This window comes from Peromyscus maniculatus, chromosome 3, assembly GCF_049852395.1.
Source record: "Peromyscus maniculatus bairdii isolate BWxNUB_F1_BW_parent chromosome 3, HU_Pman_BW_mat_3.1, whole genome shotgun sequence".
Classification (NCBI taxonomy): domain Eukaryota; kingdom Metazoa; phylum Chordata; class Mammalia; order Rodentia; family Cricetidae; genus Peromyscus; species Peromyscus maniculatus.
The window spans coordinates 22,448,473-22,685,666 of record NC_134854.1 but is presented as its reverse complement, the minus strand read 5'-3'; the positions used below and the strand labels follow the sequence as shown (position 1 = coordinate 22,685,666).

The window sequence follows — 237,194 nt, the reverse complement described above, 5'->3', positions numbered from 1 at the left end:
GCTGATCAGTCTTATATATTTCTTAATTGACTAGGAACTGCTAATTTTTTTTAAAATAGGGATTTTATTTTTAATTTCCATTCATTTCTACTTTAGTTACTGCTGGGTAAAATGAACAACAGTGACCTGCCTGTTAGAGCCTGGTTCTTTCCAGGTAATAGGACTAGATAGAGAGGAAATGCTTCCTTTGAGACGAGAGACTCAACTGCATGCTCTGCAGACTTGTACGTCCACCCTTGCTTTACTCTTTCCATCTTCAGAATCAAAGTGGGAGCTTTTCTTCTTCATGCTTTTTGAAAAAGGTTTGTTTTGTTTTTGCATTGAAAGGTACCATAATAAGCTCAACATCAAAACAGTAACAGGAGACTCGAATCACAAAATTACCTAATAACAGGAGAGCTAACAGACATTTCTGGAATACATTATACAGTGACATTGAATGACAACACTATAATATTTTGTGAACTATGGTAAACAGAACTGAAAAGCTGAGAAATTAAATGGAATTAATTTGTTCTGAAAAATGACTGCAGGTAGTCTATAAATTTTTCTTAATTCGAAGATTTTATGTGGAAGTGTCTTGCAGAATTCAGAATCTTTATATGGGAGCCTGGTATCCTTTGAGAAATTATAATTACTTACACAAATATATTGCATCACATTTTAAGGTGCTAGGAAGATGCACATCAGCTCAAATGAACTAATTTGTATCCATTTACTTAGAAAGACCTGCAGAGCACTCACGTCCACCTTAATCATCTCATTTAATCCTCTTACAAATGAAATTTCTGTTGAGGAAAAGCCTGTGTAGTTTACCAAATCTTTAGGAAGAATCTTTTAATTTTTTTTATTTAATTGAATGCTAAAGTGAAACTTTAAATAGCTTTCTTTCACTTACCTACTGAAAAGTAGTCATAAAAAGGCTTATGATTCAACTCACTGAAAACATACTTATTTTCTGTAATAAAAAAAAATTTAACCTGAATATGAATTCTATTTGTATCCAAAGCCAACAGAAGTGGTAGAGGGGTAGGGAGACATAAACATCTATCATATTACTTTGAAAATTAACTTTGATACAGATTTTATAGTTGATTTAATGGCATTTAGCTTTTGACAGTGATTAATGATTAGTGAATTATTATTACTCTGGTGTAATCATTGTAAATGTTAAGCTTCTAATGGATTTTTTTCCTTATGGAAAATATTTCAGTTCTAATGGTCCACAGATTTTTTGAAGGCTATCAGAAAGTTCATTTTTAGACTACATCTTTTACTATGCAGCCCAAGAAAGCTTCAAACTGAGGCCCCTCCTGCTTCTGCCTCCCCAGTGCTGGCATTACGGGTGAACATTTTCGTTTTGGCAAAGCTCAATTCTAGAGCCTACACAAGTGTGCTATCATGTTATCAGAAGACATTGGGGGGGGGGGGGTCCCTGCTGCCTACCTCACTTTATTTCTGTTGTCTTGTGTTACTAATAAAGCCCCTGACCAAAATGTGTCATTTCTGTGGAACTTACCTTCTCAGGGACAGGTGTGATGGAATAAGGTGGGTCAGGAGCATTGGAGGGCACTATGGCAATCCACTTTTAATGTGTGTGGGAAGCCTCGTGGGAGGAGCTGAATGGCTGCCCCTGGGAAGTTGGGTACATTGTGGTAGGCTGAGGGAACATGGTCGGGATACTGTGGAGGGAACAGCAAAGGGGCCCTGTGGCTGGCACAGCAAGAGAACGAGCAGACAGGCTGTGACAAGAAGGATCCCGAGTGAAACTTTGGAGAGAACAGAAACAGATTGAGATTTGACTCAAATGCGAAACACCTGACCAAAGAGGTGGTGACTTCAGTTTTTAGCAAATCACTGTTTTTAAGAAGGCCATACAAGGGTCCCCAGCAAAGCAAGACTGCCATAGGAGTGTAAGGCTGAGTGTGGCCACAGTGGGAGTGGTGGGTGTGGTGAGATGCTGCCAGACTTCAGAGGACTTTGGGAGTCAGCAACAGTAGAATCTGTTGATGCCCGAGGGGAAGAATTAAACTTGGTTTAAGATTTGCTTGAGAAACTGGAAGGTCTTTGAGAGCTGGGTTTTTGAAAATCAAGCGGGTGTGGAAGCTTGAGATACTTAAGGTGGAGGTATTGAGGCGGCTGAAGACACCTGAGACGGTTGACAGAAGATGGAAGAGCTGCCGATGCGAAGGTGAGTTAGAGCGTGGCGCAAAGCCAGCCTGAATCAAGCCAGTCTGCTGCAGCCAGGGATGCCAGTGGTGCTGGCCATGGTGCTGCTTTTGAGTTAACGGTTGCCTGCCAGGCAACTGATCAGGAGGAACTCACATCGCATAGGAGTGCGTAAGCAAAAGTCTTCCTTGGGGGAAACAGTGGCGGGGAGGAGAAGGTACCGGGGTGGAGACAGAAAATGGGGAGAAGGGAGAGCTGGAGGGAGGCTGTTTGTTTGTTTGTCTTTAAAGCAAATATGGGAGTGAGAGCAGTTCACCGCCTAAGGCCCACCTGGGGTCTCAGGCCTTGTAGCTGCTTCACTAGGAAGAAGCCACTGTGTCTCTGGGTAGACATGTTCTGCCATCCAGGCACCCCAACCAGGCGAGGTCCAGGGCCAGCTATACTAGAGCATCTGCTGTCAGGTACTACCTGGATTGAATTGCTCTTGCATTTGGACAGCTCCTGCCTTTGGTGCCTAAATCTGGTAGGATAAGGAGGTACAATCCCCATTACATTAGGTCATATATTAAAGTGCCAGCTGTAACTCAGGAATGCTCCCATTCAGGTGGAGCCTGGGGACAAATGGTGAAAAGACTGAGAAGAAAAAAAAAAACCCAAACAAACAAAAAACAAAACAAAACAACAAAAACAAAAAACTAAGTGTGCTCGAGGATCAGAAAGGCTAGTACCTTGGCCCAAGAAAGAGGCTGGGGTGGGGGTGGGTGAGGGCTGTATTGGGAACATGTGCAGCCAAGGAGGAAGCATAGGTCTGTAAACAGCAGATGTGGGCCAGTACTGAGTGACAGGCATGCACTGAGTGGACAGTGTGGGCCAGCCACTATCTAAAGCACTGAGTTGCCACTCAGAACTGCATCAGCAGAAGGGACCACTTCTGCTGGCCCGTCAGCTGGTGTGCTGGCGGAAGCAGTGCGTGAAGAGAACGGCCCAGAGCTTCCATGTGTGTGTCAGGGTGCAGCCTAAACAGCATCTATCTAGACAGAATCTTACTTCACCCAAAACTCTAGGACGGATGAAATGCAAGCACCCAGGTCCTTGGACAGGAGTTCCTGCCTACCTGGCTTGAGTAGCTGGTCTGTCCCTTTGGGGTAGGATGGTCAGGTACATACTTATCTTCCAGAGTACCCATCCTGGATGTAACAATGATTGGACTCTTGTTTATTGACTTCTCAACATTATGAAAAAAAAAAAAATGATCCTCTCATGCCCATTGAATATAGATATACATACACACATATACATACATACATACATACATACATACATATACACATACATACATATACATACACATACACACATATGTGTGCATGCAATTTAAGATGAAATATTGACAATTTAAAAGAAACAATAACTAACTTCACTTCCTTAATTTTTAAAATCACCTATGGGTTACAGACTATGAAACTTGACTTGTTTTAATAGATTGTCCTAGACCAGTGATTCTCAAAGGCAATAAAAACCCAACAGTTTCGGATTACCTGTGAACTTATTAGAAATGCAGATTCTTGTGCCCTGCCTAGTTCTGTGGGAAGAAGCTCGGCACTGTTTTATCAAGTCCTAGGGCACACCAAAGTTTGAGAACCATTGCACTTGGCTTCACCACTTGTGCTGACCAGTCCCTTTTCTGTCACTTTGACATAATACCTAAATTAAATAAAGGAGGAAATTAAGGCCCAAACCACACCAGCATAACCCACCCCCACCTATCCTCACCCTTGCTGCCTGATGGGCGTGTTGCAGGTTGTTTGCCTGGAACCTCCCTCTGATGACAAAAGTGCAGTGCAGATACTTCATCAGACTGCTGCTAGGCTTTCCTTTCCATTTTTAGACAACAATTATTTCTCTTTTGCGTAGTTCAGTATAATAAATGTAGGTCTTTCCACTAGATGAATCGTAGAACACTGACCTGTGTTTAAACTGGCTGCCATGTACACAGACTACAGCTGAATGGGAAAGATGCTTCTGGGGGAGTTCTAACTGATGCCTGAGTTATGAGTGATGCGACAAGTGGAGCCGTGAGGATAGCTAATGTGAAGTATCATACTTTACAGCAATTCAGTCTTTGATTCACCGATTAAGTGAATCAGACAGAGACAGAAACTATGATTTGGTGGAGGTAGCTAACCACCCAGATGGCCATTGTCTGAGAATCAGCTGGTTGCAAATTTTCAGTTTCCTAATAGTCCCTCAAATATAGGAAGGACTCAAACATCTGGCAAGATTGGTTCATCCACAACTGTCCTTACAAATCCTGCAGCATTTGAAGAGGCACCTGTTTCTATTCCAAAGCCACAGCTGGGCTCTGCAGGAGGCATGCATGCTCCATTGAAGTACTATTCATTCCTTAAATAAAAAAGTTGGGTTGCTAAACTAAAGATATTCTAAGAGTTCCCTAAAGCTCTATGAACATGTGTGCATGCGCGCGCGCGCGCGCACACACACACACACACACAGAGAGAGAGAGAGAGAGAGAGAGAGAGAGAGAGAGAGAGAGAGAGAGAGAGAGAGAGAGATACTGTTAGAATGAGTTAAATGCAGAGGTGGATTTAGGTAAGATATGTAGGAATCTATTTTGATTCCATAACCTATGTGTTTGCTTACTACCCTATAAAGCATTCCAAGTATGTGAATTTTGTTTGGTTAATTTAGGAAAATATATATCTTATCCTATGCAGTTAATATGGATTTTCTCCTAAAGTTTGCTCCTGCCTCCAACTTACTGAGAGCTGGGTGTGTGATGGTGGCATTCTTGTCCTTACCTGGTTTTGGTCACCTTTTTATGCCATCATGTGAGAGAGCATTTTATTTGCTCTAAAATGGGAATGGTAGTACCTGCTCTCTAGGGGTGAGAAAGGAAATATGAAAACATCTTAGAACAGGGCTTAGTATATAAGTAAATGATATGCATCATCAACTTTATTTGTGGACAAGGAAATCACAGCTGGAGTGTTATTCATTTTTCAAAGTCACTCTGCAAACGTGGAACCAGTGCTTAAATCCAGTGCTCTTCCTGTCTGCATCTATTGCCACGTGACTCAGAAATTGCCCACTGTCAGGCCTCATCACATTTCCACAGGGCACCTGGTGTGCTTGAATTGCATGGCCATATCCATTTCCTGTCTGGATCTTTGTCTTCTTCCCAAAGGGCTAGTTAGCACAGTGCACAATGCCTGTGGATCCTTGGTGAGATCCCTTCAGTTTTGTGTGCCTCTACATTTAATATTAGAGCCTATTGCTAGCAAAAATAAATAAATAAATAACAGGCCTTGCTTTGTAAATGTAAGAATCCATGGTTACACCATGTACAGGTGAGTGCTCGAGAGTATTTTCTTTTATGCATTCTTGTGGAAAATTCCCTGAAGGGCCCTCTTCTGACTGCTAAGAAATTCATGTGACACTGTCACTGTTGCCAGCCATCCCAGCTCCAAAGGAAATTCTAACTGGTATGCCCAGTTCTACCTCAGTTGTGGAGAAAATATTCTCTTGAAGGTACACTCCTCTCCCGACCTCCATTCAGGGGGGTGAAGCATGGGCTCTCGAGTGAAAGGAGACCTGCAGGGAGTAGAAATGCCATGCTGGAGCTCAGCAATGAGTTCCTTCCACGCTGTTCCCCTGCCCCAAGGCGGCTTGTCCCCAGTTCCTGCTGTTTTGTCTGTTCCTTCTCCTTCCCAGACATCTTACTGCGGTCTGGGCTTCTATCCCCAACCCCAACTGATGATCAAAGCCACAGAAGAAGCAGCTGGCGTGAGAACATATTTTAGCTCACACTTAGATCAACAGTGTCTCAGATTCATTGTTTCAAACTTTTCGAAAGTTGGACCAAAAACCAAAAATGACACTGAATGCTAGGGAGAAGCAAAGAAAATGGAAATGTGCAAAAAGTCAGCAGTTGCGTTCATGTGATGGGGAAACGATGCTGGTGTTGATCAATGTCTGTCACTGTTTTCAGTAGGAGTCTTCATAGTTGGAGATTTATAACTCAAAGACTCGATATTTCCCCTCCAGTCTGATATGTCTACACGTACATCTCTCCTTCTCCCTGCTTCACTGACTAAACAAACAAATGTGCCACCTGCTATCTGTTTCTATAAATAATGGGGTGGTCATTTGAAAATTTATTTAGGCTGAGGTGCATCAGTTACCTCTTCTGAGTCATCAATCTTTGCAACAAGGCTTGTTGTAAGCAGGATAACTGCAATTCATGTCATTGAGATTTAAGTGTGTGTCAATAAAATTCTAAATGAGACTATAACTAGTGACCATCCGCAGATGCAGTGTTGGCAGCACCCGATGCACTCAGTGAGCACCTTACCACTGGAAAATGGCATCCTCAGTGAGTACCTTACCACTGGAAACTGACATCCTCAGTGAGTACCTTACCACTGGAAACTGACATCCTCAGTGAGTACCTTACCACTGGAAACTGACATCCTCAGTGAGTACCTTACCACTGGAAACTGACATCCTCAGTGAGTACCTTACCACTGGAAACTGACATCCTCAGTGAGTACCTTACCACTGGAAGCTGACACTCAGTAAGTACCTTACCAGTGGAAACTGACATCCTCAGTGAGTACCTAACCACTGGAAAATGACATCCTCAGAGAGTACCTTACCACTGGAAACTGACATTCTCAGTGAGCACCTTACCACTGGAAACTGACATCCTCAGTGAGTACCTTACCATTGGAAAATGACACTCAGTAAGTACCTTACCACTGGAAACTGACATTCTCAGTGAGTACCTTACCACTGGAAAATGACATACAAGTAAGTTGTACCTCATTAGAAGCTGACATAGTAAGTACTTTATCGTTGTAAAATATTTTATTGAGTGGCCATTTAATGCTTCTCAGAATACCTTGGAAATAAACCCATTATGATTTTTATAATTTAAATTTCATCAATCACTTGGAGCACAGTAAAGAATTATAAGTGTCTTTTAAGTGTGAGATGTTTGACTAGTATTTAACCACACTGATAATAATTTGGATCTTAAGTTTAAAATGCTTAAAGCATCTTTGTATTTAAAAAAAAATTAAGCCTAGATACATTTTGTAAACTCCTTTCTTTTCCTTTGCCTGCCCCCTCCAATCACCCCTGCCTTCAGAATTTAAGTTTATATTAAGGATTTAATGAAAAGGAATTTTGGGGGGAAAAAGATGATGTCATACAAAGCTTTGTACCAGAGAGGAAGTGTGTAGGCTATGACTGGTTGAACTCTTGTTTTCTATGCATTGGGGACAACGTGTAAATGTGTGTAGAAGGCACAGGCATAGCAGGGATACTACTGTACTAAAATTGTCTGCTTGTAGACAGTAAATATTATTTTACTCAAATCAGATATTCTTGTGAATATAGAAAAGGGCAAGACCTCTTCTCCTCCTCCATGCTGTGGGAGCTCCATGATGGACATTCATAGGTGGGAGTGGTGCAGGGCAGGTGGTGTGGGCTGTCTCTTGTGAAGTGCAAGCTCAATATCATAGTGTTCGTCAGCATCAAGTGATGACGACAGAGACAGCTAAAACAGGCGACTGTCAGGGGCACAAGACACGGTGCTGGGAAGCTTCTAGAGACAAATGGGTTTTGAAGCAGGTAGGAAACTTAGCAATCAGATATCCAGTGTCCATAGACCTGTATGGCCATGAAGGAAAGTATTTTCTGCAGGAACCCCAGATACTTCCTGAGGATTTTCAGTGATAGCAAACTTGCTTCTTTTCAACCATGAGGGTTTTCAGGGATAGCCCTGATCATCAGAGGGCTTCCTTGACATAGTTGCACCTCATAGTCCCAACACTAATTGGCTGTGTTCTATCCTCCATCCAGAAGTATCTCCCTTCCATTAATGCTATCTACAAATGTAATGACTGTTGGCCAACAAATCACATACAGAATTTTAACCATTTTGAGCATGTGGTCAACTACACATCTTAAATAAAGTTAATCAGAGCTGTGAAAATCTATCTCTTTTAGTGTTTATTTGTAGAGTGGATTATCTTAACTTTATATTTAAAGTAATTTCCTTCTAAATATTTTTTTTGAGTGGTTAATCTTCCTTGTCAACCTGATTGGATTTGGAGTAACCTAGGAGTTGCTAACATTCAAGAGAATTTTAGCTGAAACAAGATGACCGTCACCATGAGCAGCTGTGGTCCTAGACGGGGAAAAAAGACTCAGCAGGCTGAGCACAGCATTCATCTCTCTGTTTCCCGACCGTGGGTGCAGTGCGGTCAGCTGCCTTCTACTCCTGCCATTATGCATTTCCTGCCATGATGAACTGTATACACTGAACTGTAAGCCAAAGTCAGCACTTCCTCCTTTAAGTTACCTTTGTGGAGTATTTGGTCATAGCGATGGAAAAGATAACTGCTTTTGTCAGGTTGCAGACTATCTAGGATTTTTTTAATTTAAATTGCATCATTCGAAATATGAAATATGTCCCATTTTTATTCCTAGGTCTTCATTCAAGTGGATAAAAATTATTTACTTAAAATAAAATACTAACAACACCTTCAAGATAGTAAGTGGAAATATTTTTTGTGAGGTTTATTGGAGGGCTGCAGAGATTTTTGAGAGAAATCTCAGTGTACAGCTCAGGCTGGCCTGAAACAAAAGATCTTCTCATCTCAGCCTCTTGAGTGTCAAGATCACAAGTATGGGCTCCTGTGCCTCACCTAATAGTCTGTCATCCTTATGACTTGAGAGCATGTTCCCTTTCAGTGTTGGCCGTGTATTTTTATACATGCTCATGAACTATTCTTTAATATTTGACTTTCAAAGTCTGCCAAGTATTCCATGAGAAGGTCACAAGGTAGTTGGACAGGAAGTCTAATTCCTCTTAATAAATTGAACATTATTCATTAATCCCAAATTTCGGGGAAGTCTCTTCCATTCATATAATTTGCAGAAGTTTCTGCTAGCCCTCATTTCTAGTTCTTTTATAAGTACAGGGAGATTTGAATTCATGTAAAGCAGCCAACAGTTTATTAACTTAATGAAATGGTGTTAACATCTGACTTTCATTTATCTTAATTGCATTTTATTCCCTTTCTAATTTTGAGTATTCGTTTAAAAAACCTAACTGATATGAGTTCATAAACCTTCAGCTATGACTTATTTTTCTCCATTTTTCCTTCTTGGGGTGCATGTAAGAACTGTGCTGACTTCCTGTATCATGGACAATTCTATCCATTCTATCCCCTTGGAGGGTCTCTGCCACTCATTTGTGTTTCACATGGACTCCAGGTACACACTTCTGGTGCTTTCTTGTCTTTCCCGAGGGAGGTCAGCTGTGCAGACATTCTGCCCTCTGCTGATTCTTCGGATTCAGAGAGATTGTATGGAACCCTGTAAGTAGAAGTGTGTGTGTGTGTGTGTGTGTGTGTGTGTGTGTGTGTGTGTGTGTGTATGTGTGTGTGTGACACAGAGAGAGAGTGAATGAGTGTGAATATGTGTGAATGTGTGTGCATGTATGTGAATGTGAATGTGTGTGTGTGTGAGAGAGAGAGAGAGAGAGAGAGAGAATGAGTGTGAATATGTGTGAATGTGTGTGCATGTATGTGAATGTGTGTGTGTGTGTGTGTGTGTGTGTGTGTGTGTGTGTGTGTTTCATTAGGAGCTGGATTCTCTTTTTTCCAGGTCCCAACTGATTCATTTATTTATTTAATGAAGAAAAATTTTTTAATTCATTTTACATACCCATCAAAGATCCTCCCTCTTCCCTCCTCCCGCCCCTCCAGCTTCCCCCTCCCAACCCACCCCCTATTCTCTCCTACAAGAAGGTAAGACCTCCCATGGGGAGGTACATTTAGTAGAGGCAGGTCCAAGCCCCTCCTCCTGCCTCAAGGCTGTGCAAGGTGTCCCATCATAGTGGGCTCCAAAAAGCCAGCTCATGCACCAGGGATGGATTCTGATCCTACTGTCAGGGGGCCCTTAAGCAGATCAAGCTGCACAACTGTCTTCTTAAGGAAAAGCCTTGGCCTGAATGTGGCACTTTTAACTATTATTTGTGTCACTCTGGGAACTTTACTTTTGTAAGTTTTCCTAAGCATACATCTTACATCTGTAATGTGAGAATTATTACTTCTGCATCGAAGACCTTGAGACAATGTATGTGAAAGTACTCTAGGCAGCTCCTCACACTAGCCATGCTCTGTTCAGGAACAGCAGACAGCTCTCTATCCTGTAGTTTGGTGGTTAATACATGAATGCGCCAGTTGAAACTGATCTCCTTCTATCCAGTGCTCCTTGTTTGGCATTGTCTGAACTCCCAGTGCCACTTTTTCTTTTCAGAGGGACCTGTGCCTCTCTCACTGTTTTCTCTCCACCCGTCCCACCCATCCCAGGTGCAGTGTTACTTCAGTCATGGCCTCGTGTCTTTCCTCACCTGCCAAGACTGGTGTGTGTCTGAGGCGTTTTAGTGATTTCAGTTCCACCGAGAGTTATTGAGAACCTCTTTTCTTCAGGTCGATCATAGTGGAGCTCTGTGAAGAGCATGGGGGTTTGGTGGTTTTGTTGTAGTAGAGTGTTGAGAGCAGGCTGTGACCTGCTCTAAGTTACTCCACATTTGTACAGCCTGAGTATATGATATCCATCAGGGATCCATAGGCATAGGGTGATGAAAAAGGGCCTCACTGCATAAATAAAAACCCTTATGAGTTTGGATATCTTCACTGACATAGACTGTTGGGCAGAAGTACAAGAGGCAGACTTACAGATGTACCAAGAGTTAACCTTGTTCTCTCCAAAAATAGATGGCTGGAACAAAATCTTTTTACCTTATTAAGGTAACTGTACCATATGTTTTTTTTTAATGTAAGGACAAAATTTATATGATCATCTTAATAGATGTAGAAAAAGCCTTTGACAGAATCAAACATCCCCTTAAGATCAAAGTCCTTAAGAGGCTAGAAATGGAAGTAACACACCTGAACACAGTAAAAGCTATATGTTATAAATGTATGGCCAGTATCATGCAAATGAAGAAAAAGTTGAAGCATTTCCACAAAGATTAGGACAAGACTTCTATTGAGATGATCCTGTGCTTTTTGTCTGCACATCTGTTTATGTAAGGAATTATATTTGTGTTCAACACAGTGCTTTAAATCTTAGCTGGACAATAAACCAAGAGAAGGAAATAATAGACAAAAAGGAGAAGAAATTGAAATATCCTTATTTGCAGACTTTGTGATTCGAATAATAGACCGTAAACATGCCACTGAAAACATTTAGAACTGATAAACCTCCTGCAAAGTCAACAGACTGAAATCAGTAGCCTTCCTATACACCAATAACATACTGAAAAAGAAATCTGTAAAACAATGCCATTCACAATGGCCACACAGACACAGACACACAAAGACACAGACAGACACACACACAAGCACACAAACACACACAAATACACACAGAGAGACACACAGGCACACACACACACACACACACCTCTGAAATAAAGATAACTAAGGAAATTAAAGAACTCTACAATAAAAATTTTAAGCTGCTGAAGTAAGAATTTGAGGAAGATACAAGAAGGTAGAAAGATGTCCCACACTCATGGATTGAATTGATATTGTAAAAATAGCCATCCTTCCAGAAATAATCCACAGATTCAATATGATTCCAATGAAAATTGCAGTTATTCTCTATGGATACAGAAAATAACAATCTCAAATTTTATGCAGATCCACCAAAGCCCATGGATCAACAAACAATTCTGAGCAAAAGAACAGTGCAGGACGTATCTCCATACCGGATTTCCAAATACTAGAGTTATAGTAGTACAAACAGCAGGGCACTGGCAGGTCACCAGACACACAGATTGGTGGAACAGAAGACTCAGATCAAACTCCACACAACTACCGCTACTTGATTTTTGAAAAGATGACAAAAATATGCCTTGGAAAAAAGAGCCCTTTCAACAAACAGTGCTGGGAAACCTGGATTTTAACATGTGGCCAAATGAAACTAGAACCTATCCTTCGCCATCCATGAAACTGAACTCCAGCTGGAGCAAGGACCTCAAAGCAAGACCTGATACCATGAAAGTGCACAAGATAAAAGTAGGAATCGTGTCGACTTACAGGTTTCAGTAAGGACTTTCTGAGCAAGACTCCAGGGCACAGGAAATAAGACCCAGTAATTAACAAATGGGATCTCATGAAATAAAAAAGCTCTGGACAGCAAAGGAGACTTGTCCACTTAGCGAAAAGGCAGCACACACGATAAGAAAGCAACCCTTTGCCAGTTAGTTGAACACCTGACAGAGAAATGGTGGTGTTGCTGTTATCAGGATAACTCGCTACTCGCTGATTACACTGGAGACCCACTCCATAGGCGAGAATCCATGCTTGGATCTGCTCCCCCTGGATCTGGTCCTGACCTCCATCCCTGCAGCCTCTACGGCCCTACATTCAGCATTGGGTACTTCACTTGGTGCTGATGCTCAGCTCAACTCTCACTCTGCAACTTGAATCTGATGATGTCTCCAGCCAACTCCCAGTAAGATTTGCAATTTGATCTGTCCAGAGATTCCCTTCATATCCATGTCAGCTTCTCACTTCTGCTTCTCAGAAAGACCTCACTGGAACGCCATGGACTCTTTCTGAAGACTAATTCTTGAAGGCATGCTTTAACCTATGTATGTGTGGACAGCTAGGGATGCAGTAGGTGGGTAGATAGATGATAAACATGATAAAAGTGAGTAGATAAACTTGTTTGCTGAGTAGTGTGCAAAAAGGTTTGGAGGAAAAACTTCCTCAGGTTTATGATACAGTTTGTTTCCTGTTAAGTTTATTGAAGTATTGAAATATTGCATCCCTGGAATAAGCCCTACTTTATTATCAAACACAATTTCTCCCATTCTTTGCCGAGCTGATTCAGTAATATTTTTAGGGGTCTTCTATTTATATTCTAGAGGAATATTGATTGGTTTGTATTTTTCTTTCCTGAGCTCTGAATAGTTCTGGTATTAGTTAATAGCTCAATAAAATGAAGTGGGGACTTTTTTCTTTTTTTTCTAGAAGAGCTTGCTTTTAGAAGAGTTGGGGTGAACTCTCCTTTAAGCATTGGCTACAGTGCTTACAGTCAGAAACAAACTGGCTCTTAGGATTTCTTTTTTGCCACAACTTTAACATTACAAATTCAGTTTTCTTCTTAATGCACAGAGGGATTTCAAATAATTTAATCCTGTAGAATCATTGTGATATCATCTATCCTTTCATGACTACAAGGTCTGTACTAGTACCCATTTTCTTTGTAGTATTACCAGCATAGTTGGCTAGCTTTTCTCTTGGTTTGTTATCCTTGCTACAGCTTTGTTGGCCCCATGGAGCCAGTCTTACCAGGAATCTTAGCTTTGTTGTATTAACTTTCTCAATCGCCTTAATGCATTCAATTTTGTTGATTTTTGCTCTGATTTTAATATTCCCTCTTTTATTTCTTTGATCTTCTATTTTGTTGGGCACAAACACTATTACCATGAGATGCTGCCTCCTTTTTGATGGAGGCAGTTAGTGTTGCAAGCTTCACTCAGCACCAATTTACCTTCTACCCATGAGTTTTATTATGTCTGATTTTCCCTTTCACTCAGTTCAATTTGTCTTCTGATTTTCCTCGAAGCTTCTTCTTTGACCTACAGATTGTTTATAAGTGTGCTGCTTAGCTTCCAAGTGGTTAGAGATACCTCTATTTTCGTTCTGCTATTGATCCCCTTGATATCAGTTCAGCACAGAGAGAAGAATGCCAGAAAAGCAATTTGAAAAAAAAAAAGTCAACACCCATTCTTGACAGAAACGCTCAGAGAAGGGAGTAGAAGGAACCTACTCAAGTTGACCTTAAAAATGCTACCAGTGATGCTGATGTTGACTCTGACAGGTTGAGTTTGTTTTCACTTAAGACTGGGGAGAAATCAAGGATGTTTGCCCTAAACACTCTTACTCACCGTTATCCTGGGATTTATTTAAATAGTCATCAAGATGGTTTGGTAGTATTGTCAGGCATATAGACCACTGAAACATAATTGAAAGTACAGAGATAGGCCCACATATATGTACTCAATGTGTTTCAACAGAGCACAAAGACAATTTATTGGAGAAAAAAATGAAACCCTTTACAAGTGTTGTCAGAGAAAGTAGATATCTCTACACAAAAGAAAGAACACATACACAAACACAGATTGCCTAACACACCCCAAAGCAAAAGTAATCAGGCTTAATCCGCAGTATATATCACATATAAAAATTCACTCTAAATGAGTCCTAAGCCGAGTTCAAAACAGGAAATATTTATAAATTTTCTTCCCTAAAAATTAAAAACGTCTGCTCTCTAAAAAACAAATGAAGAAAAAGGCCATGTGTTTGATAAGGAATTTCAATTAGAGTCATATAGAAGCAGGTTCTCTAATCAGGGGAGCCAAAATCCAATTAAATCAGCAAACTATTTGAATAAACTGTAGTTCACTCTAAAAGATCTACTGACTGACAACAGGGCCATAGAAAGACACTTAACATCTGTCCTGTCTTCAACCTGCCCCTCCACTAAGAAACTGGAAGAATTATAAGGGTCTTCAGGGCTCCTGCAAATGACTGAGGGACTTGTCTCTACTATTCACTTTGACTTTCATCAATACAGACTGCTGCAGAATTCACAACTGTGCCTTATACTACAGTTACCTTGGAGACGATCTGTTTGCTGTCCTTTATGCATTCAAGAGGCTTAGAGTCCTACTGAGTGTCACAGGGCTCCATGGGCGCCAACCCAAGGCCCTCTGCTGTGTTTTATCATTTTGTGTCCTGCATAAAAACAGGCTCTATGCAGAGGCAATACCCAGTAACTTCTATATCAGTTGTGATACACAAAACCTTGAAGAACCTCTTTGGGAAAGGGCAGCCACTCTTTGCAGAGCATTGCTCCCACACTTTGTTGACATTTTCTTTAGGACAAAGCACACGGAGCCTCTGAATGGCATGTGCTACTGTCACAAAACGTCACATTTGATATCATGCTGTCCTCTATGGCTCAACTCAAGCTTCATCTCTAGGCCTGTTGGGGATTTTTCACAGAATATTTCTAAATTCTCAGTCCAGGCTGGAGAGATGGCTTAGCAATGAAGAGCATTTGCTGCTCTTGCAGAGGACCTGGATTCTGTTCCCAGAACCCATATTGGTCAATCCACAACCACCTGTAACTCCAGTTCAAAGGGATCATCCCAGCCTCTGTGGGCACCTGCCACGCGCGCGCGTGCGCGCGCACGCACACACACACAAATACATAAATTTTAAATAAAATTTATTCAGTCCAGCCATTTCCTGCCATTAGTAAATAACAGGGTTAATGGAGACTCTCCTTGTGTCTTCTGTTTGACAGTGATTGAAGGCTACATTCTCAGAATTAATTCTTAGTATTCAAACCTGTCAGTCGCGATACAAGCGATCAGCTGTGCCTGTTTTCTCTTGGGGGCTGGTATTTTAACTAAGTTTTATGATCCGTGCTTCTCTAAATGTACCTGTTTCTCCCAAAGAATGAGTTGGACGAAGATGGGGATGGGATAAGAGGTGATGGTTGAGATTTCGTCATTATTCCCGAGCGGTCAGCTGGCGTGTAGTCTATTTGATTCTTAATGGAGGAGGTTTAGGATATAGTTCCTTAATGTCAGACACAATATAAAGGAAATATGTAGCTTCAAATAATATCAATAAATCCTAATTGTGCAAAATGTCCTGAGGCACGGTTCAGAGCACACACATAGACTCACAGCACAGAACTGCTGTTTTCAGTTTGAATCCTGGTCCTCTGACGATGCCATGAGTGGATATTGATTAGATGAGCAAGGGAAATCTTCTGCTTTGGAATCATCATCAAATAATTGATTTGGGTGATTGATTTAAGGTATATTTGTATTTAGAAATATCATGCTTAATTTTCTCTGTCAATTTTATCGATTTTCCCAGGTGGGGGTGGGGTGTCCAGACATCTTGCCAAACATTATTTTTGACATTCCTGGGTGAGATTAACATTGAAATCAGCCAACTGTATAAAAAATATTACCCACTTTACTGTGTTTGAGTCTTGCCCTATCAGTTGTAGCCCTAACTAGAACAAATTGCTTAACTGCCCTTAAGGCAGGATTTCTCATGCCTGATTGCCTTTGAGCTAAGGCAACAGCTTTTCCTGACTTCAGATCTGAACTAAAATATTAGTTAGACCTGCAGTCATTCTGACTGTAGCAATACCACCAACTCTTCTGGCTTTCCAGCTTATCAACTAGCCCTACATAATCCTGAGATTTGACAACCTTCCATAACTGTACAAGCCAGTTCCTTGTAATAAATTAGCCTGTCTCTTTCTCTGTCTCTATCATTGTCTCTCTGTCTCTGTCTCTGTTTCTGTGTATTTTTCTCTCTGTATGTCTCTGTCTCTGTTTGTCTCTGTCCATGTCTCTCTGTGTCTCCCTCTCTCTCTCAAACACACACACACACACACACACACACACACACACACACACACACACACACACACACAATTTCCCTTCTCTATGTTTCTCAGGAAAGGCACAATTCTACATTTCCTTAGTGTGAATATGCCTTCTAGACCCTGTAGAGAGATGAACATGGGTTAGATTTTCTGGTGTCATTGTTCCTGCTGAGCCCAACAATTTTAGCTTCTATGAAATTTGCTGTTTCAGGAACAGACCCATGAGTTTAAAAAAGCCCTGCTCTGACTAAAGCCTTGCCTCCATGCTGCTCCAGGAAAATGTCGCTGTTCAGAATAAAACTCAACACCCAGATGAGTAAATCTGAAAAATAGGACACATTTTCAATGCAAAAGGAGTTATACTATATGTCTAATCAAATTGATACCTCCCCCAATTCTACTTCTGAGAGTGAGCATTTATTCCTATATCAGTTTATAAGTAAAATAATACAAAACTGAGCATGGTTTGAAGCTCCCGAACTGACAAATCAGCTAGAGCCAGTTGGACAGTGCCAAATATTCTAGACAAAATATGTCAGAAGGTGTATTCTAAAATACATTAGAGAGAAAAATGTCCCATGTGGTAGATTTGTGTAAAAATGTCTATTGTAGATTTGTGGTAAATGGATGTCTGAAATGAGTGGGTCACAAAGGGGTTAAAGTCAGAAGGAAAAAGAAATCATGACTCTAAGAGTAGATTTGAAGTCACTGTGGGGGCACAAGAAAGTCATTGAAAGCTTATGTTCAGTGCTGAGTATCCTCCAGAGCCCCCAGACTGTGGAAGCCTAAGCTTTCAGAAGGACACCCATAAGAAATTCCAGCACAAGCCCTCAGGGAAAGCAGCCCCCACAAACAATTTGAATTCCTAGTTCAGTTAGATTTTTAGTTTATTCTCACGTCTTAGAATTGAAGACCACACATTTTCAAGTGGAAAACAATACTTGTCTATCCATTTTCCACACCATTTCTTATGCAATATCATTGTTCAAAAAGATGGACATAAGCAGAAGGGTTTCATAATGCCACAGGATGTTTGAAAAAGAATCTCCATATCGAGTGCAGTACAGCCTTTAGTGTTTATTACTCCCCAAATTGTGGGGTTTCATAGTTTCATCCAGTCATCATTTCTGTGTTAACATATAATAACTCACCCAAGATGACACCTACTTTGAGCTAAACTGACTCAAATCCTTTGCTAGGGTTGTAAACCCTGAGTTCAAAGAAGACTAACATATATCCTTTCTTGGACGGCTTGGAAGAACAGACTGAGAGTGGTAGAAGCCCATGGTTCCACTCCAGGAAGGAAGCCAGCATCTCAAAAGAGTAGTATAGAGTTGGATGGAGAGATAGCCATTGTTCAGTCTGAGGCCCTGAAGTCCAGCTGCTCTGTAGTGTGTGTTTAATTTTGTGAATCAAAAATCTCCCTTGGTCGCTGGGCGGTGGTGGTGCATGCAGCACACCTTTAATCCCAGCACTCGGGAGGCAGAGCCAGGTGGATCATTGTGAGTTCAAGGCCAGCCTGGACTACCAAGTGAGTTCCAGGAAAGGTGCAAAGCTACATAGAGAAACCCTGTCTTGAAAAAACCAAAAATAAACAAAAAAAAAAATCTCCCTTGGTTTCAGTTAGAGCTGGGATCACTACATGTAGTCAAAGGTGTCTGCCAATGTTTGATCGACGTCTGCAAGGGTTTTGTGTGTTTGTTTGTTTCTTGTCCTCTTTTTTTCCAGTGATAATACTTTGAGTTTGCAGTTAGGGATTGTCCCACTTCATTCTCAGTCCTGGCAAAGAAAACCTTGAGTGTCACAAACTCACTCTACCTAAGCCAGTTCAATGTCAGCCTTTTCAGCTGTGTGAGCCAATGCTCTGTGTTGATATTTTATCTGTGTACCCAAATAAAGCTTATCTGAGGATCAGAGGAAAAAGCCAGCCACTGTAGTAAACATAGAAGTCAGGCAGTGGTAGCACATGCCTTTAATACTAGCATTCAGGAGGTAGAGATCCATCTGGATCTCTGAGTTCAAGGCCACACTGGGAACAGAGCCAGGCATGGTGGCACATGCCTTTAATTCCAACACTAGTTAACCATAAAGGTCTGGATGTCTGTACAGACATACAGGAAGTGGCAGAGTTGGGCAGAAAGAGGAAGTGATGTAGCTGGGCACAGAGAGGAAATGAGATGGCAGGGACAGAAAGGCATATAGGCGTGGGTATACAGGAAGTAGGTCTCTTTGGAGGCTGAGGAGCCAGTAAGGTGGGCTTGGCTGTGGCTTGTCCTATTCCTCTGATCTCTTGGTTTTCACCCCAATATCTAGCTCCGGGTTTTTGTTCTTTTTTTTTTTTAATTAATAAGATCGTTTAGCAATTCGTCTTCCAGTGCACTCCTTTTCTAACCTTGAACTGACTTGTTTTTCTGTACTCGCAACTAAGTCTCTCACTTAATAATGTCGTCCAAACTACTCCTGTTGTATTCAATGTTGCTGAAGAGAAAAACCACATGGCATCTTTATACTTCATATAAAAATTTAGGAATTTTCTTATTCTTGCTAAGCCTCAAATTAAACCATTGCAAGGTAGAAAAAAAGATTTAAATACATTGTAGTTCAACAGGAAATATTTTTGATTGGTGTTTTCTCAGAGATGCTTTGTGAAGGTTAGTTTTTGTCTACTTGACACAAACTATTTACCTGGGAAGAGGGAACCTCGATTGTGAAATTGCCTCCACCAAATTGGCCTGTAGGCATGTGTCTTAGAGCTTACTATTGCTGTGAAGAGACACCATGACCACAGCAACTCTTATAAAGAAAACATTTAATTCAGGTGGCTTACAGTTGTAGAGGTTCAGTCTATTATGATCATGAAGGGGAGCATGGCCTCATGCAGGCAGACATGGTGCTGGAGCTGAGAGTGCTACACCTTGCAGGCAACAGGAAGTTGACTGACTGCCACACTGAGGGAAGCTAGAGAGAAAGAGACCTCAAAGCCCGCCCCCCACAGTGACACACTTCCTCCAACAAGGCCATACCTCCTCATAGTGCCATGCTCTTTAGGGACCCTTTTCTTTCAAACCACCACAGTGTGTCTGTGGGCATTTTCTTGATTGGTTGGTGTGGGGAGGGTTGACCCCACTGTGTGCAATGCCAGCACCTTGGGCATGTGGTTCTTGGTTGATAAGAAAGTAAGCTGAGCAGCTGGGTGGTGTGGTAGATGCCTTTGATGCCAGCACTCAGGAGGCAGAGGTAGGCAGCTCTCTGAGTTCGAGGCCAGCCAAGTTTACAGAGCTAGTTCCAGGACAGCCTGGGATACACAGAGAAACTCTGTCTCTAACCATACCACTCAAAAAAGGCAGAAAAATGAATGAAAGCAAGTTGAGGTTGAGGAAGCTATGGAAGCAAAGCCATAAGGAATATTCTTCTGTAGTCTCTGCATTAGTTCCTGCCGTGGCTTCCCTTGATGGAGAATTATAACCTACGCAGGTTCTCTTGATGGAGAACTGTAGCCTACTGTAGGCTTTCCTTGATGAAGAATTGTAACTGTAAGTCTAACAAACCCTTTCCTCCCCAAGGTGCTTTTGCTCAATGTTTTTAATCACAGCAGTAATATGTGACTAGAACATGCTTTCCACCTTCCTCAACAAGAGCGTCAACAGTAAGCCACTTCCAATCACAGTGTGCTACCTAATGCATCCCTGGAAATCACAGCAGTAATATGTAACTAGAACATGCTTTCCACCTTCCTCAACAAGAGTGTCAACAGTAAGCCACTTCCAATCACAGTGTGCTACCTAATGCATCCCTGGAAAGGATAAAGTAATTATCAATTACATCATTTGTGTTAAAGGCATGAGTTATCTTACTGTCTATGCAAGGCAATAATTGGTGTTATTTTCTTTTATTTTCATTGATCTAACACTCTGTAATGAAGACTGAATATTCTCAGAAAATTTAGATGAAAAAATGAGACAATATTTCAGTTAAATGATGTGAATCTATTTTTGTTTTGTTTTGTTTTCAGGGCTTAAACAGTAATTATTTAAAAAGGAAAAAGAAAAGAAAAGTCTGTTTCAGAGAAATTTAGACAAACATTTGATTGACATTTTATCTTCTGAATATTTCCCTTACTCTAAAGTGCTATGCGTAAATATGCCCAGTACAGCAGAAGGAATAACTGATGAATATTTTAAGACCCAACAATTAGATTTTTCCTTGTTACAGCATAACTTCTTATTTTGATAGTTTAATGACAGAATGCTTCTTCACTTTTGGGATAATAACATTTTATTTTGTTGGACTGAACTCAATCTGCGTTCCTCTGATGCCTAGGATAACAGGACTTTTATTTTTTTAATTTTTATATAAATCATAAAGGATACATACATTTTGAATTTATGATATTTTTCAGAAATTATTTTTATTGTTTACTTCACATTTCCTACATGTCCTAAAATTATATGTACCACTATAATTCAAATTATCCGAACAGAAAATTCACCCTTTGACATGATACGTTTAAGAATGTATTTTTCTTAACAAAATAATGTAGCTTGCAAATGCTTTGTTATTTTGATGTGTGTCAAAGCAAAAGGTTAATAATTATAATGCCTTGTAATCCTATTTTCAAAACGATCTGTAGGAACTTATTATGTAAATAGATTTAGCCTGGCATTTTCTACATGGGGTGTTTCGCAAATAGAGTAACTTGGAGAATTTTGCTTTTAAAAGTTTTTTTTTTATTCTTTACTTACAAAATTTCCATCATGTTCAGATTAAAAATGGAAACACTAAGAATGTTGAAATAATGCAAATAATATGGAACTTTCTAGAGCAGCAGTTCTCAGCTTGTGGATCAAGACCCCTTTGGGAAACCCCTGTCTCCAACAATATTTATGACTTATAGCAGTAGCAAAATTATAGTTATAAAGCAGCAAAGAAAATAATTTTATGGTTGGGGGTCACCACAACATGAGGAACTGCATTAAAGGGTCCTATCATTAGAAAGGTTGAGAATCACTGCTCTAGAGGGATAAACCAGAGAAACAGAAACATAATTGGTATTATTAGTAGATAGAAGATTATGTTCAAATCTTAAATGGAAGATGGACGTTTATGGCATTAAAAAAAGTTTAGTCCAAGGGCTTTCATCACAGTTGCAGAAGGCAGAGTGTCTGTTTTGTCTTACCGCAGCGACATATTCAGTTCTGACCAACTTATTACCTGCAAGTTGCAGGCAAAATGGAAGGAGTTCAGAGATAAGTACCGGATATGACAAAGCACCTACACAGACAGATACAGCAAAAAGCCAGTGTCCAGTTTGGAAAGGGCTGGGTCACAGGAAGAAGCATATGGTGACATCAACATGTTTGACAAGAGTAGCTTCATTAGCGAGTGGAAAATCGAGCTCAGTGGGATTGTGGGAAGGACAAGACAGCAATTAAACATGGAGAACGAAACTTAGAAGTACACATTACAGACACATTGGCCTTCCCTATACCTGATGCCAAGTAAACAACTTCAACATGTACCCAGGACCAGAATCTTAGCTTCTTTCACTTGTGATAAAAGATTCTTTCATTGCAGTGAAGGATTTGCTTTATTTTACTCTCTGCTCAATTTTCAGAAGCATAAGCTCTTACTTTCTTCCAGGACCAGCTCCCACAAAGATTCTAAGAAATCATGCAAAGGACAGGCAATTTCTACCCCTTACCCCCTGAACAGACACACTTTCCTAGTTGGCTCAAGGACCTGTATGTGTTGATAACCCTGAAGAATAGGGCCAGCTCAGTTATGTTCCAAAGGTCATACTTGGCTATAGATTTTTGTGTACAATCATTTTGACCAAAACCAAGAAAGCTATCACAGCATTTGAATGTGTATTCATTTCATATCTTTGTTTAATTTATAAAAAAAGTATTTGAGGTAATTTTAACCTAAATTTAACCATTTTAAATACCTGAAGTATCACACTGTATTAATATGTGAGAGATTATAACCAAAATTTAGTTTTAAAATACTGGGAAAACAGTCCAGTAATAAATAGAATCATTTGCAGAGAAACAAAATAAAAAATGCAGTCAATTCTTTCTCTCAGTGATATGCACCCAGATAGGTAAGTTTCTCTGTTTGTCTTGGATCATGAACCCTTAGAGTTTCTTAGGAGTAAAATAGAAAAATTGTCCTAGTTTCATAAACGTCTTGGTCAAGGGGATGGGAAGGAGTAGGAAGACATGGGAGGAAATTAGTAAAGAGAAAAATTCTTGAGCCAATCATCACTCTCAGATGCCTACAGGAATGACACTTTGTCTAGTAGATTTTTATCCAAGAGATTTGTAGGAGACAAATATAAGAACTGACAGTTTAAAAACAGCCAGAGAGCTTTCTGGAAAAGTGAACTTTCCACTTAGGAATAAAGACTTCCTGGAACTATAGGATTCCTTATCTGTTGACTACAGCCTGCTTCAACCAGGGGAGGCATGACTTATTTCATAGGGTTTTAAACACTTCACTCACTTTAATGCATAAAAACTAATACGTGTGCTGAGTTAAACCAATGTTTCAAGCCAGCCAAATTCCTGTGCACAACAAAGGTGATAGAGTCAGCATCTTGTCATAGATGTCTGTTTTTATTTATAGATTATAAACCTTGTGTCCATAGAAGTGCATGATGGCAGTGGCTTTTACAAAACAGACATTCAAATATTATGGAGGATGCAAAGATGGTGACATCCGTCTCCTTTGTCCACAAAAGGCAGGGTCTTTTCCCAGAGTTTAAGCCAGTATATAAACCATGCCCCTTTCTCCTTTTACTTTCTGGACAAGACATATAAGTAAACAGAAACTCTTGTGTTATTAAATCTTGTGTTATTAACTCTGGGCTTTGGGGAAAATTTGGGGTCTGGTTTCATCAGGATCCCAACTGTTGAAATGTCTGACTATAAGTAAAGACAGGAATTTATATGTAGTCATCACAGCCTTTAAGAGAGTCAGTGGGGAAGTATTTAGGAGTAGGAGAGTATTCCCTGAGTTCTTCAAAGGAGTCAGGTTTCACCTCTGATTACTATAGCAAAAGGAGCAGAATGGTTTCACTGTATAGACAGCAAAGCCAGGGAGAGAAGGCATGCAGCTTATCTGGGAAGCAGCAGGAGAGGGGCTCCTGAGGCATGGAATACTTTCCCTGGAGCTAATGAGTGCATCAGGGTGCTTCCTACAGGCAGACACTAGCTCTGTTTTTGACCCAGGGTTAAAAACACAAGAGAAAATACATAAAAAAAATGTTTGCTGAATAAATTAAGGTTGATGAATGTGGTCATAGGAACAGTCATGACAACAGTTTTCAGCCTGAAGATGAATAGGAATCTGACTGAGGCTGTGGAATCAAAGTATGGACTCAGAAACAAAAGACAAGCATAGTGGCTAGTTTTATGAATCTTGTCTGTGCCATAACATATTATATGGTCAAGCACTAGCCTAGTTGTCTGTGTGAAAACATATTTACAAAGAAGATTGTTATGTACCTTTTTGTACACTGTGAAGATATGTCTTTGACAAGCCACTTTCTGATTGGTTTAAATAAAAGAGCTGACTGGCCAATAGCTAGAGAGGAAGAGGTTAGGCAGGAGAGCCAAGCTGAGAGGATGCTGGAAAGAAGGATTTAGTCATGGGGATTTACCAAGAGACTTGGAGAGAAGCAAGATGAACATGCCTTGCTGAAAAAAGGTGCCACTACATGGCAGAGCACAGATAAGAAATATGGGTTAATTTCAGATGTAAGATCTAGCTAGTAACAAGCCTAAGTTATCAGCTGAGTATTTATAATTAATAATAAGTTTCTGTGTGGTTATTTTGGGAGCTTGCTAGTGGTCCCAACAAAAGACTCCACCTACAGGAGATTAATATTTAAATCATTGAAATGTAGAATAAAAGATCATCACTTTCCATAATGTGCAGGCCTTATCTACTTGGTGGAAAGTTTTAAGAGAAAGACATGAAGTTCCATTAAGGACTTGCAGTACAACATGATCACTAGATTTCTAACCTACCACATGGGGGTCAACCAGTGAGCCAAATCACAGAATGCAGATTTTCCTATCTTGCTTCCTAGTTTGTTTTTCTATTTTCTATTTCATGGCTTTTTGTTTGTTTGCTTGCTTTTCTTTTCTTTTTTGTTCCTAATTTCTTTATCAACACTGAGGGTACTCTTGACCTTTTTTCTTCTCTTCTCTTCTTTCTTTCTTATATTTTTTCTTTTTCATTTTTTGAAACTGTGTTTCTCTGTATAACAGTCCTGGCTGTCCTAGAACTCATTCTGTAGACCAGGCTGGCCTCAAACTCACAGAGATCTGTCTGCCTCTGTATCCAAAGTGCTGGGATTAAAGGCATGCATCACTGTCACCACCGCCCAGCTCTATTTTTCTTTTATTGAAAATTGACTTTTTTTCCTGATTATGGTTTCCCTTCCACTAACTTCTACCCTCCCATCTGAATCAACACTCTTTTTGTCTCTCATTATGAAGCAAGCAGGCATCTGAAAAATAATAGTAAAATAAAATAAGATAAAATAAACTTGAGTAGGACAAAACAATCAAACAAACAAAAGAAAATGAGCCAATGAAAAAGCATGAGAAAAACATATAGGTACAAAGACACACAGGTATCCCATCAAAAGACAAAACCAAAAGCCATAATATATATGTAAAGGACTGTAAGTTAAAAAAGAAAAGAAAAGAAAATGCCCTGGGACACATAATGAGACAATCTCCAAAGATGTCACTGAGTTCGTTTTGTGTTGAGTATCTACTGCTAGGTATGGGACCTGCCCTTAAGAGTGGGCTGTATCTCCAGTCAGACTGTTGGCAAGAACTAATGTTTTATTTGTGAGTAGATATCAATTGGAGATGGCTTATGGATTAGGGAATGGGGTCATGTGTCCATTTTTCTACTCAGTGCTGGGACCCTATCTGATGCAGACCCTTGGAGGCCCTATGTGCGCTGCCACAGTCTCTATGAGTTCATATGTGCAATGGTCCTGCTGGGTTCCTCGGTGTCCTCCATCCCCTCTGGCTCTTATAATCTTTCAAAGTATTCCCTGAGTCCAGAGGGGAGAGATTTGATGGAGATATCCCATTAGGACTAACTGTTCTAAGATCTCTCACTCTTGGTACATTGTCCAGCTGGGGTTCTGTATTGTTCCCATCTATTGAACAAGAAAGCTTCTCTGATGATGGATGAGCAAGGCACTAGATCTATGAGTACAGTAGAATGTCATTAGGAGTCATTTTATGTTCAGCTATGTTCTTTTAGCAGAACACTAATATTTGGTTTTCCCTTAGGACACTGGCCTATATGGTTTCAGGTTCTTGGCCACTCGAGCAGTGTCAGGGGTGGGTTCCATCTCATGGAGTGGGCCTTAAATCCAATCAGATGTTGGTTGTTACTCTCACAAACTTTATGACACTCTTGCACTAGCTCATCTTCCAGGCAGGTAAGCATTGTAGATTGAAGAGTTGTTGCGGGGTTGGTGTTTTTTGATAATATGCAGAATGTCTTCCATGAACACTAGTCCACAGGGAGGAAGGCTTTAGGGAGGCACCAGCTCAACTTCTCTGCGTTCAATGAGTTGTGTAGGTGTTGTCTTCAGCAAAAGGGTATCATCATCAGTTTGTGTAGAGCAACCAATTAGCCTTGGCAAAGCCAGGCTCTTGACTCTTTTTTACTAGATCCCCATATAATATATAGCTGGTGACTTTGTGCAGTGGTGTGGTACATTAAAATTTTTAAAACTTTTTTGAGATTTATTTATCTAGGTTGTTTCCAGGTTCTTGCTATTATGAATAATGCTGATATGAACATAGTTGAGCATGTGTCCTTGTGATAAGATTGAGCATTCCTTGGGTATATGACCAAGAGTGGTATAACTGGGTCTTGAGGAAGACTTATTCCCAATTTTCTGAGAAACTGCCATACTGATTTCCAGAATGACTGTACAAGTTTGAATTCCAACCAACAGTGGAGGAGTGTTCCCCTTGCTCCACATCCTCTCCAACATAAGCTGTCTTCAATGTTTTTGATCTTAGCCATTCTGACAGGTGTAAGATGGTATCTCAGAGTCATTTTGATTTGCATTTCCCTGATGATTAAGGATGTTGATCAATTCCTTAAATGTCTTTCAGTCATTTGAGTTTCTTCTGTTGAGAATTCTCTGTTTAGCTCTAGAGACCATTTTTTAATTGGACTATTGGGTATTTTGATGTCTAATTTCTTGAGTTCTTTGTATATTCTGGATATCAGGCCTCTGTCAGATGTTGGGTTGATGAAGATCTTTTCTCATTCTGTAGGCTGTCATTTTGTCTTGTTGACCATGTCCTCATGCAACTTATAAACACCCTCAGTAATGTAGCAGGATACAAGATTAACTAAAAAAAAAAACAAACAAAAAAACCAAACAAACAAAAAACAAAAACCAGTAGCCCTCATATATACAAATGACAAATGGGCTGAGAAAGAAATCAGAGATACATCACCCTTTACAATAGCCACAAATCATATAAAATACCTTGGCATAACTCTCACTAAGCAAATGAAGGACCTATATGACAAGAAATTTAAGTCCTTGAAGAAAGAAATTGAAGAAGATGTCAGGAAATGGAAAGATTTCCCATGGTCATGGATAGGTTGGATTAACATAGTAAAAATGGCAATCTTACCAAAAAGCAATCTACACATTCAATGCAATCCCCATCAAAATCCCAACACAATTCTTCACAGACCTGGAAAGAAGACCTCAACTTCATATGGAAAAACAAAAAAACCCAGGATAGCCAAAAGAATCCTGTACAATAAAACAACCTCTGGAGGCATCATGATCCCTGACTTCAAGCTCTACTATAGAGCTACAGTAATAAAAACAGCTTGGTACTGGCATAAAAACTGACATGTGGACTAATGGAACCGAACTGAAGACCCTGACATTAATCCGCACACCTATGAACATGATTTTCGACAAAGAAGCCAAAACTGTACAATGGAAAAAGAAAGCATCTTCAACAAATTGTGCTGGCATAACTGGATGTCAACATGTAGAAGACTGCAAATAGATCCATGTCTGTCACTGTGTACAAAACAACTCCAAGTGGATCAAAGACCTCAACATAAATCAAGTTACTCTGAATCCGATGGAAGAGAAAGTAGGAAGTGGTCTTGAACGCATTGGCACCAGAGATCACTTCCTAAATATAACACGAGTACCACAGACACTGAGAGAAACAATTAATAAATGGGAACTCTTGAAACTGAGAAGCTTTTGTAGGGCAAAGGACACAGTCAACAAGATAAGATGACAGCCTTTTTTTTTTTTTTTTTTTTTGAGAAAAGTCCATGTGGCTTTCTACAATGCTTTACTAATGCATTTTCACACATTTCAACAGACAGTACCAAGTTCTTTTCTCCATATACTTTCTAAGCTTTGTTTTCTATCACCTTCTTTTATATATATATATATATATATATAATATCTTTAGGAAAGATGCAAATTAAGAACAAATGGAAAATCTCTCCTCAGATGCTGGACATTTTTAAATGAACTTGTTAGACCTTATAATGTCTTTTTTTAAAAGAGTTGTCAGCTCTGATATTTTGTTGACTTTAGTTGTGTTGTTTTCTTGCTTTTTGGTTGTTTAAGCTCCTTATATATTTCAAATATTAACATTCTCTCAGATGTATTCTTTGCAAATACTTCTCTCCTATGTAGTTTGCCTCTTTACTCAGCTGAATGTTTATTTTGCTATGAAAAAGCATCCCCACAGTGTGTTTTTACTTTTGTCACTTGAATTTTGAGGGTCATTTCCCAAGCAAAATTTTCCCAGACCAGTATTGTGAAGCTGCCCCTCTATGTTTTGGTCTTACGTGTAAGTTGTCATCTATTTTGAGTTACTGTACCTGCTCTAATACAATGTTCTACTTTCATTATTCTGAAAATAAATAGCCAGTTTCCTCATCAACATTCATTGACTTAGTGCCATTTGTATATTGTATGTCTTGGTGCCTTTGTCAAAAATCAATTGTGTATAAACATATAGGTTTCTATTGTTCCGTGTCCATCCCTTGATGATTTTTTAAAATGTCACTTCCATGTTGTTTTGCTTATAATTACTTTGTGTTTTGAATCAGGTATTGTGATACCTTCAACTTTGTTCTGGTTTGATTTTGCTACTTGTATTTTGTAATGTCGTGCAGATTTAAATACTGTTTTACTATTTCTGTGAAAAATGTCTTTGGAATTATAATTAAGGTTGCACTAAATGTGAAGTTATCTCTGAGTAGTATGGATGAACATTTAAAGAATGTTAATTCTTGCAATCCATGAACAAGAACTATCTTGTCATTTATTTGTGTTTTTAAACCAATATTTATATTTCTCAGTATAAAAGTTTTTCACTAGTAGTTAAATTTAGATTTAATTATTTTATTTGTAGTTTTTGTGATAAGTGGGATTGTGTTATAAACACCTCAGTTATCCTTTTTGGATAGTTTGCTATAAATATATAGAAATCACACAGAGTTTTGTATTGATTTTATATCCAATAACTTTATTGCATTTGTTTACTAGTTCTCTCGCTGTCTCTGTCTCTCTGTCTTTGTCTCTGTCTCTCTGTGTGTGTATGTGTGTGTGTGTAGGATTTTCTATGTAGAAGATTATGTCACAGAGATAATTTTACTTCTTTGTTTTCTCTTGAGATGTATTTTATTAATTACAGAGGGAACAAGCTACTCAAAATATCCCACTAAAATGATTAACTGAAAAGCGTGAAACTATTACACTTTCAATCTAGGTACTCATAGGATGATACCAGGGAAAAGGCCAAAGGGACAGACAAGAATGTCGGCCTTGGTAGTCCTTGATTGATGGCTAGGTGTTAAGAACTACAACCTAGACTGGACGTGCTAGCACACGCTGTTAATCCTAGCTCTTAGGAGGCAGAGGCAGGAGGATCTTTGTGAGTTCTAGGCTAGCCTAGTCTCTATATTGAGGTCCAGAACAGCCAGGACTATGTAGAGAGACTCTGTCTCAAAAAAAAAAAAATCACACATCAATCAAATGGTAGGTTTAGATTTGGGGAAGGATGGAATGGAACTGGGGCTGTGAACTGTGACAGTTCCCCTGCTTTGATTAACAGAAATACAAGGGCTATTAAGTCTGAAGTTCATTCATCTCCTAAGAGTGAACATTCTTTTTTGGAAAGATAATACAGTGTGCCTATATGTCTCCTTCACTATGGTAAAAAGCAAATAGATATATTTAACTTTAATTTCTTTACTTCTACAGTGCTTGTCATTGGCAGACCTTGACATTAAAAAAACCCCATTTAGACCTAACAGAACTGACTTAAACTATGATGAGTTATTGAAAATTACTCTGGGTTATTGCATCTGGGTAGACTGCTGAAGGAGACAGCTCTGAGGTGGCACCCTTCTCGATGGTACCATTGAAGAGGAAGTCAGCTCTATGTTATGCATTGGGTTCTTTTTTTCCTTACTTAGTTTATATAACAAGCCACATGGACTCTAGGATATGCACACAAACACACAGAATCACAGACAGACAGACAGACAGACAGACACACACACACATACACACACGGGGGGGGGGGGAGAGAGAGAGAGAGAGAGAGAGAGAGAGAGAGAGAGAGAGAGAGAGAGAGAGATAGACAGACAGACAGACAGACAGAAGACCAACAGCAAAATGCTATAATCAAGAGAAAATGGAGAACAGCATGCATTACTCCATTTGTGATGCACTGAATCCAGGCCAGCTCATGAAGTATTTGTTTGTTTTAAAGATTACTTTGTTTATATGTTTGAGTATTTGGCCTACATGTATGTCTGTGCACTGTGTGCATGTGTGGAGCTCAGGAAGATCAGAAGAAGTTTTGAATTCTGTGGAACTGGAGTTGCAAGTGGTTGGAAGCCACCATGTGGGTACTAGGAACTGAACGAAGGTCCTTTGCAAGAGCAGCAGGTGCTTTCAACTGCTGAAACATCTCTCTGACCCCAGGAGGGATTTTTAAGGAACTGAAATGAGGCTGAATTATCTTAGAATGAAAACTTTATCAGCATTGTTAGCAAATTTACAGATGAAGACAGAACAACCAATTTGTAATTCCCATGAGTAATCCTCCTTGCTTTGCAGGTAACATGAAGCCACTTTTATCTTAAATTTACTGAGTATGAGAAAAAATTAAAAATACTTCCTAAAAAAATAATGTCCTCAGGTGATCAGTCTAAAGTGAGTAATCAACTATAAACAGAAGCTACAAATCCAACTGGCAACTAGTAATTGAGGGAGAGTCTTAGAGTTGAAGCAATATTTGAATTTTTTTTTAAAAAGGAAAAGTTATAGACAATTTTAGTCATTTTACAATATGTTTTATTTTATAATTTTGATGGGAAATGAAATCATTTCCAGTCCAAACAATAAAACAATTGAGTTGATCTTGGAAGGTGCTTACTGCTGGTGCTCAGGCAGTACCCTTTTTTTACCCTTACTACAGAATGGTAGAATCTGAGATACTTCACTGCTTGCCAGGATTTAGAAATATTAACAGTTGTATACTGGAAAGGTATGATGATCCTGAAAACCAGAGGCAACACTCAGGGGCTCTGTGAGACCTAACCAGGTGGTATACTCACTGGTAATGGAATGCAGGCCTTGTGGGTGGATGTGGGCTTCTCTTCCCTGATCAGCTCACAATGGAAGATTTGATGTTTCTGACTGAGATGTCCATTGTCTTTGGTACAGCATATATGTAGTCCTCTTGTCCCTAAGGTTTAGTGATTATTTTGAAGATTACATGGCAGGGTTTGTTGCTTGGGATAACTTGTAGACAGAGCTGCATTTTGATGATCTGGTTTGAGTCTTTGTTAGTTATTTAGCTGCGTTGTGTTCTTACCCTGCAAGGAAACGTCACGAAACACGACAGAATCTGCTTATAAGAGTTTATTAGAGATACAGGGATAGAGAGTGCAGGCCTGTGGGAGAGACACGTGCGTGGAGAAGAGGAAGAGGAGAGAAGAGAGAACTGGGAATATGGCGCTCCGCTTTAAAAACCGGCTGGGAGCGTGGCCAGGACACGTCACTACTCCACGCATGTGCGTAGATCACATGGTCGCATTGCGCACTTACGTAGCCATGTAACGTCACGGATTCTGGTCACGCGAGATGCCTTGGCCGGAACTTGCTAGGCGGAGATGTCCGGGTCCGCCGGGTATCCTGGCTACGAGAGACGCTTTGACCCAGAAATGGCTAGGCGGAAGTGTCCGCCTGGTAAATGGGACCGTGGGGGGCGTGTTGTAAACCCTTTTGCATCCAACACTGCTTTCTTCGATTGGTGAGTCCCCCCATTTTTCAGCCAGCGTAAACGGTTTCCTGAATCTGTGAGAACGACCGTTGATTGTCCGGCGCCTCACACGTGTTCTTGAGACCAGGGGAACCCCCCGACCACGGTCTTCATTGGCTACGGTCGGCCCCTATCGCAGGCCTAACTTTTCTAGCTGTCTCCCATGTCTGCAGCCTGAGATGTTTCTCGAGTTAGGGCCACCACCGTTGGTGCGTCCTGGGAGCCACGTGAGGCCGGCAACGTCCATCTCCTTGACGAAGGGGCGAACGCTGTCTGGATTCCCGGGGAATCCTTTCCTCACCGTGGAGGGGGCCCCTGCTTCTGTGGCTGATGAGTCAAGGAGCAGCCTGCGCCCGGTATCCGCCCTTGGCCTTGGGGACGCCTGGGGCCTTGGCTCCGGATCACATTTATTTTTTATTTTTCTGCCTCCGCTGCAGACATGGGAAACAAGGCTTCCAACTCTGTTAGTCCTTCCTCTCCATTAGGCTGTCTTGTTGAAGCTTTAAAACCTCTCAGTTTAATGCCTTACGTAAAGATTTCTAAGCTAACTTGTTTATGTTCAAAAAAATGGCCAAAGTATGCTTTAAAAAATAACAAAGAGCCGCCGAGCGGCTCCTTAGATCCCGATATTTCACGGGAGCTCTCTAATTACTGTTGGCGTTCAGGCAAATGGAAAGAGTTGCTTTCTTCTTTCTCAATGCTAAACTGTCTCTTCTCGTTTCCTTCTCTCCTGCTCATATGATGTTAGCTATGCCTAAACCGGAGGATTCTTTGACTCTGGACTCTCTAACTTTAGACCCTGCTAATGAACCTCTACCTATCCGACCTCCGGCTCCAACTCCTAGAACAACCGTTCCTTCCACTCCAGACTCTTCCTCTTCTAAAGCTGTTTCTTCCTCTGTAGCGGCTGCTTCCAAAGGCCCTGCCCTGGCTCCAAACTTCACTCCCCCTACCACCCGCTCTCGAGCTGCTAAATCGGCTGATTCCAGCCATCCAGAACCTTGCACTGTTCTCCCTTTGCGAGAGGTGGCGGGTGTGGATGGACTGGTTAAAGTTCATGTTCCATTCTCTCTAGCAGAACTCTCTCAGATAGAAAGTAATCTGGGTTCTTATACATCTAATTCTGCTTCCTTTATTAAACAGTTTCAATATATAACTCAATCTTATAATCTCACCTTTCATGACTTCCTGAGGAGCTCAGGTGTGTATGGGAGCAGGCTAGGACTCATACAGATGAAATTCATCAAACTAACCTTTCACATCCCCCAGGAGCTGAAGCGGTTCCTGACCGAGAGCCACACTGGGATTACAACACCCAGAGTGGCTGTCTAGCCAGAGATAGGTTTAATACCTGTCTCCTGACAGGCCTCCGTAAGGCTGCCCATCAACAGCCTTGTTAAAAGTGCCGCCTAGAAAGACAGAGTCAGCTGACTGCCCCCAGGCACCAAGATGCATGGGTACATCAAGCTAAGACCTCCAACAGACCTAGGCTTGGCTACAGACATGACAGGGAACCCAGAACGCAGCAGGGAAGCGATCCTTTTCTTTCCTTCTGGACACCAGAGCCATTGACTCAGTCCTGGGAGTTTTGGGATGCCACCTCTCCTTTATTGTCGGGTACAGGGGACAGCCTTATCTACCTCAGTAGACACCGCCATTTAATTGTATTTTCAGAGGCATCCCTCTCACACATACATTCTTAGTGGTGCCAAGTTGCCCTGTACCTTTAATGGGGAGGGATCTCCTAGCTAAGGCAGGAGCGTCCATTTCTTTTCGCTCCACACATTTGCCTCCTCCCAGACACGCCAGCAGCTCTCCTACTTCTCCTCCTAGCCACTAACTCTATAGACTCCAAATATGCTTTTCATATCCTCCTGTCCCACGCTGCTATTTGGAGGGAGCGTGGACTTCTCACATCAAAAGGGGGATCCGTATCTAACTCAGGCCATATAATGGCCATGCTGGAGGCTTCCCACCTCCCCAGGGCTACAGCTCGATTTTACCCATATGCCCACCGTCAGGAAAAGTTAAATATCTCCTCAGACCAGTTCTAACACCAGGTCTTTTTCCAAGCCTCCAACTGTTCCAGATAGCCTGTTAACTCCTCTTTTATGTCTGAGGTAGATCTGGCCTGCCCAGATAGAGGCATGTGACATTTACCTGAGGTAGATTTGGTCTTAGTACTCTGCTTAATTTTTATCTGAGACAAGCCTCATTAGAGGTACTTCATTTAAGGCACCTGTTTTCCTTAGGCAAGCCTTGCTGGAGGTAGTTCATTTAAGGCACCTGTTTCCCTTATTAGGTTAGCACTTAGGAAACACAGGTGATCAGTTGCTGAGTATTGAACAATGATAAATTATTGTATTACATTATTCCTTACCACCTGGATATTTTTGATGGTCCTTTTTGCCTCCGGCTCTGTGTGGCCCTGGTTGGGAAAAGGAGCGGTGATACCTTATTCCTCTGGAATTGGTGACAAGGTAGTGGATCCTGATGTCCTCTGGAGCTTGAGAGTGAGAGGCCCTGTTTGTTTCACTGTATATGAAGAGAGATTTTTCTTGAAGGGTCCCTGCCACTTAGGGGAAAGGGGTAAAGGGCTCTGGCCTGGAGGAAAGAGAAGAACCTGATCCCCAATGTGTATTGGAGATGGGCAAGGATTGTCACACGGCTGAGGTTGCTTTTGTCACAAAAAATGACTATATATGATGATGTATATATTAATTTGTTTCACTTTTATAACCACTTTATTATCTGTATGTGTCCCATTAGATCATGTTAGAATCCTCTAACACATACAAATAAAGATTATTTTTAAAAAGACAAATAAGATGCTTTTATATTCTCTATAAATTGGGCTGGAAAAAACGTGGGACCCAGAAGCCAGCTGAGATCCAGGTGTGTTCCTTCTCTATTCTTAAGAATTTCAGAGGCTTCAGAATTCATCATAAGGTTATAGCAACTAATATCAAATTTCTGGGCTTGATAACATTTTTTCTATTCATTTATTATTGAGTCTGTCAGGAAATGTTGGAAATATATTGAATTTTTTCTTTACCTGGAGAGAGAAATTGTATCTGTCTGGGACATTTCACTTGAGTGACAATCCATGTCACAACTAAAAATTAAATGTATAGACAAAAATTTTGTATTCTGATTACTATTATAAAAGAAGTCTTACTAGTTGAAAAATTTCTTGGGAATTTCCTGAGGAATTAAAGATTCTTTAAAAGTAATATTGTTTGTCTTACTCTTTTCTTTGTCTTACTTTTTCTTTCCCCCAAGGAAAAAATGGATGAGAGTGTAAGAAGTCAAAAGTCAATCATTTGAGGATAATGCATTAATTTAAAGGGATCAGTTCATTGATTGACTTAGGAAGATATAATTGCCCATGGAATGAGGGCAGAAATTGTGCATTCTAGAATATTCTTGCAGACATGTAGTTATAGTCATCTTTATTAATCAATCTCTTATTAATAGAAAGGTGGTAGACCTTGATGTGATAGACTTTATGTGAAATATTTTGATCATTCTTAAGCAACTCAAAAGATCTAAAATGTGTGATTTTGTACAGGCATTGTAAGGGTAGATGGTGGAGAGGCTTTCACAGCTATCTGAGATACTTGTAGAAATATAATGGGGAAAGGACAGGTAGAGTAAGTTACTGGAATCTAGGAGATCAAAGGAGAGATAGCCTATCCTACCTTCAGAGCTGATGCTTGCCCTTCTGAGGTGAGGACCTCACAGTTCTTATATCTTGGTGTAGAAACATACAGTAAGAGGTGTTGTTGGTGTGACTGAAGCCTACGCTGCTTAGTGCTTAGACTTTGCTACAGAGCATCTGGTTGATAGTTCTGATGGGGCTCAATGCAGGTGGTTCTGAGAGAGCTGAGAGAATCTAGAGTAAACAGCATGAACATTGATATTGTCATCCATAACTCACAAGAGGATGCTGAAAGTATCCACTGACCATTCAACCACCAGCCAGAATTCTCATGGGAATCTAGCTATGAAGGGAATTTGGGATATGTGTAGTAGTGCCCAGAGTTTCTGATTTATTATCTAAAAGCAGAATAGAAGGTTGGCACCAGGAGACATCTATCCACAGACCTTCATCTTAGTCCTACCCAGTCTTCAGAAATGTTGGCTTGACCAAGTTTTCCAAATTCATAGCTGGGAGTAGAAATGTTTGGAGTCTTTGCAGGGACATAGGGGTGGACACCTTATTCCCCTTCCATTATTTTAATCTGTTTGCAAACAAGGTGAACATTCTGGTTTTGATTATTCTCATTAAAATAAGTGTTAAAGATGTAATATGATATCCCAAATGATAAACAATATTTTACTGAATGAATCGAATAGGGGAGAAAGTGTTCAGAGATACCATAGAGCTTACACTACTGAAAGAACTGTGACTTGATTTCTTTTTCAATTTGAAACAACATATTCAGAATGGAGGGGAAATGTGTGGTTACTATGAAAACAAAATAATTAAAACAGAAACAAAAGAATTAAAATAAAAATCACTGAATAGTATATTCTATCATCCAGAGTTAGCATTAGTTAATCTCTGGTAATTATCATTTCTGCATAGACTACTATAAAATAAAAACAATTGCTACACTTACAATTTCAAAACTTTAATCACTATTAAATAAACTCTCCATGTTGTCTTAGGGTTGTAAAGCCAGAAAGGCCTAATTTTAGCTGTGGCAATGAACACATGGCATGCTACAGGGTCAGAACATTACTGTTTGAACACCAAACTCAGGATCCTTCCAGCAGCTTCTCTTTCACCTCTGGTTTAGTGACCATTGCTTTCTTGTTGTGTTAAAAGAAAACAAGAGAAAATTTTCTAATGTACAATAAAAAATAAGAGACTAAATTTCAATTTTATTTTCCCAGTGCTGTTCAGTTTTCTGAAAGCAATTCAAGTGACAGCCAGACTCCAAAGGCAGCCTGCAGGATCCTAGATTTTGCTGACTGAAAAACAGATGAAAGCTCATTGTGTAGTACCATTTTAAGTTAATAGCAGACACTCAATTAATTTGCCAGTTTCAGTAAGAGTTGCCATGAATACTGAAATTACCATATTCAAGATGTTTTTCTGTGAGAGTACATTATAAAGTTAAATGCATTCCTTAACTGTTTGCCAACTAATAATTAATGTAACTGAAGTAGAAGTTTTTTGTTAAAATGAAAATTACTTTTAGTTGTACTATTGTTTAAGAAAAATGATTTGAAAACATCTGGATTCTGTTTTCTTAGCTCATGGTCCTAGTTTATTATGTTGCTTTTTCTTTTTGTAGATGAAAAGATAGTCATTTAAATAGGATGAAATGTAAAAGTGACTCTCCATTTTCCATACTTACTAAAGAAAAGAGAATTTACAAGATTTTTTGTAAAGGCTGACTTACTCAGCAACTATGTAAATGTTTAGGGTTCTTTTGTGTAATAATAGTTGAAGATGTGTTGCACTTGTTTATGCTGTGGAACATTTGTTTAAAGATGCAAGGATGCGTTCCATTCTTTTATGTTGCATTTGCTTAACTCTATGAAGCTATGTTACTTTGCCCAATTGGTCTAATAAAGAGCTGACCAGTGGATAGCTAGGCAGGAGAAAGGATAGGCAGGGCTGGAAGACAGAGAGAGTAAAAGGAGGAGAAATCTGGGAAGAGAAAAATTCAGGAGCAAGAAAAGAAGGAGAGAGGACATCAGGGCCAGCCACCCAGCTACACAGCAAGCCATGGAATAAGAAGTAAAGAAAGGCATATAGAATAGAGAAGGATAAAAGCCCAGAGGCAAAAGGTAGATAGGCTAATTTAAGCTAAGAAAAGATGGCTAGAAATAAGCCAAACTAAGGTCAGGCATATATAAGTAAGAATAAGACTCCATGTATTTTTTCAGGAGCTGGGTGGCAGGCCCCCCAAAGAACAAAGAATAAGAAAAAAACCAACAATAGGATTCATCCCAGTAACACTTTTGATGTTGCATCTTGTGGCTAATGTAATATGTATACTTTACTCATGAATATTCAAAATCTTACAACATTATAAATTAACATGACAGAACCTCACACATATAAAGTATTTCTATTAAGAAGGATAACAATATGCCTTTAGTAACTGAAGTGTATCACAGGCTTACCTCAACAAGAATCCACTGAGAAGACTAAGAATTTAAACACTGCTCATCCTGTTGTTTTCATTCCTTTTGGCGGAAACATCCCAAAGTTGCATAGTCCTCATGAAGCTTCCTTCTATTTAGTCTGTTCTCAAAATCTTAATTAGAAACTGATGCTTTATCTAATTATTCTTTATCAATAAAAAATTGGGAGTCAAATATCAGGTTAAGAACCTGAAAGATCAGAGAAGCAGGGGAGCATCCATGACTTCCTACCTCTTCTATCCTCCAAAAAGGGCTGAGATCAACTCCCAGCCCCAATTTACTACTTATTGTCTCCTATTTGTCTACCATCCTCCAAACCTCTATGGTTAATTTTGGTCATTTAGTGGCTAGCTCTGCCCTTTGACTCCAAGCAAATTTTGTCAGAACACAATCAAAACATCACACAGCATTTCCCCTTCTCCATCTAAATAAAAAGTGAAGGTTTTAACTAATATAATAAAATGATATACAATAAATGCAATAACCATATACAAATATATATAGGTAAGAATTACATTAACAATGTCCAGCCCATTTGTATTTGGCAAATTCAGAGACAATACTCCATTATCTATCCTAACTTGGTGAGTCCAAAGTTTTTGTACTTATTTCACTTTCTTTCCTAACTTGCATTACCAACCCCAAACCATCCTTTTATGTCTCTCAACCTTATATATTTCATACTTCTTTAGTGAGTTTCTTTTCTGAATATGGTGACAAGAAAAACTATAATTATAACTATCTAGTCTTCAACTACATCAGAGATCTGAGAAGGATATAGTATTACCTAAGTAAACAATTAATACAGATCAAACAACTTACAAAACTAAGAAATGACAGAAACAGCTGGCTGCCTAGACAGTCACCCAAGGTTCCTCTGTAACATTGGGTCAACCATCTTTGGTCTGCAGGTCTAGAATATCTGACAGACTTTTCTGTGAAGCAGGTTATTTTTGACTTGTCTTGGCAAAGTTCAGCAGTCACTTTCTTTTGTGTCCTGCTTGTCCAATTTGGACAGCATACTGCCAGCAGTCAAGGCAAAGGCAGCTTCTTGCCAGGGAGTCTAACTTTTACCACAAAGAAAATAAACTCCATATGGAGTTTCTTTGATGCCATTATCTGCTTTGAAGTAGATTGGTGCTGCCGGGAGCATTCATGTCCCATTGCCTTATGCTATTAAAATATCTTAAATGCCATATTCTGTAGATTTCTGAAGTGTTTGAAGACCACCTGTCTATCTAAAATACATCTCTGACCTTGAAAATATACCTAACATGACTATAAGTTTGATTGTAATAGGTGACTAATTATTAACCTGCACTTCTTTATTATCCTAATAGTCTGCAATAATAACTTTCAAGGACTAGAAATTTATATTACATTGTCAGATGAGCTGTATAGGTACAATACCTTGAACAAGAGTAGAAACATATGTACAGTAGGTTCTAACAAAAATAATCTTAAATTTGTATCAATATACAAAAATATCTTAAACAAAGTTAGAAACATATAGACAGTATAACTAAAATTTGTATTAATATACAAAAATCCATACCAGTTTAAAGGTTTAAGACTAGTAGTTGCTTTTTTGGTTTAAAAGTAGATTCAATAATCTACCCTTTTATACTATCATTTCCATATGCCCCCTTTTTCTTTTCAAGCCAGGATCCCTGAATCTAATCTCCTTTTTCCTGACCATTACCAATAACAACTTGTAACCAACCCCTCTAAACAATGACAACTAGCCCTAACCCACTGAATGACCAAAAACTGCCCACCCTATCTCTTGAGAATATGGACCTATGTTCTTAAAATTATTTCCTATTGTCTGGGGGTGATGATATCTTTAGTGGATCCTGAAAAAAATTAGGATAATTTTCACGTCCTGAGATAGCTAGCTGTATCATTTGTTGTCCAGTCTCTGTGTAATGGGAAAGTACAGGGCTTATCCCCAAGTCCTGGCTAGAGTAGTCTATGAGGCTGGACCATCTCAGCTAGCCAACTTGAAATTGTTCTGAGCAGTTTGTAGTCCATAGCTGATCTTTGGGTGGTGTTTGCCAGCTTAGTGGTATTACCACAATCTGTGTGGAATCATTGTTGTGGGGTCCCTTCATCCTTTTGGAGACATCAAAGGTTGCTGTTAGGCATGGTCATGGTTCACTGCAGAAAACTTAAACATTTTAAACGTCATATGCAGCAGATCTTGAAGAGATTAAAGGACCATAATTCATTACATCACTCTAGAGCACAAAAACTTAATTTTTAGTTACATGACAGAGACTCAAACCTGTGTAGCCAGAAGATTTCTCCAGTCCCACCCAGCCTTGTGATCCTGCAGCTGCTTATAAAATAATCATTCAGAGGCCTAAATTATTTACAAACTGTATGAGCTAATGGCTCATACTACTCGCTAGCTAACTATTTGTGAATCTAAAATTTTTTATCTATCTTTTATCATAACCAAGGAGAATTATAATTATACTATTTAGTCTTCAACTACATCAAAGACCCCAGAAAGATATCGTATCACCTAAGTAAACAGGAAGTGCGTTGTAAGCAACTTCCAAAAATCTAGAATGACAGAGATAGCTGGCTGCCTGGAAAGCCATCTGAAGTTCCTCTGCAATGTTGGGGCATCCATCTTCAGCCTATAGGCCTAGAGTTTTTTAGTCATTTCTCCCTGTGTCCTATAGACAGTCTGGCAGTTTCTTCTGTGAAGAAGGATACTGAAGAACCATCTTGCCTTGTTTTGGCAAAATTTAGTGGTCATTTTTCCTTGGGCCCTGCATGTCCAGTCTATATAACATTTTGTCAATCAGTCCAGGAAAGAACAGTTTCTTGCCCAAGTGGCTATTTTTGCCAAGAAGATAAACTTCATATGGAGTATCTTCAATGCTCATCCTCCTTTTTGAAGTAAATCAGTGCTGCCAGGAGCAGACATGTCTCATTGTCCAAGAAAATCTAGGTTTTGAAAACATTTTAAATGCCATATTCTGTAGGTTTTTGAAGTGTTTGAAGATTACCTATCTAATTGAAATATATCTATGTATACCTAGAAAACTTAACTAACATGACTATAGGTTTGATTTCCATAGATGACTAATTATTAATCTGTATTTAATTATACATTACAATTTCTAATGAGCTGCACAAACATAATAGATTAAACAAGAGTAGAAATATACAGACAGTATAACAAAATTAACTTTAAATCTGTATCAATAAACTAAAATCCATAGCAATGTAAAACATTTTAAACAAGTTGTTGCTTTTTAAAAGGAGATTCAATAATCTACCCTTTATCAATCATTTCTACATTTTTTAAAGTAGATTCAATAATCTACTTATCTATATCCTCCTTTTTTTGAAACAAGAACCATGAATGTAATTTCCTTTATTTACCTTTTTCCTGACCATTAACAATTTAACAATATGTGACCAACCATCCTAAACAATGACAATTATCCATAACCCATTGAATGACCAAAAACCACCCACCCCACCTATTGGGAATGTGGGTGTCATGTTCTTAAAATAATTTTCTGCTGTCTGGGGTGAAGGCATCTTTAGGGGACCCTGAAAAGAAAAAAATGAGTTAATTGTTAAGTCCTGGGAGAGGTAGCAGTATCACTTGTTGTCCAGTCTCTGCATAATTTTGAAAGTGCAGGGCTTATATCAAGACCTTGCTCGAGTAGTCTGTGAAGCTGGATCATCTCAGCTAGCCATCTCAAAATTTTCCTGAGCAGTTTGTAGTCAACAGCTGATCTTTGGGTGGTGTTTGTCAGCTTAGTGGTATTATCATTGTCCTGATGGAATTATTGTTGTGGGGTCCAATCATCTTTTTGGAGACTTCAAATTTGCTGTTAGGCATGACCATGATTCCCTGCATGAAACTGATATAGACTCAAACATAAAAACATGTACAGTCAGCTAGATGAAGCCTGTTTTCTAGATTTAGTTAGTGCTCTATATGAGTATTAATATTATGACAAAAGAAGAAAGGCAGAGGCAAAGAGACTCTAGGCCACTGCCAAAGAATCAAAAAGATGTCAGCCTATGAAGCATTAGACTCACAAATATAGGATAGATGATAGAATATTTTCTTTTATTTTCCCAACTACAAAAAGTCTAGATATTGTAACTGTAATTCTTCCTTGGTAATTATTTATTATATATAATTTTACTATATTAAAGCTAAAACATTTCTTTCAGGTTAGATAGAAAAGGGGAAGTGCTGGGGATGTCTTTCTGTACACTGTGAATATATGTTGTTCCCATTGGTTAATACATAAGCTGCTTTGGCCTATGGCAAGTCAGCTTAGAGGCAGGTGGGAAATCCAAGGAAAGAGACAGGAAAGAAGAAAGGCAGAAGCAGAGAGATGCCAGCTTGCTGCCCAAGAAGTAAGATGTCAGCAGACTGGTAATGCCATGGCTATGTGGCAACTTATAGATTAATAGAAATGGGTTAAGTTATAAGAGCTAGGTAGTAAGAAGCCTGAGACATTAGGCCATACAGTTTATAAATAATATAAGCCTCTGTGTGTTTATTTGGGTCCAAGTGACTGTAGGATTGTGGGTGAGAGAGATTTGTCTGGACCACTGGGGCTGGGCAGGACCTGAGAAACTTCTACTACAAACCTGAAATCATGTACAAGAAGCTAGATGAAGTCTTTTTCTAGAATTATTTATTATTCTATATCACCATTAGTATCATGACAAAAAGTTGAAAGTATCTATTAATTTTACAAATTTTGAGTTAATTTTTATACCTTAAGAAAAGTTTTAAAGAGTCAAAATAAAACCAAAGAATTATGAGATTAGTAACAATAGAATAGTCTCTTAATTTTGGTTTTTCTTTTGTCCCATATCAGGTGGCTCTTCTGACATGAAACAGATTTTGGATTTTCCTTTAATAAGCGTGCTTGGGTTTAGAGGAGAGAGCCATGTTCTAAATCCAAAGCCAGCTTTAATTTTTAATTGAACTGGAACTACAAAAAGACCATTTGCATTGTGTGTCTGTAGAGAACCACAGAAACAAACATTTGGGAAGATATATGAAATTTTATCCTGTTGAAAATGTGAGATTCCAATGGGCCAATTTACTCTTCTTCTTGGGACATTTTCTCTAGATGATTTGTCATTTCCGTTCAGATGTGCCATTTGTCCAGTGGTCTTCAGATTCCTTAGTTAAATGCCTTCATGCTCCTGGAAAGACCAAAAAAAAAAAAAAAAGAAAAGCAAACAAACAAAACAAAACAAAACAACAAAAACTGCCCTACCCCTAACTTTAAAGAGGTTCCCTTTTGACAAGTTATATCTGATCAAATGAAAAGATTTTGTTAGTCTTGTAAGTTAGTTCAGATTGAATGGTCATGCTGTTTGATGAACTATTGCCTCTTCTAATCAAGAGGTCTTTCTTGTTTGAATATAATCTTTATCAATTTTGGTGGTATTCATAGCTTTTCTTCTCCTGTGGAAACAAAAGCAAAACCTCTTCCCTAATGTAACACATATCCTGAACAAGTAGAACATTTCCTTGGCTTGTTGTCAAGTGATGGAAAATCTTTTTTCAAACCCTTGCTATTAACATGGCATTTCTTATGAAATTCTGAGGCTTCTAGCAAATTTCCTACCAATAGTTGATCAATTTCATCATTATCTTGTGCTAGAGGGCCTGGTAGACCTGTGTGGGATCTGATATGGTTTATATATAAGGGATGATTTCTATTTCTGATTATCTCTTGTAATTAAATAAATACCAAAGTCAATTCTGAATCATCTGGAATAAGTTCAGCAGTTTCACTATGTAAAACAACTCTTTCTGCATATTGAGAGTCAGTGACTATATTAAGTACTTCTAGAAAATATAATAATACCATGAGAATAGAATATAATTCTGATTTTTGAACAGAATCATCAGGGCTTTGAGCCACTTTACTTAAATTTCCTGATTTATAATCTGCTTTTCCTGATTTATTTGCATCAGTATTGAATGTAGGGCCTCTAGATATTGGTGTTCCCCATACAATGTGAGGAAGAACTTACTCAATTGGTTCTTTTTATAAATTGAAGTCTCTTGCCTTTGGGATATTTGTTGTTAATATCTCCTCCAAAATTACTGCAAGATCTTTGCCAATGTTCATTTTCTGCTCATAAAGAGGAAATTTCAGCATTAGTAAAAGGTACTACAATTTCTGTTGTGTCCATTCCTGCTTAATGGAAGAAGTCTCAATTTTCCTTTTAAAATCAACTCAGAAACCTTTTCTACATAGGTATTTAATGTTTTTTGCTTTGTTTGTGTGCCAAAAATATCCATTCTAAGATATTATTTTCTCTCTGCATTGAAATTCCTGTGGGAGAATGAGTAAAAGGTAAAATAACCAAAATACAACCAAGCTTTGGATCCAAACAATTCACATTAGCATTCTGTAATTTCTTTTCTACTAAAGCCAATCCTCTCTCAGCCTCAGCTGATAATTTTCTTGGGCTATTTAAGTCCTTATCACCTTGTAAGGTCTGAACTAAATTTCTTATTTCTTGAGTTGTCAATCCAATTGTGGTCCACAGCTAGTTAATATATATTTTCAAAAATATTAACTAGCCAGATATTTTTGAAAATCATGAAGAGTTTGTAACTGATCTCTTCTGATTTGTGCTTTCTGTGGTTGAATCTTTTGTAAACCTATCTTATATTCTAGGTAATTAATAGAATCTCTCTTTGTATATTTTCAGGAGCAATTGTCATCCCCTAAAAGGCAAATTTTTCTTTACGTTTTCAAACATTTCTCTAAGGTATCTGCAGCTAAATCTGCTAGTAAGATACCATACATATAATGGTAAATTATAGATTGAGGAAACTGATCAGAAATTATTTCCAATGGCTGCTGTACAAAATATTGACACAATGTAGGGCTGTTTAACATTCCTTGTGGAAGAACTTTGCACCAATATCATCTAATAGCCTGGGAATTATAAGTAGGCACTGTGAAGGCAAAGTTTTCTCTATCCTGTTTTTGCAAAGGTATAGTAAAAAAGCAAGCTTTTAAATCATCACTATAATAGACCATTATTTAGGTAATAGAAAAGGCAAGGGAATTCCAGGCTGTAAAGAGCCCATTGTCTGAATCACCGTATTAATAGCTCTTAGATCTCTAACCATCATCCATTTTCCAGATTTCTTTTAATAACAAATACAGAAGAATTCTAAGGACTGGTCGATTCTTCAATAAGTTGAGCATTAGCTGCTCCTGTACCAGATGTTCTAAGGCCTGCAGTTTCTCTTTTGTTAAAGGCCATTGTTCCACCCAGATAGATTTGTCAGTTAATCATCTTAAAGGTAGGGCTGTTGGTGCCTATGAAAGATCAAGAGCTGTTGTGTCTTATTTATGTACAATTTGAATCATTGATGACTGTTCTTTATAATGCCTTTTAATATTTTTCTCAGAAGCATACGTTAGCCTATAGTTTGTTTCTGAGATTGGAGGAATGTTCATCTAGGTATTCCATTGCTGTTACAAATCACGTCCCCATAAATTCCTTGCTATGTTAGTCACACACAGCTTTAGTTTTCCTCTCTGTCTTTCTGGCCCTATATATTTGACCCATATTGGACTTTGTTTTATCTGAGACAAGGTTCCAGTCCGTAAAAGCTGAACATTTACCTCATGAAGAGGCCAATTTGGATGCCAAGATTTTGGTGCTATTATTATTATTACATCTGCCCCTGTGTCTACTGACTCCTCAATTACAATGCCATTTATTTACATTTTTAGCTTTGGTCTTTGATCATTTGTAGAAGTTTGCCAAAATATTTGCTTTATGGTTTCTCCTGAAATTTTTGTTTTGTGTTCTAAAGTTGTTCTATCATCCAGAGCAGTATGTTTTTTTTTTTTTTTTTTTTTTACAATAGGAATTAGGTCCTTTAATTGCTCTGTGGAGGAGTTTCTCCCATGGTGACAGGGAATGATTGAACCAAATTTGACATGGGTACCTGTGAGAGGCCCCCTAAGGCATTTTCCAATGGAAAAGAGTTACCTTGTCTGTTCCTTGTTGATCTGCATTTACTGGTCCAATGTCTGCTTTTGCAGCACCTTCTGCATATTTCAGAAGGCAGGGGCCTTCTGTTTGGATTATCTCTAGAAAAAAACATTGTTTCTAGGAATGACCTGCCTACAATCCCTTTCTAGATGACCTTGTTTACCACAATTAAAATATCTGAAATTTTGATTTTTCTTCAAGCCTTTGGAAACCACCTCTCCTATCTAAGTATCATCATGGTTATGAGATTCAATATTGACTACATCTCAGATCCATTCCTCTATGGGTGCTGATCTTGCCTTTAAAGGCCCAATTACCCTTTTGCATTGTGAATTAGCATTTTCAAAGGTCAAAAATTCAATCAGTATTTGTCTAGCTTCTGGATTTTGTATCATTCTATTTAAAGCTGAGGTCAATCTTTGTAAAAAAATCAGTGAAGTTTTCTTTTGGGCCCTGTATAACTTTGGTAAATGACTCAGTTCTGTTTCCAACTTCAACTCTATCCCAAGCACTCAAAGCTGCTGTATTGCATAGAGGCAATGTGTGTTCATCATATATAGACGATCTTTGTATATTAGTGTAATCGCCCTTTCCAAGAAGTTGGTCTTGGGAAATTTCAATACCTCTAGGCCTACTTTGTTGTCCAATGGTCTTAGCCTCATCTTTCTATCAGGTTTTCCACTGTAATTGAGGACCAGGTTCCAATACTGCTGTAACCAAGTTTTCCTAATCTTGTGGGATAATTCTGTTACTAGTTGACCATGGATTTAACATGTGCCTCACAAAAGGTGAATGCACACCGTATGAGACTATCTCTTCCTTAAATCTCCTCAAATCTAACATTTCCACAGGAATTCAGTGAGCTTTTCCATAGCCTTGGGGATACCTGCCATTTGGTGGTTGTTCCTATATGATGACTTTATAAATTAATGTTGTTGTTTTAATATCCTTGAGATACTCCTCTCTAGTTTCATAATGTAATGGTGAGGCTGGTTCTCATTTAAATTCCTTTGTCTGTGTCTGAATATCTCAACTATCTGTTCTAGTAAGTATTTTCTCAGTCAAAATTGCATTTTTTTTAAGTAATTAGTTGTAGGTGCTGTGGATATTGTTCTGTATAAATAAAACACTGATTGGCTAGTGGCCAGGCAGGAAGTATAGGCGGGACAAGCAGAGAAGAGAATTCTGGGAAGCAGAAGGATGAGGAAGGGAGCCACTGCCAGCCACTGCCATGACAAGCAGCATGTGAAGATGCCAGTAAGCCATGAGCCATGTGGCAAGGTATAGATTTATAGAAATGGACTAATATAAGATGTAAGAACAGTTAGCAAGAAGCCTGCCATGGCCATACAGTCTATAAGCAATGTAAGTCTCTGTGTGTTTACTTGGTTGGGTCTAAGCTGCTGCAGGACTGGTGGGTTAGAGAGATTTGTCCTGACTGTGTACCAGGCAGGACCAGAAAAACTCTAGCTACAAATAGCACCCAACGTGTTGGCAAGAGTTTCCACCAAAAACCTGAGTAAAAAGATACTAAAACTAAGCTAAAAACAGTTCCTAGTTGTCTCTTTCAAGTTAGCAGCAGCATGCTTGTTTGAGCTACTATCTACTATGGTGGGTTACCTCGACCTGCAGTATGGCAGGAATGAGTACTCTGCAAGTGGCACATTAAGCTGAGTGGTGGATTTAGCCTTTGCTAGTACAAAACAAAAAGAGGTTTTTGGGCTGCATGCTGCTTTGATAGAAGCATAAACCCACTATTTCTGAGAGTTGATGGCTCCCAGAGCTGGTGGAAAATGTACCACTGCCATGTTGGGAAGTGGGCAGAGCCAGCAGCCACAGTGCTATTTCAGTCTTAGAATGCTGCAGGTTAAAGCAATAGGCTCAAGGTAATATAAAAAATAAGCCACATAAAGATGGCTACCACACAGAGAATTTGGATTATGTTCTCTTTGATATTCATAACTGAACAAAAACATTTGATTGCAAAAGCTGTTGAGTTATGCCAAAATGTATATTTTAAAGGTACCTTGACTTCAAAATTTGGATGTAAGGATATGTTGCTTTGGAAAGGAGGCTCTGCTTTTGTTTCCACAGAAAGCCAGAGGCTATGGATTTGTTCCAGATTAAGATACATCAGGTTTGACCAGCCAAGACCCCCTGAAAGGTCTCTGATGACACCATAGCCCAGATTTTCCAACATCCAGAACCGTTTCAAGGCAACTGGATCACATGATACACCCTCACGGACTACTCCATAATCCTAAAATTTTCTTTGGGTCCCCATAAGATACAGCGCCCCCCTCCAGCAGGAAATAGTAAGAGAAGCTACGCCCAAATTCCCAAATATACCAAGCTGGCTTTGGAGAAGTGTAAAAGTTAAAACCTTCCTTTTTTTAAAAAAAAAAAAGAAAAGAAAAGGGGAAGTGCTGTGGATATCATTCTATATAAATAAAACACTGATTGGCCAGTGGCCAGGCAGGAAGTATAGGCGGGACAAGCAGAGAAGAGAATTCTGGGAAGCCGAAGGATAAGGAAGGGAGACACTGCCAGCCACTGCCATGACAAGCAGCATGTGAAGATGCTGGTAAGCCACAAGCCATGTAACAAGGTATAGATTTATAGAAATGGATTAATATAAGTTATAAGAACAGTTAGCAAGAAGCCTGCCATGGCCATACAGTCTGTAAGCAATTTAAGTCTCTGTGTGTTTACTTGGTTGGGTCTGAGCTGCTGCGGGACTGGTGGGTTAGAGAGATTTGTCCTGACTGTGTACCAGGCAGGACCAGAAAACTCTAGCTACATGTAGGGATTGCATATTACCAGCAGTAACATTTTCTAAGACATGTATCTTATGAATAGCAAGTTTTTTTTTTTAAGGTTTATAACTTATCCATCAATTTATTGTATTTGGCACTGAGGTCAACCAACTTTTTTAGGGATAAAACAAGAATCAACAAAATGATAATGATTATAATTGACATTACATAAATCCCACCTAAGTTAATTATCCCCTCATTTAATTTCATTTTCAAACCATCCATTGCAGAATCATATAGAGACCTAAGTGCCTCCATCATAGTATTGTCTCCTATTTTTAATGTGGGGGAAAAAACCTCTTTTCTTTTCTTTGTTTTTTTTTTTAAACTAATTTCCTTCTTTAAGATTTCCCAGTTGTCTCATTAAACCTGATGATGATGACAGTGAAGTGTGAGGGTGGCTGTCATTGAGTAGAACAATTGGGCAGAGAACACAGACGGTGCACAACCTGACTGTGAGCTGAGAGTGTGTGGTGATTGCAACAACAATAGAAGCCTGAGCGGCTGTCAAGGCAGCTACCTAGTGTGGCAACAGCCTGAGGAGGGGGCCAGGGGAAGCCTAAAACCCATGGTGAGAGGGAGACAGCTGTCTGGAAAATGGATGCAGAAGAAGCATGTGTGGCAGGAGCCAACCAGCTATGGGAGGGTAAGTTTGGCAGCATTTGGAGCCAAGGTGCCTCTGGAATTTGGGGTCTGTGGAGTTTGAGTGGCAGCCAGAGACTATTGTAGAGAGACTGAAACAAGAAAATCCCAGACTTGTTCAGAGGGCTTGGAGAAAGAAAAGCCAGCTGGCAGTGTGGAGGCTCTAGAAGGTACAGCTCTGGTGCCTGCCAATGACTGCAAAGCTAGGGAAAAGCCGTTACCTTGTGAATTTGTGCCCCAAGTTGGATGCCAAATGATGCCTTATCTAAGTATTCTTTATCACGATAGCAAAACAAACAAACAAACAAACAAACAAACAAACAAAAACAAAAAACCCAAAAAAATGGGAGTTAAATATCAGGGTAAGTACCTGAAAGATCAGAGAAGCCAGGGAGCAGCCAGTAGTGACTTTCTACCACTTCCATCCCTTCCTCCAAAAAGGGCTGAGATCCTCTCCCAGTCCCACTTTACTACTTCCTGTCTCCTATCTGTCTACAGTCCTCCAAATCTCTATGGTTAATTTTGGTCAGCTAGTCGCTAGCTCTGCCCTCTGACTCCAAGCAAGCTTTATTTGTCAGAACAGAATCAAAACATCACACAACAAAAAACAAACAAATAATTGCCTCTCCTCTAGTCACAGCACCTCATGCCACTTAATGGTTGTTGAACATCAGTCAAGTTAGCTTAATTTTGTTACACACAAAAAAAGGAACATTGCTTCCTTTGATTTAGTTTTTCAGAGGATCTAATGAAATGATAGCTCTAGAGTGCTTAGCATAGCTTCTGAATAAAGTAAGAGCTCCATTTGTCACGATTGACTTGTCTGTGAAGCCATGTTCCTCTTTCTCTCTGTAAAGTGCTTTCAATACTCATGACATGCTAAAATATAGCCAAGAAGATTTGGTCAAGGAACAACAGCTTTAGCATGACCTCAATGATCCCCTGGTGATAGAATGCCTGCTCCAGACTGGCTCATGAAGAACTTGCATTTTCACAGCATCTAGATGGTTCATCAGCATGCCCATGTTTAAGAAGCACTTGGATGAGTACACCTGTCTAAGAAGTATTTACTCTTGAGTCATTTGATACCTTTGCTATTGTAATTACAATACTCAGTAACTGCCATGTGATGGTGCATGAAATATGCAGAGATATTACTGCATTAAATATGAGATAGCTGTAAAGCTTGGAATAATGCTAAAATCTATAAGGATTTTTATGCTCTTTTGAGTTTTTCTCACCTGTGAGTTAGCCATTAGACTTCTTTAAGGCAATTTTGGTTGTTCACTAACCACACACTGAGACAGCCAGTTCTTTCTTAAAGGAGGGACAAAGCAATGTTCTCATTTCTGCTGTAGTCTCAATCCTCTTCTACTTCTTTTTAATCGTATAAATATGGCTATATGTATGACAAAAATAATCTGCAAAACTATGGGCACACAGCATAAATAAATCAGCCTTTGAAATCAATGTTTCTTTTATTTTGTTGACTGAAAATATCTACAGACATGAGAATTTTGAGCACTGGGGACAAAGATAATTTCTACATTTTAACAGTGGTCTTTGGAACTTGATAAACACTCATGTTTTCAGCACACCAATCTATAAATTTAGTCATCAACATCTGTCCTTAGAGCTTTGAACTGAATCTTAAATGATCTTCTAATTGTTAATTTGCTAACTAATCAATATTCTAAACACAGATTATTTTACTCAGGATATATGTTACATATCTCACCACCAGGAAAGTACCTGAGTGCAGTATAATTCATTTTCTCCCATTTCTACTTCGTTTTAAAAGCTAGGAATGATCAATAGAGAAGAATGTCCATTTGAATTATCTATTTATGTCTCAAGCTCTGTCACATAAAAACAACGTGGTATTGCAAAAAATTCGAGGTAGAAAGTTTGCTTAGGTCTGACCACTGTCAATGTATTCATAACTAATGCTGTTGGAAAGTTGACAATAAGCGTATCCATCTGATAGGAGAGAAAATGAAATTGATTTGTTGACTTCCCTCAATGAGTCAATAAAGTTAATTATGTAATTAATATGTAGATGTGTTATGTAAACACTTTACCTAATCTAAATTTAAAATTGCTGTTGAATTAGGCATTGTCTAAGTTAGACAGATGAATAGTGTGATGTTCAGTTACTAACTGGTGAGGTACATGCGAACTAAGTTATATTCAAATCTGGATGTTGTATTTTTCTTATATCAATTTCGCTCTCAATAATAAGGCTATGTAACTCAAATACATATATGTTTAGAATGTCAAAATAATATTCTTTATCAGACACTACAATGGGTAAAACAATGTTAAGTGTCTGATATCCTACATAGCCAGTGAACACATAAACTAAGATTTATTCTGGAGGTCTCCAAAACTTATAAACCAAGTTTCCCAATATTGTTCTATTTGAGGGGATAAAAATGGAGGTAAAGAGGGGGAGTTTTTTTTTTTTATTTTTTGGACCAGTGCTAAGGACTCTACAGTTCTCCTCTGCCCTTATTAATGGCAGAATGAAGATGATTGCTTTCTTCCAGTTACAATCCAAAGTGGACATGCTTTGGGTTATAAAAGTGGAAAGAAAGAGCACCCTTAGAGAAAACTTGAAATGCCTAATGAAGCTTAAGCAAAGGCTGATTGTGACCTTCATCAAGAAGCCTGTGACTTTGAGACTGACCCGAGTTACCTTTGCCTGACAGCGGGTAGAAAGAGTTTCCATTAAGCATGGTAGAAACGAATGCTCTCTAGGAAACTAATGTTGGCCCAATGAAAGAGACACTGGAGTGAGGAGGCACTGGAGGTGGGTGTTGTCAGATTCTCAAGGTAAGAAAATGTCAGCTGGTAAGGGAGCTATGCCTTTCTTTGAAAAGGATCCTGTGATGAGGTAGGAATTCCCGGGGAATGACTTCCAAGAACCTCACAGGAAATGGTAGATTCTGCAAACCCAGAGGTAGGGAGGCCAGAGAAGTAACCCAGGCAAGATTCTACTATCTCTCTTACTCTTGTCTTCCCAAAGACCAACACTTGAGGGGCAGAGATAACAGTTAGGGTTAGGAGGAGAGAAAGCCAATCAGACCCCACATCCTGTGGCTGCCTTGCTCTCTGCTCGGTCTAGCCCTGAGGGCACTATGGAGAGGAGGGATTTTATGTTGAAATGTGGCATTTATGATTAATATATTTTTGTGAGTATCTAATTCACAAAACGACATCATTCTTGTGAATGAGAGGAAACCATTTCAAATATTACACAACATAGGAGAAAACCCCGTTTACAAAGTGAATTTAAAGAAAGTAGTTGGAGGAAATAAAAGTCCTTGTGGTTTCACTCCCAAGGCATGTTAATTCATACAACAGATTTTTTTCTTTTGAATTACATGTTGTTAAGCATGTATAACTCACAGTTTATTTCATATTTTGACCTCCATCTTACTCAAATATATTTTGGAGGATTATGAGAATGCCAACGGTGATTCTGTGTGCTATTCAGTCATTTTATTTATTTATTTGTTTGTTTGTTTGTTTTACATCCCTGCCGAAGCATCCCCCTCATCCTATCCTCTCAGTCCCTCTTCCCCATCCCCTCCTCTTCTGTCTCCATCCAGGAAAGGGCAGGTCTCCTATGAGTATCAATAAACCACACAAGGGATTTATTATTAGTGTCTGTCCAAAGTGTGGGCCAGCTGTTGCTTCTCATAACACTCACCAAAGTGCAGATGGTGTGACAGTTAGTGATAGAGTGAAAGGTTTGAGTTTGAGATTAGAGACAGGAATGATTACGGTCATCCAATGTCTAGTAATTAGCATAGTGCCTTTCATCTCAGAATATCATGCATTTCAAAAGCATGTGTTGAATTCAGCATATTCTACATCGCCTGTGTTACAAATATGAAAAGTTATATTCAGAGAACTGATGTAGCTGGACAAAGATAAAATGGAGGGTATCAAGCCATGACATTCTTTTTGTTTTCTACTTTGGTGTAAGAAGTTTATAAAAAAAAGTGTAGATTTAGCCAGATGTAGGAGTTCATGCCTGTAATCCCAGTACTTGGGAGGCTCAGGAAAGAAGATTGCTGTGTGAGAGTAGCCTGGGCTACATGAGTTCCAGGCCAGCCTGGGCTACAGGAGTGAGACTGTCTCAAAACAAAACACAAAAAATAAGTGTGGTAGACAGTTCACTTCTTGTGGTCTGTGGATCAAAATGTAGTATTCTCATCTCCTTATCCAACACAATGTCTGCCTGCACAGTGCCATGTCTCACCATGATGAAAATGGACTAAACCTCTGAAACTGTAAGCTACCCCAGTTAAATGTTTTCCTTTATAAAAGCTGCCATGGTCATGGTGTCTCTTTACAGCAACAGAAACCCTAAGACAGCCATCTTTATCACATTGCTGTGACTTTTTTAATTTCCATAGTAGGAAGAGCAGGAGAGAAAGCCTTTTATTCCTTTGCACTGAATGTGACAGGTATTATTTTCCATTCTTAGGCAAGAAATAGCACATTTAGTCACAGGGACCAAGGAAATGTCCAATCTGCCCATGACTCAAAGAACTAGATATGATGAATCTAGCAATTTCTACAACAAGTAGAAATTAAAACTCTTAAAAATTGTTCTTTCTAAAGAACTCAGAAATGGCCTTTGTCAATTGTAACAACACACAGAACTACAACTGTAGGCTGGTGGTCATAACAAAATATACTTTTAGAAACTCTTAGTATGCCATATGTAAATTTATACCTGGTTATGGGAGTGTTGCCAACAGATACTGCAACCACACTTTAGAGCCATCTGGTAGAGCAATCTGTGGCATTGTTGTGGTGAAAGTCCTGTCCTAAAATACAGTGTCTTGTTCCAAGTGTTTTACCTTATTTTAATGGGATGATGTTTCCAACTACAAACAGTACCCCTGTTTCTAAATACTGGATTCTTTTTCAGCAGGAAGGTCAGACTATTTTGTAGGAAGCTACAGTGTTTCATGTAATCTAGAAGGGTCTCAGACTTTCTATGTAGGTGCTGATGAACAGGCTGTCCATCTCTCTCTACCTCCCCAAGTGCCAAGAGTACAGAAGTGTACCACCATGCCCATTTTGCACAAAGCTGGAAACCAAACACGGGGCTTCCTGCATGTTGAAGGAATAGCTGAGATTTACTCACAGACCAGATCACACTTCTTTCATAAATTATAAACCCTAAAATGAATGGGTTTGTCTGAAGAATTTCAAAATGTGGCTTTATTCCCCTTTCTATGAAAAAACTTCTATAAAGCAAACTCTTTCTGACATCGGTTCTGAGGAGTAAATACTATCATTTTTCATCACGAACAATGTGAATGTTGTTTACCCTTATAAAGAGACAAGGTAAGAATTTAGGGGCTGATTGCAAATGCAATGTGGATAAAATAAAATGAACTTCTTTTCATGAAGTTTCTATGAATTATAAACACCCCATCAACCCAACAGTATGCGTTGATGATATAAAGATTTGGATAAAGTCAATAGTGAAAATTTATCAAAGCATTTTTGTGATTTTGTGAAAAGTTATTTGTCATTGTCTGGAAAACAATGAATATTTAGCTGTAGATAATATCCTGCTCATACTGCTGATGCAGAGACTTCTTTGCAGGCATGTGCATTTTTATAACCACTTAGTGCACTTGCAGCATCCGAGGACTTTAGGAGAAGTGGAATCCCAGGCCCCAGCCTCCTTACCCCTTCAGCCGGGTCGTGATGATTCCCCAGCCCATTATCATTTGAGAAGCAAGAAGCTGAAGTTTATATTTATATTATTCTCCAGAGTTATTCTAATTCCAGAGACCCAAATAGAGCCCAGGAATCAGAACATTAAATAAATGCATTAGTGATCATGTCATGCCAGCACACACTGAGAGACACCAAAGGGTAAAGAACAGAGGCTACAAGTTAGATTTCGAATTTTGGTCTGCCACTCACTACTAGAGGTTACTTTCAGCGTTTGGTTCATTTCCAGATTTCTGAAAATGTTGATTTTGGCCTATATTTGTGGCCTATCTTCTCGTTGCTTTATGGAGGAGCCGAGTTTTGGAAGGTCTGTTCTGTCATTCTGGGTATGCTTCTATTTCTCCCTCAGTTTTACAACATACTTCCAGGTAGCTCACACTCTAGCTTGATTTTTCACTTCATTTTGTACTATGGGTACTATCATTTTCCACCTTTTGGTTTCTGTTACTAGTGTTTAGGTTCTCTTGTTGACCCAATTAAGCCATCGGGTGAATTTTGGTTGCTCTTTCAGAGTTCTTATATTTTGATTTCTGCACTCTCTGCCTGACTACGGGTGGATTTCTTTCATCTACATTCTTGGTTTACTTTTATTTTGTTCTTTCCTTTTCAAAAAGAAGAAGTGTTTATTTTGGCTTACAGTTCCTCAGGGATCCAGTCTGTCACAGCAGGGAAGACATGGCAGCAGACAGTGAAGGCCCAGGGGCAGGAGGGAGCAGGAAGCTGCCTGGTTAATTCGCACCCGTGCCCAGGAAGCATAGGTGAAAGCAAAGCAGGGCCAGGCTGGAAAGCCTCAAGGCCTCCCTTCAGTGACCTGCTGCTTTCAGCAAAGCCCTACACCCTAAAAGTTCCACAGCTTTCTCAAACATTGCAGCCAGCTGGGAACCAAATGTGAGCCTATGCAAATGTTTCACATTTGAATCACAATGTTGTTTGCACACTTGCTTTTCATTTAATACTATTTGTTGAAGAAAATCATATAGAAGCACACACATTCATTTATTTAAGAAATACGGGGCATTCTACTGCATGGATACTCTATCATTTTTTTAAAATTTAAATATTTTGAGAATTACATACATGAGTACTTTATTTACAAAATTTCCCCTGTCCTAACTACTACCTCTCAAATCCATCACCTCTTCTTTAATTATTGTTGTTATCCACCACCCCCCCCCCACCCCCCCCCCCCCCGCACACACACACAACTCACACAGTCTGCTGTGTACATTTAGCATTGCTCACATGTATATATGTTTAGGGCTGGTTGTTTGGGATTGGATAATCTATCTGAGGATACACCCTGGAAAAGACTAATTTCCCTTTTCTCCGCATCAGTGAGTCCTTTGTACCTTTTCATCTAGGGCTTAGGGTCTTGTGAATTTTCTGCATCCACATTGGCATATCATCTGGTGTTGTCATTTTGCAGGATTTGTTTAGGTGATCATATCTTGAGATCTCATGCGTGCAGCTTTCCTATAATCTATAGAAGATACCATCTCGTAACAGACACCTTAATGCTCTGGCTCTTACAATCTTTCTGTCCACTCTTCTATGATACTACCTGAGCCTTGTGCAGGTGGATTGTGTTTAGATGTACCAACTGGGTTTGACAACCCACAGGTTCTCTGTAGTCTGACTAATTGTGAATTTTGTAATCGTTTCCATCTACTACAAAATAAGATTATATGATGAGTGGCAAGATCTACACTTATCTGGGAGAATAAGGATAAATATTTAGAACATGGTTAGGAGTTGTACTGGTTTAGGAAAGTGGCATTTGTAAATTCTTTACTAGACTCCATGAGTTCACCGGCCAATGGATGCTGGCTGAGTTTGCAGTACCAGGCATGGATTCTCTACTATGTGGGCTTTAGTTAGATGGCTGTTGATTATGTGCTGCTCTTGTACCTTTGGGGATATCTTGCCATGCTGGTCATTGTTGTAGGCTGTAGGCATCACAGCTGGGCAGGACTACTGATTGCTTTTCTCCCTTAGCATTATAGCGCCTTCTGATACTCTAAGAGTTAGTTCTCAGGCAGACAGCTTCTAGGTCAGTTTCAGCTTGATTCCTTCAAGTCCTTTGTCTGAAGTGTGTGGTGTCTTCAGCAATAGGGTCTTACATGGCAAGTTGTGTGAGGCAACCAATGGCAAAGGCAGCAGCCTGGAAGTCTCTTAAAACATACAAAGAGAATAATACATCAAGGCATTTAAAATATATGTTGGTGGAAGCATCATAGAAGCAAGTTACAGGTAGATGGAATACCCTCAGCTACAGACCTCGGATGCTATCTGATAGCATTCTTTGCCCTTTGAATGCTGGAGGATAGGGGTTTGTTAAGTTGATACATTTCAGGGCTGGGCATGGTGGTGCATACCTTTGATCATGGCACCTAAAAGGAAGAAGCAGACAGATCTCTCTTAATTTGAGGCAAGTCTGGTTTACATTGTGAGCTTCAAGTCAGTCAAGGCAGTCTCAGAAAACAAACAAAAGTTAATATAGTTCAAAGGTAATAGGTCTGACACATAGGTCGGCAAGGAATGACAATTGGGCCAGAGATAGCCCAAAACAAATTGTAATCAGGCTCTGGAGCTACAACATGCAAAATTCTCCACAGTCACTGAAATTTCAACCAGTAAATTATCCTTTGTGAACAGAGTTTCCTTCCATTTTCACAGTTCCCCTTGTTGACTAAGTATCACATTTTGTGCATGTGGGCAGCGAAGGGGTAAACACACATTACTTATTAAATAGTATAATGTTCCACATGGCTAAGAAGGATCTTTCCTAGGACCTGATGTAGAGGAGTCTGAGTAGCAGGCAAGATGGTAGTTTTCATGAGAGAGTATGACTGGTAAAGACATTAATAAAGAAACTCCTGGATCATATCTAAACTTCTAGCTATCATGACCTGGTTCTGACTTTTAAAAAAACGTGTCTTCTGTATCTGACATAGCTTTACATTTGACATATAGTGGGGTTATTATATTTAAAATTAAAATAACCAAGAACACCATTTTGCTCAATAAACTGAAAGTAACAGGTGAAGGAAATATACATCCTACCCAATGGAAAAAAATCTCTCACATGGATCATAGTATTCCTTAACCAGACTGATGATCTGTCTGTGTTTCTTGTGATATCTACAGCCATCTGAACCTTATGGAACATTTCATTTGAGATTTGCAACACTTGCAATAGTTTATTATCTTTTTCACTCCAGTCTTTCTTCTTGCTGGTTTGATTCCATAGCTATTGCCTCATGTGGATAACTCTAATTTTAGGAAAGTTTGATTTTTATAACCCCATATTATCATAATTTTTATCTGTGGGTGCTGTATTGAACAGTTTTGCTATATTGATATTGTACTAGATCTAGTTTGAAAGACAAATGTAAAGTCACATTATAGAAGAAATTAGATAACAATATAGTAATTTTTAAACCTTTAAAAATTAAGATTTTTTTTATACGCTAAATATCAGTAACAGTGATAAAAACAAGAGGTCAGATATGCTAGACATCAGAATATTATAGTCCTTGCAGGCATAACTAAGTCCTACTTTTTTAATAGTTAGAAATGGAAATGGGACTATAGAAGGAGTCACTCTGGTGTTATGACTTGTAAAATAAAGTACTTCCTTTTATTTTAATTAGCAAAATTGAACATTAACTAGTTTCTAAAAAAATCTCAGCTAATTGCACTACAGGACAATTGTAGATTAGACAAAGTAGATTCTAATTTAAGAAACATCAGTACTTATGGTACAAAACATCAGGGATGCTGTTATTAGACATTTATGAAGAGTTAACCCAAAATTTTTGGGTACCTCTAGCTAGAGGAAATGGAATTAAAGTTCAATTGAAAAACTGGATTTCAACAAAAAACAAATCCAAATTATATGGAATAATGGGAAATATGTTTTAAAAATCAAGACAGTGAAAATAGTTGACTTTTTTCAATATGAAAACTAGTTTTGAGTAAGGTAAGGGTTTGTGTTAAACAATTATAATAAAATCATGGTTAATAAAACGTGGTCACTATCTTCCTTTATAACTTTATTAAACCAAAATTAGCATTATTTTATCCTTTAGAACCAATTGCAATAGCAAATATTATAAAATGATTTTCAAAAGCCTAATTAAAAAGTATTTAGGAAACATGAAAAGTGAGAGAAATGTTCAGTTGCTTTGGGTACTCACTTGTCAATGGTGTTAAAGATTCAACATTTCTGAAGGCTACACCAGCATATCCTCAGACAAAATTGGCATATGTTTCATGTGGAGCAGTTTAAAATCACCTTGATTTTGTAGTCCATGAGTGGTTTAGAAGAATGGAGTCTTTAACATGGTGTCCTTTTTGCTTTTAAAGGATGAAATTATGTTTTTCTTTATTCTCAAGCGGAATAAGAGACCATTTGTTCTAAAGCCAAACATGAAAGAACATGGCCCAGGAACACAGATTTAGGTTACCCTAAATTCTGGAAGATGGAAGCAGTTGGTTTTTATTTTTCCTTTGATATTTTTCTTTCTGTTTTTAAAATGTAGGTACTTACAGCTAATTTCCCTCATGGGATTGATTGTAATGTGTCCCAGAGATTTTATTTTGTTGTGTTTTAATTTTTGTTTAATTCTGGAATTTTCTTTTTATTTATTTCTTGATTTCTTCTTTGACTCATTCATCACTCTGTACTGTCATTTAATCTCCATGAGTTTGTATAATTACTGCTGATTTTTAAAATTTACTATGTTGTTGTCAGAATAAATGAAGTTATTTTAATGTTTTTGAATTCACTAAGTTTGCTTTGTTTCCAAGTGTGTGGTCTATTTTTAGAGAAATGTCCATTGGCTGCTGAATAGCAAGTGTCTTTTGATGCTCAGGTGGACTATTCTGTAGATAACTGTTACATCAATTTGCTGCATTTTATAATTTAATTTTCAAGCTCCTGTTTATTTTTTAATCCAAATGTGACTTGTCTATTGGAGAAAGTGAGACACTGAAATCACCTGCTTAGTTGAAATTAATATATGTATTTAAGTCCAGTAGGTATGTACTTTGTAAAATTGTCTCTACCTATTAATGTGCATATATGCTTAGGATTACAGTGTCTACTTGATTAGTTGTTTTCTTCATTAAAATGAAGTCTGTCTTTATCTCTTATGATTAATCTTATTTTGAAGTCTATGTTGTCTGATGTTAGGATAGTAACACCTGCTTGCTTCCTGGCTATATTTGTTTGGAATATCCTCTCACTTTGAGGGGGTTCCTATCTTTGAAGGTAAGGTGATTTTATTGTTGACACTAGAAAGATGGATTTGACTTATGACATGTGTTCAAGATCTACTTCTCTGCCTAAAGCATTTCTTTATACATTCTAAATGTACAGATTCACCTTTTACAGTTAGATATTCATAGCCCTAAAGTCTTCTGTCTGTGTGGATTAGACATCACATGCCCCATTATGTTGGTCTATTTTTCTAAAACTACTGGCAAACATTGCCTCTATGACTTGTGCTGCCCCCTTAATTATACAAGTAGAATATTTGGATTATATATAAAAATTTTAAGATTGATATGAATTATTCCTCAGTATATTTGATAGGATATATCTGTAAAGTCACATCATATAAGACAGAAGTTATTTACTATTTTACACAAGATTTATAATTTCTGTTTATTTTTCTATACATATTTAAAAATTAATCTAAATTTTAAGTTTAAAATCTAATTTTGGATGTAAACTTTAATTTTTTTAAATATAGTTACCAATAAGTATGCAAATACCACTGGGACCACATTGTTTTGTACTCTTTGTGTTATATTGATTTTCATCTTCTTATTATATATTCTTAAAATAGTAGTTTTTCTGTTCTTTGATCAATCTCATTAGAGATCTTCTTCCTCAATATTTTTTCCAAAGTTCAAATTGGCATTACTTCTGAACAGTCTGATACTGAAAACATGTTTATGAATATCTCCTGCTTTAATATGAGATTCAGGATTGTAGAATAGTACTTCTCCTATTTTAGTATCATATTAGTTTTATTTCATTTTTATGTGTAGAAGTATTTTTTCTGCATGAGCATATGTGCCCCACATTCATGCCTAATGTTGTGGAGGTCAGAAGGGGGCTCGGGGCACTTAGTTATGGAGTTATGAATGGTTGTGAGCCACCACATGGGTGATGAGAACCGAACACAGGTCCTCTGAAAGAGTAACAAGCAGTCTAAAACTTGGAGCCATTTCTCCAGCCCTAGGTATCATATTATTTTAATATTTTATTGGTCTTTGTTTTGTTGTTACCCCGATCGATTTCTCCTTAAAAATTCAAAATCAACATGTTTGATTCTTTTGTTTGACTCTGTTGATCAACTTCTTGTTTCTTCTAAATATACCCAATGTTTGATTTTCCTTCTCTATTTTAAGCATGGCATGAACATTTAAAACTGCAACACTGCATGCATTGAAATAATAATAATGCTTTAAAAATATCACAGCTGGTTCAGATGTTAAGAGCACTTGTTCAATCCTAAGGTCCAGAATTCTGATTCCAGAACTCACTTAACAAGCCAGCCACCCCACTAAGTCCTGTAACTCCAGCTCTGAGGCATCAAATGCCCTCTTTGGGCCTATGTGCCTGCTCCCACACAAGAATGCATATACCCACACAAACACAATAAATAAATAAATAAAATTTAGAAAAAAGGCTGGACCTGTACATTTTTTAAGACAAAAGGACCTGAGAGATGGCTAACTCTCTGTGTTCTATCCTCAAAACACTCATAAGAGTGAAAAGGAGAACTGACCCAATATTGTTGACCTTTTACCTCCAGATGTGCGCTGTATTGTGCTTGTATGGATGTGTAAATCATTCTCCTCCCTCACTCTCAAACACACAAACACACACACACATGCACACCCACAAATTAATAGAATAGGAAAATCCATGTGGTAGTAATACAAATAAGACACACACACACACACACACACACACACACACACACACACACACACACACACACACACTATTTACTGATATCCTTGGAAATGAGCATTATTCAGAAATACTGTTTCCAACATTTGATTATTTAAACTATAATTTTGTAGTTGATTTTAAGTTCTGTTGTGTAATGGCTAGAAATCTATGGTGTGATTCCAATCGTTTGCAACTTACATCTTTTTCTTAAACATGGGTGTGTTATAACTCTACATATTCAAAAGGAATGTCTTTTTCTATACGTTGAGCATACTGCTTAATATATTTATAATTTCTCAAGATTGACACCTTTTTCCCAGGTATTTTGTAACACAGCTCATATCTGCTTGATATTCTGAGACAGCCATATTAGCACCTTGTCATAGCACTGATTTCTTCTATTGTTCCCTTAATGCTGCTTGATGTAATTTGAAGTATTAGTTTAGGGCATACATGAGTTTATTGTAGTTATCAATTTTCTGTATACTTATTACTTTTGCTAGGATATAATTTCCATTTTTATGTGATGTTGTCTGAATTTTTGTGCCCTCTCAGATTCCATGTATTGAGGCAGAATCCCTAATGTCACAATGCCAAGAAGTGGGAAGTGACTGAGTCATGGAAGCACCTACCTCATCAACCAGGTTAATGTGTTCATGAAAGGAAGCCTGAGAGAGTTCTGTCACTCCTTTCCTCTATGTCAAGAATTGGAAATGCTACCATCTGTGAGGAGCAGACTTTATAAGACATTGACTTTGCTGAGTATCTTGATGTTGGAAATCAAGTTTCTATAACTATGAGCAATTCATTTTTTTTTTTGCTTTTAGCCTATATAGTCCATAGTATTTTATTATAGCTGCTTGAGTGGAATTAACACATTGCCCTTCATGATTTTTTGCCTAATGTTACATGTACTCTGATATTATCTGAAGACAGCCTCTGTCTTAGTTAGGGTTTCTATTGCTGTGAAGAGACACCATGACCATGGCAACTCTTACAAAGGAAAATATTCAATTGTGGTGGCTTGATTACAGTTCAGTGGTTCAGTCCATTATCATCATGAGACATGGTGGTGTGCAGGCGGGAATGGTGCTGAAGAGGTATCTGCTACATGTTGATATGTAGGCAACAGGAAGTAAACTGAGACCCACACTGAGTGAAACTTGAACAAAAGAGACCTCAAAGCCCACCCCCATGGTGACACATTTCCTCCAACAAGGCCACATCTACTCCAACAAGGCCACACCTCCTAATAGTGCCACTCCCTTTGGGATTATAGGAACAAATTGCACGCAGACTACCACACCATCTTTTATTTATTTTGTCTGCCACAACCTTTCTCATTTCCATTTGGTTTTCAGTTTTCTTTTTGTGTTTTCTAGTCTCTTGTTGCCTTTAAAACTTTATTTTGTTTTTGAAATGAAACTCTCTCTCTTGTTAGTTGGTGACCATAACTATCTTGTTATAATTATTATGGTCTCACGTGACAAAGGACTCATTCATCTATGTACTCATATTCCTTCCTAAATCACTTGCTTTTCTGCCTTTACTTTTCAAGAGAAAGTTTTGTGTGTCTGTCATATTGATCTCTTCTCACTTCAATCTTATTAACATTAAGAAGAATTTTAGTTTTGTGCAGTTATTTGGGAATATTTGAGTGATTCCTTTTTAGAGTCTTTCACCATTTGCATTAAAAATTTTGGTGTGCAAAATAATAGATTTCACTGTGACCTTTAAATCACTTCATAATTTGCCCATATTCACCCCTCCATTGCTGACTGCATCTCCTAACCCCCTGTCAGTCTCTCTTCTCTACAACTAGCTATTTGGTTTTATATATTTAAATCTAAATTCTGCATATGAGGGAAAACATGGGATATTTTTGTTTTCTCTTCTCTACTAACTTCCTTTTCCCTACCTTTTCTTTTAATCAAGTTGTGGAGATTTTAAACCACATTTTAATAATTGTGTATTCAATTCTCTATTTTCACTTTTGTGTTATTTTTGGGACTTCTTTTGCCCAGATACCGAGGCTTCCATCTCTGCCTCTCAGTTCTGATATTCTGCTTTTTAAATATAATTTCTTTCTGTAGAGATTTAAAATTTGATTTTCTATTTCATTAATTCATTTGAAAGTTGTGTCCATGTAATTAATTCAACAGTATTTACTTCTACTCTTGTGCCTAGTATCACTCCAGTGATTGCCTTTCTAGAACCTGTCATCCCACTGGGCTCTTTATATGATCCCTTGTTTTCCCTCTGTGTTGCAAGCAGTGCCATTTAAGTCCTCCAACATATATTTTATAGCTTTCTGGATTCATCAGTGTTTCTTGATTGCTGGCAGAGGGTATACTTTGTTGTCTTCTAGCTATCTTTTGAGCCTTCTAGTGGCCTTGTCCTGAAAGCTCCTTTTTGGGAAGCTCTAACATCTATGGGGGAATGACTGAAGGCCAGTTTAACTTTTTGAGTTCTGGTAACTTAAGGCAAATAAAGGAGGTGAGTCAAAGGGTGGAGATGCAGTTGCCATGCACGTACACCGGGTCTTCCCTTCCATTGCTATTCTATCAGGATGACTGCAACATGAACACTTAGGAAACTTTGTGAAGAAAGACATTAGCATCGGGAAAACCATCATGGCTTAAACACCACCAGTTCTTTGGGAGTTGAGAAGAAGAGTCATGTATGTCCTGGGTAGCTACTCAGTGAATATTTGTTTGTATGAATTCATTGCATCTTCTAGGCTTTTGAACTGCTTTGAGAGTATCCTAAGGACACTGGGAGCAACAATCAGATTTGGTACAAAGGAAAGTTCCCAAGAACTGGAGGGAGTTGAAGTACAAGACACAGTGAGTCTCTGTCTTCTATCCTGCCCTTTACTGAACATGGTTTCTTCCTGTTTTCTTTAGCTGGCCTTCCGCTATTCAAACACACACTGACTCATGAAGCTTTGCTTTAATCTTTTCTCATCTGTGTTGCTTTTCTCCCACTAGTTGATCTCTTTTATTACTAGTGAGGTAATTATTGAAATGAATGTGCTTTATCAAGTTCTGTAGTTTCTTTGGGTTTGACACCCCAAAGGGTGTCTTCTAACCAGTTTGCCATCTTGGCTAGCCCTTCCATATCATTCCTCAGAATACCTTTATTCTTCACTGTGGTAGTTTTTCTTGTTATTTTTAATTCTTATTTTTATTTTTACACTTTTTGGAGGGGGAGGTCATAAGGGTGGGGGATGACATGGAAGAACTAGCAAGTGAGTGTGATTGGGCTGCATGATGTGAACTTTTCAGAGAATCAATAAAAATGTTATGTTGAAAAAAATGGCCCCCATAGGCTCATGTATTTGAATACTTGGTCCCCAATTGGTGGAACTGTTTGGGAAGGATTAGGAAGCATGTTCTTGCTGGAGGAGGTTGTCACTGGGGGTAACATTTGAGGTTTAAAATCCCATGCTACTCCCAGTTAACTCTCTGTCACCCAATTGTGAGTGGAGATGTGAGCTCTCAGCTACTACTTTGGTGCCATGCCTGTCTTCCTGCTGCCATGCTTTTTGCTGTGATAGTCACGGACTTCAATCCTCTGAGACTGTAAGTCCTAAAGCAACTTTTCATTCTGTGAGTTGCTCATGGTGTCTCTTCACAGCAATAGGAAAGCAACTAAAACAGAAGTTGCTAACAGGGAGTAGGCTATTGCTTGTGGCCGGCCTGACCATGCTGTTTTGGGGAGGAACATGGAAGACTTTGGGACTTTGGATTAGGAAAGAGGTTAAACACTCTAAGCATGGTTTAGTGGGTCATCCTAGTTGGAGCTTGCAAGACAAAAGTGCTGAAAGCAATGAGGCCTATGAAGGCCCATCTCAAGGGGGTTCAGTGGGTAACAATATTAGCAACCAGATCCATTATTCTGATATTCTGGCAAAGAAAGCGCCTGCCTTTTGTCATGTCCTAAGAATCTTCCTGAAGCTAATTTTAAAAGCCAGCCCCAAATAAATGCTTTCCTTTATAAGAGTTGACATGGTCATGGCATTTCTTCACAACAATAGAAACCCTAACTAAGACACCAAATATGTGTATAAAGCCACATTCAAAATGGAGAAGCTGCAACCAAACACCGTGTGAGAACAGAAGAAAACCTAAAATGTGTGTGTGCACACTTGTGTGTGTTTGTGTGTGTGCACTCACATTTGTCCATGCATGCACAACATTTTGGAAATTAGAGGTGGGTACTGGATGCCCTGCTTTATCACTCTCCACCTTATTCCCTTGAGACAGGGTCTCTTACTGAACTTGGAACTCACTATATTCAAGTTAGATTAATTGGTCAGTGAGCTCCATCAATATTGTCCCCACTCCTCTCAAGCCAGTGTTGAGATGACAGACATTTATGGTCATGAATGGCTTTTGACATTGGAGCTAGGGATTCTAACTCACTTCCTCGTATTTATATAAAGTACATGTTTACCCACCAAGGGATCTTCTTAGTCTTAGACGCAAACTTTGAAACTGCAAATGCATTTCATCCAAAGAGTTCTTATATTTGAATAAAATTTACAGACCAAAAATTAAGATAATTTTGGACCCAAGCCATATATGTTGCAAACAGTCCCTTCTGTCCTTTCAACCTTCAGTAGGAGATGGTCTTTTGGTGTCCTTTAAAGTTAAAAAATGAAGAAAGAGGACAGCTATACTTAAGAGGCAAGAATGCCAAGTTAAAAATCTTGGTTTAAGGAGTTTTGTCATATCCTAGCTCAGCCACTATTGTGGACTGAATATGGAATGTTCTTTGAGCTCGTAGGTTTTAACTCTTGGTTTCCTGTAATTGTCATGAAAGCTGTAGAATCTTTAGGAGGTGGAGCTTTACTGGAAGGAGTCAGGCAATGGGGGCATGACTTAAGGTTTTATAATCTGCCCTACATCCTGTGTATTTTCTGTTCCAGACTGTAGACACAATGTGACCACCCTCCTCATGATTCTGCAGTGGTGCATTCCCTGTCAAGATGGACAGTTGTGGGGTCTTGCCCTACCGGGAACTTAGGTCACCTCTGAAGAGGTGGCCTGGAACCAAAGAAAGGTAAGTGCGCCGCTCACCCATTTCACAGCCTTCCTCTTACCCAGAGTCAATCAGACACAGCGAGGAGTCAAGTCAAGCAAGAACTCATTTATTGTTAGGCAGTAAGCATCTTTTATAGCAAAAACCTCAGAACCCTAGGAGGGGGTGGAAGGAACCAACCAATCATTTTAAAGGTCACCCTATATTCATTTCCTTGTTTACAAGTTGCCTTTGCACTGACATTGTCTCCTGATCTTTGTATCTTGTCTCAGCTTAAACAACTTGGGCTAACTTCCTCTCAGCACCATCTTGTAGCTTATGTCATCCTGTATGCCCCACAGATCCCCCCTTTTTGTTTTTAAACAAGCCCACCTTATTTTAAGGTTCAAGCTCAGGGCACTTCTTTACAAAGTTTACCTGTTTGGCACCCCCCTTTTTAAGTCAAACCCAACATTTATTGAAAACACAGAAAAGCAGTTAGCAGATCAGCACTACTGTTTCTGAGGGATTTAGTTACGAAGCAAACACAAAAATTTTAGGGGATTTCTCTAAAAGTCTCTTTTTACTAATGTCGTGGGCAGGAGAAAAGGCTTTTACTATCTGAAGTACTGACATGAACATCTACAGAGAGAAGAGTTAAGAAACCCATTAAAGGAACAAAGAGAGGGTTATCCTTCCTTCCCCTTCCCCCCAAAGACAGCTGATAATTTCCAAAAGGAGGCTGTTCCAGTCACATTTAGAAATTACTAGAATCAATCCATCTTTGAGTCCAGTCCCATGGAGAATTGTCAGCCCCACACCTCTGGAGAAGGTGGATGCTGAGTTGTCCTCATTGTACATGGTTACCAGGAAGGACACAGTGACCTTCTCTTCGCTGGCACCAGTGTCCATTATGCACTATTATGCACTCAGTCTCCAGCACATACTTCTCCTGAAGCTCCTGATCAGGGGCCCAGTGAGTGCTCACCTCCAAGCTGTCTGGGTTGCAACGGAAGGGCAGACTCTCACCTTTCAAGAGCCCAGAGGTCCTGGGATTTGAGGGAGCTGCATGCTGGGAAGGAGTCATTGATGAAGGAGAAGCACATATGGGCACAGCCTGACTAATGACATTTGTCCTCCAGCTGGGTTGTGGACCCCAGGAAGACCTGAAGGAAGATGGTGAGCAAGGGGAAGCCACCATTGTGAATGTTGATCTGTTCCCAGGAACTGTGGTCTCTGATTGAAGTAGAAGCCAGTGTCCTCATGGATGTAGATCCAATCATTCTCATGCAGCCATGTGCGAAAGGTGCTAGAGAGAGATGCTGGCCCAGGTGAAAGCTGGGGACTTCTTCAGGGGCATCCTGTAGAGCATGGGCATAGAGCAGAGGTGTGCCAGCTGGCTGGTCCACATACAGCATCTATCAGTAAGCATCCCTTGAGAAGTCGATGTCCAGCAGGGCTTCGCCCAGCAGTGGAAGCAGCAAAGACAGCTTTAGCCCCAGCCCCAGGGTACCAGAAGTCACTTTCACCATCAGCTGTGCATGCACGGGCTGCAGTGGAAGAGTGGGTGGGTCTCAGAGGTGGGATGTGGCCACACCAAAGGCCATCTCCATTTAGTCATCATTGTCCCCAGGCTCCAAAGACATTGAGGAGCTTGCAGTGGGGCTCTGGGAAGTGGTAGCAGTTGCTGGAGGCAGGCGGTAGAGCTCTCCTGGGGCAGGTGTCAGAGGCTGCTGCAGGGAAGAGCGGGAGGCTGAAAGACATGGGGGCAGCAGTGGGTATGGGGATGAGAGCTCTGGGGAGAGAAGGCCATCCATGGAGCCCACTGTGTCCTCACACTGGGTGCCAGGCTTAGAGGACTTGGGAGAACTGAAGTCCTTTATGAAAGGGGAGTCCAATCCCCAATGTCCCAGGATCCTCTGACCAGGTCCATTGCCAGTATTGATCATTGCCCAGGTCACCCTCTGAGGTTGGTGTGTGTCCCTCTGAGGCGCAGGTGGAGCCAGGAAGAGCAGGACGACCATCAGCTGGAGTCAGGATAGCACACACTTGCAGTTAGTGCAGTCAGGATCACTCTCATCGGGAGGGTTCAGCTTCTGCAGTTTGTGCTGCCGAATCTCACGGACAAGTGTGAAGAAGGCCTCCTCCACACCCTGCCGGGTCTTGGCTGATGTTTCAATGTAGGGGATGCCATAGCTGTGGGCAAGGTCCTGGGCCTGCTGAGACTCAATAGTACGAGCAGCCAGGTCACACTTGTTCCCCACCAGCACCATTGGCACATCATCTGAGTCCTTTATTCGCTTGATCTGCTCTCTGTACTGATGGATGTCTTCAAAGGACTTGGCGTTGTTGATGGCAAACACACAGAGGAAACCCTCCCCTGTGTGCATGCATTGGTCCCGCAGAGTAGCACATTCCTCCCAACCTGCTGTGTCTAAGATGTCCAGCAGACATGTCTCCCCATCAATGACCACCTGTTTCCGATAGAAGTCCTCTATGGTGGGAACATACTCATCCACAAAATAGTTCTGGATCAGCTGGGTGGTCAGGGCACTCTTTCCCACGCCTCCAGTACCCACAACCACAAGCCTGTATTCTGTCATCGATTCTATAGGGATTGTCACTCCAGGAGCTCCTACCCCACAAGGGGCACGAAGGAGTGGCTGGGGAGCAGAAGGCCCTGATGCAGGTGTCCTTGTAGCCCCGAGGCCAGAGCGTGATGGCTGTGGGGTGCAGAGCAACTGAATGTGGGCTCTAATTCCCCCTTTTGTTCTATTGAAACAAAAATATATTTAAGTTTAACATCTATCTGTCAGAGGATATTTGGCTCTAGGCCTCTGGGGTTAACTCTCTGCATTTATAAAGGGGGGTACCTTTAGGAAGGGCTGACATGCCTTGCAGGCATGGACTATCTTTTAAGGTCAATATCCTAAATCATGATGCCAGCTCATCAGCTCGGTGGTTTCCCTCGGACAGAAATCCTGGGAGCCCAGAATGCCCTCTCATATGCTGCCCCCAGGGTTGCAAGGCTGAGGGCCAGAATCCCTTGGGGTGCAGGGCTTGGGCGCAGAGACTTACTTTTGCTTTAACCTCTACTGTATATATCTCTGCGCATCTCTCATGCTCCTCACCTAATTTGGCCCAATTATTTTTTTCTTTACTCTCAGAACCTTCCCTGTCCTTTTTGGCCCCCTGGGGCCCCCTGTTTTTAGTTTTTCCTTGTCTAACCCTTGGGGAGAATCATTCTCCCTTTTTGACTCCTGAGAAGGGGTGGCAGAGAATCCAGGTGAAAAGCCACCTTAAGAGCTGTGATAGTAGGGTAGAAGCCCAGGGGTGGCACTATGGTGCCTGTCCTGGACCTTGCTCTGTAGACCAGGCTGGCCTCGAACTCACAGAGATTTGCCTGGCTCTGCCTCCCAACTGCTGGGATTAAAGGCATACACTCCCACCACCCAGCGAGCCCTCTAGACTTAAGCATATAACACAGAGCCTTGGGGGCTGGCTTATCACTTGAAGAAGTAGCATTACCCATATTGAGGGGTTCACTTACCTTGGAAGACCACCTGGCCTCTGCCGATCCTACTTTTAAGTCTGATATAAAAGGCCAGGCATGGGGTCTTGACCTCCCAGGAACTTGGGTCATCTCTGAAGAAGTGGCCTGGAACCAAGGAAAGGTAAGTGTGCTGCTCTCCCGTTCCTCAGCCTTCCTCTTACCGGAGACAGTCAGATGAAGCGGACAAAGCAAGAACTCATTTATTGTTAGGCAGTAAGCCTCTTTTATAGCAAAAACCTCAGAACCCTAGGAGTGGGTGGAAGGAACCAACCAATCATTTTAAAGGTTACCCTATACTCATTTCCTTGTTTACAAGTTGTTTTTGCACTGACATCATCTCCTGATCTTTGTATCTTGTCTCAGCTTAAACAACCTGAGATAACTTCCTCTAAGCACCATCTTTGGAGCTCATGTACGCTCCACAGACAATATCCCTTTTTTTAAAATAGAAATTATAACATTTTCAATGTATTCTTTGAGATTCTCATATTTAGATCATATCCACACCCTCCCCGTCCAACTCCTCCAGTCTCCAAACACACAACTCTCCCAACTTTGTGTCCTTTTTTAAATCATTAAATCCAATGACTGTATTCATTATTAAACTATTAGCCAGAGTGATCCTTCCTCCCTAAGGTTGCTCTTATCAGGCATTTGACTACAGTATCAAGGAAAGTAACTAGTATAACCACTAACTGTGATGTGTGGACAAGTTCTTCAACTTTCCTTTAAGCAGTGTTCTCATCAATAAAATGGGAATAAAGAGTGGACCAGTTGTTATAAAATGTAGAAGAGCTAGTGGTTATTGGTCTGTTTTATAAAGTTCAATGTTTCCTTGAATTATGTTTATCTTCTCTGTGTCTACATACATTATCTCTTTAAGACCTAGCTGTCCATGATAGTACACAGAGGTCACAGTGTTTTGGCACAGGGATAAGTCATGTCTAGCAAAATTCTTGCTGCATGCACATAGACTAACTACCCCCTTGGCTCCATAAATATTTTTGGACTTTGTAGCTGAGTCTGTGCCTAGGAGTGTGGCACACATGTGAGAGGTCTATGTATTAGCTTTGGTTAGCCTGACTAGCAGGATTGAATTGAGACATAGTGGTCTATTTGTGACTTTTTTTTTTTTTAAATAAAAGACATTTCAACTAGCTTTATTGAATTTCTATTGAACACTTAACTAACAGTCTGAGATTTGGAGGCAAATTTTCCTAATTAAAAGATAATAGATCATTTCAGCAATGGAGACTGCAGTGACATTAGGTGGCATCACTGGTCAATAGGGAAAAAAGGATGGCTCAGTTTGAGTTTCAGTGGAAGGGTTTCTGGGAAAGGTAGATAGAATGTATTGAATTTCTTTAAGTGGAAAATAGGCATTGATCAGGACCACAAGGGACTGGCTGGCCAACATTTAAAATAAAATCTGAAATCCTCAAAGACATTGTTACTCTAAGTGAAGGAAGATATAACATTAGAAAGGTTTTCAGATAAAACTTTGCTATAGTTTCAACGGTGCTTTTATTCAACACTTCATGTGATTATTTGGAGATATTGAAAGGAAATTAACTCCATATTGCAAACAAAAAATATTTTTAAAGTTCTTAGCTTAAAAATGTGGGGTTGGAGAGATGGTCAGTGGTTAAGAGCACTGGCTGCTCTTCCAGAGTTACCGAGTTCAATTCCCAGCATCCACATGGACATTCACAATCTAATGCCCTCTTCTGGTCTGCCGGCATACATGCTGATAAAGCACCTCTATACACTAGTAAATAAATAAATAAATAAATTTCAAAATCTTTAAAAAAAGAAAATGCTTCCTAACTTACAATCTGATGCCCTCTTCTGGTCTGCCAGCATACATGCAGATAAAGTACCTCTATACATTAGTAAATAAACAAACAAATAAATAAATAAATTTCAGAATTTAAAAAAAGAAAATGCTTCCTAACTCCCTTTGCCATTGCAATAACATTATTATTTTTTCTTTATGTTTCCATGTCATTTCCCCATGCTTCACACTTGTTATCAATCTATTACATCACTTTTACCTAAACCTGAGGTAGGAGTATGACTACTAGTTTTTTCTTTCAATAGAACAAATCCAGTTTTTCTTTATTTGCTTGATTACTTTTCAAATGTGGTATTTGATCTCTACTTTTTATGAACCACCTCATTAAACCCTAAGGTGTTAAGTCACATGACAAGTAGTGAGCCATAGTATACTTACGGAAGGACTGAAGTTTTTCCATGTTATCTAGGGAATGAGTCCTAGATAAAACATGGTGCAGATGTTGTTCTGAGAACATTCCTGGTGCTTGGAACTCTTTGATGCTACTTGGAAGGAGACCTCACATTTGGCCACCACCATCTCCAACAATACATACCATTTTATTGTCCCGCCCTCAGAATATCAGTGGTTAAGTTTTCACCCAGAAGGTTTTGATTTGTACCCATGACACAGAAAATAAGCAGTCATCACTATTAGTAAATGTTAGACTTATGGTACGATGGGACATATATGAAACATCTGTACCAATGAGTAATGAATGAGGTGTTGCTTCATGGTGGTAAACATTTTATCATATCTTTTCTAATGCCTCACCTCCCTCGGGATTATAGTATCCAGTTGTACACAAAGGCCCATTTTGAGCAATTTTATATTAGAAAATCTAAAGAGATGTGCAGCTACCTCTGCATAAGTCACCCTCTTGAAGAATTACATTGATGGTGTGGGAAATTATTTTTTGTTCTTCAAAATCTCAAGGGTGTAACAATCTGTTATTTCTGCTCTCTGGAACATACAGGGAAAGATGCATCTCTGTGTATCCCTTCTCAAAAAATTATCAGGTATCAGGAGGCAGCAATTTAGGGTGTTACATCTACAAATCACTCTTGTTCCCCTTTATTAGTTTAGTAGTTCTCATTTAATCCTCAGGTTTTCTATTTCATGCTTTCTGGATCTGAAAAATCTTTCTAATAGTGACCTTTATGCACCCTAGTGATATTTAATTGGTTACCTTTTATTAAGTCTTAGTCTTTCTTCCAAATTATATTAGAAACTTGTAATTATAACAATTCTAATGACCTGAGGTGATGCTGGACAGATCAAGCCTGGTTCTAGAATAATGAAAACTAATACACAACAAAATGATTGTGTACTTCCCTATCCTGGATTTCTTTGCTATAATCCCCATATGTATCTAATAGCAGACTGACAGTTATGGATGATTTCATATTACCAAGAGTATGAGGGCTGTGTCACTAGGTTACATAAGGATTGTGTGATACATGTCAATCATTTCACCTATGCTTTCAGATCTTTCTCCCTCCCACATGACTGACAAGGTGGGCTGTTGGTAGTTTATGGCTGACATGAAGAAAGCATGGAATGAGCAGAGACAAGATGAATGAATGAAAGATGAAAATATATTTCTCTAGAAAAGTAAGCAAACACACATCCTGGCCTTTTTAATATGCTCTATATTAATTTATACATGTACATAGCAGAAGCGTTTCACACAATTTAGGTATTACATGCAATGCTATGATAAGCTAGTTTGATTTCATCAGCTCCTACTACATCAGCACAATAACATCTCAAATATTATCACATTTGTACTAGAGCTGCCTGAAATACACTGTTTTTGATGTTTGTAAACAAATAGGAACATCACTATGTAACACTGTGATTGGAACAAAACACCTTCGTTTCAATTCTTCCCTTACATTTTGTAAAGGAAACATACTTTCAGTATCCAAAGTCCATGGTCACTTGGACAATACAGTTTTCTGTGGGTGCACTAACTATGTAACCAGAACCAGTTATTTTTTGCCTTTATACAACTAAATCCCTTCTGAAAGGCAGTGATATTTCATAGATGGGCCCCGATTTGGAGGATTTCCATGAAACTCCTCATTTAGCATATAAATTAAATAATGATAACTCTGCTGTTACAGATTCAGAAATCAGTAATGATATTGGTTTATTCATGGATCTTTGAAGATCTTATACTGGGGAGTAAAGAGAGATGTGGAAATATAAATACTGGGTTTTGATGAGAAGCTCGTTTGTATTTTAAGATGAATTAATATATGGTGAAACGAAGTCTCTGTGTTGTATTTTTTCCCCTCTTTTGCTAATAGCAGCAAACAAGAGGTCAACTAGAAACCGATTTGTAATTAGCCGCACTGAGTCTTCCTGGAAAACACAGAGACCTTGTTAAGCTTTGAAGCTGGGTGGTAGGAAGTTAATGGACTTGTATGGAGTCTTTTAATTACCAGCCGTAAACAAATCTATCTCTCACTGCTAGATAGCACCCGAGGGCAAGAGGTAATCTGCTTTAGAAACCTTGGAGTGATTTGCTTTATAAATCTTGTGGTTTAGGAAAGTGGAAAACTCTTTAAAGAGTGTTCTCTTTCACAGAGAATTACATTTTTGGCAGTGTTGTGAAAAATTTGGTGATAGATTCTTGTTGACCTCCCAATTTATAAATGCCAGTGACTAAAGCACATTCAACATTAAGATCAATTCCTTACAGCATTTGGGTCTTCCTGGTGGACAGGATTATCCAAACGCAATCTGAGTATGGTACTGTTCCAGCAAATTTACTGTAAATGTTTTCCTGCCCAGTGCCCAGATTGACTCCTATAATCTTATCCGTTTGTATGTTTAAAAGCCACACCATCTTCTGGAGGTCATATTATTTGTGCAGTTTAATTGTATGGATGGTAAAACATGTAATAGGGAATTGGTTGAAATAAAAAAATTAAAAGTCAGACCCATAGCCAAATACAGAAATAGTCCAATTCAAACTCCAGTGCTAAAATCAAAAATATTGAGAGTGATTTTGATTTCTCAAAGGTACAAATGGCTCAATATTAACAAGGAGCACCCTGTATCTGAACTAGGACAATTTAGTGGCATTTTTGGATACCTTGCCTTCTTTCTATGACACTGTCATCTCAATCCTAGATGAATGATGGAGTTCACAAGTTGCAGTGGGGGACTCTATTCCTAGACTGTCTCCCAAAGCAATAGTACCAAGAATAACTTTCTTCAAAATCACTATGGACAAATTCACTTAATAATTCTTCACGAATGAATGCTGAGCTCCTGGGAGGGTGGGGATCACTTGAAATACATGGTCTATCTTTCCCCAGGGAAATGAAGGCTCAGCGGTTCACAATGCGTGGGGTAGCTTCACGTTCAAGCAGATGTGTCTTCCGGGACGGCGGATGGATCTTGCTGGATGACGTTCATGGGGATCATTTCGGTACTCTCTTCACCTTGATTGTTGTTGATGGGAGGATTCCTTGGTTCCTGATGGCAGATGTAAATGGGGAGATCACCTTGCTCGACAAACGCCGCTGGGCGAGGAGCCGCAACTACGCGGTTGCGGTTGCGGTTGGTAGTACGGCGGCGGCGGCGCCTCCCCCAGCGCTGTCTCCACTGGATCTTGAGCTTGGCCCACTGGCGCTTCAGGGCAACTTGCACCTTGAAGAGCAAAGGGAGACTGGTGTCAATAACTGTCAGCTTATATACTCGACTCCTGGGGCTTATCAGAGTCTAGAAGAGGCTAAATTGTAGATCTGCTCTAAGAACTGAGTTTATACCGTGCTTATGAAATATACCACCCTGGAATAACAATATGCCAATCGAAGAAGTGAGTTACTTGTCTGGGTAACAACGGGCAAGCTATTTGCCATTTTTGAGCAAAGCTTTCTGTCTTGGCTCTCACAGCCTGTGAAGGAAGGTTGATTTGTTTCATAATGTAGCAGACATGTCTCATTAGAGGGAAAGAGTTAGGAAAATTTTTACTTGCTGCCATTCATGCTAAGACATGATTTTATCCAAATCTGAACTCATGGATCATGAAAATATATCCATAAATGGCAACATAGTCCTAAATTTTATGATAATGGACCCATGTTGTGGATTTACCCTTACCAAACGAGGCTCCAAGTGAGGTGTTGCAGATAAAAATCTGACTAAGGCAGCCAAAACCTTTTAAGAATGAGACTTCAGTCTCTTTCAGTAGAAAAACAGTCAGAATAATTTGGCAATCTGATCATTTGAAATAGTGAACTTTTCAAACAAACTATGGATATATGTTTTTTGGGTGTAGCATTTTAGATTCAATTATATATTAAACAGATAAAGAAGCAAGATCTTGAAGTGCTAAAGGCTGCAGTGAGCCATGCAGCTGCATTTTGCCTTGATAAAAGTCATACAGGGACAAGGGATGGTGTAAAGCATTTAGTTACCACTTACTGACTGATTGCCATAGGCCACATTATAATCACTTGATTTGCATTAATTTATTTAATCCTCACAACAGTCTCCTTGTAAGGACAGCACTGTTGTGTTCACTTACAGATGGGAGGTCTGAGACTACGGCATGTGTGCACAGTCAGGGAGCTGCAGTGTGGCAGAACTTGAGTTCCATGTGAAGCCTGCCTTTATTTGGATTATAGATAAGCCCTTTGATGTCAGGGTTATAGTCTAGGAACCATCGATGTACTCTTGAGAAACTAGGAAAGGCTCCAGTTCGGTATCTTTGGAGATGCAGTGTTTGTAGATAAAGGAAACCGATAGTTTCCATGGATTCAGCATCTCTTAAAACTGAAGTTGTCCTTACGGTTAAACCTTACTTAGAGTTGCAGAGGTATACATTTCTGATAGTTACAAATAGTGTTAGTCAGGATAGGCGTCCCACAGAAAGCACACCTTGCTTTTGCCTCACCTGTCTTTTTCCAATCTCCACCAGAGTATCCACATATACTGAATACCCAGTCCAACGTGAGGCTAACGGGTGTGAAGTCAATTTATTACAGGAAGTTAGCAATCTACTCTAATTGCATCCCAAATTTATGAGCCATCCTTTTGTGTGGTGATGGCAATCTGCTTCCATTTATAAAGTATATATTTAGAAACAGGCCCTCAGCAGCATGCAAAAGATACTGCAATGGTTATAGTCTAAGAAGGGTGATTATCTCTGACAGTAGGAGGTGGATACAATACATGGAGTAGATGCTGCTTTGATGAATAAGGGCATTAAATCTGTGACCTTGAGAACAAAACAAAACAAACCAACCCAGAGACTTTTTTTTTCTTCTGGAAAGCAGAAGAAATGTTCAGAGAGGTCAAGGGGTAAGTATAACACACAACATTCTGGATTATATAGGTTTATTGCTCATTTTGAAAAAGCAAGAAACACAAATAACTTTAATTTCCCCCTTGATTTTTATCAATATATTTATTTTGAATTTATTGTTGAATTTGAAGTATGAAAGCTTGGTCTGATGGTCTAAAGATACAGTTGTTCTCGCTGGCTCTATTGTATAGTATGAAGTCATGGAAGGCTGGTGTATTTAGGTCTTGGTTCCCATACTTGTGGAGACAAACATGATACTAATATCTTCTTGGTTAGGTTTGAATGCTTTGGGGCATATCTCTTTTCCCGTTAAGCTTATCATAGGCACCTGTAGTTATGTACTGATGCATGTAAGGTGGGGCTTTCCTCCCATAATGGGAAGAGTTAAGTCCTCCTCTCCATTTGTCACTCTGACACCCCAGTCTAACATACCTGATGCTCTTAGTCTATCCATGGACCCTCTACATAAGGCTTTATTTTCATGATGGCAATCACTGACAGCAACATGTTGATAATTAATCAGAATTAAAATTCCAACTTGCATCATTGCATTGCTCACCTATTAGTCCCTTGGATCTTTGCTGAAACTCAATACCCAGCCAGGCAAAGACTCATGACATACCTATCTCGCACGTAGCTGGAAATAACTTCCTATGAGTGTGAGTGCCTTGCTTGAGTTCAATGACAGAATGGGAAATAGATGCAGAATGTCCAGCTGAGAGCCAGATGCCTGATATCCATGGGGCTGTGATAATACGTTTGGCATAGCATACCATTTTCGTATTATTAGAAATGTCATGCCTCTAGCTGCATGATCTTAATGAAAACAGAAATGTTTCAAAAAACAGAGAAAACATATGCAATAAACTCCAGATATTTCAACTGTTAAGAATACCCCTTGGGTTCACTTTCTATGTCTGAGACTCCCAGTGACATTGTAGTTATGACACAATAAATATTGTAGCATTTTTACAAATTCATGCAAACCTCTGGTGCTTTACAAGGCTTAGCCATTCTGAGTCTTATTTTTCTATTAGCCCTATTTTGACATTGTTTTATATGAAAGAGTTTATTTTGTGTACTAAAAACACACTCAAAATGCAAGAGTCTACATTTGCAGAGTTTTCTCACTGGTGCAGTATTCTACATGGGATGATAATAAGCCCTATTCATTTTGTAGTTTTTACTGTTAAAGAATAAAAGGAAGGCTAGAAATTACTCTGTCAGCTAACAACTAAAGGATATCTCCTTTTTATCCCAGGCTAGTTTTACCTTAGCAATCATGAGTACACAGATGCATTTTGTTGAATGGAGGAATACGTTTTTGGATGAAAGAATAAGATGTACCAGTTGGAAAGGAAATAATAAAATTCTTTCTAAGTTGGATTTGGAGATGGGCATCAGGTAACAAAGCAGGCAAGTATTTTAGATACTCACTGAATACTATCTAAAGAAATAATAAAGCAGGTATAAGGTATCAATTGTTAAAGATTAGAAAATGTTCCTCAATACTAACAGGATAGTATATGGTCCTATCTTAACAAACTATTGAATAGAATTATTTTTAGTAGGAATTAATTTACAATGATAAGAATACCTGTGTATTAAAATCATGTGGTCTTGAGAAAGCAGAGTATATTTTCTAAGGAAGCATTGCATATATAGATAATTTATTGCAATTTAGTTGATTTAATTGAGAGTCAGAAAGTTTGGACTATGGTTCTGGCTGTCACAGCTGTATTTGTGACACTGGGTGAGTGACACCATTTCCCTGGAGCTTACTTAGACTTATCACCTAAAACTTGAGGGAAACTTTCAAGTTGTATTCCTTGAGATCATGGAGGGTCACTGGAAGAACCGCTGGGGCTTCAGCAGCTCTCCTTTCACATTTTATAACTAAGCTCTCAGGAAAGCTTTTGTTAGAGGACAATGGACTCTGGTTGAAACTACCTGAGTAGCCTGGTTGTGTAAGTTTCTGCAGAATGCTGAACCAGATATTCAGATTATTTATGTAAGTCTTTATGTCAGCAATCGCTGTCATTTTTGAGAATCCTCTTTTAGTCTTAACTTCAGGGTAATTTTTCAAAATATTTGAATACATGGTCTTACAGTGGCATAATCAACTAGAAAATAGGCAGAACACTGACTGTTGTGGCCTGGGTGTGGGTTTCCAAAAAGAATATGTATATGACTTCTTAAGTCTGTGGGAACCCAAAATAGTTTTTGCTAATTCTGCTGAGCATGCTGACCTGCTCCTATGCAACCCAAGGAAGTGTGAACTTAGCATGCTCTTTGGGTCCTATGTGTAATTGCACCACACATTCATAGGTGAGATTCAGCCTGAGGTAGCGTGCGTGCGCCCCACCCCCCAAAACCCACTATCCCATTACTCACAAACCCCTATGAGATCATGCAGAAGTGAGATCTGAAGAAATTGCACTGTTGTCCTTCCAAACTGCAAAATGTTGGCTTTATATAAATTAGTGATAGTATTACGTGAAATGCATGCTTACCTCATGGTTGCAGAAGCAGTAGATAGTCGCAACAAAGAATCCCTAAAAAGAAAAGAAAAAAATACATTTGAAGTTACTCATGTTTGCATGATGTCATTTCATAAAATCAACACACATAGTCTAGGGAGGAATATTCCACTATTTCAACAGCATGTCATTGTTTGATAAAACAGAAATTCAGGAAAAAGAATGACCTACTTCTCTTCAGTGCTATGCCACAAAAATATTTCCATTAGAAGTCTATTTTCTGCTCAGTGGTAGAGCATTTACCTACCACATAGGAAACCAGGGACAAATCTTCAGCACCAAAAGTTTAAAAATCATTCTATCAGTAGAGAAATATGTTTCTTGTAAAGATTCAGCAACTAGAAGGGTTCTAGTGAATATGCTTATGTATTGCTCCATTTAACATGGAGATTTTTGGTGAACATGCTGGCTATGGTAGATTTGAAAAGTCTTTGTACTTTATAAAGTTAGAGGCTGTGATCATCAGAGAAATCTTTTGAAAGTCTGAGTATGAAGCTGTGGACTGTGAATTAGTGCAGGAATATCCAAAGTATGTCTTTCAGAAACCCAAACTCAGTTGCCTTTGGAGCTTTGCCTAATCTTTGTATGATGCCTTGTGCTGATTTTTTCACTATGATCCCAATACCTTAGCTTATTAGAGAAACTCACGGCATCTATTTTTACCCTAATTGACTTTGGCCTTCTCCTCACATTACGCCTTGACAGTTGGAAAAAAATGCAGTGGATTTGAAATTTATAATTGAGAAGGAAAAATTCTGGTCTAGGATCCTGTGTTAGAACCTCTCTCTGAGAACCTCTTTATGCCCAGATAGACTCTCACAATACCTAGAAGTTGCCTTTATTAGAGTTTTTGACCTGGACCAAAGCTCTGGCGTGAGTGGAAGAAAGGAATCCATTCTCTTCTCTAGTGTGGTTAACTATGCAGCCCACTCGGGTAACTCTGTGCTCTCCTACATGAGAAACCTGAGAAACCCAGGGACAGTGTCCCCATACAGCCCCCAAACTCTCATGGATAGATTCTGACAATGAAAGGTCAAAGGAGCAGGAGGCATGGGCAGCTCTGTATAAATGCGTTCCTCTCATCACTCCAGAGAAAGAAATGCTCAGCACCTACATATTATGCAATCAGTTGCCTGAGTGGGACCAGTAAAAGGCCCTGAGTAGCAATAAAGTGGAAACAAACTCCTTATACAACCTCACTTCCTTCAAAAATTCTGGTTGGGCCTGCTGAGTTGAAGGCTATGAGTTTTAAAATCATAAACTTACAAAGAAGATTATGGGTTTTAATCAGATGGACTTACCAGGAGAACAAGACACCAAGTAAACTTGTAGTTGCTTTTCTTACCTGGAAATGAATCAGAGTGTGCATGACATAATCATAGATCATCCCAAACACCTTGTGGGAAGGCCTCCAGGGAAACACGACAAACTGGGCGCCCAGCAGGGGCACAAGGACCATGGTAGCCTTCACAGCCTTCAGGTACATGTAGGTTTCTGGCTCATGAGTTTGCCTCATCTTGTTCACAAGCACTCGGACGATATTGAGCAGAAAGAAGAAATTGACCTGCAAGATTCATATGAGCAAATAATCCGTTACTGTTGTGTGAAATATGCTACATGTCAGATCAATGAGTAGAGAACTTTTCAAATCCAAGAAGTTGGCATCTTTGAACCACAGACTTTCTGGCTCTGAAGCTTAGTTTTGAAAATAAAGCCTTAAGATAAATTAATTGTAAGTGCTTAGAAATGGCCATTGTGCAAAACATGTAAGACAAGAACAAGACTTTTGATGGTAGTTGAATTCTATGGACCTGGGTCCTCAACTGAATAAGAGGAACAAAAGGAGATGAGCACCAGCACTCAGCCTTCTCTGTCTGTTGTCTGTAGACAAGACGATACTTTCATACTCTGTCATGAATTCTCTGTCATGATAGTCTGTCTCCCCTCAAACCAGGAGCCAAATAATCTCTTTCTTAAGTTGCTTTTGTCATAGTAAACAAGGGAAGTTGCTAATACAACTGGAGAGACTGAGAAGCAGCCTGGATGGCAATCCAAGTTGCTCACTCACTAACGGATGCCTCCTTAGTGGAAGAACAGAATGTGGGCATGAGGATTGGAATCTGTTGTTACTTTTCTTACTATAAGAGAAAAAGAAAACATTGTCTTAGAGATTAAAATGCTATATTGCCTCTCTCCTATGTATGCAAATGAGCTTCTCCACATATAAGGAAAAAGACACTTTTTGAAGAATATAATTGGTTCCTATGTGATAGAATGCTATTAAATGAGCTTTATTTTGTAGTTACAGTACATGTGCCACATAGAAATATATTCACAAAGCTGAGCAATGACACCGATACCAATATATTAAAAAATCAATTCTTACCACCAGAGCCATCATGATAGGTCCATGGATGATGTAAAGCAAGTTGGTATTCACACTCAGCCAGCAGCTGCAAAAAGTGAGGGTATACATCATTACAAATATGCTTTCACTTTGGAATACATTAGCTTAAAAGTCAGTGTGATACTTACTTGTCATTGTAGTAGAGAACACGAGTAACGGCATGGATAATGGTTGGCACAATTGGGAACCCTAAAATTGGGAAAAGTACAAATCAAACTTGGATCCCATGCCATGGCTTAACCGCAATTGCATGGATACTGGTAGCAATTTTGTAAAGATGGTGGCAGACTGAGAGTGCCTATCAAGACATTCCCCTGATATGTTGATATACAAATTATTGCATCAAGCCAGGCTTGGGGAGTTTGGCTAAGAGCATCCAGACAATTAAAAGCCTTTTGCCAACTCCCAGCTGTAGTCAGTATCTTGCAACTTGCATTGTGACCCTTCCTAACACTGTTACATTTTTGAAGATGCTTTTGCTGATACTGTGAACTGGGACAAGAAAGTCATTCATTGTGTGAATTAGACTCTCATGTAGTAAGATTCTGGATCACCTTTAAGGGATGTGACTTGGGTCAATGATTTGCTGTGAAAGCCTTCTTTGATATTCCTATGATTTCTTTTGGGTATTTCGTTTTCCTGTTTACTTCATGTACATTGATCCTTTTAAGACAAGTATTTTGGAGAAATCAGTGTATTCCTGTCCTTCTAAGTTCTGGCTGTGGCTTATAGAGGAAATGGAGTATCCTCTTCCTTGACTAAATTGAAGTACTAGTAAAGATAAACAAAACTCCTTTGAGTTTATCTTCACAAAAATTCAGATGCTATCTATTCAGCCAGTCAAATTACATGTTTTTAAAATAATTTTTCTTTCCAAGAATGTATTCTGAAGTTGTAATTTTCCTTTTAAAAAGATTGTCTTTTTACTCGGATGTACCTAGTACATGATAATACCGTTGATTTGATTGAAGCATATGTAGAAAGAGGTTTGTTGTTATAGTCAGGCTAGGAAATACGTCTCAGGAAAGAATTAAGCTGGTATATTTTAAATTTCAGTGAGTGAGATGAAAGAAGAGAAGGTCTCAAACTATTAGGTTTTCACATAAAATCATGTTGGTTTTTAAATGCATAAATGAAATAATTCAATAATACCATTGATTACATATTGGGCTTGAAATAATTTTAACTTGGACTACTTACACAACATATGATTGTGCTATTCACAGCAGCTCTAACAGACTATTTCTTCATTTGAATTCAAAGACTCAGGTATTCTCTGGATTTATTCTGAAGAACACATTTTAGGATAAGACAACAACAACAACAAAAATAGGTATTTAGGAACCTGAGTCTACCTCTCTACTTCACTTGAAGACCAGCATGTTTCTTAGCTAATGGGGTAGACCCTACTTCTAACTCCTGGGGCTTGACACCTCCCTATGACTAGTGTGGAATCGAGAAAGAGCTATCAATCTGTCAATCCTGTCTGTGTCCGGGCCGGGTGAGGTTTCCCGTGTTTTCCTATCTATCCCTGTTCTTCTAGTCCCCAAGACTTGGAACAACCTTTCTATCGAAGACGGTGAAAATAAGAGCGATACTTAGTCCATAGGATTCCTTTTCTAAAAACAAGAAATCCTCCTTGTTCAAAGTGAAAATCCACAGGAAGATTTATCCTTCCTTCAGTTTATAGCAAGGGGAACCAGTAAGGCAAGAAGGACCCTGGAGACATGGCATTGCCTGGATACGAGAGATGATGAACACTAAGTGATGTGATACAGATGAGAAAAAAAGCAGCCAGGGTAGACTCAATCTTTCATTTTTGTGGTGCGGAGAATTTGAGCACCAGATAGTTGTTCACCTGAGGATGGGTTTATTATGCTGCTCACAAATCTCAGAGTTCCATTCCATTTTAGATCCTGGATTTGGAAACATTTTTCACACAGATGGCCTTGATGTCCCCTAAAGATAAGTTCCTAGGAAATAGCAGATGTTCTGCAACCCAACTTTGAAGAGTATTTTCAAATATTGGTTGTGCATTATTTTATTAAAATTGTAAATTCTATAACCTATGTTACTGTTTCAGTATTTTCAAAAGGAAACTATTAACCAATAGAAAGTTTTCTCTGTTCCATTACATCTTTTAACATTCCCAGGAAACACTTTTCTTGAGACGTTATTAGGGTTCCCCTTTACTTGTCTCCCTTCCAAACAAAGACAACTCTGTGTCAGGTTCTAAGCAAAGGCTACTGTTTTAAAAATGTGCCTCTAGAATGGCCTCATATTTATTTGGGGGTAGTTGTATTTGGCATTGCAAGTTTCTTAATGGTAAGGAAAGTGGTGGATTTTAGTTTTTTCTTTACTCATGTGTGTGTGTGTGTGTGTGTGTGTGTGTGTGTGTGTGTGTGTGTTAGCTAAAAGTGGAGCATAGACTTTGACACGTCCCAATAGTTAACTTTTTGTCTTTCTAAATACATATCAATAAGGAGAAAATCCTCCATTTTGAAACTTTCTATTTTCTGTGGCTAGAATACTGAAGAAGAGATCTATCTACTGCCTTAGCCAGCACTGACTAGCAGTGCCCTCTTCAATACCTACTGTGAGTTTAATATTCTTTGATTCTACTTGGATCATGCTAATGAAGTTTTAAATATTTGCTGATCAAAGAAGGTTAAGGTATTGTATAAATAATTTGTTATCATTCCTTCCTTTTTTGATACAGGTGAACAACTCATTTCTTTCTTCCTTCGTATCGGTTATGTGCTAAGTAGAGATCTTTATCGATCTGTACACAAAGATGCCAACAAGCTTTATAATTAACTTGCAGGTACCAGTATGGAAAGAAATATGTAAATGTTCCTTCCAAGGTACCCTTGTTTCAGCTGAATGTCATAGGTGAGGACAAATTTATAGCCAGCGTTTTCTTCATGGAATGTTTTCTGAGTTTGAGAGAACTCAGATGTTCTGAAACACTTATGGAGAAAATTCCAACTGGGTTTCAAATGAAATAAGTAAAATAGATCTGACAGAAATATGTGAGGGAAGTTCTGCAGCAGAAGACTGGAATGCTGACTATGTTTTCTGAAACCAAGACTGGAAGAAGGTTATAAACATGCGAATCCAGGTGGATCTAGCTCAAAACCCAATTGTACGAAATACATACCCCAGCCAAGCAGGTAATACCACCACAGGCGATGATCCTCAGCGAACACAGACATGACGATGAGAGTGTGAAGGTAGATCCCCTCACAGAGCATCCAGAAATAGTTGCAAGCCATCATGTACTGGTGGATGAAGTGTAGAATCTTGCAACTTATCTGTTAGAAAAAAATGAAGATTCTTAGTGAAAGGAAGGCATGGTTATAGATCTAATGGTAAAGGGAGGAGCGCAATTATGAGCCAAAGTATCTGCATTGAACTCTCAAGAATTACCCTGAGTATTTGTTAATGTGTGCCCTCTAGATTTACAAATCAAAGGGACAGTGTGTAAGTCACAAGTATGGTATGTAAATAGCTGTGTGGGCCAATGGAAGCTGAGGCCACAGAATATTTTTTTCCTCCATTAAATTCTGTAGACTTACCTAGACTAGAGAAGTTCATTTTCCTACAAGGTGTCTGAGACTAGTAATGTTAAAGAGCATCCAAGCGTTTGCCATAGGGCTTCTGTACTCTTTCCTCCTCCTGTGGTCCAGGAGGCAAATAACCCTAGACATGTTAAGTGCTGCTTCTGAAGCTGATTGATCTGTTAGCAATGCTTTTTTAACCACAAAGGGGAGATGACTGGGGGAACCATACAAGTTCTCTTGTATGGACACAGAGCCCATGCTGATCTCAGCTTCTGTTTCATAGGTAGCCCTGTTTTCTATATAAGGAACCAAACATTTGCCAGACCCTCCCTGCATATTAGGATCATGTCCTGAATGACTTCTCAGAGAAGACTTAGGAAGCATACCACTGTAGACTTAATCACAGATCTTTTAACCACCTGTATGGGAAAACCACAAACCACGTAACAGAATATTCTGTTATTCCCTAGTCTTTCTAGAGTAGGGTTCCTCATCTTGACATCACTGATGTTTTGGGATAGATAACTGTTGCTGTTGTGAGTGGTTGCCCTAGGCTTGTTGGCAGTTAATGGTGTTTCTGCCCTCTAGCTAGGTGATGTCTACAGCATCCTTCACCCACCTGTAATGAAACATGTCTCCAGATACTTCCAAATGTTCTTGGTGGAGCAAAATGTCTCCAGTTAAGAATCCCTACCTGGGAACACCTAGCATTGATTAACTTCCAACAACCACAAGACAATAACAACAAGACTCAGCATTCTGACTCTAGATAAAAAGAAGTGGTTGTTTGCCCAGTAATTATTTTACCAAATGATATGTATTCTATCACATTGCTCCTCCTTGGGGTATCTTTGAGTCTACTTGGATTTCAATTTTCCCTTCACAAAGCAATGTAACAATGAAGTGACTTTCATCCAAGCACTTTTCTGGGATTGTAAATTTCTATTGAATGCATAAGAGTTCTAATTCATTGGGTGGGAAGCGATAGCTGAGCCAATTCTAGCATGTCCCTTTTCCCTTCAGGATTCATAGGAGAAACACAGCTTGGCTCATGAAAAGTAGTTACTATGCTTTCAAAGGTAGAATCAAACTCTGGTTCAGACCAGGAGGAATAGAAATGTTGAAAATCCACAACATCAGGAAATCTAAAGCAATATCTATATAAGCCTTGGGAAAGAATATTTCTGGCCCTGCAGTCCTTGCCATCAGATTGTCTTCCTTAACCAGGATTAGTTGATTGACTAGTATATCAGTTTTGTATATACTAAGTAAATACTTGCTACGATGACTCCAAGACACCCAAACATCAGTAAAATGAGGAATTCAGTTGAGATTCAAGATTCCTTTTGTAGATTACTCTTTGAAATCCCAGCTTCCCTTTGATTCCCATAGGCTGTGGTGATTTTTCTCTTGTGGGAGAAGAGACAAGTAGGTGGAGATGGCCTTTTGCCTATGTGATCCAGAGTAGTTGAGGTTTCATGTTCAATCAAGCTCGTTCTTGTTATTCTTGGTAGTTGCATTCTGAGAAATCATCATAAAGACTGAATTAGCAAGCACTAAGTCATGCATTTAGGCATAAATCAAGGTGAGAGTTCTTTGAGACCCTTGTCACAACATTTTCATCAAGCAACCAATACATAGCTTTTGTTTTATATGTTTTGTGTACAGACACCTTATTTGATATATATTATTAATTTATTGATACTGAATGTTTGGCCCACAGCACAATAGCCACTTTTTGAAAGAAATATATTTAATACTTACTTTCTTCGTAAGTATATCAAGACTTTTTGTTTTGTCTTAAAACAAATTTATCAAGGGAAAATTAAAAATAATAGTCATATATTCCTTAAAGGTTCTATTCTTGCAGAGTTCAATGCTTATGGTCAAGGGGTGGCCTTCTGGTGGCAAGACAGACAAGTAAACAAATAAATGTAATCATGCACGATGACTTCTATAAATATATATTTTCTAGTTAATCTGGCTATTAAATTATTTTAACAATTGTTTTCTCAGGTACATAACAAAGTCTGGCATTTAGAAGAATCAATGAAGCCAACTAGAGGGACTTGTTTTGAGAACATTAAATTCTCTACTCAATTTGTGGACAACCAGCAAGGAGTGGAGTATTAGACTGTGACAAAGCAAACACATTGCTTGGTACTGTAAAGCACTCTGCTCACACTCTAGCCTTCCACTTTTGAGGGCACAGGGGCTACAGTGTGGACTATTTTATACGAAGAGAGGTGACTGTCTATAAATTTGCTTTTTAATTTCTTGTGAAAATATTGCAGCAAAATGGAGAGAATAAAAAGAATCTCCTCTTTCTTTAGTTATTGAGGGATAAACAAATTCCTAAGGAAATATGGCAAATATTGAAGACTACATTGCTTATTATAAAAAATCAAAAGAGTTTCATCATTAGCTTGAAACGGGCTAATTGCTAACTCCTAAATGATTTTTCCTGAACTAAAGCTTCCAATTGTACTACTGTGAAGTCTTGTTTTTAAAAAGAAGTAAACTTTGTTACTCATTCAAGTGATCTCCAGTGATACAGCATGTTTATTTACGTTTCTCTGGAACTTCTGAAAATGTTTTCTCATAAGTTCACTTTATTACACCTGACTCCTCCACTACTTACATCCAATAATATTCAGATAGAGGTGAGCAACAGATTCTTAGTCAATTTGAATGAGTATGGCTTTGTATGTTGCTCAGCTGAGTGTTCAACACTTAATTAATATTATTATTTAATACCTAAACCAGAATTGCTTATCAAGAATGAGCACAATTTTCTGGGCCTTTAATTTTAATGAAAGAGTACTGAAATTCTTGGTAATATTTGTAGAGATCAGGACGTATCTGAAAAGGTCAGGCTGCTGACATCCATAGAAAATGTATAATGTTGGAGCAAACTCTCCTAAACTGAGTTTTTATATTAGTTGCATTTTTGATCTTTGTCATGTTTTTCCAAGTGTCCAGAAAGGGTATCCTTTAATGACAGCACTCCCTAAATAAAACACCCAGATAAGTCCTGTTATTTTTCTCCTGTGTCTCTCCTAGAAGAGCTGTTTGACTTTGCACAGCACTTTAAAAAAAGTGGTATGCGTAGGTTTCATTGGGGGTATGCAGAAATTCTCTAGTGGTCAACTTTTAACTTCCATTAACCCAAATTTCTAGTTTCCTTTACTAAGTAAAAGTATATACTGTTCTGCTATGGCTTGTTTTTCCACAAACTTGCAAAACAACTTTCAGGTGTCAAATTGACAATTTAAAAATATTTATGATTAAATTAATAAAGGTGTCTCAAACCTAATTTAGGATATTCTGGTTTTCCCTGATAAATGCATTGACTTTCTGAAGTAAATAAAGTGGACATGGTAAATTTTCACTTGTTGGTAGCTTCTGAAATTAGAGTATGTGCAGTGAGAATTATGACCATTTTTTAATCTAATAATCTGAACTCCTTGTTCAAGAAGTGAATTTTGGTTACGACACTTTATCCTTCATAAAGATTGAGGCACTTTGGGCATTTTTAGCTTCATTTTGTTTCCAGTCAGTTCTTTGTTGTCTCTTCATGGTATTCATGATATCTGTATTTTAAATGTTTATGTATTTGTCTTACATATTCCTGGGACTACTCATCACCCTGGTATTTTACGTGTATTCTTCAAACTGGATAGTTATTCTTGGGTAAGCACTGATTTGGCTGAATCCTTCCTTTGTGGTCTCCATTCTGGAAATGAGCTAATCTAATGTAAACATAGTTAAATTTAGGTTCCTCTTCTTTTTGGTTCTGGAATTTCCATGTAGTTCTTTGGTTCTAGGATTTCCACGTAGTTATTTTTAGTAATTTCAACTTTTCTGGTTACGATTTCTTGTCTTTCGATTCATTCACAACTTTTAGCATGGTTATGTGACTACTACATAGTTCGATATTTTTAACATCTGGGTTAAATAACAGTTGATCTTAATTCTATTTTCTTTCTTGTTGTAGCCTGAGCAGGCCTAACACACATGGCAACTTTTCTCTCTCAGCCTCCTCAACGTTGGGATTACAGATGTGAGCTACCAAATCCAGTTGTACTTTCTCTTGACAGTAGGTCATAGTTTCTAAAATCGTTTTTTTTAATCTGGTAGCTTTGAACTACTTCTAGATATAATAAACATTAGGATGATGTAGACTCTCTGGTTTAGAGTCTAGATTCTGTTATATTCCTTTGAAGTTTTCTGATTTTGTTTGTTTGAATAGGTGCTTTACATAGCTAAAGCCAAAGCACAAGTTCCCAGTTGGACTGTTGTTATCTTGAATCTCAGCTGAGTTCCTTCAATTTAATCATACTCTTGGATTCCTTTGAACATATATGGTCAGATGGGATCTAAACATAAACACATATTTATGTATAAAGAGAGAGAGCCTAAGCGCCTCACCTTTCTGAGAAGAATACTCTTTACTTTTAGGGCACTGTAATTGCCCTATATCTGATAATATGCAATACAGGAGCTACTCAGCCATAACCATTTTCTCTTAAATCAGACATATAATCGATAACACTTTGTGATGATTATAATGGCTGACTAAGCATAAACCAAATTTTAAAGAAGCATTTTCCCCCACAAAACTCGTTTTACTCTTTAAGTAAAATGAAGTATATAGTAGTCCAGAGTAGGCTGCCCATAATAGGACCACATCATGGCATTATTCTCCTATATCACCCAAGGAAATCCATCACAGATGTTTATTTCCAGCCTACTTGTCCACGGGATATTGAAACAGGTATCCCCCATCTAGTTTAACCTACTGTGGACTCTCCATTCCAGTCTGTGCTCTCAGTCATCTCTCCCTTGTTTATGTATTCTGCCTTGCAGCAGCAGCCCTTGACTGGGCAGGAGCAGGCTTTTCCACCCTGGACCTTACAACCCCCAGTGTCTAGATGCTGAGGACTCTCTCAAGTTGACCTTTTTATAAAATCATAGGGTGATGCTCTGTACAGTCTGATGGCTCAACTGTTCTGAGCAAGTGATAGTTAGAAGAAAATCATGCCATTTTTGAGCTTGGGACTCTTTTGCCTTTACTTAGGTAAGATGCTACAAAAAAAAAATTAATCAGATTGTCTCAGCTTTTGAGCTGCAAAGTGCTCTCTGGTTCCCAGTAAAAACCAATCTCCCCATATTGTCCCCTTTAGAGCCAGATAGAAAGTTCAGACAGATATTTCTTTCTAGAAAATGACAAGTATCCTGGCAGCTTTGTTCAGATGCAAAAAGAACAATGCTTTAAAAGCTGCCTCTTGACTCTACATGGAGATCATTAAACGAACAGATAGAACAAGAAAAGTGAAAATTTAGATATGGAAATGAAATGCTTAAATGACAGTGGGCAATTTTCACATCACTCAGTAAACTGAGGATCTGTTCAGCCCTTAGTTATGGCATGAGTTATTTTGAATTTAACTTGAAAAAAAAAAACCAAAATAGAAGAAAGTGAAGGAATAAGAATCTTATCTTGGGTAATACAGAAAAGAATAAACCTTTCAAAAATATTGGAGGGAGAGAGTGACTACCTTGACAGAGAAGGAGGCACAGAGCCACAGAGATACACCACTGCTGAATGGGATGTCCCATGTCCTTTCTTTCCTTCACAACTAAATAAAAGATCATAGAGGAGTACCACCACATTTGGTACATACAAGATGAGGTGACCTCTCTCATTGAGAATGGATTTCTCATTTTTAATAATTCATTTAGTCTTTGGATAGAAAAAGTTTTGTGCCTCTTGAGTACTGACTCAGTGGCTTGAGAATTTGGACAGAGTGGAAAAATTGTCCCTTCTCTGATTTAGTCTGCTTAGGAGAGAAAAAATGTCATTGAAAATTAAGTATTTTGCTTTTCTTTGAAGGAGATAGATGTCCATGTAATATTCAGAAATGCAAAGTATGCTGGTGAATTAGCTTTTCTTGAATTTATGACTATGACTATACTGTTCACATTATATTTCAATAAATATCTATTGATTTTCAATGCCTGATAACATTCCCTTTACAAAAGATTTTTTTCTTTTGCATTTTTTCCTATTTACTTATTTGCACTTTTCTTCTTCCTTGTCTCTATTTTTACTGGTGTGAGAGAACCTTGATTCAATACGATTTGGATTGCTGCTTTTATTTTTTTTTAAGAGAGATACTTCAAATCACTGCCTTAAAGTAATGTTAAATGCATGATTCTGCATATGACTTAATAGGATTGAGAACATGGTCCTTAGGCTTTAGATGCTTGCATGGCTGTCTCATTAGACAGGAGAACTTTACTTCCAAGAAAGATGGAGTTTGGGAAAAACAATTGAGTCTTCCTTGTTATTATCTGTTCCTTCTATACACAGTTCTCTGACAATAGGGAGAATGTCTTCATTCCTCCTACTTAAATGATGGGATCTACCATAACCAAGGGAATAATGTTCTGGATAGGAAAAGATTCCCAAGAAATTAGGCTTTCATAAATATGCTTGTGATGACTATCTATTTGCAAGGTGAGAGAATACGAATTTTACCTTGCATCCTCTATAGATGGTAATAGCTTCAAGGACCAGAAACATTTCAAATACGCCCGTTTAATAAAATTCCTGAAGCAATTTTGCTTCCCTAGATGGAGTGAGTTTTCCTATGCTGCTTGTTTATGGAGGGTTCGATTTAACCAAGTCTCATTGGGAAGCAGTAACTATTTAAATAGAGAAAGTACCTGAAGAAAATCATCTCATTTCTTTCTTCTGGGAGAAGGGTAGGCTGTGGGGTTTACAGGCCTGAGTTAACTTTTAGATTGTAATCATTTACTTTTAGCCTATACTATTTAAATGATTTGTTGAGAGAGTTGAGTTTCCACACATTCTCTCAGGGATGAAACAGGCATTTGGAATTGTGAAAGAACACATCATGATATCACTTATTTACCATGTAACTGAGCTGGTACTGGCAGCCCATTCTCATTTTGTGTAGCCTTCGACAAAAGGAAGCTTCATTTTTAGACTCATAGAGAAATATATTCAGATTTGTGTTCTTTTATTTTTCATGATAAAAACAGCCACATATCAAAACAGGCCAAAATATTATAGACTCTCACAAGTGTGGCTGTAAAGCACAGTATGCCGTGTGAGCCTGGGCTCATTCCGAGAGATAGTGGAGATGATGGCAGAAAGAAATATTGTCACCTAATAGTATCACTTCTGTCTAGGCTGAGGACTAACATTTGAATCTTGAGTGCACAGTAAACACTTAATTGATTGGATAAAATTGTTATAGTGTTCCATGGTTTTTCATTAAGAGATTTGCTCTTATATATCAAAACTAATGAGTTTGTTAGATTGGAAATGTACTGATGGGAGAAGCAGCTTTTTGTTTTTCATGTCACCAGGACAAACTTTTTTCCTTGTGTTCTAATACATGTGTGAGAACCAACCTCATTCCTGAACACTAGAGAAAAGCTTTCTGTTTATTTCTGTCTCTCCTAAGATCTCACTGACATTTTCCCAGGAAGTCAGCAGCGCAATGGCCAAGCCAGCCCTCCAGACATCTGCTCACCAGCTTCAATAAAGGTTCTAGGCAATGGAGGAGCCACAGGATAGACGCAGGATGATTTGGTGATGGTTAAGAACAGCTCAACTGGAAGAGTGCTTTGGCATGTCTTCTGTTAAGACAGCCTATGAAAGTAAAAGCTTTTAGCAAAGATAGCTAATGATACTATTATGAGTAAGAAGTTGTGTAACAAATTCATTAGAAATGCCAAGCACAGAGATGCATGGACTGAGCTACAAGGTAACAGTTAACAAAAACCTTGTGAGTTTACAGTATTAAGCTCTCAGGGATCATAAACAAAACAAAACAAAACAAAAAAAACCCTTTATGTTTCTTTTGTGTTCTAGGACAACTCCTTAAAACCAAGCAGAGTGTTTTTTTTGTTATTCTCATGTGATGGATAAGTTTGTACCAGTTTCCACAATTGAGTAGTAAACTTGGTAATGGGGTAGAGACTAGCTTTTTAGACTATTTCAAGATGATAACAAGGTCAGCAAGATCTCACAAACTGTGAGGGTCCTCCTTGCTAGTAACAGCAGGAGAGCAAGCTGAGCAGATGGGAGAAAATCTATTTGTGAGCATAAGTACTTCACAATGTGACTGAGCACCAATCCCAGGTCAGTGTAGTTGGTTATTCAATAACTGAAGTGCCACCCTTTAATGAGAAATGAAAAAGCCAGAACTCTGATAGTCTGGAGAGATGCTTAGAGCATCACTTCTACTTTGATAGGGTTGGCTCATTAATTAACCATACAATGCATGGCTAATTACAGAGAATCACTGCAATGGATGAGACTTATTTTTTTCAAGAACATAAGGAAATAACAGACAGTCAAGAGTATAGGAAAGAGGGATAGAATTGAATGAGATAGGGCTATCTTTGAATCCTATCTCCAAGTATTCATAACTTGAAAGAAATTTGCCTTCATAGAACTTTATTTTCCTAACTTTAAAAATAGAGTAATGTCCACTTCTCACTGGAGATGTTGTTAGTATTAAATTAAATGAGATTAATTTTATTTCAATCAGTTGGAATTTAAAAAGAAAAGTCATCAAGGAAACTCATTTGGTTACATAATTCTTCAGGTAAGACAGGACTTTGTGTCCATTAGCAGATGGCAGGGATTTTAAAGAAGAAACATAATGCTTTTCTGAATATATTCAAATGACAAGTGATTAACACTGTGGATTTCATTAGAAGCCAAATTAAGCTTCTTTCCCATGATATGCCACTGTTATGCAGGATGCATGCTCTGGGCAGATTTCACGCATTTTTGTCATTGGGTTGGAAGAACTGTCAAATGCCAGATTTGAAAGATGAGGCTATCTACAGATGCTTGCATAATACAGTTAAGCAGAGAAACAAAAGTTAAAATATGCCCTGGCCAGTCCTGTGTGCTAGATGGCTTCAGTTTCTGCTTCCAGGTTCCCTCTCCTCCCCATTCCCACTGCCCTGGGCACATACAAACATCTGTCCACATGTAGTAGGGCTTCCCTGATCTCCAGTTTCTAGATTCAACTCAGTTAATGGGACCCTGTACACAAACTAGTAGATGAGAATGAATTAGGAGAAAGCAAACCCCCACCCACACCACCCTTTGTTGTTTTGTCCCAGGCTGTGTCTGGAGACAGAAGTCACGAGTTTCTGAAGGTCAGTCCTCATCATACCACTCGACTGTCATTAGAGTCCATCTTTCCCTCGTTTGCACTCAGGGGTAAGAGTGGTGACAGTTCCCACTGCATTGTCCACATATGTGTATTATGATGAAACATATGCATCTGTCAATGTTTCAGAACAGAAATGATCAAATACTGGCAATTTCACATGCAATGTATTAATTACATCATTAAACTGTTTTTCTGAATTGATTTTACAGCAACTGAACTTCAGCATCATGTGAACAGCAGCTAGCTCATAGTTCTTTCCCCCCCATTGACTAAAGTATAGCCACATTCAGAAACTATTATGAGGAGTACAATCTTAGAGAAAAAGAAAGAATGTTAAAGACAAGTGTGAATTACTGTGAACAACCCTGCGGAAAACTGTGGTAAAAGGAATCCGTGGTGGTTGCTGGCAATAGAGACAAATGACTTGAGTTCTTCTCAATGATGCACAAGATGATGGTGCTCATGGCATGTGTTTCATGAATGTCTGTCGGGTTGACCTTAGGCTTTTGTATTTATGTCCGTATGGATCTTTTCCAAGCATGTAGATGTAGAACTTGACCATATCTGTGTGATTCATATTAGTAAATGCGCAAGTGCTTACAGCTGAGGTGACAGCAAGAGCCCATCCTAGCATCATAACAATGAAATAATTACTATCGTGGCCCGTGTATAATAATCAGTGGCAAACTGGGTTTACTGGGAAGCACTGGTATGGTGTGCCTAGTATCATTTGTATTCCCAAGAAGTGCTCAGTATTCTTCCCATAGATGTTAAGAGATCATTAACATTGGTCAATCATTGGGTAGTCATAAAACATATGATTTGTTGCATAATTATTTACCTATGTTTCAATGATTTCCATCCCTTTAACTTGTAACAATTACTTTCATGAACCACTAATAGGCTTGCTTAATATAAAACTCAACTATAGAAGCAAATATGATTATACTTTAAACAACTGATTAAGTCAACCATTAGTATCATGTTCAATATGAATAAGTACTGTGTTCTTTACAATAAAATTAAAAACAAAGGCTGATACTGCTTACCGGATCCCGTCGCACCAGATCGCCATTGGGCACAACCTCAACCAGGTGGATGATGATAACGATTGAGTTCAGAATGTAAGTAACAAACATATTCTTGTGCAGTGTCACCCTATGGCATGCAAGGTTCCTGGGAGAAAAACAATATAAAAGCATTAAGTGTTGTAAAAATGCTGAAATTTTTGTGATGAGAATATTCATTAATTCAGGTTTTCAGAGGAAAGCCTTAAAATCTAGTTTCCAGTGGCATTTCATGACTTTCTTTTCTAAGTGGCTTCCTACAGCAGCTAGAAGATTGAGTGGGAAAATTCCTTTTAATGATAATAAATGCTATAGAGTTAATTAAGAGAAAGGTTGTTAGTGAAGAAACAATGAAGGTTTGGTATGTACTCCCAATCCAAAGTCTACTGTCCACTGCTGTGAGCAAGCTGAAGACATCAGCAAATGAAGGGAGAGTGTGTGGTCACAACTGCTGTGACAAAGCACAGGATCCATGTCCTAAAGCCATTCCAGTGCTTCCCACCATTTCTCTTCTGTCATTTCCTGCTGGTGGGGCTCAGACACCAGTAAAGAATTCTAAATGAGATCAGATTTGCTCTCGTGGTGAGGTCAGCTACGCTTTAGATCTGAGGAGATTGACAGCTCCTCTCCAGCTTGGCATAATCCTTTCCTACTTTGTGTGTACTAAGCAAGTTTCTGGATTTCCCCTCTATTTCATTAACTTGTACATATGAGCAAATGTTGATGTACACATGAAAATAGAAGATTATAAATCAGGTATATGTGTTTTTCCTTCCTGGGTTTAAGTTTCTGTTTGGTAGGCTCTGGGAACTGAGAAGCAGTGGACCATATTCAGTTATTCCCAGATGAACTGCCTGGTGCTATGTGAAGGGGATGACAAGAATCATTTTCCTTTGGGACCAAGTTGAGAAATATTTCACTTTGCCCATGTACTGAATTTATAGACATTCATCTTGAGTGGCTTGATATAGAAATGATGGCTCCAAGAGAATTCTTAGTTTCTTTTTTTATTTGACTCTTACACCTCATCACACATTTAAATGACTAGTGAAACAAGGACTCAAAGTATGATCTCTGCTTGAGCCATGGCTACATTTATTATTTTTGTGTGATTAGAGTTTTGAATATTTTTTCATTCTTTCACTTTTTTGTGATTTTATTAGAAAAGAACTCAAAGGTGGACTTTTAGCATCATGTTTTTTAATGAAAGCTGTTGTAAGTCATGATGATTTATTTATTTACCATGGTAAAGAGCAATTGAGAAATGAAGAGACATTCCAAAATTAATCATGTGTTGTGATTACTCTGCTGTGTTCTCATCATTATAATTGAAAACACTCTTCTAATTCTAGTAATTAATTCTCTATGTCTTGTTGCTTTAACAGTCCTTCTTCTGCTAAACCTCTTATTGAAGGAGCTTATTGATGATTTGCTTATGTCATTTACTAATCACTAAAAATTGCTTAGGTGTAATATTTAATAAATTGTGAGTATGATAGAGGTGAAAACTTAAAAGGGACCCAGGAAAGGTATCTTGCTAAGGATGTGCTTATAGGTGATTATTCTATCCCTGGGTTAGTTATCTTTAGTATTATCAAGGTAATATTTTAATAAAATTCAAATTAGTATTCTATTGTTCTATCTATGAGTCACTATATATTTATTTACATGTAACATACTTTAAGTATGGAGGATTATTTGGATTTGGAACTCATTACACAGGTAATACAACCAAGTATAGAGATTCAACTTTAGATGAAACCCTTCACTGGACTTTTGTTCCCAGGTATCTTAGAAAATTACTGTCCTGAACAACAACTAACAGAGTCAATGAAGTGACACTGGATAATGAACTAAATTCTTTCAGAAGTTCTCTTTAATCTTACTTGAATGAGTCAAAGTCACAGAGAGAGTTAGGATTCACCCTTCTGGCTCCATGAGATGCTCTCACGGCTTCACCAGCCCCACTCATGTTCTAGCTAAATCCACTATCATACAAGTCATAACTAGGTAGCTGCATTTGAACTGGAAGATTTGTGAGTGAAAGAAAATGGGGGATACATTCTTGTCCGTCCATGATGGAACCTTTACTGTGGCAAAGAAACTTTTACTGTATGACCACAGGGTCCTTATGGGTTTGCAGAATTAATATGGGAAGGAGGCACATTGCCTGTGAAGGTGATAAGGAATAGATCTTACTCTATTTAAAGTTCAAAGTATATTTAGCTTATTTCAGTTTTCTTGCTAATTCATCATGCCCGATGGCACATGTTCCTACAATCCCCATAACCCTACTCCTTCAAGAGTTACTATTATTTATGTAAACTGAAAATAAGACAATAATAATAATAATAATAATAATAATATAAATGGAGGATGGAACTTCAAGAACTTTTCTTATGATATTGTTTTGCTGGGAACAAAGACACAAAATAAAGCTGACACTAGAATAAAAAGGAAGTGGTGTTTTAAAAGTACTTACTTGAAATACAGGAAGATCGCCATGGAAGCAACCAAAGCAGCAATCGACAGAGAGTGTCCCACAAGAGCCAGGTAGTACAGGACATATGCATTCTAGAGCAGAAAGAATTGGAAAAACATCTAAGTAGATGAACCATGACTATGGAAAGCAACAGTAGTTTCTATTTCTAAGTGTAAGTATATATCAACAAAGGTTTACCCCTTAAATGTATCAAAGTTATAACAAATATTTCAGAGGATGAAATTATTTTTTCTATATTAAAGGTGTACATAGAAACAAACTGAGCCACTTTTAAAGACCAAAATTCCTTGAGATAAATATCATTCAAAATATTGCAGAAGTGATTTTAAACGGATTAAAAGTTGATATCCCTAATCTTAGTAAGCAATCAAGGCAGATTTTCAGTCCTTGGGTCCTGTTATCAGCAACAGGTATGTCTAATTCACTGAAGTGTTGATGCATAATCCTTCTAGAATCTTCTGACCCCTGACACTTAGAAAGACACTTAGAGAGATTAGGGAGGCTTATGGCAGGGTTTTTTTTTCACTTTTATTTAACTCAAAATTCAAGGAGATATAGCTTTGTATATCAATTTAAATAAAATTGAAAATTCTCATTAGTATTTTCTTAGCCAAAGAAGCCAACATTCTCCTTGAAAGCAATTTGCTAATTCTATTCTTTTTAAATGACAATTAACTTATTTCTGTTCTTATGCTGTTATGTTAGTTGACTCAAAAGAATATCTTCCTTAGTAAATTCATAACATTAGTGTGTTTTTTCATATCTGGTACCTGAAGGAGAGTATTTCTTCTCATATGTGGCCATAGTGTTTGAGGAGGTCAAACACAGCAACACTGAGTGTAATTTATTTAGATTTGCATTGCTCCTAACACTCTAATTAACATAGTTACACTTTTCTATAGGAACCCAATTAGCATGCACTCATGAAATTCCTTACATGGTCACATCACTTCCATCAGACTTCATCAAGTGACTAGTTCTCCATTAGGGTATAGACATATATCTGTGATATAGAATAGCTAAGCAATTTGTAAAGGGGCCACAGGCTTTGGTGACCTCATCTTATCTTGAAGGTGGTTTTCTAGTTGGACCCTTCAGAGATTCTCTTTATAGTTAAATATTGATGCTATTTCTCCCAGCTATCAAAAGTAAAGGAGCTGAGGGTAAATTTAATAATATTTTCATAATGTGGCAAAGGCAAAATAGAACCTGTTTCTCTCCTCAATGGACTTAAATAGAAGTTTTAACACCAAGTTATTATTAAAAGTATTTCATAGCCTGTAAGGCACGAGTATTAATGAATCCTAGTTGACACCTCTGAAAATTGTCTGAACTGCCCTCACTGTATCGGTGGGTTGATGGGAAGCTCCACCATACCCAATTGTAAAATTTAGGTCATATCTAACATGTGTGCTAAGAGAAGTAAGTTTAGCCTGTTGCTTTCTGAAAATTGGAGGCTCTGAAACACTCTCACGATGAGAAAGATATTAGTGAGTTCCTTAAAATGCTCCCTAACTTCTGGCACCAGAGGAAATTCCATCATCTGCTCCATGTACAGCATCATCGTTGTCATAACTGACCTGATTCCCCATTCAAGCAGAAGTATTGATACTGAATACCAACAAGAAGGTAAATGCTAGTTTCTCTAGTGTCCTTCAGAAACCCTATTTCCTTGTATAGAAATCTGGTGGGTTTTTTGTTTGCTTGTTTGTTTTTGTGGCTTTTGGTAACAGATATTTCATAGTTTTACATCCATTTCCATGTACAAACAATGGTACTCTCATCTAATACTGAAATTCTAAAGAGAACTTACGTTCAGTTTCTCATTAGTGAAAGCATTGCACAGAGTATAGTTGGACCAGGTTCGATTGCTGTCAGGGTGTCTAAACCATTCTCCATTTTCATCACAGTATTTGGAAACCATTTCTATTAATGGAACAGAATGGTGGTGCATTAGTATCTCAAACCCCAAGAAGAAAACTAAAGCTTACAGCCATTCTTAAGAGTGAACCACATTGTAGAACGTGACTATAGAGATAACATGGACCATCTTGCCACTTTGACATTTGATGCGATAGAGTGAGTCCAAGTATTGGGCATCATATGCCTCCTTGGTAAATGTTCCTGTTTACATTTTGGCATATTCCTGTGCACTACACCCTGTTCAGAATTCCAATACTGAATTCACTCTTTCACTATTTGTTTTTGTGTGGTATACTTATGTGTTTATGTTCCCCTGTGTGTGTGTGTGTGTGTGTGTGTGTGTGTGTGTGTGTGTGTAAAGGTTAGAGGTAGATGTGTTAGGGATTTTCCCCAATTGTTCTCCATCTTATGCTTTGAGAAAGGATCTTCCAATGAACCTGAGCTCACCAATTTGGATAATAACCTGAATGGATCCTTCTGTCTCTGCCTTCCCAGCATAGGGATTTAAAGGTGTACCTCTGGGCACAGATTTGAATGTGGGTGTTGGGGAACAAACTTATATCTTCCTGCTTTCACAAACTTGTTGACTGAGATTTCTCAGCCTACCCCCCAATGAAACTTCTGACATTTTGTTGGAGTCTTTTTGTGATGCTAAGATGTAGCCCTATGTCAACAATGAAATCATAAAAAAATTAAAATGTGTTGTAGACAGATTTATTGAAGATCTGTTTTTCTTTAGAAGTGAATTTGTCTCTTAGCTAATATGTCTCCATCCAAAAACTAGAGCAAAAAGATGGATCTATGACTGGAATCTCCATTTTGCTTATCAAAACCTCGCCTCTAAGTCAATATTTAGAGCCACTTTGGCAAGAGTCCGTTGCTGCTTTTGAACTGGCCCCCTAGCCTCACTGCAGAGCAGCTTTTCTGTTCCAGTCAAGTCACCTTAAACAAAGCTGCAGATCAAGACACATGAAGCATCAATGTGTTGGGCAGAGATAATAAGGGCCTGAAGGGTTCTCGTCATGCAGCATTTTGGTTCCAATTTACAGGAATGCAGCTCAGAGTTAGGGCTCTGGACAGAGCCCTTTCTTCATATTACCATCCTTTAAAGGAGATTCCTAGAAGTGTCTGGCCTGCACTGGTTTTTATTTTGCTTCACATTGGTTTTAAAAGTAGCCCCTGTAATTACACTTTGATTATATCTATTGTTCTGGCTTCAGTGATAAGTGAGATGTCCCCTTAAGGAAAGCCCCCAAAGTGTTTTCCAGATCTTGTCTCAGAGAAGGGCTCCTATTTGCTCTTATGGAGATCCAGAGACACTTAAATACCTTTGGCTGGAACAAAATCGTTTGACTCATATCTCATCTTTTTCTAGAGACTGACATGTTGTGTCTAGCTTATTCCATTTAGTTGTATCATCAGGACCTCTTTTATAACTAAGGTTTCTATATCGTTTTCAGTGTCTTCTAAATTTAATCCAATGAGAGAGATCTTTCTTTTTCTAGGGTGGCTGGATATGATTTTTCCTGGTTCTGACCAGACATATCCTGTAGTTGTGTGGCTATCACCACTAATCCTTTGGTACCAGGCTCATCTGGCATGCACTGAGTCTAAGGCACAGCTGTTCAGTACATTTATTTGAGCCTTCCAAACCCTCATTACCTCTGTTCCTGGATTTTTTCATCTTTTATTAGATTCAATTTACCCAATCCTATTGTCTATTCACATCTTTCTGCCTTGTTTCTGGATTGAGGCTTGGACATACTACCCACATGCTACTGCACTACTCTTAAGTATTAATCATGGAACTACCTCAATTCCAGACCCCTACTTTTGGATACATGACAATCCTAAAATAAGTGACATAATCTCTCATGCCACTTGGAAACTGATCCTCTGAGACCATTATTCTGCTTGAGCATTCTATGTTGGCATCTAACAATACATGTTGACAGGATCAAGGCCTGAAAAAGCAACCTGTCTTCTAAAAGTTATGAATGTACAACTTATGCAAGTTTGCATAAGGAATAATTAATTCTAAATAGAGAAGTCTCAAATCATGTGTCGAGGTGGAGTTGCTTGTAGTTTTGTGTGACATACTGGAAAGATAAAAGGAGATATTAAATATGAAAACACGTTACAATGTGAAAAGTAATGTTCCAAGTGAAACACGGCTGTGTAACTTCCAGAGCTCAAATGTATATGGTTCCACTTGTCCACTTAACACATTTTTTTTTTTTAATTTGGAACAAAACAAGAAAACAAAACTAAAGATCTTACCTGCTGTGTCAAAGTCCGGGAAGTAGTCTGGGCAGTGCTGATAGGCTGTGACTCCGGCGGGAGTATCGTCCCAGCATAGCCATCCATCCCAGGTACGGTTGCAATATGGGCCTGGGAATTCAGAAAGAACTTGACATCGGAAGATGCGACCTAACTAAAAGACTGCTTATCTGAAGATATCTCAGAAGGTTGATCCTACTGCTGCAATCAAGACTAATCAGACTTCAAATGAGCATTCGTCCTTTTGGAAACCAACTTTCAAATGCTTTTAGTGTAACTGTGGAAGAATATCTCACTGGATGAGAGGCAGGGTTCTTGCTCTGCTTTGTAAGAGGTTCTAAAGTTAGGCTTCCCATAAAACAAGCAGCCCCCAATACTGTGTTTCTGTCTATTTATTTGTGGAGGGAATCTAAAGTGCAGGTCAGAAATTAATCAAATGGGCTCTGAGGTATGTTTATAAGTTTTTACTTATAGAAATTTTACCTTTTGAAAAGTATTCAACCAAAAAGCTGAATTTAATTTGTAACATGTAAGGCAAGGCATGCTCTACTACCGTTGCCCACATAACAATTTGAAGAAAAATTTAGTGACGGCATTATTTATCAAAATTCATGGCACAAATGAATTCCTCAAAAATCTGAAATCAATTGACATAGAGGTGAGGATATTTTCTAATTTAATAAAGCATATCAGTATGATGCATCCAATAAACCTTTTTGTTTAGTCATTACTGAATGCAGAGTATTAGGGGAGTATATTTAATCATTTCCCTCTTGCTAAGTATCTTTGTCTTAGAATGTTCAAGGTTATACAAAAGTCTTAATTGAATCTTTTCAAGAGTTTCAGAGACATGGAAGAGAATTAAAAAGCTGTGTTAGAGCTTGGCGGGCAACATTCTTCCTTTTTATTTTTCTCTGGGACTTCTATAGCCAGTAGACTATGCTCAGCCCTGAAAATATTATGGCTGTTACTCTAAAGAAGGACATAGATTAACAGCACTTACTGTGGCAATTTCTTCCCCCCTTTAGTCCCCATAGAACTGGGGGTGTGGTAGCAAGAGAGAAGAAATAGCAGAGTTGTCAATGAATTGACATGGAAGGAAAGATATGCCTAATTAATCCAAACAGGACAGGGTTTGCACAGGTTCTGCCTCAGGCAGATTCTCTGCTCATTGCTTTCCATTTTCCTGCCATCATTCAGTCCTGTATTGTTCCTGCTTATTAGGTGTGAATCCTGAGTTATTGTGGTAATTTTGTCAGAAGGGCAATTGTCAGCCAATATGATGTTAGATGCAGTAGGGGAAAATCATCATATCTGCTGCACAAAATGCACAAGCACACCATAATGTGAGAACTGTGGACCTATTCCATTTCAGCTCTTCATCGCTATATACCTTAGGATGACACAGTCTGAACTGATGTTTCACCCAAAGGTTTGCATGACTTCTCTTACCTTCTCCATCATAAGGGGGCATCTCCTGGATCCTGTCATAGCAACCGTACTGGGCTTTGAGCAGCTTCTTGCGTCCAACTAAGTAGACGAATGGCTCGTGATCATGGGTGGGCTCACTGTCGTTGGAAGGAGCCTGAAGAACTGGAGTTGGGGTCTGTATGAAAGGTAAAATCAGTACTTACAAGTAGGTCATAAATTAACACATAAATAAATGTGATGATTTTAATTAAATGTTTGAAAACATTTTTTTCATTTTATAGGCAACATTTATGCAAGATTCCAATAAAATATTCTATACTAAAATGATTACATTTCACATTTATATTTGTAACAATGTCCATTTGCTATTGAGAATGTAGAGCAACCATACACACTCACACACATCTTGATCATCTCCTATTGTTTTAATTTTATTGTCTTTAGAAAGTTTACACATAAGCAAAGCAAATAATTTGGTTTCCAAAACATCTCCATTATTGTCAACATTTCTATCTTTGGAAACTTTTTTTGTTTTGGTTTTTTGAGACAGGGTTTCTCTGTGTAGTTTTGGTGCCTGTCCCGGATCTCACTCTGTAGACCAGGTTGGCCTCGAACTCAGGTTGGATCTGCCTCCCAAGTGTTGGGATTAAAGGCATGTGCCACCACCACCCGGCTCATTTTTGGAAATCTTAAGAATCATGGCTCACATACAAAAAAAGAAACTGTGAAATAAATATGCTTCTTTAGTGAATAGTTTCAGCTAAGTTTTGCTCAGGTATGGGATAAATGCTCTGACAAAATTTGCCTCGTTTATCCCTCAGAACAAACAAAATAATTGATTTTAAGCTCTTCATATTGGTTCCATTAGCACTTGACCTACACATAGTAATTCATTTTCAATGAGGAAGGCAAATGTAATTCTTAAATATTTATATTGGTGCATCAGTTTTCAGAACAAGTTGCCATTGTTTTCCCATTTAATCACTGCCATAGGTCTTGGCTTCTTATAAGTTGTGTGTTTGTCCACGTGTGTATGTGTGTAATTGTTTACCGAAATTGATAAGCCAAACATTACTGAGGAACCAGTACTGAAGCAAACAGGTGTGAATCCTGCTCCTGTGGAGCTTACAGTCTAGAAACACAAGCACTGTGCATGTGACACCAGACACTGAGAACAATAATCTCCCATCAGGACATTCTCAGATATCCCATTGGGAGTTAGAATGTGTTTTTGTTCAGCTTAAAAAGATTTTTGAAGGGTTTCCTTATTTTTGCTTGCTTTTTGTATCTTATTTGCTCACATGTGTATAAATGTATGTGAGTGTATTTTAAAATCCAAACTAATATGACTAAACCACCAAAGAAGGGACGATTACTGTCCCATGCAGGAGAGATGTTCACTTGATATGTTTAATTGTGAGACATCTTCTCATTGTCTTCTAATTAAATTAGAAGCTGGAATTTCATATATATGGATACATACTTTATACTAGAAATTTTAGACATTAGGAGTTATTTTTTCTTAGGTATGGGTCTTTCCAAACCACATTCTGAACTCTGTCCTTATATGCTTGGCAGCTCATTAAGAAATGTTCTTTCATTAATTGGAAATTCAAGGGAGCCTGGGGGGAATATTATGTGTTAAGGATGCTAAACAGAAAAACTCTACACTTGTGTTTTCAGTGACATCTTTATTAGGTTTCACACATTGTAACATTAGTAGGAGTGGGAATAACATGTGAGTGAGAGTAGGCATGTTTCTGCTGATTGGAGGAGCTTCATACTTACCATTCTTGCAATATTGAAACAAACTCCAGTGAACTGGGTTTGGAGCTTGGCTCAATAGAGATTGTTTCAACACTGAAAGAATGAAAAATCGGAACCTCTGTTGTCAGATGAGCCACAGCATTCTGGGCCTGCTCCTGGTCTGGTCCTTGCTTGAACATTGAAGGTGAGATGTTCCCAGTGGTTCCTGAATCTCTCAATGAATTTCTTCCTAAAATTACATGCACCTTGGGGTACTCCATTTACAAATGGATGGATGGATAGATAGGCAGACAGAAATATGTAAATGCAGATAGAAATATATAATATATTTCTAATCATGAAATTAGTACTGCTTAAAAGCAACATATATATAAAACTTCTACATTGTTAAATAAACTTTTCTAATAATTACATGCAAATAAATTTGCTAATGAGATAATATTATTTTCAACAATAAAAAGGAAAAGTAAAGCCAGCAGTGATATCATGAGACAGTCAAGCAATATGGAAGATGTCACAAGATTCTACTAATTTTAAGTATTGTGTTTATGCTATGAGCGATTCAACAAATATATGATACCGTGCTAATAAAGGTGGCAATGGGACATGAGCATGTTACATGAATCTTCAAAAACCAACCAACCTACCTATCTACCTACCTACCTATCTATATCTTAATTGCTGTTCCATGTAGCAGTTTAGCTACCATATATGTGGTGTCATTTTGGAAGATCGTAGAAAGTGGCATCACACATATGACAACCAAGCTGCCACAGCGGCAGTTGGCAGGTGAGGCATCACAAGGTCTTTTTTTTTTTTCCAATAAATACTCTAAATATCTCCCATATGCCAGGTCCTGTTGTAGGTCCTAAAAACTCAGCGGTGAACTTGCTAGCATGGTTTCTGCCCTCGAGGAGCATATATTCTAAGTTTCATTCATACTAAACATGAAGGACAGAAGAAAATCATCTCAAATGAAATGAGTATATGCTAAGGTAACTCCTACTTGGATAGGAGACAATATGTCTTTCTTCTATTTGGTTCCAGCTCACTGGATCCATGCTACTGCGCTGCGGGCAGTGCTGCTTGGGATTGTATCAGGCACAATTGCTCACAAAAGAGTACATGTTCATCAACTTCTTAAACATTGAACAAGAGGAAAGCAGTAATTAACCTATTCTGTTCATTACTCACTGTAAGGTGTCAAATGATCCCACTATAACCCATAAATTAAAACAATTAGAGTAAAATAATTGTAAGAAAGAATATTAGCTAGATTTAGAAATTAGCATGATGAATAAGCTTTCCAGGTCACTGTCCTTAGCACTGAATGTATAGGTTATGATTATTTGTGGTTTTTAGTTATACCTTTCTCAACATCTAAGGAGAAGAGATAGTGCTCTAAAGTATTCACCCTGTTTTCCTACTATGATCCGATGCCTGTTTGGTGTCCTAAGTATTTTCTGGGGGAACACAACTTAGTAGACAAATGATAACAAAAATCAAAATACTTCTAGAAGAATCTTGTTTCTTTTTCTATGTTTTCCTCAGTGTTGTCCTTTCCACCACTGGCATCACCGCCATTACATCATCAGACTCACAGCATGGTGTAAGTCTTCACTATGTCCTCACCACAGTCCTAAGCCCGCAGGGAGTGGCCTTCAGTGTGTGATTAACGTAGGCGAGACCACAGGAAGGAGGTGGCCCAAAGACAAAATAAAATTACTTTAAGGACAAATAGGGAAATGAGTTGGTAGAATTTAATAAATATACTGGGGGTGGTTTTTCACATCAATATGTTATATAAAATTGATGGTTTGGGTTTATTAAGAGCATTTTACTTCAATTTTTCTGAAATATATCAATATGAAATAAGCTGTTTTGAAAAAAATTGGTGTGTCAAATTTTATGTGATGGAAAAGTCCTCCAAAAGAAATACATAATTAATACAAAGAACACAATTTATTTCTGTTAAAGTAGAAACCATGGAGCCATTTGTATACCCTATTCAAACATGTTTGGTAGACAAGATATGTCTGTAAAGCATGGTTATTAAAGCCTATAACTCATGTAAATACATGCATTTTCTTTTCAATATTATAAAATACATTAGCAAAAGCTTTGAATAAATATGACCTGTGTTGGCTTTGTAACATACTAAAATGATCTGTAGCCTAATTTATCTTGATAATCTTTAGTAGTTTTTTAAAATCATGCATATCTCTCTCCCAAGTCCTTCCAGAGAGGGGATGAATATTATCAAAATATATTTAAATTTAAAAATTGCTTTAAATAATAAAAAATATTTTAAAAAATCATGCCCAATATTATGTGTTTTATGGCACAAAGTTAAGAGGTGTTTATGTATATTTTATCAGGATTTAATCTGAGGAATGAAAAATAACAGTATTATTTATGATCAATAAGTACCATACTTCTACATTTACAAATGTTATGTAAGGGTTAGGCATTTATAAGCAAGATAAAACTGTCTACTTCTACAACATTCTCGTTGAGGTATTTTGTTTAGAGTTATGATATGAAGTAACCTGAATTTCCAAATATTGGGTTAATTCCATAAAATTATATTTTGCTAAAGAAATTTCCACAATTTAAAATCATATGCTAGTTTGGCAGAAAAAACTAAGAGATAAAAATGACTGTTAGACATTCCCATAAACATTTACTTGGTCTATGGACGTTCTCTTTCAAATTAGCTTCATATCTACAGAAAGCCAGTACTTTTTTTTCTTTATTTATACAGGTGAAGAAATTTAGGTGTATTTGCAAACCTGCCACTGCATGGTAGAGAATGAATAAATGATGTCCTGGAACCCATTGCAATCCTTGCTTTGGTATATAGTGTGAGATTTTTAAATGATATGTATTGACAGCTGTAATTCAGTTTGGTGATAGAACAAGGATTCAGACATCCCTTTTTGCTCATCTCCCTTTTACACACTACTGAAGGTGATGTAACAGTGTGTTGATGCAAACAGGTGCTGATAGTGTCTCCTAAAGCAATTATGCTTTTAACTAGCTACATCTTTATGAATAACGAAACATGAAGTTATGTAATGTGAACCTGATGTGGAAAAGCTGCAGAAGAGTTAGAGTGCCAATGGTTCCTCAAGTACTGAACATTCTTAGTTTTGAACAGAAATATATCAGAAATCAATCATTATACTGGTGGAATTTAGATGTTTTAAAAGTATAGGAAGAGTTCAGAAGCCATGATTCAAATTCACATTTCAAAAACACGCAAAAAAAAACCTTATCCAGAAAATTTTCAACTTTCTGTACTACAGAGATGAATCAAATTATTGCTAACTTTTCCAAACAAATGGAACTCAATTGTCTAGATAAACTATGACAATAATTAAAACGAGCAAAAGTTCAAAGGAAAGACTTGTTAACAAAATGTGAAGAAAAATGACAGTTTGAAGAAACTCAGTTTTGGTTTCCTTGCAATTGTCAGTTCACTCACACTCAGACACTCCTCTCTGCTCTGCATGCTTATTAACGTGGAGTAGAATAATTGTCTCCACTTACGATCAGAAGCAGGAACATCAGAGTGAACTTGTTCAGCAAATGGAACCTCATCTTCGGTTTGCGAAGATTCCCTCTTCTCCTAGAAAAATATAAAAGTAACAAAGATTTAAAATAATATAGCTCTGATACCTTATTATTGTTCTCTCCAGACCCACTAAATATAATACATGAAAACACGACTATTATGCCTGTAACATACTTGCAGGTACGTGTTCCATTGTCCCTTTTGTTAACTAGAATGTTGTCCTTAAGGCACTATTAAAATTTTCTGATCATATATATTAACATTTTTTGTCAGCCAAAATGAGATCTCCTGGCTTTAAAAGGTTTTAAGTTGAATAAAACAGTTTAATACAGGTTATAAGAAAGAAGGAAAGATATGTATTTGAACAGGGTGGTGGGGAGCCAAGTGAAATGTGTATGAATAAGATAATGAGGTCATGAAATATATTTTAGATTATCAAGAAGTACATAGGTACAATTTAACACTAACTTTAGAATTAGTATAATTTATTATTATTTCTCAAGTTTAACAAGCCATGTGTACTATGCTATAAAACAAACAAGAGGAAACAACACCTACTAGAATGTTTACCAGATATTCAAATCAGCCCATTAAAACCTATTTTCACTATGACAATTTCACTATTTTTTATTACTGATCTGAAAGGCTAAGTATTACAGTTGGTCTATACATAAAACATTGCATATACAACATATTTTCTTATATTTTATTTGAGGCTTAAATATAACAATAAATATGAAAATTAAATTTACATAGCTACTTAAATTTACATAACTGAAATAAAGGAATTCTAAGCAATCAAGAACAATCATGCTGATTTTAATAATATATGTTATCAATGGAAATTGATGAGTATTGCAATGGGAACATAAGGAAGAAGTCATTTCACTGGGCATGAGCAAACAAAATCTATGTTTTGTGAAAGATATACAACCTATTTGACAACAGTCCCCTGTAAGGATAACTCATACATTAAAAGAAAACACTTAAGCCAATGGGAATCCATTTTAGTGAGGGCCTTTCTCTACAACAAAAGCTTTATTCCTACCATCATGAGCATTCTGATATAAAAATTGAATTAGTATTAATTATCAATATTTAAGAAGGAATATTGGATTAGCTTTCTAATTGCATTCCTTAGGAGAGCCCTGATGGTGATTAGGTGTTAAAAATGTATTTTGCAAATGTAATTGCAAAACCATAAAGGAGAAAGAATCTCAGTGGCAATGAAAGATAATTATGATGCCTAAAAATATCGCTCAATAAAACATGAATGAAGACAGATCATGTTCAGTAATATACCAGAAAATGGTCCAAATTTCCCCTTTAGATTCTCATCACTGGTTAGATCCATTAGAAATTTCCTCTAATGGGGAAAAACAAAAACAAACAGAACAAAGAAAAAAAAAACCCAAAACCACCTCTTCCCATCTCATATTTGCCTCACCTAGTACATATTATCACTATTACAAGATTTAAGTGTAGTCCAAAATAATGACATTTTGCAACATATGTACTTGAAATAAACCCATGGCTGCTCACTAATAGAACACAAGATAGTTGTATTGTCAAATGTAAGCAATATTTGGTACTCAATTGATAACAGAAATTATTTAACCAAATATTACCTCTAATCAGTAATGTCTTTCCCCTCCACTCTATAAAATCCATGAGCTGCCATATTGGGCAGACACTCATAGAGTCTGTGATAACTTATGTCTATCTTCATGACTATCTAATGCCTCATTCTCTGTCCTACTTTTATATCAGATTCCCAAGTGTTTAGTGTCCTTAACTGTCATCCCTTTCTTCCCCCCCTTAGGAAAAACCTCATTGTTTTCCCGTTTAGTACAACCACATAATTTATGTTTCTGAAAAAAAAAAAGTAACTTCACACTGTTAATAAAGAGCAGAACATGGCCATTGTTTCTCCTAAGGAAACTGATTTAGCTTATCTACCCAGTGAAGTCTGATCATGATGCTTGCTTCATAACAATTTTTGTAGCATATATATATATGTATATATATATACATATATATATGACAAATGTTCAGTATACTCAAGGTGTAATATAAATTCCTTAAGATATATACTAGAGAGTAGGGTAAATTAATATTTAGGAGAGTTTTTAATTAAATTTCCAATCCTTGGAAATGGGTAGCTTATGGTTTTAGGATTACATGTATTTTTATAAGGAGTAATTTGCCGAGAATTTATTGAGCATACTGACATTGACTCTTAGTAAGAATCATTCAAAATAAAGAAATTACTAGACATTAAGAAGTGGGAAATAGCTGGGCAGTGGTGGCTCAAACCTTTAATCCCACCACTTGGAAGGCAGAGTCAGGTAGATCTCTGTGAGTTCAAGGCCAGCCTGGTCTACAGAGCAAGATCCAGGACAGGCACCAAAACTACACAGAGAAATCCCATCTCGATAAACCACCCCCCAAAAAAGTGCGAAATATAACTTATACTTTAAAGTTGGGAAGAATATTTAGAAGTAAACCCATTCACAGACCAATTGTTGGGCTTCACTGGCCAGTACTTTAAAGTCATTATTAAACGTAGATGAACTAGTAACATAGTTATGAATGGTAGCTATTGCAAATGAAGTGACAGGGAGTTTTAGGAGACATTGAAAAATTAATGATGTACTAAATGAAAATTTTAGGAATGAATATCAAATATCTGGAATAAAATAAAATACCAGGTAGAATAAACAACAGATTGATCTCAGCAAATGAAAGAGATCTGTTTGGGGGACAGGCATGCAGTGCTCATATCAAAGCAATGTAGGGAAGGGTACCAACAGATCCCCTAGTTAAGACCAGCTGTATATATCTCTATTTTAAATGTCTTCTAGTTGAAACAGTTCTTTATCTTAGAACAAACCATGCTTAATGTTCTGTAGGAGCCCTGCTGAAATATAGATCCATGAATCACAGCCTTTTCAGTGATGGCTAGGATACAGTCTGAATGATGGTTAATCTTTCTATGGTCTCAGCTGAGTATGCTTAGTGGATAAAGCGAACTAAAAGCTTGGGCAGAGAGACCAGGCCTCATGCTATTTGCCTTCTTTTGCCACTATGCTGCTTGGTACATGGTGTTTTCAGTTTCTAGAGGAAGTCACCACATTCCAGAGAGATGGAGACACTCATCGGGGAACTTTCAAGCCCAAGACTTTCTGACTCTCCAGCCCATGCTCTTATGTTTCCAAGTACACCATATTAGTTTCTTCTTGTTAAAAAAGTCCTCTGTTTGATTGCTACAGTATGAAATACAAGTGATCCAGAGCCTTAGAAACTTTCAGGAGACCTTTGTAAAATTACATGGACTCAGCAACCATGTGGTAAGTACACACATGGGGGATACACTCTTGCTGAATTAAATTCAGCTGGATATCTTACAATATTTGAGATAATTATGTTTCTTTTGATGACACAAATTATTATGACTTGTGTTGACAACCTAAAATGTCTAATTAAAAGGTAATTGTGATACTCTTGGGCTGTTCTTGAAGGGCCTGCACCTGCCCCTTACACACACAAGGGTATCAGGATTCTAGAGAAAATTACATGGTCTTAAATTGTCCTTATGAAACCTTTTTCCTTATGAGTGACAACACAAATGATTTATGATAAGCTCCTTCCCCCACCCCAGCAAATAATTACGGTTCCTAGGAGCTGTTATCTCACTGTCACAGTAGAGCCTGCTACATAACATAACAAAACATTTTACACACATTGGAGACTCCGAGAACACCAGAGTTGACTACCAATGCTCTCCTGATACATTTGCATTGCTTGTCACTGGCAGATGAATCTGACTTCTCTCAATGCACTCCTAGGAAAGTCTTAAATGTACTGAATTAAAAGAAAATTGGAATATAAGAAATACCAAATGACACTTAATATATTCAAATGTTCCAGTGAGGATGTGAAAACAATTTCCATTTCCAAAAAAGATCAATGTGATGATTTATGTTAACAAATGTTTAAACTAATTAAGTTTTTGTCATAGCATCCACTCTTAACAGTAACAGTACAGAACAATTGGCTATTTCCTCTGTTTTTATATTGTATCTCATGAGAACCATGAATAGGGACAGCAGATATGAACCAGCTTACTTTATAGAAAAAGAAAATGACATCAGAATAAGAAAGAGCTTGCTCATGGCTTATCATATGCTTAAGGCTGAATCGAAGTCCAAGAGCCAAGTTGCAAAATGTCACTTGACTGGTAATGATGGATAGTATCTATACAATACACCATATGGATAATTATTTATAGCTGTCATTACATTGATATGTGTCCAGCATTTCCTTATGTGTGTATGCTTTATTTGCATATATTATTTTCATACATTGATTACAGTGCTTGATTCTAATGAAATAATATATATATATACTCTATTGACATGTTTTCCATAACTGAAAAATCTCTAAAATAGAGGTGGATCTTACAATCTGAGTTCAATGTTAAGTGGAAAAATGTACCACAGGCAGTTTTGAGTTGAAAAGTGGTTCAGGAAATGTCAATCTGAATATGATGTTTTAGGATGCATTAAACAATTTTTCTTTCGTTTATTTTTTATTTCAATTTAACCACAGATTAGCATGTTATAAAAATCCATCTAAATAAGTCTGAAAGAATTCTTTCAGTATGCATAAAATTTATAAACTAAGACTGTGGGGTTTTATTATAATTGAAAGGTCTAATTTCCATAAAGACACAAAGTAATGGCTTGTGAATATGGGGACGCTTATAATTTCCATCATTAGCATACTTAGGGTAACAGTTTGCCTAACATTTTTACTTATTAGTCTTACTTAAAATTTTTGTTGAAATCAATTTGAGATTTGGAACATTGCCTCCTGTTAAAATGTAAAATGGTTTGAATTTAATCCTTTAAAATGTTGTGAATTCCAAGTTTGTAATACAAATAAGTAGCCAGCATTCATGTGACCCCCCAAACTCCACTGTGAAGTCATTAGAAAGTTCCACTCAGGAGCTCTGTGTTTTTGGCTAACATCCATTTACAGAATTTACAGAGCTTTAAAGTTTTGTGTACACCCTAATTCAGGAATTCACTGCTCAGAACATACTGTAAGGAAATCCTATGTGGGCATAGATTTGGCTGAAAGAACACTAGCCTTAGACTGTTCATGGCAGCAAAAATCTACCGTGTGGGTCCTGGGGACAACTTAGGTCTCAGGTTCAGCTGCAAGAGCATTTACCTGCTGAGCCGTCTCACTGGTCCATTTGCAGAAACTTTAAAGTGTGAAGAATTTAACTTATAATGGTGAAATATTTTATAACTAAAGTTAATTACTTCTACAACTCCCTTCAAATTTTCACGTTTGAGTAGATAAACCAGATCACGAAGGACTCGAGAGGTTTATACAGAGTACAAAGTTCATTTAAGGCATAGCCAGGAGCAATTCGGTTTGTCATCTATGACCCAAGCTTTAACTCATTCACCTTATCTCATTTTCTATAAACCCTCTCATGCTGCTATGAAAATATATGTAATTAAGTAAAGAGACAAGTATCTAAATAATTAACATGTAAAAACAGTTATATTCTCTTATGTCGATGGCAAAACTTTTAGAAGAAAAGAATAGCAAAGATGGAGAAAAATCAATTTCTTTTCAGTTAGTTTCCTGCCTTTTTGTTTGGTTTACAGACAGATGGCTGGGAAGATGTAGATGATTCTGCCATATAACTGCATGTTACAAACCCGAATGTTTTAAATGAATATGCTAATCATGTTGTTTCACAGTACTGATCACTTTGACATATAACAGAATATAGTAAGTTAAACTATTAATCAAGCTGTTAATGTATATCCTTTTCAGTCATGTATGGCCTTGAAAATTGCTTTGAATTTTCTTTCCAATAATATAATGCAAATGCCCATGTCTTTTCTAGATGTTTCTCTTCACAAGAACTGTGACACACATGTGTTTACCTAATCCATATTCACCCCCATTATTGAGCAGGCACACAGAGGGTCTTAAAAAAATCATTTAAGTGTCTCCTTAGTAAGTCTGAGACCTGAGGGCAACATCATACACTGGCTCAGCAAACTAAAACAGTAAGTCTGGGGAAACAGATTTCCTTTTTAATTTTTCTTTTACCAGTGACTTATCTATGTATTTTTCAGGGCTGGGAATTGAACAGAGAATGTTATACTTCTTACAAAGGTGCTCCTCCACTGAGCAAAACCCCGAAATCCTATAGACTACTTCTTAAAACCCAGAAATTGATCTTATTTTTGCAAATCTGAGCCACAATATTGAAGTATAAGTCAGAAAGTGTTTCCAGTCATTAGCTGGTAGAAACCTAGTGTCTAATCTAAATCTGATAGTTTGATAATGTGGTCACTTCCCTTTTTGAAGTAGCAAGATTCTGATATTAAAAATCAAACAAGTAGAAGTTTTTATAATGGGTTCTCATATTTTATAAAAATTTATTATATGATGTATTTATGACTCTAGGACTCTACTTATAACACATTATATTTCTAGTTACCATAGTTAATTTTTTATTGTTGAGATAAATAAAATGGAAAAAAACATGTTTTCAAAGAAAGCAACGTGGTTCAAATCTCACCATTCTAAAATAACTATCTTCAATATTTTATCTCTTTACAGTTTTAAAAATATGTATCTGTGACTTTTCACTGTATACAATGTTATAATAAAATTTTAATTATATTTTTATACCTCATATGTTTTATTTTTGTGTGTGCCAAGGGGGAAATGCTTTCTTGTTCAAAGGAAGCAAATATGATTCCAGTTTTTCTCTGTTTATTTGTCATGTTCTCTCATGATAATCACACACGTAAAACTAGTTTCACAAAGATGGAAGTGTGTGTGTGTGTGTGTGTGTGTGTGTGTGTGTGTGTGTGTGTGTGATTTCCCCAAATATCTGTACTCTGATCCGTTGTCCCTATGTAGATAAGATTTTGCAACCATTCTAGAAAATCAATTCATAAGACAACAGAGTAAATAATGAAGTATACTTTGCACCTGGGCCTGCTTTCAGTATGAATCTGGTCTGCAGTTTAGGTCACAGCATATTTGTAAAAGCCAGTCTCTTTATCTTTAAAAATATAAGACTCACATATTTTTCAAGCTTTTGTTTACTTGTCTATGTGTATGCATGCATTAGCATATGCTCATCAGTGTGCAGGTGTGTGGGTGTGTGTAGGTGGTTGTGCAGAAGCCAGAAGAGGACATCAGGCCCCTTAGAGCAGGGTTGACAGGTGTTTGAAGGCTAACAGACTTGTTACATGAGTGCTAGGATTTAAGTTCCAGTCCTCACGATTGTGCAGCAAGTGCTCCTAACTACTAAGATGTCTCCTAGCCCCTTCATTTGAATAGATGGTGTATGTTGTGTATGTGCACGAGCCCATGCACATGGCGGCCAGAGGCCGACAACAAATGTCTTCCTCTATTGCTGTCTACTGTACTTTTTGAGGAAGCATATGCCCCTCACTGACTTGCTTGCAAGTTAAGAAAAAACATGGGAGAATTTCTTATAACTATGTTTATACTAACATTATGGCAATTATCCCAGGGGGAGGAGAGGGCCTTCCAAATTAAAGGACAGAACAGAAGATGAATGAGAAGCAAGCCACAGCATATCAGCTAGCCCAAAGCAAGAGGAGCCAGTACTTCACTTTTACTGAGATCATCTTATTTTTTATGGCCACAAGTATTATTGTTCTTTTATTCCATGAAATCAAGAGTAAATAATTTAATCTAGACATGGAAGCTTGTCAATTTAAATGTTTTCAGATATTAGGAAATAGATGGACAGCAGCCATCAATATTCATCCTTAAGTTGTTATTATTTTTTAAAAATAAATTATTTCAATATGTCTTTAAATATTTTTGATTACTATTATTTATAGGGATTATAGAGTATTTAATATTAAGTTAATTTAAAAGTGAGTACTCTTTGGGGAAGAATTGGTGTGTGCGCACAACCGTGTGTGTGTGTGTGTGTGTGTGTGTGTGTGTGTGTGTGTGTATGAATTTCATGTTCAGTTCTGGTTGGACTGTTTTTATTTACTTAAGTGAAGAAACTTGGGCTCTGGATGATGTTGTAATTTTCTCCAAGGTGATGTTGCCCACAATGGCAGAGCTTGGATGAGATGCCATTGCCTGTGGCATCCATCTTACCAATCCATCATTGTCCTTTCAAGATGAATACCCATTACCTGCTCCAAAGCACAGCAATAGAGAAGTGAGGAAGTGTGTCACTGATTCTGAATTACAGACAATATAAAGGGAAAAGGATAGGTTGTGATTTATAATATACATTTAGATCAGCATTGCAGACTACCGCACTTGAGTTGCCTATGTGTGTTTAGGTGGCTGTTTACAAGAAGATTTCATGGTATTTTAATAGAATTCTTTAAATATTATATTAAATATAATACTTTAAATAATATAAAGTAAGATTTTTTTCAAAATTTTATTCCATCAAGCAGGTAATGCAATTGAAACAGGAAGAGACAAACTAATATTCCTCATACATTAATTCAGTAGATAGATAATTGTGTCATGTGTTACATATAGCTGCAGGGGCTTTGGAAATACATTTAACATAGTTCCATATGCCTCCTATGTGCTTTAAAGGAGGAAAGAATTCTCTCTGTTGGACCGACACTGGTAGAGCACTTAAATGACTGCTTTATCTAAGTGTTGAGAGAGACTGCCCTTGTTTCCACAGGAAACTCTTAACCTGAAGTTTCAACTATAACTGTACTGTGCTTGGTAGCTGTAAGCATCTGATTACCGCCAACTTAGGGTTTTAACCTGTGGAGGTATTCATGCATGAATGGATGGATATTTGGACATGTGATAAACACATATATTAATAGGGCGGTGGTGACTCATGCCTTTAATCCCAGCACTAAGGAGGGAGAGGAAGGCAGATCTCTATGAATTCGAGGCCAGCCTGGTCTTCAAAGCAAGTTCCAGGACAACCAGGGCCATAAAGAGAAATCTCATCTCAAAAAATAAATAAATAAATAAATAAATAAAACAAAAACAAACAAAACATAAATCTTTCTTATAGTTGCAAAATAAAGCCACAATCTGAAGATCCACAAAAACTGTGTGCTTATTATTGCAATTTTGTTTCATTTAATTTTAAAACATTTATCTGATGTGTATCAGGGATGTTTTAATTTGTCTCCTAATTTCATGTTTAAACATCCTGTATCTGGGAGGTATATGATGCTTATTAAAATGCACGTCCAAGGCACAGTTTTAAGAATGTAGAACACTAGGCGTTAGTGTTTGCACACTGGATAAATGGGTGAACAGAAAGTAGACAAAGGTCTGGGGCACATCAGTGATTACGATTTCATTTTGAACAGTCCCTGGGAAGCTGGCACAATAAGGTGCACATTTCCCCTTTGTGTTTTAGATAGCAGTTCAATTTGTGTTCCACTTTGACTCACAAATAAGTATTTCTGTATCTTTACATGCTAAACAGAGTCCTTGTTCCTGGGGCTTTTTATCAGTGATGCTGTTTACAGCAGGATCTCTCAGCAAGTTGGTTTGCCACAGTGAATACGTGTATACTAATAGGCATTTTGACTATTATTTTTATTTAAAAAAAGTTAAGTTTGGACAAGAACTATTTCCATCAATATTACTCTCAATTAGGAGGTAGGACAACACAATCATGTTGTCTTATGGAAACGAGGGAGCACACAGAGAGGCTAAGGGAGTCCCAATAGGAAGCCCCAACAGACAGAGGTTTTGAATTTATAAATCAAAACAGTTCCACTTTACTGGATTTATAAATAAAAATAATCAAGACTACATCTTCTGTCCTGAGTGCCAGACTATCTGAAAACTCAGCAGGTTGACCAGGGTTTTGTCTTCATTGTTGGAAACTGCATTCATTACATAACCATTTCCACCTTTTAACTTAACTTTAATGCCCGAGCATACAAAAGTGTTGGCTCAAATTTATTTTGGTGGATTAATGTAACATATTGGGCAGGAGGTCTATAATTTCCTTAACATACAAAATGCTTAAGATTATCCACAAGTGGCGCATTTTAAAATTCATTAGAGATCTTTGACATGCTTTACTCTTAGCAAGGTTCCAGAGAACACAGATGGCAATTAGTCACACAGGTGCTGCTGGCTAGCTTTCCTGATTGAGGAAATTAGCACAGTCCATGGGAAAAAAAGCCTCTCAATCTACAGAGACTAACAGACTTATTGGATGCTACTGACAGCATCTTATACAACCTCCTATACTGTACATACATCTCTTGGTCCTAGAAGAATAATAGGTTCTTTAGTGAGGCTAATGTTTATCCTGTGGTCTCTGGGATAGACAGCCACATAGGCAACACTCACGAGCCTCTTAGATGTCAGCATTCTTTGCTTGAGATCTGCTGACCTAGAAACTGTGGTGGTGAGGCCATAGGTTCCCCAGATGATTCTCATTAAAGAAAACTCACGAATTTCTTGTAAGTTATTTGGATGTGTTTGAAGAAAAGTTTCTCTTGAAAATAAAGTGGAAATGTACAAATTAAATTCTTATTTTATATTTATATTTAAGTTAGCATTGTTTGGTTACAGGTGGGATGCTTAACTCTTACCTTTCATGTATTTATTTTGAATTAATTAGAATTAATGTAGGTGAAGTAAGATTTCATTAACATAACATTATTAGGTTGTTAAAAGTGTAACTTCATTCTGTAAAGAATTTTTTAAAGGTGTGGGTCATTAAGAATGAGGGCTGGGCTGAATGTGGTTTAAAGTTTATAATTCATGTACAAAATTACTATTTTAATGTTCCATATCCATCTTTTATGCTTTAAGATTTCAGGAATATTTCATTCAATTGCATATTACCTTAACATATCACAAAATAGTACAGAAAAATCATAAACTATCTTAAGACATGACAAAATTATCAAACTTTCAATCTAGACAGACAATATACAATTTTTAAATCTCCCTTGAATTTATCTTTTCATACTCATCAGGTCAACTCCAGAACTCTATGGGTGTACAAATATACATGATCTTATATTTACATTTAGCCCCCTATTATTTAATTTTATTCAATTCTCATGCCAGTTTCCAGTTCAACAATGTCAAATAGTTGAGAAATCTCAAAAACATACTTAACAAGCTCCCAATTAAAACTCACTGTGAGGCTAGCTTTAATAATATGCTAATCATCATAAAGGAATTAGCATGAAACTATTTCTAGTTATTATAGCTGTAATGTATTCAGTGTTCTGAATAAATCAATAAGCAAAGCTCGAATATGTTGTTAACATATACTCTAGATTGAAAATAATCTCTTTGATATATTTTTAAAAAGCAATGTAAATACATTGTGAGGATAATACGAGTTCTATGTGGCTGCTGTAGAACAGTGATGGATGCTTACCAAGCTCTGACAATACCACATGTCCCATCCTGAGCATTGCTGAACAAAGTTTTACTAGTGGACCATTACCACACACTCTATAAAGTGCCATCCACTGATAGCTATGAAGAAATAATAATCAGTAGTAATTTTAAAGAATGGTAACATAATTTTTGCCCTCTTCAAAAATTCCTTCTCAAATTTTGGAAAAATGTAAAGACAGTTTCTATTGAAGTCCTCCAAAGAGTAAATCAAAGGCCACGCCCACAGGTCTGGAAGAGCTCCCAAGGCTGATACAGTTGAGCTGGAAGAGGGTAGCAGTCTGAGGACAGGGTGAGAGCTCTGTTCAACTTCTCTTGGTTTCCTCCACTCTGCACTAACCACTAATTCACCCTGAGAAGCCCTGTTGTTAGCTGAACCACTTTTATTGCCCTGTAACAGTAAGGTAATTTTCAGGGGGTGCGGAAAAAAAGAAACTCCTACCATCAGGGAGTGCCGGTTACTTGAAGGAATCATTACAGATGGGTAGTGCTACTAAAACAAGAAAACTGTGTAGTTGCTCTGCCTGGTGAGCCAAAACCTCAGTCAGAGGCTGATAAACATGAAATTAGTAAAGCATTTGATTTCGGATGCTGGAATGATTCTCTCAGAACAGATGTACTAACAGCCCATCTGGCTGGATTTTGGGGAGGAAGGACATTGTAGTCTATTGGATACAATTCTTCATGATATAAATGGCAGAAGTGACTTCATCCAAATACCCAAGAGTTTATCTGTAGAAATCCAATACAGACCTATGCCACAGAGCATTGATTGCTCACATCCAAAGCAGAATAATCTCAAAAAAATCATAAGTATTCTATCTTTGGGGTGAAAGATATGCTCCCAAATCCTGATCAATGCAGTAATGTTTGGAAACCAGACATGAGCTAAACTCATTTGGCTTAATTGCTTTATAAGGTCAGTACTGTCAACCCATTGAGGAAAATGGCCCTCTCTTTCATTTGACTCCAGTATGCCCAGGAGCCAGAGAGAACTAGCATTATTCTTGTGAAAACACTGCTCTTGTGAAGTGATAGTTTTATTGCGTTTTTCCCTTCCTTCAATATTTTTTTTGGTAAAATTATATACTGAAGAAATACATATTGATTTTGGAAACATCTAGCCTTCCCAAATCCATAGAGCCTGCAATGCCATGACATATACAGGTAATTCTGTATAGCACCATTCAATATTTATATAAAGAAACAACTTCTATTGGCTATTTCATGGAATGCTTCAGTCTATTTAGAAACCACCAGAGGAGCATTACTGTCTTCATTTCTCAGATAGGAAGACTGAGGTTCTGAAAACCAAACACTTGATCACTCTTATTAAATTAGTGAGTGATCAAGTCATGATGATAATACTAACTCTTAAACTCAATATTATTTATAGACCATTTTATGACATTAGTTATCCTCCAATATTTTTTCCTGTGAATATGTACAGAAATGAATGCAAATTTCACTACTATTAAAATTTTATGAGTTAAGGTTCTTCATTCCATACATATCCTCTATTTCTTCAAGTATAACCAGCATTTCTTGTAATACTAACATAATTTATTTTGGACCAAAGTCATGATAACTAGAAGCTATTTCACATCATGAATAGATCTCAAACAAGATGAAATTTTATTCTTCATATTAAACAATTTCCAACTAGGACGGTACGTCTCTATGCCTGCTTAAATTCCTTAGGTCTATGGTCCTGTCTTAACTCTTTGTTCTCCTTAGTGCTAAGCATGTCCTTCTGCAATCATTTTCTTCTGATATGAGAAACTGGTGGGAGATTTTTAAGTGTGGACTCTGAAGTAAGTTATAGTATTGCCACATTAAACGCCATGATGTGGGGGGTGGGGGTTGAGAGAAGCAACAGGGTTGTTGTCTTCCTTTTCCATAAGCTGTCCTTCAAGGGTCATCTGAGCAAAACCCTTAACTGCTACAGCAATTGAAATTTAGTTTTTGTTGGTATAGATCAAGAATACTAATTAGTTTAACAGGATTTGAGGAGCATGTAGTTCAACTTTGGAGTTGGTGAGTTTTCAGTCCAATAAAACAACATGAAGGTCAGTGAGTAAGTAGTAGCTGTGGATGCAGCCCCCGCCCTGCTGGGTGCACAGCAGGCAGTTGCAGAGCAATTGGCTGGTATGACTGCAGCTGATTTCCCTTTGTACAACCAGAATGATGTCTTTTGTGCTATGTCTCACTCTGAGAGATAAAGGATAACGTGTGGGGTGCGGTGAGTGGATATCCAGGGCAAAGCTCTTCTTAACCATACACTATTTTCCCCTATTTTGATCTGACTGTAACTCAATCTATTTCTTTTTAACATTGGTTTAAAGCAAAATTGAAGGCAATTTTATTATCTACTAGCAATTTATTTAAACACATATTAAACTCTCTCTTTTCTTGTTCATTTAAATTTTAAAACAACTTAATTTGTATTCAAAATTTTAAAAATAAACCCAAATGTGAAGAGAGCTCTAAGGAAAAGATATGCTTCTGTATTATACTGAAGTGGTACAAAAGAATCAGAATAATAAGCATTCGGATACTTCTATAAGTCAATTTAACACAAACATCACTTTTCTTATTCATCATTGATCAGGAAAGATTCAATAGAAACCTCTTCAATATTGGCATCAAAAATTCACTTTCATTAAGAAAGATGAGAATTATTTTGACATTAAAGCTCACTGTCATCTGATAAAAACTGAAAGAATTCAGATGTGTTTTCACTTTATAACTTATAATACACGATTTCCATGTAAATTCACTCCACTGGGCTGAACAATAGATACAAATTGGATTATAAACTCCAGAGCAACAAAATCAAATTATAGCTTTAGAATGAAACACCAAAAAGAGCACTGAATAATTTTTTTTTTTTTTAGATCAAAGAGCATGAGAATTGAAATTAAGTGCTTGAAGCTAGAGGGGTACAATTTGTCTCTACATTTGTTATTATTATTTGTATTTTTTCCTGTTAAAATTAACCTGTTTACACTTACAGCACTTACTAATTGCTAGAGGATTTCTGCTTTTATTATTTTGAGAAAATTAAAATTAAACAACACATTGAATATGTGGAATAACAAATAAAAACAAACAGGAGAACAAATGGAATCCAGAAAATTTACAAAAAATCCTAAGAGCAAAATGTCAATTATAACAGTAAACATGCTTGGAATATATTTTCCTCTCAATACACAGTAACTTTTCATTTTTTTAAAACTAATACCAAATCTTGCTTATCCTCATAAGAAAATAAAATGAAGCAAAACTGAGCAACGTAAGAAAAATTATCTGATACCAACAAACCGAAAGAAAGTTTAAAAAAATTAAAATTGCATGGCATCTCCACTTCTGAGGTAAGGCTGGTTGGTACAACTAAAAAACAGTAAAATAAAATAAAGTAACTTTTGGATCAATAAGCAATTACAGTATATTCATTACATTAATTTGTGTGTCCCACTCGTTTTGAGGGGAGTTGGAAATTTTTATGCACACTTCTCCCTCCGTTGTCAGTTGCTTTATAGTGTGTGTGTGTGTGTGTGTGTGTGCGCGCGCGCATTTTCTTATTAATTTTGGTCATTTTTGGAAAGCACTTAAGAATACCTTATGTAGTGTGGTATGGGCAATAGTTTGTCCTATACATGTAATTTAGCCTTCATCTATGCATTTATTGATGGAGGTGTTTTCATTTTAGCATACAAAAGAGTTTAAATGCTTGTTTTCGACCATGTGGGTTTGCTGTGTACTCTTTCCCCCTACCCTTTCTTCTTTCCAGAAGGAGAAGACCTGGGCCCTCACCTGCACCTTCCTCTAATTCTGCTTTATGGGTCCTTTATTTGGGAGCTGGAGCGGGAATCGAGCCTTGGCAGCATTGTAGCCTAACTGACCATTTCTTTAGGGAGTTAGATTTGGCTAGGAAAGCTTGTGACAAATCTTCCCACAGCCGTTCTCCAACTGCTAAGCAGCAAAGATATTTATGTCACAGCGCGTCTCCACACCTGCGGTCAGGGATTTCACGCTGCTTGGGGCTCATTTCACGCAGAACCGGAGGAAGGGCGTTGCTGCGGCTTTCCCAGGCTGAATATGAGCTCATCTTTCCTGCTAGCTGTCCCACACTACCCTCAGACTTCAAGAAGGGCAGAAAACATGCCACTGTTGCCTGCACTTTTTCCCTTATGATGCTCTTTAGACACAGTTGGATCTGCTGTGTGTTAAATTGGTAGAATGGAACACACACACACACACACACACACACACACACACACACACACACACACACACACACACGAGATTCTTGGTGTACTTTGTAACCGGGAGACCCCATGTGGGCACAGGCCATTCCTGTTGATATTTTTATCAGGACTGAAAGAACCTATTTGGTTCTTTAATAAAACATGACTCTCATGTATGTGGCTCTCTTTTGGGAGCATTTCTAGCCTCCTGCTCACTGGAGGGGGCTGGTTTCGTTAAATTAAGATTTAGAATGGAAAAATGATTTAAATAGTGTGTATTAAAAGTATTTAAACTAGACTATGTAAATTATGTAGAAGATCCAACAAAGTAAATTCGTTAAGTGGCTGAATTTAATAGAAATCAAATATGGTATATTCCTAGGGCTGGGATTACAGTTGCTGAGAAATTCAGGTCAAAGACCATCAGCCTGCTGGACTTGGATGGGGTTTTTGCCAGTGAAATGATGGACGCCCCATTGTTGGGGCAGCTGATGCTGAGGCTGGCAAGGATCCTGAGAACATGTTTTAAAAAAGACCCTTTGCTGGCAAGAGGAGTAGAGATGACTTCATGGGACTTCTGAGTCTAGAATTGCTTTGCTTTTATTACCAATTATTTTTGCTGGTTTTTTTGACACAGTGTTTTTAACTTTGAAAAAGTCTAAACAGAAATAACTGTCCACTCCCTGAAGTTACTGTTCTTTTGTTTTGTTGCTGTTCCAAGACTGACCTCACATGACCCTGGTGATGACAAGGTTGAGGGCTGGAGTGAAAACAAGAATCCTCCTTAATACACTCCGTGTTGGTTTTGAAAATCCAAAGTGAGTTTTTCCTCATCAGCTAAAGTATGTAAAATGCACACACTATCAAACAGACACATTCGATTTCACTTCCTGTTATATCAAATAAGATGCTGTAAGTGCACAGACATAGACTATGAGGACTGAAGTAAATGCTATGTTACCCGGAACTTTTGCCCATCACACCTTTGGAGATGTTAATTTTATATTCTCAGGACATCATTAGCTCACTAACTCTAACAAGGACTACTCTTCATGGTAGGATTTTTATGTTAGATGACCCTCCTGGGTCTTATCTCATGGGCTGGCCTGTTCAAGAAGAGTGGTAGGGCTTCTAGAAATTTCTAGAAATGTTATTCAAGTGTAAGGAGGCAGATCCTGCTTTAGCCTGCATGTTCTAGCTGGTAGCCAGAACTTTAGTCTGCATATTCTAGCTGGTATTCAGAACATCCAACCCAAAGACATCATGTGTTCATTTAATAGAACCCACTTGTCTTTGAAGTCTATAGGTGTTCACTATGCTCTATTAGTACTTCAGCTTATTGTGTTCCAACTGTTGAATGTAGAGAGCTTTTTTGGTTATTTGAAGAAATGAATGGAGAGTATTAAGTAAATCTTATTTTTAATTGTCATTATGCTAACAATTTTACTTTTTTTCTTTGCTCCTTAAAATTCAGGAGCAAAATGTTGGATTTGGATATTTTTATGTGATATTTCCTCCCCACAAAACCATATTAATACCAACCACCCTTGAATAAAGAACTTGAAGAAGGGTCGAAGTAGCTGTTCTGTTTTCCGGACAAAGAGGCAGAGTAGTTGTGTGGCCTTCTAGAAGTCGCACAGGTTGTCCAGGTAGAGTTTGGGTTAGAGCAGAGGCACCCCATCGAAACTCAACCCCAGTGGGCTTTTATTAAACTTAGAAAACCATGTTTTCTAAGTTTCTAAGTTTCTAACCACTTAGAAATTTCATGAAAAATAGCTGGTTGCAATAAAGTAATGAGACAGAGCCAGCCATTCGAGAGTACCCATTTGACCGGTTTCTACCAGAGGTTCTCAGACAAGCCGTCTTATCAAAGTGCTCAGAACATGAATGAGGGGGTTTTGCTTCAAAAAAAAGTTGTGGAACTGTCCTAATGTGTAAGCCCAGCAACAAGTGTCTATTCAAGACATCCTCAGGGTCCTGGATGTTAGTGTCTCTGGACGTCCCTACCCTTGTGTTCTTCAAATGAGCCCACACATAGCCCTAGCTCTGCTGATGAATGCTATGTAAAATGGGCATAGGAATAATTTTGAGTGACAGTTCCTGACGGTAAGGCTCCAACTCTGTATGTGTTCTTTCTGAAAATGTGCCTCCTTCAGAAAATTTGAGGGACATGACACCTCCTGTATTCTCTAACTCTTCTCATAAAAACTCCTCTTAGATGCCATGCAACAATAGGTAAACATGGAAGTCCACCTCTCACCCTTCCTCAGACTCACATACTGCATCTGGTATAATAATTTTTCCTTGTCTTAAGAATCAATTGTATTGGTAAAGTGATTTGCTTTAATAACTAAGGAGTGCTTTTGCAAATTATGGTTTCTGATTCTTTATTGGAGGGGATTATAAATAAGTTAAGTTAAACAATAATTAGATACTATTCCTAATTAATGATCAATTATCATGCAATTATTTGACCTGTAGCTAAGGAAGAGTTAAAAGAACCAAGGGAAAATTCTCAGAAAAACCAATAAAAAGTTAAATAAGCAATCAAACAAACAGTATCAAAGGACATAACACTCATAATATTTCTCTTCCATATCATCTGCTTTAAAACAAAAATACATTTTTCTCAGCATTGAGGTTAAAGAATACAAAATTTTATGAATGGGATTAATACTGAATTCTGTGTAATTCTAGCATTATATAATCTTTGCCCAAGGATACATGAACTAGTTAAAATAAGACACATTTTTAAAAAGTCCATAAACAAAAACTTAATCTCATTAAGATAAAATATTATAAGGCTTTATTTCCTATTCTTAGTGATTATTAAAATGCTAATCCATTTATTTGTGTTGGCCAGCTGTAAATTTCTAATAATTATAAAGCTAATTTAGTCCAATGGTATTTTTTTATGAATGTGTCTACACCTGAGTGGAGGAATTAAAATTTTTATTTTTGAGTCTCTTAAGATTTCAATTTGCATACTCTTTTTTTCCCAGAGAATTTTCATGGTAAGATTAAAAAGCAATCAAGTAAAAATTACTTCCATGTAAGAAAAGTACTTCATTGAGTATGCTATTTCCTTATTTTTCAGAAAGAGGAAAAGAAATAAATTAAAGCATGTGATCAAAATACAATACGTAAAAGTTTTAGTTGATAGACATCTGCCAATAATTCAAGGAAGGCTGTATATACAGAGAGTCATGTCAGGTTTGTGTGTTTTCATTTCATGATGCTCACAGTGGGGGGCTTGAATACAGCTGTCCATTTTATTGGCCAATGAAGTCTTCTATCAAATAGAATCTTAGAGACTGAACGGTGAATAAGGACACTTAGGCCTCTGTTGCTTGCTTCACTATTCATTTACTTATCTATTTTTATGTGGTGTGTGTGTGCGTGTGCGTGCGTGTGTGTGTGTGTGTGTGTGTGTGTGTGTGTGTGTGTGTCTGTGTGTATGCAGATGTACACAGCCATGCTGTCTGAGTAGAGGCCAGGGGTCAGTGCTGGACATGAGTATCTTCCTTTAGTGTTCTTGGCTTTATATTTTGAGATAGTATCTTCCATTGAACCTGGAGCTTAGCATTCTCGTGCGGGTGGAGAGCCAGAGAGCCCCAGGGACACTCCAGTTTCCTCCCCCAACCTACTGGGGTTACAGATGTATCTCACTGAACCAGGCTTCTATGTGGGTGCTGTGGATCTGAACTCAGGTCCTCAACTTTGGGCTGTGCTTTATCCACTGAGTCATTTTCCCAGGCCCTCTTTTTTGATAGTTATGAGCAGTATCTCACTTTTCATGTGATTCTCATGATTATTAAGTTTGTACTACTTTTCCACTAGGGAAATCGAGTGAGAGAGAAGAGGGTATTGGGTAGAAAAAAGAGAATAAGACCTGTTGTACTCGAGTTTCCAGCTGTTTTTTGAGCATTCTTAGTTTGTAAACTGCTTAGTTTGTAAACCATCCAGTTTCGGAAAAGGACACTACTCTTGGGGCTAGGAATGAGGTTATTATTTTTCATAGAGAGTTCCCCAAGAGAACAATTTTAGGGTAAGAATTATGGTCAGGGTAAGAACCAAAATGAGAACTAAGAGTCTGATCTGAGAATGAGCCCAGGCCAGCTGGTTATAGAAGCCAAGTATAGCTCAAGGGCTTGATGGAGTCCTTACAAAGTGGAGATGGTGGAAAGCAAAGGCCTATGTTTGTAACTAACTGTGGCGTGTGGGCAGTAAGCAATGCTTGGGCAAAAATATTCAAAGGGAGTTATATTCTCCAACATGGCCATATGCTGGTACAGCAGAGGACTTTAAGCTGAATGATCGTCCCAGTCACTCAGTGTCTTATCTTTCAAAGAGGCAGATCAGCAACACAGTTAAATACAGTGATTTACTCCAGAACAGTGACAGGGTTCAACATACTTTGCCCTGCTTTCAGTAAATATCACAGATGTCAAAATGTGAGGCGAGATCCTTTTGATTTTTCTCAGTATAGGACATTTAATTGTTGTTTACAGTTCACTACTATATGATGCTATTTTCCTTTTATAAGTAAATTTGTAGACAAAGCTGCTAATGTAATCAAAGCTGATGGAATGACTTTAGAATTAAACAAGGTTTCCATTTGGATTAAACACAGACACAGACACACACACACACACACACACACACACACACACTCAGGTGTGGGGAGGATGACAAAGTGCCTACATGACATATTCAAATAGTTACAATGTACTGTGACTTTAATCTGAATTGCCTGAACAACTGTTGGATCTGAGCTGCCTGTTGTCTGCCTAGCTTTGAGTACAATTCAGTAGCAGAGGAGATACCAGTGGCTCTAGAGACCCCCAATTCTACAGCAGTAATCTTGGCTGTGCAAATTTCCAAGAAGTTTACTAAAAAGTCTGTAATGTTTAAAGACCCATTTTCAAGTTGTATTGCTTTTTCTTATATCCCAGGAAGAAAAAATAAAAATAAACACAGAGTATAAATCTTTGAAGCAAGAAGGCATAAGTGGATCTCAGATTAACATATAAACCCCACCCCCCAAAAATACCAGAACTCAAACTCATTTGATCCTAAAATATATTTTCAAAAATAAACTAAATGCCCTGAGGTATATGTTTAAGCACTCTAGGTATAAAACAAGCCCATCCTGCAACTTGCAACCAAGTTTAAGAAGATAGTTCTTGGAACACAAAGGGCACTGATGTTAGCACTGTGCCACCTGCTGGACATCACGTCTACTCCTAGGGAACGCACTCAACAGTTTGGAAATGTGTATTTCAGCCACAAGGCTTCAGCCAGATGAAGTTTGAACTATGTAGTCAAAACTCTCTGAAAACTTTGGTAACAAATTATGTTTCTTTTACTATTGAAGGCTTTTTTCTTTTGCTAATGAGAGTCACATATTCAGAGCAATACTAAAATGTTCAAACAAGAACATTCAGCATACAACCTTCCTTCATGGGTTTTTCAGTGTTAGCTGTTGTAGATCTACCCCATAACCACAATCACGGGTCATTGGTAGGCATTAGAGCAAACACGAAGGGCATTTTTTCAAAAGGTTACAGGAATGTCTTAGCTACTGTCACCTGACCTTTTGGGAAAACACATCTTAGAACAATTTTTTATTTTTATTTTTTTGGCAGGGAAGGGGTTATAGCTCATGGATAGAGGAAATAGACAGTTAAAAAACCCTCTATTCACACAGATAACATAAGTTATCAACTAGCAGTAAGTAAAATATTTATCAGTGCTAATTAAAAAAGTCCACTAAATTTAAATATTTATACTGAAAACAAAGAAAGGCAGTGTTACAAAAAAATAGAATGCATATAGCCCTGACTTCTGCGAAGATGTACATTAAGGCTAAGTGGTCTTGGCCATTGTTAATTTGCCTCCCAAACTTTTAATATCCTCTACAAGGTGAGTTGTTTGACTTACAAAGTGGCTATGGAATTAAGTAAGATAACACACCCTTCTCAAGACCTCAGACATAGCAGGTATTTAGAAGAGATTATGAGTGGCACAGATTAAACTCGACTGGTATGCACATATACACGCTTTAAAATAAACCAGGGTTTATTCTAACCTCTTGGCTTGAAGCATAGTTTAATCATGTTTGTTCTATAGCTTTTGTATGAATGATATTTGCATTTATTCATCTTTTGTCATTATCTCCATACATGAAGTGTTGCTATATTAATATATATATAATATTTATTATATTATAATAATTTTTATATACATTATTATTAAATAGATGTAAATTTCAAATAACAGGCGATGAGAAGAAATGACAGGAAAAGAGGCTGAAGAGAAGTCTCTCATCTCCTATGTAATGTGCCTCTGATATGATAAAAATGGAATTTCTTTTGCTCATTTGGACAGAATAGGCCATGTTCAGTGTAGCATGTCTGACAGCTCCTGGGAACAAACCACAGACGTTCGTCCCCACTAGATAATATGCATACAACATTTGTTTCTGTGGGACGGAGAAGACAAGAGAATATGTTTTTGTATTTACCCAGTGGAACCCAGAACCTTGATTTTCTTTTTCTTTTGACATGTGTTGTACTATTTTAGAAAGTTTTAAAGCAAAATGGTGGAGATGCACCATGGACAAGTTGTTCACCGAGACCCTGTGGAAGAGTGTGTAGGTTGGCTTCTGAAGGGCCACAGGTGTGAATCACAGGACAGATTTTGTTAAAGAGCTTGCCAATAAGGAAAAGACCTGGAGGTTCTGAGGAAGGATTAAGGACAGGATGCCTGAGCAGGCAGAGGTTTTATTAAGATTGCCAGCAGGGTTTGTTCCTGAATTAACATTTTATGGTGCTAAGTTTACAACTTCATCTTGTAGAATTACTCTTGTGGGTTTTTATTTTCCCCAAAAACTTTAGAAGAAGCTTAAGGTAATGGTAATGAAGAAGTATGGAGTGAGATTTCCATCAGGGTTAGCAAAATCCCGTCTCAACAAAATGTACATCATATATGACGGGCCAAGGAGACATATTTGAGATCCAAGATCAAGCATGGAGGACAACCACGCAGGGCAGAGTCTACCTCTCCACCCTCCCATGGTCACAACCAGTCTTCTAGTGTGGCACTTACTCTCACTGTGCCTAGATGTGGCACTAGTGTCTTTCTCAAAATAGAGCGGTAACATCAGAAATCATAAGAACATGAGCCAACCATTTTTGCTTTTGTTATATTAGCTTGTTCAAGAAGTTTGTACCTTAACATCAACTTTGAAACTTGCCAAGGTCAAAAGATAAACCTTTATACTGTTGATCTATGTTTTACATAGTGTGAGCTTTTTGTGGGGTCTGATTAATTCCAATGAAAGTTTGCTTCAATGCTTCCTGTTGGTTTTGGTGTATGAGAGGGTGTATATTTTAATAAATGATCATGAAAGTTGGTGTGCAAATTATGCTTCTATTGTAAATATAACCTTTATTTGAAGCTCTATTTACTCAACAGTATATTTATCATGAAGTCACACTTCTTAGAAACAGACAGAAGTTTTCAACACTTTAAGGGGACCTGCTTGTGTTTTGCTTTGTAGATTTAGAAGCACACTGGGTGTGCTTTTCTAAAAGAAGGGGTGTAGGTGGGAGGAGGGTGAATGAGATAGAAGCTAGGTGGTACAAGTGACTCGTGATTAAAGGTGAACCTCCTAATGTCATATTCCACTTTTAATTGACAAATAGAATCTTAAAGCTAAGGAAGTGAGGGGTGATATAGCCGGATAATAAGGGTACAGAGTGCATCAATAGCTGATTGGAAAGAAAATTTATGACCCATCAGCAATATTGTCCCTAGTTTAAGCCAAGCGCCAATCCAAATGGAAGTCTACTCTTTAGGAATAAGACAAATGCAAAATTATAAAAACAGAGTCAGTGGATATCCCGTTTGCCAAGTCACACGTATAATACATGGGCCTGCAGAGCACTTTCACGTAGTACACACTATCAGGAATGTGCGGTTATTTACCCACATTATTGTCACACCCCGAGCCTTTAGCAGTGACAGTAACCTAGAGAGGCAGGAACTAACAACCCTACATAGTGAGAGGAAACTGAGGCACCAAATGTGAAGCTGCTTGCTTTAGGCCACTTCATCAGTAAATAGGGTGGAATGTTTGATCTGAGAATCTCTGACATCACAGTCTCCATAATTAACTACTGCACGAAGCAGCCTGGCGAAGCTGGCTACAGGAAACTTCAAGGCTCCATCTCCCTAGGACTTGATGGGTGTTAGGAATTTCTGTATGAGCAGTCCTGACCAGAGCAAGCAGAACTACTGCTCCTTTGTCAGAACTCCACATGGGGCTGGAAAATCCCTTTGAGAAATAGTAGGTGGTCAGGAGTCTGAGCTGTCAGAAGGGGATTTTGATGCAATCAGGTTTCAGCTATGGCCCACCATGTTCATACTGCAAAACAGAGCAGGCCCACTTAACTCAGGCCTTTGAGGGGCTCTGGAGAAGCTAGTGGAAGGCTAACTCATTAGGAAGTGGCAATGGAGGAAATGGCAGGGCCCTACACTCCTGGGGTCATAGGGCTGGTACAAATAAATTGGATATGATTCTCATGTGGAAAAGTCATTCATGAAACAGAATTCAAAGCAACAGTTCGGATGGTGCCTATCTTCAACTTGTTTGAAAATCCTTTCAAACAGTTGTCCAAGTGAAGATATTGAATTCTAAACTTTTTAAAGTGTTTATTGATGTAGGCAAGCAACAATATCAAAGAATCATAGATGAAGCACAGCATAGTGCTTACCAAGTTTATTAAAACAGGCCGAAATGGAAATAATATATATTCCCAAATCATATCTTTAAAAAGTGAGTTTTAGAATACAAGAATTTGATGACAAGAGAACTAGACTTGGCCTGGCTGGTAGATTGAGGTGTTTTTTTTTTAAAATCATACTTGTGCTCTATTTTAATTTTAGTTAAAACATTCCATATCCACTGTGGTCTTTTTCAACTGTGTAAAAAGGATAAAATTTACCTTTAATGGAAAGGGAACCTAGAGAGAAAAGGGGTTTGGCATGGCACAGACGGCTGAATCCACTAGCTAGCTATAAGTTAACTAGATACTTATAGGTATTTGAATTTGTCAAGAATAGGGCAAGACTGCTTTAAAATAGCAAGGTAGGTCTGGACAGTGAAAATAAGGATGGAGTTTTCTTGGGTGATTTGCTCTCAGTATGAAAGCAGAGTCTAAATCTGTAGGGCATGAATGCCCCTACCTGAGAGATAGAAAGGATGTTCTAATTGCATCCCAAGACCTGGCTATGTGCTCATCACCTTTTAAAGAGGTTTTATTTTAAAATATCGTATTAACTTATTAAAATATCTTATTAATTCTTTTAACAGAATTTTAAAAATTTACATTTTAAATGTATGTTAAAGGGAACTTTTACTTTGTACTTGAACAGATTAAATAGGCTGACACCAGTTCTTAAATATAACTTCTCAGAAGTAAAACAAATCACCAACTCCAACATTCCTTGTGCTTCTGTGTATAGAATGTACAACACTGTAAACAGACTCATTAACCCATTTAGATGTGTTTTTCTGGGAATTTCTTTTCCTAATATGCAGTGGGCATCTTTCCAGTGCAGCTCAGTGCCTGCTGCAACACACTGAAGGGTCCTCTGTGTTTAGGCAGCATCCACTTTTGAAGAATTACAGATAATAATAGAAAGAACATTCTAGAGACACTAAGAGACAGGGACTAAAGATTTACAATTTTGTTAAGGAGACTGTAAGTAGAAATATTGGGTTAGTAATAATATTTTCTGCTTCTCCCTGATAACTACAGAGGTCAAGCCCTTTACGATAATAACTTTGGCTGTTTTTCTCTTCTTTTGCAACTCCCTGCTTATAACTTTTCCATTTAAAATGTTTGTTCCTCTTCCTTCTAAGAACAGGAACTTTTCTTTCCCTCATGTTTGATAATTTATCTATGATTCGAGGAGGTCTGAGTTCAGATTTCGGTTTGCCTAATTTCTGACAGTGATTTTGGGAGTTCCCTGATGTTGCTAATTCTCAGATCATGTATATATAAATGATGATAAAAACACACACTTTCTAGTATCCTTAAAAATTAAAGTTGTCAAGTAAGACTTATACATGCCAGTGTTTTACAAAGTGGTGTTTTAATGTGTGCATATACTACAGAATGGTTAAGTTAAGCTAATGAAAATGTAGGAAGAAAGGATCAGCTTTTTCCCCCTTCAGTGCTAAAATTAAGACAATGATTGTAAAGTTTTAGAATGGTGCACGTGTGTGTGTGTGTGTGTGTGTGCGTGTGTGTGTGTGCGTGTGTGTGTGTGTGTGTTTGTCTATATGTCTCTGTGTGTGTGTCTATACATCTGTGTGTATAGAGTGTCATTTAAATGAAATCTGTCTGCTTTATGTATAGGTAATACTCTTTTTATTTTAAGAAACAATCACTAGTAGAATATAGTCATCATTTTTTGTGTTTTGCTTAGGATGCTTAGGTCTTGGTTTATAAAAAAAAAATATTTTCTTATATTTCTCCTAGTATACCAGTATTCATTTGTGATACTGTAGAAGCTATACTTCTTTGATAATTGTCTGCTATTTTCTCAGTGGTTTTATTTTACAATCCTATCACAAGCTAAACTCCAATGTGTAGCTAGACCCTTATTCTGTTTTATTGACTTGTCCCTTTCTGTATCAATACCATTGGTATTCTCTCCTCAGCTTCAGGGCATGTTGGCCCTTCAAAAACAAAGCACTCACTTTTAAACAATTTATTTTAATTATTATTTATTTATGTAATGTGTTTATGCATTTACTCGCTGCCTATCTTCAGCTTTCATGTACTCGCAGGGATACCTGGCCTCGATTTTCTTTATCACTGGGCCACACTGCCTAAAACAGTGGCTAACTTGAATAAACAAAAGAAATCTAATTTAGACTTGGACTTTTCTGCTATTACTTCAGATATATCCATTGTTAAACTAGTCACAAAGAGAATAAACAAAGCAAAAGGCACAGAAACTCGTGTAACTACTGCCCTACCTCTAATTTTAGCAGGAAATAAAGTAATTCTTGCTTTTCATGTAAGTATTCTGCCAGTGGCAGTTAGTTTCAAAGGCAGTCATATTGCTAGGTTGTGATTTTTTTGCACACTGTGGCTTGGTAGTGCTTTTTTTTTCTTTTTTCTATTTAAAAGAAAATCATTCACACTGCCATTTGTTTTAGAGAGAAAAATGTAACTATTTCTTGAAAATTTCATCTTTCAAGATCTAGATGAATGCTGTTTGAAGTAAACAGAGCTTTGTTTTCCTTCTGTACCTCCCTGAAGCTCAGAAAGATGTGGACAGTGAGCGGTTCAGTTTCCTGTGTCTTGTTGCACTTCACAGTCTTGTAAATATAACTTTTAAATTATATTAATCGATGTTTAAGTAGAACAAGTGTCAATTTCTTTTTTAATTAACCTATTTTTTTCCCTGATGTGAATTGAGAAATATTGAAATTGGGAATATTGGAAGCACAGGAAATACTATAAGCCTGAGTAATGGCAAAGCAAACCACTCCAGGCAGGCTTCCCTCAGAAGCGACCATGCTCTATCAGTGTTTTGCTGACCTTTTTCTCACTGTGCAGAAAAATACTGAGCCTGGAGAAGGCCGAGCAGCACTGGACATTAGCAGCCAACCTGAAACTTCTGGGACTATTGGAAGGCAGAGAGGCATGCAGGTCAAAACACATGCCTGGAGTTATTTGTGAATGTCATAGCTTGACCAAGAGCACCGAGAAGACCTGGTCGTGTGTCAGATACAAAAACTGTGACTATCAGCCCACCTTAGCTGACATCAGACACTCTGGGAATGGGGCCCATATGCTGACACTTGACAGACTCTTCAGCTGATGCTTTTCTGGACTTAAGTTTTAGAAACACTGCTTTGGTTCAACGAGGTGATGGGTAGGCTGAAATTATTTGGGAGGTTAAAACATCAAACATATATTAAAATACTTGCCTCAAACATCAACCTCCATGTCAAAAGGATAAAAAGGAAGTTGAAAGCATGGGGGAAAAACTTAGCAAGACTGTTAACAAATTGTAACTTTAAAATTTGGTGAAAGTTAGGCAAGTTTCCATAGAATCTTTTACCAGGATTCCCAAGTGAATAATATCCTAAGGATAGACCTTCTTAATTGGATGCCAATGAGGCAAACTCTTCTATTTCCACCCCCATCTGCTAAGACATAAATCAGTTCCTCATCATTCCCTTCCAGCAAAGCTGGGTTGATTGTGTTTTTCCAGATTGTCTATCAGGAAGGGTCTTCCAGTCTTTTGGGATACAGGCTAAGGCCTTTGTCCTTTTGTGGCTCAGCAAAAGGATTTATATTAAAAATCAAGACTATTATTGGATACAAATTATTCCCACTCTCTGCAACAAACCTGTAGTTACAAAGATAGATACCATAATGTCTCTTCTATTTCACTTTGAGTGGTGGTGGGGAGGTATTGGCAAAGTACCCAGGCACTTGAAAAAGCATTTTGAATATTTCTACTCACTAATTTTTAATGGAACAAAGTTAATCTTTGAAGAATATTTTTGACTTTTAGCATAAATATTTTAACGCCATTTTCATAAATTAGTATAACAACTGAAATTTTCAGAATTATCTCCCATTGCCTTGCTCACACTTCGCACTGGTGTCTTTCTCTAGTATAATGCTAACTGTCCTCGGGGACTCAGTCTTGCTATATCCCTATCTGGTGATTGACACACCATGTGACAACTTCTCTGCTGCAATTTTGCACCCAAATTACAAGAAAGTATGAAATCTAATTGATAACAGTTAAAAAGAAAAGCTTAAGCTACTCATTTTCACAACATGGGGTATACTCGATATTGGCTTGCATCTATATATATTTCAGTTCCAGATGTGTGAGGGACTTGAACAAGAAGTAGAATGCTTCACTAAGAAACAAAAACAAGTCCCGTGGAAGAAAGGAAAAGGAATTGGTTTCCTTCCTCATTTGTCTTTCCCGAGGACTGAACTAGAGCACACTTCTGCTTTCCTACTAAAAAGACAGAAACCTCTTATTCTTTAGCATTAACAATTAAAGTTATACTGTACTCTAGACAAAGCAGGTCACTGTATAGGTAACTTAACCACAAAGATTCATGACAAAACTTAGGATCTGCACTTTAGGAAAAGGGATCTGTCGATGTGCCCTGGTCATCCAGTGAACCTTCTTTTACAGATACACAACCATTTGGTTCACATTCGAGTCTATTTTCTCATTAAATCTATGACCTTTGGCTACAACCTTCTTTATTCACTGAAGGGTCTTCCTTGTGTAATCTGATGATCTTATACAATTTCTGTGAGTCTGCTTTAAAGCATCTCTCACTGGCTGGTTATGTACAATAAATCATTTTAGATTTCTTCTGCTTTTCCTACTGAGAAGCTCTCATGCTGTGTCCATATGTACAAGGACATATAAGGTGCACATTTTCAGAATGATGAAGGCACATTCAAACCACATGAGTCCGAGACTGCCATCAGCAGAACTGTGCAGTGGGCTACCATGAAAACAAAGGTCGTGATGCATATAGAAGTGGGAGAGGATAATGAAAGAAACTGGAATATGAGAAGAGAAAGGGTCGAGCCTTAACTCCATCACCTAACTAGATGAGGTGTTTCAGCTCATACTTTAATCTGAACTGTACTTTTCTCAATTGTAAGATGAAGACTAAATTAATAACAAGAATATATAAGGGGTCAGGGATGTAATTCAGTGACAGAGTGCTATCCTGATATGTATTTGGCGATAGGTTTGATACTTACCACAATAGAACAAAAAACCTGAGAGAGAGATAGAGATAGATCGAGAGATCTAAATCAAATCTTCATAAATCTGTTCATAAGAAAGGCCAAACACTACTGACAAGCCGTGTGTGTGTGTGTGTGTGTGTGTGTGTGTGTGTGTGTGTGTGTGTGTATTCTCAAGATGACACCATGGCTGCTAGAGGAGCATTGCTCTCTGCAATGGTGAGTGCCTATTGAAGGAGAGCGGGAAGACACTGCACAGGCTGTGTGCACAGTATTCACCTGGAGTTCAGGTGCTTTGTACATGGAGAGGGCTATTCTATGAAAGTGTGTTGGACAGGGATAGTGTCACTCTCCTTCACATCTATTCTGCGTCCCTTCAATGTCTTTAAGAGTCAGAAGTGATGTGCATTTTAAGCATAAAGCTTAAGTCTTGGGGAAACCTGTGAAATATATTTTTGATAACCCCTTTCATCATTACATTCTTTTGCCTTTTTATTTTTAGAGGTCAGAATCTTATTGTATATGAATTAGTGCCATTCTCTCCAAATGTCCCAAGTATGAGGCAGAGGGCATAAGACTGACAAATTTTTAATGAATGTGTTCAAATGTAAATATCAGCCAATCCGACCATCATTAGATTAAAAAGGGATATTATTGCTCTGCAAAAGGAAGATTATGTTCCCAGAACAAAGTGCAGTCCTTTGTAGGGAAAGGTTCTAGTAGTTAGGGAAGCTCTTGACATTGTCTTTGAGCTTCTCATTTTGCTACTAGACAGTGAAACTCTGCCATGGATTAGTAGATAACATTTGAGAACAATTGTTTTTAATTAAAAGCCACATGGGACCCTGAAAAGCCACAAACTCAGTACCAAGCAGATGTGATCAAGCATATAAGCTCTGCTTTCAGTATGAGTGCAGCATAGTGACTCAGACCATAGTGTGGTGGGTTGAGTCTAGGTTCAAATCTTGCCTCTGCTTTTAGTTATATGATCTTTCTTCAGATTTGTAAGCTTCATTACCCTCTGGACTTATTTGAGAAAAATGAAACCACCTGTGACTACTGCATGAATTAAATGAGGGTAATTCTTCCAAGAACTGTTACAGTAAGCCCTTATATTAGTTAAAAAAAAAATGATTGCATTGGCACACTACTAATGATTAGAATTAACATCTTAATTCTAATTTCTTCTTATTATCTTCTTTATTTTTTCAGTCCTAGTATCTGTGAACTAGAGGTAACAAAGGTTTCCCTCCCCAGGCTATTGTAAAATCTAAATGAGATAATGTATGTTCATATACTATTTGGCAAATATATATCTGAAACTGAGTTGTAATACACACTGTCTGTTCTGGAACTCTGCCTAGAAATGTTGTGAGAGAAAGGAGAAATAAAACTAATGAATATCTTTAATATATAATATGCAAGTCCCAGCTTCTCTCCTACCCTGCACTTCCAGCTGCCTGTCCAGTCTCCTCAAGGTGCCCTTGTCTCTCACACCTCCTGCCTACCATGAGCACTATGGTTAAGTCTGAAACCACACCCTTTTCATATTAAGATTATCTCTTGCAAGCTAGACATTTCTGATGATGGAGTAGGACGGAGAGGCAAACCCTCCTGCATTATTGTGATCTTAATAATTTCTTAATAATGACCCAGTAATTTCCTAATTCTTGAGGAAGTTGAATAATTTGATGTAAAGCAGGTAAGTTCTACTTCAATAGTTTTTCTTTTACTATTCTAAAATTGAGCTGTAACACTAGAGGAAAAACTTTAGATTAAATGTGTTTTTACAATAGAATATAAGAAATGTGTAAGAGAAATAAATGAAAGAGTTGAAATTAATATGAATGTAGATATGGTAAATAAACAAAAGCTGACATAGTAAATAAAAATCACTTGCATGAGACCAAGTAGCCTGACCATGCCTGAAGGACACATAGTTTCCTTTGAGTTTCAGAATGGACCATCCCCATTCTGTCCCCCCTCCTGACACCCATTTGGCCCAAGTACACAGAGTGCCCAGGCAGTCATCAGATAGGGAAATGAGACTGTTCAGGGAACATGGAAAAGAGCTGTCATACTCCAAAATAGAGCCTGGAAAGTTTATCATCTCTGAGTGAATAGGAAAATTGACCGTTTTTAGACTAATTAAAATTCAATGTATTTTCATTTGCCATTTTGGGCCCACACATTTATTTTCCCCTCCACATCATTAAAACCACAGATACCATGGGTTTCTGACTAGTTTTAATGGAAATAGGCAAAATATAGTTTTAATATTCTTTTAAAAATCCTGTTATACTGAGTTGTGTTTAACATTTTTGAGAGAAATTGCATCTTTGAAATAATAAATCAACTTTTTTTTCCATTTGATTTTGCTTTTTTATGAATGAAATTGTCAACTTGGAAAAGTACAATTTCCATTTCTGGTAAACCACAGTGCACAGTGGAATACTATAAGCCTGGGTATAAGCATGGCAGCTGCAGAGGAAATATTTAGAATAAGGAAAACTTTTATTATTTCTATATATTTTCCAAGACAGGAATTCATGGATCTGCTGTTTAAAGACAAACAAAATGCAAAAGTGAAAGACATTTTGCATTAAGATAACTTTGGCTGTCATGAATTTAATAGTAAGTACATTTCTCCTTTCTGATTTACTTACACTCTGGCTCTCCTTGGAATCATTTTCAAATCTGGTGTGTGGAAGCCGTGATGTCTCGTTTCTTCTTGTGTGGAAGGCGCTCTAATGACACTTACCTTAGGTGGATACTGCAAATATAAAATGCATTAAAATCAGTAAAAAGTACAGAATGTTATAGGCTCATAGTGAGCTTTAATAAAGTGGTAAATATATTTACCATTATTTTTTATTGGGATGTTTTAATAAACATCTCCATTTTGTATACATGGTTTCTTACAAGCTCTTAACTAGTTCTAAAATCATTCTTAAGTTTGAAAACATATCATTTACAAGTTGGATATAATGATATAGTACCTTCTTTTAGTTAGTTTTACATTGGCTCTTAAGTCTTTAATATTCTTAACCATAGTATAAAGATTAGCATTTTGGAATTAACACTCAGACTTAATATACAAAAGAAATATCATTATTGCTGAATATATATATATATATATATGTTTTTTTTTTCCTGAAGGGAGTTAAGCACAGTTTTCCCTGCATTCAGAAAGCAGGATTTGTGGGAATAGGGTACATATAGTTGATTTGAGCATGGGAGAGTATCAAAAGAGACAGAAAGAGACGTGGGGATGCTCAAGCAAAGGGGCTTTTCCTTGGGAAGTTATACATCCGGACCACACAGGCTTACTGAGTGAGTTGAAAGGACTGGGTATACCAGGAGAATAGACAGATTAACTAAGATAGCCCAGTCTTGTTCACATGGTTCATTCTCTGTTCACCTGAGTGTAGTGGTGCCCGAGGATTCCTGCAAATGCTCATGGCGTGGCTTCCAATCACCTTGTCAGCTCCTCAGAGAGAGCACTGACATGGAGTCAGGGGAGGGGACTCTCCCCGCAGATATCTCACCTTTTGCTGGGGGAACTATGACACTTCTGCTGTGGTCTCCTCCCTAATGAAAGCATTGGACTCCTGATCTTAATAAAGGTCAAATATTAATTACCAAGAAAACATATGGCACCACCTTAAAGGCAGAAGTGCCATTTTAACAAATTAAAATGCAGCTCAATGATATTATAACAATCAAATTGGACATCAAGCTGCTACTCCTCAATTGTGCCTAGGTATTAATATTTTAGTAGCTAAAAAGAAAAGCCAGGTTTCTCATTGACCTGCTATTCACTAAGATAACATATCTAATTTGTAAGAATATATATTTTCCTCATGGGATGCAACAAAATTATTTTCATTTTCAATGGGAAAAGAAGCAACCTAGTAAATTCTTATTTTTCCTGAATTGGCCCCCGAGCTATGATCATTTGCTTGGTTGGGGTTTTGCCTTAATGCCATCTATGCAGTCTATGTGATGTTAGGGATGAAAAAGTGTTCTAATATTGTCCTGACCTTTTAACCTTGTAGTAGGCCCAGGCAAGAAGGTGCTGAAGCAATTTGCATTACTGTGTGCTCTGTGCCATGAACTTCCTTGTATCTTGGACTAAAGAGATTCCATCCAGATGCTCATAAACATCAATATTCTCTGCAGGACACCCTTATGCTTGCCAGAATTCTACCTGTCCCACATAAGAATAGAAAAATCATTACACGAAAAGTTGGGTTAATTAATATATGAGTTGAGTCAATTTAAAATTAAAATTGACAGCAATACAATTTGTCTTTTCTTTTACCCTTGTTGCCTGAGATGGCTTCACAAGGATCACTCTAGAGAGAAAAGCTCCTTAAATAACCAGGCTTTTCTTTAGGAGTCACTATTATTTACTACAAAGTGAGAATTTCCCTAATTATATTCATAGGGTAAGGTATTTTTTTGTTTTAGAGCTTCAGGGAAGTATAAACAGAGTTTTCATGTTCTGTGGTCATCAAATTGCTGTTAATATTAGTAAATTCATTTGATTACTGCTTTAAAAAGGAGTTGGTTAAATAATAAAAACCTAAAATTCAAAATCAATATTACATTTCACATTTTAGGCGCTGTGAAGAAATGTCCTGCTTATATATATTAGGCATATATAATAGAACATTCTATTAATATAGGAGGGGCTTGGACTATTCCTAGCTGTGTCAAAAAGTTGGAATTTGGGGATAATTACAGTCATAGTGCCTGTAGCCCCATTGGATGGAATGCCAGGCTTAAAGTCTTCAGGTAGACAAGTTAGCATGTGTGTGGAGAGAGGCTCCTCATTCCATCTGTTGCAAAAGCTTGACCACTGACAATGATTAATATTCTAATTATAGTTTTTTTAAAGTCTTGAAATCACCACCAAATGTCATTAATTGGAGTAGCAGAGAGAACAATGTTAGTCAACATTAGACTTGAGTTGTAGCTCTGCCACATTTAGGAATCCAGGAATTTTAGCAAGTTTTTAATCCTGCTTCCTCATTGCTGGATTGGTCTTGATAATATCCTGTAAGGACACAGGATACTATAAGGGTGTCCTGAGAAGTGACTGAATACTTTTGCACCCAACACACAGTAGGCTACAATGTATTGTCATTGCTTATGTTACTATTTTGTTGTATCTCTCAAAGTTAGAAGGCTTATCTTAAAGAAGATAGATTTTTTCTTTAGTATGAGTTGTTTCAGATTCTAGTCTGTACTGGGGAAATAAGAAAACCCTTGACCACAAATGTATAAATAGCACCCAATTAGCTTCATCCTAGTGCAAGAAGCAGGGGTATAACTATTCTTCAAGATCAATGATAGATTGGTTTCAGGACCAAAAAACTGTGGACAATTAATTTCTACATGGAAAACAGTGTGGTATTGGATTGTAATCCAAACCACATGCTCTCGTATACTTTTAATTATTCTGGACTACATGTAATAACTGCTGTAATGTAAATGCTTTTTGAAGAGTTGTTTTTATTTTTAATTATGTGTATGTGCACATGTCAGTAGTCTGTACATGTGAGTACAGGTGCCTATGGGCGCCAGTGACATCAGCTACCCCTGGAGCTGGAGTTACAGGCAGCTGTGAGTCATCTGACATGTATGCTGGGAATTGAACTTGGTCCTCTAAAAGAGCAGTGTTTGGTCTTAACTGCTGAGCCATCTCTCCAGCTACTGTAGATGCCATTTAAATGTGTGCTTAGCTGGACTGTTTAGGAGACAGTGACAGGAAAAAGCAGCCTGCCCATATTCGGTAAAGATTTAATTTTTCAAAAAGCTGTTGTCAGCATGGGTGCAAAAATCCAAGTCTGCAGACCCCATAGGCAAAGACTGTCTGCTTCACTCTGTGATTTCCAGGGGTTCTGCTATTTAGCCGGAGTGGTGGCCCAGATGCTCCTCTACATATGCACTGGCAAACACGGACTGCAGCCTGAAACAGGAGAATGGGTGGAATAAGCCTCAAAATGAAAACAGATGATTGATTTGGAGGGAGTACCACAGAGAAGTATCTGAAAGTTTTGGGACAATCACAAATTAGTGCTTCAAAATAAAACTTTAAGCTTTGCAGTAACAAAACTCCCTTCAGGAAAAAAAAAATGTTAGCATCACTATAGCTAAACTGAAGTAAGTTTTAACTCATCCCATTATGAGCATAGAAAGCTGTCTGGATTTTCTGAGAAGATGGGACAAATGGGTGACTGTCCTGTGTAATCCTGAATGGAAAGAAGGGAAGTTAACATGTATTCATAACCAAAAAGGAAACGTCATAAAACAACCAGAAAAGATTTCATCTAATCATCCAAAAAATGACACATTTGTTCTAAAACCTTTTTTATACAACTTCCAAGGATATAATCATTCTGAGAATAGTTTGTATATGCTGAAATACTAGAATTCCTAGAAGGGTAGGGTTTATAAAGCCTTTATTGGTCTTTTCCCAATATGTTATTGTAATAAAGAGATTAATTATTGTCAAAAGAGAATGAATGCACTGTATGAAAGGAAACATACTATACACATATTAAATGTGTGAACACACACATGCACATACACGCACCATCTCCCATGCACAGATCCTGTGGAGTCTTTAAAAGACTGATATAAGGCTGTGAGACTGCATTTTGTTTGAGGGGTCAGTGGCTGTCAGTGAAGACTGAAAAAATGAAGCAGCACTTAAGCTGAAGTTGAGGTTGTACAGTTTTTAAAAATGAGAGATAAGTGCTTTTCAAACTGACTGAAATGACTGTACAACTCACACTTCCATTTCCATCCCTTGAAGCAGGCACCCCAGGCTGTAGCCGTGGCCAGCTCTCTTCCTTCCCTATCTTCTGCTAACTCTTTCAGACCTATTGGCTTACCTCCTGGCTTCCAAGGGGCTATTGGCTCTGTACTTTTCTGTTCAACTAGCCTCTCATGTTTTCAGAAGGCTTCTTTTCCATTTGTCCCTTAAAATCTGGTGTTCCCAAAGGCTCTGTCTTAGATGATTAGCTTTCCATTTTAATTTCCATCTTTGATTTCTTTCTTTCCTCTTTCTTTTAACACCTTTGTACTGTTAGCTGCTAAAACCGCACTGAAGTTATTCTAATGTTTAAATCTAGTATCAAAGTCTTTGGAGGCATGAATGTCTATATCTACTTGTATGGAATACCACCATGTAGATAAAACAAAATACATCATGTTTCTTTTTTTTCTCCCAAATTTAACTCTAAATCTTTCTGATTCAAAATACTTCTCGTCCATGCTAGGTGATTGATGCTGCAAGTCTCCTGCTATCTGTGAAGGAAACCTAGAATTCCTCATATACTGGGCAGTACCTTCATTCATTTGAAATTTGATCATTGTCCCTTACATTAGTTCTTTCAACCCCCACCCTTTTCTTCAGGATAAAATGCAATCTCTTTAGTTCAGCTGGCACATGGGCTTCTTGGTAAGTTATTGGAGGTCTGCCAACCTGATGGGTGCAGCCCATGCATCTTCAGTTTCCCAAATCACCACATTGCTTCAAGGTTTGAAGCCTTATATTTTTATTTGATTTTAATAAATAATCTAGTTCCTTTCTGTAACACAACTAATGTCTTCCTCTCTTTATTCAGCTTCTTATGTGTTATCATTTTAATGCCAACTCATGACCTCTTTAAAAGGATCACCTCCCTAGAAGCTGCTCCTGCTTCCCACTTCAGAGCACTATGGCAGTGCATACCCCGGGTTGGGTAATTGTTGGTTTGTCTTTCTAGTTTCCTCAAACCAGGGACTAAAATTTATCATAATATTCTCTGACCAAAACATAATAAAAATTTAGTAAAATTTTATTTAGTATTAAAATCTGAGTGATGCAATCATGGCAAAAATTTGTTATGTTAAGGGGGAATAATTAACATTCTCTGAAGGATGGACATAAGTTAGGTCTGAAATGCTGGATTTTGAGGCTCCAGACAAATAATGCACAGCTTCTGGGATAAGAGCTGTTGGGAGAAACATAAACCAAAGCAAAGCAGTCTATCAGCGGAACCATTATAAATGGACATGGACACACACACACACACACACACACACACACACACACACACACACACCAGTATTGAGGAAATAGAATGTAAACTGAGGTTGACAGGCAAGGGCAAAAGGTTGAAAGTGAAGGATGGACTCTAAATTTGGAGTCAATTTTTCTAGTATAACTGCAACTCCAGAACTGGAATTAAGGGGCTGCTGAGATTTTCACCCTATCATCGATGGGGGGAAAGTCAGATGGGTTATATCATGAAACTTCTTAAATAACATTCTGAAGAGGGGGGCTACACCCTTGGAAAGCACGCAATAATTATGAACAGAGGGTGACAAGACCAGAGCTTGCAATTATTCTGGCTATGTTTTGAATTCAACACATAGGGACTGGAATGTGGTTGAATATTAAAATATTTTGATAATAGTAATAAGGGGTGACTGTGGAGCTGGTAAGAAAGCATAGCACCCATTAGAAATTCAAAGTACTCTTGAGACTTGATAAGATGTAAAAGAGGCATATATTGCCATAAAGAAATTTTAGTGCAACAACATAGTTAAATATTGTTTACAGAAATATTGATTGCATTGCCCTGAACCACGTACTTTTTTTGGAGAATTAACCCATGTTTACAGAATGTTGCACATGCTTTATTTAAATAAGGAGAGACTTCCTTCAGAACAAGGCAAAGTTTTACTTTTCAAGTGTCCACAGGTCCCCATAGGTGTCAGGCAGCTGAGGGGAGCTGCAGACACAGGCTAGCAAGCACAGCGGGGTTTGAGGAAAGGGGCCTTCCAAACCAGCCTGGGACCAGGGACTTTTAGTGTGCTCTTTGACAGACATTTCCTTTTCTAAAAAATTGGTTTTTTGTCTTTAGGAATAAAGACAGAACTACATTCTAAACCCACACATCCACACTGCTTTGGGGAAACTGAGTCATGAAAATTGCACTGAACAGTATTAAGGAACATAAAGCAATGGCATTTCTACTGATTTGTCCTCAATGTTCCAATCCCATGATTTACTTGAAAAATACAAATTTCAAGATCTGTAACCTCATCATAGATCAGTTTTCTAACCTTATACAATGAGGCCAGAAGCACATGATTTTTGTGTATTGATGAATTTTAAAACAACCTATGACCATTTTAACAACACAAAGTATTACCATTTGGGTTTTCATCAGCTGGAACTCTGGAAGATCAAATCAACAATTGAATAACACATAGCTGTCATACCAAACCATGCTTTTAATTATACTTAAGATGGAAGAAATGCCAATTTCTGAGTGAAGTGATCACTCTATTTATTTATGCTTATTTTCTACTAGATGAAAAAAATCCTTGAGGACAAGGATATGACTTTTTATGTACTGTCAGACTTAAATCAATAGTTGGCATTTAATAAATAATCAAAATGTTTATGAATAAATGATATTTAATTATATAACACATAGAGCCTACTATGCACAAAGTAACTACCCAAATTCTTTACAAATATTAATTCATTTAATCCACATTAAATAAAATCTTTTAAATAGATTTAGCCTTTTTAACCCAGAAAGGTTGAATTACTTGCCTGATTCACGCAGCCGAAAGTGATGGAGCCAGGAGTCTTGCCCGAGCACAGCTATGTCAGAATCTTTGCTCTTACCTTATATCACTTGCAAATAGACACTGTCTTTAAAACTTTAAGGACATAAATATTCATCCAATGTATGTTTTTAATGATGCAGTTGAACTCACAATAAGAAGGTATGGGTTTGAGCACATTCTTAGTTTACTTGATTTGTGGCATTAAGCAAGTTTATTAGCATAATGGAACCTCAATTTTATCATATATAAAATGAGGGCAGTATTTTTTTTTATCTCAAAAGCTTATTATGAGCTTTACAAAACTGATTTGTATGAAGATACCAGAACACAGTTGGCACCCAGAATGTTACTTGGTATGCCAAGGAGAATGGTTCTTAATTGTTTTCCTTTTCCTCTTTCAAAAGGTGCGTGTTTGCACATTGTATATCATATAAGTCTTAGCAAAAGGAAATCAGATTCTTTGCTTCATAAGGCATTGTTTTTTTTAACATTTCTTGGAGATAGAGTTCATGTACTAAATCATTTTCTGGATGGTCAGATAGCTTGTTTTCTGGGAAAAATCTTTTCTTAGTATCTGTTATGATTTAAACATCAAGGAATAAAATCTTTCTTCCAATTAGAAAATCAAGTTATATGCATCACATACATGGAATGAAAGGATAGACCAGCAATACAACAAATGACATTTATTTTCACCATGATCCTTCAACATTCATTAATCTATGAAATCCAAAGATCAGACCAGCAATTCAATAAGTGGCATTTATGTTCACCAAGACCCTCCAACACTAATAGATTTTATCAAATATTATGGAAAACTGTATCAGCTGATTCTTATCAGTCATGGTTACATGTTATAATCTCCTAAAGATGTTCATCAATATACAGACCTCTTCCCCAGATATCCTCATTTAATTAGGTTGGGTAGGGTCGGGCAAGCTTTTTTTCCCTGTTCTTTCATTAAATAAAAATTATCTCAGGGATTCTAATTTGTGGCTCAAGTTGAGAACACCAGATCAAGTTATCAATGAAACATCATTGGCCCTTTATCCTCACTTTACCTTTACTTTAATAAACAGCAACAAGAGATAGCATTTTTATTCTAATCAACATTGAAAAAGTCTAGGGGGTTTTCACAGAGAACAGAGATGCCACGGCATGATTGTACTAATATTTAGCTTCATTTCTTTAATTGCTTGAAACAGAGGCTATCTTTATTAATCTGCCACCCTCAAAATAACCGATGTATATTAAATTAATTAATATAATTAAATTAATTTTTCCATATAAGCACCTGAGATTTCCATATAAGCAACAACTCTGATTAGTCATAAGCTTCTGTGGATCAGTTATAATGAAGAGTTCATGTTTACTATTTTCAATGTGTTGGTCAATAAGCAATAAACAACACAAAACAATTTTACAATATGGTAAGTATTATTCTCATGGTTTTAGTTCTTAAAATTAACTGCCGAGGCTTAGAGTCATTGTTGCACCAAAACAAATCCCAGGTGAGGGTTGTTTGGGGCTCTTTTAAAACAGAATAGAAATGAATGTGAATACTGACAAACTGAGGACTTTGCAAACCCAGCCATCCTAGTTCCTCTCATAACAGAAGCATATGAAACCAGCAATTCCAGCTTTCCAAAGCTTAATTATTTAATTACTGAAAGTGTATTAGGCCAACAACAAGCTATTACAAATTATATTTAACAAACATCATAGCATTAAAAGCATTCCCTCTTCATCCTTAATGGCAAGTCAACCGGCTTGACTATATAAAATACTTGTCTTCTACAATCATTTCAGACACTTAAACTTGGACACTCGGCTATTTAAGATTAGCTTCAGGAACATAGTCAATCTTTATTTTATTTTGAACATTTTAGTCTCAGTTGCCCAATAATTTCAACAAATATCCTTTGCTCAGAGCCACTTAAACCACAGAGGTGGTCATGGACTCCTACAGATCACTTCTTCCTTTTCTGATTTACTATATATTGTTAGATTAAAGATATCAAGATTTAAAGATATAGAGCTTTTAGGCAGATTCCAGAAGCAAAGCTGGCATGATAGGTGACAAATTTAATTGCATTGTTAATTTTTGACTTTGGATTTCCTTGGACCTCGGGGAAAATGACTGTTTTGAGAAGAGGAATTAATTTGTTGAAATGTTTCTTGATGTCTTTCACCCAGGCTTGGAAAGAGCATCATGAAAAAGAGGGCTCTTTTGGAAACTATGCACACAACAGATTTTTCCTAATAGGTGTGAAGAATGGCTGCTATGCATAAATGATTGTTGGAAAATAATTCTTTGTAAAACATGACCAAACAAGCAACCCCATTCACTACTGTACTCAATTCCAAGACCATTCCAAGACTAAGAACAAGGCAACACATTATCTAGATGCTGATATTCTCTGCAAGTTATTTGCTAAACACCTATTAGGAAAAAAACCCCACAACTTTAAGTCTAAGAGTTAATACTCAATAAAATATAGACTAAAGGTTTTGAAAGAAAATTCATATGCATAATATTATGAAGAGCTCCTCAACACAAAATTGTAAGCTGTAACACCTTCCAAAGATGCCTATTTTTTTCTTTATTCATGGTAAAGTGAAGCAAGAGAGACTAAGCAACAGACTGCATCAGAACCTCTAACATCACAATCAAATCACAATTTTGCAATAAAAACCCAAAGTATCAATCTCACCACCACCTCTAGCTATTTCTGAGACCCCCAGATCTTTAAATCCCACTCACCCTCCAACCCTTCTTACCAGCAATTCTCTCTGAGTGTCTGGGCACAGCTCAGGCGTTCTCAGGAACTCAGGCTTCACTGGGCATCTCCCGGGAAGGGGATGCCAACCTCAGGGTGAGGTGCGCACCTCTCCAGCCAGGAGGGTCTGCAAGCGGCTGGGTGCAGCCCACCCAGGGGCTTGGGTGGCTCGCTTTCCTAGTTTAATGTGAGAGCAAACTGGGTTAGTCTTTTTGCAAGCCGCCTTGCCCCCCTACCAATTTCCAAGCACTTTAAGCCTTCTTTAAAGGATAGGTTCAAAGTCCAAGGCTGTAAGCTAGCCCGAAGGCAAGGGTCCCTTTCCCGTTGCTCTCTGCTCCCAGAAGCGCGGGACGCTCACCTAAGCGGAGCCTGCCTCTGCTCTTCCCCAGATGAGGCTGTGCGCAAACTTCTCCGACTTAAGTCCTTTTCTGTGCGCTCCACCCCCGCCCTTCGCGAGACGCGCTGTCGAGGCGGGGCGGACGCTCGCAGAGCCCGCTCCGCTCGGCCCCTCCCTTCACTCCAGGCCTTCCAGCCTTTCAAGGGGGGGTCTGGGGGCCCCTCCAAGTGCCCCCGAGACCCCCTCGCCCCCGGCGGGAGAGGGTCGACCCCTCCCCACCTACCCCACCCCTTCACACCCCCCTCTACCCCCCCGAGGGTCCCGAAACCCCTGCGCTGCGCTCCGAGCCCCGGGAAGCAGGAGAGGGTCCCTAGTTAGTTATATGAGTGGGAGGGACTAGGGGGTCGACAGACTGGGCAGAGAGACATCCGTAACCGGTCCCTGGAGGCAGCTTTCTGGGAATCCAGCCCCTTCCCCGAGGATGCAAATTCCATAGGGAGGTGAGTTTCCCAAAGAACGCTAACCCAGAGAGAGTGGCACTGTATGTAGTTCTGAGAGCGGTCACTCCGAGGACCGCGCCAGCGACGCGGCGGAGAGTGTGCTCTGTAGTGGGGCGCGGTAGTAAAATTGGGGTGGGGGCGTGAGAAAACAGCAGACGGAGATCGGGAGTGCTGAGTAAGGAGCCCGGAGGCAGAGGGTAAGAAGACAGAGGGTCCTGCAAGCCCCGGACCGCTCCGGATTTGGGCAGGTGCAATCTAGGGAGCAGGTCGGATTTGGAGGGACATTTTCTTCACATAAGAGGACGTTGCTGATATCTTAGTGACAGAAGTGAGGATAGCTAGAAAGGAGCGGAGTCTGAGGTGCCTGACTTGTGGAGGACAATTCCGCTCTCCACAGAAAGCCGGCAGGAGCCCGGGACAATCCGATTCCAGGCGGGGCGCAGCGGGGACGGCAGGCGCACCCTGCGAGGCAGGCAAGTTGTTTCTAAGGGCGGGCTGCCCCCCACCTCCTTGTGTCCGGAGCTGCGTGCACTCAGGCGGCAGCGGACACGCAGCGGACACTTTTTTTTTTTTTTTTCCTATTCAAGGAAAAGCTCGGAAAAGCGGCTACCTGTTTGTCCCGGGAATGCAAGGTGGCTGTAGCCGTCCAGGTTACTAACATACCTGAGCAAAAGCAATAGTAATAATAAGGTAGGGGTTGGGGGAAGCCAGAGAGCGATGCAAAACTCTTTCCTAGGCACTCAGAGGTTAAGCGCTTGGGCAGTTCTGGGTGTCAGAGATGCAGGTGTCTTTGAAAGGGGCTACAGCCCCTTGCTGCTCATGCATTCTTGGAGATCAGTGACTAGGCAAAAGTGTGTGTGCTTCTGTCCTAATTTGAACCCTGACTCTTCAACTGAGAGAGACTACAGGGGTCCTTAATTTGTGTAGTTTGGGACTTTTATTGTCTTAGTGGAAGACAGAGTCCAGGGACAAATCAGCTCTTCCTTGGGGGGCGTCTTTGTAGGCTCCCTTTTTTGTATAGCCCCCCTGCCACTTTCAGTCTGGTGACCCAGAGGGCTGAGTGTGACCCATCATGCATTCAAACCTAAAGCACCACCCCAGTGCAGGGGGAGAGTCTTCATCCTCTTCATTTCCCGGGTCTAAGTGGCAATAATATTGTTAAGAGTATAAAGTGAGACAAGGAGAGGGACTGGACATTCGGGTGAGGAGGGGGTTTGCAAGGAAACATGCTGAGTAACAGAAACAAAACCTTTAGGTGAAGCTGTCTATTTATACAATTAATTTGTGCTAATGTAAAAAATTAAAAGTGACCCTCTAAATTCAGGCTTCAGATGCAATTCTTGGCTGTATGCTTTAACATCTGTCTTCGGCTCAAAGGCTCTCTGATTTCCCAGTTGCTGCTGGCCATCTGACATCTGATCAGAGCTGCCTTTAAAAATTCTTTTTGAAACTTTCTTTGCCTTCTTTGGGTTTTATTATTATTATTAAAATTGTTCACATATCTCTTACAGCAACTGCTGGGGGTCAAATGTTGAGAATTCTCCTTTTCCTAGCTCAAACCATCAAAATATCACTTAATTAGAGAAACGGTAGTGTCCCTGCTCTGGCACTGAGTGATACAGCAAGTGCAGAGGGATTGGCTGCTGTTGTTGTTTGCTGACCCTTGGGCATCTCACCGTATTGGTAACAAACAGTAGTATTTTAAGAGCAGATTGGATTTGTGTCTGTAAAGCCGTAAAGTTCCCTTGACTCAGATGTCTAAGAATTATTTAAAAAAAAAAAAAACAGCACACGTATGTTAGACAGTCTCAAACCATGTGTGGTGTAAGCACTGGCAACCTCGACTAATTGGAGTGCTTATTGTGTCAGAAATAATCTTCGAGAAGCAGGAAGTCACTGTAGCCAGATTTCAGGGAAGCTGGAGTAAGATCTGGGATGTCTCTCAGGGGGATTAAATTAACTTTGCCTGCTACTTTAATACCAAAATTGCTATGCACCTGTTGGAGGCACTTGGAGGCACAAGAAGCGTAACTCTACTGTTGTCTTAAGGCTTCCAAAATATTTTCTGTGTGGTCTCCAGAGGGCAGATGTTGATGTGGGGACCATTAAGAAGGATTTGCATGGTTTTGTTGACCTTTTGAGAGTTACTGCTTTTTCCTACAATCAATTTAGTGAAATGGAGTAGAAAATGGCAGAATGGAGTGTGTTTGGGAAGTATGGGTGCTGTTTCTTTAAAGTTCAGTATCACTTCCCTATGCCTGGACTGTACTGAAAAAAAAAAAAGATTTCTTCCTGGGGGTCATAATCTAAGGTGGCATAAATTTGATTTGTGCCGAGCTGCTGCTTTTCAAACTGGATGCCTCATATGTGTAAACAAACCTTTGAATAAAAGAAGTTTGTCAAGGGAGCATTCAGGAAATAAGCACCTTAAAACTGGTAATCCTACATTTCTGGAATTGTCACTAATTACTTTTGACTTCAAAATGCTGCAGCTTTATGGGAGGCTTTGCGTTCTTTGGTCCCTCTTTAAACATTTTGTCCTTTAGACAGCTGTGAGTTTAGGGAGACTCAGTTATAAATCTTGTCTCCCTTGTTTGGCGCCTGAAAAACTAACTGCTTTAGAAGCAAACTCCACCTCTGTCTAAAACTCTTCAATTTTCATTGCCCAGAGTGTGGAGTCTTGCCACGCTTGAGGTAATGAGGTTGCTGTTCGGCTGTACAGTGAAACCCTGGGATCTGCCCACATCTGCCCTTCAGCACTGGGGTTACAGGCATGAGGTGCTGGGCAGGTGGGTACTGGGCTCCGGACTAAGTCCTCATCCTTGATCTGCGAGCACTGTCCTCATGAGTCATTTCTCTAGCCCTGAGTTTCTTCTCCTTTTAAGCTTCCTGGCATTGAAATACATTCCAGGCTGTTATATACCATTTAAAGCATATTTAACATTACGTGGGTCTATAATACACTGGGTTAGACACCCCTGTGGGACCTGATCAGTATAATATACAATTCCCACCCTCAGGAAGCCCACCGTCTCTATAAGGACATGTATCTCTTTCTTTTTAGCCTTCCATACACAGCAGCTGGTGGTTATCCTGTATGTAATTACCCTTCAGATTTACAGACCTCAGGATGACAGCAAGAATAATAATTCACCTTGGTGAAAAATAAATTTTTTCCCTTGAAATAATTTGAACTTTGACCTGATAGATCATGCTTTTCTGGAAGAAAGTCGGCTTTGATTTTCAGGCTCTGTTTCTGAAACGGAGCTGGTACATCTCACAGGGGGCCGCACGGTGATATTTCTCAGAACGCAGCTCCTGGCAGCAGAAAACAAAACACCAAACTAAAGCAAAGCTCAACAACAAATTCCACGTGAACTAGGAAATGTCTTTCCTAATTATACTTAGTATAAACTTTACTTGGGTTAACTGTTAACCCCGTGAATAAATAACCCAGAGTAGGAGATGGTGGCAGGCCATACCCTACTGGGCAGTAATGAAAACTAATTATTCCATGTCTGATGAAGTTGGGAATATATACTTCCTGTTTTATAAAGAGAATTCCAGAGAAAAACCCAGGAGCCGGCGGGGGGGGGGGGGGGGGATCTGCAAAAACAAATGTATGCATTCATTCATTAAAAAAACATGAATAATTGGGCACTGAGGGTTTACATCCTAGTTGGGTGGGGGGAGGCAAATAATGATACGCAGAGTGAGCAGTGGTGAATTTCAGGCACTGGCAGTATCGGGGAGAGACAAGCACGGCAATATTGCTCCACATGTCAGGGAAGCTTGTCCCTGAGCTGAGACCCTCACACTCACCAGGAAAATCCTCACGATTTGCTTGCCCCTCACCCCCTCTTAGAGATGCCATTTGGTCAGGAATCGACTCCTCTTGGGATTGTGCATGTGTGGGCATGTGTGTCTCTGTAAACGGCTCTCTGTAATTTAGTTGTATTTGGTCTGTGCTCGGGAATTTGGAAGATAGGAGGTGTGGGATGAGTAGCCACAGTTTTCTGTACTTCTGAGGCTGCTTCATATTAAGTTATATTAGTAGAGAAAACTCTCACATGGTACTAACCTTTTAGCTTAAATTGTCAGAGTCTCTTGTCAGACTGCTAAGAGGTAGATACAACTTCCTCTAGAGTTACAGCAAAAACTTAAATTGTCTTTAATAGCTGTGGTTCCTAACTCTCTGTTTTATAGTGAAAAACCAAGAGTTTTGTCGTCTCTTCCTTATTGAAAACTTACTCTGCACTGTTCTATTTTACCAAGCATCGATAGCATTATCTTATCTTAATTCTATGATGCAGGCATATTTCATTATGGTTGTGCAGGTGCATAGGCAGATGCGGAATGTGTTTTGACAAAATAATGAAGACTCGATTGCAGGATGATTAATTCGTACATATACTGGATGGCAGTGTTTCAATCAAGGCAAGAATGGGCATCACCTGTCCCCTCAATTCCAGTCCTGGCTGGTAGGAGAACAGAGGGAGAGAGAAATACACAGGGCTGTAAGGGCACAGGGTCAGACTGCTTCGCTTCCCATAGGCTTGCTTCCCTAATTAGGAAAAAACAAAAAAACACAATCTTATGATTCTAAATAGCAGGAGAGGCCCATGGTAGGCATCTATAAATATTTCAGAAATAGATTTTAATTATAGACGTTTTCAGAGAAGGTGACGAAGGTGTACAGATCTTTCAAAGGCAGAAATTGCAAAAAGCAAAGAAACCTCCAGTGTTACAAGAAAGCACAGGACTGGGGATAAGGAGAGGATTGCATGGCAGAGGAGACGAGGGGAGAGCATGCATTTCTTCCCTGGGGTGACCCTGTGCTCCTCTTGTCCCCAGGGTGCCGTTCTTCAAGATTGATTACAGGAAATAAATTGATTACAGATGACTGTGTGTGTCGGGAGAGCGAAATCATGCCTTCAGAACCTCGTTACCTGCCTCTGCCACTTCGGTGGCAGCTTCTCCGGCTTTGCCTTCTCCACTTCAAAGGGGGCAGTGTTTTCCCACGTCCTCTTCATTACTGCTCTGTTTACAGAACGTGTTCTATCTGTTGTCTTGTTTCACCTTGTTGCCTAAACCTTTTTAGATGATTTTTCCCCCTCAGGTTTCAAAATCTTTACTTGATAGATTCTGTCTTCCCCTTTCTTAAAGCACATTTTCGTGTGCTGTTGTCTGTCAGTGATGGACCAGCTAGATCCCCACTTTCTTGAAACTGTCTCTAGTCTAAATATTATTTGAAAGGAAATGTTTGTTTCTTATGAATCTGAATTAAGGTGTCACATGAGGTGCTAGACAAAAATCACCTGCTGTTATGTACAGAATGTCAGATTTAACTCAAGGACGTATGGTGGTACTGCTCAAATTTTGAAGTGCTAAACTACTTGGGCATCTTGATGCAAGGTGGACTCTCCTGGATACCTTAGGAGTGGGCCCTGAGATTCTGTATTTCTTTCTTCGTGTGTGTGTGTGTGTGTGTGTGTGTGTGTGTGTGTGTGTGTGTGCTCATGAAGGCTAGTGGGTGACACTGGGGCCTTCTTTAGTACTTCTCCACCTTAATTATTTAAGATAGTCTCTCTCGATGAATATAGAACCCACAGAATCTGCTATACTGGCTACCCAGCCATCCTTAGGAATCCTTTGGTCTATCACTCCCCTGTACTGGGATCACCTGTGTGCACAAATAGACCTAAGCTTTTATGTGGGTTCCAAGGATCTGAACTCAGGTCCTCATGCTGTGCAACAGACACAAGATTCTGAATTTCTACCGAGGTCACATGTTTCTGATGCTGGTTTATAGCTCATCTTTTAGGCAGTGCAGATTCTGCCTATTCCCCTCAGATATATGCATTGTTTTGTAGATTGCATGCATTTCTAGGTTTTCAGTATGTTTTATTCTATGAGATTCAATGTTGTATGGCCCCATGAAATGGGATTAATTCTGTTTTTTTCTTTCTGGTTTAATCTTAAAAAAGAAATAGTGATGACAATTGCTTTGAATAGAGGCAGCTTCCTGTTACAGGAAGCAGGGAAAGAAGTTTATTTTTGGGGCTTTAATCAACAGAATTTTTTTTTTTCTTAGAAGAAGCTTTGTTTCTAGAGAAGCTAGTCTTTCTGAGGGAAGAATCACCTGTTGGAGAGCAGATAGATGATGCTGACAAGGCATTGATAGAGGTGGTAGGGTAGGTTTGGTACTTCTGGAGTTTGAAGGTGGTGTGTGTTTGTGGTAACTGTCATCTGTGGTGATGGTAACAGAGTTTGAGACTCAGGTCGTGCTGATCATAGGTGTTAGTGGCAGCTCAGTGGTGGCAATAGTGGCCATGGTTCCTGAGCTGTGCTTAGAGGGCGCTGCAGTGGTACTGGTGATTAGATTGTCAGTTTTCAGTAAACAGCAGAGGAGCAAATATCAGTTTCCACTCTTGATTCAAGCTGTTTGCTATCTTTGTGTATGCTGACAAATTACTCAGTTTCTTGGAGCCTCAGTTCATTCATTTGAAAATGCAACAAGAATAATAATTATGTGATTATGTTATAGAGATGAAATAAAGTTCATAATGCTCTTAGGAAAATGGAAAATACATGTCCCATATTAAACATATGTTGATAATTTATTGGCAAAAGTACTTGACTCTAGCCGGGCGGTGGTGGCGCACGCCTTTAATCCCAGCACTCGGGAGGCAGAGCCAGGCGGATCTCTGTGAGTTCGAGGCCAGCCTGGTCTCCAAAGTGAGTTCCAGGAAAGGCGCAAAGCTACACAGAGAAACCCTGTCTCGAAAAAAAAACCAAAAAAAAAAAAAAAAAAAAGTACTTGACTCTACTTCCGTTCTTAGCTTGTAGGTGTCCAGTTGAGTTGAATTTAGACTTTTAAAAATTTAGTTCATATTTTTCTGTCTTTTTCTCTTCTGGACATATCTTCAGTAGCTCAGAACCAGAGGTCATAGATATGATATTAACCTTTAGATGTTAAATGAGTGAAGGTAGTTTGAACATTTATTGCTTAAAAATTTCTTCATACATAATTTCAGTGCTAGATCGACACTTCTAGAATTTAATAATTCATTTTTTCTTTCTAGAATTTTCAGTAGTCTGCTAACTGGGTAGTCAGTATCCATTTATATGAATATGGATTGTTTCTATATGTTTTTATATCTTAGCCAATGATCCTCATGCGGTACTGTTTTCCTCCTAATTACCAAGTGAATGTTCAAGAAATTTCAACAGTTAATATTGGATGGAGATGAAGTCTCCTTGAGATGTTCCAACATTTATAAGATTCCAAACTTCCAGGCCAGGTACCTGGGACTCTTCAAGATTGCGCTATAAATGCCCTTATTGTCAGTTATTGTCCACTTCTTACCTCCTCACACACTTTATTTGGCCAGTCTAGGTCATTTACACAGTAATAATAATTGCATCAATTCATTAAATATTGATCTGCCACCTATCAGACACTGTTGAGTAGGTTTCATGCTTTATGTTATTTGATCTCTGTATCAACCCTGAAAGGAACATTTTATTGGCCTTATTTTGTAGACAATTATAATAATTAAGAATTTTTATCAATGTCATGAAATCTATTGCAACATCAGCTCATGTATGTAGAATTTTCTATTTCTAGGGTCATATGCTGCCTCTCCTTTACTTTCTTGCTTATCTACCTCTGTACCTTTGCTCATGGTTGGCTCTCACTCTGAAATGAACTCCATACTTTATTGTTTTATGTAAAATCTACAAAACTATGCAAAGCTTCACTCAAATCCATATTCATATGACTTTAGGAAACTTCTTTTTTCATTCTGTGCCTCAATTCCTCAACAGAAAAGAAAATAACTGTTTTTTGTATTATACAAATGATCTATAATTAAATATATTCTATTTTAATGCTATATCCCATACTCATGTAAGCACATGCTCATATGTGTGCATGCAATCATGCTTATAAGCTTCAATCTAGAGCTAATGAAGAAGTTAGATCAGTTCATGCACAAAGTGTTAAGTCAATTTATAGAAGCAGATTTCTTAGGAAAATTCTAGTTGAAAAATGTTGAATCTGTAACACAGGGAAAATTTGTATCTTGGGTCACATAGTTGGGACAGTTATCTATGGAATTCAGCATTTTTATTTTCTTTATCAGAATATTTTTTATTTCATTACATTGGAATAGTCTGCCTTGTAAAACTTAAAAGCTTGCCACTGAAGTCCCTTGTACCTCTTTAGTGGAGAACATTGCATTGTCACTATTTTGATATGATTCTTACCACTCAAGCTGAGTTGTGACCTCTGTAGAGGCAGAGGCTTATCTCATTCGTCTTTGCTCCCCCCCCCACACACCACACTGATACAGTGATACAGTGCACGTTCATTGATTGAACATCTGCTATAACAACAATATGCAATGATTTTTCATCAGTTAGAAACTGAGTTCCAGGTGCTCTCACATCCGCGGTCAGTTTTCTCATAGCTCTGATGGCCAGGTATAGTTGCACAGAGGAGGAAACTGAGGGGAAGAAACCTCAAGCACCCAGGTATTTCCAAGCCCACCAGCAGAAATAGACTGTGAGCTCACTTGATCTTTGAGGCAACTGTATCTCTACTCTCTTCCTATAATGCAGATAAGTGAGAATTACTGGGGAATTTTTTTTGCCGCGGTGATTTTCTTAATATTTTTCATTTTCATATCTATTTTGTTTATTTAATCAAGTGCTTTAGGAAATTGAATGATACACATTGCAGGATATTTGGAAAATAAAAGGAAGAACTGCTTGTAACCTCACTAGTCAGTGATAAGCAACATTAACATTCTGTTTCTTTTCTCCCATTACTTTTTCCATGTAAGAAATATTAATGGTATCTGCTTATCTTTCTCTTTTCTTAAATTACATTTAAATTGAGATTGCAATTCCCTTTAGAATGCAACTAGCCCAGTTATCATCCAGGAACTAGTAAATAAGAGTGCTTTATATGAAATGGTGTGAAATGACCTACACTGAACCCAGACTGCTCTATCTGTATATTTGATGAGACACTCAACGAGGTGTGCGATACGAGGTTCCCATGCATTTGGTAACTCTTCAGATTTTTCTCACTCTGCAGTCTCTTTTTTTTTTTTCCAGCTGGAACCGCAGCAGCACAAATAACTACAGACACCTGTGCACAGATCGCTTCTGCCAGTACAGTGAAAGAGAGCCATTCTCCAGGGTAACAGGCATGAGCATTTAAAGCAAAACGTACAGAAAATCTTGGTATTTGCATGAATCTGCTCATAGGCATTCATGTTGGCCATATTTTGGAAACTGCAAATAAGTACATTTCTATAGCTACTTCAGGGCTTTGCATTGAATAGGTGTAGACAGTAGAATACTTCCTTAAATTTTTATATACATTTCTTAATTTATACAAATAGTGGTTTACTTTCCCAGAATGTTCATTATGAAAAAAAGTGAGAATGCAGAATCTATTGAAAAGCTAGGGAATCATGCTAGACCAGAATAGTAAAGCTAACTGTTTTTAAGTGTCTTGCCTTATTGCCTTCTCTGTGAACCCTTAAAGGGCTAGCAAGAATTTAAGTGTGGTTTCAAGTAACAGAAGAACTACAAATAATAATAGACTAGTAATATTAAGGTTTAATTTTGTCTTCAAGAAGGATATGGATATAGGTACTTAAGAGAAAATCTTGCTAGTAGGGTCTGCCTATACAAAGTCCCCAAAGATCTGAGCTGCTTCCAGTTCACTTCTTCTCCATTGTTAGGGTAAGGTCCAGGTCCATATGGGTGAAAAGATAGTTCTGGTGCCAAAAGCCACGTTTCAAGTTAAAGGACATGGTGTCAGAGGGAAAAGCATCAGTGGCTACACAGTAACTTTCTTTTAAAGAAAGTTCCAGAAGCTACCCAGTTTCTCTTTTACTTAAAACGTGTTAGATGGAGTTGGAGACATGGCTCAGAGGTTAAGAGTACTGGCTGTTCTTGCAAAGGCTGTTCTTGCAGAGAACCCAGGTTTGATTATCAGCACCCCCATGGTGGTTGACCTCTGTCTGTAATTGCAGTTCTAAGAGATATGACACCTTTTTCTGGCCTCGATTTTCACTGGATACACACACACACACACACACACACACACACACACACACAAACACACACAGGCATACACACACGCACACAGGCATACATATAATAAGATAATAAAAAGAAACATGCCTGGACTCTAGTCATATGGTTATGTTCACTTGCAAAAGAATAGGGAAAATCTTATCTTCATCTGAGTTACTATGCATATAAATTATACCCTTATAAAATAAAGATACAATGGATACTGAGGGCAATCTTGATCTTTTCCAGAGAGATTATTAAAAGCTACTACAAATAATATTTTATTTTTCTTCTATATGTATCTGTGTTTTGAGTAGCTGTTTAGTGAAACTAAATAGTACAATCTCAGATGGCTGGTGTAGAAGCCAGCAGACTGCAGCCTTTGGGCCAGGTCCAGCTGCCGTCTGTTCTGTTAATAAGGTTGTGTGGGGATACGGTCACACTCACTCATTTGTGTGTTGTTTGTGGCTGCTCCATCATCACAGAAGCAAAGTGAGGTAGCTGCAGCAGTGAATTCAAATATTTACAACTCACCTTATAGAGAAAAAACTTCGTGGACTCCTGTTCTGAACACTACAGTTTCATAAATAATGAATTAATCCACTTTTAAAACATGTCAAGTCACTAGTTAAAAGAAGTTCTTTATGAATTATTATTACATTGAGATGCATCTATAATAAGACATCCTAGCATTTTATGTATTACTAGTTAGGTGAACAATGATGAAAAGCCAATATGTAAGACTAAAAATATAAATGGAGTTTGAATTATTAAAATTGGAAGAGTTTTTGAAAAAAAAATAAGAACCTGTCAAACCTAGGTCATGGGTTTATGGAAGTCTACTTTTTTCTCTGTTTCTTTGGAAAGTTGAAAAATATTCTGTAATTAAATGATTTTTAAGAATTTAAAACAAAAATACATGGCTTCTCTGAAAAATAATTTCAAAAAAGTGGAATCAAGATCCAAAAATGGTGCTGGGGAGATGAGATGTCTCAGTTGGTACCACGCTTACCATGAAAGCTTGAAGACATGAGATTTCGATCCCTAGAAATCATGCATGAAACCATGGGGTGTTGCCCTGCACAACTTATAACTCCATTGCCAGGGAGGCAGAGACAGGCCAATGCCTGTAACTTTCTGACCAGTTGGCCCAGCCTAATCTAGTGAATGACCCTGTTTTAAATGACACTGTGGGCAATACCTGAAGAATGACACCCAAAGTTGACCTCTGGCCTCTACGTATATGCACATGCATTTACTGAACAAGCACACACATATACACATATATGAACACACATAGGAGAGGAGGCAGAAAGATTGTAGGAGCCAGAGTTCAGGGAGGACTAGAGCGAAGGAAAACAGAGCCTTCTGGACATTAAAGAAGTGATGCACAATGAACTCTCAGAAGCTGTGGTTGCCTACACAGAATAGAGCTGTTCAACATTCCATCATGGACCAGAGAGAGAGATGCAGGAAGTTCCACGCCTTGCTGGGGAGCTCTTGGCTTCCTGGGGAGGAAATGTGGGTTTTCTTTAAGGGTGTGGCACCTGGTATGCTCCAGTTGATGGTCTTACACCTACACCTGTGAGTTTGTAGGTAGCACAAACCAGATTAAGAAAACCATACCAAAAAAAAAAAAAAAAAGACAACTGGGAGGGGCTGGGAGGATGGGGCTGGATCTGGGAGCAGTTAAGGGGAGGAATAGAGATTAATGTGATCAAATTACATTGCATGCATGTATGGAATTCTCAAAACAAAAATATTAAAATAAAATTAAAACCAAAAGAGATCCAAGTCTATTCTAATTCGGATGCTGGAAGGAAGCTCCTTCTGGAATAGCGTGCTGAACAGGCTGCTCCTGTTGCAGTGTGAGATTATTGTGGTTGACCCTTCAGAATCATATCAGCAATTCCAGAGACTCTGCACATCTGTAAACTGTGACTGCCTCTGCTAGAGGACACCAAAAATAGCCCCTGTATCCAAAAGCAGAGAGGACAACATCTGAAGTAATAAGAGCTCTGTAGTTTCTACTGTTGTTTTTGGCATCAATTTCGATCATTTACTCACAGTGGGGTAAATTATTTAGGAAGACCCAAAGCCGTGTGATAGACTTTTTTAATATTTAAACTTTTTCAAAAGGGTGCTTGTAATCTATAAACAACTTGATGTGTAAAGGGGAAAATAACTCTCTAAATTATTTAAGACTTGCCACTTTAGTGACAATAAGAAAAGCCTCATTGTTCCTTTAAGGGAGCATTCCTATATTAGAAAATTAATGTGGCTGTATACTTTTGAGAGAAGGAATTTCAAAACCTCGATTGCTGTAAAAGTTATATCATTGTCTTTTAACAATATATGCACATATAATATATATGCGTAAAAGCTGTTTACCTGCCAAAATTGGGTTACTTTATCAATTGCAAGTTTAACTAACTGAAAAAAGGTTTACATTTTAATTAAAATTTAGGGTGACTCTTAAAGGCTGTAGTGTGCTTAATATGTGATATAAAAATTTCATATTATTATCAATACCTCTCAGGTTTGACTACTCACTCGTTCCAAGTCATTATCTTGAGTATAAAACAAACAGGGGATAATTTTTTCCAAACTCTTTAAATCAAGCATCTATTGTGTAAAAGGCAGGTGTTACATACCAAAGATGTGAAAATATGTAAAACACAGTCTCTCAAATAACTCACAGACTAGTAGGGATAGGAAGAGAAGTAAAAAGTTAAGTTTATCAAAAGATACAAGTGTCCTGACAGATGTGCAAGACATGGGAGGTGCCAGAAAGGCACAGATGGCACTTCGATGACCAGGTAAGGTAAGTAGAGAGTGCACCCCTTGCAGAGTCCCTGGCAAGTCAAAGGCCTCGTGGACATCTTGTTTGAAAACAAAATGAATTTCTTCATGTCGGTAGAGTACAAGGTTATTGAAAAGAAGTGAGGCCGGGCGGTGGTGGCGCACGCCTTTAATCCCAGCACTCGGGAGGCAGAGGCAGGCGTATCTCTGTGAGTTCGAGGCCAGCCTGGGCTACCAAGTGAGTTCCAGGAAAAGGCACAAAGCTACACAGAGAAACCCTGTCTTGAAAAACAAACAAACAAAAAAAAAACAAAAACAAAAACAAAAAAAAAAGAAAAGAAGTGAGAAGATGGGAAAATAAAAAGGTCGTCAGAGCGGGATTATCATTGAAGACTTTTAAAAGGAGAGAAAGATTAATTTTTGTCAGACCTGGGTTTTAGCTATCATCAGTTGAGAGGGAGTGAGATCAGAAGAACAAAATGCAGTTAAAGGATATGCAGTGGCTGGGATAGATGTGTGTGTGGCAGTGATTAATTTCAATTATTGGCAAAGACCATTGAAAGGAGGAGGTGAATTTTTGTTTACTTTGCAGAAATAAATCCATTTGGTGATGGGGGATGGTGAAGAGTGGGGAGCGGGAGAAGAGAAGGAAGAGGAGGAGAGAGAGAATAAAGAGGAAGATAATTGTTACCAGGGTAACAGTTGATCATGGCATCTCCATGTCAGAGGGCATATGAGTTTGTGAGGTGGAAACTGGCCAGGGAAATAAATTTCTTTTTCATATTTAATTTTTCAGGTCATGTTTTATATTTAATTTCATACTTCATGTCTGCTTGACACCCACATGAGGATAATGGGGCCTGAAGATAGATATGGTGATCCGCTTTTCAAAACATTTATCTGTTTTTATGTATGTGTAATTGTGTGGGTCTTGTGTGGGTATGTGTATGTCTGTCTGTGTCCAAAGCAGCCAGAAGAAGGTGTCAGATTGGTCGGAACTGGAGTTTTAGGCAGTTCTAAGCTGCCTTGTGTTGGTGCTAGGAACAGAACTTAGGTTCTCTAGAAGGGAAGTGCGTGATCTAAACTTCTGAGGAGTCTCCAGCCCGAGGGACTCATCCTAGATAGGTAATGATAGGGAAACTGCTGATACTTATTAATACAGACTAAAGTGAGCATGAATGGCACTTTCTGACTGGAGTGACATTCAAATGGATTTATTTCTTTTGGAGGCCAAGGAAGTTTCTGTGTGGGGCTCTTTTCCCCACTCCCTGACAGAAATTGAACTTACGTTTTATCACTGATCACATGTGCTTTCCCCTAGTTCACAAGAGAATTTTTAAAGGCTACATGGTGCCCCACATAGAAAGTGTACTATGGGCACTGACCAGCAGTCACCAGAAAGGAGAGAAGACCAAATAGAACATTAGTTTGGAAAGTATCTCTAACAAACACATATGCCTTTTCACAATGCATTCCCTTTATTAATTTTACACATAGCAGATTACCATTAGAGTTTTTCTCAAGAATACTACTTTTGGGAGTAGCATATTTTCCTTAGCAATGTAATTTAAAAGAAAATTATATACATGTCAGTGAAAATGAGAAATTAAAATAGCTTCCTAGATTTCTGTTACATTTGAATGCTTCCATTTTTTATAAAGCATCATTTGTCTTTTTGGTACAAAATCCTAGAAACATGGAGAAATTCATGGCAATTTTTATCTATTGTCACTTAACGCTGGTCCATTCTTCCTAGTTCAGCTATTAAATAAGTATTTGATATTTGTAGACCAAATTTAGTGATAAACTCCATCTATTAATTTAAAAGTATTTGAATAATTTGTATCAATTTACACTTCACCTCCAACAGTATTATTGAATATTAAACAATATTCTAAGCTAATGATTATTCAATGTAACATCCCCATTTGGGGCATGTTGAGGGTTTGCCACACAAGCAGAGAAAATCCCAAAGTAAGATACACAAGGCAGGTCTTAATTTCCTCATGGAGAAGTCAGAGGTAGGCAAGGTGACTTTGCTGTTGTGATGACCTACTGGGCTCTTAGGAACACAGCCTTCCCCTTTCTGTCTACTCTGATGTCATCAGAGTTATTGGAGGCAACCTATACTTTCCCAGAGTCTCACATGAAGCTTCTGTTTACTTCATGTTACAGGAGTCCCTTCTTTTTGTAAGAAAATTTGCACAGTTTGGTCTTTTAGCTAGAACTGTTCACTTAAATACAACTGTGTTCTGTTACTGACAGCAAGACAAGATGGATTTGCAGGGGGAGGAAATCACTGACCTTGCCACAGTCAGTACACCATCCACTGCTGTCTTAATATAAAGTATTTAACAGTAAACTAAGTCCTTTTCCAAGCCACTGATGGGAATGTCTGCAACTTCATACTTCTGGATTTAAATCTGTTAACCAAGTAGGTCTCAGTTTATCATTCCTTAAATACATGTTCATCTGAATATAGGTTTAGAATTAGTGACTCCTTAGAAATCCCATAATACCTTGTGACAGAAGACCTACCAAAAGCTATTTTCATCAAGAGCTGTAGAGTCTTGTGGGGAGAGAGCAGGGGGTTTTTCTGGGGCTGAGGAGCAGCCCTGATCCCTGCACCTTGGTGATCATGACAACGTGGATAGGAAATATCTCCATGGCATTTTGTCCATGGTCCCAGGAGAGCAGAGCACATTTTCATTTTGTTGAGGTGAAATGATACTCAGATGACTAGTGGAGCTCCCTCAGGCTACTGGTCAACGGTACATAAGGGGGCTTGTACAGAGGCAAACAGCAGATGTCGCTGATATTCCTGTACACAACTGAGGACTCTTGGCACTGCTGTCTTTGTCCATCTGTACCAGAGCAGTTGAAGTGGATGGGAAAACCATCTGTTCAGGGAGGCAGGTAAAAGAGAGGACTTACAATGGCCTCCCTTGCAAGCATAATGGACACAGTTTATGGTCTCCAGGATGCTGAATACTATTGTTTAGACATGAGACCATTGTAATCTGGTGCTTTGAATGGGAATAATAGCATTTCAGATGGAAATAATAGCACTTCAAGGTTACACAAAGAATGTCTTCTACATCCCTGGACTTGGACAAAGAGAGGACTGGAAATTGTGTGGGGGAGGAGAAGGGGAAGAGAAACAAAAAATAAATGATGAGTATTACCAGGGTGATAACTCAGAAAATACAAGTAAAATAAACAACGTTCTCTGACTTTCTCCTTTGAAATCATTACAGCCTGAATATTTCTATAAGAGAAATCTCACAACCCTTCATAAGAATTTAGTAGTGGTTTTTAGTAATAATTTAGTATTTTCAGTCATCTGTCTTGTGAGTGGTACTATAGTGAGGTAGTAAAGAGTGGACATTTCCATGTAATCGGGACTGATTCAAGATCTATAAGCCTCAGTTTCCTTCTACCTAAAATAGAGATAGTAGTAATGATTTGAATCTATTAGCTAATAAATAGTAATAATTTTGAATACCTGCCTCCTTCAGGTATTTAAAGTGAAAATCAAATAATATCATGTAATGAATTTGGCATAGATCAGACTATCATTGCATATTTTTGCTGTGTAATACTCACTACATTAAACTGGCTACAGTTTTGCTTTCTAAAGTAATTTTCACACAACACACTAGACTTCGTTAAGCTGTCATGGGAATGATAACTATTTTTTTTATTCTTCATTTTCCAAGTGGTTAAATTATTTCACAGTTTATCAGCTGTGATCCAATTCCAGCGTTCATACTCTGGCAAAACTGCCTTCTCCAATAAAGGGAGGTGGATACAGACCTGCAGAACTGGAACAAAGGATGCTGAATTGCTATTCCAATGTGCCTTGCTTTGAACCCAAATAATTTTCCTACTATTAGAGCACATTTTTTCTTGGAATAATCTTGCATTTCTTCACATTTTATAGGGCATTAGCTTGACTGACAATTTGATAATCAGGTAGGTGAGGGTATTGGCAATGTATCTATTTCTTAACTAGATCTATCAATTAATTCAAGGAAACATTTCTAACATTTTATATAATATTTGCATATTAGCAGCAATAAAATGAGAAGAAACTTAGAACAAGCTATCATCTCAATAATCTTTCAGACCTTCTGGAAGTGGTAAAGTTGTGGTGTTGGTGGTGGTGGCGGCGTGTGTCTGTGTGTGTGTCTCTCTGTGTATGACACATGCATATAGTAATCCCTCTGTAGTTGTGGTTCCTTTATTAAGTGCTCACTCAAAACTTAAATTAAAACTATTTAAAAAGAAAATTGTGTTATTTTGAACATGCACAGACTTTTTTCTTATTTTTCCTAAGTAGTACAGTATAATAACTATTTATATATAATTTATGTTGTGTTAAGTATTATAAGTAACATAAAATGACTTCAAGGGTACAGGAGGATAATGCATATGTTGTATAACAATACAATGCCATCTTATAAAAGGGACTTGAACATCCTCAAATTTTGATATTTATAGGGAGTCCTGGAACTTGCACATGCCAAGAGATAAATGAACACACTTACACCCACATATTTGTGCATACATACACACAAACACACACGCACACTCTCACACACACACACTTACATAGACATGCAAAGAAGCAAAGCACATTTGTAGCAAAAATGATACTTTCTTCTTTTCCAGTGATTTGATGGAGAACCCCATGCAAAGCTCTAGTAGGTAGGATGAACATAACAGAAAAGGTCCTTTTTTCTATTTGGTATCCATGTAGTATCAGGGATTAAACTTAGGTTTCAGAGACACCAGGGTGCAAGTGCCCTACCACTGAACTTCAGCTCCAGTTTATTTCTTCTCTTACTTCTGGGCCATGAAAGCCCTCATTTGTTATCAGTAGACCTGCTCTTTAGGGAAGATGTTAGCAACATCAGTAATTTGTACCTGAACCATTAAGGGTGTTTTGTTTTTGGCGCTCTGTTTTGTGCAGTTGATATTAATAATACTGGCAGCTATCATCTATATTAATTGTATATTATTGGGTTACAAATGGTCATAGAGCACAGAAACTTCAAACAAAAGCATTTATTTCCTCACATAATTTCTTGCTGGAATGGCAAGACTGGATAGTTGTGGTTTTGTGCTTTTCATAAGGTTATTCTCAAGTTAGTTCCATGGTCTCTGTGAACTTTAACTGGATGGAGGGCTGAACTTCATGACAATCAGTTGATGTTTGCTGGGTGGAGGCTTCGGTCAATCCACTAGACCCTCTACAACAACCCGAGTGTCCTGATGCTGTCAGCTGGAGTGTGCAACCCAAAAGGAAATGCCAAAGCTAAGACAATGCCTCATATGTTCCGACAATCCTTCACTCTTGCCATGCACCACTACCCTTCAAAAGTGAGTCAGTATATCCAGCTCACTCTCAAGATAGGGAAGTAGAACTTCACCATGTGAGAGAAGTGCCATAAAAAAATTTGTGGACACACTTTGATCGCGATACTTTTGTATTATTTTAATAACCTCTCTAGGAGTTTCAGCAGGTAAAATAAAACATTCATTAATACCAGGGCCACTGCAAGTCAAGGATTTGCCATATTGTCCCTTTTCTACCTTGACAATGCTTCTTTCTGTCAAATTATAATTACCTGTCAGTGAAATACACTGAAATGGATGGTACTTCAGGCCAATTAATGCAATTAACCCCTTTAATTATCAAGAAAGTTCATATTTCCTCAGAACAGGGCAAACTAACTTTCTTAGGTGTAGGCTTTTTTACTCATAAATATATCACTCTTTCCTTAAAGAAGAATTATAATGCAAGTTTTCCTCCTTTAGCATTTTTTTCTTTTCTGCTCATGAGAGCCTCCTTCACCAAGGTTATTTTATTATGTGCTTACGTGTCTTTGACTAAAAGTCATTGGACCGCTGTAAATTCTTCACTGTCACAAAAAAGATTATTTTCATCACAGGGGCATATTTTTACATTAATAAAAACCAAAGAGCTATGACCCTAACCATCTGTGCCCTTTGTCCCTTTCCATACTGACTTTGGGGTTGTCTTCCTGACTTGCTTTGTCCCATTGAGCACCAGAATCCATGATACAGGCTGTGGTGCAATGACCAAGTGGATGAGGCTGGACTTAGTGCCTCTGCTAACTGCCCTAGCCAGCTACATCTATGTGAATGAAGCCAACAGGACAGGACAGACCCTGGCCAACCTGCCAGCCACATGGGATAGAAACAAGCCATCCAGTTAGCCCTGATTCTTCAAATCTTAGTGTCACAACATTTAAAAGATGCTTGGAGAGTTTTTTCCTATAGCTATAATTAACTACTTGAGCAGTGTTTCATGTATTCTAAGTTTTGTGGTTTCAGATGTCAGCATAAACCTAAGAGAAGAGCACTAGAATACCCATGTAAGTGATGTAACTGATCTCTAAATATCTGTAGAATCGATCAAGATCACCAAATATAAAAGCAGCAACTTATGCTCTCAATGCTGCTTGTCTTGTGCAAATAATTTACAAGCTAAGAAGGTGTTTTAATCAGCATATTCTAAAATTGAGCTCCAGACTGAAATTAATGATGAGCAATAGTAATGTTGGAGAAATAATACAGAAAGGAGTAATATAGAGAAAATGAGAGAGGGAGAGAAAGAGCGACAGAGACAGAGACAGACAGACAGAGACAGGGATAGAGAGAGACAGAGACAGATGGTTTTAGCTTTCTCAGGTTGTCACCCAATCACATAGATTTTAATAGATAGTTGAGAGAAATTTCTAGTTATGCTCGTTAATTGTAATTAGATAAATAAGTCCTAAAGCATTAGTAAGATACCTTTTTGGGCATGTCTGTGAAGACGTTTCCCGAGAGGGTTAAATGAATATGAAAATCCCTCCCTGGAGTGGGTGGGACCACTGCAGCACTAGGAGCCCAGACTGAGTAACCAGATGTAAGAGCAGCTTTCCGCGCTCACTGTCATGCTTTCTCCAGGGGGATGCACTGTACCTTTGCAATCTGTAAACACAATGGAGGCCTTGTTTCCTCCAGTTGCTTTTTGCAAGATGCTTAATCACAGCAATGAGAAAAACTGTCCCCTGGTTTTCCTTATAAAGCTTTGGACACCTAAGGGAATCTGTCATGTCTCTGATGCCAGTATCTGTGCTCCAAAGCTTTCCTGAGGGACAAATCAGTCAGTCCCCTGAGCAAGGCTCACGTTCTGTGTCCCTGCTCCTTATCTCTCCCTGAATCCTGCTCCTGGGCTTTGAATGAAAATCCTAACTTTAGAATATAATAGATGCTGAATAAATATTTGTGAAATACACAGAAAAATATTTAGTAGAATACATTAGTTTTTTGCTACTAAAACTTTTTCTAACATGAAGATGAACTTCCTTAGGGATACTTTTAAAAAAAAGAAATAACAGTGAAATAAATTATACTTATCAATGTTCATGTCCCAGTTGCCTCACTCAGTTCTGTCATGCTTTGCCCCTGACCCCCGACTGAGGATTTTCTGACTCTGGAAAACACTAACCTTTGATTTTCACTAATAATTTTACCTGCGGAAGCTGTTCCGGCTCCATGCAGGATTTAGGCCACTTGGTTGAAGACTCAAAAATAAGTTCCATATAGTTCTCCAAACACATCATAGTTTTACATGGCTAGATTTCTTTGCCTACAGGAAATGCTTATTCATTCAACAAATCTTTTAAAAGATTTATTGATTTTTACTTAGGTGTATTTGTGTATGGGTATGCACTACATGCAGATATCACAGAGGCCCAAAGACTGTATCAGATTTCCCTGAGGCTGGTAGTTGTGAATCACCCAGTGTGGGTTCTGGGATCAGAACTCAGATCCTCTGCGACAGCACACGCTCCTAACCTCCATACCATCTCTCCAGCCCCTATTTGACAAAATTTTAAGCGGTCTTCTAAACTTCAACTCCAAGAATTACTTGGATATCCAATCTTTTCAATGTCAAAAGTTGTACTTAATTTTAAAGTTTTAAACCAAAAAGCTCCGTCCTACTCAGATTGTGTGTATATGGTAACTTTTCTCTAAATATCTGTTTCTGGGTGTGTAGCTGCTTGCTAAGTTTATCACACAATAGTTGATGCATGTTTAGAGTGAATATCATAATGGTATTAATCCAAATACAGCCCTTCAACATGCCATTCAACTCCCTCCTGTTTTTAGGACTGAAATAATTAAGCCTTTTCAGCTTCCAACTTACTCCCAGACTCCCAGGTTTTCTTTTGAGAGTATTTAACTTCAGCACTATTACAATTGTTAATGCTATCTTTGACTAAATTTGCTTATTTTATTCTAAAAACAAAACAAAATAAAAAACAAACCAGTGCTACTACAAGCTTTTGCACCTATATTCCAGTAGCATAGACATTTAAAGCCCAGTTTGTGTTAAACTATTTTTCTTACCCAGATTACTTATACACACAAATCTACCTAGTATTATTATGACTTAAAGTAGCTTTCATTATAGTGCATGATACAAATGGGGCATGAAATGATGTAAATGTTAATTGTCAAATAAATAGGTAAAATTTAAGTAGATTTAACCAAATTAGTCTTATTAAATATAAAAGTTTAAATCCAAAATAAGTCATATTTCTATCTGAGTCTGTACAAAGGCAAAAACAGCAAATAACCTGTCACTATCTTTTACTTGGTAATAAAGGCATATTCCTTTTATATATTTATATATACCTTTTTATACATTTTCCTTTTATGTCAAAAAAGAAAATAGGGCTGCAGTGAGATGATCCTAGTATTTGTATATGTGTTTTGTTGCATATAATTTTTCAGTATCAAAATGTGCTTTTTAAGAATAAGTGGACATGTTCTGTATTAAGGTCAGTGTGGCATGTGTTATTGAATTTTCTTTCTTTGTATTTTTGTCTTTCTTCTTCCCGCTTTAAATCAACTAGAAAATATAGAGATTCTTCTTTATTTAATGTGGGTGCATTAAAACTTTAGGGATTCTAAATTCTCTCTTCAATATGCATGAACACTTCCAAAGCTTGAATAAGATAATGTGGCCTTAAAAAGTGATCCTTCTATTTCCCCTTATACTAGAATATAATATGGAGACAGATAATGCATAATGCTAGGTAATGGATCACATCAACTAAGGCATGCCAATAAATCCTTGCACTGACCTTACACATAGTGTTTTTCCAAGAAAAAATGTTTTAAGTAAGGAAAAAAAATCTCCTCTTTATTGTGTTTTGTTGCATTTTCTTTAGTAAGAGAAGGATAATGTTGTCTGCTGTGTATTTTTTTTCTTCTGTTAGCTTTCAGGGACCAATCAATTTAAATTTGTAATTTAAAAGAATATATACATATGAATATTGTTACAAAACAAGGAAAATTGTTTGAGAATTGATGCCAAAAGAAGATAGTAAAATAGGTATAAAAAACACACACACAAAACAAACTTCAAATTCAAACGAAATAAATGTGAATCTGTTTAGTCAGTAGGAAAGCATTCCACATAATTTTAGTGTAAAGATAGTGCATCCTGATTGGCTTATCCTTAATGGGACCTTCTCTTCACTCTCAGCAATCCACACAGACACCCATCCTAGCTGATACTAATATTGATCACCATGTGAGTAATATTGCCACAATATCAGGTTCACATTGGCATCTTACATCACCATAGCTGACTAAGATATTGTAAAGTACCATAACTTCCTCATTATTCTCAAGTTCTGGTGATACTCAATATATGGTTCCTTAGTAGGCACAGATGCAGATGCATTACCTGTGGCTATCATTTTTCTCACTCACACTATCCATTGTAACAGGGTGGAGCCCACATTGTGTTATTATATTTTCAGTATCATGTTTTCACTCTTACTACAAACTATTTGGAAAAGAACTCAACCCATGAAACGGTTATTTACAATTTTTCATGGGGGCTACAGAATAAACTTTATCAGTGCAAATTAGAAATTTAGAAAAAGCAAATTATTGCTACAATTCTATTCTCAGGATGGTTTATAGGAGGCAAGAAGAAAAGACAGACTTGCCAGTAAACAACACCTAATTTATGACCTGTGAAGCTTATTAGGATAGAATATTATTCATAAGTGGGATTAATAACATTGACAGGTGAAATGACAGTGTGAGGGAGGGAGATTTTCTCAGTAGTGAGAATTGGTTAGAAAAATTCTATAAACTTTGAGGCAAGTCATGAAATCGTCACTGAAAACTAATCCATTTTTGCCTGGCCTCAGTTTTTCTGTTTTTATTATAGGAAAATAGGTCTTAAACTTCCAGGTCTTGGCTATATTTTTCTGTATTTGGGTAGTAATTTTGTGGGAATATAAATGATGATAACATCTTCCTATATATGTAACATCCCAATGCTAATATATTGGTGTGGTTTGACACCACTTCTAATTATGGTTTCTTGTACATAATGTTCCCATTTACTTTTCTTGATCAAAAGTCAACCCTTCTCTGAAATTTGGTGACTGGGAAATTCAGAATCTCTCTGAGAACATACAAAATTGTAGAACAATGCTTCAGAAAATTGATAATTTTCTCTTTGATATTTCAAAATTTAAAAGGGGAATTGGGACTGAATATAGTTACTCTCATTTTAATTAAAGAAGGCACTAATTTTAACCACGTCCATTTCATATAATGTACACTGGAATCAATAATGATCACAGAATTTGAAAACGCTCTCCTTTCTGTTTCATTGGAAACATCTTTTCCATCATTAGTGATGAGAAAGAATGGAATTTTTAGAAGCTAAAACAACATATTTTTTTGCACATGCAATTTGATGAAAAAAATAAAGGACCATGTTGTACAGGTACATCTGCTGATAGAAAAGTAAATAAGGAGACAGAGTTTGGTTTTGGTTTTTAGTACCGTCTACCCTTTCTCATGTGTGGTGAATTGAGACTCTTACTTTTCATGTTAACTTTGCCTCAGCAGACATCAATGATGTGCCTCTGTTTAGGAAAATAGATATATTCGTGGACAGCTAAGATGAATCCTAGGTCTTATTTCTCCTGAAGGTCATGTGCAGGCGGAGAGAAAAAGTGTGTGTGTGTGTGTGTGTGTGTGTGTGTGTGTGTGTGTGTGTGTGTGTGTGTGTTGTGGTTATTATATGAGAAATACAAAATAAAATCAATGATAGCATAATGATAATCTATTGGTATTAGATAAGGCAACCTAAGATTCATCGTCAACGGAACAGAGGTATAGGGAAAACTTAGGTTTATTTTCTTCCCATCAGGTCCTATGGACCACAAGTTCTTACATTTGTATCTTTTCTCTTTTAGGAGTAACTCCAGTGGACTCTCGTGTACTGTGAGTATCTTACCAATTATTGATTCTCCAGTTCATGACTAGGATTTCATTCTGAAAAGCTGTAGTCATGACCAACTGTTAATCATCAATATCCAGAATTTCTTACCTTATTACACCTAGACTTTGTGACTTAATTCTAGACAATAGGATACCATGGAAATGGTGGTTTGTGTATACTTGTGTATACGAGTAAGAGACATCATGGGTTACTTCTTCCTCTTGAATCATCTGTCCTGGAGGAAGCTAGCTGTCACACTCTGTAGATATATGTTTGGCAAGGAATGTGGATCTCATGTCAATAGCCATTTATTGTGTGCTTAGATGACTAGTCCACAAACATATTGACTACAAGCTCATGAAGGTTCCAGTCTAGATTCACATAGCTACTTTGTTTCTGGACTTTTGATACTTAGAAATTATGTAATATAATACAACTTTATTGTTTTAAAGTGCTAATATTTGGGAATAGCTTGTTGCTATTATAATAGACAAGTGATTGACCTTGTCTCAGACACTTCAATTCTGTGAGAACCCTCTTGTTAGAGTGAAGGTATGTTAAAGTCAGTTGTAACACAGAGGGAAATGATTCAAGCCTAGGTAATAGTGTGTTCACTGAATTCATAGGTGAGCCTATGGATATCTATCTAATACCCAGGTGCTTAAAAAGATAGATTTAGTAGATGACTGAACCCTTCTGTGGATTCCTCTATCTTTGGAATAATAGCCATTATAAATGACAGCTTACCCTGGAAGATAGTAAAAATCATCCTAGGTGGAATGACAGACTAGTGCCATATAAACTAACAAGCAAGCAAATGAACAAAAAACCAACACCTGAAAGATGACAGTATTGTCCTTAAAATGTCAAATGGACTATCAGAGATGATGATACACTTCTGAAAAATTACAAAGCAAAAGCGTTCCAATTTCTCAGGGATCTATGTAAAATATGGAGCAGAAAGAGTATAAGAGCAAAGGTGATATGTGACTTGAGGGAAATGGTGTTTTGAAGGTACAAGGGAGAAATGAATGAACTCAAAGATTGTGAGAACATGCACAAGACCAACACAAGCTCAAGAGAGAGACAATCCCAGCATCAGGCAGGGAAGGCAGGTACTCCCAGGTGAGGAGCTATTGGTATTAGATTACTACTGGAAGAGGAAAATCCAGTCTTCTTCAATGGAGTAATATCTGGTACATCAACTGCATTTCAGGGGAAGCCCCATGACCATTGTATCTGGCTAACACAAAATGAATTTGATGTTTTTTGTCGTCTAAAGAGAGAAAATATAAAATTGGGTGGGTAGGAAGGAGTTGGGGAAAGTTGTGAACATGAAACTACATTGTATGGAATTTTCAAAGAGTAAGTTCATTATATTGTTTAATATCTTAGTTGGAGCAATTCTCTACCTAAAAGTTGAGTATTCGTTGAAGAACATTAGAATTTTCATCTTTGCTTCTTGAGACTCATGAGAGCTGGTCTTCATTTATAAAACAAATAGGAAGGAAATATTGTGAATGCACAGATGTTCATACACTGCATGGAGCTCACATCTTAGTATCTCCCAAAAGCAGGCCTCCTGTTTCATTGACTGCATCATGAAAGGAATCCATCATACAATTTCCAGAAATCTTTGCTCCATGACAACAAATTTCATGAGTAGCATCAATCAGTTAGTAACACTATGATTACAACCACATTTTCACAGTTTCTCAAAATGTTCATTGCAGAGAATTAATTATGATTTTTTTTATCTATTGGCCTTCAACCCTGAAGAAGGAAGTGAAGAGCAGATGCTTTTGAAAGAGTTAAAACCACTTTGATATAACATTCTATTGAGTATTTAATTCAACAAGCCGAGCATTTGTCAAAGTAGTTCTCATTTTCTGGCTTTAATACACTTTGACTATGAACAAATGTTGAAGTATGTTAGAGGTTTAAGGCAGGTGGTGTTTCCTATTATCCCACAGTCTGGCAAACAATTCTCTAACTTCACAATTGGCCAACACATATTTAATATTTTTTTCTCAAAACACTTGTCTCAGTGGATCTACTTGTCAGCTAGGACAAAGAGAGAGTTTTCTTTTAAAATAGAAAGTTATGTTGAAATGTCAAAAGTCTCTAATAGTTTACTTATTGGCACAATACATTCAAAAGATTCTTGAGAAGGAGTTGGCTTAAACCAGTGGACATCATGTCTACCACAACTACATATTATGTGGTTTTCCAGAGAATATTCCGAGTAGTCATAGCATGTAGTGAGAGAAGGGAAGAAGGGGGCACTGGGAAGGGAATCTGTCCAAATTTATTTATAACACTGAAACTTCTAGAGAACAAAGTATGACTTCCTTTTACTTTAAAAGGGTTTTCAACCAAGGCTTTTTCCTTGGTGACATACAGCAGGGCTTCAGTAACAACCAGAGCTACCTACTAAAATGTTTGGAGATGAATATTTCAGCAAAACAAACAAAAAATCCAAATGTAAATATGATATGAATTGGAATACTAAAGTCTTATGCCTCCAACAAGGGGCACATATGTGTATTTCTTGGGCATTTCTGTTAATTCATTGAAACACTTTAGAAATGATGTCCTAGGAGAGAACAATTTGGTAAAGAATTTGAGCAGTGATTCTCTGTAATCACTAAGGTTGATTTAAAGATTGTTGATATCCTAGGTGCAAAGGAATAGAGATAAAAGTTCCCAGGTACAGTCAAGCACTTTTTAGTGTGGTTATCCTATTTTGCTCCTTTTATAGTTTTGTTACACCATTGCCTAAGGGCTCATTCTCCACTCCATGCTTGTGGATTTATACATGTAATGCTGGAGGTGTAGTCAATGTTGTTGCCCTCTGTGCTCTGACTTTATCTTCTTCCTTCGAGTAGCTGAGCTTCTGCTTTGATCTTTGATTTTAAACATATTCTTGAAACTTTCTTATTTTATTTTATAGTACTCAAATCCTTAATTTAAAGCCTTCTCGGTTTCTTATTTCCTAAAATAATAAGACCCATGAACTTCATTTTCCTATTGCTCTGCTTCACTTGTCCAGGCTCTGTGCCTAGGACCTCTCCCCTAACTTGTCTTTTCCTTCTCTGTGCCTTTTGTGGATGGGTGTGTGTCTCCCAAAGGCCCATATACTAAGTGCGTTGTCACAAGCATGGAGTTCTTCTGTGAGGTTGTGGAACTATTAGGAGATGAGAAGGAAGAAGGAGGAAATCAAGTTGTCAGAAGCATACCGTTGACGAAATATTGGGACCCTGACCCCCTGTTTTTGTTTGTTTGTTTGCTTGCTTGCTTTTGTTTTTCCTTGTCGTCAGGAAATGATTGTTCTCTTACGTATTTGCAGACTTGTTCTTTCTCATCACAGGCCCTGGGCAATGAGGTCAGTTACTAAATTGAAATATCTGAATGTGTGAGCCAACATGAATCTTTCCCTTTTAAATGGATTGTCTCAAGTGTTTGGTTATAGCAACAGAAAGCTGACTAAACAGTAGCTTCATAATTGTAATCATTCTGCTGTTACCTATCACTATGAAATTATCATATTCTGTTAAGCACATAAAAATATTTTGCAGAATATCCCAGAAGTCTACTTGAAATTTATAGTCCTCATAGGACTGCAGGGTGATGAATGCATAGTCAGGTTCACATGCATTTTACTTATCATGCTTTCATCTTCTGGCTTTGGTCATTAGTAACATAGCTTCCATATCACTGCTTCTCTTTGCCAGCACCTAAAAAAGTCAACCTTCTTATCTAGATTATTAGTTGTTCTCAGCTGTTTCTAATTCTACCATTAGATGGTGAATAGGTAGCAGGGTTTTCAGATCTTGAAAGCAGAGAAGGAAGCAACAGAAGCCACTAGGGTGGCATTTTCTCACCATGGAGCATCAGGAAGATTATGTTCCTTCATTATTGCACATTTACTTATTCAGGGTATAGTTAGGAACACACCATGCTGATTAGCAAGAGTCCTGACTATAACAAGCCTAAATTCACTTACTTATAAAAAGCTATACTTTGGTCTCTTTGGGTTAGAAAGTGTCTCCCAGTCTCCCTTTGGCTACATTATAGAAGACTTTGTAGCTTTGGTCTCCATGCTGTGGGTTTTCTTTCCCATTTTCTTTTCTCTCTCTCTTTTTTTTTTCTGCAGCCATTATGAGTGTAGTGCTTGAGATAACCATTGATAATATTGTCTTTTTCTGGAAATCTGTAGAGAATTCTAATGGAAATGGAAGTTTCTAAGAGTTGCCTAGAGTGGATGGGAACATAAAATAATATCCTTTAAGAAGCATTGCCATCAGCATATGAATGAATAACTTCGAAAGTTGGATGTGGTGGCTGCATTCCCAGAAGCTGGAAGGCTGAAGCAGAAGATCAGACTAGACCATAATGCAGAATAAAAGGACCTGGTCTCAACAAATCAATACAACCAAGTGTTTTTTTTTTTTTGTTTTTTTTTTTTAAGCTATGACAATTGCTTCGTGTCAAACTCAGAACTTTGTCAGGAAAGTTCTTGAAGGCATGCAGTGTATCCAATTTGCTCTCAAGTCTATTCACCCTCACCTAAACATTTCTAAATAACATTTTTATTTTTTCAGTATGTTTCGACTTTTCAGTTTCTCCCCTGTGTCCTTCTCTGTGTAGCAATACTACATATCTACCAGCAGGTAATGACCATGAAGAACATTATCTGAGCCTCTTCCATTTGAGGTATCATTAGATCACCTCTCTCCCACTGCCATTCCCCGGCTTAGACACTATTCTCAAAGTTCTAGAAGGATCTTTTACAATTTCCGTCTAATTTGGAAAAAGCTATTTTGAAAGAGCATCTTGCCTCCCTGGCTCTGAGGCTGTTTGCTTCTCTTTCTAGCAGCGTGATCAAAGGGCACTGCTTAAAAGTAGAAAGTTAGAGGCTATTCAGAATTCTTCTCAGTTAAATATGTGGAGGATGTCATTTCACTCTTGGTTGATGACCAATTGTTGCATTCTAGAGTTCCATGTGATGGTGTGGGAACTGGCTTAAAAAGTAATAAACCCAAATCACACTTTTGTCTAAGCATTTTAAATGCCCACAAAAGTACAGTGTGTCCACCAGCCATTTAACACTTATACTTCTGATTCATTTAAATTATAGTAATTAACTGTAATCATATAGAAATAAACCAAAATTTGCCACAGAGTGCTTGTTTAAAGGCATCCATTCATTATGAAAGCTTTCAAATGTCAGTGGATGCATAATAGATTAGAATATGATTTTCGTCATAGGATTTGCTGTTACACTATTGTTTCTTCTCCTGTGACTGTTTGAGTCCACCAATTTTTCTTCTCCTGATTTTTGCATTCTTGCTGTTAACTCATCATAGATAAGCTCTGCCACTTCTGTAAGTTGCCTTTGGAAATTGGATGTAGGAAAACTTCATACATAACATTATTCATGAGCTTCAAAGGAGCAGAATGAAAAGTAGACTCTTCCCAGGAAGTAAAGTGAGGAACTGATAACCAAAGAAAAGTAGAAAAGATCCAACCAACAAATCTATTCCTCATAAAATTATGATCAGACTAACGACACTTATATTTTACAACTATGTTAAACTTGGTATTTAGTTCCAATTACCTTTTAATTAGATTTTTTTTTTAGGATTTTCTATATAAACAATGATGTCTACAATTAGACAGGAATAGTCTTCTGTTTGTTAGCTACATTCCTTTCATCTATTTTTATTTGCCTATTGCAGTGGAATATTTAGTCAGAGCTTAGACTTGTCTGGTTTTCCACTTTAATGGGCTAATATTCTCTTTAGTATTTGCTGTTAAGCATGACACTGACTTTAGGTTTGTGTACATGTTTCTTATCACAATAAGAAATGCCCTTCTTTTTTTGCTCTTCCACAGATTTGTGATAGGATCACAAGTGAATGTTAAATTTTGTTATTTTAAAACTTTAATTGGAATGATCTAATAGCTTTTCTTCTTTGTTTCATGTTTTCAGTGTGTTTTTATCACATCTCTTCCCCTCCCCCAACTCCTCCCATATCGTCCTCACCTCCATGCCCACACATTATGTCTCTCTCTGTCAAAAACAAAACAAACAAACAAAAAGACCTACTAAGAAAAAAAACCCACAAAAACAAAACAAAACACACATAAATATGGAGTCCATTTTGTGTTGGCCAACTTCTGCACACGGAACCTGCCCCAGGTGTGGTTGATAGACCCAGTGACATGTCATTGGGGAAAACTAATTTTCCCCTTTCCAGGAGCAATTAATTGCAAATAGCTTCTTCTTCTTCTTAAGTGTGGGACTTAGTGTTTACTTTTCTTTCTCAGTGTTGAGACTTTCTTTAGTCTGTTAATGTGAAAAATTATGTTGATTTTTCCTTTTCTAATGCAAACTGAGCATATGCCAGCTGAATTTCTCTTGGCCATGGTATAATATTATGTTATTAATTGGCAATGTACTATTCTTTTTACTTTTTAAAGTTGATTTGTTAATACTTTAGGGCTCTATATTAATTTTCTATCAGAATATTCACTAAGTTTCACCAATTATGTTGATCAATAAGTATTGCAGAGTTTTGTGAGACCTAAATTTATTATGGCATGGCTGAATTCTCTGGGTTCCCCGGTCAAGGTCCAGTTTCCATGAGATCACATTTTTGACTAGAAACTCAAGAGAAAAATCAGTCTCCGAATACTTCAGGGTTTGGGCAGAATTTATTCTCTTATGTTTGGAGTGCTAAGTTCCTCATTTCTGCGGTGGCTGTCAGTATGGGGCTGCTCTCAGCAATTAGAAGCCGGCTTCATTCCTCTTCAAATACTCCACACAATCACCAGGCTAGCAGTGCCATATCAGACCCTGTTTTGGAAACTCTGACTGCTTCATTACTCAGCAGGGGACATTGTCTACTTTTAAACAATCATTCATGTGATTTGATCAGGTTCATCTAACTTGGCTCCTGCTTTAAGAATAACTCTACCTATAATCTAGCCTAGCCACTGGGGTAAAAGCTGTCATATTCGAGATTCCAGGCATTATGCAGAACAGGTCTCAGAGTGGTCAAGATTCTTGAGTCTAGCTTGCAATTTAGCCTGCCACAGGATGCCATCTGGTCCTTAAAGATTCAAGACCTTGCCAAAGCACAACTCATTCTCTCGCCCAAGGGTTCCAAGACTTCCACACTTATAAAACTGGCTTAAGCCCAGAAGCTCATCTAAAGCTCATTTCATTAGCTCAAAAGTCTAAATCCTGAGTCAGAGAACTGTCAGAAAAGTGGCAAGCTGCTGCCCTTCATGCAACAAGCAATCAGAAAGACACAAAGCCACCAGGCCCGCCAGTTTAAGGTAGCAACTGATACGGTGGCCACAAGTTTGACCAGACCATCCTTGCAACTCATTTTACCTTTGTTTGTATCGATAGCAGAGTGAGATCACCATCCAAGTGGGAGCAACCTCTCAAGTGCAGGCACAGTTTGATCTGTGTGCAAAATGATACATTTGCACTGAACGTTTCTTTTCTTTTCTTTTTTTTTTTTTTTTGTCATGTTTCAGTCTTATAAGAACAAGTTCAAGTTGACTTCCAACTTGCTGTGAAGCCAAAGATAACCCTGAGGAGCATCTTCTGTCCCTACCTTCCAAGCGTTGGGATTACACTTGTGCAACTTTGCCCTTAGCCCATTCAGTAGTGGGCATCTGCCCAGGGCCTCAAGCAGGCTAGGCATATATCTGAGTATTGATATTTGAGTCAATTGAGTATTGATTTTGAGTATTGATATTGAGCCACATTTGAGTCCTCTATTTTCAAAGCATTGCCTTTTGTGTTCATATTTACTATTCTCTTCTCTCCCATTGCTCTGAGTTTAATTGGCTACCCTCCCTTCTAATGAGGAAAAGATCATCGATTTAAAATGTTCTTTGTCTATATAAGACTGTCTATTTTTAACTTCATTCAAAACTAAAATTTCTATGTTTTACTTTAATTCCACTCCAAAACATGGTGTATTATATTTTTTATTGGCCCAAATTGTTTTCTAATTTTTGTGTGTATATGATTTCTTCATTGGTCCATGAATTATTTATTATGAAGTCTAGATACATAGGGAGATTTCTAGACTTATTTATATTTTGATAATTTGCATTTTGCTTCACTTTGGTAAGCAAGTATAAAAATTTCAACTTTTAAGAATATTTGAAAGATATTTATTTTATAATCTATCATCTGATCATGTATATTTTATAAGCTCATTAAAAGATTATGAATCTTAAACTATTGGATGTATTGCTACAGTAACTGGCAACTGGGTTCATATTGTTAACAAAGTCATTTCATTTTTTAATGTCTTTCTTGGGACCATGAGATAGCTCCAAACATTAAGGCAGACCTTCAGTTACAGACCTGTTTGGGGAAGTGCTTTCCTTCCATGGACACTGAGAATTTCTGACAAAAATATGACAACTCTTTAGTGAGATAAGAATGGCTAGGTCAAAGTGGCCTGACTACCTAGCACACACAGGAGAAAGGTATGTTTTTGTTTCTCATTTCAACCCCAGTTCCCCAAATGTAACCCAGCAGGCAGTGGCACATTGTCTTGGGTGAATTTGCATCTGTTACAGTGGATGTTTTTCTATATTCTCCACTCACTTTCCCTTTCTCTTCTTGCTAGCCCTCCGGAGACCAAGTTTGTCATCTGAGGACACAATTTGGTAAGTTTCTCCTCGGAAAACCTAGTCTCTGTGTCTAACCTTCTTACCTTCCACTGTTGGTCCTAGAACCAAGAGATCCCTTGCAGACACAATGTCTGACATGAAATTCCTGGTGTTCCTGTGATGTGATTAAAGCACAAAGCAAGCTCTCAGACCTAGATCTATGACCCATGAATAGTACTCTCAACTGAATACTACTTCACAGCTTAGTGTGTTCTGTAAAAACCCTTTCTAAGTGGTTAGAGGTCCCTCATATCCAAGGTTTCATGTCCTTTCCTTGAGATACCAAATATTAAAGAGCTCCTTACCCTATCCAATGGTCCTGGACAACACTTTTCACAGTGGCATTTCTCAATTCATATATTTATCCCCAAATAAGCATAGCTCAGTCTTTTTAGGGTCCTATATAAAAGGCCATTTCTTGAGACAGACCTTTTATTGAACTCTGAAGAGCATTAGCTTGTGCTGTTTGTGACATCTCTGGGACTAACCATCAAGGCCACTAATGCCAAAAGTGAGGCCTATCCCAATGAGCAGGACAATTGTTGGAAGTGATATTGTGTAGTGAATTGAACTAAGACAATACTTGCAGGAACAAGATCAAGTAGACACCAAGGGCAATCCTTAACCAGATCCCTCCTCACTAAAGGAAAAACTCTCCTTAACAGCTGAGATTGGGGGATTAAGTAATATCTCAAGGTTCTTCCACAGGATAAGAAGCTCCTGAAGACCATCTGAACCAACTTCTACCAAGTTCTCTGATTCCCTTGAGTGACAATTCAGAGATTTCCCCCTACTGCATCCATCTCTTCTCTGCCAGTGTAAGATTCAACAGCCTACACCAGTCTTGAGCCTGCCTGTGATCTGCATTTATTGTTCCAGAAGACTCCAGGTGTTACGAATACCAGTTACCAACACTTATAAACTCATGAACCCGACTTCAAGCCCCATCCATCATGCTCACCACTTTTTTGATATTATCCTCCGAAATCTTCCCTCTTATTTTCCTTCTAACACCCAAGAGATCACCAGTACCCAACTTACAGATTTTGTTCTTGATCTCTTTCTCCAAGGTGATCTCATGGATTTCACTTGGGATGAGGTAATGCAGTTTCTGGAACTTCCGTAAAAATATACTATTATGTTAAATAATAATAAAAGTGGATCCTTAAATAAAAGTGGATCTTAATTCTGGTGTCTGTGTGATCATTTTTCTACCAGTGCTAATAGTCTGACTTCTTTCTTCTGTTTCCTAGTTACTTCTAATAACCATTTTGCTCCTTGGGTTAACTCTATCTAGGCTTTACAACTCCCCTAAACTTCTCTGACATCTTGTTATTCAAGGTATCTCATAAACTCCAAAAAAAAAAAATCTAATGTTTTCCTTAAGCAAGTGGTTACTGGTGTTGTCTATCTCTGCTTCCCAACTGACAGGGATAGGAACACACAGCTGCACCCTTTAAATGGATATGACTTATCACAAACTCACCCTTACTAAAATAGATTCTTTAATTCTGATTAAATAAAATGGCCTTAGGAGTCCAATCAAATAACCTAATAACTTTTAAAATATGACTGTCCAACATTGTCTCTCAGCCACATATCCCTTTGTGACCCAATTCTTTCCCATGTTAAGCTTCACCTTCAAGCTTTAAAATGTATTAAGGACGGAGAAAATTTCTCTATTCTAGATAGTCTTCCTAAGACCCTCTGTACAAATGCTGGTCCTATGAATATACAAACTAACCAATGGTCAATTCCAGGACAACCTCAAAGTATTATGTCCTACTTATCTCAAGGTGAGGGACAGCTGAAAAAAAAATTCCCATCTCCACTGAAATTCTACCTGGTCATATCACAATGGTTAAGACTGTAAAACTTCCAAGTCCTTGAACAATTGCTTACAAAGCATGCTGTTGAGGATCTGTAATACTGAGCACATTTAGATCCCAATTAATTCTCAGTCAATTCTATCTTTCTGTGAAAACACAGCCCACTATTGGCTGTCACACAGACATAGCCTATGCAGCCCTTTACCAGGGCAACACTAGCTTATTATTATGTCTTTCATTTACTTTTGAAACCACATGAAAATCCTTTGGCCCTCCAGTCAGCTTTTCTGCTTGAATTTAATACCTGCCCAACTCTGAAGGTTTTTTTTTTATTTTTCTATGGACCAATGCAAAATTTGCCTTCTTGTCAAATGAATTGACACCAGCACCCCAACTTATATTACACCAGACATCTAAGTTGTTTCTGCTAATCAATCAGTCATAATTCCTCTCTTTTACTTAGCTAACCAAAACAAGTGATTCAATTAATTCTTTTATTTGTCAGGTGGGTCATACAAGTGTGGGGCTTTGTATAGAGACAGCTGGTCTTATTTGTGCATCCTGTGCCATCACCTTTCTGCTGTACTAGTGGTATGTTGTGACTCCATCTCAGATGCTTTTGAGGTCCTACAGGATCAAATTGATCAATTAGTGTCTGTATCCCTCCCAAACCAACATGGTCATGATTTACCAGCTGCTGACTGTTTCTAGAGGAGATGTGTTACATCTGCAAGCAAGCTGGGAGCAGTTCAGGACATGGCAACAAGATCGAGTCCGGACTGATGGAATTTGAGAGAGATAAACATAGATACAGAGAGAGGTGGATAAGAGGTAGGAAGGAGAGAGAGAGAGAGAGAGAGAGAGAGAGAGAGAGAGAGAGAGAGAGAGAGAGAGAGAGAGAGAAAGAATAAGAGATTGGGAGAGGAGAGAGAATAAGAGATTGGGAGAGGAGAATAAAGAAAGAAACACTTTCACAAAAGTGGCTGGTTTTGAGACTGGCACTCCTGAGTAACCCCTGAATTGTAATTTACTTGTCAAGTTTGCTGTTCAGGACCCAATATTTCCAGTCCCGATGATGCTTCAACATGCATCCAGACAATACTATGAAACAGGTCATGACCCATAGGGACTTTAGGACAGGCTGCCAGGTGTTTACGCTAGTGAATCTTTTTTTTTATTTTTTTTTATTTTACAACACCATTCAGTTCAACATAATAGCCACAGATTCCCCTGTTCTCCCCCTCTCGCCCCCTCCCCCTCCCCCCAGCCCACCCGCCGTTCCCACCTCCTCCAGATCAAGGTCTCCCCCGAGGACCGGGATCAACCTGATAGACTCAGTCCAGGAAGGTCCAGTCCCCCACTCCCAGACTGAGCCAAGCGTCCCTGCATATGTCCCAGGATTCAAACAGCCAACTCATGCAACGAGCCCAGGACCCGGCACCAACGCACAGCTGCCTCCCAAACAGATCAAGCCAAATGACTGTCTCACCCATTCAGGGGGCCTGATCCAGTTGGGGGCCCCTCAGCCTTTGGTTCATAGATCCTGTGCTTCCATTCATTTGGTTATTTGTCCCTGTGCTTTATCCAACCTTGGCTTCAACAATTCTCGCTCATATAAATCCTCTTCTTTCTCACTAATTAGACTCCCAGTGCTCCACCAGGGGCCCAGCCGTGGATGTCTGCATCCAGATTCCTCAGTCCTTGGATGGGGTTTATGGCACAACTATCAGGGTGTCTGGCCATCCCATCACCAGAGTAGGTCAGTTTCACAAGAAAGAATATACCTTCTTCTCAGCACCCCATGGAACTTTCTCTAAAATCGACCACATACTTGGCCACAAAGCAAATCTCAACAGATACAAAACAATTAGAATAACCTCCTGTGTTCTATCAGACCACCATGGTTTAAAGTTAGATTTCAACAACAACAAAACTACAGAAAACCTACAATCTCATGGAAACTGAATAATGCTCAACTGAATCACCAATGGGTTAAGGAAGAAATAAAGAAAGAAATTAAAGACTTCCTAGAGATCAATGAAAATGAAGACACCACATACCCAAACACTAGTGAATCTTAATCAACTTCTCTTTCTTCATTGTTCCCTGATGTCCCATGGCAGGTTAGCAATGGTAGGTGGGAACATTGATATTACCCCATTGAGCCTGAGAACTTCTGGAAGAAGAGATCTTTGTTCCAATGTCTAAGGTTTGTCATTGTTACTTTGTCATGGAGAAATGTGGGGGAATAAACAATTTTGGGGGTACTACAGCATGTCAAACAATCTCTGGAAGAACTCACCCTATCATTTGAATCAATTAATTAGTCAATCAATCAATCAATCAATCAATCAAAATCAACTATGTTGTCATGTCAAAGAGATATCCTAACCCCAGGTCCTAACCAGTCAAACACCAAGCATTCGGAAGTGCCATGATACAGTCTTTTAGAGTAGAGCAGAACACAAAACAAGGTTTTTTCCTCCAGAAAAGGAACCATAGTCCACTGGTGCATTGTGTACAGTTCTACTGCTGTTCTGCCTGCTGCTTCCTTATAGTGAACTCAATAAAGTTCTATTTCTATTCTGATCTCACGAATAAATTCTTTCACTTCTCATGACTTGGGACTGTTACATTTCTCTTTTATGGGTCTGACACTAACTCACAATAGGTTTTCTGTTCATACATCATATTTTTTATATTTCCCACACCTAATGGATAATAGAAAGCTTCCAGTGTAAAGCTTCTTACTCTTCACTTCATATTTTGTTGGTTTACTTTTCTATTGAAGGCAAATATCTTATCAGATAATTTGACCATTCCTTAAATTGTAAGTCTGCAAATGATGAGCAGTACTGGTCTGTTTTATAAAACAATATGAGTACTTTTAAAGATATTCAAAGTAAGACTTGTTTCCTGTTTGAACCAAACAGAATTACGGATAAATATATCATATTACAAAATTTGTCTTATCAGTGATGATGAGTGATTTGATTAAAGCTATACTATATACTTATACTTAAGTAGTTATTAGTTTTAATCATAATCAAACATAAGCAAATGACAATCTCATTTATATTCTGAACAAAATAAAGGAAATTAGCGCCTCTTCTAAAACTTCAGGAAATTAAGCCAAGTAATAATTATAAGGATAAGGATGAAGCAGCAGCCTTGTCTTCTCCAGTGTTCTTCTGCATAATTATCCTGATCTAGAGTGATAAATTAGCTACACACACACATACTTCTTGGAGGAAACATGTTTTAATTAGCTTATGGTTTATTTTGGCTCTCAGTTTTGAATAGGGAAATATATCAGTTTGTACTTTCAAATTTTAAATCATAACTATCTGAATAGAAATTACCATCAGTAACAGTTTAATGCTTTTTATATTTACTTTTCTGTACAATTAATATCAAAATTGAATTGTTTCATAAATTATAAATCAAAATTTATATTACCAAATATGTGCTAAAAATTCAACCTGAAAAGTTTTTAGTCATTGAGGTACTCCTTAGAGAGAACTGGGTGAAGTAATGGACTCAGATGACTAAGAAAGCTGGGTGAGGTTTCTGCATGGATTACTTGATAGCCCTTAGCAATGTTTTTACTCTTTGGAGTTTCTTCCTCCTCTTTGCAAAGAGAAGGGCCAAGCTAGAACATCAGTAACATCCTAACTAACTTTAGTACTCTGTATCAGGGTCCTACACAGACCTGCTGACCATTAAACACAATGATTGCCAGTTCCAGTGCAACTTTCTACACATTTTTTCATTCTTTCTTGGTGCCCAGATAGCCGTCTTGTTATTGCTTTTCGGAGCTGTGGACTGCATTGGCAGTGACCCTCTAGTATGTGCTTCAAGCCTAGCACTGGTGATGATATCATTGAGTTTGTGTTACAACAATTAATGAAACAGGAGACCATGGATTTTAAAAACAGCAAGAAAGGTTAAATTAGAGAGTTCAAAGGGAAGGAAGGAAAGGGAGAATTATGTAATTCTATTATAATATCAACAATAAAAGAAAAATTTAAAACTACCACCCTCTAAAAGCAACAGATACTTGCTATTGACGGAAAAGGATGTGACTTCTGTGGCTAAATAGAGTTAAAATAATTAGATTAAAATTAATAAGGCTCATAAATTTTCTTCTGTCATTCTGAAATTTTCCATATAACTAATGCAGAACTATTCTCAAATAAGAGTACTTAGAATAGTTTTTTGACAGCATTGGGAACAACTTATTTTATTTTATTTACTTTTGTTTCTTTCATTTAAGTATGAGTTGCTACTGAAAACAAATCCAGATGTCAGCTTTGGCACAGCTCCTTGTCAAATTACAATAAGGAAAAATAGCATAGCAATTTGATACCCATTCTGTGTCGCACAGCACATTATATGTGTCTTTGACAACCTATTGCTCTTGATAATATATCTTAATTGATGTTTTTATGGTCTTTACTAGATAATGGATCACTAAAGGATTAAAATAGCTGCTGAAGACCTTTCATGTCTCCTAAAATGCCTATTATGTCATGTTGTGTATAGATTAAATAAGATATAAAACATAAAACTCTTTGGGTTGAATTGAATCATTCAGCAGCCTCAGGAAGTAGAATTGAAGTCTCTTGTTACCAACAAAGTGAATGTGGCCAAAAGAAAAGACTCCTACTTAGAAAATCATTTAGTAAAGATACTAGGCTCTCTTAAAGACCATCCTGTACTTGGAAATTAAAAAGACGCTGGGTTGACTAATATTATCATCTGGGGTTGGCACAGTCCAGTGATTAGCTGGTAGTGGTTTTAAATTTACCTAGAGAAGGTTGAATGCTTATAATTTGTTGTATTTTCTTTCTGATTTTTAGTGTTCAAGATACATTACCAAACACATACTTTGTTTAGATGATAATTTTGTATGGAATCTATATTCTGTATTCTATAATCTACATTCCAGTTACATAGTTCATGGCTAAATTGGTAGCTGAGAAGCACTCTCATCTGTGGCAATGTGGGAAGGAGAGGCATAAATATGAATCAGGATGAATAAACTTCAAAATATTCCTTGTGAAAGTGAGGGAGATGACCAAACAGGCCTGTACATGTGCCCAGGGAAAGTCAAATGCCATATTAATGGTGGATGCTCCCTTGCCATCTTCCCAGCAGCTGCCCCTTTGTTTGCTCTGACCCTGAAACAACTCATGTATGACAGCTTCTCCCATTGACAACTGCAGTGCATTCTATAGACCACAGTGAAGATTCCTTACTTTATTGTACCATGCGATGGTGCATTCAAGGCACAGTGGGACCATATCTGACATATTCCTTCATCTTTGCACTTTAATAATTTAGCAAATGATGAAAATAAAATATAACGGGAAAATTGTAGCTGGATTTTTCCAGTGTCTTGCCCAGTCTGCAGCCACTCAGACCCAAGTAAACACATAGAGGCTTCTATTAATTAAAACTGGCCATTAGCTCAGGCCTACCACTGACTAGCCCTTACACTTAAACTCAGCCCATTCCTGTTAATCTATATGTCACCACATGTTCCGTGGCTTTACCTGTGTGCCATTACATGCTGCTCCCTGGATGGTGGGCTGGCATCTCCTGACTCAGCTTTCCTCTTCCCAGAATTCTCCTTGTCTGCTTATCCCACCTGTACTTCCTGCCTTGGTACTGGCTAATCAGTGTTTTATCAAACCAGTATAGAAAAGCATTATCCCACAGCATTTCTCCTTTTCTGTTTAATTAAAAAAGGAAGGTTTTAACTTTAACATAGTAAAATTACATATAATAAAACAGTTATCAAGCAAGAATTACAGTTACAAAATCTAGTCTATTTGTGTTTTGTAAAATTAAATATTCTATCTATCCTATATTTTTGAGTCTAAAGTATCATATCTATCTTATCTCTTATCATAACCAAGGAAAACCATAATTATAACTATCTAGTCTTCAACTACATCAAAGACCTCAGAAAGATATATTACCTAAGTAAACAGGAAGAGCATTGTAAGCAACTTCTAAAAATCTAGAATGACAAAGACAGCTGACTACCTGGACAGTTACCTAAAGTTCCTCTGCAACATTGGGGCATCCATCTTCAGCCTATAGGTCTAAAGTTTTTCAGTCACTTCTCTCTGTGTCCTGTAGGATATTTAGCAGTCTCCTCTGAGAAGCAGGAACCTGAAGGATCATCTGGCTTTGCAAAGTTCAGTGGTTACCTTCCTATGGGTCCTGCATGTCCAGTTGATGCAACGTTTTGTCAAGCAGTCCAGGCAAGAAGAGTTTCTTGCCCAAATGGCTATTTTTGACAAGAAGAAGACAAACTCTATATGGAGTGTCTTTGACACTCATCTTTCTCTTTGAAGTAAATCAGTGCTGCCAGGAGCAGATGTGTCTCATTGTCCAGAAAGTCTAAGTTTTTAAAACATTTTAAATGCCATATTCTGTAGGTCTTTGAAGTGTTTGAAGATTACCTACCTAATTGAAATATATCTATGTATACCTAATTGAATTATATCTATGTATATCTAGAAAACTTAACACAACTATAAGTTTGACTATCATCGAAGTCTAATTATTAATCTGTATTTTTAATTATCCATTACAATTTAAATGAGCTGCACAAACATAATATCTTAAACAAGAGTAGGAATATACATGCAGTATAACATAATTAACTTTAAAATTTTATCAATAAACTAAAATCTATAGCCATGTAAAACATTTTAAACAAATTGCTCTTTAAAAGCAAATAAACCATTTCCTAGATAATGGTATCATAAGTTCTATAGAACATTTTGGTTGCTTTGTTAAGGTGTTCATTGATAGAAAAGAGTAGCAGATTAAAGAATGAAAAGGGTCAACATCTAGTCACTGTTTTGTCACCCAGCAAGAAAAAAATACCTGCAATATTGTTTGGTAATCCATGAATGTGACATTTTTTAATAGTGTTTTCTTTAATAATATAAATCATAAAATTCTCCAATCTATTTTTTTCAATAATTGAGTAAAACTGAAATTTATTATAAGCCACAATAGCCAAATGAATGGAAACACATGAACTATGAACCAAAGGCTGAGGGGCCCCCAGCTGGATCAGACCCTCTGAATAGGTGAGACAGTGGATTGGCTTGATCAGTTTGGGAGGCAACTAGGCAGTAGGACCAAGTCCTGTGCTCATTGCATGAGTTGGCTGTTTGAAACCTGGAGCTTATGCAGGGACACATGGCTCAGTCTGGGAGGAAGGGACTGGACCTCCCTGGACTGAGTCTACCAGGTTGATCGCAGTCCTCGGGGGAGGACTTGTCCTGGAGGAGGTGGGAATGGAGGGTAGGCTGGGGGTAAGGGGAGGGGGTTGGAGGGGGGAGAATAGGGGAACCCATGGCTGATATGTAGAACTGAATGGTATTGTAAAATAAAATATATATAATAAAAAAATTTCTCCAATCTAAAGAAAGTTTTATCTAAATAGCCTTGTATATACCAATCTGTCATATCTTTATGGATTACTTTCTATATATTGGGAATATTTGAGAGATAATTTTAATATGATAACACATTATAGAACTTCAAATCACAATAGCAGAAAGCATGGCATATCCATTTTGTGTACATATTTAAAAACTATGTCATAATATTTAATCAAAGGTAACTTTCACAATGAAGCATGTAACAAAGATTTCATTTTAAATCAATTTTGAGTGAATATCTTAGTTTTTAAATTTATTTATTTATTTTTATTCTTTGTGTGTGAGTATTTTGTTCCCATGTATGTAAGTGCACTATATGTATGCAAGTACTTGGGCTGTCAAGAAGAGACTGATGCCCTGGGACCTGAGTTACAACTGGTCATGAAGTACCATGTGTTGTTGGGAACCAATCCCAGGTCCTTTATGAAAGCATCAAATGCTCTTAGCAGCTGAACTATCTCTCCAGTCCCAAGTGCATACCTTATTATTTACCAAGAAATAAATTTAGAATAAGAGATGTGATACTAAAATCTCTTTTAACTTGGTATATCATTTATATTTTTATTTCATCTTATGTAGATGGCTGTTTTGTCTGCATATCTGTATACCACAGGCATGCATTGTGCCCAGAGAGGCCAGAAGGAGGTGGTGGATCCAATGGGACTGGAGTTACCGATGATTTGAGCCTCCATGTGGATGCTGTATCAAACCCAGGTCCTCTGGAAGAACAACAAGTGCTAAAAAACACTGAATCATCTTTCCATGCTTTGAATTTTTAATTGGGAGTATCTATTAGGATATAGATTGCAGCATAATTGTAGGAAATACAGTATACACATCATAGTTATATAACCTAATTTTTGGATACATAAACTAATTGACTAGTTTGTCTGACTGTTTTAACATTATTTATGATTAATGATGCTAATCAATAACAATGTGTTTACAGAAAGATCATTCAAAACCATTAAACAGTATAGATATTTATGTGACTGGAAGATCAGGTGATGCAGCTTAATTCTTTCACAAATCTGTCTTTGTGAGGTATTGTTTCGTTCACTGATACATCCTCACTCCCAAGGCAGTCTTCAGGAAGAATAGATTCTACTTCCTCCTTTCCATTTCCCACTCTCAGCCATCTTCTTTTCTCACAGTATCACTCCTTCCATTCCTGCTTCTGGGCCGCAAAGCGGCAAAGCACTGACTACATGCAAAGTCTCAGATTAACCAATGCTCCATGGAAGGGAAGGAAATACATAGTTACTTCTGTCAGTTGTCAGCTCCCAGCAGACACACCAGAGCTCTTTTATCACTAGGCATGGGCACAGCTTCTCAAAGTCTTCCTTTCTTCAATTAGGAAGTATATGCCATAATAACTACTTCCAATAATCTTCATAGAATTAAATTAATTGATGTATAAAACTCCTCAATTAAGTATTCATGGCAACAACTATTTTATGAATCATGTCCAGGATTAACTATTTCTGACATAAACCCAAATTCATTTGTTTTAGGAGCAGATGTTTAAAAACTTACCATTAATACTTGCAAGTGTGTGTGTGTGTGTGTGTGTGTGTGTGTGTGTGTGTGTGTGTATGTGTGTGTGTGTGTGTGCTGGAAACAAAGATGTATGTATGTATACATATGGAGGAGAGAGAGAGAGAGAGAGAGAGAGAGAGAGAGAGAGAGAGAGAGAGAGAGAGAGAGAGGTGTATGATGATTGTGTGAGTAGAGATGCATCCGAGACATGGCTATGGTGCCAATATGGATTCCAGGGATTGAATTCAGCTGTCAGGCTTGTATGGCAAGATCTTTCACCTGCTAACTCACTTATAAGTACCTAGACAAAGATTCTAAAGGGTTAATTATTACCCCTTTCATATTCAGGGTTGACAGCCTGGTCTAGGGATGAGGAACTTTGGAAGGAAAAAAATCACTATATTTATATATTTATTTCTGAGAGGGTAACATTTTACCACCAGAGTCTCACAGCTCTGCTTTATTTTCATAGCACTGAGACCTCCACTTGTCAGACCTGGATCTCATGCTCCATCTTGTGATGTGAAGATCAGTTTATTGATCTTTGAGACAACCTGTGTCTGATCACATGTGAAACACTTTGTAGATCAAACACTGAGCAGACATTGGACATTTTCAAAGAGTTGACTTGTTCCTAGCATTCCTTGTAATGGTTTGTCCTGATCACAAAACTGAGCAACGACGTTTTCTTGACTAGCACAAAGTGAATTGCTTCCAAACATAAGAGGCAAGTGTCTGTTGTGTGAAACTCTTTCACCAAGTTATTATTCAAACACTCTTCTGGAGCAAATTGTTCATAGAGTAAAATAGACAAAGTAATCTACTTAACTTGATGAACTGCTTTCTGTGGACCAACATCACAGATTCAATTTTCTTCCTGGTTAACTTCCATTTGCCTGAAAATGAGAGAAAATGAAAAATGAAAGAAAAAGAAGTTGGAAATTTTTAAATAGAATCTCTCTCAAATGTTCAAGCAATTCCTTTATACCAGGCTATAAAGAAAACAGTCCTTAGCTGAGAGTGTAAACCTATCAAATTACAGAAGGAGTGTTTGAAAATGATGTACAAGTTTTGGATTAAAAGGTCATTATTTTCTGTGCATTTGTTTTTTTATCTCAGAATGCAGAGTGTGGAGAGAGAGCAAATGAAATCACAATAAACCTCCCCTTTGCTAGCTTCCTGGGTTGTGTGTCCTTTGGTGTTTGTCTTTGCATGTTCCACAACTGAGCTACCCAGTGTTGACACTTACCCTGATCAGCCTACTTCTTAACTGTCAACAGCTCTGCAGCATTAGGTTACTTTATTTAAAAAAAGATAATGTTTTTATTTGTGTGTGTGTGTGTGTGTGTGTGTGTGTGTGTGTGTGTGTGTGTCTGCTTACATGTGCATAGAGGGGCCAGAGGGGCCAGAAAGAGATTATTAAATCCCTTGGAGTTGGAGTTCCAAGTCTTTGTGAGCAACTCCATATGGGTACTAAGATCTGATCCCTGGTCCTCATGCCAGGCAGTAAGTGCTCTTAACTGCTCAGCCATCTCTTCAGACCCAGGTAAGAAATTTTATTTGTAGGTTTTTCACTGACATTAGTGCAGGCTTTCTGAAAACATTCACATGAATTTGTTTTACATCATGACTCCTTGGAAATTCTATTTATCTTTTTCTTTGCACGTGTTCTATTCACACATGTTCTACTCACACACTACTTAAGAAAGATATTATTGCCAGGCAGTGGTAGCACATGCCTTAAATCCCAGCACTCAGGAGGCAGAGGCAGGAGGATCTCTGTGAGTTTGAGGTCAGCCTGGGCTACAGAGTGAGTTCCAGGAAAGGCACAAAACTACACAGAAAAACCCTGTCTTGAAAAACCAAACAAAAAAAGAAAGCAAGATATTATTGCCAAACAAATGGAAACAGGCTCTATGAAACAAGAAATACTAAACATAAAATGTACTTGGAGATTTGCTCCCAATAGATGTTGATTTATTGATGAGGAAACTGAAGTTAGAAGGATTCTGTGTGTCATCAGGATCACATATTACTCCAGTGGCATTAAATCATCTTTCTAACCCACCTAGTGATGTCTATAGTAAGCTTCCCGTCTTATTATTATTATTCCGTATGAGACACTAATGAAGCTACCCAGCAAATGCTAGCACCAGTGAGTTGAAGCTTGATTTCCATTTGCCATTCTGTAGAGCAACCTTCCTAATGCTGCAACACTTTAATACAGTTCCTCATGTTGTGGTGACCCCCAACCATAAAATTATTTTTGTTGTTACTTCATAACTGTAAATTTGCTACTGTTATGAATAGTAATATAAGTATCTGTTGTGCAGGATATTGGATATGCAATTCCTGTGAAAGTGTTGTTCGCCCCCCACGGTTGCTACCTACAGGATGAGAACCACTGCTGTAGAGATTTAATTTACTTTTGTTTTAACAACACTGATATACACATGAAGATTATCAAAGAATGTTCTGCACTTAGGAGGCTACTTTCTTATTCTTACTTGTATGCATAACAGAAGTAATAAAAATGAAAGAACATATTCTACATGGCTACTGCTGGCATGAAAGATACAATTTTGAGTTTTAGATACTCAGTGTTGTTCAGGATATTTGTATGATTGGTTTAAGGGCTCAAGTGTTTTTCTTCACATGACACTATTAGGTAGACCTGCTTTGGCCTGGATGTCAGTTGGATTAGCAAAGTATATTATGCTTTTCTCTCAAGACAACACAAGGACACATTATCTTAGAAAAATATTGTTTTTTAATAATAAACAATCATGCTAGAAAAAAAGAGAAGGATCAAGACTAATTTGTTAACAAATACCTAGGAAAAATTACTGCTTTCATGGGCCTATCCTTCAAAAATCTGTCTACTGCCTTTGAAGGCACCACTCAAGGATATTTCCTCTTTAGGTAATGACATGGGCTTGCTTCATCCTATTTAATGAAAGACTTCCATTGGCTCTTTATGAACTGATTAATTTATGCAACACATACCAATTAAATTTTTTAATGAATGTGATTGGAAATAAAAATATGCATAAATGTTTCAAATAAATAAGACAGACAGAGCCTCACAGAGGAAAGCTCATGCCACCGGGTGCTTGTCAGCTTCATGTTATCAACAAGAATGGGGATAATGAGACTTCCACAGTGCTGCTACGGGCTGTCACCACAGCTTGAATGAGCAAGACAAGGAATCAAAGGGTTTTTCACAAATTGTTTTCTTGTTTCTGAGAAGTTTCTCCAAGTGTTTTGATATAACACACTACCCCGGGGTGATTGGCTGATTGTTTGACCAGAGGGCAGTTAATGTGCAAGTTAATTGTAGTTGGTATAAGAAAAGGTAGGTTTATTATCTACCAAAAAAAAGTGGACATTGAGTACAGGGAACACTAACTGGAACTTGGTTATCTTAAAAACAATAAATACAAACAAAGAAAGAAAAACTGTAACAACTAAAACCAGAATATGAAGCAATTTATTCATCACTGCCTAAGAATCGTGAAGAGGAAATAAGAGAGCATTACCACAGTATAGAAGGCAGGTCCTTCTGTAGGAGTTAGTATCAAGGGTACAGGGAGGATGGCAGAAGATGGAATCGGTGGGATACTTGGTTTCTGCCTAGATGTGATGAGACGTAGAAGGAAGGAAAGAGCACACTGGATTTTTATGCTGCTTTTGCCTGCCTGTCCTTTTTGCCATACTCCTCACTGGGGACAAGCCTACTTGGAAGTCAAAAGACACAAATGACAAATAAAAACGACGATGTGAAAAAACTGGAAAAAAAAAGATGGAAAGAGGGAGATAAGTTATTCCATGAACTGATATATAAAATGGAAATACCCTGAGAAATTCAGGAAGGCAATATTTGTCATCTATGCAAAAGAATCAAGAACAGGTGGCTATTCCAGTCACAGGAAGTAGAATGTTAACTAGTCTTTGAGAACTCCAAAGAGGAAGAAGGAAACTACCAGACTTTACCCAGAGACTGAGGAGGTAACTCAGTGGTGGACTGTAACTAGCATATGTAAGCCTCTGCATTCAGTTTCCTGCATGGCAAATGTAATAAAATAAAATAAAACAAACAAATAAATAAGTAAATGTCCAACAATATGGCTCAATAGTTTTGAGCACTTTCCATCAAATTTGGTCCCTGGGAAGCAAGGAGGCAGTGTCCACAGGTTTTCTTCTGGCTGCCTTAGTGTGCTCTGGATTGTCCCCCTACACATGCCCCCCAATTAAATTAAACTAAATTGAAAAATAAAATTACCCAAATGTGTTAGCCTTAATTTCATTATACTTCCAGTAAATACTAAATATTTATACAGGTAATAATTGCATACTTATAGCCACATTAATATTTATAAGATTGGCTTTTATCATTAGCATGGTTTTACTGAGTAAGTGATAGCATCTGGCAGCAATTTATTCTTAAGTCAATAAAATTCCAAATATTTTGGCCATAAATACTCTGACAGTTTCCTTTTTTATTCAGGCATAGATCTAGTCTAAAAATTGCAGATCATGACCGGTATTTTAATCTATCACTGACAATTTCTCTGTCTCCAACACAAAGCATTTTAGTTGTAAAGGAGATGGTAGCTTTGGAGTATTAGATAATTAGTTATACTGCCCAAGAAAAACATCAGGCCCATTAGAAAAGGGTTAGGAGCAAAGCCGTCATAGTTAAAAACTCTTGGCTGTAATAGTCTGTAGATCGCTTCAAGGATTTCACTAGTCAAAGAGGAACAGGGATAACATTTGATGTGGTTGATGTGAGAAGTAATAAAACAGCATAGGAGAGAACTTCAAATGGCTTGATAATCTTTTGTTATTTAAATTTTCATTAATGTATTTTGAGGGTTTAATATGGTTAAGTGCATGGATTTTTGAGGCTTTGCTTTCTTGATGGACTATTTATTTTGTCATTAGACAGTTTCCAAAAATACTTTAGTTTTGCTGCAGCCACACAAACTTTCTTGTGCTTAGTATTTGAACAAGAATATTTCCTACTCATCTGTGTCTTTATCACTAAGGTTTGTTTCTTATGAACAGCCTATTCTTAGATCTTGCAATCTTACTTGGTGTAGTTAATCAGTTGAAATGGTTATTCTATTTCCACTTAATGGAATCATTAATGTGATATGTTCACTATCTCAGTTTGGTAGTATATCATATGTACTTTGTCCCTGTTCTTCCTTTTTTCATTATTTTGGCAAGTACCTCTATTTTGCATCCTATTTTACCTTTTGGACTGACTTTTAAGCCAATCACTATACTTTTTGTCACTTGTTCTAGTAATTACTAGATTAGAAGTCACCAAATTAAGATAGCTTTTAAGTAATAAAAGATTACTTCATAACCTATGTAAGAACTGCATAAAACTTACAATAGTATATTTCCACTTATTTTCCTTATCATTTATTTTGGGCTATTGTAGTTCAATTCATATACTTTCATCTTTTAAAATATCTTTCTTTTTACGTTCACTTACTTGTGTGTACATGTATGGTGTGTGTGTGTGTGTGTGTGTGTGTGTGTGTGTGTGTGTGTGTGTGTGTGTGTGTGTGTTGGAGGGGGCATGTGCCTACCAATCTGTGTTTGTGGAAGTCAGGAGACAATGTGAAGAATTGGATTCTTTCCTTCCACCACATGGATCTCAAGGATTGAACCCAGGTCATCAGAGTTTGCAGCAGGCACCTTTACATACAAAGTCTTCTCCTTTGTCCCTTTGCTACCGATTATGAATTAAAACCAAACCCTTTAGAAATCTCACACCTTGACAAAGAGTTATGGGCAATCAATGGCCCTGGACAGAGAGAGGGGATTCTTTTCCTCCAATGACAAGCCTCTTGATAGGTTGTCCAATTCTAAGTGGTCAATCCTCAACACATATTTGAGAAATACTAAATAGACTCAGTAGGATACACACATAGTGTGTGTATGTGTGAGTAAAAATGAAAGTTTAGGAAGAAAACATCTTGAATTTGAGAGGCATACCAGAATGGGAGGAGCAGAGGTGGAAATAATGCAAACACAGTAATCATGTATGAAATTCTCAAAACTTAAAAAAATTAAGCTAAAAAGTAAAACATATATGTAAGTAAATAAAAAATAAATACATAAGGCACTACAGTATTTTGTCTTTACTTGGCTAGTTACTGTTTCTGATACTCTTCATTTATTATGAAAGATTATTTTTCTATTTTTCATCTTTCATCTTTTTTACTTTAAATGTCTTATTTTATGTGTGTGTGTGTGTGTGTGTGTGTGTGTGTGAAGGGTGGGTTTGCTGGAGACAAATTTTCTTAGCTTTTGGTTATCTTATCATGCTTTCATACTTTTTCAATAGAGACAGATTCTGAGATATGACAATTTCTTTTTTCTTTTAGTACTTTGAAAGTATTAATTTAACTTTTATCATTATTTCTTATATGAAGTCATCTTTTCTTTTAATATCATCCTGTTGGTAATAGGTCTTTTATTCTTTAGCTATCTTTTGGAATTATTCTTTATTTACAGTTTTAGGAATTTGGTTATGCTGAGCCCAGGGGTCATTTTGTTTGTATTCATTCTGTTTTCTGTGCTGAGCATTTGGGGCGAAAGGTGTTGTTGTCTGTCATGCATTCTGCAGGTCCCAGATGCCACCACAAACTACTTTCTGCTCATACTTTCTTCATTTGATTGTGATATGTAATTGTTTAGCTCTGTTCACTATTATCTCCTTTGAATTTTAGGTGGGATTCTTTTTACTCAACATATCTTCCTCCAGTTTTCCAGGTTTTTTTCCCTATTATTAAGCCCATCTTATGCATTTTGATTTTTCGACATGGCACTCATCATCATATCTGTTTCTGGTCCTTTATTATTTCTTCTGTTTCATGATTAATTCATTCATCTTTATTCAGATCTTATCAACCTTTTCTGCTATAACTCCATGTATTTGCCAATCATTTTTAGGCTCCTGCCAATAATATCATGATCTTGAAAATCTGTAACTATCATTTGTAACTGTTCCTTTTTTCTCTCAAGTCATGTTCCTTACTTTTTTTTATGTTTCTAGCACTTTTCAATGCATACTGAGAATTTTGTGTAAAACCATTAGCAGAAGCAGACACAAAAATCATTTACCTCACAAAGAGTTTGCCATGTCTTTGAAGCTGCTGAGATGAAAGTCCACCTGCTCAGTGGAACTGAAGTTTGTGGGCCTTGATTTAGTTCAACATGGACACTAAACACTTTTACTTTGAGGTGAAGAGATTCTCTTTGGTAGAGCCTGGAATATAAACACCAAAAATCTTTTGGAAGACTGATGGTTTGTAGGTAAGGTACAAGTCTGTAAATTTAGAATAATTTTTGTGGTTTATATCCTAACTTCTAGGACTTGGAGAACTGGGACATTTTCAGATGCTTTAGTTTTAATTCCTGGTTCACTCATTTGTTGGTGCTCTGTCTCTGTCTCTGTCTCTGTCTCTGTCTCTGTCTCTCTGTCTCTCTCTGTTTCTCTGTCTGTCTCTGTCGCTGTCTGTCTCTCTGCTTGTGTGTGTGTGTGTGTGTGTGTGTGTGTGTGTGTGTGTGTGTGTGTGTGTCCACTAACATGCTCTTAAGGTCTCATCATGACATTAGGAGAATAGCCGTTCTTTGTTCTCTGGAGGCCAGCAGTGTCCTGGAAAAGATTGTTCTTCACATTGGTGTGGTCAAGTAGGAAAGAACTTCTTTATAAGATGCAAATTTATTTACCATAGAAGTGAAGAGAAGCTGCTTTCAGAGAGAATATGTACAAAGCATGCAGTCGAAAATTTATTTGATTCGGGGGTATAACAATCTTAAATATTAAAAATGGAATATGTGTGGTAGGACTAGCCCATGAACATGGGTTTAGCCATGAATATGTATTTAACATTCTAGGATACATAAAATAATAATGCAGTAATGAAACTTTATTAATGCTAAGGATTTTCAAAATGTTTAAAAAGTATCAATTGCATGACATTGAATACTGACCCTGATTCGTTGTGGCTTTGTAACAAGTTAAATATGGGCATCCATGTCATACCCTAAAGGTATACAATAAATGTCTTATCTTGTTGACTTTGTTTTTATTATTAAGGATTTGCTTAGACTAATAAAATTTATTAATAAGTGCAAGTGGCACAGAGTATAATGTAAACTCTTTTGCTGTAGAATTTGTTCTTCGTGCCTCTATGTAGTCTCCTATAAACTCCCTGAGTATGTGAGCTGTTGTATGGGTTTTAGTAAGCAGCATTTGCTTAGCATGTGTGTGAGGCCTTGGGGATGGTGATAGCTCCAGCAATTCTTTTGTTATTCAGGATTGTCTTAGGTATCCTGAGGTGTGTGTGTGTGTGTGTGTGTGTGTGTGTGTGTGTGTGTGTGTGTGTGAAGCTGAAAGCTGAAAATTATCCTTTCAGGATCTGTGAAGAATTGTACAGGAATTTTGATGGAGATTGCATTGAATCTGTATATTGCTTTTGGTAGGATGACCACTTTTATTATGTTAGTCCTGAAAATGGGAGATCTTTCCATCTTCTGATATCTTCTTTAATTTCTTTCCTGAATGTCTTAAAGATTTAATCATACAAGTCTTTCACATATTTGTTTAGTTACCCCAATATATTTTATATTTAATGGGCTATATTAATAATCTAATTTTGGTTAGACCTGTTTTATCAGCGAGCAGTCAGAGAATTCTGACATTTCTCCTTTCTCATACACACACACACACACACACACACACACACACACACACACTTGTGATCTTCATACATTGTTTTCAATTGTGTATTCAGCATTGGGTCATGGTATAGTTTGATTATATATTTTGAAATAATGGTTATTTTCTTGGGGAGTAAAGATATTTATCAATACCTTTTCTACATCTTGCTTCTGAATGACAACCAAACTCCCATTTGCATTTGACAAGCAGTCTAGAAAATAACGTTTGCCCTGAAACTTTGGAGGATGTATAGTGATGGCCTCTACAAGATTTTCTGTGTTGGGTATGATATGAGTGCTGTGTCTTCTTTGTGCCCAAATGCCATTATAGGGTTTGTTACATCCTGTTTTCCCACAGATTCCCCCAGTGCAGGTTTCTGGCCAGTCTCTGCAAAGTGAAATTGATTCCCCCGATATGTATGGAACTCCTACTGTGTTCTAGGAATTGAAGATACAGCATCAGTACTAGAATAATTCCCCACTCCTCTGAAGCTTACATCCCACTGAGATATATAAAGTCTACTGTGATAGCTGTAAATACCCCAGTTAACTAGAAATGAGAAACCGCATAACACCCTTTCTAATTTCTGTGCGTGGCAATGCCTTTGCTGTATTAGTCTCCTCAGGCTGCCGAAGCAAAACTGTGGTAAGTTAAACAACAGAAATTTATTTTTTCATAGATCTGGAGACTTTAACTTCACTACCAAGTTTCCAGAAGGGTTGGTATCTGATGATGGGTTGCAGATGGTTGCTTTCTTATGGCATGCTCTGTGGCCTTTGCTCTGCATGTGAAGTTGTGTTTTCTGATAAAAACATACATCTTAGGAACTAATGGGATGGTGGAACAGATAAAATTGCTTACCAAGAAAGGCTGGCACCTGGGTTTGACTCCCAGAACCCGTATAAAGGTAAAAAAAAAAAAAAAAGAACTGATTGCACAAACTTGTCTTCTGACCTTTATACACACCTGTACATATCACATTCCTACCCACACTAAAAATAATAAAAAATGAAAAAGTTAAAAGCTATTAATCTTAACAAGCATGGTGGTGCATGCCTGTAATGCTAGCACTCAATGTGTCAAGGCAGAAATATCTTCAAATCTTTCAGCAAGCCTTGTGTACATAACAAGTTCCAGGCCAGGCAGGACTACACAGTGACCTGTTGTCTCAAAACCAACCAAACAACAACAACAGCAGCAACAACAAAACATACACACAGCAAACTAAAACAAAGTAAAATAAAAAACTAATATAAATGAATTAATCCCACCAGATTAGGGCTTCAACCTTACTTTTTCGTTTGACTTTAATTACCTTCTTATATTAATTGCATACTTGGGGTTAAGCCTCAACTTGCACATTTTGGGGAAGGCTCCAGACATAAAAATCCAGTCCATCAAACTTTCTGACTTTCTATTTTCTCATATTCTTCTTGACTCAGCGATTCTATTGCTGATACCTTCTAAATTAACCTTAATGATAACAGCCAGTTGTATAGGCCAGGCTTCTCTCTGTTTATGGCCTTAAATCTCATCATTATTAACTCATATTGCTTAAGTGTCAATGTATTATTTGGTCCCATATCTTGGCAGCTTGTCCTACCATACTGATTATCAGAGAAAGCCTACAATGACCCCGCAGCTTCATTCCTTTTTACCTCTCCATCTGCCCCTTCTGAGACTTCTTCCTTCCTGCCAGCTGTTTCACATCTACAGACTGATGCTGCTTATCCCTCACTGTATGACAAATGATCTGTCACCTTTAGGATTGCTGCCTAAAGTGTTCATACTATAGATAGTTTGCCATTAGTCTTTGTGAGATGACTCATGGCCTCATTGGGCTTTCCTGCAACCTCTTGGCCTATATTGTTATACATTTGCTAGCACTAAAAACAGGGACTGCTTCAAGAATTAAAGCAAGCTCGCGAAATCAAGTACATCTGTTATTTGTTGGCCATACCTCAAGTGTCTATGAGGAGCGTGTAATTGGATAGGTTACTCATTTCAAGGAAGAAAATAATGGTGTGTAGATGACTTGGATACAGCAAATAAATCACAGCGAAGGACTCCTACCAGAATTGGATACGCGTGTCCCAGTTGTGTCTACTAAGGTGGGTCCCATATTAAGAAGGTGAGTATTTTTAGAACTGAGTGTTCCCTAACTGGCCATTTGTGTCAATTATGGCTTATGTTCCCATCAGAAGAACAATCAAGACCCTGCGGGACGTTTTGCAGTTCAGTAGAATGAATCGCACAATTGACAGGGAAGACTGGGGATGCTTCATCAGAAAAACAACACAGGCACATTTTTAAAAAAAGAACTTTTCATAGAAGAAGATTCAGAAATATCTCCTCCTCTTTGAAAGACGACCCCATACTTCATTCACAGTGTCAATCAGTTTCACAGGATTCTATATATGGTGGACATACTGAATTTCACTGCAAATATCCCAGTAGGTACAGAGCAAATCTTGTAGCAGGTCCTTTCTGGGGATTCATTGAATTATTGGTTTATTGTTTGTTCGGTCCAGAGACCCTATAGGGACTTGTCACTCTGCTCTAAGATAGGAGGAAGATAATGGAACAAGTTGCCTTTCAGAGATGTGTCATTCAGTTGTTATGTTATTCTGTCTCCTCTGTAAACCCAGCATTCCTCTTCTGTACCTTGAAGACACTGCAATAATCAGGGAGATGCCAAAGTCACTATACATGAGCTGATAATTAATACCAGTCATTTATACTCTTTGTTTGAGGATTTTATGGACAGTGAATAGAAATAAGTTTTATTGATATGCTGAGCCAGGAGAATGAAGCACCTATAAATAAAGTTAATCCCAAAGAAAAACGTACATATCATGTACCATCTCCAGAATGAAAATTCTAAGTTTGGAATTTAAAGAAATTTGCTTTTTGAATTTTGTGTTAATTTTTCTTCCTGCCATTTCTGCAGCAAGATTTAATCACATTTATCCCTATATCCATTTCTTTGATTTGAGTCTATCTACTTAAGGACAATGTTTGCATAAAAAACACGAAACACAGAGCGCAACACTTAGTCAGATGATATAAGCAAAGAAGTGAATAGTTTAGACATAAAAGTTTCTATTACCTATGCTGATTAGTTTATTGTTTGTTGTTTTGATTTGCTGTTTTTTGTTGTTGCTGTTTGTTTGGCAAATTGAAGGAAGCTAGAGTCATGTAGGATGAGGGAACCCCAACTGAAAACTTGTGTGTTTAGAGAGGCCTGGAGGCAAGTTTGTGGGGGCTTTTTTTTTTTTTTTTTTGATTAGTGAAGATGTTAAAGAGCCCAAACAATTGTGGGCAGCACCACCCCTGGCAGGCTGAGCGGGCCACAGAGAACAAGCCCCCGAGCAGCTTTCTTCCATGGTATCTGCCTCAGTTCCTGCCCCAGTTTTCTGCTTTGGTTTCACTCAGTGATAGACCACAAACTCTAATGTAAATGAACGATTTCCTCCACAAGTTGCTTTAGTTATAGTATTTATCAAAGCAACATAAAGCAAACTAGAACATTCCCTAAATACCTTTACTATATTACTGTAAGTTTAGCAAATAAACGTAAGATAATGTATCTGTAAATCTATCTTTAATATAACTAAACTCAACCCTATACAAATAGGATTCATCAGTTCTATAGACGATATGTATAAAAACTTCAAATTAAACAACTGAACATGGAAAGACTTTTTTTAAAGGTAGCTACTGTTATCTTTGCTCAAGCCTGAAGCTCCTCCAGTTATTTGAAATTTGTATTCATTGTATTCAGAAACACAGTGGATAATAAGACTAACAGATTGCAAAATATCACCAAGATTTCTCTGCTGGATTTTACTTGTACCACAAAATAAATCAGAAGTTTCACATTCTAGTCATAAAAATTTTTTAGGAAGCCTGTGTCCTGGTTCTAATACATTCTTTCAAGAAAAATGGAACTTCAACTTTGAGTGTCCTTTTTTAAGATACAGATAAGGGGCTCTGGTGACAGCTTGCAGAGGTGTGGTGGGGGTGGTGTGCAAACTTGAGGAGTGAGTTCTAATTCTCAGCACCATAGTAAAAAGTCAGACATTTATTTTTATCCCAGCACAGGGAGGTAGAGAGAGGAGGATCCCACGAACCCACTAGCCAGCTAGTTTAGCATAATCTGCAAGCTTCCAGCTAACTGAGAGACTTTGCCTCAAAAATACAGTGGAGAAGTGATCAAGACCCAACATCAACCTCCGGGGCCTCCACAGTTACATGTGTGGGCTCATACCCCCCATACACAAATACATTCATTTCACACATGTATACACTGCACACACTAAATAGGATAGAAATAATAATGATGGTTGTATTTATCCAAAAGAGTTAATTATGATCATAAATAAAATATTACCGGAAGCTGTTTGGAAAACACAAAGTGCCAGGAAAGAAAAGAATTAGCTCAACTAAAATATGCAGATGCAAAATGTGGGCTTGGCTGATGACCTTTCTCCTTCATTCAATATTAAATGCTCTCTAAAATGTGTCATTTACATGAATATTGGGTTGGGATGACTAAGATTCATTCTAGATCCTAAAGTACCACACTACAACTTCTAACTTCTCTGGATAAATCTTTCAAATTTTTAACCTCCTTATATCCTGCCCTAGCCTGTTTAACCAGACTAGACTACTTCCTGTTATTGAGTAAGGTGCTTACTGTTTCCTTAGATTTTTTTTCTTTCTGTGAAAGGAACTCAATAAGTTGGGCCTGATTCTTTCCTCTCTGCTTTGCTCCTCAAGGTCTAGGGAAATAGGAAAATTAAACTGAATGACAAACGTAGGCAGGATAACTTGGCAGGCTTGACTTGGGTGCACTTGACTCTTGCCAGGGGTATGCCTGTTTGTAAGGTAAGCTCTCTTCTCTGCATTGTGACCCCTGCTCAGCTGCACTCTACCATGTAGGGCTCTCTCTTGGTTCAGCACTGCCTGAAACTATGTGCCTGCATTTATCTAATTCAGGATTCCAGTGCTAGAAACTCTACTTCAGTAACACACTTTAAACGTAGCCAGTTCTTAATAAAAGTGAAGATTTGACATCAAAATTACTGTTTGTTGGTTGGTTGTTTAGATCTCATTCGGTGATAAGGTTTGTTTTTCACCTTTCTTGCACCCAGAACTCTGTACATACAGGCTAACAGTAACTAAAGTTCTATCATAATAATGGCCTTCTAGCACCTAAATTTCTTCACAGAATTCTTTTCTTTTTTTTTTCCTCAAATTTAATCCAGCATTTCTCGTTACTGTTTCTTGTCCTCTGACCTTCATTTTTTGTCTATCTTGACACCTCCTCAGTGAATATTTTAAGTCCCCTGATATTGTAAACTGACAGCCTAATACATACATTGTAACCTTTTGGGGGGAAACACAAACCTTAGCTATCCTTGAATGACTGAAGACGACCTGCTTTGCCAAATGCTCCCACTGATGAAACGGAAGTTGGCATGTCACACGTGAAGCTCACAGCAGCTGCCTTGCCTAATCTGTGGTTTCTGCTCTTTTGATGTTAACTCAAAGAGCTCTCCCCAATAAGATGGGAGCTACTTGGACTCTAGAAGAAATACTTTACTTTTCTTTGAAGCTGCTTTGGACTTCCCCCATGCATGCATTGAAGTTGCCTGTGAGAAGTTTCGAACTACCGAAACTTTTCATTTAGATACTTGATGGATGGAATGTAACAGGGGATTACTCATTGCTACGCTTCTTTAGCTTTGTATTCATTGGTATTTAGCTTGGATGTCTTGTTTCAAGATCTTGACAGTGCTGTGACATGATATTACTTTGCAACCAGCATGGGGCAGCTATTTCAAAGGTCACAGAGATGCTCAGCATGTGTGCACTCCATTTCCCACTTGGAAGACAGTTTAACGTTCTGATTGACTTTACCAAATTCCAGAGATTTGAAAGCTCTCTTCCCTGAGAAGAGATGATTTCAATAAGAGTTCTTAAAAAATATCCTAGATATAGCAACTGTAAAATTCAAAAAGCAATTTCAAGTTCCTTTAAAAACCCCTGTTTAACAAGATGAACAGATACAAGACAGCTTAGGTCATCCATCCAGCAGAACTGTAATAAACGTAAATGCGAGGATTGGAACAGAGTTAGTATTTTGCCTGATATAGGCCTTTCCCCACTTCGCATCATGGTTTTCTTATTACGAGAGAAGTATAAAGATGTATCGTCAAGCTCTTTCAATTTACTCACTTTCCCGCATCACTGATCATTGGAAAATGTTCTTTCCTTAGGTGCTTAGTAGTCGTCCCTTAGAGCAAAACCACTGCTAACTTAGTGTTTTCTCTGCTCATGGCTGCCAGGCTTCAGTCCGTGCACTGTTCTGACTTCCTGCTCTTGCCTTCCACAGTGACATGTTGGAAATGGCGCTGGCGCTTACATTAGAACTCAGCTAGAAAACTGCTGCCACTGGTGATGCGGATCTTTTCCTGGAGTGAATGCAATGTCAGCACGTGTGGTTTGGGTTTGCCATGTGTATTAAAAGCATTGTCATGTAATTACAGTCCAAATTTCAATCAGCTGGAGATATCCACTGAAGCATATTGATTAAAAACACATTAATTAAGTACATATTAATTAAAAATAAGAAAAAACCCACAGTAGAACTCTAATACTGTATACAAAAAGCAAACCAATCATTAGGAGAAAGAATACCAGTACACTGACTTTACCAAGGAGCTTGTATATGTGATAAAAGCCATAGTTAGCTTCTCTAGTGAGAGTAGCTTTTAATAGTGACAACTATTCAAGCATCAACCGTATGCCTAACACTGGGTTATACTTTTTATTTGTTAATTCCTTTAGTCCCTAAAACAAACTTGTAAGCACTATCATTCACAGTTATATGTTCACTGATGAGAAAATACATTCCAAATAGGTCCAGTAATTTAAAGAACAAAATATGGTGGATATGCTAAAGTTTTAACTTAGTTTTCCCAAAGGGAATAAGTATACATGCTTTTTGTCACTGGAGTTTGAACCCAGGTTTTTTTTTTTTTTTTTTTTTTTGAGACAGGGTTTCTCTGCGTAGCTTTGTGCCTTTCCTGGAGCTCACTTGGCAGCCCAGGCTGGCCTCGAACTCACAGAGATCCGTCTGGCTCTGCCTCCCGAGTGCTGGGATTAAAGGCGTGCGCCACCACCTCCCAGCGAACCCAGGTCTTTATGTATGGCAGAAAAGCACTCTGGTCTGAGCTACATCCTCACTTAACATACATGTTTTTAGCACATACTACCAAAAGTTCTAGATGCAACTCTGTAGGATGACTCCTGGTATATAAAACAATATATCTACAATGAAAAAAAAAACAGCCCTTCATAAAGAGCAAATAAATCAATATTTTGCTAGTAATACTTAAAGACAACATTTTGCAATCCAAAAAGGACAGCTAAGGCAGCACCCTGTCAGAAAACTGTTAATTTTTGCCAGGGAGTTATTTCTGTGTAATTCAGAATGATTAATTGATGGTTTGTTTAATTACTATTTGAAGCATTCAAGCAAAACTAATCAGTATGATATTTGCAGAGGTACCCTTTTCCAATTTGATAAATGGGTAGTGTATGATTTCTCCCATCTTTAAATGGTCTTGGACTGTATGTGAATCATTGAAGATTGTAACTTACAGCTATAATAAAATATGTAAAATTTCAAAATATACTTTTATTCATTTTTAATTAAGCATTATTAAGTAAATATCTATATACTAAGGACTTCCTTGAATGTGTATCTAGTTGATACAAGTGTGATATTACCACAAAGACAATAATTATAGAAATGCAGATGTCTTTTGGGATTCTGGTTTCATATCCTTTGTACATAGTGGATAGGTAGCTTACAGAGCTATTCCATTAAAATATTCCAATTTTAAATTGTCTGAGGCATGGTTATGTTGTTTTCCATAGTGGCTGTATGTTAATTTACATTTCTACCAACTATATGTAAGGTTCCCATATGTTGGCATTCTCTCCACACTTTTTTACCTTTTGTCTTTTGCATAATAACCATCCTAACAGGCTTTCTTTGCATCTTTCTAAACTGGTGTGTGAGTGTGTGTGTGTGTGTGTGTGTGTGTGTGTGTGTGTGTGTGTATGTGTGTGTGTGTGTGTGTTCTCTGCTTTTATGAGAGAGCACAAAGGTCAGTCAATGTCCTTAACCTTTCCTTTTCTTTTTCAGGGAGCTAGTCAGCCATTAACTCTTGTCAGTGAGTCTCTCTCTCTCTCCTTCTTTCTCCTCTTTCTCTCTCATTTGAATTTTTAAGTTTATAATTACTCCAAAATGCATTGTTGTGTGGCTTTAACTGATTTATTATACCACGGACTGACCCAATCTTTAAGGTAAGCAGATGCTCTGTTGTCCAATACTCTACTCATGGACACTCTTGATGGTAACTTCCCAGCTGAGCATGTGAGCTCTGGATTTATTTTTGAACAGGAGGCATTCAACTTTGGTGTAGAGAGAGAATATTTTAGACATTTTAGGCCACATGGCATGTATTAGAACTCCCTAGGTCTTATGTTGTAGAATGAAATGATCATCGACAGAGTGAAAGTAAATAAACTTGATTATGTTCAAATATAATTTTATTCACAAAGCAAGCAATAGTCCAAATAGGAATTTCATACTTTGCCAACTCCTATTTTATCCCCTTACTTAGGTCAAAATTCCCCACTTAATCTCACCAAGGGTAAAATTGAAATGTCAGATTTCCACATTTTCCAGATAGGAAAATCAACCATAGTACTGGGCAAATTATTGCCAGTCTTCTCACTGGATTTTAAAGATGGCTCATAAATAACAACAGCCACATACATTGCTTTTTTTAATTTTTTCTATTTTATTGTTGTTAAATCTCCTCCATGATCTCGTTCATCAACAGAACATTTCAACACATGGTTTCGGGTATTAAAATTGTGAAGTACACATGGGAATAATGGGACAGCACAACTTTCACAGTTACGTGAAACAGCTAGCATTAGTCTGAAAGGAAACCGTTGCACAGGCCAGTCTGGGAAGGGGAGTCTAGAGAAGATTCCAGAAAGCAGCAATTGACCACAGTTGTTGAGGAACGAGGAGCAGCAGCCAGTTCGTTGAGTGTTAAGAACGCATAGAGCAAAGCAAGCAAGATGGAAGTGCTGCGTGGGCAGGCAGCGGCCAGAACACAGGGGATCTTTGGGCACTCATCCTGCTCCAGGCCAGGCCACTTTCAAAGCCTCCCGGGTTTGTTGCCGGATCTAGAATGTTCCTCCTTAGTCTGTTTTTCATACCCTGGCCAGACCATACTCACCCTCCTTAATCCCCTCGGTTTCAGCATTGTATTCAGTCACTTGTTGGATCCCAAAGACTTGCCATGGTCTAGTCTCACTTCAACTTTTGCTCCATCTTTGCGCTGATTTTCCTCTCATTTAGCTGTTTAAAAGACGCCTTCCTGCCTGGTGGTGGTAGCGCACGCCTTTAATCCCAGCACTCGGGAGGCAGAGCCAGGCAGACCTTTGTGAGTTCTAAGGCCAGCCTGGTCTAGAGAGAGAGATCCAGGGAAGGAGCAAAGCTACACAGAGAAACCCTGTCTCAACCCCCCCCCCCAAAAAAAAGCCTTCCCAAATTTGTTAGGCTCATTCTTAGCTATTTTAGACACCACATTGCTTTGTTATCGAATATAATGTCTTTAGTTTGAATTTCTTCTCAGTCTTTGTGATTGGTGCATAGAAACAGTCAATTTCTGCATACTGATCATGTGTCCAGTATTCTTTTGGAGTCTTTATTAATCCAAGAAGCCCAGGAATAGTCTTCAATTTTCCATGCCGATGCTTCTTATTAACATATCTCAGCTATGCTTTTGTTTTGTCACTTCCTCATACCTACTATGGTTGCACTTTTGGTCACTCCAATAGCTCTAATATATACCTATATGTGTGAGTTCCTGTTCATCCATCTTCTTTTCAGCACTCAGCTTTTTTCAGTTTGACCAAATTAACAAGTACACAATGGTTACTTAGATAATTTATATTATTTTCCCTTTTTATTTTCCTAAGCTCATTGCTAGGTTCTTCAGAATGCTGATCAATTCTAATTCACATTTAGTCTTTTTTATTTTAGCACAAATGTTTAACTCACATAAAATTTCCTCCTTCTATTTCTCTGGATGTATTACACTCAATTTAAGGTATATTTTCCCATTATTGAGCTGTGGATATTTTCTAATTTTCTAATTTTTGCCTCTAGGTTAAATTCAAGTATATGTGGCTTTTAAATATATGTTTTCATATTGATTTTTATTTCAATTATGTTTTGTCAGAAAAGAGTATTATATTAGATTGAAATGCATCAGTTTCCTTAATGATCTGATACTGGCGAGTTATAGTAAATATTCTTGGTTCCCTTAAAATATCTACAAGTTAATTATTGAAATAACATAATTTTCATTCAGATTTATTTGTGACAAACTCTCCTATTACAAACTATCCAACTTCTCTTGTTGCAAGCTACTATAAAACTGAGTCCATGCACAGTGACAACACTTGTACCATCCCTGGTTAAACACTCACCAGTGAGGATGATTGACCTTTTAGCTCAAATTTGTTTGTTCTATTGTTCAATATATTTTTCTGGAGATATTATCTTCTTAGTTATCGATTGCTGAAAGATATGTCTCAAATAGAAGAATTATTTCTTTTCTTGGTTGTTTTGTTGATGTTTTCATTTGATATACTTTCCTCTTTTAGTTGTTTCATTCATTTTAACCAGGATCCTATAAAATTCACATATTCTTATATAAAAGTAGTTAACATGTTCATAGTTCCTCAGAAAACGTTAGCATCCATATCAGATTAACTACAGTCTGTAGGTAATATCTTATCTGTCCTCTAGAAGAATAATTTCAAACAAACATCTGTTTTTCATTTGTATACTCTATTCAGAAGTTTTTGTGCTTGCCATTTTATTTTCTTATATATTAGATCTGTTGGTCCCCATGTTATTATTTCATATTTATTTTCATTAAACTTTGTTTTCTCTTTACTTTTCATTATTCTTTCTTATACCTCAGTTTCTCTTACTGACATTTTCTTCTTTAGGCAACACTTTCTTGGTTCTTTTGTGTGCTTGTTTTTTTTTAAGAGGTAATTTATTAGCAGCAAACTTTTTAGGTTTCTGTTTACTTAAAGCAATAGTTTTGAGATTATAGACTCTAAAGTCATGTGGAAGCTGAGATATTTCCAGAAGATTAACTGAAGCTATTTTCATAAACTAGCAAAATATGATGTACGTATAAATGATGAGAAAGTAGAAGTGGAACTGTCTAGGGAACGAAGGGGACCAGCAGATGATGGAGAGTTAGAGACGGGAAATTAGAGAGGTGTGGGGTAAATATACTCAATGTACAACATATACTCAAGTGAAAATGTCCCTATGCACTATAATATCATATGCCATGAATGTACACAATGAAAAAAGTTTAAATTTATGGAGATAATGCCTTTTTCCCTTTTTGCATTAGTTCTTCAATAATTTCATTTGATGTGTTTTGATCATATTCATCCCTTTCCCCAAGTCCTCGAGATCCACCTCCACCTCACTTCCCACAAAATGGGTGTCCTCTTTTCTTTTTTAACCAATCACTTCCAGTTTATACTGTGCATATGTTTCTGGGAGTGTAGTCCCTCTTTTTGACCACCACATTCTAGTGGAAGTAGTGGAAGGCCACACACTCAGAAATTCTCTCTCTCTCTCTCTCTCTCTCTCTCTCTCTCTCTCTCTCTCTCTCTCTCTCTCTGTCCCCGACTACCAGTTGCCAGTAGCTCCATGCCTAGGGGTGGAACTTCGTGTCTACCTCCCTTCTCTATTCTGGGATTTTTGTCTGACGAGTTTGCACAGGTCTTGAGCATGCTATCACACTGCTGTGAGTTCATGTGTGAAAATGCCCTCCTGAATCAAGAGAAGTCTGTTAAACCCTCTTCAGAGAAGTTTCTTCCAAGATGTAGAGCATATGAAACTGACATACATGACTTCTGTTACATAGAAAGAAAAAATACTAAGGTGCCATAACCATTTTTTTAAAACCATGTTCACATTTATACTGACTTTGAAAAGGAACAAAAAAAATTTTGTTAGCTTTATAGGAATATTTTGATTGAATAGAAAAAAATGAATTTTATCACATTTTGAAGCTTGAGTATATGTCTTACATTAATAAGACAAACAGATTACTGTTCCAAGGAAGGGAAATACTAATAAAGTGTGCTATATGCTAAAGCAGTTTGTTTCAAAGAGAAGAACTTGTTAAATAGTTTCAATTGTATAAAAAATGGACTGTTTTTCATAAAACAGTTTTTGAAGTGAACAGCTTTCCAATGAATTACAGTGATCCAAATTTAGGATGTGAAGCAGAAAACGTCTCTTCACCAGATGTAAGCCTGTGACTTCAAGGAGAACAAACAGTTGTGTGCTGATAAATGTTTAACAACTAGCCCTCTGCTGGGGCAACAAACCTGGTGTGTAGGATGTAGTTGACCTCTGTGGGGCAAATACTTCCAGTAAGCCTCATTTCTGAGTTCTGACTTCATATCAATAAACACAAAAGCAATCACAAACTCATTACCAACTGCAACTGAGGTACTGAGGATATTACACATAATGAAATTAGAGATTATCTGTAAAAAAAAAAATTAGGAAAATGTATACCCTAGACCATGAATCTGCACACTTCCTGGTACTTAGGAACTCCAGGGAGTTCCACATCTGCAGCTCCCAGGGCACCTGCACTCATGTGCATATACTCACAGAGAAAGAAAAGCATGCACAAAATTAAAAAATTAAAGCTATGCATTAAAAAGACAAAGAAATCAACTTACTGTGACTTAGTAAGATTAGTATAGATTAGAAAGCTCAGTTGATATAGTTTCAGATTCTGTATTGCAGGCAATTTTTAAGGAGCTACCAATTGTCTGATTGGGTCCAGCATAAAGTAATGATGGACTGATAAAATATCCTTCCCCGTTCCAAGTATAATTTTTGTGAAGCTAATTTGTCCTTTGTCCTTCAAGTTATCATATCACGACAAGAGGATGCCTTGTTGTCAGGACTGAAGCTAAAGCTGCAAGTCTGAGGAAACTACAGAATCAAGGGGTCACAGTAGAGTCTCCGAGATGCTGGATTTGGACCGAACGTGGGCGAGTGATATTGCTGATGCAGGGTAAGTGGCTCAGGGGCGCATCCCTTAGGACATGTTAGCCATTCAGAATGCTTTGGGAACTGTCTTTATGTGAATATCAGCTTTCACTTAATTTAATATTTTTCATGACTGACAACTAGTTCTTAATTCATTTATATATTTCATGGATATCTGTGGCTTTATTATAATACTCTATATTTGATTTTATGTTCCCAGAGGGGAAAAGACTAGATGTGCTTAGTATATTTTGAAATGGCCAAGCATATATCACAGCCAAATTTACATATAATGAGCACACTAAAGATCATTAATTTTCTCAGCTAGAGCATGGCTTATGAAACAAAGTAGATAACCTATTTTCCTTATTAATCTAGAAAAGATTAAACTTTATTCTAATTGCTCAGAAATGTGTGGTAATGAAGAGGGTAAGACAGATGTGTTAACTTGAAAATCTAACTTATTAGTACTAATTCAAAAGTTTGCTTGCCACCTCTTTTTCCTAAGTTGAAATAAAAAAAAATTGGGGGAAAATATTTCATGTTATGCTGGTTACTTTTGTGTCTACTTCACACAAACCTAAACATGTCTAGGAAGAGTGAGCCTCATTTGAGAAGATGCCTCCATCAGATTGGCCTTGTAGACAAGTCTGTGGGACATTTTCTTGCTTAATGATTGATGTGGGAGGGCTCAGGCTCCTGGATGTGCTGCTGCTCCTAGGCTTGTGGCCCTGGGTGTTATACGAAAGCAGGCTGAGCAAGTCATTGAGAGCAAGTGAGCACATAGCAGTCTTCTGTGGCCTTTGCTTCAGGTCCTGCCTCCAGGTTCCCATCTGAGTTCCCTGTAAGACGAAGGGAACGCGTTCCTTTCCACGTTGCTTTTGCTCAGTGTGCTTTATCACAGCACTGGAAGGTAAAATAAGATGCCTTTGATCCTTGGGAGTTTTTGGAACCCTTTAATCTTAAAACATCTAAAGTGCAGCAATCATGTAATTATTTATTGTTTTTCTGGGACATGTGTATTTGTGTCCAAATATGTATCTCAAGAAATTAATAGAACAGTTGTCCATTAATTTAGCACTTTCAGGGCAATAAAAGCAGATATATCTAAGATCTAACCCTTGATAACATTCTGCTACAGAAAACTGAGCTACATGGAGTATGTGGACAATGCTGAGACAATGAGGGAAAGAAGTAGTAACTGAGATAAAGGCTGGTGGGATTAAAAAGAGCAGAGAAAACAAAGGAGTTGGGGGCTTGAGGCCCCTGTATGGGTGGTTCCTCAAATCTTCCCTCATATGTTTCTGTAGGTTTCAAGGACCAACCTGTCCTTTCACCCCCTTTGTTATATCTCCTGCCTCACCCTGCTCTGCGGTCTCATGCCTTTCCCTTGTCTCTGGACTCTGACCACTAATATGAGCTTGAGTTTTAATAGACTTAGAAATCCCACCCCACCCCCGAAAGAGCAGAGTATAACATATTTTATTAACTTTCTATGAATTGTATTGCTTTAAGAAAGTTAGATGCTTATTTGAATGGGGAGGGATAAATTAGCAGAGTGATCTAACAGTTATAGATATTATTCACTATACATATGTTCAAACATAATGGCTGTGTTTTAACTGTTGCTCATTCATTATTTTTTGTTTGCTTGGTTCCTTCCTTCCTTCCTTCCTTCCTTCCTTCCTTCCTTCCTTCCTTCCTTCCTTCCTTCCTTCCTTCCTTCCTCCCTCCCTCCCTCCCTCCCTCCCTCCCTCCCTCCCTCCCTCCCTCCTTTCTTTCTTTCTTTCTTTCTTTCTTTCTATCTTTCTTTCTTTCGACATGGCTTCACAGCGCAGCCACATTTGCTGAAAACTTGCAGGGATTCTCCTGTCTCTGCTTCTCTGACGTTGGTATTACAGGTGTAGGCTACCATATCTGACTGCATCAGTTATTTTTGTCTATACTGTTTCCATGGCTGCAGCAAAATGACCAAGAAGGAACCTGAGAAGAAGGAAAGCAGGGATTGAAAGGTAAAAACTAACCAAAAGAAAGCAGATATGATTTACATATATCTGTGTAGATTATTTTTCCATCTAACTAATTTTAAGAATAGCTTTTAAACTGGTAAGACTGTAGTTCTCCTAACCTTGGTGGCTTTTAAGGGGAATGAGCAAATTCTATCAGAGACTTAGAGAGAAAGCATTTTATTTTCTTCTAATGGGTAGGAAGAGAAAAATGAAACAAAAAAGAAAAGAAGATAAAGAAAGCAAATATGAAAATTAAAGACCAACATTAATTTCAGATGTGATTTATAGGGTTGGATTATTATGATCCCCAAAGGCTATCACCACAATGCCCCCTAAAACAAATACAAACTCTAAATATTATTTATTGTAACATACACATTATTTTTAAATCTTCACAGATGTTACTAGAAACCTAAGAATGAGTTGGGGCTAGAAAGAGTCCCACAATTTGTGTTTTACTCAGTTTATTCTTAGGGTCTATTTCCCACTGTTAATAAAGATGGTGGAATTTCATGTGTTCTTGTACATTAACCACCTGGTAGCTTCATTGATTCTTCATGGGAGACAACTCTATTCTGAAAACTACCATGATAGAGATCCCCTTCTCACAGAATGACCACTCATGTAGTAGCAACAATTTATCCAGGAGTAAGCAATATCTTCCTTTCTTCTACGCTTTGACAGACATTTTACCAGCATTCCCAAATATAGTCATGTCCTTGTAATAAGGAGACAACAATTCTATTTATTTTCTTTGGTAAAATGGGATATAGAGATAATGAAGGTTAAAGACTGAAATTTTCATCTTCTTTAGGAAAAAAATAACCTGCTACATAGTAATCTATTGAGACTCCAAAAACGTGAGTAGTATTTTAAATTAAAAAAGTATCCTTAATTTAAATGCAGTTAAAAATCATCTTTATGCCTCATGAATCTAGGAGGTTTGACAAATGTGTAGACTCCCATAATCACAAGCATAATCACAATACAGAATAATTTCATCAGTCCCTACTGCCACTCAAATAATTATCCCTGGCTGCCACTTAATAGTCTGATCTGCTTGTATTTACCTGTACTGTAGTTATACAGTTCTGCTTCTGTTGCATTTTCTGGAATGCAAAATACAATCATACACTGGAGTGCTTTTGAATCTACCTTTTTTTTTACACAGTATGCTGTATTTAAAATATATGCATGTTATTGTGGTATCAGTAATGTGTACCTTTACTTTAAGTATTATTATTATTAGTATTTGATGTTACAAATCAAAATCAGGGCCTTACATATAATATGTAAGCAGTCTATCACTGAGCTACACTCCCAGATCCACGATTTTACACTTGAGTAATTCTTTCAAGTGGAGTTAACTTCTTCTAACCACAAAGGAAGTTTGTTGTTTCTAAGCAAATGAAATTGTATAAACATGTTTGTCAAATGTTTCTGTGTGGGCATAGTTATTTCACTACCTAAGTGACTTTGACTAGGACTTCTGAGTAACCTCTAACTGTACTGTTAACTTTACCTGAACCCACTAGGATATTGCTGTGGATATCACTCTGTATGCTGTGAATGTGTTGCTCTGATTGGTTAATAAAGAAAGTGCTGATTGGACAGTAGCCTGGCAGGAAGTATAGGCAGGACAAAGACAGAGAATTCTAGGAACAGGAAGGCTGAGTCAGGAGATGCTGCCAGCTGCCACCATGAGAAGTAAGATGTAAAGATCCCGGTAAGCCACAAGCCATGTAGCAAGGTATAGATTTATAGAAATGGGTTAATTTCAGATATAAGAACAGATAGCAAGAAGCCTGCCATGGCCATACAGTTTGTAAGTAATATAAGTCTCTGTGTGTTTACTTGGGTCTGAGCAGCTGCAGGAGCCAGGTGGGCAAAAGAAAACTCCAGCTACAGGATATTTTCATTAATACTGTTCTTCCAGTCTGGAATGTGAAATCCCTGCTTGTTCTCATTCATCCTTGCCAGGTGTTTTCTGCTGTTGGTTATGCTTTGGTTATCTTGTCCAATGGATAGTGGAATCTTACCTTCTTCAATGTGCATTTTGTTAGTCACATGAATTAGGCACCACTTGCCAATGCAAAATTTTCTTTGGTTGAATATTTACTTATATAATTTGATGATTTTTATTGGGTATTCTTTTTCTTATATACTGAAAGTTCTTCATGAGTTCTAGATACATGTCTTTTGTCAGATATGTAATTTGAAAATACATGTAACTGAAGAGCTTCATGAGAGTTACCAAATACTTTCTGATTGGATTTAGGTCTGTTTCTCAAGATGAAGCTCAAACATGGCACCATTGTTGGACCAAGAGCTATGGCTGGACAGGTGATAGGTTATAGGGGAGAACCTACTACTATTATTCTGCTAATGTGTGTGTGTGTGTGTGTGTGTGTGTGTGTGTGTGTGTGTGTTTTCAAGAACATCAGTGCTAAGGAAAACTATAGATTCACATAAAGACTTTTTCTATAAATGAATCTACTGTATGTTTAAGATTGTGAGTCATGATAAAATTTAATTTTATTATGCCATTAAAAAGATATATGCTTTCTTATGGTATCACTTCTTCCAGCCTGAATAACTTTCTCTAGCATTTCTTTTATGGAAGATTTGTAGAGCATTTTTTTCCTAATTATGTTTATCAAAGAGTGTCTTTGTTTCCTTTCCCCATCTCCCTTAAAGCTATTTCCAAGATCTTTTGTCTTTCATTTTTAGCATTTCAACTACAAAATACTCAGTACAATTTCCTTTGAATTATGTCATTTAGTGTTTACCTTGTTTCTTAAATCCATAAATTTATATCTTCTACAAACTACTTCTATGAGAGGGAGTTTTAGAAACTGTACATACTCATTCCTCTTATGAGGTAAATGGGTAGCTAATGAATTGATACCTACTTGTTTGTGCATCCTATAGATATCAGCAAATGGTCACTATTATTGACAGATTTTCAGAGTTTTCAGATTTGTTCCTATTGGAGCCAATAACTAATTGGACATGACAAATGAGTTGCAACTAATTGACACTCATCACAGAGGCATCAAAAAAGTCTCACATAATGAGACAGTGAACCTGCAATATGGATGTGGACAATATAGTATTCGTTCTGAAGGGTAATCCTTTGTGTGAACTGGATCTTTGTGCTATGCATTTCCTGTGTATAGGAACTAACATACAAAACTAGGGCCTATTGCCAGAGTTAAAAATGTTGCTGAAGATGTTGTTTATCAAGTTGTAGGTTATCAAGTTCTAGGTTCTCTTTAGTCCAGCATACACACAACTTGGACTCTGGTTTCAGAACTTTTTAACATTAGTTGATTCCCCTCTCTAGGAATTTGACTCTTGTGCTGAAGGGCAGAGTCTAGCTCCCTTGCATGCAGAGTGTAGAAGTGGTTGGAAAGTGTGTTTTATATTGAGTACACCAAATTACATCTCACAAGTGTTTTTCTTTTTGTTTATATCTTATTTAATTTTACCTCTCTCCTCCTTATTGAGGTTTTATAATTTGTGAGTTGACACTGTTTACCAACAACACTATTGGAAAAAGCAAAGTGTGTCAATAAATAAACTGTAGCCTGTCTTTGATAAAAGCACTAGGATAGCTAGCCTGAAAGTATTGATTCTTCTCAAAAAAATGTATAGTTTTAGTGAAATTCTAATAGAAATCCCATTTTGGAATAATCAACACAATTGCAAATTAAGATTTTTGACAAAATGATGAGAACACATTCTATTTTCCATTTCCTTCCTTTAGTTTTTCTCTCTAAATTCCCTTTATGGTATCACACATGCAAGATGAGCATCCCAGCACAGCCCTTGTCCTTACATTTTAAAATTTGTCTACACTAACTGTACAAAACATGGATTTCATATGGCATTTCCATGCATGTATATAAGTGCACTTTGACCTCTCTCATCATTTTGTTGCTCCCCCTCCACCTTTTGCTTATCATCTCCTTCATCCCAAACACCTAGCAGTCTCTTTTAGCAATGTGTCAGTGGAATACTTGCATTAAAGTGACCATTCTGAACAGGAATCTAGCATCTTGCTATTTCCTAGTTATTGCCTTTGCTTTTCTCTTTTTTAAAATTTCTTCTTTCTCTTAATTCTCAAATGAGGACTTTATTAGATAATTCTTATGACTCAATTTTATCTTCTGAATTAACATTGCATCTTTCAATCTTTTAAAATATAATCTGAAGATTTTGTGATATGTTTTAAAATATTCCAAATCCATATTCAACTATACAGAACATAGATTAGTCCTAGTTAGCTTTTCTTTTCTTTTCAATTTTACTAGTCATTTTTATCATCATTATTATGTTGTGTGTATTCATGTATACATAGGCACACATTCCTTTTTAAGGGTACATTCTAAAATGTGTGTGCATACCTTCCATAGCACATGCCTGAAGTCAGAGGAAATCTTTATGGAGTTGATTCTCCCCTTCCATTTCTATATGAGTTTTGCAGATTGAACTCAGTTTACCAGGCATGTATAGATAGTATTTTAACTATGAGCCATCTTGCTAGCCTTGGCCTTCCTTAATTTGTAATTTCCAAAATTCCTCTTGCATATTCCATGATAATCTTTGAGACAGAGAAAGGGGGAGAGGGAGAAAGGAGAAGAGAGAAGAGAGAGAAAATTAATCAGAATGATATGTGATGCAGTATCAAATACTCTACAAAACTGCTCATTGAATTAATGACAATAGTGACTATTCAATTTGAAAATAGTGAAAATAATTGAAGAAAATTATACCATATTAAAATTCTCATTTTTATAAGCGGCTACAATCAATGAAAATATTAGCTCAGTTTTATCTAATAAATCATTGTGTAAAGAATCAAAATTATCCTGTATATGTAGAGATTATTCCTAATTGAGTCCCATTTATTTTTGTATTGCAATATTCATGACAATGGCAGATCATAATCACCAGAACATATTCATCATTCAAATATTTGTTTTAGGTAAAGAATAAATTATTTCTCATCTACAATATAATCAACACAACAAACACAAGAATAAGCCTAATTTAAGTGGTTGCTTTGTGAAATGTTCCAGTTACATTAGAAGAGAATTTATTATTATTTTTAAAAACAGAATGTTAACCTTGACATCCTGCACCACATGTTTATACAAATAACAGTGTACAAAAATGTTCTGTTATAAAGTGGTGTGGTCAGAAATAGCCTGTCTACCAATAGGAAATGGGCACTATATATATATATATATATATATATATATATATATATATATATATATATATATATATATATATAGTAATTAGGATAGAATAACAGCATATTCACATGAAAATGAATACAAGGAATCAATGAATTGCATATATCAAAGGAAGTTTATACCCAAAATATATATATATATATATATATATATATATATATATATATATCACATAATGTGACCACTACACATTGGGAAGCATCTTCAGAGAAGACTTCCAAACAGATAACACAATAAAAATGGCTTAAGAACAGAACGGAAGGGGAGAAATGTTTGACATTCAAATAAAATTTTATTTTGGTGTTCATTTAAATGTGATGAATTACTAAAGAGAGAAAAACTTGGATTGTGATATATACATGTGCACATATAACAACATTCTACATATGCATGGTTTAAGACAATAATGGCTTGATTTTGTATTAATACTGCACATTCCTGACTGGTTGACAAAGGTATTTGTTTATTTAACATGTTCAGAGATTTAGGTGGGTAGGCCAGCTACTCTCTCAAATGCTAGAGAGTTTTTCACTGGGGATTAGTGTTTGACCTAGAAGTTATATGTATAAATTCCAGCCCCAGCTAAAATATTGGGAACAGTCACACAGCACCATTCACCGGCAAGTGGATTGGGAACTGGAACCTGTCATAGCACAGGAACATGAAAGTCAGAAATATTGAGGGGACAAAACTATTTCACTACACAAGGAAGCAAGGTTATGTGTTAGCTCTGCATTGATCATTTAGAGATGGAGTGAGACAGGGAACAGTCACTTTTCAAAACCAGCCAGTAGGTGCAACATGTAGCTCAATAGGACAACTAGGTCTGTTTTCCATGAGAAAACTGAACACGATGGCTTTCCTGGATGTCATTTTTGACTGATCTGAAATCACACTACATACAAGCCTTTGGGCATTCTATTGAGGGAGTTCTTATTAGGATTATTTAAAGTTGGAAGCTGTACTCCAAACATAGCATCACCTTCTAGTGGCAGCCTAGACAAAAGAACAACAAAAGGGAAAATGTTAGCATTTTGCCTGCCTGCTCCACTCGGGCTGAAAAGTCCATCTACTCTGTTGCTGTGGCGTTTTTTTCCACTGGTACTTGAACTATCTGGTTTGGGCTTTCAGTGGGGACTAAAGACCAGTAGCTTTCCAGGGGTCTTCTAGGCCCCTGGCACTAGATTAGGATTGCTGAGACAAGCAGCCTCATGGACTCAGTTAACTATTGGATTGTCAGCCATTTTTTGGACAAACTGACCTGTATTCCAATATATTCATTCTGTATATACTGATTCTTTAGAGAATGCTTACCAGTGTATTAAGAAATGGGTCAATGTAAGTTATGAATTTTTTTTGGTTAGGTACAAAGCTTTCCCCGTGGCCCCCAACTCATCTGTGTTTCTATGAGTGAACTTATGCTATGCAAATGTCACCCTCTTAAAGGTAATGCATAATTTAATACATATTTCAACCACTATTAGGTAAGGCAGTAGTCCTTCTGATTCCAACCAATATAAAATAGCAGAGAACATATTTACCTTTCTACCTAAAACAGTTGAAAAAATAGTAAACAACAGAATGAAGAGTAGCTTTCAAAATTGTAGAGATCAGGTTCGGAAGGACAATAGTGTCTGGATCTGAAGAAGGAATACGTGGGAACCCTATGACTAAGCAACCCATGGACATCAGCAGTTGTGGCATGGCAGAGGAGCATTTATGTGCAGAGCTCAGGGGGCTCATTAATTAATGGGGAAGTCATTCAGACTCTGCAGCGACCAATGCAACCACAGTGTATGGCAAAGTACTGTAGAGGAAAAACTTGCACATACTGGGAAGGGGGAGATACAGGGAGGACGGAAGTGGGTAACAAGGGGGAGGGAGGAGTCCTTTCCTTCATCACTCCCTCTTCTCTCCCTTCTTTCCTTCCTTCTGTCTTCCTCCTTCATTTTTTTTCAAGATTACTGGGATGTGGCTGCTTCCAAGCTCTCTTCTCAAGGACAGAAAAGAGCCATCCAAATAGGTTAGAAGGAATAATGCCTACAAACAGCTTGTGGCAACATATGGTGCCTTTCTCTGTCTTCTAGACTTGAGAAGTTACGATTCATAAGACACTGAGTGGAACACTCAGAAAAACCTTGTCTTAAGAGCGAGGAATGATTAACCCTAGATGAGCTCAGATTCTAACTAGCAAGTCTTAAATGTAAAGTTTAATGTAATCAAACTATTCCAGATAACCCTATCACAGAACCAAGGTCAAGTACAGAAATAGAAATATATTCAACACCCAATAAGTATAAATGTATAATTTGGGAGTATTTTTATTAATCAACTTCATATTACTATAATAAAACAACTGGGTAAATTAACTTTTGTAAAGAGAAAATTTTATTTAACTCAGTTTGGAGTTTCACACTCAAGACTGGGCAGCCTGTTGATTCGACCTCTGGTGAGTATGGTTGATGGTAGTACTGGAAATGCCAGTCAGAGCAAGTGATCATATCACAAATCAGGAAGCAGAGAGGGAGAACATGACAATGGGGTCCTCTGTGTCTATGTGAGGGAAAATTCCCAATAACCCAAGGGCTTCCCATTACAGCTAGCCTCTAAATCGCTTACTGCTTCTTCTAATAGTACCACCCTGGGGCACAGCCTTGACATATGGACCATTATGGGTCACTCATTCCAGTCGTCAATGTACCCAAATAAACATTGCCCGGAATACCAATGAATGGAAAAACACAATCCATAACCGGGGGGAGTGGGGGGCGACATTAATTGAAAGTAAGCAAGAACTGACACAGGGTCAGATAAAGCACACAGGAACATTAGCACAACTACTTTAACTTTGTTCTGTATGTCCAAGAAGATACACAAAACACATGCCATATCAAACAGTAACACAGACTACAGATACTCAGGTGCTGAAAGATGAAAACTAAAATGCCCAAGGTGAAAACTGCTCATGTCGAATCATATGTGATAAAAGAAAGCTTAGTAAATTTGAAGAACCAGGAAAGGAAACTATCTGAGATACAGAAGTATTCAAAGTAGAAATACTCAAAATGTCTGAGTTGTACAACTACAAATGACCTTAATGCATATACACCTGGAATATCTAAAGTCAAGCCAAAAGAAGGGAGGACAGAAAACATACGTGGAGAAAAGAATGGTCATTGCCAGCATATCTGATTAACATCATAATCCGATTGGTCCAACTGGCTTAAGAGATTTCTCAGGCATAGCGTGACTCATCTGCAACAATGCAAGTCTGATTTGAGACAAATAACATCTTTAAAGTAATGAAATTAAAAACTGCCTGTGAAAAACTTTATACCCAACACACAACTTTCAATGAGAACAATAAAATGAAGATATCTTGAGATGAGTAAAAGCGAAAGGATTCAGACATGAGCAGCAGACTCACACCATGGAAAGAGTTAGAACAAAGTGTGGGGCAGATGGAAACTAACAAAGAAATATGGATCCACAAAATGATCTGAAAATGTAGTAAATGACGGATGCATAAATAAAGGCTGTATTTCTCCTGTTATGTAAATGCATCTATAGTTCACTGATCATTTAAATGAGAGTAAAACGTAAAGTGGGTTTGTTACAGATAGAAGGAAAGAAGAAATGCATATTTGATTAGAAAATTTCCATGGCATGGTGGTACGACCAGAGCAATAGAGGTTTTCAACAGCACAGCAACTGGCAGATGACCCAAAGGAGGGGGCAATGAGACATTTGCAGAGTAGGTAGAGAAAGGCTTTCGCATTGCATGAAAGAAGAAATTGTTGTAGATGAGATTCCACACTGACTTTTAGTATCATTTTTGCAAGGAAGAAATTTGGAGGAGCATGATTGAGAATTTAGGCTGATGTTAAGTATGTTAAAGATGCTATATACCAACTCTGAGAGCTGACATCTCAGGAAGAGCAGGGTAGAAAACAGTTGAGTTTTAATGTGCTTGCTTGCTGTCATCATCTAATTCAGAGGATGCACTAATGAGGTAGGCATAGTGATGCATTTCCATTTTTTTCTCCACAGGGCAAGCTATAGGGTGGCTTATTAGTAGTGACTTTTCTCACCTTTCAACCCTTCCAATTTTGATACATCAATAATTCTCTTTACCACAGGGACTTATTCTTAGGATGCAGAGACTGATCTGGTTTTGGCTAATTAAACCCTGACAGATACAATATACTATAAAGACGGTAAGCGTGGAGTGTTACAATTAGAAGTGTGTATGCTGAGAAAGATACAGTTGAGCAGTATATTTGGATAAAGCAGGAGTTTTCATTAATAATAACTTTTAGAGGAATAGTGCGAAGTATCCATTAGAAATATATTTACCTTTCTTTATTCTTTTTATCATTAAGTGCCTGGAGTAAACCTTTCTAATTTAGATACTATTTAATATCTAAATTAGGAGTGGGTTAGGGGAACAGCAAGTTATACCATGAACTGAACTATTTAAACTGTTTGTTTGAATCTTTGTCTAGAGATGACGTGAGGTTGGAAATACAGTGGGCCGGAGGATATATAACTCTCTATGTACAGGCTGATAATACGGAAGAGTTTTCAACTTAGTTTATTCTTAATATCATATAAGTGTAGAATTAAAAACAACTGAAAATTTCACCATGCAAAAGAAGTGAACACAAAATCCAATCTAGGGATTTAAAAACCAGCGGGTGGGTGGTCTTCTCTTTTTTAGTGAGTAATGTTTCTGTGCTAATCCCTAGCTTTTTATTCTTTCAAAAAATATGGCTTTGCTCTTTCTAGTTCTTACTCTCTCTTTATCCTGCACTCTAGCTCCAAACACTAGTAGGAAAATTCCAGTTGCTGCTGAAAATTCCAGTTGGCCTTGCTGCTCCTTTGTGCTCATGTTCTCTCCTGTGAACCGTTATCGGAGCAAGCATCTGTCTTAAAGAGGTGTTTGCATCTTTGATCTTGCCACATTCACCCCCATTTCTCTTCAGAGGAGCTCTTTGTTCCTTGACAATACGTACACACTGTCTTTAAACCGACTCAGCCCTTGGTCCCGCCCCCCGACCTTGCAGCACTTCCCCCTCACTATGTGTGTTTAATTTTGGTCTTTATTTGTTCACCCACCTCTCTGTTTCCCATTGGCTTCTGTGATATTTCTCTGCCCAGGATCATAGTGTTCTGATATCATTTTCCCCTGTCTAATTCTTACTTAAGCATTCTATCTCAATTTAAGTTAGTGTCATTTTACCAAGGATGATTTGAAAATATTTTCGATATTAGTGGGTTTGAAACAGGAATAATTAAACTGTTACATAAAAGTTGAAAGCAAAAGATGGTTAAACACTCTCCAACATATAAGATATCTGTCTGTGGTCAAGAACTGTCTATGCTATAGTACCAACAATCCTGGAATTGAAAGCCTTGTTTATCTCCAATTTCCCAAATACTTTATTAACATAATATGGATTTCTTTCTCTCATACCATGATGCTCTTTTCCTTGGAAAATCATTTAAACTTTCAATTATGAATTCAGTTCTGTAGCTATTTGTTAGTACTCATTTCCTCCCCTACATGTAAATTCTACAAAATATCTGAAATTTTCAAAGGAAGGAAAATTCCAAATTAATAATTTTAAATAATTTGGGTTATGAAAGATAATAATTCACATTCTCATTATATTACTGACATTTCTGAGAAATGGCAAATTGATATACATAGCACTGGTTGAGTACTCTGCTTCTAAGGCGAGGCATGTGACCTGCCACTATCAAATGGTAATTTCTTTCATACTCTGTATTTATTAGTCATCCCTACCACTAAGAATAAGTGGCTCAGGGTAGAGAGTTACACTTTATTCATTCTGTCCTACAGTGATCAATTCCAAAATGTCTAATAAACCTACTTATGGGGTTGAGAAAAGTTCAGAACTCTTTCTCTTATTTGAGCTCCCATGGTAAACTAGAATAAACACACCAATCATTCTTGTGAGGTGAGATGTCCAAATGTTCCGTCAGCATCACTGCTACAATTTGGAACAGATTATTTGGGTGAATATTTATGAGTTATGCATTCTATGAACATGTGTACATAAATAAACATATCCATGCATGTTTTTTCCTCATGACCGTATGTCCTTGATATTCAATAAAACAATTTTGTGGCATTTCCAAAAGTCTGAGAATTTAGGCTTCTGTTCTTCTGTTTCTTGAAAGTTATGTTATTTTGAATTTTGGTTTCCCGTTTAAACAGATATCTGAACACTTGGCAAGGCAATGTGTCCTGGACACTTGTCTCTAAATTCCTACACAGAGCATTCAAATAATTCTTAGCTTCAACTGAAGCCCCAACACCTTTTTGTATGTATGGTTTTTCTTCTACTTACAAGTTGCAGAGAAAGAAGAAACTGTTGATGGGGATCCCATTAAGACAAACATAACTTCTTAATGCTAAATCTTTCAACTTATTTCTATTTCCACCAAGGCCCTATTCCTCTCAATTTAACCTAGTGGAGACATTGTTTCTCCTTAATAAAGTTAAATGCCTGATGTGCTCAGAATTTTCCCCAATCCCATGTTTCACTGCTAGGGTGATAGTCAACAATTTTTAAACTTCCCTCAGGGCTGAAGAGATGACTCAGTGGTAACGAGCACTGACTGCTCTTCCAGAAGACCTGGGTTCAATTCCCAGCACCCAGGTGACAGATCACAATTGTCTGTAATTCAAGTTCTAGAGGACCCAACACCCATGGCAAACCATCAATTCACATAAAATATAATTTAAAAACTTCTCTCTACACTAGTCTTCCTATCTACTTTTAACATTTCCAGACCACATATTGCTCTCCAGTTTCTTCTATATCCAACTGCATGTTATGTGGGAATTCTATCTATTAAGTATGCTTAAAATCCACCCACTTTTCTCTGTTACTTGCCATTCTCCCAACTCTGGATCAGTGAACTCTCTTCCTCTGATACATTCTCCATAAAGCATTTGTGGCATGACACCTTATGAGTAGTAGCTTGCTGGAGTTGAACTCATTGTAGCAGTGTTCAATATCACTGCAATCTGAAGTCATCAACAATAACAGTCCACAATGATACCACCCTCCGGAAACATTGCAGCCCCATTCTCCTCTTGCACTGCTAAATATTTATCTTGGTCCATAACTACTTGCAATGGCCCCAACTCTGTATTTCTGCTAAATAGAGTTTCTCATACTTTGGATGCCCTAAATTCTCTTTACTTGCAATTATAACCTTTCTGTTACTTGTTCCTAGATGCCCCCCCTCCATCCTTTGTCCAAAGCCTATACAAATCCTTTGTCTTTGTCTAAGGACCATTTCCCTGTGGAGGTGGTTTCTTTCCTGATACCAATTGCAGCTGTAATTTTTATCATCACAAATCCCAAAGATATTGTATTTTTTTCTTGTAACCATTGTTGTGGTTGTAAGCTTCACAGAGGCCATAACTCTGGCATCTACCTCATCCATCTATATCTCCCTAGTGGCAAGAACAATAGATATGTAGTGAATATGTGTTTAATGAGCCAAGTACTATGCTGTCAGCGAAAACATCAACTAAATTAATTATATAAGGAATTTGCTTTCTATCATGAAGTGACTGTCCTGGCAGCTTACAGAATTCAAAGCAATCACTTATTTGCAAAGCTGTGTTTTATGTCATGCCTTATTTGAAAACAGACTTGTTCAAATATGATTCTAAGTGAAACAGACTTAGAGTAGTTTGAGAAAATATGGTTAGAAGAATGTATTGTTTCTATTAGGTCTTAAGTAATATTGCAATGTGAAAACACATGTACATAGATATCCATAAAAGATTTTCAATTAATCAACCAAACTGTTTTTAAAGTTATAACTTTGTTATCATAAAATATGTGTCTTTAAAGTCCATCCTTTAGGTTCATAAGTGCAGTTTGAAATTCTTATTGTAAGAATTATAAACCAGAGGAATGGTGTTCTGCATTCTGACATTTACAGTAATAATAACTTGGGAAAAACAAAATCTTCTTACTTTAGTTTCCTGATACAGGAGGTAGAAATACAAGTGTGTGCCCTGATTCACACTTCAGACTTCTCTCTCACTGAAAGGAAGAGGAACGGTCCCTCATGGGGAGTGTGATGCTTTTCCCAGTAGGGCTGCTATTAGCTCTTCTTTTTTCCTGCCAGTTTTCCTCCTTCCCCTCCCTTCTACCTTAATTTCTGCTTTCCAACTCTCTCTCACTAACACACACACACACACACACACACACACACACACACACACACACACACAGATTAGTTGCTTTTAACACAAAATTAATCACTATGTTCTGTTTCTTAAACATATTAAATCTTTTCATATTTGTGAAGAAAGTAGGATATGTATAATATATAATATATACATATATTTTTTAGTTGTATTTCATTGTACATGATGTTCTAACTTCTATTCATGGGACATTTATCTGAAAGGGGATGAGAAAATATATGTCAGTATACATTCCTTAACAAATGAAATAGAATATGAGGAATCCATGGTAAGACAATGGTTCTGATAGGCATTGGAATGAAGGTATTATGTTTTGTCATGTTTTAAAATCACTCCAGGTGTTATTATCAAGCTCTAACTGTGGTGATTTCATAAAATTGTTCCTCATCCCACAGAGGTCTCAGGTTATAGGGCATGGAAATACTTTTATACAGTCCAAAGGAAGACTTTTGGCCCCCAAGTTTGTAAGAGCTACACGAGAAGGAACCAGTCAGACTCCCACATGTTTTTACTTCATTCTCCAGTACAAAAAAATTCTCCAAAGGGAAAGTGAAAAGCATTTGGAGACTGGGAAGCAGAATGATTATACCCCAACTTGGCAGGCAAAGGGGCTTGTGTATAACACTGAAGTGCTGCATAGTGCCTCTTTTGTAAAGAAGAAGGGACCTCCACTGAGTCCTACAAGCCAGGGAGGGTAGCAACGAAGAATTAGTAACAACTGGGACTGCATATTATCAGCAACAGATCAGTGATCTTCTAATCCCAGTAGTTGTGTTAATTTTATGCATCTAGCTTTAGTCTGAGGAAAGTTCTGCTATTATCCACATTTCAAACTGTAAAAATGGAGCATGTCAGATTTAAGCAATTCTTCAGTGAGACAGTCTTCAAATGTTATGCCTCTATTTAGAAGGGTTCACTGCATTGGGGCTAAATGATACTGTTTTTTACTTTTCTTTTTATATGTGTGGCTTGCATATATGTGTATGCATGGTTGTATGAGTGGGGACATGCATGTTTGTGTCTGCAAGTGCTTAGGGAGGCCTGAGGTTGATGTCAGGAATCTTCTCCATTCATTACTCTTCTGATTTATTCTTTGACTTGTTCTGCCATGGAATCAACCCCTGTCTCCCAGGATCTTGGCTGATAATACCAGTGAGTGAGAATCCCTAATGGTCATACCCGTTCTGTAATGGAATCAGTAAGAAGCCCACCAAAGGCTTCCCCCATTGCCATTTAGTTCTTAACCCCACCCCACACACCCAGTCACTGTCTTGAAAAGGGAGACAGGAAGGAGAAATGGCTCAGAGAGTCAAACTCTGTCCTTTATATTGTCTGTGAGAAGGTAGTTTTAAATAACTCTTTACTTGAGAAGAAACAAATTCTGTTGACAGTGGTTTTGGCTACTTTTCCATTGTCCAGAAAGGTGGATACTGACTCATAATAGTATTAAATAAGCCAAGTAGTTTTCTGCATTTCTGTGTTGTGTGAGGGAGACCAGCCCCTGCATTTCCCCCCAGGGTACTCTTGAGCAGGGAGAAGGGAGAAATATTTAGATAGAAATATATAGGAGAGAGAGACAGAAAGAAACATAGGATAGCCTCGGGAGGGACAGGGTCAAAACCCACCAGCACCTTCTGTCTCTACTAAAAGGTTTTTAAAGGAATGTCAAAGGGTGGAGCAAAAGATCTCCCCCCAGCACAGCCAAGTGCAGAACATTCCAAGTAACCATGTACAGAGTTAAGCCATCCCCTAATGCAGCTCTGCTGTGTAAAGAGAGCTCAGATCTCACTAGAAAACCTTTGTGGGTTCCCAAAGTTGTGATGAAATATTAGATCAGTACTTCAGTTTCTGTCCCTGGACAGCTGCTGTGCACACTCCTTCCTTCTTTCCCATGATGTCAAAAGTGTCATCCTTCTCTTAAGTCTAACTCGAGTATCACCTCTTTTGTGAAAAATATCTCTAGAAGGCCAGGCTGAGTTAGTAACCCAAAAACATTAAGCTCACACACCTCTACCACAGTGTATAGAATCCAGCTATCAACCTTTTTTTCCAGCAGACACTAAACACTTGTGTGGTTTAGATTCAATATTTTTTTCTTTTTTTAAAATCAAGTTTATGGTCAATCAATTGAGAATGCCTATTTTAAGGCAGTGAAATTCCTTCAACCACAAACAAACAAATAAACAAACAAAAACAAAAAACAGTCAACCAACCAAACACACGCACACAAAACCCTAGCTTTCGGTTCCTAGAAGAGATTCTCACAATAAATACAGAAATGGACCTGGTAACACAAAAAAGGAAAACACACAGGGCCTCGACCCTAGACAAAGGACTTTTGGCAACTTGGGGATGCTGAGAGTGGAAGAAATGTTCTTTCTTTCCCGGGGGAAAGTACCACCCCATACACAGAGTCAGTTATTCAATACCAAGTGGTAAGCTCTAAGATCTCATGTAACACAGTTAACACTATATGGATTGAGCAGGTTGTATTTATGTATTTTGAAATAAATAAATAAAAACATATATTGTGTGTGAATTATATATATATATATATATATATATATATATATATATAGTGATATTTTATTTGTAC

General features: G+C 37.8%; 1 protein-coding gene, 1 long non-coding RNA gene and 1 pseudogene across 4 annotated transcripts; 1 reads left to right on the top strand and 2 right to left on the bottom strand.

Moving 5' to 3' along the window:
- Window positions 1–69,303: 69,303 nt before the first annotated feature.
- On the bottom strand, window positions 69,304–70,117 carry LOC102913545 (GTPase HRas pseudogene; annotated as a pseudogene).
- A 4,365-nt stretch (window positions 70,118–74,482) lies between these two features.
- Window positions 74,483–152,942, bottom strand: Calcr (calcitonin receptor). Of its 3 annotated transcripts, XM_006991222.4 has the most exons (16): window positions 152,838–152,942; window positions 152,481–152,656; window positions 142,724–142,830; window positions 110,491–110,569; window positions 105,193–105,346; window positions 103,741–103,851; window positions 101,351–101,463; window positions 99,517–99,608; window positions 97,017–97,143; window positions 95,968–96,078; window positions 86,335–86,488; window positions 83,303–83,363; window positions 83,154–83,220; window positions 82,113–82,331; window positions 80,741–80,782; window positions 74,483–76,567 (listed from the first exon to the last, which is right to left on the bottom strand). In XM_006991222.4, the coding sequence occupies exons 3-16, from the start codon at window positions 142,744–142,746 to the stop codon at window positions 76,280–76,282; spliced, it is 1,641 nt and encodes a 546-aa protein (XP_006991284.2). In that variant the 5' UTR covers window positions 142,747–142,830; window positions 152,481–152,656; window positions 152,838–152,942; the 3' UTR covers window positions 74,483–76,279. The 3 variants fall into 3 exon arrangements, with proteins under 3 accessions (XP_006991284.2, XP_042128702.1, XP_076422349.1); XM_042272768.2 differs by lacking the exons at window positions 152,481–152,656; window positions 152,838–152,942 and adding an exon at window positions 144,101–144,200; XM_076566234.1 differs by lacking the exons at window positions 95,968–96,078; window positions 152,838–152,942 and having other exon boundaries at window positions 152,481–152,603.
- A 451-nt stretch (window positions 152,943–153,393) lies between these two features.
- On the top strand, window positions 153,394–187,422 carry LOC107402974 (uncharacterized). The gene is made up of 4 exons (XR_001580214.3): window positions 153,394–153,513; window positions 177,532–177,559; window positions 186,224–186,263; window positions 186,975–187,422. It is a non-coding gene; the product is annotated as an uncharacterized LOC107402974 (long non-coding RNA).
- The last annotated feature ends 49,772 nt before the right edge of the window (window positions 187,423–237,194 follow it).

Excerpts from the sequence above, each read along its gene's own strand:
- Calcr (XM_006991222.4), bottom strand. The coding sequence starts at position 142,746 with ATGATTCCAAGGAGAGCCAGAGT. Across the intron at positions 110,570-142,723 it reads ATTCCAAGGAGAGCCAGAGT|GAGAAGAGGGAATCTTCGCA; the intron begins GTAAGTAAATCA and ends ATATTTTTCTAG. Across the intron at positions 105,347-110,490 it reads TGATGTTCCTGCTTCTGATC|ACCCCAACTCCAGTTCTTCA; the intron begins GTAAGTGGAGAC and ends CCTTTCATACAG.